At 54.1% G+C, this 244,536-nt stretch overlaps 12 protein-coding genes and 1 non-coding gene across 27 annotated transcripts in view; 6 read left to right on the forward strand and 7 right to left on the reverse strand.

Annotated features, from left to right (window-relative positions):
• LOC144251595 (voltage-dependent P/Q-type calcium channel subunit alpha-1A-like) overlaps window positions 1-1,632 on the forward strand; it is a 102,928-nt gene extending 101,296 nt beyond the window's left edge. Inside the window, exons 44-45 of the mRNA XM_077794427.1 lie at window positions 44-294; window positions 913-1,632. Of these exons, the coding sequence (XP_077650553.1) occupies window positions 44-294; window positions 913-1,632 (971 nt within the window). The remainder of the gene's footprint in view (window positions 1-43; window positions 295-912) is intronic.
• Window positions 1,633-30,336: 28,704 nt separating this feature from the next.
• Window positions 30,337-32,902, reverse strand: LOC144251597 (immediate early response gene 2 protein-like). Its single transcript, XM_077794435.1, has one exon. The coding sequence runs from the start codon at window positions 31,490-31,492 to the stop codon at window positions 30,821-30,823; it is 672 nt and encodes a 223-aa protein (XP_077650561.1). The 5' UTR covers window positions 31,493-32,902; the 3' UTR covers window positions 30,337-30,820.
• A 1,389-nt stretch (window positions 32,903-34,291) lies between these two features.
• Window positions 34,292-39,845, forward strand: LOC113190440 (syntaxin-10). Of its 2 annotated transcripts, none has more exons than XM_026399707.2 (8): window positions 34,292-34,495; window positions 34,723-34,892; window positions 35,057-35,151; window positions 35,229-35,291; window positions 37,123-37,233; window positions 37,320-37,426; window positions 37,510-37,604; window positions 39,206-39,845. In XM_026399707.2, exons 1-8 carry the CDS (start codon window positions 34,356-34,358, stop codon window positions 39,352-39,354), a joined length of 930 nt encoding a protein of 309 aa, XP_026255492.2. In that variant the 5' UTR covers window positions 34,292-34,355; the 3' UTR covers window positions 39,355-39,845. The 2 variants fall into 2 exon arrangements, with proteins under 2 accessions (XP_026255492.2, XP_026255493.2); XM_026399708.2 differs by lacking the exon at window positions 39,206-39,845 and adding an exon at window positions 37,701-38,055 and having other exon boundaries at window positions 34,297-34,495.
• Window positions 39,846-39,930: 85 nt separating this feature from the next.
• On the reverse strand, window positions 39,931-59,019 carry LOC113190398 (nucleus accumbens-associated protein 1). The gene is made up of 6 exons (XM_026399644.2): window positions 58,920-59,019; window positions 44,710-45,609; window positions 44,452-44,625; window positions 43,404-43,509; window positions 43,207-43,304; window positions 39,931-42,736 (listed from the first exon to the last, which is right to left on the reverse strand). Exons 2-6 carry the CDS (start codon window positions 45,599-45,601, stop codon window positions 42,477-42,479), a joined length of 1,530 nt encoding a protein of 509 aa, XP_026255429.1. The 5' UTR covers window positions 45,602-45,609; window positions 58,920-59,019; the 3' UTR covers window positions 39,931-42,476.
• A 1,272-nt stretch (window positions 59,020-60,291) lies between these two features.
• On the forward strand, window positions 60,292-67,657 carry LOC113190483 (tRNA (guanine(26)-N(2))-dimethyltransferase). 5 transcript variants are annotated; one of them, XM_026399800.2, is made up of 17 exons: window positions 60,292-60,375; window positions 60,590-60,874; window positions 61,545-61,600; window positions 61,824-61,966; window positions 62,121-62,308; window positions 63,499-63,614; window positions 63,693-63,805; window positions 64,734-64,882; window positions 65,037-65,123; window positions 65,200-65,269; window positions 65,356-65,490; window positions 65,593-65,678; window positions 65,822-65,930; window positions 66,023-66,099; window positions 66,882-67,001; window positions 67,088-67,214; window positions 67,334-67,657. In XM_026399800.2, exons 2-17 carry the CDS (start codon window positions 60,615-60,617, stop codon window positions 67,481-67,483), a joined length of 1,986 nt encoding a protein of 661 aa, XP_026255585.2. In that variant the 5' UTR covers window positions 60,292-60,375; window positions 60,590-60,614; the 3' UTR covers window positions 67,484-67,657. The 5 variants fall into 5 exon arrangements, with proteins under 5 accessions (XP_026255585.2, XP_026255588.2, XP_026255586.1 ...); XM_026399801.2 differs by having other exon boundaries at window positions 60,293-60,375; window positions 60,671-60,874; XM_026399804.2 differs by lacking the exon at window positions 60,292-60,375 and having other exon boundaries at window positions 60,653-60,874.
• A 1,227-nt stretch (window positions 67,658-68,884) lies between these two features.
• LOC113190452 (LYL1 basic helix-loop-helix family member) lies at window positions 68,885-74,487 on the forward strand. Its single transcript, XM_026399736.2, has 4 exons — window positions 68,885-69,448; window positions 70,527-70,881; window positions 70,974-71,065; window positions 71,906-74,487. Exons 2-4 carry the CDS (start codon window positions 70,550-70,552, stop codon window positions 72,319-72,321), a joined length of 840 nt encoding a protein of 279 aa, XP_026255521.2. The 5' UTR covers window positions 68,885-69,448; window positions 70,527-70,549; the 3' UTR covers window positions 72,322-74,487.
• Window positions 74,488-76,805: 2,318 nt separating this feature from the next.
• On the reverse strand, window positions 76,806-171,630 carry LOC144251598 (nuclear factor 1 X-type). 5 transcript variants are annotated; one of them, XM_077794436.1, is made up of 11 exons: window positions 171,529-171,630; window positions 142,628-143,159; window positions 96,683-96,745; window positions 96,313-96,387; window positions 95,767-95,887; window positions 94,013-94,149; window positions 91,108-91,230; window positions 88,515-88,690; window positions 83,430-83,577; window positions 81,228-81,319; window positions 76,806-76,918 (listed from the first exon to the last, which is right to left on the reverse strand). In XM_077794436.1, the coding sequence occupies exons 1-11, from the start codon at window positions 171,553-171,555 to the stop codon at window positions 76,904-76,906; spliced, it is 1,509 nt and encodes a 502-aa protein (XP_077650562.1). In that variant the 5' UTR covers window positions 171,556-171,630; the 3' UTR covers window positions 76,806-76,903. The 5 variants fall into 5 exon arrangements, with proteins under 5 accessions (XP_077650562.1, XP_077650563.1, XP_077650564.1 ...); XM_077794437.1 differs by lacking the exon at window positions 171,529-171,630 and adding an exon at window positions 144,140-144,238; XM_077794438.1 differs by lacking the exon at window positions 91,108-91,230.
• A 12,801-nt stretch (window positions 171,631-184,431) lies between these two features.
• LOC113190372 (DAN domain family member 5) lies at window positions 184,432-187,152 on the reverse strand. Its single transcript, XM_026399589.2, has 2 exons — window positions 186,889-187,152; window positions 184,432-184,680 (listed from the first exon to the last, which is right to left on the reverse strand). Exons 1-2 carry the CDS (start codon window positions 187,150-187,152, stop codon window positions 184,432-184,434), a joined length of 513 nt encoding a protein of 170 aa, XP_026255374.2.
• An 8,369-nt stretch (window positions 187,153-195,521) lies between these two features.
• Window positions 195,522-207,956, reverse strand: LOC113190400 (RAD23 nucleotide excision repair protein A). 6 transcript variants are annotated; one of them, XM_026399646.2, is made up of 9 exons: window positions 207,774-207,956; window positions 206,479-206,640; window positions 206,158-206,339; window positions 205,965-206,020; window positions 205,714-205,841; window positions 205,381-205,459; window positions 205,153-205,286; window positions 202,617-202,781; window positions 195,522-195,788 (listed from the first exon to the last, which is right to left on the reverse strand). In XM_026399646.2, the coding sequence occupies exons 1-9, from the start codon at window positions 207,843-207,845 to the stop codon at window positions 195,630-195,632; spliced, it is 1,137 nt and encodes a 378-aa protein (XP_026255431.2). In that variant the 5' UTR covers window positions 207,846-207,956; the 3' UTR covers window positions 195,522-195,629. The 6 variants fall into 6 exon arrangements, with proteins under 6 accessions (XP_026255431.2, XP_026255433.2, XP_077650556.1 ...); XM_026399648.2 differs by having other exon boundaries at window positions 205,153-205,283; window positions 207,774-207,955; XM_077794430.1 differs by lacking the exon at window positions 195,522-195,788 and adding an exon at window positions 201,796-202,169 and having other exon boundaries at window positions 205,153-205,283; window positions 207,774-207,954.
• LOC113190401 (large ribosomal subunit protein mL64) lies at window positions 199,299-201,287 on the forward strand. The gene is made up of 2 exons (XM_026399652.2): window positions 199,299-199,688; window positions 200,932-201,287. The coding sequence occupies exons 1-2, from the start codon at window positions 199,339-199,341 to the stop codon at window positions 201,251-201,253; spliced, it is 672 nt and encodes a 223-aa protein (XP_026255437.1). The 5' UTR covers window positions 199,299-199,338; the 3' UTR covers window positions 201,254-201,287.
• Window positions 207,957-208,810: 854 nt separating the features above from the next.
• Window positions 208,811-208,883, reverse strand: Trnav-cac (transfer RNA valine (anticodon CAC)). Its single transcript has one exon. It is a non-coding gene; the product is annotated as a tRNA-Val (tRNA).
• A 1,355-nt stretch (window positions 208,884-210,238) lies between these two features.
• LOC113190396 (calreticulin) lies at window positions 210,239-214,778 on the reverse strand. The gene is made up of 9 exons (XM_026399643.2): window positions 214,609-214,778; window positions 214,152-214,253; window positions 213,750-213,953; window positions 213,003-213,097; window positions 212,692-212,901; window positions 212,490-212,603; window positions 212,163-212,306; window positions 211,095-211,187; window positions 210,239-211,005 (listed from the first exon to the last, which is right to left on the reverse strand). Exons 1-9 carry the CDS (start codon window positions 214,697-214,699, stop codon window positions 210,802-210,804), a joined length of 1,257 nt encoding a protein of 418 aa, XP_026255428.1. The 5' UTR covers window positions 214,700-214,778; the 3' UTR covers window positions 210,239-210,801.
• A 5,247-nt stretch (window positions 214,779-220,025) lies between these two features.
• LOC113190390 (phenylalanine--tRNA ligase alpha subunit) lies at window positions 220,026-227,993 on the forward strand. Its single transcript, XM_026399627.2, has 13 exons — window positions 220,026-220,219; window positions 222,181-222,318; window positions 222,404-222,502; window positions 222,576-222,694; window positions 224,140-224,232; window positions 224,324-224,452; window positions 224,524-224,639; window positions 226,113-226,197; window positions 226,277-226,376; window positions 226,471-226,639; window positions 226,719-226,796; window positions 226,913-227,027; window positions 227,585-227,993. The coding sequence occupies exons 1-13, from the start codon at window positions 220,073-220,075 to the stop codon at window positions 227,718-227,720; spliced, it is 1,524 nt and encodes a 507-aa protein (XP_026255412.2). The 5' UTR covers window positions 220,026-220,072; the 3' UTR covers window positions 227,721-227,993.
• The last annotated feature ends 16,543 nt before the right edge of the window (window positions 227,994-244,536 follow it).

Below are 244,536 nucleotides of genomic sequence, written 5' to 3' on the forward strand. Positions count from 1 at the left end.
CCCAAGGCTACCTGGGGTCTGTCCTTCTGTGTTCCCGGCCCAGGCTTGGGAACCGACCTGAGCATGACCACCCAATCCGGGGACCTGCCTTCCAAAGAGCGGGACCAGGAACGGGGCCGACCCAAGGACCGGAAGCATCGGCAACACCACCACCACCACCACCACCACCACCCCCCGCCCCCCGACAAGGAGCGCTACGCCCAGGAGCGGCCGGACCACGGTCGGGCCAGGGCGCGGGACCAGCGCTGGTCCCGCTCTCCCAGCGAGGGCCGAGAGCACATGGCGCACCGGCAGGTGGGTGTGGCACGCGGCAACCGCAGGCGGGGACCGGCCCCCCAGCCACGGCCACCCGGGCAGGTCCCGACCGGCACACGCTGCCTCCTGGAGCCCAGGGCCCCGGGCGGGGGTGGCCCTGCGCCCTGACCCGGCTCCCTCGCCCGCCCCGCCGCAGCCCCGCCGCCGCCGCTCCCTCCTTGGTTGCGGGCGCGTAGGCGCCCAGGACCCGCGCGGTCGGTCCCCGCGTCCCGCCCGCGCTGCCCCGCCTCCCGCTTTCCTTTAACCCGGCTTCCCTTTTTGTTTCGATTATGATTTCTGTCCTATGGACGCCTGTGAGTAATTTTTGAAACTTCTGCTGTTTTAACCCCGAAACTTACAAAACTCCATCTCTCATTTCTCTTCTCACTTTGTTGTGTTGGTTTTGACCCCCTCCTGTCTCCCCCTCCCTGTGGCTGTGGCTTTTCTCCTTTTTTTCCATTCGGATGTCCTGTGTCCCCTCCTCCTCCCGGACCCTCTCCTGTCCCGTTCGGTTTCCGTTGCCCTCCCCTCCCCCCCTCCTGTGTCTCCTCCCGTCTCCTCCTGGTTGATTTTGTTGTATCTTTTGTTTTGATTTCCTTTGTTTCAATTTTCGTGTAGGGCAGTAGTTCGGTCAGTGGAAGCCCAGCCCCCTCAACATCTGGTACCAGCACTCCACGGCGGGGACGCCGCCAGCTCCCCCAGACCCCCTCCACTCCCCGGCCACACGTGTCCTATTCCCCCGTGATCCGTAAGGCCGGCGCCCCGGGCCCCCCGCAGCAGCAGCAGCAGCAGGCGGTGGCCAGGCCCGGCCGGGCGGCCACCAGCGGCCCTCGGAGGTACCCGGGCCCCGCCGCCGAGCCGCTGGCCGGGGAGCGGCCGGCCACTGGGGGCCACGGCAGCAGCCGCTCGCCCGGGATGGAGCGGCGAGCTCCGGGCCCTGCCAGGAGCGAGTCCCCCAGGGCCTGTCGCCACGGAGGGTCCCGGTGGCCGACGTCGGGTCCGCACATGTCCGAGGGACCCCCGGGTCCCCGGCACCACGGCTACTACCGGGGCTCTGACTACGACGAGGCCGATGGCCCGGGCGGCGGCGGCATCGGCGAGGAGGCCATGGCCGGGCCCTACGACGCGCCACCCCTCCCACGACACACGTCCTCGGGCGCCGCCGGGCGATCGCCCAGGACTCCCCGGGCCCACGGCCCCGCCTGCGCCTCGCCTTCCCGCCACCGGAGACTCCCCAACGGCTACTACCCGGTCCACGGGGTGGCCAGGCCCCGAGGGCCGGGCTCCCGGAAAGGCCTGCACGAGCCCTACAGCGAGAGCGACGACGATTGGTGCTAAGTCCGGGCGAGGTGGCCCCTCACCCGCCCGGCGCCCCCACGCACCCCACGCACACACCCCGCCGGGAGGAGCCGCCGGCCCGGGCCGCCTCGCGCCAGCTGCCCAGAGGACCCGCCCGATGGAAGACCCCAGCCTCGGGGCCAGGGCTGGGCCGCGAGGGGGTCCCACAAACCCCTCGGCCAGAAAAGACCCTCCCGGGCATCGACGGCCCCCCAGCCCTGACCTCCCCCGGCCAGGGGCTCTGGGCCGGCCGAAGACAGACCAACCACAGCCAAGGGGTTCCAAACACTCAGCCCTTTTTGGAGAACTTTGGGGAAAACGGGAAAAAAACAAAAAAAAAATAATAATAACAACAACAACAACATTTTTAAAAGAAAAACGGGGAGAAAACAAATCGCTTCTATTGATGAGTTTTATCATCTCAATTGAATCCTTTCCCTGGTGACTGAATGCTGGTGGCTGCTGTGGCGAGGACACAAGGAAGATGGACCCCAGAGCCCCACGCAGACGGGACACATCACACTCCCTCAGCCACACACAGGAGTGCTTGCTGGTGAAACCAAACCCTCCTATTACTGCCTGCAGAAGTCAATCTAAAGAAAAATAATAACAATAAACAATTTTAAAAAGGACAAAAAAAATTAATGATTGAGAAAAAGAAGCATTTTTTTCTGACATTTGGTCCTGCTTGAAATAACAAAAGAGAAAAAAACAAAACGGAAAAAAAAAAAACCCACCACCACCATTCCCTGGCTTCTTGTTTCCTTCTTTCCTACCTTGTTTGAGAACCGTGGGCTTGGGACTGTGAATTATTGCATGACATTAAAAAGAAAAAAATAATAAAAAAAGTTGAATTCAAGGGCTTTCGGATTCGTGTGGTCTTTGTCCTTTGCCAAGTGCTGCCCAGGTCTCTTTGGGGGGATGTGGTCGTCTGGAACAAGGGGTGCTTACCCAGAATGCACCAGGCCCTTGCCCTGGGGGTGGGGTCACAGCTCGGGTCACCCTGAGGACCCACCCCTGGCCTGCACAAGCCTCTGGCACCTCCCAACACCCCAGCAGTTGTCTCCGCAGGGCTCTGCCCCAGACTGTGGCTGAGGGCGTGGATTTTCCTGAGAACCCTACATGATGGGCGGCCAGTGAGGACTTCAGAGGTCAATGTTGGCAGCAGCCCAGGGAGGGCAGGGCTGGGCCTGGCCAGCTCCAGGCAGACACATGAGTGAGAGCCAGGCGTGCTGGCACACAGCTGTGGTCCCTGTTCCTCCGGAGGTTCAGGGCCAGCTTAGGCAACTGAACCCTAACCCTAACCCTAACTCCAGCTCAGCACCCCTGGGTTCCATCCCTAGTACTGGGACAGATAGGAAAGTCATCCAGTCTCCCTGCCCCAGGCACCGGACCAGGGATGGAACCCAGGGGTGCCCTACTCCTGAGCTACATCCCCAGCCCTTTTTATTTTTTATTTTGAAACAAACTCTTTGGGCTGAGGTGGTGGCTCAGTGGCAGAGCACTTGCCTAGCATGTGTGAGGCACTGGGTTCGATCCTCAGCACCACATGTAAATAAATGAATAAAATAAAGGTCCATATATATATATATATAATATTTTTTAAAAAAGAAAGAAACAAACTCTTGCTAATTTTCCCAAGCTGGCCTCAGACTTGAGACCCTCCTGCCTCAGCCTCCTGAGTCCCTGGGACTACAGGCTGCACCACCATAGTGGGCCATCATGTGGCCTTACGGACACCCCTGGAAGGGTTGCAATGGCCCTCAGGACAGTGGGCCCCTTTGAGAACCGCTGTCCCCAGTAGTAGTGGCCCATGGTGACACATTCTTAACTACCACCATCATTATCAAGCACGACAGCAAGTGTCTCCCCCAGATCCTGCTCCACCCCATACCTGGGGGGCAGGAGGCTGCGGGCTCCAGTGGGGGCAGGCAGAGGGCTAAGGCACAGCCCGGGGAGAACCAGGGGGTTTTAACCTCCTCACGGAGCCGCCTGGCCAGTCCCCACCCCACGGGTTTCTGAGCCAGCAGCCTGGGCCTGGCAGCCTCTGACCAGGGCTCACCTTCCACGGTGCTGGGGCTGCTTGTGCTCAGGGGCCGACATGGTGAGCAAGGGCCGGTGGATGTCCCTCCGCAGCGAGGACAGTCATCTGTCCTCCAAGGAATGGAGCCCAGGAGGAGCCTCCAAGACTCCCGAACCTGAAGGCCAAGTCTTCAGTTTAGTCCCCGGAAGCTGGACCCAGGTCTCCACAGCCCTCTCCCATCCCCCCAGTCCCTACCTTGAGGTGCATCACCTGGAAGATGAGGGGCAAAGGAAACGGGGGCACAGAAACCCAAGGCCCCGTTTCAGACATGTCCTCGGTCCCTGTTTGCTAACTCTGCCAGCCTCGATGTCCCCTCTATGAAACGGAGACCCACCCTGTGTCCAGGAGAAAAAAACTCAGTCTACCCTTTTAGGTGCAGGAGTGAAGGGCTGTGAATTAAACTAACCAAAAAAGGGATGGACAGAAGAGCAGACACAGTCTTCATGAACACTTACACAGAAAAACAAAGCTCCAAGTGGGAGACACAGCGGCTTACACTCCACCTTAACAAAGGAAGGTGGGCTCGGGCTTTGAGGGAGGGAGGTCGTGGGGAAGTAACTAGTAAACACATGAGGAGGGCGGCATGATGGCACGCACCCGCAAACCCAGCCACTGGGGAGGCTGAGGCAGGAGGGTAGCGAGTTTGAGGCCAGCCTGTCACCAAATAAAATTTAAAAAATAGAAAATAGAAAAGGCTGGGGATGTGGCTCAGTGGTAAAGCACCCCTGGGTCCCATCCCCAGATCCAAAAATATGTATATGATAAAGTGGGGAAATCTAATGGGGAGCTGCGGGTTTCTGAGACGGTGCGGGCTCACCCCTGGGCCGGCTCTCCGTCGCCAACACCGGGCCACTCTTTCTGGCAAGGAGACAGGGGATACCTCCACGAAGGGAAAGCTGTCACCTCCTTGCTTCTTTTTATTTTATGTATTTATGTATTTATTTTTGTGTTGCTGGGGATTGAACCCAGGGCCTTGTGCCTGCGAGGCGAGCGCTCCACCAACTGAGCTACATCTCCAGCCCCTCAGTGCTTCTTTAAAAAAGAAAAAAAAATTATCATTTTCTTTTTTATGTCTTCTTCTTTTTGGTACCAGGGATTGAACTCTGAGGCACTCGACCACGGAGCCACATCCCAGCCCTACTGTCTATTTTACTTAGAGACAGGGTCTCACTGAGTTGCTTAGTGCCTCGGCGGTGCTGAGGCTGGCTTTGAACTCACGATCCTCCTGCCTCAGCCTCCGGAGCCAGTCACAGTGGTGCATGCCTGTCGTTCCGCTGAGGCAGGAGGACCACTTGAGCCCAGGAGTTCCAGAGCAGCCCAGGTAACATACCAAGACCTCATCTCCAGGGGGAAAAAGAAAGAAAGAGAGAGAGAGAGAGAGAGAGAGAGAGAGAGAGAGAGAGAGAGAGAGAGAGAAAGAAAGAAAGAAAGAAAGAAAGAAAGAAAGAAAGAAAGAAAGAAAGAAAGAAAGAAAGAAAGAAAGAAAGAAAGAAAGAAAGACTATATCAGTCAGTCCTCACTGGGGAGCCGGGCCCGGGGGTGCCCCCCTGTCATCCCAGCAGCTCGGGAGGCTGAGGCAGGAGGATCGCAGGTTCAAAGCAGCCTCAACAAAATCAAGCTAAGCAACTCAGTGAGGCCCTGTCTCTAAGTAAAACACACAGTAGGGCTGGGATGGGGCTCCGTGGGCGAGGGCCCGAGTTCCATCCCTGGCACCAAAACAACAACAACAAAACCAGCCCGAGCAAGGCACAGAGAAAAGCTTATTTAGCTCCTGACTCTGGAAGTCCCAGTCCAAGGACGCTGTCATGTGGGGCCGCGGTGAGGGTGGCCCATCACAGTAGCAGGTTGGGGGACAGTCCAGTCACACCATGAGGCGGGATGCAAAATGAGGAGGAGAGAAGCATCACAATCTCCTCTTGGACACTCCCACCAAGCCCCCTTCCAGAGGCCCGGCACCTACCAGCAGGGGAACCCGGACGGAGCCTTTAACTCAGGGACCTTTGGAGACACTCATTCCAATCTCAGCAAATGGCGGAGTGTGGCTCAGTGACCTGGCACAGGGCCTGGGTTCCATCCCCAAAGAACAACATGAATAATTAAAGAAGCCGAGTCCCTCGCAGGGCCTCGCAGGGTGGCGTATTGACCCGCCACGGGCCATCGGCTGGGCATGGCAGAGCGCCCTCCCGCCTGCCCGAGGCCAGAGTCTGAAGGGGGGGGCTGGCGCCCCCGGAGCCCCCAGGGACCCTCTATCCCGGGGCTGTCCTCCAGTTTCTGGAAGCTGCTGGCGATCCTCGGGGCTCCCTGGGGAGGAGCTGCGACAGGTGCCCCCAGGCAGCGGCAAGGGACCTGCGGACTGGGGCTGCGGAGCCTGGCCCTGGACGTCCAGCTGCAGGGCCGACAGGGCCTGGGGTCCCCACTGCAGCCAGGGGACTAGGCAGACCCCACCTGCCACCCAGTCACATCAGCTGCCAAGCACTCGGAAAAGCTGAGAGGGACATGGCTCCCAGGCAGCCAGGTGTGACCCTGGCTCCGTCCCCTGCAGGAGCTGGCTTCACGCTGAGCATGCGCCCTGTGTGCCCAGTGACCCTGTGAGGAGTCACCCATTCACCCCCGAAGTGGCCCAGCACGTGCTGAAGGTCAGGTGGGGACATGCCGATGAGGAGTGTCCTCGGAGGGGACAGACACAGAAACTGCTGTCCGCCCGCCCACACCTTGAATCTGCGATGACAGTGCCATCTGTTCGACTCGACGCCCACACCCCATCTGGCCTTCTGTCCCTGCCACTCTGTCCTGCTGGGAACGGCGTCCCGTGCTCCTCCTTTGTCTCCTGGTCACACCAGGCCACCGCTCACCCCAGGAGCTGGCCAGGGCTCCAGGCCCCTCCCGGGGCTCTCACCACCTTGGTTGGCTCACGTCTGTCCACAAGGCCCTGCCAAGGGCCACCTGCCCCGGACCCACCCTTCTCCAGCTCTGAAGCATGTGAAGGACGTCCCCGTGCCCGGCCACCCCATACGTCCTCCACAAGTCCCTCCAGCTTGCTTGCTGCGGCTGTGCTCACCCCCGGGGGCCAGGCAGGGCCAGCCCAGGGCCCCACAGAGTGTGAAAGAATTCAGTATGGCACCGAACGCAGCTACACCAATGTGAGATGGCTTTTGTTAACCGGGGGAAAGTCTGAGGTTTGTTTGTTTGTTTGTTTGTTTTAAGAGAGAGTGAGAGAGGAGAGAGAGAGAGAGAATTTTTAATATTTATTTTTTAGTTTTCGGCGGACACAACATCTTTGTTGGTATGTGGTGCTAAGGATCGAACCCGGGCCGCACGCATGCCAGGCGAGCGCGCTACCGCTTGAGCCACATCCCCAGCCCCAAGTCTGAGGTTTTTATTTTGCTTTAGATTTTTTGCAGCGCTGGGGAAACGGATCATGGCCAGAAACGGGGGGTTTATTGTCTGTTTTTGAAGGGCATCCGGGCACCTTCTTTTCCAAAAGCTGCTTCTAAGTTCCAGAAACACCCTGGCCTATGAGAGATGGCTTCATAAAACCAATCAGGGCTGGGGCTGGGGCTCAGTGGCGGAGGGCCCCTGGGTTCAATCCCTGGCACCAAACAATGAACAATCAATTGAGAGAGCTGGTCCCAGAAGCAGACACCAGTGATCTCAGCAACTCGGGAAGCTGAGGCAGAAGAGCGCAAATTTGAGAACAGCCGGGCAATTTCATGAGATCTTAAAATTTAAAAATAATAGAAGTTTTAAGGGCTGGGGCTGGGGCTCAGCGGTAGAGGTTTGCCTGGCAGGGCGCCTTGCCCAGAAAGCCCTGGATTCCATACTCATACCAGCAGCAGCAACAACAAAATCAACCAACTGGACAATTAAATTAGACTCCAACCCCAAACTAAGACCCCAGCTTGGTTCAGGAGCTATCCTGAGCTCCTGCTCCCAGGAGGGCCCCACCAGGCCCCAGGAGGACAGGCAAGGCGCAGGCAGGCCGACAGTGCCACCTAGAGGCAGGACGGCGAACAGCCAAGGGCGAGTCGGCTCTGCAACCACCTAGCACCAGCAGGCACCCTAAGGTCATCTCAGTTCTCAGCTCCAAGGACAGCAATGTGACCAGTGGGGACATCATGGACATAGATTCCTGGCCTCGCACATGTGAGGCACTGGGTTCCATCCTCAGCACCACATAAAAATAAAATAAAGATATTGTGTCCACCTACAACAAAAAAATATTAAAAAATAAAAGAAGAAGACGAAGTAGTAGTAGTAGTAGTATAAGCAGCAGCAGCAGCAGCAGCAGTAGTAGTAGTAGTAGTAGTAGTTTGGGCCTGGGTGTCGTTCAGTGGTAGCATCTGTCTAATGAGTGGGAGACCGTGGGTTCAGTACCCAGTGGGTGGGGCGCTTTCTAATGATGGGATCTACTCAGAAGAAAGCAGATGGCTGAAGAGACCCAAACCTCCAGGAGCTGGAAGAAGTTGGGAGTGGAGGACGCTGTGGGCCTCTGATTTCTATCTCTATTTTTTCTCAGGAAGAGGCCAATGCAGGTAGGAGACCAGAAGAGAAGGTGGAGAGGGACCCAGGGAGCGGAGGATGGGGGTAGCAGAGGCAGAGGAATGGGGGGGCACCATCAGATCAGAAAACTAGGAGTCAGACACAGTTCGTTATTTGTACAAGGTCACACAGGGTCAAAAAAAAAGTGGATCTTGACTCCCCCCTAGGTCCTGTCACTCCAATCAACCTTGCTGCTCCCCGGAGGTGAGGACATGCCCAGCTGGCTGAGACTTAGTTACCTCCAGTCCCATCTGTCCCCACCTTCACATCAGACACCCACTTCTGGTTCTCAGGTCCCTTTACCCTAAACCTGCCCCCAGGTACCATTTTCCTGCCAACCGGGACCCCTGGGATTGCGGGGGCCACCGAATCACGATGCATTGAATATAACAGTCTCCGGGTCCTTGAGCTCCAGTGGTCAAAGGCTCAACGTGGCTCAGGGGTGGAGCACTTGTCTAGCATGTGCAAGCCCCGGGTTCAATACCCTGCGTGGGGTTGGGGGAGGTTCAAGGTCCTTTAAGGTATTACAACTCCGCTCCTCCCCCACTCCCAGCTGGCCAAGAAGAGCAAGTTCCATGGCCTCCCCAACTGAGCCACAAATCCAAAGTCTAAGCCTGGACACGTGGCACATGCTGGCAAGCCGGATTCCGGAGTCTGAGGAAGGAAGATCTGAGTCTGAGGCCAGCCCAGGTAACCGGGAGACCCTGTCTCACAAAGTAAAGGGGCCCAGGGTACAGTGCTTGCTTAGCATGCCTGAGGCCTTGGGTTCAATCTCTGGTACAATAAGCATAAATATATAAATGAATTTTCAAAAATAAATACGAGGGCTGGGGCTGGGGCTCAGTGGTAGAGCACTTGCCTCGCATGTGTGAGGCACTGGGTTCGATCCCCAGCACCCCATTAAGTAAACAAAATAAAGGTATTGTGTCCATCTACAACAACAATAAAAACAACAATAAAAAAGAAGACTTAAAAGAAGTAAGAGTCATCCATCATTTTGCTTTTCTTTCTTTCTTTTTTTTAATTTCAGTGCTGGAGATAGAATTCAGGGCTTTGTACATGAGAGGTGTTCTACCTGGGCCACACTCATAGCCCTCCATCAGGAAATTCTGAGGAGACGTTTGTATGCCTGGGTGCCACCCATCACTGAATGTGAACACAGTGCCACCCAACAAAGCACATGACAATGATGTAAAATCAGGACATAACTGTATACCCAATACTGAAGCGCACGACAGCGATGTGAAAATCGGGAAGGAGGAGGAGGGTGCCTCAGAATCCCAAAGAAGTTACCAGGCTACAGAGACCTCTGCATGTACCAGTTGGCTCTGTAACATACCTGAGAATAGGTCAGATGTAAAGAAAAGAGATTTATGGAATTCACAGTTGTAAGGGCTGGAAGTCCAAGACAGTACAACCCACCAAGCTGATCCCTGGCGCGGGCCCTCCTGACTATAGCATCACAACAGAGGGAGGACTGGGGTGGATTACACTTAAAATCTAATTTCAAGACAGGAAGCCAGAGATGGGGAGGAACAAGCTTGGCCCCTGGGCTTACGTAGCGCTGTGTTTTAGGTAGGTCTGTAGGTCCCCCAGTGGAACTATAAGAGGCAGAAACCAGGGGGGTGCGGTGGCACACCCCTCTAACCCCAGTGACTCAGGAGGCTGAGACAGAAGGATCGCAAGTTCAAAGCCAGCCTCAGCAACTTCACAAGGCCCTAAGCAGCTCAGCAAAATAAAACAAAAAGGACTGGGGATGTGGCTCAGTGGTTAAGCCTGGGTTCAATCCCCAGTACCAATAGAAAACAAAAGGCCGACCCAGGGGGAGGTCCTTATGTCAACTCCCCCCTTTTTTAAATCCTTTTTGTGGTACCCTAGAGTGAACCCAGGGAAACTCGACCACTGAGCGACAACCCCAGCGCTTATAAACTTTTATTTTAAGACAGGTCTTGATATATTGTCCAGGATGGCCTCAAACTTGAGATCATCCTGCCTCAGCCTCCCAAGCCACTGGGATTGGAGTAGTTTGCCACCACGCCCAGCTAGGAAACCCTCTTTCATAACAAACCTTTCTCAGAACTAACAGGACCCAGCAGAATCTCCTAACCCTGGGGGACACCCTCCAACCATATCCACCTCTTAGGACCTAAGGACCGCCCACCGACTGCCTCTTAGGACCTAAGGACCGCCCACCGACTCCACCTCTTAGGACCTAGGGACCGCCCACGCACTCCACCTCTTAGGACCTAAGGACTGCCCACTGACAACCTCTTAGGACCTAAGGACCGCCCACCGACTATACCTCTTAGGACCTAAGGACCTCCCACTGACAACCTCTTAGGACCTAAGGACCGCCCACCGACTCCACCTCTTAGGCCCTAAGGACCGCCCACTGACAACCTCTTAGGACCTAAGGACCGCCCACCGACTCCACCTCTTAGGACCTAAGGACCGCCCACCGACTCCACCTCTTAGGACCTAAGGACCGCCCACCGACTCCACCTCTTAGGACCTAGGGACCGCCCACCGACTCCACCTCTTAGGACCTAAGGACTGCCCACTGACAACCTCTTAGGACCTAAGGACCGCCCACTGACTACCTCTGAGGACCTAAAGACCTCCCACCAACTCCACCTCTTAGGACCTAAGGACCACCCACCGACTCCACCTCTTAGGACCTAAGGACCGCCCACCGACTCCACCTCTTAGGACCTAGGGACCGCCCACCGACTATACCTCTTAGGACCTAAGGACCGCCCACCGACTCCACCTCTTAGGACCTAGGGACCGCCCACCGACTCCACCTCTTAGGACCTAAGGACCGCCCACCGACTCCACCTCTTAGGACCTAAGGACCGCCCACCGACTCCACCTCTTAGGACCTAGGGACCGCCCACCGACTCCACCTCTTAGGACCTAAGGACCGCCCACTGACTCCACCTCTTAGGACCTAAGGACCGCCCACCGACTCCACCTCTTAGGACCTAAGGACCGCCCACTGACTCCACCTCTTAGGACCTAAGGACCGCCCACTGACAACCTCTTAGGACCTAAGGACCGCCCACTGACAACCTCTTAGGACCTAAGGACCGCCCACCGACTATACCTCTTAGGCTCTAAGGACCACCCACTTACTACCTCTAGGACCTAGGGACCGCCCAAGGACACTACCTCAGAGGACATAAGGACCGCCCACCAACTACCTCTTAGGACCTAAGGACCGCCCACGACTCTACCCCTTTAAGGCCCCACCTCTCCTCTTTGAAAGCCTGGTCCCTGGTCACAGCAGGGACCAGGCTTTCAAAGCAGGCAGCCCTGGGGGACACCCTCCAACCATATCCAAAGCTCAGCACAGCAGAAATTCAGGGAGCCCTCTCTGTCTTGCCTTCCCACCAGTACCCTTGAGTAGAGAGGGTCCCCTTTGGGGCTTCTCCTCCTCCCTGGCTCAGGAATGGAGGAAGCACCCTGGAAGGAGACCCCAGCCTCTCTCTCTGGGAGGACACTGCCACACCTTGCTTTGACTATGTCATCGTGATGAAGGACCAAAGTGGAGGCGAGAAAGTAACCTTTAAATATGGCCCAGCGGCCAAGCATGGTGACCTGCACCTGTAGTCCCGGGGACTCAGGAGGCTGCGGCCAGAGGATGGCTTGAGCCCAGGAGTTCAAGGCCAGCCTAGGGAACATAGTACATCTCATCTCAAGAAAATAGTGCGCGTGCATGCCTGTACACGTGTGCGTGCGGCGTGTGTGACAATGTATGTTATTTATCTCAGCACCTCATGCGCATGCATTTGGAGCCAATGGAAGCCTGCGGGTGCCCTTGACCCCCCCCCCCCAGCCTCTACCCGCAGCCTCCTCTTTGCTGTCTTTGCGCTTTCCTGTAGGCCTCGGACAGCACAGAGACCTAGGCTTTTTGTAAATATGAAATATAAAAAGAACGGTGGGGTGGGGTGGCGCCGGCTGGTTGGGAGATGCCACCCCCATGATGCCCGCAGCGCAGCGAACACCCCCTTCACATGTCCGCCTGTGCGCAGGCGCGCGGAGAGCCACATTTAGCATCTGGGCTAAGGAGGCCGGCCAGCTGGGGGCCCGCCAAGCATGATGTGGGCACAAGGCTTCCCTCCCTGGACAGAGTTGGCCCCGGAAGTGACACACGCGGGTCACGCCTGCCCAGGAGTGTGGTGTCTTGGTGGTGACATGACTGTCTGCACATGGGGCTCTGGATGCTGGCCCCTCCAAGGGCTGCAGGCCACTTGCCCTCCCTGATCCTGCAGACACGGGCTGTGGATGTAGCCATGGGTCATCTGAGCCTCCAGTCCCTGTTTCAGCCCTGTCTCCAGCTGGCCAGGTGGCCATACTTCTGCCCAAGGAACCCACCTCTCCATGGCCATTTCTCTGCTTCCTAAGACCCTTCCTCCCCCATCGGGTGTCCAGCCAACCCACAGGCTCCCTGCTGATGCACCCAGCCAAGCTGCAGCCCTTTAAGAGTCCCCCAGCACCCCCAGAGCCACCAGAGGCATCCACCGCCTGCCTCCCAGGTGACCACACTCTCTCTGTTCCCCCACCTGCCACCTCCTGCTGTTCTTTTAACTTTATCCTGGGGGCAGTGGGGAGCCACGGAAGGCTCAAGAGAGCTGGTATGCCCAGACTTCATTGTAAAAGCTCACTGGCTTAGAGTCAGAAAGAAGAAAGGGGTTACTGGGGGCAGTGAGTTGATGTTTAATCGCGCAGCGTTTTTCCGTCTGGGTGATGAAGGTGTTTGGAGATGGGTGGTGGCCACCTTAGCACAACAATTGAAATGTTCTTAATGCCGCGGAACCGGGCACCTAAAAACAGCTGAAATGGTGAGTTTTCTGTGGTGTGTGTTTCAACACACACACACACAACACACTAAAAGGCTCATTGGCTAAGGTGGAAGCAACCCAAATGTCCATCAACTGATGAATGGATAAACAAACTCTGGTCTGCCCGCACAATGGGGTATTATTCAGCCTTAAAAGGAATGAGGCACTGATCCATGCCACGGCGGGACGAACCTCAAAAGCATTATTCGGAGTGAAAGAAGCCAGACATGAAAGACCACATAATGGATGATTCCATTGATATGAAGCGTCCAAAATAGGTAGATGCTTAGAGACGGAGGGGTGGGGATGAATGGGGGTTGCCAGGGGCGGGGGAGGGGCAGTGCCGAGTCCCTGGCTACTGGGGACAGAGCTGCAGTTTTGCAAGATGCAAGGAGTTCTGGAGATGGGTGGTGGTGATGGTTAATGCAGCAAAGGGGATGCAGGAATTGTTCATTTTAAAATTGTTGATTTTGGAGGGCAAAGGTCGAAGTTCTGCAGCACAGCACTTGCCTAAGGTGGGAAGCCCTGGGTTCAATTGTCAGCAAGGCAAAAAAAAAAAGAGAGAGAGAGAGAGAGAGAGAGAGAGAGAGAGAGAGAGAGAGAGAGAGAGAGTCTCAGAAATCCTGGGATCAAGGGTCAAGGGATGCATCCTACTGTGTCAGCCTCCAGATTATGGGCATGTGGCACCACACCCAGCAAAAAGCCTCTGGATAGATTTAGCAAGTCCTGTGTCAGATGGTTTCGACACCACTCTGGCCAACATCTGCCTCTTCTAATGTTGTATCAAGGTCAAGGAATCTGGGAGGATTTTCTCATTTCTCCCAACCACAATGGAGGCTGAGGCAGGAGGATTGCAAGTTTGAGGCCAGCCTCAGCAACTTAGTGAGACCCTGCCTCAACATAAAAAGAGCTGAGGATGTGACAGTGGTTAAGTGCCCCTGGGTTCAATCCCCTGTACCAATTTTTAAAAATTAGTGTGAGATGCTGGGGCCTCACCTGTGCTGGGCAGGTGCTCTACACTGAGCCACACCTCCAGCCTCTGTGTCTAAATTATGAACTAAATTTTACCATAGGTATGTAAATATGGGCAAAATGCATGCGGTGTATTGGGGGCTTGGTCCCATCCACAGTCCACGCATCCCCTGGGGGCCGTGGGACATATTCTATGGATAAGGGGGACCACTGCCTAGGACGGGACGGAGCGTCCTGCTCTGCTCTCTCCCAGCCTGCCCACAGTCAGTTAAGGTGACCCACGGTCCTGCATGGGGAGCTGGGCGCAATGGCGCATGCCTCTCGTCCCAGCCACTTGGGAGGCTGGATGGTCACCTGAACTCAGGTGGGTCCTGGCAGGCTTGTGAGTCTCAAAAAAGAGAGAGAGAACAAGGGCGCTCGGCAGGCAGCAGGAGTGAAGCCGGCCCACAGTCAGCCCCTCTCTGGAGCATCCTGAGGGACAGCGGGCTGGGCAGGGGACCACGGTCTTGTGTGTGCTGAGCACAGGCTGCGTGCCGGCACCTCGAGCCAGTTGTCCATTTTGCTTGGAGGAAGAAATGGCCAGAAGTCTTCTCCCTCCTGGCCGGATAACCCGGGACTCAGAAGAAGCATGCCTGGGGCATTGGTGATGAGGAGCCCGCCATATTGTATGTGGATAGATCTCCAAACGGTGTGGGGGGAGATGATATTTGGGTCCCAGGAAAATCATGGCTCACCAATGGGTGACATATCAGAGGAGGGTTTTATTTTTATTTTGTTATTTGTGGGGGGGGGACGGGACATTGAACCCAGGGGTGCTCAACTGCGGAGCAGCCCCAGCCCTTTTGATTTTTCACTTTGAGATAGGGACTCCCCAGGTTGCACAGGCTGGCCTTGAACTTGCAATCCTCCTGCCCCAGCCTCCAGCTCACTAGGATTACAGATGAGCACCATCGTGCCTGCAGAGGTGGATTTCAATCAAGTGGACAGGATGATCTGGTTTGGACAGACAACTCAGCCTCTCTCCCCAGCCGCCCTCCTGCTGCCCACAAGGGTGGTCGCCATTAGCCATTGGGCCTGTGTTCTCACTCTGGTCTGACCACCATCCAGACAGCTCAGGATTTCTGAGTGGTTCCAGTGCGCACACAGGGCACGGGCTCCTCCCCATATCCCAGAGGCCCCTGGAGCGGCTGTGTCTCAGGTAGGAAGCTCTGAGCCCTGCTGGAGGCCAGGAAAGACCTGGCAGCCTCTTCCCACGGAGCATCCTTAAGCTTCTGACCGCCTGGAACAAAGCTTGGGAACTTGCTTTAAAAAAAGAAAATGAGGTAAAATTCACATGTATAAATATCCACATAGCATATGATTTGCATAACATTTGCATAACAATACCATATGATCTCACTTACATATGGAATCTAAAAAAGTCAAATTCATAGAAATAGTATCTGAAGCTGGGGGTGGAGGGAATGGGGACATGTTGGCCAAAGGACCCAGAATTTTCAGGCAGGAGGAATAAGTTCAAGAACTCTACTGCACATCAGGGTGACAACAGTTAACAACAGTGTATTGTAGGTGGCCACACCTGTCATCCCAGCAACTCAGGAGGCTGAGGCAGGAGGATCAAAAGTTTGAAGTTAAGTCTCAGCAATTTAGGGAGACCAGGTCTCAAAATCAAAAAGGCTTAGGTGTAGCTCAGTGTGTGTGCCGGGGAGGAACCGATGGACACCACTGAGTCCCAGCCCCTCTGATATTTTATTTAAAGATAGGGTCTTGCTGAATAGCTGAGGAGCTGCTCAATTGCTGAGGCTGGCTTTGAACTCGCGATCCTCCTGCCTCAGCCTCCAGAGCTGCTGGGATGACAGGCTAGGGACCCCGGGCCCACAGGCTGGGCGAGTGCTCTCCCCTGAGCTCCAGCCCCAGCCTCCTCGGGTGTGTCTTGCGCGGGGGACTTCTGCGCCACCGCACACCTGGACGGTAGCAGGCGCACCGGCTCAGGATCCAGCCTCCCTCCGGGAGCGCGGCCGCAGCCTCCGGCCTAAAGATGACGGCTCTCGGCGGCCTCCCCGCTGGCTCGAGCCCGGAGAGAGCCTCCCCCGGGGAGCGCGGGCAGGGGAAGGGGAAGGGGTCTGAGTCGTGGCTTCCAGGGCCGCGGCCGCTGGGGACGGCGGAAAGGCGGAGGCTGGGAGGGTCCCGCACCCCACCCCGCTCCCCACTCCCGCCGGCAGCCGGGTGAGTCACGCTTCCTCGCCCACTCGGCCTCCGGGGCTCCTCCGCCCACGGCCCCGGCTCACGCCCTGGCGCCGCCCAGTAAGCCCCAGGCGGGGCCGCGGCTGCCCACGCCCTCCTGCTTCTGGGCCACCGCCGCCGCCTCCCACCCTGGGAACCAGGGAGGAGGGAGAAGACCAGCTGACTCCACCCGCCGGAGGCTGCCGGGCACCCCTCTCCCCGGGCACCAGGGCTGTGCCTGGCCTTGCTGACCACTCCCCAGGTGCCTGAACCTGCCAGTCACCTCCGCCACCGACACCGGAGCCCTGCCCAGGCTCCGAAAGCCCAGGGAAAGCCGGCTTGCCTGTGATCCCAGAGCCCCGGAGGCTGAGACCGGAGGATTGCAAGTTCTAGGTCAACCTTGGAATTTCGGAAGCCTAAGCAACCTGGCGAGACCCCGTCTCAAAGTAAATAAATAAAAAGGGCTGGGGATGCGGGTCATTGGATCTACCCCGGGTTCAATCCGTGAGAGAGGGAGTCAGGGAGTGGGGGGCAAAGAAAGACAGGCAGGGTTACCTCTGAGTTGGCACAAGTGTGGTGAAGCAGGACACCCACCTCAGCTTCCAGCAACATCGGGAGACACCTTTGGTTGTCACAGTGGTGGCTAAAGTTGGACTTGCAGTTTGAGGCCAGGAAAACTGCCCCCCCACACACACACTGGGGATGGAATCCAGACTTGGCACTCCCCTGGGCCCGCACTCTACCCCTGAGCTGCAACCCAGCCCTCTTTTTTTCTTCTTTTTTTTTTTTTTTCTGGGTACCAGGGGTTGAAATCACGGGCACTCAACCACTGAGCCCCATCCCCAGCCCTCTTTTGTAGTTTATTTACAGACAGAGTCCCACTGAGTTGCTTAGCAGCCTCACAGTTGCTGAGGCTGGCTTTGGACTCAATCCTCCTGCCTCAGCCTCCTGAGCCACTGGGATTACAACTTGTGCCACCATGCCTGGGTCCCCAGCCCTTTTTAATTTCTCTTTTGAGACAAGGTCAGAGTTCTCCAGGTTGGCCTCAAACTTGCGATTCTCCTGCCTCAGCCTCCAGAGTCACTGGGATTACAAGTGTGCACCACCACGGGCCCGCTATTACTGTCATTCATAATCCCTCAGGCAAGGGCTGGGGGACTGAGTGGTACAGCATGTGTTGGGCCCTGGGTTCCATCCCCAGCAGCACCACCAACTCTCTCTCTCTCTCTCTCTCTCACACACACACACACACACACACACTCGTTAAATAATCAAATCTCAGGTCCCAGACCCATGGATCCAAGTTCAAATCTGGCTCTTATCAGCTGAACTTGGACCAGGGTCGCAGCACCCTTCAACTCGGGCTTCTCAGTGGCTCAACTGCTTGTCTGGGCTGGGGAGGAAGTGAGCTTCTGAGCTCACAGTGGTGACACACGCCAGGGACACAGGCCCCAGGAAATGCTGAGCGACCACAAACTGAGCAGAAAAATCCCAGTGACTGAACTTGGAAGTGGCCCAGCCTGGAAGGGGCAGTAAGCAGCTACATCATCCCCTTCTGGGTGCCAGTGATGTCACCGTACCACGGCAGGGTGCACTAGGGTCAATAGGAGTTGGAGGGGTGATGGGAGGAAGTGGCATTGACATCGGCAGGAGGGAGAGTGGCCTCCATTAGGCCCACATGGGTTGGCCTGGCCACCAGAGGTCTGGGGCAGTGGTTGGCAGAAGGGACATCAGGAGCACCCACTCTAGCTGAGGCTCTGTCCCCAGTTTTCCCCAGAATTTACTGCCAGCTGCAGAAGGGCAGCCACGGGAAGCAGGGGGTCAGGGCCAGGGTTATCCCAGGCCTCACCACCTGCAGCCACCTGAGTGGGGGGTGGAGCTTCCCAGGAGCCCCCTGTGGTGTGTGAGTGGCCTGGGGACACACTGGGCTAGATGCAGTGGCTTAGATGTGGGGGAGGCCAAGCCTGCTCACCCAGTCTGACCGGAAACACAAGCTCAAATTTGTGACACCAGGCCAGGGGGGTGGAGAGTCACAGTGGAACTGCTGAGGGGCAGGGCTATGTGTGCCCCCTCGTCCCCAGGGAGGGCTGGAGGTTCATGAGAAGAAGGGACAAGTCCAAGAAGGGAAGGGACCAGGGCGGGGGCCTCAAGCAGTGACACTTTTTCTCACAAGGTTCACCTGGAGCCAGGTGCAGAGGTGCAGCCTGTCATCCCAGTGACCCAGGAGGCTGAGGCAGGAGGACCACCAGTCGGAGGCCAGCCTGGGAAACGTAGTGAGACCCGGTCTCAAAATCAAAAGGGCCGGTGGTGTGGCTCAGTGGTTCAGCATCCCTTGGTTCGGTCCCCAGGACCAAATACACAGAAAAACTTTCACGTGACACAGGAATCTTCAGAATGACGAGTGAAGACCCAGGAAAGTGGTTTATTCGCAGGCCTTGGGCTGGGGAAGAAAGAAGAGTGGTGCACACCTACAATTCAAGCCGCTCAGGAGGCCGAGGATCGGCCAGGCTCAGCAATTTGCCAAGGCCCTAAGCAACTTCGGGAGACCCTGTCTCTAAGTAAAATATTTTAAAAAGGGCTGGGGGTGTAGCTGGGTGGTTAAGACCCCCTGGCTTCAACCCCTGGTACCCCCCCCCAAAAAAAAAGAAAGTAGGAGGCAGCATAGCAGCGTGCCCACGCCACTAGACAAAACGAGGACAGACAGGGGTGCGGACATCTCTGTGCAGCTCTCTTCCTCCGGGACCTGGGGCAGGACCCTCTGCCATGGGGGTCTCCGAGGGAGAATGGGTTGAGTTTGTCTCTTGAGTAGCTGCGGACGGAGCGCAGGGCCCCAGGGTCGCTGGACAGCCCCGCCGCGGCGCTCACCCCAGCCCGGGAGAAGGAAGGGCGCTGTTCCAGGTTCCGGGTTCCAGGTTCCGGGTTCCAGGTTCCGTTCCGTGGCTGGCGTTAGGGGAGAGGAGTTCTGGTTCCTGGGACCCGCTGGGGCTGAGGAATTCTGAGTCCTGTGACTTACTCGGGTGAAGGGCTAGAGAGAGGCTGGGTGTGGTGGCTCATGCCTGCAATTCCAGTCTGGGGCTGGGGACGGGGACCGCAGGGCAGGAGCAAGACAGGCCTGGCTTCCGAGCCCTCCCAGGGGCCCCCAGTCCCAGGAGCTCAGAGTGCCAAGGAGTGCCGTATTTGGGGGGTCAGTTCTGAGTCCCAACAGAGGAGGGAAACAGAATGTGAGGGTGTTGGCAAATGCGGAAGTGCCCGGGACAGTGCCCAGGACCGCCCCCCTCCCCCACCAGCAGAGCCCAGCACAGCCCCGAGGTGAAGGCTGCGGGCCAGGGTGGGGCTGGGCCAGGGTGGGGCTCAGCGAGGAGGGGCCCTGGGTTCCCTCCCCCACACACCCAGAGAAGAAACGAAAAAAGAATTCAGAGCTGAAAGAAAGCTGCGCTGTGCCCTTCTGAACTGGCTTCAGGGCCACCACCCTCCCAGGGGACTTCCTCCTCCCCACCAGGACAGCACTGTTGACAATTCCAGTAGCTGTTTACAAGGCAGCGTCTGCAGGGATTCGGGGGCACCTGGGGGACGCCAGGGATGTTGGCTGCTCCTCCCCACCATGCCCCAAGGGGGGACGGGCCCCAGGAGCTCCCTGTCCACCCCAGGAGCTCCCTGTCCACCCAGGCTAACCGCAGTCTGAGAGCTGCCGCCGGCAGGGACCTGGCGGGGAGGAATGGCAGGGTCACTTCAGCCTTTCTGGAAGAGCAGGACAGAGACAGGGCCAGGAGAGAAGAGCAAGGCTGTGGGCAGGGTGGCAGCCGGGGCTCCGAGGCTGGACGCAGCCCCAGCCCCGTCCTGGGGTCCTCCAGACAGGCCCTCCCTCCCTCAGGTCTAAAGGGCGCAGCGATGAGCCTTCTCCTTTCCTGTGCGCTCGGCCGGCTGGCCTGGCCCCAGACACCAGCCAGGAGGGGGTGGGGCAGGGGCAGCGCCGTTCAGTTTTCTCTTTCTTTTCTTTCTTACTTTGCAGCCTGGGGATGGAGCTGGGGCCTCACACCAGCGAGGCCGCACCCCCAGCAAGGGCAGCTTGGTTTTTCTCTGTAAATAATGAGCATCTCAACAAACAAACAATTTTATCTTCATCAAGCCCCAGGGCTGAGCACGCACAAATTGGCCCCTGGGGAAGTTTTCACCCTGTGGAAGGGAAGGAAAAAATGCACAGCCACCCAGCAAGGAACCTGAGGAACCCCGTGAGTGGAAGGAAGAAAAGGTGGAGAAGGGCCCTGGTGGAAGCAAGCAGCCCCCCCCCTGCTTTCCTTATCTGAGGATCAGAGACTGGGCTGGAGCTAAAGTCCACTGGCCACTTTATTGCCCCAACTCCACCTGCACTCCCCGGGAACTCTCCCAGCCATCAACCCGGCTCTGTGAGAACTCAACCGGAACTCCAAAAGAACTCAAAAAAAAAAAAAAAGAGAACTCAAAAGCCCAAAAGTAGTGGGCGACCAATGCAGCAGGAGCCGCTCTATTGCGGGACAGCAGGGGTCTATATACAACTGAATACACAGCCCCTTTCAATCCAGCATCATCCAGTCACAGCAATTATACACAGCTTAACTTAATTATCATCATCTTCATGGCTCACTGGGGTCACCTCTAAACCACTCCTTTTGGCAAAATGCCAGGCTGACTGGCTGTGGCTCTCAACAACTGATGGGCGCGGTGGTGCATGCCTGTAATCCCAGGAGCTCAGGAGGCTGAGGCAGGAGGATCAGGAGTTCAAAGCCAGCCTCTGCAATTTAGTGAGGCCCTGTCTCTAAATAAAAAAGGTGTAGAGCTCAGTGGTAAAGCACCCCTGGGTTCAATTTGCAGTAACAACAAAAGTCTTCGGGTATAAGATTTGTCTGGTCTGTCAGTCACTAATCAGAAGCCCCCAAGGGAGAGGTTGAGATATTAGGGCCCTCCTGAGGACCCAGAACTCTTCTGAGAGCACTTCTCAGGCTGGCTTTGTAAACAGAGGGGACAAAGCAGCCAATTCCCCTGCATGGCTCCCCAGTGCTCCAAGGACCGCAAACTATTGCTAAGGTTCCTGGTCTACTCTGGTCCCTGAGGGAGGTCCTGGACTCCGTGGACTTTTTTGATTTTCCCCCAGGACTGAGGATGGAACCCAGGAGTGCCTGACCCCTGAGATACATCCCCAGCCCTTTTTTTCTTCTGAGACAGGGTCTCACTCAATTGGTCCAGCTGGCCTGGCACTTGCGATCCTCCGGCCTCATCCTGCTGAGTCGCTGGGGTTGCAGGTGTGCGCCACCCCACACCTGGCTCATTTTTGGAGACAAGGTCTCTGGGCTTCCTGTCCTTCTGTTTCATTCTCCCAGGTAGACGGGATCCCTGGCGTGAGCCTCTGTGCCCAGCCCCTTGCACTCCTGCCAAGCCCTGGGGAGAACTCCCCCAGCCAGGGGAAACTGAGGCGGAAGGCAGCCCGGGGAACTGGCACGGGGCCGGGGAGCCCTGAGGAGAACCTTGGCAAGTTTTCTACAGCAAAGGTGGATTCCACCTGGAGCTGGTGGCCCGCCTGCCCCAGGGCAGTCCTTCTGCCCTCCCATCTGGGCTGCACAGCCTCCAGCCATACAGGGACAGGAGCCAGCCCCTGGAGGGAGGGTGCTGGTGTGGTGGCACTGTCTGTACCCACGGCTCCAAGGCCGAGGTAGGGAGATTGCCAGGTGGAAGCCAGCCTGGCAAGACCCTCCAGTCTCAAAATACGAGGGGAGGGCCGCTCGGTGGGGCGCTGGCCGGGCCTGGGCTCAGTGGGGGTGGGGGCTGCCCCTACCTCACAGCTAATCGCTTTCACAAACTGGACGGGAGCCCCGGAAGGAGAGAGCCTGTGGGCTTCGGTCACTCCCCGGTGCCCCCTCCCCAACATGGCTGGGCCACCGAGATGCTCCCCGCGGGGCACCTCGGGGAAAGGGTTAACAGGAAGCGCCTGGCGTCCTGCAGCCACAGAAGCTCCATTGTTCTCCGGCCGGTCCCTTCCCCCTCATCCAGGAAGACCCTCCGGGGAGCCCCTTCAAAGGGGCCAAGCACCGTCTCTAGGCTGCAGCCCAGCGGGCCCGGGGCAGAGACAGGAAAAGGAAACCGGCCGGTGCGGGCGGGCCGGTGGGGGTGGGGCGCAGCTGTCACCGCGGGGTCTCGGGGGATTTCCGAGGAAGGGGTGTTCCGCCTGGCACACCCCGGGGGCGGGGCAGGCCTCCCTGCAGTCCCCATCTGGAAGCCAGAAGGCTTTGATCTCGGCTTTTAGGTACCGGCCGAGCTCCCGCCTCTCCGCTCCCCTCCTGCAAACGTCTCTGGGTCAGAAAGTTTCACGCTCGCACGCCCCTCCGCCTGATTTCGGCTCTCCCCGCCGCCCCGGTCAGCTGGTTCCGATTAGCCGACTCGGGTGGGGTGGGCTGGATCTGGGGGTGGGCTCAGCGAGGAGAACTGTTAGCAATTCCCTGGGCGGCTCCAGGGGCAAACAGGGCGAGGGTGAGCAGCTGGCGACCAGATGTGGATGGACAGGCAGAGGAGGAAATTAATTGGTGCCAGTCGGCTGGCGGGCGGGCTGGGCAGGCAGGACCCCTGGGGACAGGCCAGCCGCCGGGGTGGAGGAGGGGGGGATGGGTGGGGGATCGTCCCCGAGAGTCAACCACACGCTGGGGGACGGGGCTGGCCCGGAGGCTGGGGAAATAAAAAGGGCGGGGAGGGCCGTGGGCCTGGACCCTGGAGGACTTCCGCGGAGAGGAACCCCTCTCTGGACCTGGGGGACCTCAGCTCCCCTCAACAGAGGTGGGTGGCGTCACCCCCTGGGCGGGGCCTCAGGAAACAGACGGACGGTCCCGGGAAGGGCGCCCCTGGGAACCGGCGAGGTCGGGCCCCCTACCCAGGTCGGGGCTCCGGCGGCTGCAGGCTGAAGTAGGTAGCGAGAGGCTCCAACTCCCGCGAGCCCCATTCCCACCAGGCCATCTGCGTGACCGAGCAGAGCCCGCTCCCGGCCCCCGAAGTCCCGGTCCCCCGGCTCCGCGGCGCCCGCAAGCTCCGCCCTCGTATTCGTGGGGCGCGCGGAGGGAGGGGGACACAGGCTGCTGAGGGACCGAGCCGAGCCCGGAGGGTCTGGGCAGAATCCGGAAGGGACCGGTTTGCGGCGGGGAGGCGGGGCCCAGGCCACCGCCCACGCTGAGAGTTCCTGGAAGTCGCCGGTGGCCGCGCGCAGGGGCGGGGCGCCGAGGAGAGCGCGAGACCCGGCGAGGGCACGCCCCGCCCCTGGCGTGAGGGTCACGGTCGCCCCGCCCCGCACGCCGGCCACTCACCCACCCCCGCGTCCCGTCGCCGCTCAGCTGTCCACGCCGAGATCAAGTTCCCACCCGGTCCTGCTCTGCTAGCCACCCGGCCGAGGCCCGCTTTGTCCCCGCGCGGGGAGGTGGAACAGGGTCCTGGAACTCGGTAAACCGGTCTGGGTACTTCTGTGCTGGTCCCGACCTGCAGCCCGGCCCTTTCCCAGTCCCCAAAAGACTGGCTCATGCTTTTTTAAAATGATTCTTCTTTCAGTGCCGTGGGTGGACACCGAACCCCGGGCCAGCTCGCTCCGGCCACTCAGGACTTTGGTTTCCCCATCTATATATTTATATTTTAAAATTGCACATTAGAAAGGTTGCAAATGTATCATTCATTCACAAGGTCACTTAAGCACCTGCTAGACTCAATCCCTGCCATCCTGGAGACCTCAGGCTAGGAAACAAGCCGAGAAACCATCACACACACACACACACACACACACACACACACACACACGGCCACGTGGAGCCATGGCGCCATGCCTGTAATCCCAGCTGTTCAGGAGTCTGGAACATAAATTCGAGGCCAGCCTGGGTAATTCAGAGAGACTATGTCTCAAAGTTTTAAAAGGGCTGGGGATGTACTCGGTGGTGGAGCACTTGTCTAGCATGTGAGGAGGCCCTGGGTTCAATCCTCAGTGCAGGGGTGGGGGGATTTCTTTCTTTGTGTGTGTGTGTCTCGGGGTGCTGCTGGGGATTGAACCCATGGCCTTGTGCCTGTGAGGCAAGCACTCTACCAACTGAACTATATCTCTAGACCCCAAATTTCTCAATTTGAGTGTCAATAAATACAGAGATCATGGACCAAGATGGCAGGGGTTGCCGCAGTCTGGCTGGGCACAGAATTACGAGCCACCACACACCTTGTAGATTCAAACAGCAATTCTTTTTTTTTTTTTTTTTTTAAAGAGAGAGTGAGAGAGGAGAGAGAGGGAGAGAGAGAGAATTTTTAAATATTTATTTATTTATTTTTTTAAGTTCTCGGCGGACACAACATCTTTGTTGGTATGTGGTGCTGAGGATCGAACCTGGGCCGCACGCATGCCAGGCGAGCGCGCTACCGCTTGAGCCACATCCCCAGCCCCTCAAACAGCAATTCTTTATTCCCGAACTCACACCGGCCCTCTACAAACACGTTCTGGGAAAATTCAGGTTCTGCCCGCAAAATTCACGTACTCCCCCAGGCTTTTAATCCCAAATACTTTCTGAATTCCATGAGAACTCAAGGGGAACTCAAGCAGCAGGTTGCGCCCTATTCCCAGCAGGAATAACCTTAAACCTGGAACCGCCCTAAACCCAGATTGTCCTAAACGGGAACGCCCTAAACCCAAGGAGCGGGATACTTCCTAAAACCTGCAGAATACACCCTAAACCTGGATCTGCCCTAATCCAGTAGGATCCTCCCTAAACCCGGATCCACCCTGGTCCTTGAGCAGGGTCACCTTTCTCAAACATACATGCAATGTCACTTCAAATGTCCATTTCCAGGAGTCCTTCCTCTAAGCAACATGGGGTACGCTGGCAAGGAAATTTCGATGCGTCATTCCTACTTGGCAATGGCCCTCAGCAAGGGGTGGGGGTGCAGACAAACCCCAAGGTTTTTGCCCTTTGAGCTGAACTGATTTAACATGGTGCACAGGGCTGGGGATGTGGCTCAAGCGGTAGCATGCTGAGAGCCATTACCAAGTAGGTATGACGCATCGTAATCCTTGCCAGTGGACCCCATGTTAAATGGACTTGCCTTGGAAATTTGCTGCGACCTTGCTTGTGTGTTTGAGAAAGGTGACCCTGCTCAATCACCAGGGTGGATCCAGGATTAGGGTGTATCCTGCAGGAAGTATCTCCGTCCTTGGGTTTAGGGCGTGACAATAGGAGTTTTAGGGAAGTTAGAGGTTGAAGATTATGGCTGCTGGGAGTAGGGCGTGCCTGCTGCCTGAGTTCCCGCTGAGTCCTCGTGGAGAAAAAGTATTTGAGGACATGTAATGAGAATTTCCCCTGAACGTGTGTGGAGGCTGGTGTGAGATCCGGAATAAAGAATTGCTGTTTGAACCTACAAAGCTGTGTGGTGGCTCGTGATTCTGTGCCAAGCCAAGACATTGGCATTTGGCAGTAGCACACTCACCTGGTATGCGTGCGGCCCAGGTTCAATCCTCAGCACCACATGCAAACAAAGATGTTGTGTCCACCGAAAACTAAAAAATAAATAAATATTTAAAAAGTTCTCTCTCTCTCTCTCTCTCTCTAAAAAAAAAAAAGATATATTTAACAAGGTGCACAGAGGTGGAAAAGAGACTGAGGAGGTCACAGCACATGCAAAGCTCTTGTGGCTGGAATGATTGAGGAAGTATTGGAACATAACACAGGACAGTGTTAGAAGGAGGTGATTTCAGATTATTGCAGAAGTAAGCTGGTCTAGATCAGGCTGGCTCTTACCTATAACGACCAAGGGTTTTTACTTGGTACCAGGATTGATCCCCGGGGCACTTAACCTTTGAGGCAGGGTCTTGCAAAGTTGCCTATGGCCCCGCTAAATTGCTCAGGGCCTTGCTCAATTGTTGAGGCTGGCTTTGAACTTGTGCTACTTCTGCCTCAGCCTCCCAAGTCACTGAGAATACAAGCATGTGCCACTTTGCCTGACACAATTATATAGTGTCTGTGTGTGTGTGTTGGGGATAGAACCTAGGGCTTCTGTGTGTGCTTTACCAACATAGCTATACCTCCCAGCCCCAGATTTCAATGCTTTTTAAATGACTGGGAATGAATCCCTCAGTCTCTTCCTGTTTCAGTATGCTGTCCATATCCTTGGCAATAATGTGTCTTTATCACTTGCTAATCTCTAACAAAAAAAGCTACCTGGAACTTCAGACTGGCTACTGTATCTGCAGGATTTTACAACAGTTTGTTTACATTGTAACTTAAAAAAATGTTACAATCTGAGCATGGAGTGTGATTAAAAATTAAATCAGAGATAAATGTTAAGTAAATAATAGTAGAGCTGTAAAGCAGATGAGAAAGATCCAGACCCTCAATCCCCGGAAGTTTGGGACTTTTTTTTTTTTTTTTTTTTGTACTGGGGGATTGAAACCAGGGGCACGGAATCACTGAACTTCATGCCCATATTTTTTATTTTTTATTATGAGACAAAAGTCTAAGTTGTCAAGGCTGGCCTTGAATTTGCAGTCCTCCTGCTTTGGCCTCACATGTGTGCCTGACTGGGAGATTGGGAGCCACAGGGAAGCCACAGGTTGAGTAAATCAAGTACTTAGTGGGTGGGACATGGGGCTGGACATTGGTGGGACTGGCTGAGTGGGGGTATAGAACATATATGTGACGTGTATAGCATTTCAGAAGGCAAGCAGTGTTCTCAGGAGGGCTGAAGTGGGGTAAGTGAGCACAGCAGCAGAGTGTGTGTGTGTGTGTGGGGGGGATAGGTTAAAGAAAGCCTTCCCAAGGAGGCGACATTTCAATAGAAACTTGAAGAAAGTGAGAATAGGCTGGGCACAGTGGCATACACCTATAAACCCAGCTACCCTTACTCTATTCAGGAGGCTGAGGCAGGAGGAGAGCAAGTTCAAGGCCAGCCTGGGCAATTTAGCAAGACCCTGTCTCAAAGAAGGAGAAGAGAAAGAGTGAGGGTGCCCATGTGGGTGTCTGGGAGAAGAGCACTGCAAGCAGACAGGGACAGCAAGTGCAAAGTCCCTGGGGCTGGAACATACTTGGCCTATTCTCCAAGCAGAGAGAAAGCCCGTATGGATGGGACAAGAGGGAACAAGAGTGGAACTAGACATTTGTCTCTTATACAGTGATGAGTGATGAACAGATTGGTGAAGAGGCAGGATGGAGGCCACCACCACCCTCTAGCAGGCAAAGGCAGCTCACACAAATGGACCATAAAGGTGGGGAAAGGCTTGGAGTCTGGTGAGAGGTCAAGTTGACAGCATCTTCTGCTGGATGAGGAATGAGGGAAGAAAACAGTGAAAGAAGCTCTCAGGCAGTGGGTGTTACCATTCAAGGTGAGAGGCTGGAAGGGACAGCAGGAGTCCATCTTGGGCACTTATTGCTACAACTACTACTGCTACCGTGGTGCTGGGGGTTGAATCCAGGGCCTCTGCACAGCATGCAGCTGCAACCTTGGTGCTCACTTAAATTCTTTCAATAAAATTAAGAGAAAGGAATCATTATTTTCCCCCTTTTAGAGCCAGGGAAACTGAGGCCCAGAAAAGTGAAGTGATTGGCTCAGGGCTGCACAGCAGGCTGGGGAGTGTGTTCCTTAGACCACGCCTTCCGCAGCGGCCTTTGTTACTGGGCTCAGGGTTCCTGGGCTGCCATCAGCCGGCCTCTCCTGCAGGCCTTTGGCCCTCTGGGGAGGGATTATGAAGCAGTCGCCGAGGCCTGGACCCGTCCTGTGGGATGGGCCCCATGGGATGGGCGTGGGGGCTGCTTCCCATTTGGTGGATTTCAGACACCAGGGGACCGCCTTTGGGGAGGAGCCTGCTGGTCACAGTCTGGCAGTTTTATTTTTCGAAACTCTTGCCCTATCTTTCCCTCTTGGTAGCCCGCCCAGGTAATGGTGTGGAAACTCCAGACCTCGCTGAAATTGCTTATGGTGACACTTTCCCCCCCTGGTTCTGGGGTTGGAACCCGGGTTCTCCCACAAACTAGGCAAAGGCTCTGTCACTCAGCTGCGGCGCCCCCCCCCCCGTTTTTAATTTAGCCAGGTGTGGGGGGTCAGGGGGTCTAGACAAGGGTTAAGTCCTAGGGGGACATGTGTGGAGGTGGCTTCTTCCGGCCCTGTCGTCTGCCCCAACATCTCTAGTCCCAACCTCCAGCGGCCAGGCACCGGAAACCCCCAGCGGGCCCCGCGGGGGCCGGGGTCGGCCGAGCAGCTTCCCGCGGAAGGAAGGGCCCGGCGGTTCCTGCGACAGGATGCGAGGCCAGGTCCCTTCCCCGGCGGCCAGGGGACTTCCCGGGCCGGCCAGGCTCTCGGGAATGTGGGGCTTGGGTTCCCCCACCCTTGGGGAGTTGTGGGTTGGCCCTCGGAGTTGGTGGTGCTGAGTCCCCCCACGTTTTCCCGTAAGAAATCAGGAGGCCCCGGAGGGGGCGAGCTGGCTCGGTGGCCCTGGGTGCCCTCGCCTCCAGGGGGAGGGGGAGGGGAGGGGGCCGGAGGGAAGCGCGGGCCTGGAGGACCGCGGCCAGGTTCCGGAGCCGGCCCACCCCAGCACCTACCCTCCGGCCTCGGGTCCGGTCCCTTGGGATCACGGGAGACCCGCCGTGGCAGAGCCAGCCATCCGGAGGCGGGGCCGGCGCTGTGGTGGCGCCTCCCGCCACCCGCTCCCCGCACCTGCGACTCTTTTGTCCTCTGAACAGCATCCCCCGCCCCGCCCCTTGCCCCTGGCGGAGCAGGGCTTACCGCCTCCCAGCTGACCAACGTGGGTGAGAGGCTGTCTCCACCCAGGGTGGCTGACCCGGAGCTGAGGCAGGACAAAGGCAGGTGGGTAGGGTTTGCGGGACCTTTCTAAATCTTAGGACGTGGAGAGGCAGCCGTCGGGGGCCCGTTTCACAGATGAGGAAAGTGAGCCTGGGAACTCACCTCCTGATCCCAGCAACGCTCCGCGCCTCCGGAAAGATCGGGATCCCCACGCAGAGGCGCAGGCCTGCCATCCCAGCCATTCGGGAGGCCGAGGCAGGAGGAGTTCCAGGCCAGCCTCAGCAACTTAAGGAGACCTCAAAATGTCTACAGAGGCCCTGGGTTCAGTCCTCAGTACCCCTAAAGATGAATGAATCAAGGTGTCTGCAGCTGCAACTAAAATGTATACCTTAGAAAGGGCTGGGGTGGCGCCCGGTGGTAATGTGCCTCTGGGCCCAGTCCTCAGCACTCCCCTTTTGGAGGGGGACCCTCTAAAGCTCCTGCGCAACTCCACCCCCCGCGGTGGGGACCCCACCGGAGCTGGCTTCATTAATTAGTCTTTCCTGGCTCAAGGAGCTATGGGTTCCCCCAATTCAGCGTTTGGGGCACAGGACCTGGAAATCACACCCCCCCATGTTTGAACTCGGTAAAACTTTCCCCGCCCCCGAATTTCGAAGTAAACCCCAAACCTGGGGGAGTCGCAGTGGAGCGCCCACAGCACCGAAGTTCTGCGGAGAGAAGGGGCCCAGCCTCGTCCCGCCCACGTGGTAACTGGTCGGACGGGTTCCCAGGGGCCGGCTCCTGACCCTTTGACCCCGCCCCTCCCCCGCCCGGGAAGAACAGCCGACAGGCAGCGCTTTACTCAAATCGTCTTTATTCCCTGACATTTCCAACAAAACGCCAGGTGGATGGGGAATTCAGAATTGGTCACGGGAAGGTAAACACCCTACAAAAGCCCTGGAGGGTTCCCGCCCTCCCCGGCGGGCCCAGTCCGGCCTGCGGCGGCTCCCGGCTCAGCGGGAGCGCACTTGGGACGCCGCCTCCCCCACTCCGCTCCCGCGGTTCAGACCCGGCATTCGCTCTGGGGGGATGGTGTCCGTGTCCGAGGGTCACGTTTGGGACTGGGAACACACTCGCCACCTCCTAACGCACCATAAGAGAAAAATTTTCAACCCGAAGAGTTCGGCTGCGAGGCGCGGGGCGCTCGGCGGCAGCAGCAGCACGCGGGGGCGAGTGACTCAGGCCGCGCTCCTCCCGCGCCCCAGGGCGGACCCCCAGCCCACCCTCCTCCCAGGCCCACGCCCACGCAGCAGCAGGAAGCTCCCCACGCCTGCCCCGTGACGCCACGATGACCGCTTGCTCAAGTATGTCGTGGAGGGGGACAGGGAGTGCCGGGGTCCTCTGCGCTGGGCGGCGCGCCCACCGGCTGCTGGAAACCCGGAGGGCAGCGCGGCCGCGTGAGAAGTGAAGTCCGACCTGAGGAGGCTCCCTGCTCCAGCCGCGGGGCAGGTCCGCGTCTCAGTCCAGAGAAAGCACCTGTGGGCGCCGCAGCTCGCGGCAGAAGGCGCCCGCGCCGCCAGCTCCTTGGAGCCGCCGCTGCTCACGCGGGCGACGGCTCCCCCGGGGCAGAGTCCCTTCCGAGCCTCTCAGCAGCCCGGGCGGCGGCTCTTCTCCACGGTTCCCGCCGGCGATCCCCAGGGGGACGTCGCCAAGGGTCTGCGCACTCGAGCCGACGGTTCGGCGCGCGCTCTGGGCTCCGGTAGCGCCGCTGGGGTCCTCAGAAGGCCACCACGGCCCGCACGAGCACGTTCAGCATGCTGTCCGCGGGGCGGCAGGCCGGCGGGGCCTCGCACGCTGGGGGCGCCGTCGGGGGCGCGGCGGGGCTGCAGTTCAGCAGGCCGGAGAAGCGCCTCTGTAGCACGCGGGCCAGGTTGGGGAAGGCGCCCTCGGCTTGTGCGGGAGCGGGTAGGAGGCGGGCAGGAACCTCCGACGACGCGCCCTCCTCCTCCTCCTCTTCCAGACGGGCTTTCTTACTCGGGACCAAACCGGCGTCTCCGCCGTCGCTTAGGCTGCTGCTCCGCCGCTTGCGGCTTACTTTGGCGAGAGGCCGGGCACCGCGGGCAGAGGTCTCCTGGGCTCCCGATGCCTCCTCCTGCGTGTCCATGGGCTCCGGGGAAGGCTGTTCTCCGTCGGGGGGCGCTACTTCGGCAGGGGTTTCCGCTTCCCGCGGCGGGTGCAGGCGGGGGTCCGGGGACTTGGCCGGAAGCGAGGACACCTCGGGCTCCTGGGCTTCCACCTTGGCTGAGAGGTAGAGCTCCCGGGCGCTGCGCATGACCAGCGACAGCTGCAGACTCCGATGAAGGCGCAGGCCACCACGCTGCATGCGCGAATGGTACATCTTCCACACCGACAGGGTCATGATGCGTTGAGCCTCCTTCTGCACCTCCATGGCAGCTCGACGGTGAGGGCAGCAGGTACTCCTGGGACGGACAGGACTGGCAGCAGGTGTACTCTGAACAACACGCCAACCCACACAGTGACACTGCTAGAACGCTCTGCCCGGGCTCCGGCCACCTGGGCCCTTTTATCCTTAGAGTGACGTCATGAAGAGGCCCCGCCCAATCAGAGGGCCGCATCCGGGCTTTCCACCACAAGGTGGCCACTCCTTAAAGCGACAGGGTGAAGTTTAACCAGCCGGGAAGAGGGTCGGAAATCCCGGCGAGAGGGACGGTCTCCTCCTGCACACTGAGCTCTTGGGTGGTCTCCTTTCGTAGAACCCCGTGCGCAGGACCCGGGGAGAGGAATCGCGGGTGTGGCTCAAAGCCCACCTATGTGCTCGCGTCCGGCGACGCCAGCGGGTCGTAGGCGGCAAGTTTCCCTTTTCACTGGGGAAAACCCGCGTTGGAACCCGAACATCCCCCGTGGGCACCGTTCCTGGCATCAAGGAGCCGTCTAATTAATGTTTTCTGAATCAGTAACAATGCTGCCACTTACTAAGCGCCTACTACACGCCGGGCTCTGCTAAGGATTTTCCTTTCATTAACATCTGATCCCTCATCTTCACAGAACAGACAAGATGCGTGCTTTCTTAGGAAAAACGAGGTAGTCACTCGCCCAGCATTTGCTAAACGAATGAACGGGCTGCTGCGATGAAAGGGGGCCACTGGGGCCTGCAGCTCTAAATTATCTAGCGAATACCGGCCCTCCTCATTTTCCTGGAATCTAGGTGGTAAAGAGCGGATGGCGTTGGCTGGTTCCAGGGGGAGTCACCCGGCGGGCAGCGGATATCCGCGGACCCCAGAGCACAGCCCAGATTGCCGTCCCCCACCCAGTACCAAGCATTCCCATTTCCTGAGGCTCGACCTCCACGGATAGGCTTGGCCCTCGCGAGGCAGTGGACCCAGTGGCAGGACTGTCCCAGCGAACACGTGGCTGCTGACCCCCCCCCAACCACCACCACCACCACCGACAATTGAGCCGTGCTCCGCCTTTCCTCTCGGGGAGGCGGGATAGGGGTGGGAGCTGAAAACTGAACAACTCAAAAAACAGAAAAATCACCATCGGGCCCTCCCTCCGCCACGCGATATTGCTCCAAGAAAATTTAATTCCAGTTGAGAGGGGAAGAGACACACTGTTCCGATGGTTCCATTGATTCACGGTGTGGGCCCTTTAAGGAGTGCCCCCAGACGCACAACTGGCGAGCAGAGGCTTCCCGCCACTGGAGCCCGCTGACTTCCACAGCTAAATTTGGAAGGAGTGACGTCCGGCGGGCGCCAGAGCTGCTTCCGGCTGCCCATATAAGGGCAGGGGCCGGGATCGCCGGAGCCGCCGGCAGCCGCGGGCTTCCGGGCGGCGGGGGCGGGGCCTCGGCCGCGGGGAGCGCAGAGGGGGAGGTCTCGCCTCTTTCCCTCGGGGGGCCGGGGAGGCGGTTCGCCCGCTGCTGGCGGCGACCTCAGGGTTACCGCCGCGTCTCCCGGCGACCCCGACAGCACGCGGGGCGGCCGGCTGATCACCCTTCCCTCCGGGGAGGCCCCAGTTGTCCCCCACAAGGTCACCTGGTTATTCCGTCCCCCCCCCCCCCGCGGTCCCCCTGGCCTTAAGGCACCCTCAGGACGTCCCGCCTCTCGTCTCACGTGGGAATCCAATCACTCCCCCTCAAAAGGCCCCTCCCCATTCTGCCATCCTGCCACTCTCGGCGGTGACCTGCCGGGGACGCCTCCCTCCCGGTCCCGCTAGCCACCACGCAGATTCCATACTGACACCCCCAGCCCAGGCGCCATCCGTGGGACCCCACGTGGGGGCGACCCTTCCCCTCGGACACCCCGCCCCGATCCTCGAGGGGGGGGGAGCCCTCCGTTCAGGCGATGGCTTCCTTCCACTCTCCCCAAAAAAGTGCTTTCCCGGGAGCCCCACCGAGGCGGCTCTGTCGCACAGGAGGTGACCCAGTAAGTCCCTCTCTAGACGGAGACGCCACGCGCACGGAGGTCCCCCGGAGTCCAGAGCCTGCGCAGCACCCCGCTCCCCGGCTCACAGACCTGGCGCTCACGCAGAGACGGGCGTGGGAACCCACCTGCACACACGCTCTGGAAGGTGACCCTTCCGGACGTCTCCGGGGTCCCCGCTCACTACCACCCCGCCCCCAGGCGACCTCAAGGCGACCCCTGCTCTCTCCTCCCTCCCACAGGCCTTTTGTAGGGAAGAAGAGTGGAGAGTCCAGCGGAAGTCCCCGCAGAATTCCCACTCCTCACTTCGCCCCCGCGGGGAGGAAGGGCACCGGCTCTCCCCGCACCGTTCCATAACCAGCCACCCGGACCCGGGCTGGGACGATCTCCTGGGACGGCCCCGGGTGCCGACACTGGAGTCTGTTAAAAGGTTCAAAGCGAGGCTGGGGCTGGGGCTCAGTGACAGCGCTGGCTCAGCACGTGTGAGGCACAGGGTTCGATCCTCAGCACCACATAAAAATAAACAAAGACACGCTGTCCACCTACCAAAAAAAGGGGGGGTTCAAGACCTAACCTTGTCTGACTAAACGGAGGCTATTATTATTTTTCATTGCCCAGAAGGGACACTGAGGTTATGGAGTAACGGCCCGAGGACTTGGGTCTCGAACCCAGGCTGGGATCTCGGACCCAAACCCCTCCCGACATAACTAGGACACCACCCCTCACCCGGGAGAAGACGATGATGATGGGGTGGAGCCTGCGAACAGGAAGCCGTCTTTGCCCACAACCAAGATGACTGCGAGGAGGACGGAAGTTGTCGTACTTCGGGCTTCCAAGGACTCTCTTTCTCTTCTGGAGGGCCCGCTCTCTATGGTAGCGCGTCGAGGGCTGGGTTGGCGGCGCATTCTCCTGGCTAGGAGGGAACCAGCTATCAGTCACAAGGAGGGGGTTCGACTGGGAGGGAGGGGGACTGACATGTCTCTCGAAGACCCTTTTTTTGTAGTCCGAGGGTGAGTGATAGTGCTGGGGGAGGGCGGAAGGTCATCAGTCCCTTGCCAGCCAGTGCATGGTCAGACGTTCTGGGCACGGCTGCACCATCGGGGTGCACGGGTCGCCCCGTGGCCGAGTGGGAGGATTCGCAATGAGATATGGAGGTCTCTTGAACCCCCCATTTCGTTTGGGGGCGAGCGAGAGGGCCGTCTGCCCACAGCCACTCCCACTGTGCCCCTGCCCGCAGCGAGGTGCAGAAGGCGGTGAACACCGCCCGCGGGCTGCACCAGCGCTGGTGTGAGCTCCTGCAGGATGGCGCTGCGGTGGGACGCGAGGAGTTGGACTGGACCACCAATGAACTGCGGAATGGCCTGCGCAGCATTGAGTGGGACCTCGAGGACCTGGAAGAGACCATCGATATCCTGGGGTTTTGGAGGGGTGGCATGGGAGAGTCCATTGCTGTAGCATGTGCTCAGGGAGCCCACCTTCCGGGAGACTGGACACCGGGAAAGTATTGGAGGCTGAAAAGTGAAGGCCCAGGGGTGTATCTAGCTCTGGCCTTGACCCTTGACTCAGCCCACGCATAGTGGAAGCCAACCCAGGCAAGTTCAAGCTCCCAGCAGGGGACTTGCAGGAGAGAAAGGTGTTCGTGGAGCGCATGAGGGAAGCTGTTCAGGTGAGGAGAGGTCCTGATGGGGTGAGTTTGGGGAGGTTAGGAATGTCTATACTAGCTAATGCTGCCCTCACTCCCAGGAAATGAAGGACCACATGGTCAGCCCAGCAGCCATAGCCTTCATGGAGAGGAATAACAGAGAGGTAATGCATCCAGACCCAGCACACACCTCTAAGTCTGTCTCGGGGACCCGTTGCTTTGAGTGCCAGCCCGATCTGTGTTTGCCTGCCTTCTCTGTGTTTCCATACCAGTCTCTTCTGCATTAATATCCATCCTCTGTGCTGTTCTCCAGCCGCCTACCTGCATGCTCTTTCTGGGTGTGTACACCTAAGCACTCCTTATCTGCAGGTTCCACATCCTCAGACTCAAGCAATCAAAAACATTTGGAAGAAAAAAAAAGTGTCTATACTGAATATGTGCCTGCTTTTTTCTTGCATTTCCTAAACAATACAGTAAAACAAATACATATTATTTGCGTTGTATTAGGTATAAGCTCGGAATGATCTGATGTCTACGCAAAGATATGTAGTGATTCTATATGAATGTTATGACATTTTACATAATGGGCTTAAACATCCTCAGATTTTTGTATCTATGGAGGTCCTGGAACCCAAATCCTGAAAATATCAAGGAACAATCATAATTTCAGTGTGTAGTTCTCTAAGTATACTGGCTTTTTTTTTTTTTTTTTTTGCAGGAGAGGGCCTGTATACACTTGTCCTTTGTGCTGACCTGCCATTTGCTTGGTGTGCGGCTGTTTCCAGGATATATGCCTATGTGTTTTTCTCTTTGCATGCACCTGCCCACTGGGGTGTGTGCACTTGACCTCTGAGTACATCTCTATCTCACCTCCATGCATGCACTACTGCCCTCTGTGTCTGTGTTCTCATTCTCACTGCCACTTGTCTACCTTTTTTCTTTTTCCACACCAGGGACTGAACCCTGGGTGCTTAGCCACTGAGCCATATCCCCAGCCCTTTTTCATATTTTATTTAGAGAGAGTCTCACTGAATCGCCTAGGGCCTCAGCAAGTTGCTGAAGCTGGCTTTGAACTTTCAATCCTCCTGTCTACCTTTTCCCTGTGTGTTACCTGTCCATTCTCTGCATTGGAACACACCAGTCCTTCTCCATCCCCTCACAGACCCACACGATCAGGAAGTGTGTGGGTCTGAGGCCCACGTCAGTTTGCCATCCTGAAGCAGTGCCCACATGCCCTTCCAGATGTGCCACCTTGGAGATTAAATCCAAACTCTGAAATACATCTATTGATAAAATAATAACAAGTGTTCTGTCGAGTAAACACTCAGTGGCCAGGGGAAGTAGCTCAATGGTAGTGTGCTTGCCTAGCATGCACAAGTCCCTGGGTCCAATCCCCAAGACCTCAAATAAATAAAATAAACACAGGCCAGGCTGTACCTTGTGCTAAATGCATTGCAATTTAAAAAGGGAAAAAAGAGGGGCTGAGCGTGTAGCTAAGGGTTAGAACTTACACTTAGCATGTGTGAGGCCCTGGGTTCAATTCCAGGCACAGAAAAAAAAAAAAAAAAAAAAAGCAACAAAATAAAATAAGTGCATTGATTGTATTTGTCTGCACCCAATCCTGCGAAACTGGGAAGCAGGGACTGAGGAACAGGGAGGAAGAGCCACTTGGCTGTTGACTGTCTCTTCCCAGCATTATGAAATAATTAAAAAATAACAAGAGACAAATTTATTAATAGTGTATAGGGCACTGTTCTAGGTGTTACTAATTAATGAGATTCTCATTCCAACCCCAGAAAACAAGAATTACAGATCTCATTTTATCAGGAGAAAACAGGCACAGGGAGATCAATGTCATGGCCTTGGGGCTATTTTGCTAGGAAGTGGCAGGTCTGAGGAAGCAGTCCCACCTGAGACTGCTTCCTGATTAACTATGGATGTCCCACAAACATGCACCTGGCCCACTCCGCATGGGTGTCCCTCCCTGTATTCCAGGAGGTGCTGATGGCCAAGCCAGATGCTCAGAAGTCACACAGTGACCTGCTGGATGCCAGTGTGGTCTCAGCCACCTCACGCTACATTGAGGAGCAGCAAGCCACCCAGCAGGTTTGTTGTGGGTGGCAGAACGCCCTGGGATCCTCTGGACCTCTCAGGGGTCCCTGCTCACCGCAGCTACCCCCTCTACCCTGCAGTTGATCATGGAGCAACAGGACCAACAGCTGGAAATGGTGTCTGGGAGCATCCGGGTTCTGAAACACATGTCAGGCCGTGTTGGGGAGGAGCTGGATGAACAGGGCGTGTAAGGCCAGGACCCAGGGGGTGGGCTGGGTGTTCTAGTGTGCATGGGCCCTTTTGAGTCTGATGCCATCTTGGTCTTGGCAGCATGCTGGATGCCTTTGCTCATGAGATGGACCTCACCCAGTCCCAGATGGACAGGGTTCTCAGGAAGATGGCCAAAGTGTCCCACATGACCAGTGGTAAGTGCCCTTTGAAGGGGGTGGATCTTGGACTGGGGAAGGTGATGGGTGGTTCCACTTACCTTAACCTGTGACCTCTGACCCTTCTGTCCCCAGACCGCAGACAGTGGTGTGCCATTGTGGTGTTGCTGGGAGTGGTACTCCTGGTTCTTATTCTACTCTTCTCTCTCTGACCTGGGCTTTTCCTGGGGCACTGGCCCCTGGTGCCCTCAGAACCTCCAAGCCCTTTTGAGCTGACCCTGCCCCCTGGGAGGAGGGTGTGGAGCCTGGGGAGCTCTCATCTAAAGCCAGTGGGACTGTCAGGGCCACAGGGGGGCACCTTGCCACTGGTCCTGTCTCGAGTGCGCTCAGGGAGTAGTGGAGGCAGGGATCCCTGACACACTCCACCCCACTTCTAGTGCCCAAAGCCATCCGCCCTGTGCCTTCTACATGTGCCAACTTGGAAATAAAACCCTAGCTTTTCATAAGTGTGGATCATTCAGCGTGTTGACTATGATTGAGACTGACCCCTGATGGGACTCTTTCTTTTTTTCCATTTTATTTGCACTTATTTTATGCTGAATCGATTCTTGTGCAATAAGTTTTTGTTTTTTCTGGGATATCTTTTTCTTCTGTGAAACCTCCTCTTCTGGTTTAGGAATTATCTGTTCCTTTTCAGTGATGCTCACTGCCATGTGGCAGGGGAGGTCACAGGGGTTAATCTACCAAGAGCACTTTAAGTGCAGCAGTGCATCTTGGGTACCCCATTCACCTGTGTGTTCAATGATCAGAGAATCTACCTCTGAACCCTTCAGTTCAGCATTATTTTACATTTCAAAGCAGATGCAGCAAAATATCAGTACTCTTTTTGGGTCACCAACCCTGTATCTAGCCCCATGGTTTGGCCTAGGCTCACTTCCCAATTCTACCAGAATGGCACACATTGTTTCTTTAAAAAGACGTAAAGCAGGCACTTGGTGACTTTTCAGATATGCACATCCTTGGTGGCCTGGACAATTTCACAGGTGTTCTTAAAGTGAACAATATGATTTGAACCTTTTTTCTTTTTGGACTGGGGATTTGGCCCAGGGGCACTTAACCACTGAGCCACAACCCAGTCCTTTTTAGACACAAGGAGAGTCACGGAGTTGCTTAGGGCCTCGCCTTTGCTGAGGCTGCCTTTGAACTTGCCATCCTGTGTCAGCCTCCAGAGCTGCTGGGATTATAGGTGTGGGCCACCATGCCTGGCTCAATCTTATAGGTGTCCTATATAGAGGATGATGGGACAAAATGGGTTAATAATGGAAAATTTGAAAATTTCTGCCCAGCATGGTGGCACACACCTGGAAGACCACACAAGAGAAAATATTTTGGTTCCAGATGTGGTGGTGCATGCCTGTAGTACCAGCTATTTGAAAGGCTGAGGCAGAAGGATCACAAGTTCAAGGCCAGGCTGGGTAATTTTTATTGAGACTGTCTCAAAAAGGGACTGAGTTAGGCTGAGGCTGTGGTTGAGTGGTAGAGCGCTTGCCTAGCATGTGTTCGGTCCTCAGCATCACATAAAAATAAAGGTCAAAGAAAAGGGGGACTGAGATGGAAGTCCCTTCTCTATCATCTTACAGGATCTCGGTTGCTGAGCCTCTCCCATGGAAAATGTCTTCTCTGGTGCTGCAAATCAAACACAGGAGCTTTCGCGTGCAAAACGTGCACTCTACCAGTTTCACCCCAGCGTGGTTTCCACTATTTTTCCTTTTTGGGCACTGAGAACTGAACTCAGGGGTGCTTTACCACTGAGCTGCATCCCTAGCAAACCTCCCCCTTTTGTTTATGAATTTGAGATGGCCTTGCTAAGTGATCCAGGCTGGCCTTGAACTCACCTTCCTGGCTTATCCACCCAAATTCCTGGGGTTGCATTAGTGTGTTTCCACAAACATTTTCTCTTTTCTTCCAATCATGGGAGTGCTGGCTGTGAACAGGGTGAAGGGGCAAGTGTGTACAGGACTTCCTGGGTTCTGGAGGACTTAACTGCAGGGGCAGTAAGCCAGCATCACAGTAAATTCTAGATAGTTGTAGCTTTAAAAAAAAAAAAAAAAATCAGGAACTGAACCAGGGCTGCTAAACCACTGAGCCACATCCCCAGCCCTTGATGTATTTTTATTTAGAGATAAGGCCTCACCAAGTTGCTGAGGCTGACTTACTCATGATCCTCCTGCCTCAGCCTCCCAAACCAGAGATTACAGGTATGTGCCACAGTGCCTGGCTGCCCCTCTAGCTTCTGAGGGGCTGTCTAGGAACCCACAGGGCTAGCCCAGGCGCACCCCCTGGAGTGAGCAGCATGCTGCAGGACTGTTACAAAGGCGTTCAGTTTATTCTCCTCATCAGCATCACTGATATTTTCATGGTTCACATTTCCCAACGCCACTCCTCTCCTTACAGTAGTTAATGTGCAATCTCAGGGGCGGGGGCTAGGCCCAGGGCAGGGAGGGCGTTGGCACTTCACGCAGGACAGGGCGGGCAGACCCGTGGTCTGTCCCCTGTGAAAGAGGCGTGGGTGGGTAGACGGCCAGTGGAGTTGGGGGAGGGCCCTAAATTTTTTTTCTATCTGGTAGGTGGATGATTCTCCACTTGTATTTCTTCCTGGCTGCCCAGGGTTGGGGGACCATGCAGCTCAGGGCAGGGGAGGAGAGGAGAGGGGAGGAGAGGGGAGGGGAAAGCAGCTGGCCGCCAGGGCAGGGAGATGCAGGGGTGGCTCCTGGGGTAAGGCACAACCCTGTCTTTGGCTCTCCTAGTGAGGAGTTTCCTCCCCTGCACCCCCTGCCCAGACCCCTCTTCCCACCCCTAACCCCTAGACACCCTCACAGTCCCGGGAGCCAGGAGCACCTCCTGGGGTCCCTGAAACAAGTAGGCCCTGCCACCCAACCCAGTGCTGCGGGGCTCAGAGAAGGAGTGGGTTGGGAGAAGACCCTAGTCCCAGAGAGCTGCCCCCTCACTAAGGCCTGGAAGGAGGGGAGCTGACTGGAGTCCCCACCTGCCCCTCACCTTGGCTGGGCCCAGCTACTTGCCAAGTGACCAGGATATTGTGCTTTGGGATCAACGCTGGGGTGGGGCGTCAGGCCAGGGGAGGGTGGGGGGAGTGGGGGTGCGACTAAGGTGCTTGTGCTTTAGCTGGGGGTGTCGACTCCCCCCACACACTTGGGCCACCAGAGGCTAAGGTGCTGGGGACAGGCCAGGAAAGCAGAGTGTCGGGACCCCAGCCAGACCTGACACATCTGACAACCCCCTCCCTGCAACAAGCAGATATCTGGAGGGACCCCCTACAGGCTAGGGGGGGGTGCTGCTGGGCTGGGGGTGAAGGTCTCCAAATCAGATTCCAAGGGTCCAACCCTGGCTGGCCCCCACCCGACCTCCTGCAATCCCCTGCCTGCGGGAGAGAAGTGGCTGGGAGCTAGGGGCAGGCAGGAGTTTGGGAGGAGGAGGAGAGGAGGACAGGGCAAAGAAAGCAAGCCGAGATGGCGAAATGATGATGTGTCTGGGTTGGGGACCCCGGGTTCACAAGTAAAACTCAAGAAAACCAAACACTACCTCTAGGCGAAGTAAAAAGAGGAATGGTGAGAAAATTTCACAAATGATTGCTCACAATGAATGTGGGCCCTGCCCTGCCTGCCCTGCCTGCCTGGCCACCCAGCCAAGGCCCGGGACATCCTTTAGCTGTCGTCTGGGTGGGGAGTGAGGGGGAAGCTGGTTGGACCCACAGGAGCCCAGGTGATGGCTGAGACTAGGGACCCACCGTGGAACCACACCCACACTCCATGCACCCACACATTCAGCCTGACCCAGCACCCCCAACCTGCCTTCCACAGCCCCCCGGGGAATGAGGGGGACCTCAGACACAGTCCCGTTGGTTTGAAAAATAAAAGGAAATCTTATACTTCAATATTTCATTCGCTAAAAAAATGTTTTAAAAAGTATGTACAGGAGGTGGGGCTGGGAGCCCTGCTGTGGGGCGGGGTGGGGGGGGGTGGGGGAGTGGGCAGTAGCCCCCCCAGCCTGCTCCCCTGGGTTGGAACCCTGGTCTTACCGCCTCTCATGTTTTCACTAGTTTTTGAAAGCAAACCTACACACACGCACACATGCACACCCACACGCTCTGCGAGCCCCGGAGAGCTATCCTGTCCTCTGAGACCCTCCCTCTGCCCCCAAGAACTCCCTCACTTAGGACCAGCCTCTCTCAGGCCCAGGGGACTGGCAGGGGCAACAGAGACTGAGCGCAGGGTGGTGGGAGGGAGGGGCACTGGGCCACCACTGGCCCCTGCCCTTAGTTCAGACTTGGGATTTCTGAGCCTTCTCTGGGCCCCATTTCCTCAGCTGTAAAGTGGACAGTCCCTCTAAGCCTCGCCTATCCTAGCCCCCAGGTACAGGGACAGACGAGGGAGACAGGAAGGCGCTTTTGGAGACTTGGAAGCACTGGGAGGTGGTAGGAGGGGTCCTGAGAGCCCCCAGGGCCCCCTGAGTCCCAAGGGGCTGCAGTGAGGGGACAAAGTGGCCCAGAGCCTGGGAAAGGGACCTTTCACAGGTCTCCCAGGCTGGCCCCTTCCCTGTGCCAGGCCTGGTGAGCAGGGAATGACTACTAAGGGTTAGGAAGGGGAGCAAGGTGCTCCCCACTGCATGAGTGTGTTAAAGAAGGCAACAGGCCCTGGCACCACCTGCCCCATCCTCCCCAGCCTGGCTCGCATTGGGGGAAGGGGATGGGACAGGGAGGCAGAGGGGCTGGGAGCATGCAGCACCCCCCAAGGGTCCTGGGGAGGGACAGACAGTAGCTCGTGACCAAGATGGTGGGCGGGTGTGTGACGGGAAGGGGGAGTGTGACAGCCCCTTGGGGAGGGTCCTGTGGGGTTACTGGAGGACCTCAGCCGAGGGGCCGGCCTCGCCGTCGTGGCTGGCTGTCTCAAAGCCGTGTTCCATGCTCATCATGTCCGGCTCCATCTTGCCTGTGTCACTGATGAAGGTGGTGTAGGCATCGCCCTCTGCCAGCATCGGCTTGGCCTTGGGCATCCAGCTCTTGCGCACCACGCGGCGGGCGTTGGTGCACATGTCAGCGGCAATGGCGTTCATCTCACTCTCCTTGAAGTTGGGGGCAAAGTTCTGGCAGTAGTCTGTGCAGGCAGAGCAGGTGGCTCAGGCCCATGAGGCCTGCCCTCCCGCTGCACGACTTTCCCAAATCCCCACAGGGAGACCACTGACCGCTCCCAGTGGTGGCTGACTGAGCTCCTAACAACTGGCAGCACTGTCTGGTGGCCACCTCTTTGGGGGATTTGCCTGGCTGTTTAAACCTTTCTGTGCCTGCCCAGGGTTTGAGACCCTCCTGCCACAGACCCCCTGGCCTCCCTTTAGCACTACCCAACTGTGGAGAAACCGCTGTAGTTACAGCCCTCTTCCCAACAAGCAGGGGAGATTGAGCCTCAAAATTCTAATTTTTGTTGTTTTGCTGGGATTGCAAGCATGTGCCACCACACCCAGCTCGGAATTCTTAACACAAAACTGCACCCATCCATTAGGGCCCGCACTGGATAAAAATACAGCTGCCTCAGACCCCAACCTGCACTCCAGAAGGCTGGATACTCACACTTGACGGCGTGGAGAACACGACTGTCCAGTGGTTTGCGTCTGGGATCATTGGTGGAGGAACGGATGCCGGTACCACAGCTGTTGGCCAGAGTGTTCCTGGGAATGCAGGGGGTAGGGTGAAAGGAGTCAGGGCTCCTGGTGGTGATGGGGTAGAGGACACCCACCTCCACCCTAGGGCTCTGGCAAGGGTCTCACCGGTCAAAGAAGGAGGCCAGGAGCCGTCGCAGCAGGACCTTGTGCCGAGTGCCTGCGCTGACGTGGCAGTTCATGAGCTGTGCCCTTGTGATGTACACATTGGTACCTGGTAAGGGAAGCAGAGGTTGACTGAGGGTGCTCCAAACTGCCAACCCCCATATGGCCTGAGCCCGAGCCCTTCTCAAGCACCGCTCCTTACAGGCCCTTCTGTGTTGGGCTTTGGAGCCCACCCACTGGCCCCGGAGGCCCAGAGCAGTCAGGTGGGGTTCCTCAGACCTCTTCTGCCATGTCAGTGCTCAGGAAAGGACAGAAAGAGTACAGGCACCACCCATGGGGACCTGCCACCTGCCAGGCCCTGCAGCAAGTCTGGCTTGACACTTGTGTGTGGCAGGGGTTCTGACCATCCCCAGACAAGGAGGCAAAGACTCATCAAGGTCAGCTGGGAGCAGAGAGAAGCCCCAGGTCACTGTGGCAGTTTGCCCCGAAGGCAGCTAACCTACCCCATGTGTGCACCAGCTCCCAGAGCCAGAAACCTCGGAATCCACCCGAGGTGCCTCAGTTCATATGTCACCTTCATTTTCTATGAGTGGTACTAGACACCGAACCAGGGTGCTTTATCACCGAGCTACATCCAGACCCACTGCCCACTCTAGCTTTTTACAACTGGAGACAGGTTTTTGCTAAATTGCCTAGGCTAGCCTTGAACTTGGGATCCTCCTGCCTCAGCCTCCTGAGTAATTGGTTACAAGCTGGGCCACCATCAGCCTAGCTAACTCACCTGATCTTTTTTTTTCCATACTGGGGATTGAACACAAGGCCTTGCACGTACCAGAAGAGCACGCCAATGAACCACAGCTCAGCTCTCAGCTCATCTAACTGCACCCCTGGTCTTGCCAGGATGGGCCGCTACCAACATCAAAGTCCAGATGGGGAAACTGAAGGGCCGAGGGCTTCAGCTGCCCCAGGATAGTAGCTTCTAACCAACACAGGACACGAGGCCTGAGGACACAGAGCGGGGGGATCTAGGGAGACAGTGGGGCCAGCACACCTGTTACCAGCTCCAGCTTCTCTGAGGGGTCACCCTCATCGTAGAGCTTGGGGTGGCAACGGTTGCCTATCTGGTTGATGAGCTCAGCTGGGAGAGATGCCAGGTCTTGCCGTACCCGAATACGACTTCGGGACTCTGGGGCCACCTGTTCCGGGAGGGCCTCCACCTTCTCGGCTGTGGGGAGAAAGCAGAGTGTACATGTGAATGTGTGCACCTGAGGGCGCAGGGCAGGCGTCCAGGCAGGGAGCAGGGCCTCACCCGTCTGGCCGACATTCATCATGCTGTACATGGTGTACATGTTGCAGATCTGCCGGTACTGCTCGTCGGCGCCCTCCTCGCCCGCGTCCTCCTCCTCGTCCTCCTCGTTGTGGTAGGAGCCAGGGCTGTCACTGGTGTAGGCGCTCGAGGTGCCGGGGCTTGTCCGCTCTGATGTACTGGGCCCGCTCATCACACCCCCCGCTGCCACTGCTGCTGCCACCACCGGGGCCGGCTGGGGCGTCCGGTTTGTGGCCAGGTCCGGCGTGGAGAACTTGGCCATCTTGCGACTGCCGTTGCCACTGCTGCTGCCCCCAGCCTCCTTCTGGCTGCTGTCCCACAGCCTCTTTGCCACAGGTGTGCACTGCACAGAGTCCGACTCTTGCTGCTCTGTTTTGACCCGAGACACGAGGGGCAGTGGTGTGCTGCAGGCTGGCCAGCCTGATGTTTGTGCCACAGGGCTCTGGGGCTCAGATGATGGGGCCTCTTCGGCGTGCAGGCCCTGGGAGTCGCAGCTCGGGGAGCTCACCTTGAGGAAGAACTCGGTGCCCTTCTCCATGATTTCCTGGATCTGCAGGAAGCCGGCTGTGTATATGAGCAGGAACTGGTCACCCATGTTCATGCTCAGCCGACCCGTGTAGCAGAACGTGAGGATCTGCTGGAAGGACTGGGGCTGCACGGCTGCCGGCAGCTCCACCACGGCGCTCCGGCTGCTGTTGAACAGGTCCCGGAAGTAGGAGCTGCTGGCAGCCAACACAGCCCGGTGGGCCTTGAAGGCGTGGCCCTTGACCACCACAGACACGTCACAGTACAGGCCTTGCAGCCGCTGTTCGTTGAGGCACTCGAGGATACTGTTGCCAAAGTTTGGGATCTCCATCTGCAGGGTCTGGGCCATGGCGGCAGCTGCAGACAGGGAGACAGGGGGCAAGGTGAGCAGCAAAATCCAGTGCTGGCTGAACCCTGCTTCATAGACCCCGACTGCTGCAGGAAGCCTCGCAAAAGCCCAGACACCCTTGCGGCAGAATCAAGCAGAATCCTTCTACACCAGCAGACTTGCCTTTATGATACTCAGCTGTCCCTTGGTGGGGGACTAGTTCCAGGAACCCCAGTAGATACCAAAATCGAATTCCCAAGTCCTTCAAATGGCACAGTATTTGTACAGAACCTTTGCAATCGTCCTGTGGACTTTACTCACTTTCTTGCCAGGGGCCTTATGGGTTTAACCCAGGATTTGCACGTGCTGGGCAGGTACAAGGCTGGGTCTTGCTAAATTTTATCCAGGCTGATGTCAAACTTGCCATCTTCCTGCCTCAGTGTCCAGAGTAGCTGGGATTAGAAGCGGGTGCTACTGCAACTGGCTTACTTTAACATTTTTGTGGCGCAGGTGATTGAACCCAGGATCTCAGGCAGGCAAAGTGGACATTCTACCACTTATCTATACCCCGGCCACTCACATGCTTTAAATAATCTCTAGATGGCTTACAATACCTGATACAATGTATATAAATATATTAATTAGGTAATAATGACAAGGAAAAGTCGCACATGTTTAATGAGATGCACTACACACACACACACACATTTATTTAGCTGTAGTTTCATTTTACGTCTTGCTGAGGATTGAACCCAGGGCCTTGTGCACATGAGGCAAGCACTCTACCAACTGAGCTATATCCGCAGCCCCTTCTGAATATTTTTGATCCTTAAAATACTTTTTAAAAAATCTTTTCAATCTATAGTTGATTGAATCCATGATGCCAAGCTCACAAATATTGAGAGCCAGTCAACTGTACTGTCAAATCGGCAAAGCCCTGCTGTGATCACAATGGCTATATTCTGTCCCCTGCAGATAGAAGACCCCTGGCACACTTATCCACATGTACTTGAACATTCAACAGGTCTACCTAAGTGCCTGGAAGGGAGACAGCCGAGATGCAGAAGTGCACCATGTATGACATCTCTGGACACTGATAGGTAAATACCAGGAGCCAAAGTCACAAGTGTCAGCTTTGCCAAGCACAGGACTCGAAAGCACTCTGAACAATCAGACATGAGATTACATATAAGCCCGAGCTCCCCTCCAGCAGCACAAGGATGGACAGCAAGTGCTGGTAAGGATGAGAAATCGGAACCCCCAGACACAGCAGGCGGGAAGATGAAAGGGGGGAAAGTCATTCCTTGTTGTTAAAGTCCTTCTGGGTTCAATCCTCTGTTCAAAACAGAACAACACACCCAACAGCCAACAGGTGAAAACAGAAACGTCTATTAACTAATGAATGGATTAAAAAATTTTAAAATGTGGTACAGGGCTTGGCGGTAGCCTAGGCTACACGCTCACCCAGCATGCACAGGACCCCGGGGTGCACCCCCAGCACGTAAAACAAACCAGGTTATACCCACAATGAATGATTTAGCCATAAAAGGGAAAAAATTTTGACACATGCCACAACATGGAAAACCCCAGAAAACACTGTGAAGAAGCCAAAGGACCACATATTGTATGATTCCACTTACATAAAATATCCAGAATAGGCAAATCCATTTAGACAGAAAGCAGATTAGTGGCTTCGGTTTTTAGGGAGTGGAAAGCAAAGGGACGTAGGGTTTATTCTTTACATACTGAAAGTTGTCAGATGGGCATGGTGGTGCCCGCCTGAACTCCCAGGACGAGACAGGGAAATCACGAGTTTGAGGCCAGCCTCAGCATCTTAGCAAGGCCCTAAGCTACTTAGTGAGACTGTGTCTCAAAATAAAAACAGCCAAGGACATAGCTCAGTGGAGCAGTATCCTGAATTCAATCCCAGTACTGGGAGGTGGGGGTGGGGGAGTCTAAGTTAACTATGGCGATAGTTGCAAAGCTTTATATACTGAAAACTACTGACTTAGTGAGACCCTCAGCAATTAGGAAGACCCTGCTTCAAAACAACAAAACAAAACAAAAAAGTAAAAAGGGCTGGGGATGTAGCTCAGTGATAAAGCACCCCTGGGTGCATCATCAGTACTAAAACCAAAACCAAAATAAAACAAGACTCTGTACACTTTAAATGGATGTACTATATGGCATATCTCAATAAAGCTATTAAAAAAGAAAAAAAAAAGGCAGCCATGTAGCTCAGTAGTAGAGAACTTCCTAGCATGTATGTAGCCCTGGGTTCCATCTCCAGCAATGCAAAGGAAAAAAGAAACTGCAGCTGATACCCTCTGGGCAAAATTAAGGAATGAGATCTGCAAAGTAGACTTTTTGGATTTTGCATTTTGAACCTGCTCATTTGAGCAAGCAAAAAAAAAAAAAAAAAGAAAAAAAAGAAAAAGATAAGTACTATGTTTTTAAAAAGAAATGGGAATTGATGCTGCTCAGGGAACTCACTCCCCTATTCTGGGCATCTCTCAATATGTGAACTTCTGTATAAGATCCTGTACTACCTCTTCCAGGGAAAATAAGTGAAAAGGTAGAAAGGCCATGTTCCTTACTTGGGGATGATCTTCTTTGAAGGAAGACAAGTGTGGGTTGATAACGTGACCCCACCAGTAGAAGGGAGTCATTTGCAATTCTGTAGTCTATAGAGGGAGGTGGTCCTAAACGGACAGGATGCAGGTAAGAAGGCTTCTGCTGGTGAGAGAAGCCTGAGCTGAGTCTGGGAAAAAAAGGAGAAAGGCAGAGAGGGTATGTGCAAAGTCCCTGAGGCAGGAATGGAATCCCAGCTGTTCTTTCCTTACTCTGAGTTAGCTTTCATATATATCTGGTTGATTCTGAAAGGGCTGCGATGAGGAACAGAAGCAGCTTGTGGCCAAGGCTCAGAGGTGCATGCCGTAGCCAGGTGCACCAGAGTGGACCTGCTCCTGGGACCAGGGGCTCCAAATCCCTGCCTTCTGTCTGAAAACTGAGGTCCATAAAGCCAGCCCAGTTCTGCAAACTCAACCTGAACTGAGATGCTATTAGGTGCTAGCTGCTCTGGTAGAGTAGGAGGGAGACCCAGGCCCTGCCCCTCCCTGGCCTGCATGACTTATACATCGTTGATAACTTATATAATACAAAGTAAACACTGTATACATAGTTGCTACAAATAGGGACAAGAAAAAAGTACTCTACCACTCCAGTATTTTTTGTGGGGGGAAGTACTGGGGATGGAACTCAGGGGTACTTGACCACTGAGCCACATCCCCAGCCCTATTTTGTATCTTATTTAGAGACAGGGTCTCACTGAGTTGTTTAGCGCCTCGCTTTTGCTGAGGCTGGCTTTGAACTTGCGATCCTCCTGCCTCGGCCTCCTGAGCCACTGGGATTACAGGTGGGTACCACCATGTCCAGCTTGGTGGCGCATACCTGATTCAGTATTTTTTGAGGTTCAGTGCATCTGAGGATGCAGAAACCGCAGATACAGGAGGGCCAACTGAACTTAAAGGAGGACGTCCTTTAACTTGCTTAAAGGAGGACGTCAGCTTCCTAAGGGCAGGTGTCCTGGCTGGTTCTGTTCAAGATTAAAACAGAGCTAGATGCTCAACAAATATTTGTAAATGTTAAGAGAACACTGTAGAGACGCCAGGCCTGTGGTGCACACCAGGAGCCCCAGCTGTTTGGAAAGTTGAGAACGGAGGATCACAAATCCCAAGTCGGCCTGGCAACGCAGCAAGACCCTGGCACAGAAATTAAAGAAAAAAGAAAAATAGGAGGTGGTAGAGTGCTTGCCTCCGTGCACAAGGCCACAGATTTCATGCCCAGCACCAGCAAAATTTAAAAAATAAAAATGAAAGCAGCAGCTGATAGAAAGCACCAAGATAGGAATAAATGACTGGAGTTCGGGACGCTGCAAGTGGCAGAGAGGCCCAGCAGGGCCCCACCAGCTCCACCCAGTGCCCAGTGGCGCTGCAGACCTCTCCATTCACTCAATGGCTCACAGCAGCGAGGCTTTAGAGGTGGGGTACAGCCCAACTCCTCCCCAGGAACAGGCACAGGAAAAGCTGCACGTGAACCTTACCGAGTGCCCAGTACGGCCTGGTGCACAGGGATCATTGACAATGTGGACTTTGGGGCTGAGGGAATCCGGAACCCCTAAGAGAAAGGCCACCTCATGAGCCTAGCAGCCAGGACTCGGGAGCTCTGACAGTGATTCAGGGGTTGGTGGTGCAGGAGTAACTGGTTCACAGGCTCAGCTGATGGGTTCACAGGAACTCTCCCTGCTCCATGTGACTCGCGAGTAGGGCAGTGGGTCTGGGAGCTGCAGACATCTGAATGTGGCCTTGCCCCAGCACCAAGTGAAGAAGGTCACTGTCAACAGGGAAGATGGGGGTGGAGGGAGACTGCAGAGTGCACTGGGCCCCGAGCGTTCGCTCACACTGGGTCCGCAGGAGAAACAGGTCCTCAGCAGCTGGCACCTGGCCATATCGCTTGCTGGGTGGAGCAGTGGTGGCATAGTGAGGGAACAAGGCCTCTAAACCTGCCAGTGATCTGTCCCAGAGCTGAGCCCACAGAGCAGCCAGCAGTGTAGGATGACTCTGCTCTCGCCGCCTCACAGGGAGGACGTGCACTTCCCAACATCTCCAGCCCAGGCCCCAGCACATCTCCCAACTGGACCCAAGGGCAGTCTCCATGACCTCCAGACAGTCACTTAACAAATATTTGCCAAGTCCCTGCTGGGGCATGAAGTACTTGGGAGCCCCGGTCCCTGCTTCTGGAGCTCATAGCCCAGCTGATGTGCCCACTCACGCAGGGTCAGGAACAGGACAGAGGCTCTGACTTTGCCCACAAGAGGCGACACCAAGATCTGGAGGGACAGGGGTGGGCTGGGAGCGCTGGTTCTTCTAGGAAATGTTGCTGCTTCTGGAGGATCAGCTCAGTTTCAGGGCTTTGTTACGGACTGAACTGTGTCGAAAGACAAATTCACGTGGTAAAGTTCTGACCCTCAGTTGCCCATCTTTGGAGGAGGGATTCTTTTATTTTGTGGGGGTGGACACTGGGGATTGGCCCCAGGGACACACTGCCACTCATCTACTTCCCCAGTCCTTTTTATTTTGAGACAGGGTCTTGCTGAGGCTGCCTCCAACCTGAGATTCTCTGATCCTCCGCCTCTGTCTCACCAGTCAGAGATCACAAGCAGGCTGGACAAGTGCTCTGCCAGTGAGCTACATCCCGCCCAGAGGCAGGGGCTTTAGAGGGTAAGTAAACTTTGATAGAAGCAAAGGCTGCTGCTATACGCAAACCAGGAGAACCTTTGCCAGCACCCGGCCATGCTGGCAGCCTGACCCCTCACAGCACCCAGAACTGTAAGGAAATGCCTTTGCCCAACCCAGGCTCAAAACACTAGGTATTCATTTCTATTCAAAAGGAGCCTCTGGGCCACACCTCCCATGGGGCCAGACTCACAGCCCCACCGTGCTACAGCTAAGGGCCTTCAACGTCTGGCCCTGCCTGCTCTTGGCCCTCCTTGAATGCTGTCTCCAAGATGGCCAGCGCTCTTGGTACCTCCCACTAAGCCCTTCCCAATACCAGCCCGGTAGGCTGCTCCCCACCTGAGCCTCCCTCACTAGTGCTCTTCCCATGACCTGGCAAACGAGGGTTTTTATTGCTGTGCCAGCTCTGCAGGGTTAGGGAGTCGCCTGTGTGGTTCACCTCTGTGCCCCCTGCCCCCAGGACACACAGTGAGTGCTTAATAGTCATCTGTGGAATGAATAATTATGTCCATTACTTCCAATCCAACTCCCGTTTTTGTTCCACATCAGCGAATCTGTAACAAGAGTAGGGCGCGCAGGCATTACCTCAGCCAAGCACATGCCTCTTCTGATGGCTGCTACAGTGGGGTGGCCTACAGTCAGTGTCCCACTTGGGGCCAATGTCACTGAATTTCATATTGCTGACCACCACTCACACCAATCACACTGTGGGAAAGAGGCTGAAGGAGAATTCTGGAAATAGAAACTGCTAGCTCTTTGCAAAGAGCTCCAGAACCCCCCAGCCAGCAAGGGCATAGACTTGAGCCTCCTGAGGACTGTCAAATGCCCGGACAGATGTTTCCAGGTGATTTTCAAAGAAAGTTGTTGAGATACTACTGGCATGTATTACGGTTTGAATGTTTATGTCCCTCCAAAATTGCCTGGGCTGGGTGTGGCTCAGTGGGAGAGCACTTGCTAGCACGTATGTGCAAGGGTTTGGGATCCATCCCTAGCACCACAAAAAATAAAAACAAATTCTTATGTTTAGGGCTGGGGATGTGGCTCAAGCGGTAGCGTGCTCGCCTGGCATGCGTGCGGCCCGGGTTCGATCCTCAGCACCACATACCAACAAAGATGTTGTGTCCGCCGAGAACTAAAAAATAAATAGTAAAAAATTAAAAAAAAAAAATTCTTATGTTTAAACCTATCTCCAATGCAGTAGTTTAATGCAGGAGTGTCAAGAGGTGGGCCTCTGAGAAGGAAGTAATTTATAAGGGCTCTACCTTCATAAGAGGTTGATGCCTTTACAACAGAGGCCAGGCGCTTGCTCACCGCCCCCCCCCACACACACACTATGTCAGGACACGTGGAAATCTGTGAGGAACGGGTTCCTTCACCAGACAGCTAACTCTCTGGTGCCTTGGTCTTGGACTTTCCAGCCTCCAGAACTCAGCAATACATTTCTGTTGGGGCTAAAGTGTAGATCAGTGGCAGAGCACTTGCCTAACTTCTTAGACCGCAAGAAAAGTAAAAAACAAAACAAAAATCCCCCACAAACTTTCTGTTGTTTATAAATTACCCAGTGCAAGACATTTTATTATATAGCAGCCTAAATAGACTAAGGCAACATGTAAAACAGCTAAGGGAAAACATCAACTCCATGTTTAACGAGGAGGAAAGGCCCTGGAAAGTACCATAATTCTTTATCCAGCTCAGCAGGAGGTAGCTGGATCCTGGCCCAGAGCCACTCAGACCCTTGGTCAGGGCCAAACACGAAGCTGGCCTCCGCTAACATACTGCTAGAGAAGGACTATTCAAATCCTACTGTTGGCATCTGCATATTAAATGCATGCACATTTCATTTTTTTTTTTTTTTTTTTGGTACCGGGAATTGAATCCAGGGGTGATTAACCACTGAGCCACATCTTATTTAGAGACAGGGTCTCACTGAGTTGCTTAGTGCCTCACTTTTGCTGAGGCTGGCTTTGAACTCAGGATCCTCCTGTCTCAGCCACCTGAGCTGTGCATGCGTGATGGCGCCAGCATTTTCTTTATCCCAGATAGGCCAACGTTAAATCATCCTTGGTGGGAATGCGATTAGTGACTAGTTCAGCTCAGGTTTTGCTGGGCCTGTTGGGCTCCAGTACCCAGCAAAGGCTCAGGCAAGGTTCATTCACTCCTCCTGACAGTTCCTGAGGAGGCCACGAGCTCTCCCATCATCTTAAGGATGAGAACAGAGGCCTACATCACATAGCTCTTAAAGGACAGACCTAGATGTGGACCCTGACTTTTTTGAGAATCAGGCAATGCTGTGAGGCAACAGGGTGAGGCCATTTCATAGATGGAATCACTGCTGGGGTCCTCACCTCAGGGTCTCAGATGCCTTGCAAAGGTCAGACTGGCATGGTGCTGCTTCTGCTCCCTAGGAAGGCCTTCTTCCCTTCCCTAGCTGTTCTTCAATACTTCCCCGACCCCCAGCCCACCCCCAGCCAGTCTCCAGGAAAGAGCAGTCTCCACCTGCTGTCTCTCCCTCCCACTTCTCCTCACAGCCCTCTGCAATCTGAATGGACTCGGTGCAGTAACTCCAGCTCCTTAGAGGACCTGGCAGCAGCCCCATGCCATGCACTGCCCCCAACTCTGACCATAAGCCATTCCCAGAGTGCACTTAGACCCAAAAGACAGTATGGCAGGAACAAACAGTAAGGGCAAATGTCCTGAGGGCCTTGGCAAGGAGGAATTGAAACTGTGTGTGTGTGTGTGTGTGTGTGTGTGTGTGTGTGTGTGTGTGGGGATCAAACCTAGGGTAGGAGGCAAGCACTCTTCCACTGAGCCACAACCCTGGCCTTTTTCTTTTGCAGGCTGGGGACTGAACCCAGGAACACCCTACTGCTAAGCTACATCTCCAGCCTTTTCTTAAAATTTTGCATCAGGGCCTTGCTAAATTGCTCAGGCTAGCTTTGAACTTGTGATTCTCCTACTCAGTCTCCCAAACTGCTGGGATTATAGGCATACACCACCACACCCAGCAAAAGAATTTAAATCTTGCTATGCCTATCTATAGACTCAGGAGGCTGAGACAGGAGTACCACAAATTGGAGGCCGGCCTCAGCAACTGAAATTTAGCAAGATCCTGTCTCAAAAAAAAAAAAAAAAAAGGGGGGGGGGCTGGGGATGTAGTTCAGTGTCCAAGTGCCCTTGGTATCTGTTCAGGATTGGTTCTAGGACCCCTAAAGATTGCAAAATCATGTTTAAATCCATAATATAAGATGGCATATATTGTATAGTCTACATTTGTCCTACACTCATCTAAATTAAATCATCTCTAGATAAAGTTACAATAACTAATACAAGTAAATGCTGTGTAGAGTTGTTAAACTGTATTTTGAATGATGACAACAAAAGTCTGCACATGCTCAGTACAGATGCAATTTTTTTCACATATATTTTTGTTCTGCTGTTGGTTGAGACTGCAAATGAGAGCCCACTGCATTTTACTCACCTTGAATCCTTTACAAAGCTTCTCACTCAATAATGATGCTTCGAGACAACATTTATCTATAATATTGTTGGCCTCCTGACATCAGTCTCCCTGACTATAAAATGGGCTAACAGCAGCAGCCAACCATGAGACTATTTCAAGGATTAAACAACTGAAGAACATGGGCAGACTGGTGCCCAGCTCACAGTCAGTGCCCAGTAATGCCAGCTGTAATTAGTCATGTCCTCTCAGTCCATCCCTTTAGGCCCTTCCCAGACTGTAAATTCCCTGAGAGTAGGAGACATCTTTTGCCTCTTACTATCTCCCAGAACCTGGTGCTATTTCATGGGATTACCAAGAAGTAGCCCCCGAGGGTCTGCCAATGCATCCTCAGCATCAACCAACCACACTGCTTACCTACCCCTGGCTTAATCCCCCAATAAGCAGAAAACAGGCGATCCTGACCACTCCACTACTGCCCCTTGCACTGGATCATTCTTTGTGGTGGAGCTGGCCCTACATGTTGTCCCAGGCCTCTAGGCCAGTAGCATCCCCTCCCATGACAACCAAAAATGTCTCCAGACATTTCCTAAGTGTCACTGGACAGGGCAGGATTGCTCCTGAAGAATCACCATGGGACAGACATGACTGCTTGTGCCCATTTGTTGGATGAAGAAACTGAGACTCAGAAATTAATTCCTCTGTCCAGGGTCTTGTGGACAGGAAAGGTGGTACAAGTCATCAATTTTGACTCTCAAATACACATTTCCCTCACCCCTACCTCCTGTTGGCTCCATTAAGAAAACACTACTGACACACGTCATCACAGAAAACCCGCAGGTCTCTAAGGACTCTCGGACCTTTGCTGAGGCAGCAGCATGGGACAGATGGAGAGTGGACAGGTGATGGCAACCATGCACTGAGCGTAACCTCTGACACATCCTCTCTGCAGACTCACCCAGTCCTCAGCCAACCCGACACTTGGGTCCAGTTCAACCTCATGGCCTCTGCAGCTCACGAGCTTCTCCAGCAAAGACATGCTTGGCCAGAGAGACAGAGGACCACTCCCACAGGCTTCAGAAAGAGGGGAATCGGATGACTGGCAGGGGCATCCGTTTGAAGAAAGAACCAGAGTGCCTCAGTTTCCTTGTATGTCAACTGGTGATGACAACACACAGGTCCCACACTGGTCATGGGCTTGTGTGAGTTCAAACGTGGGAAAAGTGCTCTCTGAAAAACGGGAGGGGAGGGTGACAAGGGGCAGGGAGGGTCCAAAAGAGGGAACAGAGAGACATGAATACCACCTGTTTTTGAGTCATCACCTCCAGCACAGCTCAGGTATCCTGGCAGGCTCCCATTGTCCATCAAAGGCTCTGGCGATGATGAACTCCCGGGTCAGACCTTGCCAAGCCAATTCCCAAACTCTGACCCTCTGTCTAACCAGATCCCCTGGAGCCTAACCTGAGAACATGCTGGGGCTCCCCCCTGCCCAACCAAGGAGCCAGATTAAAAACAAAACAAAACCCTGAAGGCAGGCCAAAAGGTGTGAACTTTCAACTGGGGGTGATGGGGAGACTCTGAGACCAGGCTTTTCTTTCCTTTGGGTGGCACTAGGGTTCTTTATCGCCACAGTAGGGTCATCCTCACTCCCTTCCCTCATGAAGACAAAATGTTTCAAGCACTTAGCAGGAGGCCTGGCACATACTCAATAAAAGCTTTGAATGTGCTGTCCTCTTGGCCTAGAACACCCCCACCCTCGCCTCAGCTAATTTCTTATTACTCAGATCACAGCCCTCCCGGAAGCCTTCCCTGACCACCCAGCTGAAATCTCCCTGCTGCTCAAGGCCTACCACTCCTTCACCTTGTTATACCATCTTCATAAATACAGCAATCTGGAATTCCCTTTGCCACCTCTTGTCTGAGGTCAGTCACTTCCGCCAGAAGTTGCCAGAGAGCTGAACTGCTTCCTTGGCCTCAGCAGACACCCAGTGTATGGCAGTGACGTCACATTCCTCTTGAGCCGCCTGCCTGCTGCCCTCATCCCCACTGTTTGTGCACCCCAAGTTCTCACTGAAAAGCCAGTGCCTTCTTCTCTCGCTGTGGACAAGGCCCCTGCCTCTTCCATCTTCCACATCTGGGCCAGCTCCCACCAGTCTCCGCCCGTTTCAGCAGTAACTAGATGGTACCCCCCCACCCCTGTCCTCAGTACATAGCCCAAGCGAACCCCAGGAGGATCCAGTCTGTGCCACAGCAACTCCAGCAGCCAACCCAGACCCATCCAAGCAGGAAAGAAGGTCTCTTTGTATATCTATCCCAAGAGACATGGCGGCAGCAGCACAGGGTAGAAGTAACAAATGAAAAGTGCAAAGGTCCCAGGCAACAGTGATGCCAACTAACACAAAAGAGTCCTGCAGGGACAGAGGAAGGGCGGTCCTTCTGGAGATGGGCTCGTTGAGATGTGTGCTCAGACTCAAAGGAAAGGTCATGGCAGAAAAAGGTGAAGGGAACAAAGAACAAGTGCAAAGTTCTCTCCGTGGGGCAGCTGAGGCCAGTCAGAGAGGGGAGACGGGCAGGGCCTGGGTTGCTACTGGTGGGTATTCTGAGAACTGCAGGGAGACTGAGGTGTGGATTAGGGAGACAAGCCATCATTAAACCCAGGAGAACTGGATGATACCACTTGACCCAGCAGTTTGTGGCTCTTGCCTCAGGTGCTGTGGATCCCAAATCAAAGTCCCCAGGACACCCTGGTAACAGCCTTGCAATTAGTCGAAAAGAAAGAAGAGCTGGGCAATCTGATGAGGAACCAGAGTAGGGGAGAAAACAGCCTAGACAAGCCAAGTCACATCCAGCTCCAGAGCCAGTGGCATTCCATCTCACAACCCCTTCCCCCACAGGCCCACAGCTCCGTGACCCTTGACCTCTTGGCTCTCAGACCAGGAATGGGGAGAAGATGTGACCAGGTCTCTGAGAAAGAAGCTTCCACTGTTTTCCTTTTGGATACCAGGGAATATCAGTCTGTCTGCAAGGGAACTGAGCAGTCCTGGAGATGGGAAGCAGGTAAGTTTGGGACCAGGAACTCGGAAAGAATAGGGAGTTACTCCACTCATTTCCCTGGAAGGATGACCCAACGGCCCAAGGGATTGGACTGAGGGGCAGTCAATCCCAGATGGGCCTGTCCAGTCATGTGACCCTGGAGGAACCACACCCCCCAGCTTCCTCCTCTGGACCACAGAAAATGCCTAAGAGAAGCCTGTGGTGGTGAGCAATCCATGAGCTCATCCCACCAGCAAGCTCAGCACAGGGCCTGTCCAGCACGGCGCGGGGAGGTAGAGACCTGGGGCCTGCAGTCCAAAGCCTGGGCCACGGTGCAGGTGCCTTACTCCACCCCTTAGCCTCCCCCAATAACCCGCCTTTACCCCAGCAAGAACCTCCAAGACACAGTCAACAAACACGCTGTACACAGTCCCCTCCTAACTCTTCACCTCCAGGAGGGGCACACGGAATTCGGGCGTGGGAACTAGCACTTAAGACAACTATGGCCTGTGACTGTCAGGTCCTGGTCCACAGGCTCCAGTTCCAACAAGCGGAGGACGAATCTAGGAGCAGGAGGCTGCCTCCCGTCTGGTGCATGGGGTGGGGGCAGGCGAGGGCCACCCGAGTGGTAAACAAGATGCCTGAGCTAGGTGTTCCAGACCATGTCCGGAGCTGCCCACACCAACACCCACCCGCCGGCCCGCTCCTGGAACAGTTGGCGGAGGCTCCGGAGATGGGTGTGGGAAGAGGAAAGCCCTGGGTCTGACCCTGCGTGAACACTTGGGGTGTGGGGACCCATCTCGGCTCGCCCCTGCTGGTCACACTAGTTTTTCCCGACCGGCCCCCACATCCCCACCGGCCCAACTCAAGCTTCAGCCTCCCGCAGCTCCCCAAGCTGCTGCCGCGGTCCCTTAACTTACCCGGCGGACCCTCGGGTCCGGACTCCCCCCCAGCCCCCGAGCCCTGACCTCGGGTGACCCGCGGCCCGCATCCCCGGGCGCCTCCTCTCCGCCCCCACCCACCGTGCCCCACTTCCTGGGCTCCTCCGCGGCCGGCCCGGCCTGTAACCCGACCCGCCACCTCGGCCGGCGCCCGGGCAGTACCTGCGGCGGCCCCTCCCCGCCGCTCCGGGCCGTTTCTCCCCGCCGCCGCGCCGCTCTCCCCTCCTCCCGCAGCGGCCGGCCCGAGCCCGGCTCCTCCCCTCCCCCCGGCCTCCCCGGGCGCCTCCTCACTGCTCCCCCTCGAGCCCTCCAACTTCCCGGGACCCCCCGCCCTGGCCGGCCCGGCCCCCGCCGCGCCGGGAGCAGGGCGCCTGGGCCCAATCCCGCCGCCCCAAGCCCCGAGGCCCGGCCCGGAGCCGGACGCTGTAGGCCGCCCGCGGTGGCCGCGTCTCCGCGCAGTCGCCGGTCCGGGTACAGGGTGGGCTGCAGGCCCGGCTCCCCGCCAGTCCCAGAGAAGCCCTCGGCCTCCCGTCTCAGCCCTAGCCGGCCCTCGGCCGCCCTCGGCCGCCCTGGCTGGAGGAGGCCAGAACCGGGCCTGGGGCAGACCACCTCACCTGCGCCGTGGCCGCGCTCCGGGGGCTCCCGGCGGGCTCCGCAGCGGCAGCTGGGGCCGGGCCTGGGCCCGGGGCGCGCCCCCCTGCGCCGGGGCCTCGGCCTCCGCCTCCGCGGCCTCCGCGGCCTCCGCCTCAGCAGCAGCGGTAGCCGCGGCGGCCATTCATTGTGGGCCAGGCCGCCCCAGCCGAGCGCCGAGCGAGCGCAAGCAGCGCCGCCGCCGCAGCCGGGCCGGTGAAACGGCCTCGGCCCCGCCTGTGCACCTCCCCCAGGCCCCGCCTCCTAGGCCAGGCCAGCCGAGCTCCGAGCCCCCCCCCCACGCCCTCCCGCTCCTACCGGCTTCTCCGTCTGTCCCCTCTGGATCCTCGCTAGTACCTCGGTTCTGCAGAGTAACTAATTCGAATTCCGATCCCACCATCTTCTAGTCCCAAGACCTTGGGACACGTCACCGCCTTTCCGAACTTTAGCCTCCTGTAAAATGAAAATAATGACTGCTATTTATTGTGCCAGGCACTGTTTTAGGCTCTCTCTCTCTCTCTCTCTTTCTTTCTTTTTTTTGGAATTAGCTAGTTGCAGAGATACGAGGAAACATGCTCAAGATCACACAGCAAGGAAGTGATTCCGTGTGCCAACATTTAAATCTTATTGTCGAATAAAAACTAAAAGAATTAAAAACTTTTTAAGATGCTTAAGTGATGTCAGCCTCCGTTAGCATTTTGCCTGTACTAACTCATTTAATTTCCACCACAGTCCATAACGAAAACTGAAACGTTCTGCCCGTTTTACGAATAGGGAAACTTAAAAGCAGAGTTAAGAATTACCAACACGGTGAAGTAAGACTGGGACCCAGGTAGCCGGGTCCGCTACTCTCAATTTTTGGGACCCGTTAGAACCTACAGAGGGCTTATTATGTGTGAGCGGCTGCTTTGCACACTTTCCAGGAATTCTGTCGTTTTACTTTGCTCTTACTTGGAAGCCAAGATTCTGCTTTAACATGTAAGGAAAGTGAGGACCCGAGAGTTTAATTAACCTACTCAGAGTATGTGAGGGGGCTGGAATTCAAACTCAGTAAATCCGATCCCAGAGCCTGAATTATTCCTTCAAGATGCTCTGAAATAATTTGTATACTGCACCCAGCACACAGGACGCGATCAGTAGGTGTGGAGTTTCTGTTTACTTCTCCCTTTCCGAACCACAATATCTTCAGTTTGACTAAAGAGATGTGATGCGTTTCCTTCCCGGGGAGCTTTTGTGCTTTAAGACTACCTGCGCAGCACATTCAGCGCACTTTCTTGCCGCGATAAATTTTGATCCTATTCGCCCACCGTGAGTGTTGTCACTGACTGGTTAGCCCTGGTCATGTGACCAGCCCCTCCCACACTGTGCCAATATGGCGGCTCCCAGATCCTAATTCGGGAAACGTGCATCCAGACTGTTCAGCTCTCTATGCCTGAAGAAGTGAGAAGAACTTAGATGATGCCGGGAGCGATCTAGACTTGGGGCGGGTTCACCTGAGAGCTTTAAGCTCTGCAGGGGCTAATGTCTCTGGAAACGGAGGGTGTCAGTTTACTGAAGCCACTGGGTTTACTTAGTCCCTACTGTGTAGGCCACTCCTGGCCCCGGATGCAGCTCTCTGATCCTCCCTCTATGTCTTCCCCGGTCCCCGAACTAGGTTTGGTGGGCAGAAGCGACCGTGGATGACCCATGCGAGAATTGTTCTGTGGCTGAGCCTCACTTTCCGCTCCACCCGCAGCCTTTGTAGAGCTCATTTTGTGGAGTGGCAGCCCCCAAAGCCCCCGAATCCTGTAGCAATGGAGAACGGTACTGGGCCCTGCAGAGAAGAGCGCCCACCCACGGCCCAGGAGACTACAGTCACCGAGGGGGCCGCCAAGATCGTTTTCCCCAGCTCCAACGAGGTCTTCTACAACCCGGTGCAGGAGTTCAACCGCGACCTGACGTGAGCAAGGGTCAGGGGTCAGCCTAGGAGAGGGAAATAGGTCAGTGAGGCTGAGGGTGTTACCGGAATAAGTTGGCTGCCAGCTGCTCGAAGACCAATCAATAGGAGAGAAGAGTTAGTAGGAAGGTTTCGGGTTTATTCGAGGGTTGGCATCTCAGAAGATGGATGAGCTCAACCTCAAAGCTCCATCTTGAGGGGCTCAGGGTAATAGAGGACTTTTACAAGGAAGGGAAGGAGGAGCAAAGCCGGAAAGCTACTTGCTGAGTAGGGTCTTTGTCATCCTGAGCATGTGTCTCCTTTTTTTCTAATCTGGAACACTGCATTTGACCTTAATCTCCTGGGGCTAGTTCCTGTAGATCTTAGACATTTTCTGCAAGTTAAACCTCACAGTAATTTACGTGTTTTGTGTTAGTTGAAATAAAGGTGTTGTGAAGGTCTTGAGATGTCCTGGGTTCTGTAAATCTAAAGAAAGATTTAACAATTAACATCTTAACTATTTAGGTGGGGCTTCTCTTTAGAATTTAAAATGCTGGACAAATGGGAGGTGACCTAAAAGGATTAGGGTGGTACTACATTCTTGCTGAAGGGCAGAGGGAATGACACTACCAAGGACCACTCCAAAGGAGTGGCCCTGTCAAGAGGTACCAGTTGACCTTCCATCTCCCACCAGGTGTGCTGTGATCACAGAGTTTGCTCGAATTCAGCTTGGGACCAAAGGAATCCAGAGTGAGTGGAGGTCCAGGCTCCCAGTGGGCCAGGCAATCACACAGAGCTCTCTCCCTGTATCATCCCATTCTCCCCCAAGACTCCAGAAAGGCCCTCTGCTCTGTCAGCCTTTCCCCTGGGGTTTTCAGAAAGATTTTCATCTGTGAATCTAAAGTATTTTGAAGTTTATGGGGTCTCAGAGGGTCATTGATATCCTCTGATTTGTGTCTTTGGGTGACTGTAGTCAAGGTGCCAGGTGAGAAGGACCTGCAAAAGGTGGTTGTGGACTTGTCCGAGCAAGAGGAGGAAAAGGTTGACTCGAAAGATGGTGAAAACCTGGCCCCAGGAGATCAACCTCAAATAGCTGTCGTCGGGGAGATCTGTGAGGTAAGACCTAAGCAGAGGAGGTGCAGGCTTGGAATCTAGTGGGTAGTAGGGGAAGGAGAGCTCTTGGAAGGGGAAGGGCTGGGGTGGTGGGGAATCTCGGGCCCAGAAGAGGAAGGAGATATAGATGGAACAGGGTCCTTGCTTCCTCCAACAGGAAGGCCTGCGTGTCCTGGAGGGCCTGGCAGCTTCAGGCCTGCGTTCCATTCGATTCGCCCTGGAGGTGCCTGGGCTCCGATCTGTGGTTGCCAATGATGCCTCCGCCCGGGCTGTGGACCTCATGCGCCATAATGTGCAGCTCAATGGTGTGGCCCATCTGGTACAACCCAACCAGGCAGATGCCCGGTAGGTTCTGGGTGACTCTGCCCTATGACTGTAAGGTACACTGTAGAGAGAGACTGTCTGGGGCCAAATCCTGGCCCTGTCACAGTCTTGACACATGACCTTGGGAGATTGACTGAGTCTATTTGAACCCTACTTTTCTTGTGTGCCAGAGAACAGTCGTTTTACACAGATTGTGGTAATGTTCAAGTAATAGAGAAGAATGTTTGGAGGGCTGGGGCTGGGGCTCAAGTGGTAGAACTAGAACAAATCCTAGTTCATGTGAAGCCCTGGGTTTGAGCCTCAGCACCACAGAAAGATAAATAAATAAAGGTACTGTGTCCATCTAGAACTAAAACATTAAAAAATAAAATAAAGATATTGTGTCCACCTAAAACTAAAAAATAAATATTAAAAAAAAAAATAAAGAATGTTTGGTCCAAACTCTGCCAAAAGTAAGTGTAGTCATATGTTGCTTCACATTGGGTACATGTTCTAGGAAATGTGTCAGTAATCAATTTTTGTTGTGGGAACACGAGGGTGTACTTACACAGACTAAGACAGCTATAATGTCAGTAGGTAATACGCAGTGTCATTGGCTGAAATCTCTATGTGGCATGTGGCTATGCTGTGTGGTCTCCATTTTAGACTCCTTGTCCCCCCTTTTTATGTGTGTGTGTGTGTGTGTGTGTGTTTAGCTGTTGGTGGACCTTTATTTATTTGTATGTGGTGCTGAGAATCGAACCCAGTGCCTCGCACATGCTAGGCAGGCATTCTTCCACTGAGCTACAGCCCCAGCCCTTGTGCTCCTTTTATTTGTTAAAATGAACCGTGGCATATCCAGTGTCTGCTGTGTGCCAGGCGCTGCTCTGGTGCCAGCAGTGGGTTAGTAAACACAGTAGAACTTGTGACCTCTGCACTAGCTGCCTCACTGCCGCCTGGGGGCTTCTAGCCTGGTTTCTCATGGATTCAGGGGGCCAGCTCTAAGTCACGTCTTGGTATTGGCTGTCACCAAGATTTTAGACAGCTCAGCTGGGGCCTGTCTAAGGGGGAAAACCATGCTGTTAACAAATGCCCAAGATAGGACCTGCACCTGGGGAGCTGGCCCCTGAGTTCAAGGCCAGAACCACTACCCTGCAGGAGTTCATGCTTGTAAGGGACAGAGCTGGGGTACCTGCTGGGGGAGGCTGAGGACCTGGACCTTTTTTGCCTAGGATGCTGATGTACCAGCACCAGAAGGTATCAGAGCGGTTCGATGTCATTGACCTGGACCCCTATGGCAGCCCCGCCCCCTTCCTGGACGCAGCTGTGCAGGCTGTGAGTGAAGGAGGTGAGGCTGGGCTGATGTGGGGGTTGGAGCAGGGCTGGGGGGGTCCAGAGGGCCTCACTACCCAGTTCTTCCCCAAAGGGTTGCTGTGTGTCACCTGCACGGACATGGCAGTGCTGGCCGGGAACAGCGGGGAGACATGCTACAGCAAGTACGGGGCTATGGCCCTCAAGAGCCGGGCCTGCCATGAGATGGTGAGGGGTGCTCCCAGCCCTCCAGGGAGGGGAGGCACCAGGCTTGGAGAAACTGCCCCTACCCAGCACACCTTCCTACACCTAAGACCTGCTCTGCTTCCTCCAGGCAGCCAGGGCTAGATTAATCCAGGGAGTGACCACAAACAGGTCTTTAAGGGGCCGGGTAGCAGTAGGTGGTTGCATACTTGTTCCTCTTTTTTTTTTTTTTAAAGATGGAATCTTGCTATGTTGGCCTCCAACTTGTGATCCTCCTACTTGAGCCTCAAGTAGCTGAGATTGCAGGGGCCTGCCACTGCGCTCAGCGTAAGGAAAAAAAAGAGTTGTTTTTCCAGGTTTGGTTCAGATGTTTGCTGGGCAATTGACAGCACCTTTCTGGGCCTTGGTTTTGCATCTATTACACGAGCATGACGATGGTACCGACCCTAGAGGGTTGCTGTGGGGAGTTGAGGCAGGGGCTCCTTGTTCCTCGAGGCCCATTTCCCAGGTCAGTCTGGGAAATGCCCACCCACCTCCTTTCCCATGTTGGAGTCTCATGGCAGCCTCTGGCAAGGAGAAGGCTGGGCAGTTCTGCATCACATAGTGTCCCCACTTCCTACACAGAGCCCTTGGGGCTAGAACTTAGGTCCTCAGCCCACAGTCCACAGTGAAGGAGGCACACTGACAAGGTCAACAGAAGGATGACCATTCCTCATTCATTAGTTCCAGCAAGGCCACAAAGACACAGGGACGGTTGTGATTTTGCGGATGAGGAAACGGAGCCCAGGGGTGCTGCTGGCTAGCCCCCGGGGTCACACAGCCAGGACACTTGGGACTGGGTTTGGAACCTAGGGAACCAGCCTGGAACGGGTGCTTTGAGCACTGTGTGTGTGCGGCCCCTTGCAGCAGAGGGGACCTTGGAGGGAGGGCTGACCCCATCCTCCGCCCCCAGGCCCTGAGGATCGTCCTGCACAGCCTGGACCTCCGCGCCAACTGCTACCAGCGCTTTGTGGTGCCGCTGCTCAGCATCAGCGCAGACTTCTACGTGCGTGTGTTTGTGCGCGTCTTCACAGGCCAGGCCAAGGTCAAGGCCTCAGCCAGGTCAGCGGAGGGCAGGGGAGGCATGGAGGATTGAGGGGGAGATCAGGCCTCGTCCTGGGGACTTGGGGGTCCTAAAAGGGATGGAGCCAGTCTGAAGGAGGAGTTGGCGTGGCGACCACACTGGGAGCTCATGGCCATGCCCTGGACCCCACAGCAAGCAGGCGCTGGTCTTCCAGTGCGTGGGCTGTGGAGCCTTGCACCTTCAGCGCCTCGGCAAAGCAGCAGAAGCCTCTGGTGGCCGGTGAGCAGGGGTCCTTGGGCAGGAGGGTGAAGGTGTCCCAGGGTCACCACCTGCCTAACTGCCTTGCCCCTTGCAGGGTCAAGTTCTCTGCAGCCTGTGGTCCCCCCGTGAGCCCCGAGTGTGAGCACTGTGGGCAGCGACACCAGGTAGGACTGAGCCAGCGGAGGGAGGGGGTGCAGCAATCCCAGCGGCCACTTGCCGCCCCTGCTCACTGCTCCCTGTGTGTCCGCAGCTTGGTGGTCCCCTGTGGGCAGAGCCCATCCACAACCTGGATTTTGTGGGCCGTGTCCTGGAGGCTGTGAGCACCAACCCTGGGCGCTTCCACACCTCAGAGCGGATTCGGGGAGTCCTGAGTGTCATCACTGAGGTAGGGGTGGGCCGTGCCTGGTGGAGGGGCCCCCACCTGTGCCCATGTCCTCTTGAGCCTGTCCTGTCCACCAGCTGCACAGCCCCTCCTGTGCCCCCTCAGGAGCTCCCGGATGTGCCCCTGTACTACACGCTGGACCAGCTGAGCAGCACCATCCACTGCAACACGCCCAGCCTCCTCCAGCTGCGGTGAGGGTGGGGTGGGGGTGGCCAGGGTTCTCCAGCACACTGGCCCGCCAGGCCGCCCATGCGTGGCCTTACTGCTGTGGTCGCTGGTGTGCCACTCCTGTGCGAGGAGTCCAGTCTCCCATCACAGTCCCTGCTGTCCCCAGGTCGGCCCTCCTCCATGCTGGCTTCCGGGTCTCACTCTCCCACGCCTGTAAGAGTGCCGTGAAGACGGACGCCCCCTCCACGGCTCTCTGGGACATAATGCGCTGCTGGGTGGGTGAGGGCAGGCTGACCACGCGGGGATGGGCGGGTGCCGGTCCCCTGAAGGCCCCTTGGGCCCAACATCCCCTGACCTCCTCTCTCAGGAGAAAACGTGTCCTGTGAAACGGGAGCGGCTGTCTGAGACCAGCCCAGCATTCCGCATCCTCAGTGTGGAGCCCAGGTACAGATGGGAACTGCGGGAGGGAACAGGGCGGCCCACGTATGGTATGGGGACCCCTGTATGCAGAGGCCAGATCCTCCCTGCACGGACTTTTTCAAGGAAATCCAAAGCCTGGCCGCTCCTCCCTCAGCTTCTGCCCTCCAGACCCACCCGCATCCTGGCTATCGCCATCTGCTGGGGGGGCGGGGGCTGTGCATGTCTGAAGCAGCAGAGCACCCTTCCTCTGCCCAGAGCCCTCCATGGCTCCCACTTCACTCGAGAGAAACCAAAGTCCTATCTGTGGCCCCCCAGACCTTGAAGAGCCCCCCACCATCATCTTCTCTGTGCTCTCTGCTCCTTGTTGACTCCTAGTCTCGCTGGGCGGTCACCTCCAGCTTCTGCCTGTGCTCGCTCTCCGCATGGCTTGCCTCTCACCTCCTGCCTCCCCAGGGAAGCCTGCCTTGACCCCACCACCTGGGCTGGCATCGCACCCCTCCTGGCTCCCTGTGCCTTTTACCAGAACGCTCACCACATGTCCTGATGCAACCTCGTTTACCTATTTCTGATCTGACCCGTTGCTTGCTCATCTGTCCCCTGCGCTAGACAGTCAGCCCTGCCTCACGCAGGCCTATTCCCAGCAGAGAGAACCATGCAGACTTGATAGTAAAAGCAAAATGTTTATTAAATGAATGACAAACCCGGGCAGGGGCAGCCACGGCAAGCTGCACCAAGCTGGACAGGCTCCACAGTGGTCCCTGGACACCCATGCGGTGGCTGCCCCAGTCCTTATCCCCATTGCCCAGGCTGCAGGCCAACTTCACCATTCGGGAGGATGCTAATCCCAGCTCGCGCCAGCGGGGACTCAAGCGCTTTCAGGCCAACCCGGAGGCCAACTGGGGTCCCCGGCCCCGAGCTCGGCCAGGGTGAGTGGGGTTGTGGCTCTGCCAGGGCCAGGCGGAGGCAGCCACCAGCTGGGGTCCCAGCACTCTTGTCTCTTGTCTACCTGCAGGGCCAAGGCAGCCAGCGAAGTGTTGGAGAGATGCAAGCTCCTCCAGAATAAGCGGAAGGACCCCCCTGAGGATCGGGCCCAGCGCGCTGCTCGCCTAAAGACGTTTCCTTGCAAAAGGTTCAAGGAGGTGAGGTACCTCCTGTCTCCCCAAAACCTCTGGGCATGTGGATACCCCTCTTGGCCTGAAACAACTGGGGCCAGCCACATGCTTGCAGAGGGGGCTTCACGTCGCCCTCTTCCCACCAGGGCACCTGTCAACGAGGAGACCAGTGCTGCTACTCACACAGTCCTCTGCCCGGAGCCTCAGCTGATGCCACCTCCACAGACTGCCCAGAGACCCCCCCAACCAGAACCCCCCTAGACCCGGGGCCCGCTGCTGGGCCAGGTGTAGACTGAGCCAATAAAGACATGTCATTTTCTGCTGATTGTCATTCTGAGTGGGGAGGCTGGCTGTGGGCTGTGAGGGCCTCCTTCCCATCCATCCAGCAGTGTGACTGGGTCCTAGTCCTCTGTCTCCTTTTTCCTTACCTGAGGTGGCTGTGCATCTGCCTGACTGGGGGATGTCTGTCCCTGCCTGACTGGGAATACGAGCTGACCATGTGTGGTATGTCCCTCTGCGGAAAGGGTTGCTTAGACACCCCCCAGAGCTGCCATTTGCGATTCCCAAGGTGACCACAGGGCGGCAGCCTTGCGCTCGCACCCGTGGGACTTCTCCTCCCCCCTCCCTTGGAGCCCTCCAGGGCCCAGTGCAACCAGTGTGTCCTCCCATTGCCACCGCCTCCCCGCTGCCTGGTTTCTTTTGGCCCAGCTCTCCCGGGGCTGTGGCGGCGGAAGCTGGACCGGAACCAGGCACTCTGTACATCCGCTCCAGACCAGGTGCTTCCTGCCCTGTGGCCCAAGTGGGGGTGCTTGAAGAGAGGGGCCAAGCAGGCTGCTGCCCAGACACCCAATGAAGGGAAGCTGCATCCCCCTCCCCCGAGGGCAGCGGCTCAGTAACCTTAGGGGGAATCCTGGGGCAAAATTCCTGTCCACCACGTGCACCCTTCATCCCCAGCTGAAAAGGAAGACCAATTCTAGAACTTCCTTGCAGGGGCATCAATTAATTCAAGGGCTTAAAACTTGAGTTTCCCCTAGGTGGGGTGGGGGACAGGAGGGCGGTTGGTTCTGGACTCCAGGGAGAATGGTAGCTGTGGTGGTAGGTGGCAGTGGAGGGCCTGCCTGGGGAACCCCTGCCGTTAACCAGATACAGGGCGAAGGAGAACAGATCCTTATGCAGGATAGGGGATAAGAGAGGCCTGTGCTGCTACTTAGCTGTGACCAGAGCCCCTCCCTTTGTGAGCTTTCAGCCCGGTCCTGAACAGAACCATCATTCCAGGATGCTGCCAGCCAGGAGGTGGCTCCACCCTTCGGGGTGACTAAGTAGTCCAGACATCCAGGTTGTGGGGACTGATTGGAGCAGCCACTGAAGTCCTCTCCAGTCCCATCACCTAAGAACTGGACCTGGAAATGGGTGGAGTGTGCCCCAGAGCCCAGAACACTGCTCAGCCCAGCCGCTCAAAGCCAGGCCACCAGAACTGTATATCCTGGGGTGCCCCACCCCGTCATGGGGGTGGAGAAGTTGGGAGGGGATCTGTTAAAAAAAAAAAAAAAAGAGGAACCAACCAGGCGGGTTAGGAGGGGAGAAGGGGGCCCGGGTCACGAGGCCCCAGTGGGCCGGAAAGGGCCCCCCTCCACCCTATCAGCAGAGACACTCCATTAGGGCAGGGGGTGTTCAAAGCCAAAGGACAGATCCAGACAACACCAAAGGCTGAAGTTTCCATGCCTCGGTTTCCCCTCGGTATGCATCCGGGCCCTTCCCCCAGGCTGTACGCTGGGGCCGGGGTACTCCGGTGCCTGGGGAAGCGGAAAGCCGGCCGGTGAGGGGTGACCGCCGAGTGCTGCCCGCGCCGGCCGGGGGCGGGGCCGGGAGGCGCGCGCTCGGAGATCCCCGCCCGCCGGTTTCCTCCGGGGTCAGCCCGGCTCCTTATCAGGCGCGGCCAGGCGGCCTGGCCCTTATCTGAGCTGGCCCAGCATCCTCTGGCCGCTGCGCCGGGGGTGAGAGGGAGGAAACCCGGCCGCCGGGGGCGGGGAGAGGGCGGGCCGGGCCGGGAGCCGTTCACTTTCCCTCGGGGAACCCACGCCGCCACCGGCCGCCGCGGCCTTCGGGAGCCCGGTAGGAGGCGCGGCCCAACTCCTGGGCCGACGGGGCGCCCTGGAGGGCATTGGCTGAACCCCGACAGCGGAAACCGCATCCTGGCCTGGACTGCCAGTCCTGCGGAGACAGAGCCCAGGCACTCACCAGGCTGCTGGAACAGCGCCGGGGTAAGAAGGGAGCCGGCTTGAAGGTGGAGGGTCTCTGCCTGGGACCCCACCAGCATTCCTTTTTCGTTCATTCATTCATTCATCAGCCAGGATTCCCTAAGCTTGGGGCCAGACCAGCTCCCCCAGCTGGAGAAGTCAGGGCAGAGGGGCAAGGAGTACCACACCTTGCTGGGACACCCCAGACCCTGGGGTCCCACAGACAGGAATGTTTGAAGGGTGCAGGGCTGGGAGTGCAGCTCACTGGCCTTAGCATGGGCAACGTCCTGGGTTAATTCCTAGCATTGCAAAAAAGAAAAATAAAAAAAAAAAGCAGGGTGCAAAAGTATAGATGCTGGTGGGGGTGGGTGTCTAAGCCAGAGGGAGGGTGTGAGCTAGACTGAGCTGGAGTGGGCACTGGAAACAGTGTTGTCGGTCCCAGGGTCAGCATCAGGCACCATCATCACCCTATGATAGTGGGATTACAGGATTAGTAAGGGGAACATTTTCAGCAGGAGCAAGAGTTCCAGAGCAATTATGGAGGGCTTCCAGGGTCAAATGTGGAGGCAGGGTGAAGAACCTCAGGGCCATACCTGAAGTCCATGGGGCCAGCCTTGGGGTGTGTGGGGGGGAAGGGGTGGCTAGAGAAAGAGAGTGGATCTTGGAGGGACTCCAAGGTCACATGGCACCAATGAGTCAGTGAAGGATCTCAGAATCAGATCTTCAGATCTGAGGGTCACAGTTTCAATCTTGGAGTTTCAGGAGATCCCAGGGTCAGTGGGGGGCTTCTGCTTTGTCTCAGCTCTAGGCTGTAGGTGAGAGGGAATTCTGGGAGAAATTGGAGGCACATCCCCTCACAACACAGCCCAGAGAAGGCATTGCCAGGCTCCATGCTGCCTACCACCTGGTAGACAACCCCTCTCTTGTAGAGAAGGCCCTCCGATGTCCTGGTAGTTTCTGGAATCACTCACTTGTCTTTCCCACTGAACTTCCACCCTCCTTCCTCCCCGCTTTACTTTCCATTTGAAGGTTCTGTTAGCCTAAGCAGGTGAGGGGAGGTCACACCTGTTCCTCCTCCCACTGGCTCCCCTCCCTCCCACAGGTGAGCACCCCTCCTCGGGGTCCATGTGCCCACCCCAGGCCCTGGCAGAGGTGGGCCCCACCATGACTGAGAAGGCCGAGATGGTCTGTGCTTCCAGCCCAGCCCCTGTCCCACCCACTAAGCCTGCCTCACCTGGGCCTCTACCCTCAGATGAGGTGGGCCACAGAGGTGGCTCCCCATCCAGGTTGCCCCCTGGTGTACCAGTGATCAGCTTGGGTCATACCAGGCCCCCAGGGGCAGCCATGCCCACCACAGAGCTGAGTGCCCTCCGGCCCCCCTTGCTGCACCTCTCCACTCTGGGAACTACCCCGCCCACCCTGGCTCTGCATTACCACCCTCACCCCTTCCTCAACAGGTCAGTGGGGAGCTGGGGCTTGGGGGTGGTGTTGGATATTGGGGGCCAGGGTCCTTGCCCACAAGGCATTTGTGACCCACAAACCCTTACAGCGTCTACATTGGGCCAGCAGGACCTTTTAGCATCTTCCCTAGCAGTCGGCTGAAGCGGAGACCAAGCCACTGTGAGCTGGACCTGGCTGAGGGTGAGTGTGTGTGTGTGTGTGTGTGTGTGTGTACTTGTGAGTGGCTCTCTCTGCCTGGGCCCAGGTCTGTACCACACTCTTCCACAGGAAGATGTGTTTCCAATGCACACACATACGTGCACGTGCACACACAGGTCGTACCCAAGTACAAGACTACAGTTCCATAGGTAACCCCACTCGAGCACTGTCACTGAGCAGCCACGCCTCACAGCTGCACAGTCACAGCAAAACAAAGTTGGCCACAGTGGGGCATAGGAGCCACAAAATGACAGCTCCACTGGGACATACAGCCATGAAAGAGCCACAGGACCAAAGATACACAGGAGACATCCACACAACCACAACCACACAAGAGTCAGCCACAGAACCACAGTTATGCATGAAACATCCACCATCACATGATAGCGTCACACATGAGCACAGCCATCAGGAATCACCTGGCCACATGAGACCCCAACAGGACCACCGTCACCAACAATGTGAGCACTTCTCAGAACGATAGGCAGATAGGCACACCCAGCTGCACACTGAGAATGCGGGCCGCAGGGGGAGTTTCTCAGAGTGACAGCTCCAAGGAAACGTTTCCTTGGGGACTCTCAGCCATGGGTATGAAGGTGCAGAGAAGTGCCCTGGTGTCTACAGTCTGGACTTAGGATCCTTCTCTGTGGGGCCCGTGGGCAGAGGGGAAGCTACACGTGGACCCCACACATGGATCCCTTGTGTGGTGGTGCCACAATCCACCACCTGGGCGTAAATCCCATGAAGGTGCTGTGCCTGAAGTGAGGCTGGGAGGGGGTGCCCTCTGGGCCTGGAGGGTAGCCCCGCCCGTCCTATCTGCAGGGCACCAGCCCCAGAAGGTAGCACGGCGCGTGTTCACCAACAGCCGCGAGCGCTGGCGGCAGCAGAACGTTAACGGCGCCTTCGCAGAGCTCAGGAAACTGCTGCCGACTCACCCGCCCGACCGGAAGCTGAGCAAGAACGAGGTGCTCCGCCTGGCCATGAAGTACATCGGCTTCCTGGTGCGGCTGCTGCGCGACCAGGCAGCCGCGCTGGCTGCAGGCCCCGCCCAACCCGGGCCCCGTAAACGGCCTGCTCGCCGGAGCCCAGACGATGGCGCCCTCCGGGGGTCCGGGCGCAAGGCCGAGGTGGCGGTGCGCTCGCAGCCCGCGCCCCTGGCAGACTCCGACATCAACCCCAATGGGGCAGTACGGCCCATCAAAATGGAGCAAGCGGCTGTGAGTCCCGAGGTGCGGTGACCCCCATACAGCGGCGCCTCTGAGCCGTGGGTGCCACCGAAGACTCAGACCGGGACAGTGGAGGAAAGGTCTCGCTTCGCCGGCTCCCGAGCGAACTGTCAAAGAGGGACTTAGACACGACGTCCCCGATAGGGGAGTGATCCTGGGGGTCTGGAAGGGTGACCATCATCCCAAGGGGCCCCGCAGACTTTTTTCCGCCCTGTAGATTACCCAGGAAGCGCGGTCGTCGGACCCAAGTGGTGCTCCACCTCTGCACTTGTGGGGGTACTGGGGTCGCTGTGGGGGAGGGAGGAGTCTTCCCCTTCTCACGGCGCCCCCTTCTGGAGACTCAAGAACTGACTCTCGGATGGCGTGTGCGGCACACCTGGCGCCCGAAGAGCCAGGCAGCATAGACACCCGGCACCTAGCCCACAGACTCGACCCGGTCCCGCACGATCGCATTAGCGAAGGCTCTGGAGCTCTTGCTTTTGTTTTTCTTTATTTCTTTATTTCACATACACATTAGCCATTCAATGGAGAAGCCGGAGAGAGTCAGGCAAAGATGGTATAACAGAAGCGCAGTGACGGGGGCGGGGCGGGGCGGGGCGGAGAGGGAACAGACGGGCTGGCTGCCTACTTGCATTCCGCTAGGACACTGAAAACCCAGAAAACAAAACAGACAGTAAACTACCCTTGTTTCTTATGTATCTCAGTGCAGAGACGGGGGGCGGGTGGAGGGCAGAGAGGGGGAGACCAGGCTGAAGGAGGAGCAGAGGGAGGGGGACGCTAAGGGGGAAGCACACCAAATCCATTAGTACTATATATAGAGATACTCGTATATACTGCGTTTCTTAGCCTAAGAAGAAACTTGTTTGACGGGACGGGCGGCCTTTGCGGTCCGCGATGCTGGTGCTGGTCGGGCGCACGGATCTCCCGGGAGGGGCTGAAGCGGGGCTGGCCCAGGCTGGCTTGCGGGGTGAAGGGGGCGCCCCAAGGGTGGGTGGGATGGGGGCAGCAGAGGTGGGGCTGGGGTGCCCCTCGGGCTCTCGATTGGGGGACAAAAGTTCTCGTGACTTTATTGCTCCTTATTTTCTCTCGTGTGTGTGTGTGGGGGGGTCCGTTCAGCACGGTCGGGGTGGGGAAGTGGTGGGTCGTCTGAGCCACCCGGCCCCTCTGGGACCCAGAGCGCGGCGTCCGCTCCGCCAGCACGGGGGTGAGAACAAGGCACTAGGTCGGCCGGCCAGCGCGGGGGCGGGTGTGTAAGGCAGTCGACAGGGCTGGTTGCGGGATGGGGCGGGGCTATGTGCGGGGCCGTGTGCGTGCGTGCGTGCGAGCGCGGGTCTGGGCAAATCAACATGTCAGCGTGGCTGGTCCTGTCCTGGAGCATCGAGCCTTCCGGGTGCTCCCCGGAGCGGGCCGGGGAAGGAGGAGTGATGTTGAGTAGTGGTGGTGGTGATGGTGGGGGTCACCGGGGAAGAGGTTCGGGGAGGAAACTACCAACTTGCTGAGCGCGCTCCTGATAATGCTGGTGAGGGTCAAGTTGGCGTCTGGCTCGAAGAAGGGCGCTCGGGGCGGAGAGGGAGGGAGGGAAGGAACATTTGTTCGTTGGCATTGACCTCTGCAGGGGAGGGGCTTGGGACCCCCTGCGCGCCCCTGTGCCCAGACGGCGATGGTGCGAGGAGGGGGCGCAGTGCCCAGGGAGGGGACGCCCGGGGAGATCCGCGGCAAGAGCAGCCCAGCCGCCGGGCGCACGCCGCTGTCCCGTTCCGTTAAACTCAACAAAGAAGGGATATGCGTGTTCCTAACAAGTGCAGGATATTTAATTGATTCATAAACTTATGTATAATAGTTTGTGGGTTTTTAAACGTACTTTATAATGTAAGAAGCACCAGGGTTTTTATGTTTAATTATCTTAAAATAATTTCTCTCGTCCTTTTTTCCTTTTTGATATTGTGTTTTGTTTTGATTTTTCATGTCGAGGTGTTTTTTTTTTTAACTTCAAAATGTGTACGTTTCCTTCAGCCCTCCCACCGAAACCGAGAACGAACGACAAAACAAATAAAAACCCCAGATCATCCTCGTCAACGCAGGAAAATGACTTAAAAAAAAAAAAAAGAAAGAAAAAGAAAAAAAAGGAAAGGAAAAAACACTCAGCTTTCGTCATCCCCGCGCAGGGCGGGGCAGGCCTAGTTCTTTTAGCGTCCCCAGAGCCGCGAGGACATTACAACAAAAATAGAATTTTTTTTTCTTAACAATCTCTTAACATACAAAGATAGGAAAACTCTCTGATGCATTGCACTTGGTTCAATGAAAAAAAAAAGTTCATTTCCCCCATATATATATTTTTGTGGGTTTTTTTCCCTCTCCTGACACGTCCCCACATCTGTCGCCCTCATTGCCCTTCGCCTGCCCCTCACACCACTACTTGGGAAAGGAGCGCACCTTGCCCGCCCAAACGACCCCGCCGGGCCCAGCTGGCCTGCAGCTTTCGACCTCGCCCGGGCGGGTGCCCCGCAGACCCCGGCTCCCACAGTGTCACAGCACACTGCGGCCCGATTGTCTTCGACGGAAAGGGCGCACGCGGCCGGGCAGGGACCACCCTCCTTCCGCTCCTCTTAGCTCTGACCCTGTTTAGCCAACCGAACTGAAAAATCATTGCACTTTGACCGCGCGTCACGCCCGGCCCGCCCGGCCCCCCACCCCGGGGCCTTGCTCCTCACGCCCCGGGAGTCTCCCACGGGATCTCCTGCCCCTCAGCCCTGGGGTCCTCTCAGCGTGGAACGCCGAGGAGAGCGGGGGAGGGCTTCGCTCAGTTTCCAACAGAAGCCGCCCCTGGGGCCAGCCACCTAGCGGCTTCGCCCTGGGGAGCAGGCACCACCTGCCAGCCGCGCAACCCCAGGTAATGGCCCTCCTTCCTCCCCGGACGGCTCCTTCCCTCCTTCCGCCAGCTCAGGGCTACAGCCTCACAAACTAGATTCTCAATAAATAAAGCCCATAACCCACCCCTACTGGTGCAATGTTGGATTGATTGACTTTCAGAGGATCCTGACCTGTGCTTTGTGTTTTCATACCGTTAAGAAAGAGAGAAAGAGAGGCACAAGGACTTGAAAAGGGGGTCAGGGAGAGGAGACGCAGGAAGGAGGGAGTAAGGCACAGAAAGACAAGCCAGAGGGGCCAAGTCACACCCTGGAGGGGGCTGGGCGTGCTCATGCTCCCCTCCCTCCCAGGGGGACTTCTAAAGAACCTCTGGACAGGCCCCCACCATCCTTTGGGGAAGGAGGGGACTTGGGGGGAGCTACTTCCTGTGGTGTGTTACCAAATTGTTCCCAAGTTGCTCAAATAGAGGAGGAGTTCCCAATTGCAACAGCAAAGACCCAAACAATGACTGCCCCACCCCTAAATAAAGAGTAAAGACATTACAGCTAAAATCCAGAGAGAAGTGGCCATGGGGGGGTGGGTGTGGTGGGAAAGGTGGGGGACAGAAAGCTCCAAAACACTTTTGTAAAGGACAACACCCAACACCCTCCAAAGGAACTGAAAGTCGGTGAGCAGGACGCCTACCTAAGCGCAGGTGGCAGCTTAACCGGCGCAGCAGAAGCTGCTTCATCCTCCTCGATTGGCTCCAGGGGTCCCCTTTCTGCTCCATCTCGGGCTGGCCCCAGTAGTGCTGTAAGCATGAGGGGCAGGGGCAGGGACCAGTGGGGCGGAGCGAGGGCACCTGCATGCAGGGCTGGGGCGCAGGGGCGACCTGGAGCCCGACTCCCTCCCTTCACTCCTGGCGGGAATAGGGGACAGCCCTCCTGGTCTTCAGAGAGAGGGAATAGGAGGCCTGTCCCAAGCTGGGGCGGGATCAGTTAGAGCATTCCATCTTTTTCCTGTGGACTGTACAAAGGGGTTTGGGGCCTCAGGAACTGCCCCTACAGCTCAGGGTGGAATGGCAGAACACCTTCCATTCTGGGCTGATGCAGCAGGTAGCTCCAGGGGGTACCCCCTGTCCACCCGAGGGCCTCTCTCACCTGGTCTGGAGCAGCTAGGAGTAGAAGCCAGAACCCAGGCAAGAAGGGAGAGAAGGAGGGGGCCAAGTATAGAAGGGAGAGCTCGCCAACCTACACCCCATTATCTTCACAAGCTGGTCCTCCAGGCTCCCCAGGAAAGCTCAGGCTGGAGTGGAGAGTGGGGTTCCCTAGAAAGGGCAAGGGTGGGGGCCAGGCCCCTTCAGAACTGTGCTGGTTGCTCTGTTTGGGAATTTTGCTCCTTCCCCAGAAGGCCGGGCTGGGGTGGGGAGAAGGCAGTCCTGCCGCATCCTTTCTTTCTGTCTGTCCTCTGCCTGGCAGAGTCCGTTTTGCATGTTTCTTTCTGCTTGGCTGCTGGTGCACAGCTCCGTTGAGACCCCTTCCAAGGGCTCTCTGAGAACTGGGCTGCTTCGGGGGCCTGCAGGGGTCCCCGGGCTGGAGGAGAGAAGGGCTGAGTGGCTGACGACATCTAATTTTTGCTTTTCGGTGGGGCTGGGCTGGGCTGGGGGATTTTTCCATGTCTCAAAATTTCTTCTCCCCCCTTTTGAGGAACCTCTTCTTTTCATTTTGTTGTTTCTTTGCCGATCTTATCAGAGGAACCAGGACTGAAAGGAAGCCGGAAAAAAAAAAAAAGGCAATATTGAGAACAGTTGGGGCAGGGTCCCTGGCACTGTGACTGCTGATTCCTTGAGGATCCAGCTCAAAGTCCAGCTCATAAAGAGCCAGGGTGCTGGGCAATCGACCCACCACTGGGGAGGAAGTGCAGCTCCCCTTCATGGGAATCCCCCAGACCCTGCACCCCAGTGCTAGAGTCCAGCTGGCCTTCCCGTGGGCACAGTGCCCAGCGGGTGGGACCCCCGTGGCTGGCGCTGGCACAAACCTGGGATCTGGCCATGTTTGCAATTGTTTAGGTTTTTGTGTGGGTCCTGGAGGGTGGGGAGGATGCCAGGCTTGAGCTTTTGTGCCCAGAGGGGTTTGAGGAGTGGGGTGGGGGTGGCCCAGCTTCTTGCTGAGTTTTCTTTCTGTCTCTTTGGATTAAAAGCAGAAATTCCCGTCTGAACATCCCAGCCAAAGTCCCACAGGCTGAAAGGCTGGGGGCGGGGGAACCACATGGCTTCAGTCCCCAGCAGTGCCAGACCTGGGGGAGGGGCCATAGCCCACCCTGCAGATCCTTTACCCTTAGGGCACTAGAGTCTGGGGAAGGACCCCAGGCTCCCTGGGGTGGGCGTCCTTCCTTCATGAAGCCAGCAGGGGGCACCGCCTTCCCACATACAGGGCGTTGTCTAGCAGCTCTGCACCCAGCACACCCTGGGTAGACCCCAGAGGCAGGGCAGCTTGCAATTTGCTCTCCATCAAAGGCTCCAGTCCAGACCCAAGGCCAAGGGTTGGGTCAGGAGGCTGGGTACACCTGACTGTATCTACAAAATGGGGGTCTCCAAGACTGGGTCACAGTTGCTGGTCTGTGGGGATCAGACAGAGCTAACTACCAGAACACATGCCAGATGTGTTCATCCTATCCTTACCCAGCCCCTCACAGAAGCCAGACATAGAAAGGGTAGGTGCCCTGCCTGAGGCCACACAGCCTTAGGGTGACACAGCTAGGACTGAAATGCAGGGGGCAGTGAAGAATTCATGCTCCTAACTGCTACCAGTGTGGTGATCATGAGGAGGCAGGGTCTGTGGTGGCCAGAATGCCTGCACCCTGTCTAGAGCCTGGCCTTCCACACTGGAGTAAGAGCCCTGGTGACTGGAGCCACCAACTTTTCAAAAGAAGCTAGAAGTGCAACAGAATTTCATGTGAAATTTTCCAATATTTACTTTATTATTCCAATATTGGTTAGCTTATGGTCTACAGGCCAGATCCACGACTCAAGTTCTGGTTGGGACCACATGATGTTATTCACTGTGAGATGGGACACTGAGTGTGAGAATTAGAAAGGGATTCAGAGAAGCCAGGTGCACTGGCACATGCCTGTAGTCCAATACTCAGGAGGCTGAGGCAGAGGATCACTTTAGTCCAGGAGTTGGAGACCAACCGGGGCAACATAGTAAGATCCCTCTTAAGAAAAACAAAAGCCGTGGGGGATAGGGTTCAGAGATTCTCTGGAAGTTTTTGTGACAACAGAAATTCTATCTGTGCTGTCCAATGCAGTAGCACAAATGGTTTCTCAGCACATGCAATATGGATTCTGTGACTATATATTCTTTAGTTAATTCATTTAAATGTTCACAGCCACAAGTGGCCAGTGGCCACCACAGTGGATGGGTATCTGTGGTATCTATAAATGTGGGATCTGGGATCACCACAGTGACCAGGCACTGCTGGCTGGCAGAGGTGAACCGCCTGCCACATACAGGAAGATATGCACATAGGAGACCTGTCCTCTTTCTGTGCATTCCCCGAGCACCTGCCCCAAGTCTGACCTGTCAAATGAGTAAAAACCAAGCAGAGGCTCAGGGGGTCTGATGAAGATGAGGCAGAAACCCAGGTCTGAAGCACCCCAGAGTGAGCAGAAGACAGCCAGGGCAGCAGCTAGCTCCTGGGCTTCCCATCCCGCGCCCTTCGCCCTGGCAGTCTATGGGACCCCTCTTCATAAGGAATGATATGCAGGACTCTTGTACCCAAGTTGGGGGCAGCCAGCTCCAGAGCCATCTCTCCTTCAACATGGACAGGGAGGGCTCTAGCTGCCCTGTCTGTTAGCAGATCATTCCAAGGCCCCAAGCTGGCCCCTTTGGGGTTTCATGAGCTTCACAGCAGGGGGCTCAACAACCAAATCTCAGGTTGGGGGCCCTCCTCAGAAGAGGAAGACTCGGATTCCAGTCCTGGAGCTGGGGACAAAGGCAGTTCCAAGGGAGCTCCCTGGCACCTCCCCACAGGTCCCGAGAACAGAAGATCTGCTGCCAAGCACGGAGTGGCTTTTCTGCTCACCCTCCCTGCTTCCTGAGCCAAGTCCAAAACTGATTAAAACTAAGTAAAAAGCGCTGCCCAGGGAATGACAAAATTGCTAAAATTCTCTTTTCTTCCCTCATTCTATTGTTCTCTCTCCATCTGGTGCTCCAGGGATCAGCAAAAGTCACTCGTTACTGTGGAAACCACTTCTGACTGTACCCCCTGTGCCCACTGCAGCCGCCCGCCTGCCCCAGGCCCCGGGGACTCCTGCTCAGCAGCATGTCCTGCTCTGGCTTCCCCACTGCCCCCTCGACACACCTGCCTGCTCAGGCGCCCTAGACCCCGGCAGAGAATTCCTTCCCCGAATGCCCAGAGCCCAAGATGGGAACATGGGAGAAGAGAAGTTATTTACCAGACTTGCCTCAAACTCTGCCTTGGCCCCAAAACGTCCAAGCAAAGACAGCAGAGAAAGTGAAGAAGGAGGCGAGAGGGGTTGACTGAACAGGGAGGGCTCTGGCAGTGGTCAAGCACGAGCACTGCAGAGCTGCAGGCGGCCAGGGGTACGGCAAGAGGGAGGGAGTAAGTGAGCCCTGCCCTTGGTGCCAGCCCAGAGCCCAGAGGGGAGGCCCGCCTGCTGTCCCTTCCTCTGGCACCCCCTCCCGCCCTCTGCCAGCAGGGCTTTCTCGGCCTCCCTGGCACAGAGCAGAGGGGGCTGGCTCCAGCCCCTGCTCGGAGCCATTGTTTTTCTTCTCAACACCCCCAAGTTCAAGTTCATCTGGGTGTTACATCATGTCTGGTTGCTCCTGGAAACCAGACGGGTCAGACGTGACTCTGGGGAAAGGGGGTGGGAAGCTGGAGGGGGTTGAAGTTCCCTTCCCCTCCCCTCCTTGCCACTAGAGAGCTCTGAAGTTTGAAGTTTGACAAAGTTTTTTGGCTTTTTTTTTTTTTTTTTGGAAGGAAAGGAAAAGAAAGAAAGAAAGAAAGCCCTCAAGCCACACACACAAAACTTCCATCCACTAACTTTCTCTGGATGGGGGCCTCAGAGCAGAGGCGGAAAAGGAACCAACAGAGGTAGCTCTGGGGCTCTGGGCAAAAGTGGGTTTCCCAGGGCCAAGAAAGTCCACAAGGAGATGTTCTTGTAAAATGTGCAAAAAGAAGACTTTACACACTCTTTTCTGAAACCCTGCCCTGTGAAAGCCATGGGCCCTCAACAGCTGGTGTGCCCTGCTCCTGAGGTGGGTCCTTCCTAGCTCCCAGGGCCCTGGGTTCTGCTGACTATTCTCAACCTCTTTGGGGACAGGTACACAGGGGACACCCACATGTATGTGCAAGGCCAAGTCCAGGGGCTTCCAGCTAGAGGGGCTGAGGATGGGCTTATCCCTTTAAGAGAAGTAGGGATGGTGTCAGCAGAAGAGGGGAGTGGGGACTGGGGGCTCCCGCAGTCTGGCTACCCCTAACAGGACCCATTGGGACTTGGGGGAGGGGCTTCCAGGGCAGCAGCCAGTCCTGCCCTGCCCTTGGTGCCAGAGTCTCTGGGCACTCAGCCCACCAGGCCCACTCTGTCCCTCCTCCACCATTGCCCAGCCCACCCAAAGCCAGGGAAAAGGGGAGGGCGGGGTGGAGGGTGCTTGGGGCAGGACTTCCAGCCAGTGTTGGGAGGGAGGGGCAGTGGGAGGGCAGTGGGAGGGCAGTGAAGCAGACGCCTTCGCCTTCCCCGTTCCTGACAGGGTGCCTCGGGCTTCCATCTTTGCTTCCACCAGGCCTGGCCCAAAGCGCCTGGAGCCTTGGGTCCTTGGCCGCCTTCCCCAGGGCCAGGGCTGTCAGAGCTAATTATCCAATTAGCTGATTAGCCAGGGAGCCTGGGGGCTGCCTGGGGAGGCAGGCTCAGCTGGGCATGCAAAAGTCTGGGTCCTGAAGCTCCGCCTGCTCCCTGATTAGCTGTAAAGACCCCAGCCTCTTCCCTCACATCAAGGTGTCCCCAACCTTGTCTGTCCATCTGCGCCTGCTTACAGGTGGTCTCCTACCTGAGACTGCTGTGGGATGTTCAGAAAGTTGCCGTCCCGGGGTCCGATGCTGACAAACCGGTTGGCAGAGGAGGCGCCTGTCGCTGCGAATGCTGTGGGAGCAGGGAGAGAGGGAGAGACCCCGTCAGGCCTTGGGCCACCTGGGTACTGCCCTTCGGGACTGCTGAGAGGGAGAGACTGGGTTAGACTGTGCTGTGCTGCCAAATTCAGGCTGGGCCAAGGGCTCCTGTGCTAAAGACCAGGCTCCAAGCCTGCCCCTCCTCCACACGAGGGGCCCCTCGTCCTCTCCCCGACCAGAAGCACACACCCCACCCTCCCCCAGCCCTGGCAGCCTCAATCAGGCAGCCTCTTTCAGGGCCCAGGGGAAGGAAGGAGCCCTGGAGGCTGTAGCTGAGGTCTCTTGGACCCAGTTCTGTCCCCTACTGAGATACTGGACAGGGTTGGGGACAACCTGGTCCTTAATGTGCCCTCAGTGGGTATCCTGGCTTTCCTACTTGAAGAGAGGGTCCAAAGAAGGGTGGCAGCTTTGGTGGCCTGCCTTCACCCTGCGTGGGGAAAGTGTTCTCAGGCCACCTTTCAGGCCATGTCAAGTGCACCCTGGGCAGTCCTAAGGAGTGGGTAGGTGATGTGGGGAACTCCAAGGGGACCCAACAAAGGACTGAGCCAGGAAGGATGGGGTCAGAGAAGGACGTAGGAGCTGACCTCTCAGCTTCGGCCTGGGGCCGCAAAGCCTATGCCTTTCTTCTCTGATCAATGCACCTGGCCCAAAGGGTTCACGGTCCCAAAGCCTGAAATGGGCCAAGGCTACAGAGGAAGAGGAGGCCAGAGTGCCTGGCAGAGCCCCAAAGCTCAGTCACCTAGGGACAGCTGTCCTGCAGCCCAAGGTGGCAAATGAACGGAACACCCCTGAGTTCTTCTTGGGTTATCTGGCTAGAGCCCGACAGGAGGGAACAGGCCTTGCACTCCCAGGAGGGAAGATGTCCCCAGAGGGGAAAAAGAGTGTCACCGGTTGCCCATCCCCTGCCCTACACCAGTTATACTCAGGGACCCCATGCTCACCAGGTTCTGTCCACCTCTCTTCAGAAGTGCCCCCCAACCTGCGGCCTGAACTCCCTTCTCCAACCCTGCCCACTTCAGATGGCCATGGTCATGACTTCGTGTCTTATGGTAGATGCAGATGAGAAGATGGCATGAGAAGGATGGGGGGAAGAACTCAAACCGAGAGAAAGGAGGAGAAACAGGGCCAACAGACAGCAGTGAGATGGGCCACCTGGCCACCACTGCAGCACCCTGGCCTATGGCCTGCGAGCCACAGGGCCCTGCCCACCCTCGGCCACCCTGCCCACAGACAGCGCACAGCCCACCCTCCATCTTTCCTGTCCTTCACGTCGGGTCTACCTGGGGCCTCTTGACTCAGATTTTTTCTTTTCTTCCTTTTGATAAAATTTGTCACCAGTTTTAAAGAAAAGAGAAAAAAAGGGGGGGGGGGAAGAAAGAGAGAGAGATGAAGTAGCAGAGGCCCAGAGCCCTCCCTTGTCCTTGGAACATCAACCTAGGAAAGGAATTAAGGGATTGAGGGGAAGGAAGGGGAAAGGATGGGAGGAGGAGGAAAAAAAAAAGAGGAACAACGAGAAACCAAATGTGAGACTGAGGGTGGGGGTCAGGGGCTGGCCTCCTGCATCTTTAGAGGCCCAAGAGCCAGGAAGGGAGGTAAGGGAGGTAAGGCAAAAAGGGGATGGTGGTGGCGTCGCCTTGTGGTCACATTTAATTTTCTTGGTGTGTGTGTAGGAACAACGAAACAACAAAAAATTAAAAAACAAAAACAAAAAAACAAAAAACAAAAAAACAGCAATCAGGCATGAAGATGGCATGGCTGTGCCTCCCCGCCCCCTCCCACCCGCGCCAGCACCCCTGGCCTGGCACCCCACTGTGCTGTCCCTCCCGCCCCCCCAGGGGGGCCTGGGCCAGGGGCCCCAGCTGGGAGCAGCAGGCAGGGGGCTCATGGGGTGCTGGCTGGCGCAGCAGAGGCCCAGGAGGCTGTGGATGGGGGCTTGGCTCTGCTCTTGTCCGGGCAGGTGGCTCCGTGGCGCTCTGGGCTGGGGGCTTTGGCATGGGTGTGGGGCTGTTCTCTTTTGCAGTGCAGACTGTTTGGATGGGCTGGGGACGCTGGGCGTTGTGGTTTCAGTTTCATCGTCCACTTACAAGGTGATGGAGGAGTCAAGGCGGCGCCGTCTGGGGCAGTGCTGGTGGATTTGGAATCAGGCATAGGAAGGGGCACAGGTCTGGCCACTGGAGGCGGCGGCGGTAGCAAAAATGACCCCGGGACTTTGCCCTGGCCGCTACCGTTGGGCTGCGAACAACATAAATAGAGTGACGCATGAAGGCACATCACACACAGACACACGCTCCCCTGCGCGGCCGCACCAGCTCGCTCCGGAGAGCCGGCGCTCCCGGTGGAAGATGCAGGATTGGGAAGGTCCTCTCATCCGGGGCACAGGATGGGTAAGGGTGTAAGGCCTCTATTTGGTCTCTCGGGTGTTTCTCTCTCTCTCTCTTTTTTTTTTCAGTCCTCTTTTGAAGTTGTGGGAGAAAGGAAGGGGGTCGTCCGACAGGTGATTTGTTATTTCTTAAGGAAAATGTTTTAGGTACAAAAAAAAAGTGCCACCTAGCAATGCGTGCAACTGTACTCAGCGTTCTCACACTCCTGAAGACCTTCTCCCACGGCAGGAAAGACGAGCCAGCTCACCCCCACCATCCCCCAAAGGCACATGCGGGCCTCCCTCCAGGGCCCGGCCGGGCGGGCTGACCAGCCAAGGACTGCAGGCCCGTCCAGCATCCATTCTTGGCACAGCCTCAGGAGGACGCCGGCAGGGAGGAGCTCACTCTGGGCCCCGGCAGCCAGTGTCCTCAGCGCCTGTGGACAGTGGGGTGCTGGCCTTTTCTCTAAAGAACAGCCAGGGAGGAAAACGCGCTGCTGCCAGCTCCAGTTTCCGTGAGGTTCTTCAAGAGTGCTTCCCTGGACGACGCCCTCAGGAGCCAGGGAGGTCAGGCCACCAGGTTCCACTCCTTGTCCTTTATGCCCTCTTTGGCCTCAAACTTGAGTTTCCTCCTCCAGGCCCTGTGCCTGGCCTTTCGTGGGTCAGCCTTCTGGCTTCAGAGAAGGGAGTTGCCAAAGGCTCCCTTGCCTCTTTCCTGGAGCCTCCTGCTACTCTGGGCAGCACCCTCAGTGCCCACCTACAGCCCAGACATGGGGAGGCCCAGCCCCAGCTCTTTGTCCTACCCTATGGGGCAAAGCTCTGCCCTTCTGACCACCCAGCTATGAGACCCATGGGGGGTCCCTGTGCTCCTCCTCCTATCAGTGGACAAACTCTGTGAAGTCCACCCACCCAGTGCTTGCAGTCAGCCCGTCATTCTGTCCTCATTCATTTCACCAAGACAGTGATAGTGACACTCCAGGGGTGCCCCTCTGCCACAGTGTGTCCGTCAGCTCTGTGCCTCTGGTGCTCAGGCCTAGACCAGGCACTTTACTTCAAGTCCTGCTCAGAGAACACTTCCTCTCGGCGGGACCAGCTAGATTTCTGAATCACATTCCTTGCTCTCTGTCCTGTTCTTCCAGGACACCCTGGACCTCCGAGTGGTGCCTGGAGATGGCAGAAATGGGCAATACTGAGTCCCACTGAACAAGAGAGGTTGCCTGCTGTCCTGCTGCAGTTTAAAATCACAGAACTCACAGCTGACCTGTGCAGGCCTCACTCCGCTCAACTTTAGCTTTTAGCCCTTTGTCCTCTATCCCTAATGACCAGCACTTAAGTCTGACATATTATTCCTCTAAATTGTTCCCTCAACTATTCTTGCTTCTCTGAGGGTGACAATTCTCAGAGGCCTTGGACAAAGCATGCAGTGGCTTCTGGTCCCTATCTGTGTCAGGCTGGAGACCCTTTGTGCTAGGTGTCTTTTTGGAAAGGGCAGGGATTTCCAGTTCTGCAGGGGTGACACCCAGATCCAAATAGTACTGCCTCTCCTCATTTCCATGGCCAACCTGGTTCCTATCTCATTCTTCCATCAAGACAAAAAATAGAATAGTCCTGAATCCTCCTCACTCCTTCTCTCTGGGCATCCTGAACTCATGCTCCCAGGAGCTGAGACACAAGCTTTCCAGGCAGCACTTGTTGCCCTAGGGTGGCCTCTGCCTCCTTCCTGCCTTCAGAGCCTGTCTCCCCTAGGAGTATCTAAGCTGCTAATCTCACTGGCTACAGTGGAGCATGCCTGTGATCCCAGAGACTCTGGAGGCTGAGGCAGGAGGACCATAAATTCAAGGGAAGTCTCAGCAAATCAGAGAGGCCCTAAACAACTTAGCGAGATGCTGTCTCAAAATAAAAAAATAAAAAGGCTGGGGATGTAGCTCAGTGGTGAAGCATCTGGGTTCAATCCCCAGTACCAAAAAATAAAAAAGTAAATTAAACCACTAATTCTATCCGATAGGGCTAGTCCTGGCTCAGTCTGATAAGGCATTACAGTTTGTGATGTACAACATTCTGTTTCTAGAAGTAACTTTCAACCAGGCTGGGAGGTTAGCTGCGGCTGGAGTGTAAATCAAGGTTTTATATATCTCAAGTTCCTGTGACTCTGCGGTACCTCACAGAGTCACAACCTCACCTGAGAGCTGGTATGGCTCCTCACTTTGGTCTTACAGTTAAAGATGCGGGCCTGGCCATCCCAACGTGGGCAAACAAGGCTGAGCCACAGCCAGTCTTCCTGCCTCTCAGAATTATGCCTTCCCAGTGGGTCTATGACTTTCCCATTCACTTGACCACCTCTTCTCCCTCCCCAAAACACAACTCCTCAAGCATCTTCTTTCTGTCCTTCTCCTAGTGGTGTCTCCACTTGCCCTTGCCTACTATTGATTTGGTTCTTTGAAACCAGTGTGTGGCCAAGGTGTGGTACCACATGCCTGTGATTCTAGCTACTTGGAAGCCGGGGGCAGGAGGATTGCAAGTTTGAGGCCAGGCTGGGCAACTTAGCAAGAACCTGTCTCAAAAAAATAAATAAAAAAGGCTGCAGATATAGCTCAGTAATAGAACATCCTTGGGTTCAGTCCTCAGTCCCCTCAAAAAAAATTTTTTTTTAATGAAATCAGTGCATGCCTTACCCTGGGGTCCAAGGACAAGCTATCAGGGTGCCTGGGAACCCTCCTGCAATTGTTTATAAAATTTTTCCATGTATTTTCTGCAAAGTTGGTCAATAACTTCAGATTCTTGAGGAGGTTAGAAAGTTTCTTCTCTAGGCTCTAGATCACTGATTTCAAAGTGGATCTCCTGGCCAGCAACACCAGCATTACCTGGGAACTTGGGGGAAAATGCAGCTTCGTAGGCCCTCCCCCAACCCCACTGAAACAGAAGCTCTGGGGCTGAGGGCCTGTGAACTCCTCTTGTGCACACTAAGTCTGAGAACTACAGCAAGTTCAGCTGGCCTTTGGCTCTCTGCAGCTACATCAGACTCTTCCATAGCATGCTGGCGACTCTTGGCTCTCATCTCCTCTCTGAACCTGGGAATGGCCCTCTGGAGCAGGCTCCCCGCAGATCCCCCTCCTCTCTCTTCAGATGACAGACTACAAGAGGAAACCCAGAGAGGCTGCTCCCCAGCCTGGCTATACTCTGCTTCATCAGGGTGCCTGTTCACAAACCTGCCTGCAGGTTTTCTCTGAAGCAAAAGAAGAAAACCTTCTTAAGCAAAGTGAGATCTCAATCTTGAAAAGTCAAGTGAGAAGTTCAAGACCCAGCGCTCAGTCTCTAGGTCCACTCCATTTTTACTCCAAGCCCTGGCTGCCTAGGTGAAAAGGCAAGCAAGGCAGCATTCCTGGCCTCTCAGTTCTGCGTTCCTGACATCAGGCCTTTTGGGAATCAGGGCACAGGCTAGTGGCTCCCTGTCAACACTGCCACATCTCTGAAGGAAGTACAGCAGTTGCCAAAGGTCAGGTCTATTCTTCTACGCCCCTGAAAGCAGAACAACGCTTGTCCCGAGAGGAGGGCAAGGCTACCAGTGTCCTGAGGAGCTGTAGTCAGCCAGGGAAGCCCTCACAGGGCAAAGGGGGAAAGGAGATAAGGAGGAAAGAGAAAGGAAAGCAAGAGGGAGGGAAGAGATGGACGGAGAGCCCGGAGGCCGCGGCTCCAGGAGGCCCATCTCTAATCACATACCAGCGCACAGCAAATGCCCACTCTACGCAGAGTGCACCAAGACAGCACCAGCCGAATGGAGGACGCTGGCCACTCTCGCTGGGCTGCCTCTGGCCATAGCCCTGGAGCTTCCCCGACACCAATGTGACACACACCTCTCACAGCAGGAATCCAGGCTGCCACAGCCAGCTGAGAGGGCTGGGGCTGTTCACAGCACAGCCTGCTGCCTGAGCTACAGAACCTTCCCAGAGGTCTAGAGACAATGTGTCCCAACCCAGAGTGACCCCCAAGGAACTGAGCGTCCCACCTGGGGTCATCTCTGGCCCACCACCTAGGATAATCCCTTTGCTGAGCTGTCCCCTTTTTTCTGCTCCTGCATAATCGGGCCCTGAGGCTCTTGGGGATCTCCTCTGTCCCCAGGGCTGAGAAGAGCTTCACCATAAAACCAGAATGGTCCTGGGAACCCCTTAAGAGTCCTGCTGACAGGAGAATCCATAGCAGCTCCATGGACTGGGGCCTCCCTTCACACAGAGGTGCTCATCTGGGCACGGCCTTGCTGCCCACACAGCTCACTGAAATCTGGAGACATTTTGGATTGACACAATTGGGGAGCAGAAAGGAACTCCTGGCATCTGGCAGGTAGAGGCAAGGGATGCTACTCAGTATCCTACAATGCCCAGGGCAGCCTCACACCACAGATAACAAACAGCGGCAAATGTCAACAGCCATGCCAAACTCTTGCCTGGAACCTTGTCAAATCTTTGCGTCTCTGAGGTGTAAGAGGGGCCCTGGGAGGTGGGGGGCTCAAGCCCTGGATGGAGAGATCACAGGTTCACCTCTGCTGAGGAAATAAGGCCCACAGGGAGGGCGAGGAGCCCAGGCAGGATGGGCCCAGATGTTGATGCCCTCCACCTTTCCAGACCTTGATGGATAGGCCCTGACATAACGCTTGGACACTCAACCCCAGACCCAGAAAAATCAAGGTGTGTGTAAGACTGCCTCCCTGTTGCTCCAGCCCCAAGTGGGCCCTCTCCTTGTAAGCCCTGAGACAGACAGACAGACAGAGGTGCAGAGATGAGGCTGCCGCAGGGCTCCTGGGGCCCTCTGGACTCACCTGTCCTGTGGCCTGGCCTGAACCATCCGAGCACACAAACTGCACAAACTCCTTCAGCGAGTCCTGCCCATGGTGGTGGTGGTAGCGGATGGTCGGGTGTGTGAAGTATGGGCTCGACTGCTGGATGATGGACGTGGAGGGGAAGTGCAGGGCTGACGCTGTGGCCCGGGGGCTCCCTGCGTACACATGGGCAAGGAGAAGGAAAAGGCATCAGGGCTGAGGAGGCAGCATTGGGGGCATGGCAGAGGGGAGCTGGTGATCCCAGGGCTGAGGAGGTTAAGGAAGAGGGAGAATGGGGAGGGAGGAGGGCGAGGCAGGACAGCTACTTGACAGGCACCAAAAGAGCTGTCATCCAGGTCAGTGAAATTTAATGTGTCCTAAAACTAAAGATAAGCATGTGTGAGGCCCTGGATTTGATCCCCAGCACCACAAAATAAAACCAGAAAACCCCCCCAAATACCCAGATAATAATCAAATTAGTAGGCTCGGGCCTGAGGGCCAGCCACTTGTTTTTATAGGCAAAAGGTAGGCTGGGGTCTTGGCTCAGTACACTTCAAACCCCGGGTTCAATTTCCAGTACTGAAGAAAAAAAGAAAAAAAAAGAAATTAAAACTTTTAAAAAATTAGAAATGTGATTGGAACTAGGCTGGGTATTACAACGAGGAGACAGGTGAAGTAGGGTCCTGCTCAGACAGAGATCCTGTCTCTGTATAAAATTGTTTAGCTTGTTATTTGCTTATCGTATGCTTTTTTTTTTTTTTTCTTTTTCCCTTCAGTGCTGAGGATTGAACCCAGGGCTTCACACATGCTAGGCAAGCACTCTAACACTGAGCTACAACCCCAGCCCTTTTTATTTTAGTTTGAGACAGGATTACACTAAATTGCTGAGGCTGGCCTCAAATTTGCAATCCTCCCATCTCCACCCACCATGTAGCTGGGATTACAGGTTAAGTGCCACCCTAGCCAGTTTATCATATGTCTTCTTGTAATAGTTTTTTTTTTTTTTTAAATGCATTAAAATATTACCTATCTTGATGACTGTGTTTTTGGCACCCTCTGACATTCTATGCTGAAGCTAAACAACTGGCTTTCCTGGGGTACAGGCCCTGTGGGAAGCCTGGGTGAGGGACTATGTGGGCAGATAGCTACCAGGCTCTAGATAAAGACCTGCCCCATGCTGGTGCCGGAAAGGCACTGGACATACACACTCACACCTCCTGAGTGCAACGTGGGATGCTCCCACCCCCAGCACAGGCTGCCTTCACGTGCTCAGCCCCATGGCCCTTGCACGTGTGCCCTTGCACACACAGTCCCCCCGGCACAGGCCTCCTCTCCTGACGGGCCCTCCCTCTCCGGTCTGTTTCCAATCAGCTGCTCTAGCTGGTTTCATTAGGAGGCTAAGGAAACTTGGCTTCTCTCTGGAGTTCATAAAAACTGACTCAGAGCAGAGTGGGGCCTGATGCCCTCCTGCTGCCTGGGATCCCTGCCCCCACCTTGCGGCCACCACACCCTGCCCCAGCACCCGCTGCCTCTGGGCTCCCAGCCAGGAGGCCCTGAGGAGGAAGCCAAAAGGTAAACCTCCCTGTTCTGTGTCCTGCAGCAAAGAAGCCTGCTAGAGAGGCAGTGGACAGATGTAGGCCTGTGCCCAGGCCACATGCTACCAGGTGGGTACCAGGCAGGGACGAAAAAAGCAAGGAAGTGAAGGGGCTCCCCAAGTGACACCCCCCAACCTCCTGCCTGCTCCCACTCCTCACACTAGAGACACTGAAGGGAGAGATGCACCTTCAAGGCAGCAGGTTGAACCCTTTCCCAGGGGCCACCTGTCCCCCAGGCCCAGGCCTTCACATCTGGAAAAGGGCAGAGAAAACCAGAGAAGGCAGCTGCTTGCCCCAGGATACAAGGCAGGAGACGGGGGCTCTAAACAGTGTTGTTTTTTCCCAGTCCTGGTGATGGAACCCAGGGCCTCACACAGTCTAGGCAAGTGCTCTGCCGCTGAGCTCCACCCCCAGACCTTTTTGTTTTGTTTTGAGACAGGCTCTTGCTAAGTTGCCCAGGCTACCCTCAAAATCGTGATCCTCCTGCCTCAGCCTCCTGCATCACTATACCAGGCAGAGTGTCTTTTCAATCTATGCCACCCTGGGTTCATGTTGGGAGACCAGACCCTGGGCTCAGCTAGGGGTTGGTAGAGAAGAGCCAAAGGCAGGCAGGGTGGGAGGGTGCTTTCCCACTATGGCTGACGGGATGGAGGTAAACTGGGCCCGAGGCCTCTCTGGCTGGAGAGCAGGTTGGAGGAGACTCAGGAGGTTCCTAGTGAACATGCAGTACACACATGCACCCACACACTCTTGCACATGGGAGTCAGAAGCAAGTGGGAGGGTACTTGGGAACCAGGTGAGCAGACTCAGGGCCAGGCCTGGTGGTGGGTGGTGCTGCAAGAGGGCCCCCCGTCCCACTTATCCTTGCTGCCACTTTATCACCCACACAGGGAGCCTTGGGCTGTCATCCAGTCAGTCTTGGCCCCTGCACCTGGTCAGCTTCCCCTTGGCACTTGGCCACCTCCCATACTGCCCGCTCCGGGTCCCCCATTTCTCACCTGGTCTGACTCCAGCAAGCACAGGCAGCGGGTGGTGGGTGAAAGCCATGCGTGGGGAGCTGCCCTGAGAGGAGAGGGCACTGCAGAAGTCCAGCTTTCCTGACTTCTTTAGAGAAGCCGGGCCTGGGGGGAGGAAGCAGCAACACAGGCAGGTTTAGCCAGGCCGGGGTGGGAGCAGGAAAGGTGGGAAGCCAGCAGCTCGCTCCCTCTATCCTCAGGGTGCCCCTGCCAGCCCTTCTTCCACCATGAGGCCTCCTGCCCACGATGCCTTATCTGGGCTCCTCCATGCCCCATGTGCAGATTGGCCGTGGGTGCTTCTGGCAAGAGAGGAAAATAAAGCCCCTGCATGACATGGGCTGCATGTGCTGGGCTGGGCTGAGCAAGGGGAGCCCATCCTGCCCACTAACAAACACATAAGGGAATAAAAAGGGCGACCACAGGGCCAGCATCAGAAATGGGGTGCAGGAGGAACCTAGGGAGCCAGTTTGAGAGCCTGGGTGATGGCTGTGATGAAGGGGGCCAAAGGCCAAGCCCAGGAGGTACTCTGGGCCCTGGGCCGCTCTGGTGGGAAGAAACCAGTGCTCCCTTTTGGGAAGGGAAAGCACAGTCAGGGGCCCTGGGAGGGACACACATCCAACAGAGCAGCAGGGAGTGGGGCCAGAGGGCCTGGGTAGGTCCTAGGGGCAGAGCCAGAGGGAAAGGATGCCCCTTTTCAGGGGATTTGGAGCTGGGGATGGGCTCTGCTCCTGGTGCCAGAGTGGTATTCTGCAGGAGACAGGCACAGAGAAGACACCCTATTTGAGCTTCTTCAAAGAGCCAGAAACTACCAGCCAAGGGCATCTCTGCCCAATAGGTGTGACATCCCAAAGACACCAGGGCAAAGAGGGCTCCCAGTGGGTGAGGTCTCTGGGGGAGTTCATCTGGACTGAACCTTGTCCTGGCTGAACTTCTCTTCCTGGGAGAGGTGAGGTGGAGGGGAGGCAGATCTGTAGAGCTGCCATCTTTGAGGGACAAATTGCGTCAGTTGAGGGGGGGCTGTAGAACAGAGAAAGAAGAGCCACAACGGCATTGGAAAGAGGCGGGGGAAGGGCGAGCTCCCAGCCGCCAGCAGAGGTGTTATCTGGCGGCAGCTGTGTGCCACCTGATAGCTGGCATGGTGGGGGGAGGGAGCCCCCCACCAGCTGTGCACAGCTGTCCCTGCTGCCGCACAGCGCCTCCCCAGCTGTTCCCCATCCTGCAGCTGGGCTGCTTAATTGGCGATTTGTCGCAGCCCAGGGAAACACGACAAGGAGGGGAGGGAGCTGGAGGTGCTGCAGGAGAATGTTGGGGGTGCCGTGCATGGCAGGACTGCAGGAAGAAGCAGAAATGGCAGGCGCGAGAGCAGAGAGCTAAGAAGGAAAAAGCAGGGGCCAGGAAGAAAAGGGCTCCTTGGATACTAGGTCTGTGAGGAGGGTTCTGGAAGCCCTCCTCCCAGGAGCAAGTGGCAGCAGATGGGGCCTCAAGGCATACCAGTGGCAGTCTTGCAGGAGGGATCACCTGACTGAGGTCCTGGCAGGGGCCTGGGATGCAGCCCAAGTCTCCTGGGTCCTCTCAATTCCCCCTCTCTCTGCCACCAGAGGCTCCCCCAAGGAGCGTATGGGCCATGCTAGCCCAGGACTTGTCACAAGAAAACACAGAAGGGCCACCAAAGTCACGCTCATGCTGGGGCTTCTTCCTGCAGAGTCCAGTCTCCACTAGAGGTCTAGAGGGTCTTGAGACCACTCCCTCAGTCAAGGCTTGGAGGCTTTGCTTCCTCCCAGGAGCTAAGAGCAGAAGCCAGAGCCTGCATCTGTAGCCCTTCCACTGGCCACCCCTATCCCTGACCCCAATCTGTAGCAGACAAGGTGCCATTAGGTCAGACCCTGAATGAATAAAGCCCAGTCCTCCGTCTCCAGCCCTGTCCAGAGCAAATATGCCCTGTGTACACCCCACATGAGCAGATATGCACTCCCAGGCCCCAAGACCTTCATCCCTTAAGGACCTACATAGGCCATAGGTCCGACATGTCAGGCAGGATCCCCTACAGTGAGCCTCCTCTCTCTCACCCTTTCCCCCACCCCACACACACACACACACACACACACACACACACACACACACACACGAACACGCACGAGCATGGGCACACACACTCCCTCCTGAGCTCTCTAGTCTGTCCACACCCTCAGCCAACACTGGAGGTGAAGGTGGGTGGGCTCCACATGTGTAGGCCACTCAGAGGGAAGCAAAGGTCTGAGCTGCTTCTTACAGGCTTCTCAGAAGTTCACCTTTCACTAGAGCTTCCCCGCCTGGTCTAAAAACAGCTCTGCCTGCTCTTCACTGGGCTCTGAATCTCCCTGTAAGTTTGCCTCCTTGAGGCCAGGAAGAGTCTGTCCCCTAGCAGGTATTCAGCGATGTCTGAAGACATTTTTGTTCCTCAAAACAGGGAGTGAGTGTTTACTACTGGCATCTGGCAGGTGGAGGCCAAAGATGCCACCCAGCGCTACAATGCACTGGGCTGTCCCCACTGCAGAGTGACCAGGTCTCAAATGCCACTGGGGCCCTGGTTGAGAAAATGGCTTTAAACTCTGGGGACCACCAGGCTGGGCAATCTCTGCAGAAATATCAAGAGGAGGAGGCTGTGAAGCAGAGGCCATAGCCCCCCACCACAGGGCACCTGAGGCTTGCAGACTTTTCCCCACCATGCCCATAGGTTCTGCTGCCCACTCAGGGGTGGCCCAGCTCCTTGCCTCCACTCCCCTCCTTCAGTTGGTGTGCCCACTTCAGAAATCTAGGAGGGAGACTGGCAGGGCCACCTGACAATGGGGGAGTCAGTGGAGCTCTGGCTGCTCTGGGGCTGAGTGAGATGGAACTGCCATGCCCATACCTGCATCCACATCGTTGGGCCACCCACTGGACTGGCTGCTGCCAGCTGCTGGGGAGCGGCCTGTCCCGGGATAGAACACGTCGTCGACAGGGCTCTCCATCTCACTGTCATCAATGGACTTGGGGCGCTTGGTGGTGCTGGAGAAGGAAGAGAGGGTCAGATGGGCCAAGGCTCCAAGGAGTCACTGGGTGCCCCGGCTGGAGAACTGTATATTGACAGCTCCCTGTGCGAGGAGCAGGTGCCAGCCAGTAGCACTGCTTCTGGACGCTCCCCTGGAATCCCAACCTGAGACCAGCCCACTTGCTCCCTGGAGCAAGGCAGCTCCAAAATCTGCTCCCTCACGAGCCCTTCATGGTCCATCCAGGGCCCATCCTAGAAGGGAGCACCTGCTTCCTCTGCCCCACCCACCATTTCCTGTCAGTCCCCAAGGGCCGGTGAGGTACTCTCAGAGACAAAAAGGTCAGAGGTGCTACAAAACTCAGTCATCAAGGTAAAGAATATTTTAATGAAAGATTTTAAAAACTCAAAATGAATGCATAACCAGGCATGGTGGCACATGCCTGTAATCCCAGCAACTCTGGCGGGTTGAGGCAGGAGGATCACAAGTTCAAGACCAGTCCAGGCAACTTAGCGAGACCCTGTCTCAAAATAAAAATTAAAAGGGTTGGGATGTAGCTCAGGTGTAGAGTACCCCTGGGTTCAATCGCTAGTCACATACACACACACACACACACACACACACACACACAGCCTAAAACCTCACAGTGAACAAAAAAATCCTAGTTTTAAAAGAGGACAGAACCGGGCTGGGGATATGGCTCAAGCAGTAGCGCGCTCGCCTGGCATGCATGCGGCCCGGGTTCGATCCTCCAGCACCACATACAAACAAAGATGTTGTGTCTGCCAATAACTAATAAATAAATAATAATAAAAAAAAAAAGAGGACAGAACCATGGGGGTGGGGTTATGGCTCAGTGGTAGAGCACTTGCCTAGCACGTGCGAAGCCCTGGGTTCAAGTCTCAGCACCACATAAAGATAAATAGATAAATAAAGGTATTGTGTCCGACTACAACTAAAAAGTAAATCTTTAAAAGAAAATAAAAAATAAAAATGAATAAAAGAAGACGGAACCTGACTCTTCCCTGCAAGATGTGCCTGATGAGGCCAACTGAGTACCGGCTAGCACCTCTCAACTCTTCCCCTTCTCTCTAGCGTAATCCACCTACTCAGACCCTTCCCCACCCCAGCCTGGAGGCTCGGCCTCCCCACTCTGTCAGCCCTGCCCACACATTGCTGGAGGAGCTGCTGGAACACACAACCCCAGCATGCCCCGCTCAAAACTCTTCAGTGTCTCTGCCGCTCTAGATGAAGTCCACATGCCTTCCTCAGGTCTCCAAAGTCCTCTTGGGGTGGCCCTGCCAACCTCTCCAGCTTTGACTGGAGGGAGGCTGCCTGGAGCATCCATCCCACGTTCCCCAACCACCACCTCTGCCATGTGTCTCGGATCAAGTGCCACCTCTCCAAGAGGAGACCTTGCCAGACTCTACTTCTAGCCATGACTTGTGCAGGTTTGGTCCCCAGGGGCAAGTGCTGTGTGACAGGAAGCTCAGTGGGGTAGCTGAGTACAGTGGGTCCAGGCCACTGCGAGCTAGTGCCTCCAACAAGGGGTAACATCCTGAAGCATCCAGGCCCAGGCACTTTGAATAACGGGGGGTCATCTGGGGCAGACCGAAGGCTGCAGTGCTAGGCTTACCTGGTGGAAGGTGGGGAGGTGATGGACCGCCGCCCCAGGGTCACCTGGTTTATGTTGTAGTAGCTGGGACTCTCCAAGTCGGCCAGCGAGAAGTTGGGCCCTGACGCTGTTGCCACAGGAGCTGGGAAGAGTAAGAGGCTGGTGAGGTTTAGAAGGTACCAGAGGCCCCACAGGGCCCGTAAACTGCCGTGAGCAGCTCCCAGAAGCCCCGGGGGGGGGGGGGTTGCTGCAGGAACACAGGATAGGAAGGTGGGCCACCTGTGCTGCTGAGAAAACCTCCCCCCAACCCCTACTGGGGGTCCTCAGGGAAGAGCCTTTGGTTGTGACTTTTTTTTCCCTAAAGCAGCAGAGATTAGAGCTGGCTGGGGCTCTCTGGACAACTCTGCTCCACCCAGCCTACGGCCAAAGAGACAGAGGAAGTCCCTTCTCTGTTTCGCTTGATCTAAGACCCCATCAGAACGGGGGCCCTGTGAGGTCCAAGTCCCCACACCTCAGCCCAACCTCAGCCCAATTCTGGTCCCTAGCATGAAGGAAGGACTCACTTACTCTGTGATACTCTCACCAGCTCCGTCACATTCCAGACCCCGGAAGTCACAAAACAGTCCTGGAAACTTAAGTGCCCTAAGATGGAAAAGGGCTAGTGAGTCAGGCCAGGTTGGGAGGGGGCTGTCCGATTGTTTCCCCAACGCTCCTTCCCATTTTTCTGACTCCCTCCCTCCCAGCCCTGTGTGGGCTCCAGGCTAGCTCCCAGGTCTTCCCTGAAGAGGACATTTGCCCCAGGTGAGTCCCTCTCCTTGGGAGGGCAACCCAAGTTCAGTCAAAGGATGGTTGAGGGAAGGAGAATCCCAGTCGGCCAGGCCAGAGGGTGGGGCAGCAATGAGCAGGGGGCGGGGAGTGGTGGGCAGGGAACACTGACCGTTGGGCAGTGGTTTGATGTCCGCATCTCCTTGCTGGTTTGAACTATCTGATTGTCCGGATTCTGCAGGAGACACAAAGGGGAGCATGGGTCAGGGGCAAAGCTTTGCATCAACTGCAGTTCAGCAGCTGCCCTCAAGCTCTACGGGGAGGGTGGCCCACCCTGGCCAGCAGACAACTTCACCCAGTGCCCTCTCCCCAGCCAGCCCAGGGAGACCAGCAGAGGGAAAGACAAATAGCTCTAGCCCAGTGCAGGTTTCTCTGCCTATTGACAACCTACTGATATTTGGGCTGGATCATTCTCCATGGGGTGGGTGGGGTGGAGGGGGGCATCTTGTACATTACAGGGTATTTAGCAGCACCCTTGGCCTCCATGCTAGATGCCAGTAGCCCCCAACAGTAACAACCCAAACTGTCTCTAGATACTACCCAATGTCCCCTGAGGAACAAAGTCACCCATGGGTGAATGGCACTAGCTAAGAGTTAGAAGCAAGGAGGTGCCCAGGAGAGAAGCCAGCAAGCAGGGCCATCTGTGGCTGTGGCGGACCCAAGGGTCCCGAGGAGTATGCTCACCCCTAACCTCATCAGTTGAAGCCAGTCCTGTGGGCCTGCACCTCCCCCACCTCACCTTTGTGCTTGCAAGCAGAGCCTGGCAACCCTGAGCGGGAGGTCTGCCCTGCCACCACCCGCTCTGTGCCAGCCTGTCTAGGCTGTCTCATGCCCCAGTGCCACAGCTGCTCAGAGGGAGCCCCAAGACAAGGGCTCATTGTGCAGTGGAGCTCACAGAGGGCTGGGGGCAGGGTGGAGTGTGTGTGTGTGTGTGTGTGTGTGTGTGTGTGTGTGTGTGTATGTGAATATTTTGCTGAGCTTGGGAAAGCCCCCCCATCCCCGCCCCAGGTCCTCAAGGCTTTGTGTGCCAGGGACACAACGGGGACCTCCAGAATGCCTGCCTGGACACGACAGCTGGCAAGAGGGTGCCAGGGTGGTGGGGCAGGTTGTGGGGCAGGAAGAAGGCAGGCGCTTGGTAAAGCATCGGCCGCTTGCAAGGCTGGTGGTGTGGTGGCATCTGAACGGGCTGTGGTGCTGGCCAGGGCTCTGTTCAACTCTTCAGAGTGACCCTACCCCCTGGGCCTCCCCACAACCTGCACTCAGTCTGCTGTCCCCAGAGGCACAGGGAGAGAGCTGGGCGCTGGGCTGGCATGCACAACAGCAGCCTGCTGCTGCGGCCCTGCTCTCAGAGTGAAGGCCCTGCCACGTCTGGAGCTGGGAGTTCTGGCCACGCTCCTGGCTCCCTGCCTTGAGGTGATGTGTGTGGAAAAGGGTGACTGTTTGGGGCCCCATTCTCCCCATCCTTTACCTTATTCCATTTTTTTTTAAATTTCAAAAATAATAAGAAACTTTGTTCTAACAAATCAAGGAAACATTGTAAGGAAAGTGCCTGACTCTGGCTTAACACCTCCCTTTTTGCCTGCAGATAAAGACAGTGGATCCTGGCTGGGGCCATATCTTGGCTGGTGGCACTCTCCACTGTGGAGGGAGCCACAAGACCTCCCTGGCAGGGCGACCTCTCTGTGCCCTAGTGTCACAAGGGGTGAACTTTCTCATCTTGGCCCATCCCCGGATCCCTGGCCTGTCCAGGAGGGAGCTGAGGGACCTAGGTGGCAGGTGGCCCACGCCAGGGCCTCCCGGCTGTAAGACTCCCTCACTGCGGGCCTCAGGAAAGGGCACATGCCTCAGAACTGGCATGCAGAGTCCAGCAGGGAGCATGTGGCCCTGACCCTGCTGCCCGACCCAGCCATGAGCCATGAGCCCTGGGGCCAGCTCCATCCCACCAAGGCCTCTGGGCCCAGTCAGTGGGGTAGGCGGCCTCAGAGTCCACCCATGGGAGCACCGCTGGCCCACTGCAAAGGTGAGGAAGGGAGGCTGCGCACACGCTGCCCGAGGCGGTGTGCACAGGCCCAGCCAGGGACAGAGAGCGCCTGACAAAGGGGTGGAGGTGCGCCAGCCCCAGGCAGAGAGCGTGACAGGCAGGAGGGACCCCTGCAGCACAGGACACTGCCCCAAGGGCACTCCGGTCGTCACCATTAGCCACTGTTAAGCAGCAAGTGGAGGGAAGGCGAGGCCGACCGGCCACGCCACGCGCCTCCAGGCGCTGCTCCGGGCGCTGCTGGCAGCCATCTTAGGCTTTGGCAGCCATCTTACAGCCGGCGGCCCAGCCGGCGGCCTCGCCAGCGTCCCCACAATGCCGCCCCCGCCAGGCCCGACATGCTCAGCTCGGTGTCAGGACAAAAGGCAAAGGCACTAGAAAGCTGGACCCGCGATCTGAGGTGGAGGAGCCAGCCCTGCAGCCGGGGCAGCTATGGCCAGGACCCCGCTGGTCCGCTCCAGCCGCAGCCCTCACCCTCCTGGCACAGACAGTGGAAGAGGCAGGGAGGGAGGACAGGGTCCTGGGGACACCACTGCTCTGCTCAAGGGCTGATGAAGCCCAAGTGGGCCACATCCAAGCCCAAGGACTCTACTGGTTGATCAAATGTGGACCACTGCCCGACAGAGTCATGGCCACACTGGGACAGGAAGGGATGTGAACCTCAGCTCAGGGACGTGCCTCGGACAGACAGGGCAGGGAGTTCACAGGGACCCAGTCGGTGGCTGCAGGGCCCAGGCAATCACTGGGCCCATGGCGGTCTGGCTCCGAGGAAGACGAAGGGACATTCTGCCCCTCGAGACGAGGGAGCCAGCGGGCCGGCATCTCCTAGGGTGGGCTCTCTGGGAGCCCTGACCAAAGGGCTGCCTGCTCTGGACAGACCCCAGGTACCAGGAGCTGTGCCCAGGGAGGCACACTGCGCAGCAGCCTGCACCTTGACCCCTTTTTGTTTGGGCTCCCTGGGGGAGGGGATGACCCGGGGATTCCGGACACAGAGGAGGAGGCCCCTTTGTGACGCCCCTCCCCAGGCCCCCCTCATGGCTGCTTGGCTTTTATCTGGCAGAATAGGGCTTATCAGAGCCACCAGCTGAACAAACACACAAATCCACGGTTAGTGAGAAAAAACACTCTGCCTGAACTCTTTATCTCTTGTTCACAGGCCCCGCACACTGCCCACTGCCAACACACAGGAGGGGACCTGATGGAGCACAGCGGGGCTCCGTTCTCCACTCTGGAGGTGGAGGGCTGCCTCCCTGACTCTGGTTGTGCCTCCAGGATCCGATCCTCCGATCCGTGTCCCTGCCACCCCCCTTCCTCCTTCCTTGCCCCCAGCCCAGGGTGGCTCTTCCCTGACAGTCCCTGCCAGGCACACGTGCATGAGTGAGTCCCTGCCCACACAGAGCCCCCCTCCCAGGGTCTGCTTTCTCACCGGGGACAATGGGCCAGCTGGTGGCCTGTGGGCCAGTGGAGAAGCAGGGATGGTATTGGCTGGCACAGGGCAGGCAGGTGCTGGCTCCCTCTCTTATCCTCTCCCAAACAGCTCATACCCAGAGGCTCTCTCCGGGTCCCCAGGCTTCTGGGGCCACATTCCTGGCACCTTTTCCACCTGGACCTTCTCTCTGGCCTGGCTGCCAGAGGAGAGGAGAGGGGTCCCCAACTGCACACCCCCAGTTCAAGGCCACTCTGATTAAGGAGGGGAAGAAACCCCAACCCCCGCCCTGTACCCACCCTCTTCAAAGGCCAGAGCTCCCACCACTTCCTGTAGAGGGAGGAGATGGGATAGAGGATCCCCCTACCACCCTGGACCCAAGACAATCCAATGGCCCCGGGGTCCTAGTGCTGAGGAGCGCAGGTCTCCTCCCAGCTCTACGCTGCCTCCCACTCCACCCATCAAGTGCAGCTGCCACTGTGTCTGACAGATGCCTGGATAAGCAGGCATCTGGGTCCCTACCTTAGGCCAGCTTTTGGGAGGGAGAGAATCTCATTTTCAGTGTTGTTAGGTGGGGGGTGTTCAGGCTGGTTTGTGTCACATAGTGCACAGCTCTGCTGAAGGTCCCTCTCTGGGGACCTGGGCTGCTCAGGCAATTCACGCCTCTAAGGCACAGGCACCCCTGCCAGGGGTTGTGGCTACCCCGAAGGCTGATAGAAAGGAGGGATCTGAAGGGGCAGATGATAAATCTGGACTCTGGGCAGGGCCCAAGTGGACTCTGCAGAATAAGCCTCTGACACGGGATTTGGCTCTGGGCTCCCCATCCACCAGCACCATGGGTCACTCCACTACATCAATGGCTGGTGGACTGGAGGTGTCAGGCAGTGCCCAGAGCACTGCCAAGCCCTGCTGACAGTAGCCAGCATGGGCCCCTCCCTCCCTCGGGTCCCTCGGTATCCCCAGACAATTACAAAGCCCCCCAGTGCTGCCCTTGACCCCATGCAGACTCTGGCTTCTCACCCCCTGAACCTCTACCCGCCAGGGACTTCCTTTATGGTTCTGGGCTCCTGCTTCTGGGCTCCCCTCAAGGTGCCTCCCTCCAGTCCCGCTCCTCTTCTGCTGCTGTCTGCACAGTGTGTGTTTGGAGAGGATGCTGCCTCTTCAGCAGTGTTCAGGAGGGGAGGCTCCCACAGCCAGGAGGAACCTAGCATTGCCCGCAAACCTTGACCGATAGCGTGTTTATATACATATATATATATATATATATATTTTTTTTTTTTTTTTTCAGCCACAGACGGGGATATATTTATGGCGCCCACTAGGTGAGGGAGGAATTCCTGCTCACTGCAGCCAACACTCTCCTCAGCTCCCACACAGAACAAATGTGCTCTATGAAAGGGTTGCGTGTAATTTGCCGGCCAGCTGCCCCTGTGGACTTCACCCAGCTAATTCTTTGGGGGCCGAGAGGGGTGCCCAGATCTGCTTAGCTGCACCCACAAATGTGTGCCCAGGCATGTGTGTAGACTCCGGAGAGCACACTTGTCATCAGAAGCACATGCACACTTGGAGATGTCACAAGCCCTGACTGTCAAGAAAGGGTAGAATAAGATGGCACAGCCAAAGCTGCCTGAAAAGAATCCCCTTTGACCCAGGGGACTGCTGGCCTCCAAGGGTGGGGAACGCAGCCCTTGGGGGATGCCTGCCCTCCCCCTGGCCCTCCCCAGACCCGAAATTCCAGAAGCAGGCAGGGTGCCTCCAGGCAGCCACAACACCCGCCCTCCCCCAGCTGCACCTCCTCTGCCTGCCTCCCCCTCCTCTGAGAATCAGAAGCGTTCAGGGCACGGGAAACCCAATCTTGAGGGGAGCCAGAGGCCCAGCCTGCAGCAATCAGAGCTGGAGAATGTGACTATTGTGCCTCCTGAAACCCAAGTCCAAGAATCTGAGACACCCCGAGGAGGGGGACACGGATGGATAGGGGCTAGGGGGTGGGTCACAGAGGGGGTTCTCCCTGTTTCAGCAAGCAGGACACTTGGGGGACTGAGGAAGTCCTTGAGAATACAGGGCAGCCAGAGGGCGGAGGGCGGAGGGGCTGGGCTGAACCCAGGGGGCTTCCAGGACCTTCTCCCTCCCCTGCCTTCCCCACTGCCCCCATGGGCCAGCACACTTGCACACACACATGGCCGTCCTGAGACAGTGGCTTTCCCCTCCACTGCCATCCCCAGACTCCATTTGGAAGCAGGAGCCTGGCCAGGAAGCACAGCTCTGAAGCCTGGTGGGAGCCAGGTGGCACAGGAGGACAGGACACCCTTCCTTCACCCCTCTCTCTCTTCCCTCATTCTACCTCTGCTCGTGGATTCAAGGGGAGGCCTTGAGTCAGCTGCTTGGTGAGGGTGGGGGGAGAATGTGGCAGAGGGGATGGGTGCCAGGACGGGGAAGACACCCATGGATACAGTGTTCTACTCCTCTCTGGCTGCTCCTGAGGCGGAGGCTCAAGGAAAGCCATGGAGTGACGGGTTGACGGGTGACGGGTTAGGCCACAGGCAGCAGGCAGACCAGGGTGGACATTCCACCCCCACAGCCGACCCTGGAATAACCACCTTCCACCCTGACCCAGCCCTGCCTCCAGAGCTGCTGGGGCAAGGGCCAGGCCTGGCTGCTGCAGGCCTCACAGTGTGACAGTGAGGCTGCAGGAAGGGAAGAGGATGGCCAGGAGGCCAGAGGGGCATGCTCAGGCTCCACCTGAAAGCCCAGGGCCCAGGCAGCAACAAGGTGGAGGAGGCCCACTCCTCCAGCCCTTGGTCACCACTCGCTGCTCACAGAACAGCAATGGAACCCTAGCTCAAAGCCCTCCAGACACAAAGCCCACCTCCACCCCCCTCAATTACTGAGAAAGGACTTCCTAAACTCATGGTTTTCCTCCAAGATAATAAAAGTCAGAACTTGCACCTGCCCTTCATCCCTAACAAGCAGCCTTCCAGGGACCTCTCTTGGGTGAGCATCTCAGGGTTGTCCGCCAGGCACCTGCCACCTGCCAGAAGGCCCAGGGAGAACTGGAGCTGAAGTCCTGGGCTCTCAGGAGTGGGAGGAGCCATGAGGGGACCTGGGTGCTCCGTTGCTCCTCTCTGAAGGATGACAGGCAATGAACAAGAGAGGAGAGAGAAGGGATGTGCCCCTGCTGCAGAACACCTGGCAGGGAGGACAGGGAAAGAGCCCAGGTCACCTGCCTGTCAGAAGCCACTCCAAGCTCTGCTCAGTAGCTAATACATGAGACTTTTGGCCACTGCAGAACTGGGAGGTGGGAATGTGCCTGCAGGTGGACACAGCGCGGACCTTCAGTACCTCAGACAGGGCTCCACAACCATCTGCAGAGTGAATGAGCAGAGCTGGGGCTTGCTCGACAGCAGCTGGGTATTTCAGAGGTGCCCAGGAGCAAGGAATGCCCATCAGAGCAGAATTTGCAGACACTACCGAAAGAACACAGAGAAGAACCCCACAGAGACAGAGAGAGGCAGAGCTGTGGGGCCCATGCCTGCTTCTGCCTCCCCATTGAGCCTGTCCTTGCCTACCCAGGGAGGTGCCCTTGGTCTGGACCCTGTGTCTGCTGAAGTGGGCACAATGCAGTGCTCTACCACTTCAGAGACCCCAGCCTGGGTGGGGACCCTTGCCCCAGCAAAGAGGGGTGGAAGAGGGACTCTTAGGCAGAGGGAAGTAGAGGAAGAAGGTGGGCAGACAGCAATGGCATTCCAGTTCTCTCTGGTCCTGTCTGAGCTCCAGTACCTCCCAGCCAGCAGCCTTGACCAAGTGAGCACTGTGCCCTCTTTTGTAAGGTGGGGAGCACACTTACCCTGCATGGTTGCTGGGCAGGGAGCGAGTGAGAAAACGTGAGTAGGGTGCTAGCTCAGGGCCCAGCTTAGGGCAGGGGCTCCGTAAAGTGAGCTGTCTTTCCACCTCATTACCATTTCCATCTCCATTTAATGACACCCTTGACCCTCCAGGCTCTGCTCAGACACTATCTCAGTGGGGAAGCTGAGGCTGGCCCTCAGCTCCTGGCCGCACAGGAGCTCTTGCTCTATGACATGGTAAACATGTCTGAGATTGTAGTCTTGGCCCAGAGACCATGGCTGGCCAGCAGAGGAGCTCCCTTAGGGCCTGGCCCACCATCTACAAAGAACAGCATAGAGGTTTCTAGGCAAACAGAAGGCAGAGCCAGGATGGACACTTTGTACAGATGTCTCTCCCCACATCAGTGTGCAGTAGCCATCAGTGAATGGTGTCAGGCTGGTCACCGTGCCGGAAGAGGAGAGGCAGGGAAAGAGAAGGCCAGGAGATGGGCCAGCCCAACAGGAAGGGGGAAGACAGAGCTTGTGCCCCTGTATTCTGAGGGTGCTGTCCCCAAGGGCCCAACCTGGGGATACAGAGAGCTAAGGGTACCAGGAGTACAGGTGCTGACCCTTGGGTGGCAGGGCATGCCATATCTCCTGGCAGAGCCAGCTGGTGCCACAACTTGGCCATTAGCTGGAGCCAGCATTTCCAAGACAGCCTGAGGCCAGAAATCATGTGATAGTGGGGTCCAGGAAAGTGGCCCCAGCCCTTGAAACCTGTGTTCCCTCCCCAACCTATGGATAGAGACTGATGGTGGAGAATGCTCTCCATGCCTCACACCCCAGGAAAATCCAGGGGCCCAGTAGAAGGGGCACCCGTTCCCAGCAGAGTCTGCAGATCTGCTCCCCATCCCCACCTTCTCTATTTCCAGCACTGCCCTTTCTGGCCCTTTGAGTTGCCCAGGCCAGGCTGGCCAGACGTCCACCCCCACCCCCAGCTGCTCTTTGGGCTATTAATAGTGTCCCCATCTTCCCAGGGTAGGGCACCAGAGTCCTCCCCCAGCCCCCAAATACATTTGCCCTTGGCCTAATTATTCATAAAGGGGCACAGTCCTCCTGGCCCTCATGCCAACCTGGGAAGAGAATGGGGCAGCAGAGGCTCTGGAGGCCACATGGGGTACTGCCAGGCACAAGCAGGAATTGGGGGAAAGAAGGGAAGGAAGCAGTAACCCCAGAGCACTACAGTGACAAAAAGACAAAAGTACAACCAAGAGATGGAGGGGACAGAGAGAGGCAGAAGCTGAGGAAGACAGCAAGGGCCAAAGAAAAACACATAAGGAAAGAAGGCGGGACAGAAAGCATCAGAGCAGGCCAAGGCTCCAAGGAGGCAGGTAAAGGGGACCCGCAGAGAGGAGGAGGCAGAGGAACACACAGAAAGGGAGGGGCGAACCTGACGAGAGAGACTCAAGAGCTGCTTCCTGGCTACAACTGACTGCCAACATCTGCCTGGTGGGGACTCAGCAAGGAGAGGGGATGGGGAGGCCTCAGGACAAGGACCCCCGCCCCCAACACACAGGCAGCTTCTCAGGAAGGGAGGGGAGGAAAAGGGAAAAGAGGCTGGAAGAAGGAACACCTGATGGATAGGAAGTGGAAAGTGAGTCCACACAGCAGGAGCCGCCCTCAGCCCTGGGGAGAAGGCCCTGCGCCCTGCACCTGCTCATCAAGACAGTGGAGCTCGCAGGACGGGGGCTGCAGGGAAGGAGCACCAATGTCCCCTTCAATCTGAACCTACCCCCCTCTTTTTGGCCTTGATCAGGGTCCTGGTCCCTCCTACATCCTACTGCCCCGCTTCCTTGAGAGAATTCATCCAGGAAATCCAGGGGTCTGGAGAGGAGAGCCCACCAGAACCCACTACCTCGATTCACCCTTTGGGGAAGCAGCAATCAGGCTGAAGGTACCTGTCTCCATCCTTAGGTGCTCTACCTTTTATAACCTCTATGGGGCAGTATCCAGTACCAGGTGAGAGAGCCCAAGTCCTCTACCTGGGAACTTGCCCTGGTTGCAGGGAGACTGACTCTGGCTCATTGAAGAGCAACAAACACAAATGCACCCCATAATCGGATGGTCTGGCAAGGCCCTGCTCCTGCCTGCAGGCTGAGCAGTCCTTCCTTCGAACACCATCCAAGCCAAAGCCTCTGGCTGGGCTGGGCAAATGGGAGACTCTGGCTCTGGACTGCATGAAAGCCCATGGACCTGGACATCAGATCACCCTGGTCAGGAGCTTTCAATCTTCAGCCCCTCAAGGATAAAGCCTCTGTCTGTTCCTCCAACTCAAGGATTGAACCCAAGCATGCTCTACTGAGCCACAACCCTATCCCTTTATTTTTAGGTCTTGCTAAGTTACTCAGGCTTGCGATCCTCTTGCCTTAGCTCCCTAGTAGCTGGGACTGTAGGTGTACACCACTGTGCCTAGCTCCTGTTTTGTTTACTGCAATATCCCCTGGCCCTAAACCCACAGCTGGAGTGAATAAGACTCTAAAGAGACCTTTCTAGACTCATCTTGCTACTGTAGCCACACTGGCCACCCAGGGGACAGAAGTACCAGCTATCTGGCACTTTCTGCCCCTGAAAAGAGAACATCTCCTGCAGGCCAAATGACCTCATGCCCAACAAACTGGTGCGGAAATCCTGGTAACACTAACCCTCCTGCAAAGTCCAGCTAGGCCTGGGTACAGGACTGGCCACACTGGGGTTGGGCTGACCAGAGGAAGGAACTTGAGGCTCCCTGTGAATGGCAGGGCAAGCCAGTGGAGCCTCTCTCCCAGGCCCGCTCCTCTCCTCACCTGGGTGGCCCCATAGCTGCCACAGTCCTGAGATGCCCAGATAGGCAGAAAGGGTTTGGAAGTTGGCTCCAACTTGGAGCCCTGAGAGCCTTAGCAGGGCTAAGCCCAAAAGAAGGCCTCCTAAGGGCTGAGGTAGCCCTAGGTGCTGTGGGGCCCCTGCTCTGCAACTGGAAGCCTCGGGTCCAAAGATAGACCTGCTGTTGGACCCCCAGTGTGTCTGTCTGGCCTCCTTGTGCAAAACAACCAATACCTGTTCAAACAGTACCACGGGACTTTCACAGAGACTCCCTGAGAATGAGCTGAGATGAGATGGTGCACTGTAAAGTAACAAGCAGATATAAGGGCAGTTCAAGCTTCTGAAGGGACAAAATGACAATGACCCTTCAGACTGGCAGACACAAAATTCTCCCATTCATAATTCTCCAAAGGATCAAGGGTGGCCCTGATGCGGGGCTTAGGGAGGGCCACTCTGCGCTCCCAGACACCATAGCTAGGTGGCGCAGCAAGTTAACACTAGCTGGCCTCTGTGGATTGCAGCAGGGTAAACCTGTGGACAGCCGGCCCAGAGCTCCAGGGGACCCAGCAGGTTCCTTCTGCACACCCACGAGGCCCCAGCAGGAAGGAGAAAACCTATCCAGGCCCAGGCCACTCACACCCCAGGTTGTGCATCAGGGAAGGAGCTGCTTGAGGCACTGGCTCCTGCTGTTGCCACTGCCAAGCACATCCCGTGATGTGATGTGAGGGCCGAGCTTCCCGTCTGCATTGATTAGGAACAGCTTGCAGTGCGGGGGCCGGATGAAAGGGGGCCCTGGAATGGGTGGGTGAGGAGAAGTGGGGGGCCTGCCAGGTGCATGGCTGGGAGGGATGTAATCCTGAGGGCCCAGTCCCACCCTGCAGGCCCAGCAGCTCGGGTCCTGCCTGCCTCTCTCAGAGAGGGGGATTCTCGATTAGGGGGATTCTGTGGCCATGTGACCCCAGGAATGCTTCTAACACACCAGGATGCCCTTACCTTTTAACAGTGCAGACTTGTCTTTGCACTTGATAAACTTGGGAAAAGGAAGATCCCCCACCCCCAGCTACTGCAGAAAAAAAAAGGGTAAAAGAAATGAAGACTGAAAATCAGAGATCAGGAACCAGAGACAGGCAGAGAAATGGAGAAAAGTCAGGAAGGGGGGAGCACTAGCACTCTGCAGTGGTGGCAGCAGCCGGGCAGGCACACCCTCCCGGTGGCGGTGGCGGGGTGGTGTGGAGAAAGGCCCCTTTGTTCCACTGGGAGGTTAGCCGAGGTGAGTCCCGCCCCCCCAACCCCCCTGACCCTGGGCGGTGCAAATCATTTCACTGGGCCTGGGGCTGGCCTAGCTGTTTCCCTGGCCTCCCAATCCTCCACCCCAGAGCAGAGCCATGGAGTTTGGCTGTGAGAGGACTGCTTCCTACCCCTGCCTTGCCCAAACACTAAGGGTCACACTTGTGGGGCTGGGCTAAGCTCCTCCAATGAGTCTCTGGAAGCTTGCTCTGCCCGTCTTGACTGCAGCTTGTCCAGGCTTCTCCTAAGCTGTGGGCTTTGGGGTAGATTCAACATACAGCAGCACAGTGCAAGAGTGAAGCACGTGCTATGCTGGGAAATGGAGCCCAAGAGGCCGGCTGGCTGGCCACGCCCCTCCAAATCCAGGCCTTTTCCAGTGACTTCCCAGGACTTCCTCAGAGTGGGGTCTGGGCTCTGCGCTAGTGTTGCCCTCAGTGGTCATCTGTCTCCAGTAAAGGGGGCTGAGGTCCTGTACCCCCAGAGCCAGCCAAAGCAGAGGGTGAACTGGGGGTGGGTAGGGATAGGAAGTGAGAGATTTCTGAAAGTACCCCTCTGCTCTGCAACACATCCCTTCCCCATTCCCACTCCCAGCTCAAGTGGGGTGCAGTACACACACACACACACACACACACACACACACACACACAGAAGCACTAGCACTCCCCTGCCATCCATTAGAGCTCCTGGCTACTCCTATGGGGTTTTCCACAGTCCTAGGAGCAAACTCCTCACACTTCCCAGAGCTTGGTGGTTTACACTTGACTAAGAAGTGTGTCCCCTTTCCAAACAGTGGTACCCTCCAGCTCCCACCCCAGGAATGTGCAGCAGAAAACCTGAAGAGGGGATTGGCCAGGATCCTTCTGTCCCTGACAGTCCCCTGGCCTCAGGATGGTAGGGGGAATATCTTCTCTTCAGGACACCCCAGTCTCCCTTTATAGCAGCTAGAAGCTGAAAGTAGTGACAAAGGGAGGAGGAGGTGGTGTCCCTAACCTCCCAGGTCTTGTTGGGCCTCTGGCCTGGGAAGTGGGGCAAAAGAGAAGGGAAGGGCAGAGGGGCGAAGACAGGGAAGGGCAGAGGGGCGAAGACAGGGAAGGGCAGAGGGGCGAAGACAGGGAAGGGCAGAGGGGCGAAGACAGGGAACAGGGCAGTGGCAGCAGCAGCTGGAAGTACAGGGAACCTGAACAGGGCTGTTGAAATCAGCTTCAAGAAGCTGCAGCTCAGATACACAATGTCCTGCCAAACCCCCTCCTTTAATTAAATTAAGAACGGGACAGACTTCCCAGATTTTTCTGTGTGAGTGCATGTGAAAATCCTGATGTGCATGAATCCGGAGATCTGTCAGCATGTGCGTGTGTGCACATGTGGATGTGTGAACCCTGATGGTAGAGGAAGAAGAGTGAGGCATCAGGAATGGGGAGGGGAGAGGTGGGACAGAGAAGCTCTCCCTGGAGGGAGACTCCAGACAGGGCTCTCAACCCCTACACCCTGAACTGTGGTCAGCTCATGGTCTGTGGTGGGTCCTGGGGCTGTCTTCACTGTAGGATATTGTGTGGCATTTCTGGCCTCCACCCACTCAGTGCCAGCAGCCTCATTGCCAAAGTCCCTTGGGGGCAAATCCAGTCCTGGTGAGATCCACTGCTCTTGGGCATCAGATGAAAACCAGCTCAAGCCCTTACTATGGAGATGCGTCCCATCTCCCGTTCCCCCTGTAGCACGCATGCTTCCAAAGTATTCTTGGGCCTTGCCACCTGGTCCCAGAAGAATCAGTGATAGTTCTACAAAGGGCAAGGTGCCCCTGACTTCTCCCAATGGGCATGGCTACACAGAGTCAGCTGAAGTCGGGATCTGAGGTATGCACTCCTGAGGCCCAGACTAAAGCTGGTATTCTGCATCACTGAGGGAAGGGTCACAGAAGTGAGGGCTTACTTGCCTGGAGACAGATCTTGCAAAGACATCCTGCCTGGAGACAGATCTTGCAAAGACATCCTGCGTAGCCCCAGGCCAGCAGAAGTCTACCTACCCCACCCCCAATCCTCTTGCACTATCCAACCATCCCTCACACTGGGAGGCTCCAAAGAAGCAGGAGCTGGGGGGGGTTTCCAGTTCAGCCCCAACTTAATCCAGTCCCCTCCCAGAGGTCACCTGTAGCAGTCTTGTTCTGAGGGTAGGGTCAGTTCCAACAGCCCTTCTCCCCTAGGCCCAGAGGAAGCTCGCCTCTCTCCCCAACCCTCTAGGAGCCCTGAACAGTTCCCTTCTGGGAGCAGAGCCAAAAAGATGGGAGAAGGATGTTTATAAGCTGCTAAAAGGGAAAAGTGGGAGGAGGGGCTGAGAGGCCCAGGCCTCCAGGTAGTTCAGACTGGGGCCCTGCGGGGAGGGAGGAGGAAGGTGGCCTTCTCTGGGGAGCTCAGTATCTGGCAGACTGGAGGAGGAAGCAGCCTCTACCCACCCGCCACCACCACCCTAACTGTGCCACCAATGGGCTTCTAGTCCTCCACAGTAGCCTGCCAAATGACAGCTTCTTGACACTGGTTCCTGATCCACAGGACTCTGAGACATTACTGGGGTTTTTTGTTTTGTTTTTTGGCTTGTTCCCCTCTCCTCAGCCTGAGGAGAACAGGACCAACGAAGGACGTAGGGCCCTGGGAAACCCGGGAAACCGAGGCCAGGAGTGTGGCTTCAGGAGCTGCCTGGTGGGAGCGAAAGCCAGTCTCCAGCTCCTAGGGCTCTGCACACAGCTAATGGGAGGCTGGCAGCGGCAAATTGTTGTTTACTTTTAATTAAGTAAACAATGTCGGCTTCCGCCTCCTCCCCTGCCATCCCAGCCAGTAATTTGGGGGATGACAATGGGGCTGCTTCCTTCCTCCTGCCTTCTTCCCTCCCTGCAGGCGCTCAGGCTCCCTCTGGCTCTGCGCAGTCACTGGAACTCACCGCTGGTGGAGAAGGCTGGGGGGGGGGGGGGACGACAGGAAGGCCCCAGTCAACCTGCTACCTGCTGAGTCCAGCAGGCTTCAGGCGCGCCCTCCGGAGGGTTGGCTTCACTGCCATCTCACTCAGGGGCCTCGAGGGCAGCCTGGCCTCACACTTAGGACACGGTCCATTCTCTCCGCTCCCCTCCACGCTGCAGCTCTCCTAACCACTGTCCTTCAAAGACCAAAAACAGGGTGACCAGGAGTCCCTGAGGGATGAGGCGGTAGAGATCAAAGCACAAGTTGGGAAGATATTCACCAAATTAGACAAGTCTTGCACAGGTATCCAGCAAGTGGAACCTCTGGTCCCCTGGGGCAGAGCCTAACACCCACCCCCGCCCAACACCCACCCCTGCTGCAGGCCACTAGGTGGTACCAGATTTCCTCGGATGAGGAGTTGGCTTTATGGCCCTAGTTTCTGCTGTTGCTGTCTTGAAATTCTTAACTTGCGAACAAGGGGCCCTGCATTTTCATTTTGAACTGGGTTCCACAAACCCTGCGGCTGGTTCTGCTGGGTCCTGCCTGGGGGTGTGAGCCCTGGACTCCCCCAGTGGAGAGACAGGCAACAGAGCCCTGAGCCCTGGGAAGGCTGAATTTCAAACGAAGTATCCTGAAGATGGGGCTCCAGACAGATACACCTCTCCAAGCCCTCTGCACAGCGGGTGCACAGCGGGTGCACACACTGCAGAACTGAGTGGAAGGAAAGGGAATCCCTCTAGTTCCTCTCCCGCGTCTCCCTCTCAAGGATGAGCAGATGGGTCCAGAGTCAAGCCCAGCCTCCCTCCAGCTCACTCACACCCCCTCCTCCCAAGATTTTCCAAGGTGTGTGTATGGGGAGGGGTGCTGAGTTGTGTGCAATCCCCACTCCTCCCCCTGCCCCGGCTGCTTCCCCACCTCCTTCAGAAGGGCGGAGTCTGTGGCTGCAAAGTTGGCTGGGGCTGGATGCAATTTCAGCCGCAGAGCAGGGCTCCCTGGCTGGAAGCAATTTTCTCATTAAGACCCCAGGCCTGCTTGCCCGTTGGTTCTCAGCCCTCACTCCCCTCCTGCGAAACCGCACCCCACAGGCCTCCCGACAGACCACTCACACGCACAGGGAACCGCACATGTACTGAGTCAAAGGGGCGATTGTGGGGTCAGTCCAGTGAGGTTGGGTGCAAGGAGAGTTGCTGGCGCAAAGCCCTGGCCAGGATGCTGAGGCACCTTCAGGACTCCTCATCCAGCAGCCTACTTCAGGCAAAGAGTGAATCCCAGTCCCCAGGACAGAGAGCAGAGCCTAGGGGATCTGGAACCTGGCCCACCCTGAGGGCTGACCTCACATGACACTCCAGAGAGACCCTCCAGTGCTCAGGTCTGGCACCAGTGGATCCCCTCCTTGCTCAGCTGGGCCTGGGGCGAGCAGATGGGCTCTCAGGAGGCAGCCCCCCTCCCCCAGCCCTGAGGCTGCTCTAAGTGGAGGGTGGTCTTGGCCAAGGGAGGGGGGGAGCCGAGGCCCCGGGAGGGGTGGCTCCGCTCCGCAGACACATGTGGTTGGACTTAAAAAGCTATTAGGGAGTGAGGCGCTGGCGGGAGTGCGGCCGGCCCTCGCACCAGAGGCGGGCGGTGGGGGGGGTAGATGCCGAGGCGGTGAGCTCAGCACCTCCTGCTCCCTCTCCAGCAGGGCCTGGAGAACTCAGAGGACCCTCACCCAGCAGGAGAGTGGGGCAGGCCCACAGGGAAGGAGAGGCAGGCTGCTAGCCCTTGGTCCAGGACAGATTCTGGAAAGCTCAGCAGTATGAGAACTCTAGAATCTATGATGGAGCTAACTTCTGGGGGAGGGGCGGGAAAGTTGTGCCCAGGGTTGGATGGGACCCAGAAGGGCACAGACAGGTCCTTAGCTTCCCTTCAGCCTTCTTGGGGTGACAGCTGGCTGGGGGTCTGGAATGTGTGTGGGTTCTGCAGGGCTGGAAAGGGGGATTATTAGGACACCAGAAGAGAGCAAGGGAAGGGAAAAGTGGGCCCCACCCATCACGAGGCCAAAAAGAACCGACGGAAAGTTCCCTAGAGCCGCCAGCTTGTAAAAAGTTCCTTTACTTTCCAAATTATGAGCATTTTTTAACAAGGGGGGGGGCAGAGCCATGATCTAGGACTTCATAGGACTGTGTGTGTGTGTGTGTGTGTGTGTGTGTGTGCGCACGCGCATGCACACCCGTCTGTGACCATGTGCAGTCATGACTGAAGGGTGTGCAACTTGCATCTCAAACTGCTCTACTCCCAAAGTCAGGTCACTGTCCTGTCCGAGGGGTTCCCACCCACCACCCTCTTCAGGTAACCACCATCCTGTTATGCCTAACCCCAGGGGGCACCCCACTGTTGTTACAAAGTGAGGTGTTGCTAGGGGGTCAGGCACAAGGAGCAGGACCAGACCTGGGTCTGGCAAGCCACTTGCTAAGCTCATCCCCATCCTGCAGGCCTCAGCATCCTCAGGAGTAGGCTTTAGGATGGAATGGAAGGATTGCGTGGAAACATCCTGCCCAAGGCTCTGGAGACCTTTCTGAGCTCCTCAGACATCCACTGAGATCACCCCCAGCTCCGCAGGATTCCAGGGCACAGTCAGAAGTGAAGAGTTGGTCGCTCTTCTGCTGTGTGGGGGCAGGAACTAAGTGTTTGGGAGACATTTAATCTTCCTAACTGCCCCATGGGGTGATAGTTATTTTCCCCATTTTTGTAGATCAGAACTGAGATGGTGAGCAGATGGTGAGACTCGGGGGAGTCCAGTGCTCACACCCCCAGGCAGGACCCAGCAGAACCCATCTGGTCAACCAAGACCAGCCAGGGCCTGAAGGAGTGGAACCTCCACTTGCCTGCCTCCCAGGGCTCCCTCCACAGGCCAGGGGCTCAGCTCTACCTAGGGGTCTTCTTTCTCAGCCTGGATCCAGATCCACCCACAGGAGAGATGGGGAACTGTGGGATGACCCTGGGCAGGGCAGGGCAGGAGAGAGGGGACTGCTCTGAGCCACCAGGAGTGGGGCCAGGCAGGCTGAGTGGGGGAGGAGTTGACCACGGAGAGCCGGGATCCTCGCTCAGGAAACTCGAAAAGAATGCGGTTGGCAGCAGGCCAGTGGGCCAGGACCACAAAGAGGCCTTTGTTTTAGGAGGTGTCCAGGGAGTGGATGGACAGAACAGTAGAGGTGGGGGCAGCACCCCTTGGGGTGGGACTGGGGAGAGCACACACTGCCCCCTCCTGTCTGCCTCCCCATGCCTCAGCCCAGCAACAGCAGGTTCCCGCTCAGGGTCCCGACTCCAGGGAAGACCCCTGGGCCCAGGTTGTCCCACTTCTCAGCTCCCCGCCTCCCTCAGCTGGTAGGAGGGGATCTGCCCTAAATCTACCCTTCTGAACCCCAGAATATCCTAGGAACCCTGGGGGGAATCAGGGATAGGGGTGGTAGAGGGGCTCTCTGACCTCCAGGACGGATTTTCAGAAGATGGCAGAGTCGTCCCCTCCCCAGTTGTCCCTGCTTTCCTCTGGGGAAGGAAAGGAGAGGTTGAAACAGTCCCTCCCCCTCCCTGCTCTGCATTTGCAGAGTTTCTCTGGCCTCTTCTTGGCATCTGGAAAAGTTTGGGAAACTCAAAAATTTTTTTTCTTTTTTTTTTTTTGGAGAGTTTTTCTATTGCTCCCTAGACCTGCCAAGAGGAAGAAGGAAGAGGGGGGCGGTCTGGGGAGTGGGGGACAGAGTAGAGTCAGAAGAGGAAAAGAGCACTTGGGGAAGGAGTGGAGGAGCACTCAGCGTGCCCCATAGCCCACTGAGCTCCATCCAGGTTTTCTGGAATTAACAGAAAGACCCCCCCAAAAAATGCCCTCAGGCCCACCCAGCACACCAGATTCACCTGGGTCCTACCCTGCACCATGCTCAGGACCTTCCCTGGCCACCCCTACCAGACACAAGTGTGCTGCCACCAGGGAACACCTGGGCTGTGGGGCCCCGTGGAAGAAAAAGACAGGACATCTTAAGGATGAGTGGCACCAAGGACATGCCATATACAACTCAAAATTCATCCCAAATCAGAGCTCGTGCCTGACACAGGACTGTTTCTCTGAGAGGATCAAGACTGTCTTGGTTAAGTGAGGTGACCCTTTGCTCTGATGGCCCCAGTAGTCAGGTTGAGGGCAAGATGCCGCCTTGAATGACCCCCATGAGTCATGGTGGCACTGCCCAGCAGCCCCAGTGTGATCACCAGGCCATCCCAGGTGGTCCACCTGTGTTTCTGGCCCTTGTGTTCCCTAGGACAGCTCCCATCTAATCTGTGCCCTGGTCCAGGTAGCCAGCAGTGTGCCTTGGTCTCCCAAGGATGGCCCCACTCCTGGGGACAGAGTGTACACGTGGAGTAAGGGACAGCTGAGGCTGGGGGACAATCTGGAGGATTAGTAGCACTGGGTACTAGTTGGAAGAGCAGAATCACAGGTCCTACTTATGGGGCAGTCCCAGGGATCCCTCAAGGGACTCTGGTGAGAGGCTCCTGACTGGGATTGCAAGAGGAAGGAGAGAGATGGGAAAGATGGAGTGCTGGAGAGAGACACAAGGGCAGCCAGCTTCTCTGCTCACTGTTAACCTGGGCACCACCTGGATGCCAGTGGACATTTGGTCTCCAATCCTACAGGCAGAGCAGAGAGCAAAGGAAAGACATAAAGGAAGTAGTGGCACAGGATGGGCAGCTGGTGGGAGGGAGGTCTGCCGAGGAAGAGGAAAACCCCGCCAGCACAGAACGGGGAGCCCAGAGGGCAGGCACAGTGGGAGGGGGCACTGCAGAAGCTCCTTTGCCTTCCAGCCGCCGCTGGCTGCTCCCAGGAGCCACCCCGCCCCCTCCAGGCACCTGCTAAGGCGGCAGTGGCGGGTTGTGTTTCTTTAACCCCTGGGGCCTGTTGACACAGATTAGTATCGCTGGTCAGGGGTCAATAGGGAAGGCTCTTGAGGTCGAGACCTGAACAACTGGAGTTGTAATGAGCCACGTGGGGAAGAGGCCCAGGGAGAGGAGAGGGCTGAGGAGGGAGGAGGAGGCTGGGCTGCTCTGAGGAAGGGCCTCTCCAGCACTTGCCTGGGCAGTTCTTGCCTCCCTGAACCTGCTGTGCTTGGGGCTTAGGAAAAATTGGACTCACTGGCCACTGCTGTGGAGATGCAGATGCGTCCCTGAGTGGCTGGAGCTGGCACCCCAGGGAAGAATCTGGTAGAAAGAAAAGACATGAACAATGGCCAGGGGCTCTGACCTGTGTCCACCCTCTGGGGCCAGGCAGCCCTTCCTCTCCCTTCACCCCTATTTCCCTGAGAGGGCACTGGTGGGCCTCAAGACACCCCTGCTCCTCCCTGGGTCTACAGTGGGGTGGCATGGCACCCACCTGTGGCACGTGTCCACCTGGCTACCTGGCAGAGCCTGAGCTGAGTGACTCACTTGAGTCATCTGGACCTTAAGAGGGGCTGGTGCAGGGCCTAGACAGTGCCCCAAGCTCCTGGTGGAACAATCTCGATTGAAGTCTTTGCCTTCGTCAACAATGGGATCCCCAGCACAGCACCTAGGTGGTGAGGCAGCTGCTCCCGTGCCTCCTAGAGGCATGCAGGGTGCTTCAGCAACACATACCCTCCCAGTGATCCGCCAACACCATCAGTGCCACCACACTCCTCCCAAGAGCCCTGGAGGCTACTCAGGGGGCTGGCTCCAGGCCTAAGGCCACCTCCAGGGGGCTGGTCTTGATAGGAGGAGAGGATTGCCCCTCTGGCCGCTGCAGCTGCTTAGCCACTCCCACAGAGGAGTAAGTGGGGGAGAGAGGAAAGCCAGGCCGCATGTCCCTTGGGACTAAAGCCTCCCCACTGTCTGGAACAGCAAGGCATCTGTTGTAAAGAGGACTGAGCTCCCTCAGAGTCACTGGCGCTCCCCAAGTCCTGTCCTATTTACCTCCTTTAATTGCTCCATGTGGCTGGGCACCATGGCCCATGCTTGCAATCCCAGTGATCTGGGAGGCTGAGACAGGAGGATCACAAGTCCAAGGCCAGCAGGTGTAGTATGCTGGAAGTCTGTGAATGCTGAAATACATGGCCTCAGCAGGGACCCAACCATGAGTGACCTGGTGCCTGCCTAAAAAGACAGTGCCTCTTGGCAGAGAAGAGGATGGAGAACAGCTGCCTCTTTGCAGGCAGTTACAAATCCCCAGAAGATAGCAATTCCCCTCCCAGATGCATACCTCGAGAGAAGAAGAATACATGTCTACTTAGATACTTGTACACAAATGTTCACAACTGCCAAAAAGTTGTGACCATCCCAAATGTCCATCAATGAATGAACAGATCATCAAAATGTGGCATATCCCACACAATGGAATATTATTCAGCCTTTAAAAAGAACGAAGCAGGCTGGGCATGGTGGTGCACACCTGTAATCCCAGTGGCTCAGAGGCTGAGGCAGGAAGACTGCAAGTCCAAAACCAGCCTCAGTAAAAGCAAAGTGCTAAGCAACTCAGTGAGACCCTGTCTCTAAATAAAATTCAAAATAGGGCTGGGGATGTGGCTCAGTGGTCAAGTGCCCTGAGTTCACTCCCTAGAACCCCCCCCCCCCCAAAAAAAATAGAAGCATTGATACCAACTACAAGATGGATAAACCTTGAAAATGTTATGCTCCATGAAAGAAACTACTCACAAAGACCATATATTATATGATCCTGTTTATGACACAGAAAGCAGATTAGTGGTTACTAGGAGCTGGGAGAAATGGGCCTAACAACTAGTAGGTATGGGATTTCTTTCTGGAGTGATGAAAGTGTTCTGGAATTAGTGGTGATGGTTGCACAACACTGTGAATGTACTAAATGCTGCTGAATTGTACACTTTAAAGTATAGATGTCAGCTGGGTGCAGTGGTGGATGCCCGTATTCCTAGAGTCTCTGAAGGCTAAGGTTAGGAGCACTGCAAGTTCAAGACAAGCCTGGGCAACTTAGCAAGACCCTGTCTCAAGGTAAAATATAAAGCCAGGAATGGTGGCACATATTGTAATCCCAGCGCCTCGAAAGGCTGAGGCAAGAAGATTACAAGTTCAAAGCTAGCCTCAGTAACTTAGTGAGACCCAGTATCAAAATTAAAAAGGATTGGGGATGTGTTTCAGTGGTTAAGTGCCCCTGGGTCCAATCCCTGGTACCTAAATAAATAATTTGAAGAAATAAAAAGGTGTAGTTATGTAGCTCCTACAGAGCGGCCCTGGGTTCAATCTCGAATATTAGAGAAAAAAAATACAAATGTGCTTCAACTCACAATGGATTTATCTGCTGATAAACCCACTTTAAATTGAAAATATTATTAAGCTGAAGACATGTTTAATACACCTAATCCATTGAACACTGGAGCTCAGCCTCGCTTACCTTAAATGTTCTCAGAATACTTCCATTAGCCTATGGTTGGGCAAAATCATCTAACATCAAGCTTATTTCATAGCAGTATCCTATAATTCACTGGATTCTGAAAGTGAGAAACAACGGCTGAATGGGTGTATTTTCCCACTATCATAAGGTCAAAAAATCCTAAATCAAACCATTCTAAGTCTGGGCCCATTGGTAGTGAGTTTTATTATGTGAATTATAGCTCAATAAAATACAAATCTGGAAGAGAGTAGAAGCTGAATTCAGAAAATGACAGTGGGGGGGTGAAGAATTGGGAGGCCTGGGGCTGCCATAGGGCCTGTGCTCAGCTGGCTGCGAGGCTCTGGATGAGGTGGTGATGTTCCCAAGAAGGCCTGGAGCAAAGACAAGAGGGAGCAAGGGGCTTGGGAGGTCCCTCGTGAGGGCAGAGCACCAGTATGAGGGTGGGGCTGGAAAGAAGAGTCCGGGGCCCACGGGAGATCCAAATCTGAGATGAGCTGGGATGCCCAGTGGAGAGGGGCAAAGGTGCACAGTGGGCCAGGCACTGCTGCTGCTGGCAGGTGGCCTTGAGCAAGATGCTCCACCTGCCCAGCTGCATGTGTGGCACTGTGTTTCCACAGCCCCTAGCTCACCACCATCCTGGGCTTCACAAAGCTGGGGTTCAGAGGTGCTGACAAACAGTGTTACCCAAGGCAGGGAGAGCACTGGCTGTGTGGGGTGTGGGGAGCAGCAGAGTGTGGCCAAGCCCAGGGAAACCAGCCCTTCACAGCACAGAGAAAACAAGAGAACCAGGAAAGGGGCATAGGAAGAAAGATGCAGGGATGAGGGACGGCACAGCCACTGTGGGGCAGAGAGGGCCCCAGGCCCTGGACCAGCCCACGCCATGGGCAATGCAGACAGAAGGCCAGGTAGGAGGGGGCAGGCTCCAGACCCAAGGCTCACAGGGCTGCCTGGGAAGCCGCGCATTCTCTCACCACGGCCTCTGTACCAGGCTTCCACCCTCCTTGTCCTCAGCAATAACCCTGCCCACGGCTCTGGGCCCTGGAGCTCAACACATGGCACCACTCAATGGTTTCTGGCACCAGAGAGGAATTTATTTCCTGGATAAAGCAGCCAAAATCGTTCTGCACCTTTGTTCCGCGAGCACGGTGCAGTCAGAGCCGACATTTTCTAATGGGGCCAGAGAAGAGAAACTCAAAATGGATTCAGGGAGGGTGAGGCTGAGGAGCAGTTCAAAGGCAGAGCACTCTGTGGTCTCAAAAGCTAATGGCGGGAAAACGGATGTGGCTGGGCTTATAAAATCAAATAGCCCAGGGTTTCTAGTGAGTGAGCTGTAAATCAAGCCCAGGACAGGTAAACCACCTGAAGCTTAAAAAGGGGACCCCCATCTAAGGCAATACGTTCTACTCTGTGGGGAGGGGGTACTGGGGAATGAACCCAGTGGTGCTCTACCACTGGGCTACATCCCCAGCCCTTTTTAACTTTGAGATACAGTCTCACTAGGTTGCTAAGGCTGGCCTCAAACTTATGATCCTCCTGACTTGGCCTCCCAAATGCTGGAATTACAGGTGTGCGCCACCACGCCCAGCAGTAAGTCCTTTTTAAGCAAGGAGTCACCTTGCGGAGTAGGCTGACTCCAAGGAGAAACTTGCTCCCAATTCATGGTGGAAGACTGACGTCTATCCCAAGGATCTAAGTGCTGACAGTCAGTCAGGGCTAGGCAGGAGAAACAGCCTCCTTCAAACTAAACCTCAAGGCCTTGAGAGTCCTGGATGGCTGGATTTCAAGGCATTCTGGGGGGGGGCAGCCCCACTGCTCCATTCCAGCACTCACGAACAGCCTGCCCAGAGCTACCTAGGAGGGCAGTAGCTGCCCTTCTGATGTTCTTCATGGCCCTTGACGGGTCCAGGCCTTGGGCCCTTTCCTGATCAGGGTCTGTGATTTAGACCAAAACAATGTCCCAGGAAGGAAGCGAGCTGCCCCAGTGCCCCCAGAAACCATCTCTCTGCTCTCTTCACCCTCCCTTCCCCTTCTCTCAGCTCCTTACATTCACATGCATGGAGACGTGCACAGACACAAAAAGACGCTCACGTGCACCGGGATCCGTGTAGAATCACCGCCTTGCAGCCTATTTACAGACATTTTACCAAACAAAACATCAACTCCCAATGTTTGACAGGAAGCCCCTCCTCTCTTGTCAGACACGATCCCTCCTAAAGGGGGTCCCCAGCGAAGAGCAGCAAAAGCCCCAGGAAGGGGAAAAGGAAGAAAAGGAGTGCGTGTGAGGCAAGAGAAGGTAAAATTATAAGGTTGGAGCTGTCAAGGCAAAAAAGGGGGGAAAACGCAAAGCGACTCCACTATTAGGGACTCGGTGTGAAATGCAGCATTCACAACAGCTGAAAATCTCAGCGCTTTGTCTGCAGGAAACATGAGACATAGTGGCCCAAAGGCTGGGAGGGCAGCAGAAGCCCCCACATGTGGCAAGCAAGCAGTGATACACCCCAAAATAGAGGGCAATGTGCCCACACCCCTCTCACCCAGCTCACAGGCTACTCCTCACTGTGCCCTCCTGTCCCCCAACCCTGTCCTCTCCCCCAGGCACTGTGGAGGGGGGGTCAAAGAAATGTAGGAAGAGGACAGTCGGGCCTATGGGGTGCTCTTTTGGTCAATGGGACTGGATGTTGGGCAATGTCTATCCATTAATCAGCACCCCAACTCTTGCCTACCAGGGTTCAGGGACCACCTGCCCAGCTCTGTTCCTCAGAGTAGAAGCCGGGCCAGATGTGTGTCGGGGACGCTGGGGCATGGCCAGTGTCCTTGCAAGACAGGAGCTGGAGGGTGCCAGCCCTTCCCATCCCTGCACACCCTCCTTCCAGAGGAGGCTCAAGCTGATGGAGGAGGTCCAGCCCCTACCTCCAGATGCTTCTGGGGGCCATAAGGAGATCCTGGGGAGGGAAAGGGCAAACTCCTCGATTTTGGGTCCAGCTCTTACCACTGGAGGAGAAAGGAGCCTGTCAGGAAAAGGAAGGGGAAGGTACAGAAGTGACAAAGGGCTGTGATCCTCAAATGCCTGCCACTAGGTCAACACTGTGGGGTTGTCAATCTGGGGTGGCTGCCAGTCTTCTCTTCTACTTCCTGGCCACAGACTGCCAAGTGCCCTGGGCCTGGGTCTGCAGGCACAGCACCAGGAAGGCCTCAGGACGCTGACCTGATTCCTCCTGGCCACCATTTCCTCTGCACAGCAAGGGTTTCCACACCTTCAGAGCCCCGACACTGGGGCTTGGTGTTCGGTGTTCTCTGCTTTGGGGGGCCATCTGTGGGGGCAGGCCATCAGCAACATTCCTGGTCTTTCCTGCTAGATGCCAGTAGCTTACTCACCCCCAGTAGTGACAACCAAGTTTCCAGACATGGCCAGACATCCCTGGGGGAAAAAATGGCCATCACTGAGGACCCCTGTGCTACAGGACAGCCTCACATTCTCCTCAGGGGCCCAGCCTAGGCACACATTAGGTACTTCTGTTTGTCCATACAAATCAATGGCAGTGATGGCTAAGCAGACCCCTCAAAAGAAAGCTACTGACCCCCCCTAATAAACACCACCTCAGAGTGGAATGCCAGGTGTCCTCCACTCCATGCCTATGAAGGTCACCCAGAGATGGAGGCAGCCTTCAGCATGGGGTGGGGGAGGTCAGGATGCCAGGCCCTGTGTGGCTCAGAGGTCCCAGGCTTCCTAGAGGCTGGCCCTATTCACTGCCCTTGGTCCTACAGTCTCCCAGATCTCCCCAGCCAGACCAGCCCCTCGCCTCAGGTCCCCTGCTGTCCCTGTGCCATATCCAACCAAACATGGGGCTTTTAATAGCAGCTTCCTATGGGGCTAACTCCCCCCACCCCTTGCCTCTCACTCAGTCCTGTTCCTGACGGTGGAGACACAGCGCCCTGTAATTACAGCAATTGTAATCTCTTTTACTAACAGGTAGATTAATAGCAAGGCAGGTTCACAAAGAGCCCCAGAAAGAAACTGCTCAGCTGCTGAGCGGGCGGGAAGGGCCTGACACTTCTCGGTAAGCACACCCACCTGCTGATGCGGAAGCTGGAGCCATGGGGGCGCCAGGTAGGGAGTTGAGCACAGGAGGGACACATCAGCGGTGACCCTACTCAATAGGTGATGGAGGCAAGTCACTACACCCTCCCTGGGTTTCCAAGTTCTCACGAGGACAACAAGATTTGAGCCTCAAGACCTGAGACACTTCGTCTTACATCCTCGGGCGTAATGCATGCTGACATTTACACACAGCCCCAACCCACCCTGTATACAGACCCCCAGCTCCTGACACCAGGCACGGCACCAGGAAGGCCTCAGGACACACATGCAGACACCCACAGGCTATCGTGTGCTGAATGCCCACAGAGGAGAGGACAGACCAAGCTCCATAAGCACAGAGTCTGCCTACCACGGCCTGGCCAGAGGTCCTCAAGGCTGGATGTCCTGGCTTGGCCACGCTGCAGAGGAAGGGCAAGCTGGGAAGAGGGGACTCTGCTGCTATTCCCTGTCCTCCACAAGCTGCACCTCACGGCCTCCTGCCAGGCCTCAGGGATCTTGGGACAGTTCTCACCACGGGAGCCTGAGGACAGCCAAGTTGTGGGCAAGATGGAACACTACATGGAAAGGGTGGGGAGAGGGTTGGGCTACAGCTTGGGGGCAGAGCTCTTACCTAGCATGAGTGAGGCCCTGGGTTTCATCCCCAGCACTGCAAAAACAACAGAATACCAGGATTCAGAGAAAAAGAGTGCCAGAAGCAATAGATACTTCAACTTCCTTGAGCCAAACAGGATGTAGAAAGTGACTGAGGCCTAGTTTAGAAGTGAAGGAATACGTGTCTGTGCACAAAGATGGGAGTGCTGTGGCAGTAGGACCTGAGCCCAATAGGAGCATGCTCACTCACACTGAGGGACCCAGGCCAGGACACGAGGTGGTCGTTTCCTGCATGCTGGGATGGAATTAGAGGTGTCTGTGAGTGAAAACAAAGTCCACAGCCCCGAGGCAGGGCTCCTTCCTGAGCCTCCCCTCCAGTCCTGGAGGACACAGGCTGCAGCAGGCAGGCTGGGGTCCTGGTGCAGACTGCGGGTTGGCATCAGGGCTCAGGGATCGGCAGCAGCTGCTTCTGTAGGAGTTCTAGGGGCACATGCTGGTAGCCACTGTGAGCTTGTACCTCAGCAGTGGCACTGGAAGTCTGCTGCCATTAAGATGCCATGGCCAACACCTGCTCATTGCCTGGCAGCATCAAGAGCCGCTCCTGCAGGCCCTGGGCTAGATGCTGGCATGGAATTGCCATGCCAGGGACCTCAAGGGGCCATCTCCTTTAGGCACTGTCAAAAAGGAGCGGCTTCAGAGTCCCGGGAGGGAGCACCTCAGACTTACATAAAAACATGGCTGGAAGGTGTGAGAGTGTGGGCTGATGTCCAGGGTTAGCTCTCTCAGTGGGCGACAGCACGCGTCCACCAGGGCATGTGTGAGTCGATGCAAAGAATGAACGTGGAAATGTGACGTTCACCTAGAGAAGCGTAGGAGGACTGACTCAGGAACATGCATCCTAAGGCGACATGCACGCAGAGGTATGGGTGATGGCGTCTGCCTGGGGTTCTGAGTAACGTGGACAGGGTGCAGCCTGGATATAATGAGATGGGCCCTCAAGTACTATCTGCAGGCATCAAATTTCCAGATATCAATGCACAACATATATTAGGAGCCTTCAAAAGAGTCCACGCCTTCTGCCTACTAATTCATCTGCTAGGAAGCCCCCTCTAAAGTTAATAATGAAGAGTTACAAAGCAAGGTCTACCAGGACATCCACCTGAGCAGAATTTATAACAGGGATAAAGCTGACCCAGCTCACAGCCCTTGATAGGGCTGGGGGCTGTGGTGCACCTCTGTAATCCCAGCAACCGACCTGGAGGCTGAGGTAAAGGATTGCAAATTCAAAGCCAGCCTCAGCAACCAGCAAGAGCCTGTCTCAAAATAAAAATCAAAAAGGGCTGGGGATGTGGCTCAGTAATTAAGCACCCCTGAGTTCAATCCCTGGTACCCCCCCAAAAAAATAAAATAAAGAAGCCTTGATGGAGGCGGGGGTACATCAACTCTAGCAAAATGAAATCTCATGCTGCCATTGTAAAAGCACTATTTTAAAATCTGTTATTATCTATTTGCTATACCAGGGATTGAACCCAGGGATGTCTACCACTGAGCTACCTCCCAGCACTCCCCACTCTTTTTGAGACAGGGTCTCCCCAAGTTGCCCAAGCTGGTCTAGAATTTTTAATCCTTCTGCCTCAGCCTCTAGAATCACTGGGATTATAGGTGATGCCACCAAGCCCAGCAAGCACATTTGAGCACCTATTACATTTGTACTAAAAGGAAATTTCTCATTCCCAAAATAAAAAAAGGATGGAAATCTCTTTTTTTTAAAGAGAGAGAGAGAGAGAGAATTTTAATATTTATTTTTAGTTTTCAGTGGACACAACATCTTTATTTGTATGTGGTGCTGAGGATCGAACCCAGAGCCGCGCGCATGCCAGGCAAGCACGCTACCACTTGAGCCACATCCCAAGCCCAGAAGTCTCTTTTTATTATTAGTGGCATTGCTTCTGCTTCTCAACGTTTTAAAAATGTTGAGAAGCAGAAGCAATGCCACTAATAAAAAAGATACTAAGCCATTAAAAATTAATTTTCTGAAAAATACTGACATGGTAGAATACACATTGTGTTAAAAATTTTAAAGCAGGATCCAAAGTCTATACCATGAACACCAATAAAAAATAAAATATGGTGGGGCTGGGGCTGTGGCTCAGCGGTAGAGCGCTCACCTAGCATGTGTGAGCCACTGAGTTCAATCCTCAGCACCACATAAAAATAAATAAAATAAAGGTGATTGTGTCCAACTACAACTAAAAAAAAATTAAAATAAATAAATAAATAAAATATGGGCTGAGGCTATGGCTCAGTGGCAGGAGCCCTTGCCTAGCATGTGTGAGGCATTCACTGGGTGGTTCCATCCCTAGCACCACATTAAAAAAAAAAAAAAAAAAAGGCATTCTGTTCATTCTGTCCATCTACAACTACAAAAAAAAAAAAATACATGTAATGGGTATAAAAAAATGCAAAAAGGCTAATAGTAGGCTACTGAAATGGTAAAATTTTGATAATTTTTATTTTCCTCTCTACACTATTGTTTTTTGTTTGTTTAGCACTGGGGATTGAACCTGGGGTACTCAACCACTAAGCCACATCCCCAGCTCTTTTTATTTATTTTGAGGCAGGGTCTTGCTAAGTTACTTACGGCCTTGCCAAGTTACTGAGATTGGTTTTGAACTTGCGATCCTTCTGCCTCAGCCTTCCAAGCTGCTGGGATTACAGGTGTGTGCCACTGAGCCCGGGCCTAAATTTGTTTTTGTTTGTTTGCTTGCTTGCTTTTTTTGGTACTAAGGGCTGAACCCAGGGGTACTCTACCACTGAGCTACTTCCTCAGCCTTTTAATTTTCTTTTAATTTGAGGTACGGTTGCCCAGCTGGCCTGGAACTTGACACCCTCCTGCCTCCACTTTCCAAACTGCTGGGATTACAGGAGTGTTGTTACCACACCTGAGCACTTATTTTGTATTTTTATGATCCTCAGCCCTTTTATTTATTTATTTACTTAATGTTGAGGTGTTTTTTAAAAATCTTTATTATATTTATTTATTTATGTTTTTCATGTGGTACTGAGAATCGAACCTAGTACCTCACACATGCTAGGCACATGAGCCACAACCCTCGACCCCTTTTTATTTTTTGAAACAGGTCTCACTAAGTTGCTTTAGTGTCTTGCTAAATTGCTAAAGCTGGCCTCAAATTTGCAATCCTCCTGCCTCAGCCTCTTGAGTCACTGGGATTATAAGTATGTGCCACCATGCCCCAGCCCCCTGCACTTTTTAAAACAGTGGATAGACTGAGAGGTATGAATGTGGTGCTCTACAAATCAGAACACAGTGAGACAAATACAAAACCTTGGCGAGTTTGAGTTCTCTAAGCCTCCTGTCCTTTTTTTCATGCTAAAATGGACTCCAGCTCAAAGGACAAGAAGCAGCATGGAGGGAGACATTCTCAAATTACTGTTACACTCTGTGCACCTGCCACACAACCAAGATTGGGTGCCCAAGGCTCCCTGATGCTCCTCTGCTGAATGGTGGGTACTTCGCAGGAGAAGGCAGGCTTCTGAACGGGCCGGAGGAAAGAGACTTAAGACCAGGTGCAAGGGGAGGAAGCTGGCAAGCTGGCTGGAGTCTAAGACAGACACACAAGAGCTGGGAATTCATTCGAAAACTACTGGAAATGGCTCTGGAGTCTGAACAAGTATAGGGGCAACACCAGCAGCAGAACTGACTTTGGGGTCAGCTTAGAGAATTGACTGTGCATGTGCTAGCGTATGAAGAAAAAATCCCCCTTCCACAGGAAGAGGCAAGAAGAGTGACCACAAGCCCATCTGCAGGAGGGACCTGGAGACTAGGGCTTCTTTGGAGAGGGAAGCGAGGCAGAAGGAGCCCCAGAACAAAAGGTGAGTGATCTCCATGAGCTCAGGGTCACTCCTTGCTAAACTGCGCTGCACGGCATCCGCCAGGCTAGTATGCAGGGGCATCTGGCCTGGAAGAGAACTTACCCATCATCAGTAAGAGAACTTACCATCACCCCTTGGACTTAATCTAGAGAGGATGTGGCCTTTGGAGGCCATTTGATGTGTGGCCAGAAGTGGGGACACCCCTCAAAGAGGACTACATAGCAGGTACAGCCAAGGAGACAGAAGGCAGGCCTGGGTGTGGGTAGAACGAGCTGAGCTGGGGCTTACTTGCCCACTGAGTGGGCAAGTAACAGGGCTACCCTCTGCAACAGGGTGCTAGGGGTGGAGGAAAGGCCAAGAAGAGGACTACTCTTCCCCCACTTTCCTGATACCTCATTGAAAGGGAAAAATACATATTTTTTGAGAAACCAAGTCCCTTTCAACCAATAAACCCATAGCATTCACTTGTATGCTGTGCTTCTTCTAGTGTTCCAGAAGCTTCTGTCACTCAGCTGTCAGGACTCCCCTTTGGTGATATCTGCTCACAGAGTACACCTGCTGCTTCCCATAGCCGACCCTTGCTCCATCAGCCCCTTTCTGGTTTTTACACCACTGCAGGCCTTTGCTCCAAATCTCAAGGACAAACCATCAGTTGCTCTCCAGCTGAAGGTTAATTCAATACTCAGAATGGGTTTATGGATCCGTATAAAACTATATGTGGGCAAGAGACAGGTGTAAAAACAGATAAAACACAATCCCCACTCCAAAATTCCAGCCTAGCAAGAGAATCCTACACAATTATGTGCAAAGTGACACAGGGGAGAAAAGTAACCCAGCCTGCAGCTACAGAGAACTGGGGCCCGCCCAGCAGGCTGCTCAAGCCTGTGGCCGACTCTCCAGAGGTGCCTGTCTTGTGACAAGACACAAAAAGGCAGGACCTGCCACAGTGGGAGGGTGTGTGGGAGAGTGCCTCTGCCCACTGCCCACAGACAAGGAGGCTCACCAGGGCATCCCTGTAGCCAGAATGCTTTGTCAGAGAGGAACACAATTCAAGAGGCCTTGCCAAGCCAGGCTGGCATCTGAGTAATTATATTAATGAATCTCTGAGTTACAAAATCTAATATTAGATGGTGGCTTTGGTACCATCATCCTCAGTTACCGTCCCACGTGGCCAGGAACACTCCTGGGCAGCAGCATGGCTTGAACAGATCGTGTGCGCACGCACAGCAAATGTGTGTGTGGTGTTTAATTTAAAAGAAATGCATGTATTTGAAACTGTGCCCAGAGATCTGTGTGCTGGGCCCACTTTATAAACCATGATACCATAAATAAGTGAGAGAAATCTGGCCCGTCCTCAGGGCAGGGGCCTCTCCCTTGGCCCTCTCTCTCGGGCTGGCAATATCCTGAGGATTGTTGTTCTGTGGAGCTACGGCTTTTGTGCTAGAAGCAAGCACCGCTCCCCAGTTTCCTTTGCCCAGCAGGCAGGGCCCTGCATGCAGACCCTTTTGCCCTGTCTCCCCATCCCTGCCTCAGCTGTCTCCAGCCCAGAGCCAAGCTCAAAAGGCAGGCTTGACACACACAAAGAGTAGGTAGCCTGGGGTCTAGCTGGTCCCCACCTCTGGCCAGACCGCTGTACCACCATCATCCTGGCCATTATCTGTGGGCCCCAAGTGAGGCCAGCAAAAACGATGACCCAGTTGGCCACATTTGCATGAGGTCAGGGACAGAGGGTGCCAAGTCAACTGTAGCTAGGTAGGAAACTAAACTGACACTACACACAGGTGAAGGAGAAAGTGCTGTGGCTTGTGATGAGACTTCACATATGCCAGGCAAACGGACTCTTCTATTTGATTGATATCACATAGCTTAGAGCCCAAATTCCTGTAAACCCCACTTGCCAGGAGAGGCTTTTGCTCCCCTATGTTGCCAACTTGTCTATTTCATTTAAGAAGTCTTTTGGAGAACTCTTGTCAAGCCCTGGTTGCTGGGGTTAGGAAACAGGCCTTTATGGATACAAGTGCTCACCCTGGGGCTGGTGCAGTCGGGGGAACTTGTGAGCCCAGAGGCTGTCGCAGCCTGTTTGGGTCTTTGTAGGAAGAGATGACCTGGAAGGCAGGGAAAGCAGTAGCTTTTGCATTTTGAAAGCTCTCTGGCAGGCAGTAAGAGATAGCTATTGGGTAATTTCCTCTTTTTTTTTTTTTTTTTTTTTTTGTCATACTGGGAATCAAACCCACGGCCTAACTCATTGTAGGGAAGCCCTGTACCATTGGGCTACACTCACAGACCTTTATATTTCTTATTTTGAGGCAGGGTCTTGCCAAATTGCTGAGATTGGCCTTGAACTCGTGGTCTTCCTGCCTCAGCTTCATGAGTCGCAGGGATTACAGGCGTGCACTAAAGCCCCCAGTATTTTTTAGACAACAGGCACAAGGTCTAGAGCAGTGGTTTCTTGCAGTGGTTTCATGCTCAGAAGTCTCACCTGCAAAAAGCTTCTGAGCTTTGTGAGGGGTGAGACTCTGCAGAAGCTTCAGATTTCCTAGTGCGGTCTCCCAACCCCAGACCCCTACACAACCAATCAAAGAATAGAAAACAAGGCTGTAAGAAGTTCACAGAGGCAGCTGGGCAGCCCACTTGGCCAGCAGTGGCAAGGAACATCCTAAGGAACACACACAACAAGGTCTGCCAACCCTCCCCCCAAGGCAGGGTTTCTAGGCCTCCACGCTAGATGATTCTTTGTTCCTGGGGTATTGTCAGTGCACTGGACTCTTCCCCCTGGTAACAAATACTGTCAAATGTTTCCTGAAGGGCAAAATCACCCTGGTTGATTCAAGGATAACCAATCATCCTGGTTTTCTGGGACTTAGGAGTTTCCTGGGACAGCACAAGGGACTTGGTACTAAAACTGAAAACCTCTTGATAAAACTGGGTCTAGATGGTCATCCATATTTACTCCAAATTAACTTCAATACCCTACCTGCCAACAAAGAGACTCTCCTCCCTATGCTCAGGAATATGAGAACCAGGCTCTTCACCACCCATAGGAAACTCTCTCTCATACACCTAAAATACTGTGGCCCACCTCACACTGTCCTGTCTCCTCTTCCTTCCCAGGCGCCAACTCCCTCCGCCATTATTGCCACGAGGCTCCCTGAGACCTTTGCCAAATTGCTTGCATATTTCTTCTGTTACTAAGGCTGAAACTGGCCTAAAACCTCTGGTTGGAGAAACAGCCACACCCTGAGGAGGACATGACCAGGGCATAGAGCTTGGGTCTGTCCACATTCAACTTCTCTTCGATGAGTAACCCCAGAACTATGGAGAGGCCACCTGGGACAGAGAAAGACAGGGGAGACCATTTAGCTCTCCTCTTCTCCCTGACGCAAGGTCAAGGCTGGCATGACCTGCTACACACAGGGAAGGGGACTCTAGATCCTCTAGAGGTTCAGGAGAGGAAATGGAGTCCACTGCCTTGTCACTGTGTGGCCTGTCTCACTGCCCCCAGGACTCCACCCCAGCCTGGTCAGCCCTCGGCTCAGCACCACCCCCTACCCAAGTATTCCACCCATTTATCTCCTCCCTCTAAAGGCCTCTCTTCACTTGATCCCCTGGGGAGCGTTCCTGTTACTAAGGAAACAATGATGTCATGTGGCCGGGTGGGGCTGCAGGTTCCTCCTACCACCCCCTAACTAGGTACCATGCCCACTGACGTCACTGCTTAGAAATTTATAGCCCAGCAAGGGTATTTATAAGGTGGCTCTGGTGTGACCACATATTCAGTGTGGGGCTGGTGGTTATTTATAGCCAGAGGATATACACTTATTACACCCCCTGTCTGTATTCTGGGCCACCTGTTATATAACTGCCATTATGCAATAACGCCCATTATATAATAATTATGCGCTAATGGGGATATAATCTGCAGGCATAATAAGGACACACTCCCTAAGGGCTGCACTGGCCAGCCTCCTGCAAACCGCCTCAGGGATCTCCTGATCTCTTCACCCTGCTCCGCCCAGCCCAGGAGGGTCACCAGGTGTCACCCTACTCCAGGATCTCTCTCTAGCCAGCAGCCTTCCCTAGACCAGCAGACCCAGTGGCAAAGCCCTCTCTGGACTCATTCTCCAGGTCTTGTCTGGCTTCTCATCTCCCCAACCCCACGCCTGTCTGGAGAGGATGCTTTCTCAGGCTGAGCTGGTATGCACGCTCCCTCATAAGCTCAAGCTCCCCCCACAGCTCCCCCCCCCCGCCATGTCTTTAATATTGTAACAAAGATACGATGGATATGATGGAATAAATTCTGGAAGTGACTGATGTTTTACGCGGCCCCCACCATCCTAGGACAGGAAGCCTGCCAGACGCCAGGACAGCTGGAGGAGGGTCTGCCCCACACACGGATGTACTCTAACCCTACAGGAAGGACTTGGGAAGCTGACCCCAGAGGCAAGGCGCAGAGACCAAGTCAGGTAGCCAAATGGACCTCTTCTCAGCAACCTTCCCACTGGCCTCAGACCCCTAGCAGGCACTGAGGTGCCCAGAAGAATGAGGCTGCAGCCCTGATTTCTATGGTGGTCAGGCTACACTGCCCCAAGGATCCCCAGGGCAGGATCCTGGCCACTTGGACACCAACACACACTCTGCTATTCCCCCTTCTTCCAGGAAGGACAACCTGAAGCTGTCACCTCAGGGGAAAAGAAGATAGGGACAATGGCTCTGTACCTAGGATGACAGGAACCAAGTATAAAGGCAGGGGGCGGGAAAAATTAAGACCACCAAGGCGTTCTACAGAGCCAACTCAATTAACCCAAACATACTGTCTGCTCCTAAAATAGATCTCTATATTTAAAAGTTACTTGATATATGAATTGATGAAAAAATTAGAAAAGCCTACATGAATCTGTAAAGTGAGGTCCTCAAAAGCATGGGGCCGTGATCTGGGGAGGAGGTCTTGCCTCTTAAACTTCCCAACTGTTTAAAGTTTCACAGTGTGTTTTACTACTGTAATTTTAAAAACTCAAATACATTGTTTAAAAAGGATACTGCTGAGAGGGTGCCATAATTCCAGTGACTTGGGAGGCTGAGGCAGGAGGATCACAAGTTTGAGGCCAACATGGGCAACTTAGTGAGACCCTGTCTCAAAATAAAAAATAGTAACAATTTTAAAAGGGCTGGGCTGTAACTTGGTGGTAGAGTGCCCCTGGGTTCAATCCCCAGTACTGCAAATACATAAATTAAAAAAGAATTAAAGAATTAAAAAGAAAGACTGCATGGGGCTGGGGTTGTAGCTCAATAATAGAGTGCTCACCTAGCACGAGGGGGCCCTGGGTTCGATCCTCAGCACCACATAAAGATAAATAAATAAAATAAGGGTGTTGTGTCCAACTACAACTATAGAATGGATACTTGGGAAAAAGAAAAAAAGAAGACTGCTGGGCTGGGTTGAGGCTCAGTGCAGAGCACTTGCCTAGCATGTGTGAGGCACGGGGTTCAATCCTCAGCACCACGTAAAAATTAATAAAATAAACATCCATCAACAAGTGAAAAAAAGAAGAAGAAGAAGACTGCTAAGACCCTGCTACAACCTTTCTGGTCTCTGCATCCCATGCTAAAGGAAAAATTTCTACTGTTCTTTGGCGTCTGGGATGGGCTCATCACAGGGGCCTGGTCAGCCCAGAAGCAGACCGCCTGTTCCAGGCCCCATAACAGCAGCACATAGAGACCAGAGTGCAAGAGCAGTGTTCAGCAGGGGCATAGGAAGGAGGTAGACTCATTACCCCACGGGGGAAACGGAACACAGGCTGCATCCTGAGCCCCCAGACTACTTCAGCCCAGGGACCTACTGTTCAGATGGGGAGAAATGGCAAAGGACACACAGGGGAACCGCCAGGCTCAGAGGTTTCGTCGCCATGCAAAACAAAAAGGTATATGAAGCCCTAAAATGGAAGAAAGGCAAGGAGTAATAAATACAACAAGCAGTCTGTCTGGATCCCCGTTTCTTTCAGGCCAGAGGTCATGAGCCAGGAATGATTCTGTCCCCAGGGGACACTAGGAAATGGGTGGGGCTATTTTGGATCATTAAACCTTGGGAAGGGAGGTAAACTTGGGATCTAGTGGGTCAGGGCCAGAGATCCTGCTAAGCCACCTGCGATGCTCAGGAGGATTCTTCAGGACAAAGGAGTCCAGTCCAGGCATTCACAGTGTCATGGTCGGAACCATGGATGTCCACATTCATTTTTATGTCAAACTGTAATTCCAAACAGACTCCCAGGAAAAAGATGTGACAGAGCAAGGATCAGGGTCTCCAAATCCCACAGAGTCGCCTGGGCTAGGCCTGCATTTCCTATACAGTCCACCTGCACTGCGGCCTCTCCCAGAGCCCCAGGGAGGGATGATAAGAAGCTGAGCTAAGAAAAAACAAATAAATAAAAACTAAAAGAAGCTGAGCTGGCCACAGCAGGGTGGCAGCATCCAGACCTTGTCTAGTTAGTGCGTCACCTCTCCAGGGCAGAGTAGGGAGCTGGGGCAGCTATCGGGAGGCAGAAAGGCCAATGCTCAGGACAAGGCCAGGTGCCTGCTCTCTCTCTCTACCCCCACGTGCTCACAGGCTGGGGGAGTCCTCGAGTGGAGCCCCAAGCTGGGCTCTAGCCCCTCCTCTAGAGAGTGATGGAGACCACAGGGATAGAACTCGCCACCACCGGGATCCATAAGACTTTCTTCTCTGAGATTCTGCCAAGGCCAGTAATCTCAGAGAAGTTCAAGGAGCTGTGAGGCCCTCAGGCCAAGTGTTAACTGACCTGAAACCTGGGGTCTGAGCCATTCTACGAGAAACTCATTGGGTGACGGAAGTCCCTTGACATCTCCGTACTTTGGTTCCCTCCTCTGTATGGTGGATAAAATAATACCTGCCCTGCCTACATCACTCAACCACTGTGAGGAGGAAATTGGCTCCCAGCAGGCTGAAAAGGCTCAGTCAGCTGACAAAAACAAGCTAATTCTTTGCTGTCTTGCAAGTATCTGTACACTCTACCTGCACAGGTCAAGGTTCAAGGCAGAAAGGCCATCTTCCAGGAAGCCTCACCGGTCTCTGAGTCTGGTGTGCTGGTTTTTCCCTATGTACAGAGACCTCTACGTGTGTCATCTGAGTGCACACACACTCAGCCAGGAGTACAAGTATAAAACTAGAATATGCCCAAAATTGGGAGAAATAATACATGGCTAAGGCCATACTGGGTCTTCAATGGAAAAATGGAATTCAAGCAAGGAACAGTCACCTTCCTCTGTCAACAAGATACAAAAAGTTCTTGGGAACCTGGACAGACAGACCACCCTTAAGTGATTGGGTGACCCCCAATAATAGCAATGGAGGCCCTGACCCTAGGGTAGCAGTGGTGCACCATGTCAAAACTGAGACATCAAAAATGTGGTGAAAACCCAGAATACCTGCTACTAATAGGCCATGGCAGCTCTTGAGGGGACAGAGAAACTGGTCACAAAGGTCACCGCCAAAATAATTTTTTAATCCCCAAAGGACCAGAAAATCAGGTATAAGTATCTATAGAGACAAAGTAAAGAACGCAGGCACCCAGGGGTGTGAAACTCAGGCCTTCCAACCCCCCCACCCCAGCCCCTCTGCCTTCTGGGACCCTGTTCTAACGCCAACAACCCTTCGGCTCAAACACGCTTAAAATGGCGACGGCGGCCTGCAGGGCCGGGCGTTTGTCATGCTGTTTTCCATGGTGCCCTTAGTGCCAAAAAAAACCTATCATCAGAAATGCCATCAGCTATATTTATCTATCTCTCAGCCCCCCAGCCTCCTCTTCCCGTCTGCCAACCAGGCCCTGCGGAGCCCCCCCTCACCCAGTGGGCACACGTCCCTGTTGCTGATGCCCGTGACCACCTGCCCAAGCCTCTGTCTCCGCCACTCTCTTCCTGAGCCCCAAGTATCAGGCCTCAGTGTATGTGAGCCAGCCAGCAACACCCTGGTGTGCCACTGGTGTGTCAGAGACACCCAAGTGTGCTCCAGGTATACATTCTATAGGTACTGGTCGGGTGACTTTGGTCTCAAACCTTGGGCAAAGGTGGCCTTCCATCTCCTCTCAGCCTGGACTCCCTGCACGCTGGGGCCGTGGCAATGCTGCTCTGCCTGAGTCCTACATGCGTGGGGGCCCTGGGCCTTTGGGCACCATTCCTGGGAAGATACCTGGCCACCAGGTAGACCTCTCATCCCCTCCTCTTTACTCCCTGACGCAGAGCAAGAAGCCCCAGCCTATATTCTGAGGCACCTAAAATATTTAAAAACTGTGTAGGCTAGAAGGAAACCCCTGCCCCTCCAACCAAGAGGGCAGGGGTGGAGTTGGGAATGAAAAACAGAAAACGGCAGTCAAGACTCACGACCCACAGCGGTGACGGTGATGAGTCTTACGCAGATACCAGGGACAGTCAGGGAGAGCTGTGTGGTGTCGGCACTTCAGACCCTTTCCACCCAGCAGCAGGCTCCAACCAAGCCTTCCCACCCTCGGGCCCAGCTTGGAAGAATTGCCAGATCCCTGTCTATAGGGAGAATCAACAACTATATCCTAAACCCTACCCCTCCTGCTGTGCTGTGGAGGCACCCCTGCTGCCCAGACCCCACCCAGCCCTGCTCCCCAGAAGGCCATCGCTGCCTCGAGCCCCCAACTCAGAAAGGAGTTCCAGGGAGCCAACTCCTCTGAGAATGAAGCAACCCAAATAAAAATCTTAAAACCCAGAAGCTCTTTCTCTCCTGCCCCCCTCCCCCTCCACTGGCAAATGAAAACAAACAAGAAATCAAAGAGGCCTTTTGTGTGAGCACCGGGCTGACACGGCTGGGGCCTTTGAAAGACTTGTGAATCGGACACTGAAGGATGAAATAACTGAAGCGTGGCAGCTCCTGAGACGGGGGCTGGACAGGGCAAAGAGAAGGGGTGGGGAGGCAGCCACCTTCTCTGGGCAAAGGGGGACACTGCCACTCCCTCTCTGCCCAGCTGCCGCAGGACATCAGAACAGGGAGAGAATGTGGTTCTGGCCTTGCTGTCCCTTCTTGATCTGCTCTGGACCTGGACCCTGGGTCTCTGCAGCACTGGAGAGTGGGCACGGAGGGCCCTGCCTCCTGTTTCACAACCAGTGAAGGCTGAACTGTTCCCAAGGAACCCTAGCGGCCTTGCCTCCCCTCCAGCATGGGTGGCTGCAGGCTCAGGCCAACATGGTGGAGCTCTCGAGAGGTCATCAGCAGGCCTTCATCCAGAGGCTGACGGACACAGGAAGGATTTTCTCATTCTTAGAGATCTCAGAGCCCCTAGGTAACACCTTGCTCACAGTACGCTAAGTGTGCATTTCATGGATAAAGGAAATTCTTCCCTCCTTTAGCAGTGCCTCGGGAAGTTCTTCTGCACGTCTGGACCCCAGCCCTCCTGCTGTAGAGTGGCCTGTTTCCTCTGGGCTGGGATGGAACACAGCTGGTCACCATGCCTGTAATTATGGGCTTGGCCATCCAGCCTACTCTGGCTTGTTCACAGTCCACACTCTGTGGCTCAAGCTCAGAAAAGGATGATTGATTCTTTTTTTTTTTTTTTTTTTTTTTTGGTACTGGGGATTGAACCCAGCAGGGCTTTACCACTGAACTACATCCCCAGCCCTTTTCATCTTTTTTATTTTGAGACAAGGTCTAAGTAGCTTAAGACCTTGCTAAGTGCTGAGGTTGGCCTCCAACTTCTGATCCCCCTGCCTCAGCCTCCCGAGTCGCTGGAATGACAGTGTGAGCGCTCAGGTAGGGCGATTCTTTTTTTCCCCTTGTGCTATTGCCTCCAAAACAGCCAGCAGATCAAGCTCTCTACCCATGTGCTTAGGCGGCTCAGGCACTGACTGGTTGGGAGGACCTCACTATGAACAAAGGGGACAAGGGCAGGTGGTCAAAGGAGTCTGAAAAATAAGCTCAGACCCAAGGACAGGGAGCAGGCAGTTCTGCTCTCCTCTCTGGGGTCATGGCTGGCTGACCCCAAGAGAGGCTGGTCTGAGCCTTGTCATCCTTCCACACCGTCCGGAGCCAGGCATTCTAAGTCTCATTAATAGACAGAGGGTCCACAGCACAGGCGGCCTTGGCTGGCTTTGTGGGCAGGCAACCTCCGTGATCGGAGACCCTGCACTTGGCTGGATGCTCTGTCTGCTGTGAAGATGCCATTCCAAACAGTTTTGAAAAAGGAGCACTGTGTTTTCATATTACTCTGGGCCTGGCCTATTACGTAGCTGGAAGGCCCTAAAAATGGAGCTACCATGTTTAGCTGAGATCTGATCATGTTTGGAGTTTCTGAGTTCAATTTGACCACTCCAGTTTAAGGAGACAAACCAGGGCCTTCAGGGGATGGTGACCAAACATGGCATGGGCAGTGGGAACTATATCCAACACAGGAGGCAGGGGGGCCAGGGACATTGGCCTGGAGAGAAGACAGTTTCCTAGGGGAAGGCGTGGAAGGGAGATGTGAGAGCTACCTTCAGTCAAAAAACTGGTGTTACAGTAAAATTGGCTTACACCTGGGGTGTTCCCTAAGACACAAACAAGATCAACAAGTGAAGGTGACAGGGAAGGACCCTGAACTCAAAGCAGCTGCTATTCCTGCTTGCCTGCTAGGTGCCAGGATCTGTATCTATGGCTGGTTTAATCCTGGAGCCATTCTTTGAACTAGATGAACAAGAGAATTTTACAACCACCAAAGCTAACAAAGACAGACTCTGCTTACAGGATGTTCTAAGGGGGACCCTACATGGGGTTAAAGGATGATCCACATATTTTGCTAATTTCACTGATCCGAGTTCCTAGGCCCTGCGGTCTTTGCCAACCCTGGCACCAGATGGCGCTGCCTCAAAGAGAGACCAGCAGACTTTGGGGCCTTGAAAAAGGAGGTGATGGATATGGGTGGACCCTGAGAATGCACCTGCACTCCTGCGGCCCCTCCTGCACACTCACACCAGGGCTGCCAGAGAGGCTGAGAGTCCACCAAAGGCTTGTGGGGCATCCTGGTACTGTCTTAGCAGGGTGGACACTGCCAAACAATATCCTCTACCACTAGGGAAGGACGTAGATGAGAAGCCCCCCACTGGACCTGAAAACTAGTGCTCACTACTAATCCCCAAGCCCTAGAGCAGAGAGCTAACACCAAGAGAGTGAACCCACACTTGAAAAAGGTCACTTAGCAAATCCACAGATGCTAACCCATTTCCCGTGACAGGTAAGGCCAAGCCCAGTGGTCCCAGGACCTGGAAGCCCAGATGAAGGCAGAATTTCCTTTCAGAGCCACACGCTGAACCACCCAGGGCAGCACAGCCTGCAGAGACCAGACAGGGAAACTCTACAGGACAAATGACGTAGTCCCTTCAACTACAAAACTGCCAGAAAAGAAAACAAGACCAAGGAGGATCACGACCACAAGGACAATGACAATGACAACTGCCACCATCACCACGGCAGATGGACTAACTGTCACAATTCAATCTATATCCTAATTCAGACAAACTATAAACAAAAACTAGAAGATAAGTAGGGGAATGGGAACATTAACCAAGTATCTGATGAGATGAAGGAAATTTGATTTTTTACAGGTGTGATAGTGGCATTTAGTTCCGTTTTTCCAAAGCCCTTATCTTTAGATATGTGCACAGAAATGTTTGTGGATGGAAAGACTAGGATGCTGGACTCTCTTCTAGATGGCCCAGTGCTGGCAGGCAGTGGGGGTTGGAGGAGTTGAGACTGGCCCTGACTTGGTGACTGTTGGCACTGGTGATGAGTGTCAGGGGGGTTCCCTCAAAGTGTGAAAGCCTCCATCACGAAGGAGCTTGGATAAAGAAAAAAGCCACCACCAGAATACCTGGATTTTATGGGCTTCCCCTATGGGCCCACTGGAGGGAGCTGACCGGAGTAGGTGGACAGTTCCATTTGGTCAAGCATTTTACTGGATTTTTGTTTGTTTCCTAGGACTGAGCCAAAGAAGCTCTGGAGGTAGTCTAGCTTCGCTTCCGGGTCCGCCTGGCCGTCCTTCCTCACACAAGGTCTCCACTGCCTGCTTTCCTTGCTGGGCCTCCTGCTCTGGAACACCTCTTCTGGATGGAAGGACATCATCAGGAAATAGACATCCTCCTACCATGGCGATGCTCTCTGATCCTACCCTGCCTCAACAGATTTTGCTAATTTCACTGATCGAGTTCCTAGACCCTGCGGTTTTTGTCAACCCCTCATAAAATACAGAGACACAAGTCAACTCCTCTCTCCATCAGGAAGGCTGGCTTACGGAGCCTTCAGATGCTGTGTTCTGGGAGTGGGGCTCTCCATGCCACACACACACACATACTTTACTCTCTCCCAACCCACCACCTCTTCATATATATAATGTTGTAGATGGACACAATATCTTTATTTTATTTATTTTTATGTGGTGCTGAGGATTGAACCCAGTGCCTCACACTTGCTAGGCAAGTGCTCTACCACTGAGCCACAACCCCAGCCCCCCAACCTATCACCTCTTGAAGCTTCTTCCAGGGCATAACAAGGGCCCATGAGGGCTATGGGTGATGATGGCACCTGAGAGCAATGCCACATCCCGACACTTAACGCCAGGTCAAGTTGACAGTCATCAACCTGACACCACTAGCTCAGCCCAGATTCGGCTCCCAGATCCAGTTTTTTTTTTGTTTTGTTTTGTTTGTGTGTGTGTGTGGTGCTGGGAATTGAACCCAGAGCCTTGTGCATGTGAGGCAAGCATTCTACCAACTGAGCTATATCCCCAGTCCCCAGATCCAGTTTTTTTTTTTTTTTAATATTTATTTTTTAGTTCTCGGCGGACACAACATCTTTGTTGGTATGTGGTGCTGAGGATCGAACCCGGGCCGCACGCATGCCAGGCGAGCGCGCTACCGCTTGAGCCACATCCCCAGCCCCAACCCAGATCCAGTTTTAAGGGAAGAAAAAAACCCTTATTTCACAGTCCAAAGCAACTCTTATCTGGAAGCAAGTCTCATCTGCACCTCAGTTGCTCCAGACCTTGACCTCAGTCTATAATACTAGGAAGAAGAAAGAAGGGGACAGCTGTACGAGTGTATCTGGTGGGCATGGGCTTAGAGAAGGTGGTACCAGGGAATCAACACTGTCAGGTGGCTCAGCCAGGGAGAAGACATTTTCTAGCAAGCCCAGGTAGCTCAGGGAGGAAGCCTACCTGCTCCGTGCCATCTCAAGACTACCAACTGGACTCCAAGGGGGAGTGAGCAATGAGGCTCACTGATAGCCCCAGCAGTAGCAACTCAAACTTTCTTCACAAAGGTATACTCAATTCCAGCAATTCCTCCAAGAAAAACCCTATTCACCAAGATTCTCTGAAGTCTGTGGACTGAATTAGAGAAAGTAAATCCTTAGTTCTCTATTTGGCATTTGCTGAGGAGACTCAGCCTCAGCCCAGACATAGGTGGCCTTGGCTACACTCAACGGAATAGGAATTCACTCATATTCCTGGACAAATGATCTCACTGGCGGGGGTGGGGGTTACTTCCCCTGACACCTGCCTGGTCAGTCCAGAGCCAGGAGGCTGGCCAGGAAATGGTCTCCTTCATACACACACTTCATCCTACCTCAGCCCCATGCTGGTAGTAGTCAAGATCTGGGCCTACAATGAAAGAGGTCAGGGAAACAACTCTGCTACAAGGGTCCAGACATAGGGGAGAGGAGAAGAAATGGAGTGTTGATTTTCCTTGCAGATACGCCTGGGATCCAAGTTCTAAAACTGGAAGGTGTAGAGTCCTCTTGAGGAAGAGCTATCTGATGGACACACTAGCAAGCTCCAGGTTCTAAGCAGCCGCTGCTGGCCGCCCCTCATCTCCTCTAACATCACCAGGCACACACCCTCCCAACTGTGGCTTGCTATGCTGACAGAGAATGAGAGACACCCTCCCCATTTAGTCTCTTTTCCAAAAAGAAAAAAGATGAAAGAAAAAAAAAATCCAAGCTGGAGAGGGGAAAGAACTGGCAATTGGCCCTTCAGTATAAGGGGTCCTAATGGTCACACAGTGCCAGGTACAGGCCCAGAAAGATCCACAGAAGCAGGCAGGGTTCAGGGTGGCATCCACAGCCTCCAGCCAGCCTACCAAAGCCACCTCTCAGAACAAGAGAGAATGAGTAAGAAGAGAGACCTCAAATGCCATCTTTTCCTACCCAGAGTTCTCCAACACACTCTCAGCGCTCATTCTCGGCAGGAGAGATTATGTTCCAAAAGCAACCCCCCTCCCAATTTATTTCTGGATCCAGTCATATCAATCCTCCCAACTTCCCAAAGAGGCAAGGGGGTGACCACAGCAGTTGTGAGTGGCTTTTTCTTTTTTGTGAATGAACAGGAAGGAAAACACTGAGACGCATACTCACAGGAAAGAACATTTTGGAGAGTTGAAGTGAAGTCACATTCTCACACTCACATAAAGAGAGGAAAAAGGGAAATGAGAGGGAAAGAACACTGGAATGGTGGCGAGGAAAGAAACACACACATACAGAGAGAGAGGCTCGGTAGCCCTCTCATTACAAGTTGGTTGGGCATAATGTAAACACACTTCTGCCTTGCTTAATCACAGAGTGCCGCCCGTTTAGGTTTCAAAGGCGGCAGTAAATTGGGCGTAGCTGAGTGGAGGCTAAAAATTAACCAGCCATCTCTGTTTCAATTTGTAAGAAAACAAAAGCGGAAAGAAATTATAAAAAGGGAAAGGGTAAGGGGGAAAAAATGAAAAGGATCAGAAGAGGAGAACTAAACCAGCTCAACCCAAAATGCAGAGTGAGACTGGAAAAGCCAAGAGAAGTGGAACTACTTGGAACACAAAAAGAAAGGAAATTTTACAGGTTTTGTTTGTTTGTTTGTTTAAGACCTTTTCCACAGCAACGAAGCTCCCTGCCAGGCCTGCTCCTCAGGAAAGCCTCTCCACCCCCAGCACAGGAGCCTGGGCCGGCTGGGCAGCACACACACCCAGGGGCCTTCCCATTTCTGCAGAGAGACCAGGTGAGGGACAGAGCTCAAGGAATCTCCCGCTTGTTTTCACTCTCTCTATAAAATCAAATTACTCTCATGCTCTTTGATAGCCAAATCCCAGCCAAAACAGCTCTCGCCTGGGCATCTGGGCCCCAGAATCTGCCCGCTGCTGCCTTCTCTCCTGTTCTCTATTTGTTCAGTCTCATGTGCGGGGATTTCACATGCTCCTCTCTCCACCGAACTGCTGCCCACCCCGCTTGTGCCAAATCTAGCTTTTCCTGGAACTTGACATAAAGCCACAGGAAAGCCAGCACCTAACCCCCTAATATTTCTTCTGATTCAATTTAAATAAGAGTAAACACTGGTTGTTGGTGATGCTGCTGTTGTCTCAAACTCGCCATCACGGATAATTCTGGGGCAGCCTGACCCGTCCTAAGACACAGAGTATCCTTCTGATTAGATGAGTCCTCCAGAGATGGAAATGCACACAGTGGGTATAAAGGCAAGGGAGCAGAGGAAGAGGACAGAGAGGGAGACAGGAGAAGGAGAGGCAGAAAGGCACATCAGACAAAACACAGGCCCCCCAGGACAGGTGTGCAGTTAGGCCCATGGCCTGGTACGGGTTAGAAATAAGAGGAACAATAAACAGAATAAATGCTAGCAAATAAAACAGGGGTAGAAAGGTTAAGAGCCACCTACCCGGAGTGTGGACAAAGTAAGCCAGATAAAGATCCAGTTCTTTGATTGTGACGCCAATATGATGTGGCTGGACGCACAGGCCGGGGTTCGAGCACTGGGGCGACTTGTAGAGCCGCTCCCCATCAGTACTTTCCAGGGGGATCCCCTTAAACAAAATCACCATGACCAGGTCCAGCCGCCACACCTTGTCGGCCTGGCGCAGGCAGTCAATCCGCCGGATCTTGCCCTTCTGGTCGGGGTTGGAGAGCACGCAGCAGGGGGGCTTCTTGCCGGTGATGGTCAGCACAAAGTCCTCACGGAACTCAGGCCGGATGTCTTTGCGCAGCTTGGCCAGCAGCCGGGATGCCCACTTCTGCTTGATCTCGGGCTTCTCGCCCAGCAGCTCGTCCTTCACCGCCCGCTCCTCGTCCTTCGACATCCGCTTCTCGTGCTTCTTGAAGTACTTGCGCTTCCGAGCCTGCAGGTTGAACCAGGTGTAGGAGAAGGCTCGGACGTGAGGCAGCAGCGCCTCGATGAACGGGTGGAACTCATCCTGCAGGCGGCAAGCCGGGAGCATGCGGGGCGCGGGAGGACGGGAGGAGGGGAAGACGGGATGAGGGGAAAGAGAAGGAGAAAAGCGGCGTTAGAAGGGGGGTACGAGGAAAGCCTCTTTCTCCTCCTCCTCCTCCTCCCTCCCCCCCCAACAATTTTCTCTTGCGATTGTTCTACAAAAGTGTGGTTTGAAGCCACCACCAGCTTCGCCAGCCACTTGCTCCCATCTCAGCCTCAGCAGCCAGACAGAGCCACCGGGAGCCTGTCCACACACCTATTCTCTCTCTCTCTCCCTCTCGCTCTCCCTCTCTCTCTCTCTCTCTCTCCCTCACACGCGCACAGACAACATTGCCGTCCACACACACACGCTGTTGGTATCCCCGCCAAGCTCTGTCGCGCCCATGACATTCCATGTTCTATCGCAGCTCGCCCCAGCGCCGTGTCCGTCTGCACAGATGACCGTGGATGCACGCGGGGCACACGGGACCACCGCCTGTCCCAACACTGGCTGATTTTTGGCTGCCCCCAAGAAGACAGAAAATGACATCCACTAGCGATCGAGGAAACGGCTCTGGATTCCCTCTCCTCAGGCTGTTTTCATTTTCTTTTCTCCTGATCCAGTTGGAACATCCACCCCAGCATTTTTAAAATCAGACCTAAATCCTAAATATGTGATTTCAGCTTTGTTATCGACATCAATACTAATGTTAATCACAGTCATAATGCACAAAAACACTTCTTGTTAACACAAATAAGGTGGTTGTCTCAGCCACATTAGGGTTAAAAGCTGCATGGGTCGTCTTGCGGCCCCTTCCCCAGCCTCCCACGACCCCTTCACCCTCTTTCCACTCAGTCAGTCAGGTGACAGAAGGCCGGGCTCTCAGCTTTTGCTTTTTTTTTTTTTTTTTTTGCTTGTTTGAAGTTTAAATAATAACTGATTTCTGCTTACAAAAATAAAACTGGAGAAAATTAAATAATTACCATTGATCTGAAGCACCCGGCAAAGCCCAACGCCCGATTCTGAGATTCTGGACTCAACAGAGTTGTGAGTTGGGGGCGGGTGGGGGGAGGGGGGAGGGGGAGGAGCAGGGGAGGAAGGTAAATGTTTTAAAGGGGGTTATTATTGGTGTTCTGGGGAATAGGGGCCGGGCTTGGGTGGATTCTCAAACCCTTCCCCCTCTGCCCCCCCACACTCCATTGCACAGAAGGGGGAAATTAATATTTTTTTTGAAAAGGAGCAAAAAGAAAGAAAGGTCAGGGATAGCAAGCAGAGAGAGGGAGCGAGCTGGTTGCCACACACGCCAGGTAAACAAAAGCCAACAAAAAATTTGTTTTTCAATTTCTCCCCCTGTGCATACTCTTTCAGTTAAAAAAAAAGAAAACAAAAATATGCAAAATTTAAAAATCAAAACCAACCTCCATCTCCCCCCACCCACACACAACAACGCACCCTACCCACCCCCGTGCAAAACAAAAACAAAAACAAAAACCAGGAGGGAAGAAAAAGCGGCAGCTGAAGAAAAAGGCTTTCGGCTTTGGCAGCAGCACAGGGGTGTAAACTTCGAGCTGCCTCCCTCCACCCGATCGCAGGAGAAGGGGGAGCTCGCAGATTCCCGGGAAAGAGGACGAGTTCTGACCGGCTGCAGACTGTGGCTGGCAGACGCGTGCAAAAGAGAGAGAGGGAATGAGGGGGAGGGAGGGGGAGAGACCGAGGATCCAGGGAAGACGCTGATGGGATGGGGGTGTGAGTGTGCGTGTGTGAGTGTGCATGTGTATGTGTGTATGTGTGTGTGTGTGTGTGTGTGTGTGTGTGTGTGTACACGAGCGCTGGCTGGGTTTGGGGGGTTTTGTTGCTCCTTTTCTCTCTCAAACTCCCTCTCTCTCTCCCCTTTCATGCTCAATCCCCATCCATTTGCTCGTGCCAAGCCAGGAAAGGGGGGGGGGGAGAAGAGAGGGAGAGGGAGAGAACGAGAGGGAGAGAGGGAGAGGAAGAGAGAGAGGGAGAGGGAGAGGGAGAGAGGGAGAGAGAGAGGGAGGGAGAGAGGAGAGAGAGAAGAGAGAGAGAGAGAGAGAGAGAGAGAGAGAGAGAGAGAGAAGGATCCACCTATTTGGCAAAGAGACCTCCGAGCGCAGCCAATGGCTGCGTCCAAGGGGAGGAGGGAGCTGGGCGAGCCGGGAGGGTGGGGAGAGCCCCCGGCAGTTGGAGACCAAAAACAATTTGCCCAATCGACAAGTTCACGTCTAATGAACAAGCAAAGTCCAGCAGTTATGAATTTTTCATTCCAGGCTCCCACTCGGGTCCATTTGGCAGTAGCCATCCAGCAAATTTGGGGGTGGTGGGGTGGGAGGAATGGGATTGAAGAAGACACAGAATTTTTTTTAAGCCAGAAAAATAAATAAATAAAGGCCTGATTCCGGGCGGGCTGGCGGGCGGGAGCCCCAGAAGGCCTTGGGGAAGCAGCTGCGCCTTCTCTCTGTTTTGGTTTCAGTCTTTCTCTCAGGCCCGCACACTCTTTTTCTGGTTCTAGTTCTGTTCTTTTTCTTTCTTTCTTTCTTTCTTTTTTTAATTTATGGCGCACACAGAGGCGACTGGAAGTTTCTCTCCCTGGACACACACACACACACACACACACACACAACACACACACACATGAGCCACGAGCCGGCAGTGCTATGAACAGAAAAGAAACAGCTCAGAAAGTGTCCCTGCCAGAGGCACCTCTGGGGCAGGACCCTATATGCCCAGGCACAGCCACCCCTTGGCCCCCGGGTCTGACTGCTCCCGAGGCAGGAGCACTCCCAGACAAGGGGCCAGCACCCTGCGCCTCCCCCCTTCCCCAGCCCACACCCAGCCACGCACGCTCCATTAGTGGTGACGAGGGATGCCAACGCAGTGCAGCTCGGCTCGCGGAACTGCAACAGTTTATTAAAATAGCCTCCTGTCACAGCACTCCGCTGACAAGCACCACACGCAGCCACAAACACAACAGCCAGCCCCAGAGAGAAGCGACAAAGGAAGATGGACGGTCGGTACCTCTGAACAGAGGCATCTTACAGATGCCCACCCCCCACAAATGTTGAATTCTTTGCTTTCTCCAAATTTACCCTCTCTACTTAGTGGAAGGTTAGTTTTCTTAGCTGTCCCCATATCAATTCAGATGAAAGGACCCAAAATAAAGTATAAGATGCAAAAGCGTAAAATGGGAAACCCGAATGAAAGGGAGGGAGCTAAGAGAGGACACGGTGAGATGGAAGCACAGGGTGCCATCAGGGAACTCGGACACCTGGGGAAACCAATCGCAGAGAAGAGACCCACCAGACAGGCCCCTGCTCCTGGTCCCCAACTCCAGGCCTTCCCCCATCAGGCCAGGAGGGTGAGAAGTGGTGGGAGGTGGAGCCCCCCTCCTTGGGGGATCTCTCCAGTGAGGGCTACGGGGCAGCCATGCCTTAGGCCTTAGAAACACAGTAAGAAGGAGACTGTTATGAAGGAAGGGAAAGCAGATGAGAAGGGCGTCCACGCAGACAGGGAGTGATCTGACCTGCTCAGCTCCAGCCACCCCTACAGCTTCCCTCTCCCCAAGCTCAACCCTCAGCTGGCAAAGGAAAAAAGGTCACTGCTCACTCGTGCCCCTTTCTTCCCGATCTGAAACCCTGCACTCAGTGGCCTTTATGTTCATCAGAAAGGTTCCCGGAAGAGCACCTGAGGTGTTCCAGAACAAAACATCCAGCACGGGGCTGGCACTGAAGCCTGATAATGGGAGAGGTGCCACCCGGCACCTGGGACCCCTCATCCTAAATGGCAGACTCAAGTGAAGTGAGCTCACAACTGACCCCAAGATAAACAGAGGTAACAGTGCAAGAGGCAGGTGCCCTCAGGAACAGGCCGCTTAGGGTGTTGTTCAATAATTCATGTCCTGTTAATAACCAGCTTTGGTCCAACCAGCCAAGCACATTAGCTCAGCAACATAAGGTAGGGAACCCTGCCCCTGCCACTCCACCTTGAGAAAGCAATTTTACTCTCAAAAGTCAAGATGAAGCCATAAAAACTGTAAGTGAGTTTGTATTTGGCACAGGGGGTGTTTTCTGGTATTCTGATTATGCTAAATATCAGACATTGAACAGAAAATGGCCAGCATGAGTCTCCTGGTGAATCCTGGCATGTTCCTTTCCACAGACCACGGTGCTAGGTAAAAGAGATGTGCTTCACATGGGTTGAATCAGAATCTGGAGGTACAGCTGGATCAGGTTGGGCGAGGGAAGGGGGAGAACACATTCCCACAGCTGGGAGATGCCCATGGAAGGATCTGTGGAAATCTGCGAAACAGGATGGGGTGCAGGATTCACTCCATGGGAAGGAGGCAGAAAGGGAGGGATCAAAGGTTGGTGAACTGACAAAGAGATCTGACAGAGCAGTGGCTGAGGAGGGGCATCTCCAAGGATCCTCAGGGCCCATTTGTAGAGCCCTGCACAGGAGTAACAGGCCCCCTCCCTGTTTTGCGGGGGGGGGGGGCTGGGGCTGAGGACAATTGTCAACCGTCCCTCTGTAGCTAGTGGCCATAACCTTGAAGGGGTAGGCAGAGGATCCTTAGGCAACATTCTCTCTGATCCTACTCCCCGCAGGGCGGCCGTTCTGAAAGAACCGCGGGTATTCAGAAGGCCTGGGAAGGGGAGAAGATCAGTCTCCCCTTAGAGTTGCTCAGGTTCCATTAGAAACACTTCAAGCACAGCCCCCGACAACTCCTCCTGCTACTCCAAGGCCACTAGGGGTGGCCGCCAGCCCAGACACGCCCCTCAAGAGCCCCAGACAAAAGGGGACTGTCCCCCTTTTGTTAGGAGAGAGTCGTGGCTCCTGTTGGAAGATTACCTGTCCCCATCCCAGCCTCCTTCCTTTCTCCCCTCCACCCCCCTTCAGATCAGACCGCTCTGCACCCAGCACACAGGACCAGAGCCAAGACCCAAGAACCCTCAGATGAATCAGGGCTTCTCCAGGTCTGAGTCACCGCAAGAGTAGGGACTTGGGAGACAGAGGAAGTGAGGGGACTGGCAGGCCCCTGAAGGAAAGGAGGGAGGAAGAAGGGAAAGGGAAAGAGGGATAAACAACCAACGGGAAAGGAAGCCAGTGATGCTAAGAGTGAGCAAAAAGGGAAACCCAAGACAACAGGGGAAAGAAAGAAAAGGAAGATTCTGGGGAAAAGGTACTTTCCCTATTTAAAAGAAAAATCCAGAAGCCAGAAATATGACTTTTTGAAATTCACATGGGCTTTTCATTCTCCAAAAGGAATTTTTCTGCATTTGTGAAATAAAGGCCTCCCTCTTTTATTGTTGATAATATAGAATTTGGCCATAAACATCAACAGTTTTCACGAAACAAGTCTCAAATACCCCTGCTGGCTTCAGCCATCATTAGGGGAAATGTGCCCCCCCCCCAAAAAAAAAGACTAGAGGAGCCACAGAGGTACAGAAAGAGAGGCAAAGGGCAAACCTGGAGAGAGAGGGAGCTTGAGCACGCGCACCAAGCAGGGCCCAGAGCTACAAACAGAAAGGACAAGATGGAAGGGAAAGAGACAGCAGAGAAGGAAAAACAAGCAGAGAGACAGAACAGGGTGCTGGGACGGGGCAAGGAAAGAAGACTAGCAAGGAAAACACTGATTCCAGAGGTGAAAAGGAAAAATATGAGGCTTTCAAAAATACCACAAAATACAGTCCTACCGACTGAGGCCTGGTGGGTTATTTGAGGGAAAATAGGAAGACATGTACAGCATCTCACTCACATGTGTTAAAAATTCTTCAAGACAACAAAATAATTTTCTCAGCCTGAGACAGGTTCTACAACTGGTCTGTACCGGTACCTGCCAACAGCAAAACATTTAAAAGCACAAGAAGCTGTATTTCTAAAGACCAGGCCACCGGTAGGAGGGAGATACACATTTTTAAAACCCCATTTGTCCACAACATGCTGGTTTGGGGGCCCAGATTTATTCTTTCAGATCCTGGACACACAGGCCCAACTGATTTGGATAACTATACAGTTAGCACAAATATCTGACAAACTTACATAAAAAAATAACCAGATATTCCAGTATCTATTTTACTATGGCATTGTCTGCAGACTCGGTGAGAAAAGATGAAGAAAAAATTTAAAGACCACAAATAGGGATCCAATAGTTTGCCCAGTTTCTGGCATTTTACAATCTAGCCTTGGTAAGAACCAAAAGAGGCCAGCCAACTTCATATCCCTGAAATCCCCCTCTTGTCCCATGATCGCTGCTTCATGGAAGGTCACAAGAAGGCAGTGGCCAGACTCATGGACACAGAAGGGAGGGGACTGTAGACAGGACTGGGCAGCTCAGCTCAGGATAGCAAAGGGAAGGGACCCAGCTGCTTATTCTAGAGGTGGGTGGGGCCTCCCCTCTGGGGCTCTTTCTAGGATAATGCATGGGAAGGGGCTCTGCAGCCACAGCAAAACCACCCAAGAGTCTAGAAACACCAGTAATGGAAACCGGAAAAGGCACTTTTTGAGGAGACTCAGATAATTTGGACAAAGCGGGTTTTTGGCTGACTTGGGCCTGTTTTCCTCCACTCAGGAAAAGCGGCCACACAGTTCCTTGGAGAGCATCCTCAGGCTGGCTGAACGGATCTGCTCCACACCCCTATGCTGGGTCTAGCACTAGTTCCAGGCCTGTCTCAGAACCAGGCTGCACACTTCTCTCCTATATACTGTCCCCCTTTCCCCTGCCTTTCTCCTCCTGACTACACACCCGAGCGGTGGCCTGGGACTGGGCCAACAGGCAATCTCATTCTGGCTCCAAACGGCTCCCCTGCTCCGGGCACATCTCCCCTCACCCTCTTGGCACAGAACAGGCTAGGGTGAGAATGGGGGTGCTGGGGGAGACAATCTATTCTCTCCAGTAGGACTGGAAATTGTTTACTTTCATCTGGTTCCCTACGGGCAATGGGAAACAAAAACCCTAGTCTTTAATTCATTATTTAGCTTGTAACTTCCTTGTGTCACCAAATACAAGAAAAAGCCAGGAAGGCCAGGCCCTCTCCTCTAGCTGATGGGCTCTGTGGGGAGGAACCCTCTGCAGACCCTGTAGGACAGATGACAGCCAAGGGTTTCAAGGGGCAAGGGTGCCGTTGAGCCTCACCAACTTAGTTGGCCTGGAAAGTGTTGTTCCACAGTGGCTCCGGGCCTGGGAAGAGGGAGGCACCCCACCGGCCAGCTTCACAACTCTCTCTAAAGAAGAACTGAAAAACCGACAAAAGGCGAGGGAAGGAAAGACCGGCACATGACAATGAGGTCTGTGCCCGGTGCACTGTGAAAATATCTCGGGGGTAAGAAAGGAGGCCAGGGCAAACGGCAAGGTGTTGAAACCACTGCGCCAGGCCCAGCAGCAAACCCTCTTATTCAGGAGGCTCGGGAGATCACAACTGTGACAAAATTTGAAGGGCAGGAGCCTTCCCAGCCCCTCTGCAGGAGGTCAGGGTCCATCCCCACACTGCCCGATTTTGCCTGTCACGTTTTCCCTGGCACAGGAGCAAGAGGCCAGAAGAGAGGAAGGGTTTCTCTGAGCCCCCTATGCGGAGCCCACTCTGATCTGCCAGCACCCTCAGCCCTGAGGGAGCCTCTTTCTTGCAGTTACTGCAGCAACAGGCAGAACCCAGCTCTGGGATTTTCAATGCTCAAGGGTTCTGAGGAAGGTGGGTCACCCTGTCTGGGCAAGCAGCTTCCCCAAAATGTACAATTTGAGGAGTCAAAAGGATATTTTTCAATCCCTCAAAATGTACTGCTCCCCCAATTATTTTATTATCAGGATCAGAGCCAAGGAAATTCGAGAATCCTCATTTCGCTGGTGTCTGGCCCCTGCGGAGGCTGGCACCAGGCGCCTGGAGGAGCTGGATGGACGCGCCCACCCCTCAGACGCTCTCCGTCCCCTCCCGGCTCCCTTTCTTTCTCACCCTCTCTCCCCCTCTGCGTCCTCCAGCTCCAACACAAACTGTTTGCACGGGAAGTCTCCCTCTATGACCCGATTCAGCACACACAAGAGAAAACTGTGGGCGACAGACCCAACGTCCTAACGAACTTGAGTTAATTAATGCTGAGGAAGAAAAGCAGCGCCCTCGCTCTGTTGAATCACGGTTCACTAGCCCTTTCAGTGTGCTGTGGGTGGAGGAAAAAAAAAAGAGGCTTTTTGGTTCAAATATTTTTGGGGGGCGAAGAGAAAACAAAAACACCACAGAAGGGCCGTGGAGGGCGATGCTGTCAGTACCTGCCCGAGGAACAGAGGCAAAGAGAGGGAGCTGGGCGAGGGCAGCCGCCCGTCTTCTCTGGGCACTTTTGGCCTGAGCAGTTCTGGGAATACGGAGGAGCGAAGGGAAAGGGAGGGGATTACCGATGGCTCAGGCCTGTTCAAATAAACCGCTCCAAAAATCATGCTGTCAGACTATAAGATACATACTTTCTAAAAAAAAAAAAAAGTCTAAACCCAACAACTCAATTTGAATAGAGCCGTGAAAATGTTTTAACAGTGCAGAAAACTGAAGTATGGATGGCAAGCATACAAAAAATTAAAGTGTGCAGAAAAAAAGAAGAGGTGGCAATCAGCAGGGCAGGAAGACAGCTGCAATTTTGCTTTCCAGATGTTGACAGCAAAATGTAATTGGCAAGTAAGTTTCCCCTTACCACTTCTTATCCTTCAGTCCTGAGATTTTAAAATCCTACATTTACACCTACGTCTACAAGTGGTTTCTAGGCATTCCACACATGTGGACAGGTCAGGAAGCCTCAGCACCACACGCCTGCCGAGCTTTTTTATCAGACCACTAATTTTTACAAGCCCTCCCACTATTCGGAGCAGGGAGGATTTAGGGAAACAGGCTGGAGGACATTTTAATTTTATTTTTTATTATTATTTTGTAATGCAAGGCCTTTTCTTTACCTTTGAGGCCAGGGCTTCTGCTTTTTAAAATAAACTTTCTAACATAAGTGTGGAGTATATAAAAAGAAGAGTGCACCCATTGTAAGTGTGCCTCTTGATACATTTCCACAAAGAGAACACACCCATGCAACTCCACCCAGATTAAGAAATAAACATTTTCAGCACCGTTGAACAGGCCTTAAAATTTTAAGCTATAGAGTTCCCCTAATTTATATGCTTTAGAAATAGCTCTGCTAAATACAAGTAGCATCAACTGTGAACACCTATGTGCACAGCCGTGTTATAGAGCAGCATGTGCCACTCATGTGAACCACAGATATGTGTGGGGGAAAGAAGGCCCGATAACCCTCCCTACTTCAGAAGGGTTCCCTGTCTCTTTCTCAGTGCCTGCCCAACTCTGATCCCATCAACAGGGCAACCAGCTGTACAGCGGGTTTAGCAGACTAGCAGGGCATGTGTGGGGGACAATCAGGACCCATGGAGCTGAAAGCCAAACTGCCTAGTGACTGAGGGGATCAAGGCCCCCTTCTCACCCTGCCTGCAAGCAGGAACTGAGGTGGGGGTCTCAGTATGTAGGTCAGGAGGGAAAGTGACTGCAGAGCCAGGGGTTCTGGAGGCCAGAGTGAGAACCAACAGAGCTGGCTGCCCTGGTCCAGGTCCACAAGACCCCTACAAGATGATGAAGGGGAGTGGGGTGCTTAGAAAGAAGGGGATAGAGGAAGAAGTGGGCAGCAGCAGGCTAGGCCCCATGGTCCTGGGCCGAGCGGCTTCTCAGAAGGGAGCTGAACCCTGGTCCGCCTACCCTTTCCCTGGCTCAAGCCCCAGCTGGCTCCCCCCTCACTTTCACTAGCACTAAATTTACTTTATAATTTTAAAATTAAATTTTAAAAAAAGCAGGAAAGAGAAAGCACTAAAGGCAAAATACCTCCCACAATATCTCTCCAAGGAAGGGGAAAAAAGTTTCTGCTTATGTAAAACGACAAATGCAAGGGATCGCTGAAAAGTCTAAGCACCAAATAACAAGGAAAATACGAGAGAAACACATTTAATTAAAAACACCTGAAGCAAATAAATAAATAACTCCCTCTGCAACTTGCAGGCACTGCACAGCCACTGGCGCCTGTGGGCAGGAGCCCCTGCCCCCACTTCTTGCCTACTTTCCCCTTTCCTTTCTCACAGGGAGCCTCCTCTTTCCCAGGCTCTTTGGAGGCCCCCTTTTCCTTCCAAGTGATGTACCCCACACCTGGAGGAAGACCCAAGACATTCATCCATCTCACCCACCAGGAGCAGCTCTCTGCAGCCCTGTTAGAAAGCCCCTTCCCCAATTCCCACATCTCTCCAAGCAGCACCCCTGGACCCTGCTCTTCCTCTCAGATCTGGGCCTTGTGGACACTGTGGGAGAGGTGATGCCAGGCCCAGCCCAGCGGTCAGCTCTGTCCCCTACCAAGCACACAGGGCTGCCAAGGCAGGCTCTCCAGGACCACATCTTCTTTTCCTAATACATATGGAGACTAGGAAAAAAGAACTACTGGCTTAATTTAAAATATGACAAGGGGCTGGGCACAGTGATGCATGCCTATAATCCCAGCAACCAGGGAGGCTGAGGCAGAAGGATAGAGTGTTTGAGGCCATCGTGGACAACTTAGTGGAGGGGGGATCCTGACTCAAAATAAAATAGACTGGGGATATAGCTCTGTGGTAAAGCACCCCTGAGTTCAATCTCCAGGATCAAAATATAGAATAAAATAAGACAAGGGATCTAAGCCCTCAGAGTGGTTGATCTTTAGAAATACTTGATCCCCTTTTCTTTTTTTTCTTTTTTTTTTTTTTGGGGGGGGATGGGGATGTGGGTGAGCTTGAAGCGGCTTCCCCACACTCTGGGTTTGACTCTCCCACCAGCCGGCCGCCTGGGAAACGCGCCCTCGGCTGGCATCGAGGTACCAGAGCCCGGCTCCTTTCTTCCTTTCTTTCTTTTTTAAACCGCTCTAGTAGAAGCCAGGCAGTGGGTCAGGGCCCAGAAGCGGGGGAGGGTTGGAGGGTTGTCTCCAACTCGGGGAGAAGAACAACCGGCCGCAAGTTTCCCGGCTTGTGCCAGTTTGGGGATTTGCGAATCAGACCGGAGCGAAGGGAAAGGCGGGTGAGGGAAAAAGCCGGCATTAAAACTAACCAGCTCCCGGGAGAAGCGCTCTTTCCGCTTTTAAATAAGACAATGCCGGATGGAAAGGAGAGAGGAGAGACGAGTTATTTCTCACTCTTTAATTATTCCAACGCTTAGCATTATTTAAAAAAAAAAAAACCACACACATTAGCCAATGATATATTCTAACCCTCAACAAAGCTGGTATTTTTCTCTGATTACAGACCTTGCAGTGGCAAACCCGGGCTCCGACGATAGAGGCAGCGCAGAAGCGCGCTCCTAAATGAGACACAATTTTATTAAAATCATAATAATTCTTTGCATTTCTATAGCGCCTTTTCAGCCTCAGAGATCCCGAGTGCCTGACGCCCGGTTCTACCCGGGAATCAGCCACAGCAGTCTTGGTCCGGGCAGGCGAGGATGGCCATCTCCCGAGTGCCACCCGAACGTACATTACGCCCCCCTTTTGAAACAGCCTGTTTCTATCAGTCAGCCTCTGTCTCGCATGCTTTTTTTTTTAAAGTAATAAAAACTCCTTTAAATTAAAAAAATGTTTTTAGAGAAAAGGGAAGAAAGGCTCGAAATATAAGCGGGGGAAGAGGGAAGGAGCTAAGTGTGGTCTGGGAGCTGGGAGTGGAGCGGAGGAGTCTGCAACCTGGATGGGTCGCTCTGGGTCCAGGGTGCAGGGCCCCCTTCACCTCCCCGGGTGCAGCTGGGGCCGGCTGAGTCACGTGCACGTGGAAAAAGCCAATGGACCTACCACCACCAAAGCGCACTGAAGTAATTCGGGTTTTGAGAAGATGGTTACAACCGACTTCCGAAGGGACCGGAGGCCCCAGGGCACTTTCTCTGAATGCCCCGGGGCGGCTCCGGGCCTTCGGGCCTTCGGGACACCCGCTTCCTCCTCCAACAGGTTAAGTCGGGTCCGCTGGACGCACAGGTTTTCTGGCCGCCGCACCCCCGCCCATTTTTCCTCCTCTCCCTCTGGCCTGCCCCGGGAGTCCCACCGCAGCGCTGCTGGCCCTGGGTAGGGCGGCCTCGGCGCCCCAAATTCAATTAGCTACCTCCGAAAGGCAAGGCAGTGTTGGTCCGAGGGGATTTAGGGGAAATTTTTTTAAAAAAATGTTCTTTTAGGCTTCGCATCTCCGGCGTCCTGAAGGCAGGACGAGGGAAGCGCATTTTCTGCCACTTAGTCACATTTCTTCCCGGTTCTCGCTGGACGCCAAACGCCCCCAAACTCAGCCAACCCTGCAAACCAACAATACTCTCCCCTAGCAAATTTCCCCGCCATGACTCCCTAAAAAGAGGCGGCTTAGGGATGGCTGGGAAGGCTGGGAGCAGGCCCGGGTCCGCGAGCGCACAGGACGCGGCGCGGTCGAGGGCAGACGGTCTGAGCCCACTGCGCCGCCCGCTGCCGTCGGACTCTGGACGGCGGAGGCCAGACACTTGGAGGGAATCGCAGCAGGAATCGCCGCCACCACGTCCGATCCCAAACCTCCACGGGGTGTCAGGACGGCCGCAGGAGGGAGAGTGCGCTGGGCCGCCCTGGACCCCACCTCGTGCGCCCACATCCGAGTCCCTTCCAGCCGCGGCCTTCGGAGTTGGAAACCGCAGGCGCCCCAGAGCCCAAACCAGGCCAGCCCTCCACGCTGCGGGCGCAGGTGTCTTCTAGGGGGAGTCACTTGGGGGGGACTGCTGAGAGGGATTCAGCCGTCCCCCAGGCAGTAGGGAGCCGCCCCGCGCGCGAGAGGCCTGGAGGACAAAAATGGAACCCCCAAAGGCCTATGGCAGCCGGAGGGCTCATTCTGGGGCCTCTGAGGAGGACAAACGGTTGAAGGCCTCGCTTATTACCGCTACCCCTTCGCACTCTTCGTTCTCTTTCCCCTCACCTGCCCGAGAGGTCTACGGTCCGGCACTGCCCACTCAACTCTCGGTGAGACTCGGCCTGAGCGCCCTGGGGTGCGCCACAGGCGCTTCCCACATCCGGGGCCTCGAAGCACTGCTTCCCGCCTTTTTGCTGCCGCGCACGCGCACCATCCGCTCGTAGCCAGGAGGTTCCCTAGTGCCCCAGGCTCCAGGACACCATCTACACCATCGAGGGTTGTGTTGTTCCCTCCATCCCGCGGTGCGCCGTGCGCGGTGCAAGTGACAGCCGCAGTGTGCGACCACGTTCTGTGGAGTGGAAAGCTGAAGGCCTTCTTCCGGCCTGGGCCCAAGCGAGGCATCCCCACCACCCCCAGCTCCGCGTGCACTCCCCAGTCTTGAGCCAGTTGTAGCAATGGGTCCAGGAAATGCCACGCGCTAAGAGAACACCCGGGAGGCTATAATGAAAGAAGCCTGTGGGCGGCGGGCACCTGTCAAGGGGCACAAGCTGGGGCTAGCACACTTCCCCGGAGGCATGTCTTTGCCCGGGTATGCACAGGCACGTGGAGTAGTGCCCTTCCGGAGTGGGGTGGGGGCTTCAGGTCTACGTACAGAGCAGACCCTCTCCTCCCCTCGAGGCACTCAGACACAGAAGACCATCTGACTTTCTTCAGCAGGGTTAGGACATTGGAGCTCTATGGTTGGGCATTGGGGCACTCTGGGAAGTCCTGGGACACCCTTCCCCACCTTCGCTCGCCAAGCGCTTCTATTTTAAGACGTCTCCCACCCCTCCAAAACCCACCCACACTCACTCCCGAAGTCCATGGCGCACGCTCAAGGAACCCGCCTCCACGCCTGCGGCGCACCTTAGGGGAAGGCCAGGAGCGCTACGAAGCAAATTCCCGAGCGGCCAAGCTGGACCCAGGGGGGCAAGTGGAAATTTCGCCCGGGGTTGTGTGGGGGGGGGGCGTTAAATGGCCTCTTTGTGGAGAACTGCGAGCTGTCACTCAGGATTAATTTAAGCAGCAACAGCAAACACACCAAAAAGCAACGTCTCGCCGCCAGCACCCACCCCCGCGATTGTGTTTCGGGAAGGGCTGCGGGATTTGGCGGTGCAGTCCCGCCCTTCAGGAGAAGGGGTCTCGGTCTTTACAAACGTGGGGCGTCCGCGGTAGGGGGGGGAACTCCTCCTGCCTCGCCCCACCTCCCTGCCTAGCAAAATGGGTTTTGAAGGTTTGGTACGAAACCTACTGGGGGTGTTAAAATCCAAGTATAAAAAGTGGAGCGGGAAGGACGAGGGGAGCAGTGTATGTGTGTATATGTGTGTGTGTGTGTGTGTGTGTGTGTGTGTGTGTGTCATATTTTATATATATATATATATATATATATATATATATATATATATATATATGGAGGTACAAATTTCAAATATAAATATAGTGCATGCAGGGGTGTTGTTGTGCGGAATCAGTTCTGGGGTGTCTCACCTGTGCCCCCAGGGACATTTGGGGAGATGAGAGTTCACAGAGAAAAGGACAAGGTGGGAATTAATCCCCCCAACTCCCTTGCCCAACAACCTGAATGCGGCTTTGGAGCCAGGTGCCCTGGGCGGCCTGACAGGGCAGGTGTATGGTTTGTGAAATACACGCTTGTGCAGGCCAGGGAGGTGTGTGCTCTCGTGGGCCTGGAACCATATGTGTGGGCACTAGCGGCTCTTGCAGGCTCACCGACCCACCCGAGCCAGGAACACACCCCTCACCTCACCCTCTTGAAGGCGCAGGGCATTATTTCGGCTCGCAAAGCCCATCCCAGCTCCAGCAGGGGAGTGAAGATGGATTGTGTTCCCGACCCCATTAGGTACCAGGCTCGGCGTGTTTATGGGCATGTGTGCGCCCGGAAGCCTCGTTGGAGTGTCAGGCCTGCGTGTGCAGATAAGCCTGGGATCCGGATGGGATCCCAAGGCGTGCTCCAGACACGGGTTGGAGTGAAGTGCGGGAGAGTTCTTACGTGCGTCTGCGACCCCCAAATATCCTGTTGGGGTTTCGGAAAGGGGTCTGCATGCGCCCGGGTCCCTCTTCTGGACCGCGGCGCAGAACTGTGAGCGGGTGCTTCCAAGCGCCCTAGACGAGTGGCCACGTGCGCGGCGGCCGCCCGTCGGGCCTCCGCGGAGCCGGGATCTGGCCCCCCAGCAGGCCAAGGGGCAGGGCCGGCAGCCCGGCGGGCCTCGGCGGGATGTCGTTGGAACCGTGTTGGTTTTGGCTGAGGCAACTCAAATGGGGGAAGCCCCGGGGAGCAGGCGGGGTGGAACAAAGAAGGCAAAAGCTAGGGAAGGCGAGCTGCAGAGGAGGTGGTAGAGGAGGAAGCGCCCTGGAACGCGGATGAGTGGGGGCGGGGTGGATAGGGTGCAGATGCCCTGGGCTCGGGAGCTTGGGAGGCCCAGGCGCCCACGAACCCCACTCCACCCGTGTGGACGGGGACTGGCTTGAAGTCCAGAGACTGGTGCTTTTTAGGACTCCCGCCCCAGCCTACCCAGGAATCTCCACAGAACCGCAGGCTGACATCACTTCGGGCCACGTGGGTGCTTCTCCAAGGGCAACCACACATCAGACCTCAAACTGGTGCCCACAGCACATGTAGGAACCCCCTCTCACAGCCCCACACTGCCCATCAGTGCCCCATTTGGAACCAAGTAGCATGTGAGGTGGAGGACAGCTCAATTTTCCCGAGCCTAGGACAATTTAAGCACGCTTAGGCAGGGGACTCCTAAGCCCCTTCCCATTTTTTGACCTGGGCTACTTACAACTTCAGTTTTCCCCGCTGGGGGGAAGGCAAGGGAGGAGAGCAGAGAAGAGCCAGGAGGTGGAGCCTGTGGTGGACAAGAGGAGGTGGAAAGGTGGAGTGACCTGTTTTAGTCCTGCATGCCCCTGGGGACATGGCTAATTCCTGTCACCCCACTTCTAGCCTCATGACCTTGGTACTTGACCTTGTGGCCTCTGTTTCCTCGTCTGTAAAACAGGTTCCTCACAGACGCCTCGTGTTGGGAGGTCAGGTCACAGGAGGTCATGGATTCCTGCCTGCCTGCCCACCAACCGCCTGCCCAGCGCAATTGCTCTGGAGATGGTAGCTGTTATTTTTATTGTGAGGAATCTATGGCTGTGACAAGCTGTGACGCTTGGTGTGATCGCGTGAGGCTGGCTGTGTGTGCGACTGTGCCGCTGTGTGTGTGTGTGTGTGCGTGCGTGTGTGTGACAGGTTGTGTGTGAGACTGTGCGTGGACGACAGATTGTGCCGGTGTGCGGCGGTGCCTGTGACAGGCTGTCACCGCGCGACAGACTGCGGGTGGCGGGGTGTTGCGGGCGTTGACTGTGAGTGGAGATGAGGCAGTGTGTGGGGCTGGGACTGGGGGACCCCATAAACCTACCTCAGTGAGGATTAGGGTGACAGGGAGGGTGGGGAGGCTCTTGGGGACTGAGAGAGAGTGGCAGCCCTGTGTCCCCTCTGGGCCTTCGCTTTTCCATTGCATTCCATGGGGGCCACCTGTTTGCAAACCTCAGAGATGAGAGATGGAAGGGCACTGTGACAGAGGCCCTCCTGACCCACTGTGTGAGCTCAAGTGCCCAGCCCTCAGCTTCTTGCTGAGGCTTGGAGTACCCACAGGAGGGTGGTCAAGGACACGAAGGACCCTAGGCCTGGCTGGCTTCGATGAAGGACACACACTTTGTGCCTATTTCCCACACTTTCCCTGAGCTCCAGGCCAGTGCAGACCTAGAGAAGGAAGAAGGGGGATTTGGAGAAAGATGGGAAAGGCTGGAACAGAAAGGGAGAAAGAAACCAGAGAGAAGGGCCTGCGGAGGGAAGAGAGGGAGCGAGCACGGTTGCCATGGGCTATTCCCCAGCACCTTGAGAGCCCTGAGCTGGTGGGGTGCCCTGCAGGGATGGGGGACACACACCAGGCTCGGGCCATCAGGATGGGCAGGAGCATCAGTGAATACCATGCTCCAAGCCCACCTTTAGGGACTCAGCCAGCCAGAGGGATGAGAAGACCCCAGGCACAGCCGAAAAGCAGCCAGACCAAGATCCCAGCCCAGGTGCTCTCCTGCTCAGCTGGGATTTGCCTCCTGTGCCGTTCCTACCCACAATTTCCCCTTATGGTTGGGGAAACTGAGGCTAGGAGGCACCTGTCCACCTATTCCTTGGGCCCCCGAGTCATGAAAATACCAGTCCAAGTGTCAGAGCCACGCTTTCCTCAATGTGGCAAAACTTCACCAGCTGGGAGAATCCAGGGACCTGGGCTGGGGGCACACCTGAGACACACACACACGCCCCAGGCCTCCTTGGTGTGGCAGTGTGGGTATGTTGTGTGCACACGATGAGTGCTGTGTTCCACAGCCATTCCCCTGCCGTCTCTGAGGCACAGGCCCGAGGGTGATGTGAAGGTCCCTCTGTTGGCACTGGCCTGTGTGTGTCGGCTCCATGTGTCTGAGTGTCCATTCAGGGCCAGCCCTTGCCATGGAGGGGGAAGAGGCATGGAAGCAAACCCCCCCCCCCCACCGAAAGTGTGTCTTTGATACTTGCAGCCTCGGCAGCGAAAAACAAGTTTCCACAGGGCCGCCTTGGGTTGAGGCCAGGCCGTCCTCAAATAACATTTGAAGTTACTTAGCAAACTTTGTTTAGTGCCGAGAGAGGCGCGGGCAGCGGGCTTGGGGGGGGCCAGTAAACCGGTTTCTCTGAAGTCCCTTGCCCCTCTGGGGGCACAAGGGCCCAATGTAGGGCTTGGTTTCCCCCCACTCCCTAGCTCTGGAGAAGGGGAGCAAGAATCTCGGGGATCTGAGGGGATCTTGGGAGAGGAACACAGGGACACTCCATGCATGAAACTTGTCTTTTGCTAATCCAGGCCCTGGGCTTGAGTGAAGATGCCCACATTGGTCTCCTGGCAGCCCAGAGAGCAACATGGGGCCCCGGGGGGCTGTGAGACACAGAAGGATCCCCATTTTTCATCGCATCTGGCTCTGCCAACCTTGAGGCTAAAAGAAGACATGGGTGGAGCCAGCTGGCTGAGGGCACATGCCCTCCAGACACATGCACAGCATCCAGAAGGCCCCAATGCCCTCACGCCTGGTCCCCCCAAACCCTCATCTCCAGGTCCCAGCCCTTAGCAGCAAAGAAGGCCCGAGAGCCAGCAATGGCGGGTTTGGAAGTGAGGTTGGCGCCTATGGGAGGGGGAAGGGGAAGAGATGCCAAAAATGGTGAGCCATTACAGGAGAGGGAGAGAGGGAGGGAAGGAGCGGGAAGATGGAAGCCAGGCGGGCATCCTCCCGAGCTCCGGGCTGGGCTGCAAAGGGGCAGCAAGCGGGCGAGGCAGCCAGGGGCCCTCCCAGGGAGGATGAGCCCTAGGTGGCACAGGACAGGCAGGGGGCCCACAGGCGCACAGCACTCCCCCACCCCCACCCCAAGCTTCGAAATGGAGACTGGCAGCGGCAGCCGCTCATCTCTGCCCAGGCACAGGGTGGGGGTGGCGGACAGGCAGGGGGCCAAACCAAATGCCACCAGGCTGGGCACGGTGGTTGTCAGCCTGCAGCATGGACCCCATCAGCGCCCAGTTCAGGGCCCTCAACCCAGAGCTCTGAGGGGAGATGGAGCCCAGTGAGAGTTGGGGGCCCAGCAGGCAAAGCCAGGTGTGCCCCCAAACTATGGGCAAGTACCCAAGACCCTGCAAAGATGGCGCAGCCTGGTACTGCCAGGGTGACAGGCTCGGGTAAAAATAAACTGGGCCCGCCCTGGGGGAGCTAAATCAAGGGACCCAGGTGGAAGTGCCACTCTGGGCCACCAGCTGCCCCTGCTCCACCCCCTGGCTCAGAGTGGCAGGGTTGAGAATACCCAGTGCCCATCGAGGCCTGGATTCTGTACAGGAGAGATCCCAGCCATCTTGTCCCCAGGTCCTGGGTGGGCAGCATAGGGTGTACCCACAAGGATATCCATCCTTGATATCATGAAGCCACAACAGGCCCTACATTCTGGGCAGCTGGAGACAACCATGCCCAACCACACACCCTGACCTCCAGACTGCCTGTCTGAGATGGAAAGGGGCCTGCAGGCCACACTTGACAGGCAGGACAGTGCTGATCCTTGACCCCCTCTGCTAAACTCATCCTCCCTCGGGCCTGTCCTGAGCGCTTTCCCCCCTGCACCTAGCACCGTCTCAAGGACAGGGCACTCCCTTGTTTATCAGATTCTCTGTCTGCCCTCCCACCAAGGCTGACACCTTTGCCAGGTTTGCTCCCTGCCGAGCCCCTAGGGCCTAGAACAGGGCCTGGCACCCAGGATGTGCTTGGTAAATATTTGTCAAAGGAATGCACAGGCCCCCGGCTGCACCCCCAGCATGCGGGCTCCGGCTGGGTGCCCAGCAAGGTGTGGGAGAGGTTGTCCAGTCCTGTTGGGGTGAGGGCAAGACTGGCCAGTGTAGGTTCAGAGTGGGTGAGACCATCATACACCCTTTCTCTGAGCCCTAGTTGGAAGAAGATCTGAAGGTCAGAGTAGTAAGGAGAGGATGAGGACTGACAGCTGCGGCATGCTCCAAATGGCGGTACGAGAGTGTGCAGGTAAAGGCCAGAGAACCTGCTGCAATTCTCTTCCATCGGCAAGACTTCGGATAGTGGTAAAGGACTGACGAAGGCCCCACAACATCCCACCTTGACTGTAACAGTGGACTTCCCTTCTCTGATTCTTGGCTTGTCATCTATCAAATAAAGCATTTGCTTCCCATCAAGCACAGTTTTGAAGCATTTTCTGCAAACCAGCTCCTCAGATCCTTACTACAAGCCCTGTTTTCTAAACGACAAAATGAGGCCCAGAGAGGTTGAGTGATTTGCCCAACGTCACGCAGCTAGAGAGAGGCAGAGCCAGGATCCAAACCCAAGAAGCTGAATCTGAAGCTCCACTCTCCTAATCAACAGTACCTGCCTTGCCCAGGATTCCAGGAGGTAAGCTAAGAAGCACTTAGCATGGTGAGCGATGGTACATGCTAGCTATCGCTGTGATTTGGGGGACAACCGTTCATTTTGCTATGATCCTACAAAAGGCTTTCTCCCACTACTATTCTGCCACCCATCTTTCTTCCCTCTCTCCCCAGGGTCATAAATGGGGAAATCAAAGGCCAAAGGATTGGGCTAGGGGTGTGGCTTGGTGGTAGAGTGCTTGCCTAACACACACAAAGTCCTGAGTTCCATCCTCACCACCACAAAAATAAATACATAAAAAGTCAAAGGTTTGGAGAGACAGCCCCGTGGCAGACAAGCCTGAGAACGCAGCTTTGTCCCCCTTCCTTCTCTCTATGGCCGAAGGGCAGTGAGGTGGGGCCCTCGGCTGCTGGGTCCAGAAAGCCAGTGATATCCTGGGCAGGGGTGGGCATATGGAGTCCCAGGCTTGCCCCCATGCCAGGCTTTTACAAACCAGGGCAGAGATTCAGGGCTCCAAATTCTACACTGAGAGGCCAGGTTCATGGATGCTTCTTAAAATCAGTCAGAAAGGCTGGCGGGGCGAGGGGCAGGAGGCAGGTCTCATCTTCCAACCAGGGCCAGTTGTGACCAGGCTCAAACTCATGTGGGGGTGTGAGTCCTGCCGCTGCGTGCTGGGGTGACGTGGCACCGTGCACACGCCGCACAGTCTGTGCCCCGGTTTGTGTGCGGATAGCTGCATATAAGACAATACCTGCGTCTGGGAGGGTGAGCAGCACCGCGTGACGCCACATCAGCCAGCCTCGCATTTGAGTGTGGCACGTGTGTGTGCACGCCACGAGTGTTGAGGGCCAGCCATAGCCACATCACCCTGTGTGTGTTCGGGGCAGGCTTTCCAACCTTGGCACTACTGACTCTTGAGCTGGATCATCCGTTGCCTTGGGGCGTCCTGTGCACTGTGGGGTGCTGAGCAGCACTCCCGGCCTCCATTACCCCCAGATGCCAACGGCAGTCCTCTCTCCAAGTGTGACAACCAAAAATCTCTCCAGACATTTCCCAGTGGACAAATCACCCTGGGTGGGTCTGGGAGGTGTGTGTGTCCACGTGCCCCAAATGCTGCACGGTCCGTGGTGCCGTGTGTGTTCCTGTGTGCTTGGTGCTGGCTGGATTTTTCTGGAGTCTGATGTGCCACTGGGCACGGGTGCCGTGTTCCTCACGGTCTTGGTGTGTGCTCCTGGGTGACCGAAGGTGGTAGTCTGTGTCTATACTGTGCTGTATAACCTGTGGCCATGTCACTGGGTGTCCCATGCATCTGCACCCCTGAGGGGAACCCCTGGGCGTGCCATGCTGTGTCAGTGTTTGGTGTGGCTAGGTGTCTGCAGGTGTCTGCGTCCAGGGCAGCCTCTGTGTGTGAACGCCTATGTCTCTGTGTGCCTAGGGGAGGGAGGCACAGAATGCCAGTGTATGGCAGCAGGATTCTTTGTGCCCACATGTGCCAGTGAGGATGTGTGACTTTGTGTGAAATGGACTCAGAATAACCCCCAACACACCAGACGATCCGACTAACGAAGCCCATATTTGCTCGGAACCACCTGGATGATTTGGCCCCCAATCCCAATCCCTAAGGCCTGGCTGTGGGGGGCGGGGGGCACCGGTGCACCTATGAGCAGTCCCTTCCTCCAGCTTAGCTCACACAAATTCAGGTGGGGACGGACAGACCCCTGGTCTTGCCTGCTCTGTGCCTGGAAGGCTGGCACTGAGTTTTAGCAGTGGGGGCAGGGTCCTCGATGGTGGTGGTAGGTGCTGCCCCTTGCCTGCTGCTGGCCACCACCCCCAGCTCCCCTCAGGGTGGGGCCCAGTAGGGGGAGAGCTCCCCAGTGCAACCCCGGCTTCTGATTGGCTGCGGAGCGCCGCAGTGCCCGCGACTCGCCTCCCCTCGCTGGCTGGCGCAGCCACATTGGTAGTGGTGGCAAATGCAACTCGGAGTTCTGGGCACAGCTGCGCCTCACAGAGGCCTGCCAGCCCCACCAGAAGCCAGACACCCCAGCTCCATGCCCCGACCCCTCCCCGCCTGCCCGCCCAGCCGGGCAGCACAGTTACCCTGCCCACTGCCCGCCTGGGGCTGCCAGGCCCAATCTACCCTGCCCCTCCCCCACCAGGCCTGTGCCCCCCCTGGCCAAGCCCACTTGGGGGGCTCAGGCCACTATATGAGGCCACTCCCGCCCTCAGAGGGGCTCCTTGGGAAGGGGGAGGCGGTGAGGAAGGGTGGGGGCGGGGAGCTAGCCCTTCTTCCTTTAGTGAGCGCGCCCAGAGCTGGAGCCAAAAATCGAGGAGGAGAGATATTCAGACAGAGCCAAGACGCGTTTGGCAGGAGGAGAGAGAGGGAGAGAGGGAGCCGGAGGGGGAGGGAGGAGAGAGGGAGGAGAGGGAGAGGAAGGGGGAAGGAAGGGGGGCCTCAGTTTCCAAATCCGCGCCCTCGGAGCCTCAGAGGGCCTGCGAGTGGCTCCCGGGCAGGGACCTGGGGCAGGCCTGGCTGTGGGGGTGGCGGGAACGGCAGGGACAGCGGGCTCAGGCCCTCAGAGACAGCCGGACACCCAGCTGGCCAGGCCAGGGCGGCCACAGGCAGAAGCCAAGATCAATGTGCACTGGGCAGACAGAGGGAGGCCTGTGGGCGGCCCAAACACACACCCGCACCTCGCCGCACAACAGGCTTCTGTCCACGCCGGGCCAGGGCTGCGGGCGGGGCCCACAGCAGGCCACCACCGCGTGCAGCCTCATGGGAAGGGACCAAGCGGCCAGCTTGCTGGCAGCCACTCACCCAGCCGCCATAGTGGGCATCGTGCACCATGTCGAGAGGACAGGAATGCCAGGGCGAAGGGACCATGTGGCCAGGAACACAATGAGAGTCACAGGGACAAGCCCATGATGCACAACAACACAGCCGGGGTGACACCCGGAGACCGCATGGGCATGTATGTGGATTTGGGTTGACGGGTACAGGCTGGCACACACGTGGAGGCGTAAGCTCTGGTCCGCCAGGGTAACACACTCGGTCTCACTGCTGCACATAGGACACACTGTGCGGTGACATGGTCATTTCCATGGGAAGCAGATAATCAAAGATGGAGACGGTGACAGCTACACCAATACCAATCCCCATGGACTGCCCAGGCAGCACCATGACACAAAGACCATGTCAAGCACAAGGACATGCCTGATATCACGCCCCACCCCCGACCACTGCAATGTCACCAAATACACAAGAGAGGGAAAGTGTGATGGTCCTCGGAGTCACGTGCAGATAGCACCCAGGGACAGATACTCAGATATGTGAAAAGGACCCCACAGACGCTTGGCCATACAGACATCCACAGGAAAATGGTGGCCCTGAGGGGGCATTGATCAATTCCCACCGACCTAGAAGAACCCCAGCACCTCTGAGAGCCACTCTCACCTCCCAGGTCCCCACATCCAGGGCTCCGGGGAGACAGGAGCCCTGTCCGCAGCATCATGTCAGAGAAAATGACAGGTATCAGCCTCCCCTGCCTCCCTTGGTCCAGCTAGAGGATGAAAGCTACAAGACCCCAAATTCCCACTTTGAGATCTGGGGACAAGACCCAAGCAGACCGCAAGGCCAGGTTCCCAGCGGGTTCCATGCATAGGCCAGCAGTCAGACAGTGACCACAGGGAGATTGTGCCAGCAGCTATGGCGTCAGCTTGCCACCCACTTGCAATGCCCACCTGATCTAGCCAAATCCTGCCCCACAGTTGGGTCCAAGTGACAACACCCAAGCGCAGATGTAGAAACAGCTCTGGAGCTGTGGGGACATCCCTGAGGTTGCTATCGAGATGCACCAAGTCTCTGAGCTCTTTGTCTCACTCCCTCTGGGACGTGCATTTGTACACATTTCTCTTTACTGGTGCTCAGAGCCTACGAAGGAGGGTGTCAGGTCCCCATAAGACAGTGCAGGCTGCCCCCCCTCCTCACCCTCGTCATCATCCCTTCCTACCTTGAAGCCCTGCCTCCTTGTGCTTGGCCTATAGGACTCCATGCAAGAGGAAAGAGCTGGACCAAGAGCTAGCCCCCCAAATTCTTTGCTTGCTCCTTCCTCCAGGAAGTCCACTAGATTTCCATGGTGGGGAGGCGCCTGACCCTGTCGTCCACCGCTCAGAAGCATCCTTCTTTCAGATAGATGGGTCCAGGAGGATGACCACCCAATCGAGAACAGGTGCATTTCTGGAACATCTGCTACATGCAAGTATCATGCTGAGCCTCCTCACAGCCCAAGAGAGAGAGATACACACTGTCATGCCCATTTTATAGACCGGAAAAACCCTGCACTTCGAATCACAGGATTAAGAGATGCAGAGCCAAAGCTGAAACTGGGTGCTGAACTATGGCAAAGCCTAGCCCTTGACCCCTCTTCCCACAGCCTCTGTCTGGAAGCTCTTGGGCTTACACAAGACTCTCATGGCTGGGCAGGACCCCTGGCTCCAGTTCCCAGAGCACCGTATTCCCCCTGCCGCATTGACCCAGCAGAGTCTCGGCTCTGAACTTGGCCTGGCCCCGCACTAGAACATCTCATACAGCCCCTGTCCAGCGCCAGCAGTGACCTTCCCCAGGCCTCCTGTATGTCCACTGCTGGGGTGGGACGTGTGTGCCGGGCTAGAGCCAAAGAGAGAATATGCTATGAAAAGCAAGTCCCAGAGCCAGGTAGGATAGCACCCGTCTGTATTCCCCAACTCCGTAGGCTGGGGCAGGAGGAGCACAAGCTCAAGGCCAGCCTGGGCAACAAAAAAAGTGAAAAGGGTTGGGGAGGAAGGTCAGTGGTAGACTGCCCCTGGTGCAATCCCCAGGACCTAGTAGGGGTGGGGGGAAAAAAGCACCAGGTTAGTACAGGGACAGAGAGCCAACGCTTCGCAAAGACAGAGACATGGCCATAGTGACCCAGAGGATCAGAGCAAGGGGGCCAGGGGGCATGCCCCCCCCCATAGGAGTGTGTGAGATACTGCGCAGAAACAAAGGTGCAGGGACATTCTGCGGCTCTGGAGGCAGGGACTATCGGCGTAGGTGTGTGTCTGAGGGTGAGTATATCTGCGCACGCCCATGGATGTCTTTGTGTTCGCAAGTGTCTGCATGTTGTATGTGCAACCCCGTGGCCAGGAGGGGGGCGCACGCATCAGTATGTATCTCTGTGTTTGAGAAGGTATGTGTGCGCACACCCGTGTGAACCAACAGCCTCTTCTCTCCGTGTAAAAGCTGTACACCCGGCATCACTCCAACCTGGGATCTGTGAGTGTGTAGGGTGAACACACTCCACCGAGTGTGTACTGAGGGCTCCACTGGTCTGAGAGGTATCACTGTCTCCGTGAAATGATGCCCAAGTTCATGTCCCGCCTTGAGGGGTGTGTGTGTGTGTGTGTGTACGCACAAGCACGGGCACATTATGAGTGTGTTGAGGGTGCTTGTGAGCACAGGTCTACAGTTTTCTGAATCCATATGCGTCTCCATGGCCATGGGTCTGGGAGGTATTCCACATCTCTGAGCCGACATGGATACATGGGTCCCATCTTGAGGGGTTCACATGTGTTTCCGCGTACATGCTGAACACACGTCCACATTTTCCTGATCTGTATCTGTATTTTCCTGATCAATGGTCATGCGTCTGCATGCCAGTGTGACCAAAATGCTTATATCCCCACCTTGGTGGTAGAGTAGCATGTGTGTGTCCACATCTCAGCGCATGTCTCTCTGTTTGTTGTGGGGTCCCCTGTGTCTACCTCCACCCCCTGTCTCTGCCTGGGACTTGGGCCTGTGTCTGAAGTGGGCTTCAGCATCTCCAGCAACTGCCCTGCCTGGCCGCCCTGGATTTTGATGCTTTTTCTAGAAGGAGATTTCCGCCCCCCACCCCCGCCGCCCTTCCCCCTCACCCACAGTGCCTTTCCCCGCCAGGGCCCCGCTGCTCCAAGCTCGTTCCTGCTCAATCATTTATTGACTTTAAAATCGAAGCCAATTCTGGTTTGAAAAAAAGGAAAGGGGGAGAGAGAGAGGCCAGAGAGAGGCTGGGGAGAGACAGAAGAGTCCGAGACTCAGGGGGCGGCGGGGGAGGCAGAGATGGGTCCAGACCAGAGACAAGGACAGTCAAATTCAGGAGGACAGAGATGGAGAAAGAGAGACAGAAAAGGAGCAGAGACAGGGAAAAAGACAGCCAACGACAGAGACCGTCAGGAAAGCAGAGACCAGCAGGGCAAACTATGGAAGCAGAAAGATTTGTAAAAACAGAGTTGTGGCTGCCGGGGAGGGGCAGCCAGACCCTGCTGACCAGCGGACAGCCTGCCCAGAGCCGAGGGGTTTCCCTGCCCACCACGCAGGGCTGGCAGCCTGGTGATACCATGCCCACTCCCCTCCCAGCCAGCCTGGCACACTCGGGCTGCAGCTCACACAGAACTAAGCCCATATTCCCTTCTGGAGTATCACAGAGCCAAGCGCGGCCATCACCCTGAGTCTGGGGCCACCCAGTCCCTTCCTAGTCTTGTCACCAGTGAATCAGCTGGCATTTTCTCTCCTGAGGTTCTGTGAAATCCGAAGGGTGGGTGTCTCAGCCAGGCCATGGGGTGGGGGTGGGGAGCAGGCCCAGATGTCGGGCATGCTTGGATTGGGAGCAGGGCTGGCAGCCTGGTGGACAAGGGGCTGCTTGAGCCTGGGGTCTTGGTCCCACCAGGCCTCAAACTCCAGTCACACAGGCCAGCGAAGTGTCAACCGAAAAGCAGCCACAGCGCAGACCCAGTTGGCTAGGCAAAGGCCTCATGTGGGTGATCCAACATACAACGGCCAGCGGGAGAGTTGGAGGCACAGATGTAGGGGTCTCCCACATGACCAAGGTAGTCAGAGTGCCTGCTCACACCTGCACACACACAGTGAGACATAAGCACACATGTGCACCCCTGCCCACACTCACTTAGACTCAGACCCGCCTTGTATAGGAAAACCCGCTGTCTGGGTCATACATGTCTATGCCACGCAGGCCTGATCTCAGCCAGCCCACAGGGCCGCACGCAGGCTCTAGATTAACTCTCTCTCACACACACACACAAACTTGCACCTGTGCATACAAGAGCACTAGCAGGCCTCGATTCACACCCACCTGAATGTGCCCTCCTGCCCCTTCAAAACCTCCTGGCACACCCCAGGCACAGTCACTGGCCACATCCATCTGGACATCCACTATAAACTGTGGGCACGCTGGCAGGGCTCAAGCTGGACAGAGGGGACAATTGGAGCCCCAGGCCTAGAGAATTGCCACAGACAGGCCTGGCCAGTAAGCAGGTCTAGGCAACCCCAGGTGTCCCCTTTGGCGAATCTGTGTTACCTGCCAGTGGCCTGGCCCTGCAGGCAGTGCTGTTGGGGCCACTATAGTATTTTGTGCCTGCTCAGAGCCTTATGCTACGGCCCAGGGAGAGTGGGACAGCAGGATAAGCATGATTCGGGCCTCTGTCTCTGCCTCAGCCGCGCAGAGAACTTCGCTGGAGGCGGGACTCGCTCTCCCAGCGCGCCAAGGTCGGCGCTGTTGTACCCGAGGCTGACCCGACGGTGTGGTCGCAACACAGCGGTCTGTGTCCACCGCTGCCTCCCGCCCCTCCTGCCTCCGAGTGGCGGGACGGGATTCCCAGGGTGCCGCCAGGTCCACTCCGCAGCAGCCCAGGTCGCTGATACCGAAAAGTTTGCACCAAGGAAAGTTTTTTTTTTTTTTTTGGGGGGGGGGCGCGGCTGCGACGTCCAGGGTCGGTGGAGAGGCGCGGCCCCAGCTGGCAGTACGCCCGTTCTTCCCTCCCCTCCTCTGCCCCTCCGAAATTTGGGAGCCCCGCCATTTTCTTAGCCCCGCTCCCATGTGAGGCCTGAACAAAGACTTTGGGGAGACGCCCGGGCAGTTCGGCCCGCCCGGGGCACCCCAGCGGCACGCAGAGGCAGCCGCCAAACACCCCAGACACTGCCACTGTTGGGAACCGCTGCGCCCGCCCCAGGGAGATCGGCAGACCCAAGGTCCTCTCTGTGTCCTCGAGACCACCCTCCGGCCACTCTGTCACCCTTGCAAACACTGCCAACGGCCACGCTGCCCCGGTGCGCGCCACAGTCACCCCACAGGTCGACTGGAGTCCCGCTGCCCACCGCACCCCAGTAGAACGCGCGCGCACACTCTCACGCACTCCCGCCCTGTGCCCCAGGGACAGCGCCACGCACGCAGCGGGTCACCAACGAAGTCCCCAACAGGAGTCCTCCGGGTGGCCAGGGTCGCACGCGCGCGGTGACTCCCACACGCGTGCCCGGACTCCCGGCGGCACGACTTGCACCCCTCAGCGCCCGCGGGCTCACTCCCGCTGGCCGCCGCGCGCCCCCTCCGCCCGCCCGCCCGCCCGCGCCGCCCGCCGGCCTCCCGCGCCCGCTCCCTCCCCCGGTCGCGCGGGGGCGGAGGCCGGTACCTGGGTGAGGCAGTACGGGGAGTACATAGCTGGGCGCCCGGGCGGGAGCGCGGCGGCCGGCCGCGGCGAGGGGAGGCCCGGCAGGCGGCGGTCGCGCTCGGGCTCCGGCTCCGGCTCGGCTGCTCCGGCCTCCGCCGCGCTGCGCCCGCCCGGCCCTCGGCCCCGCGCTCGGCCGGCGCCGCTCCGCGCTCGCCGCTTGCAGGCTCGGCCCCGCGGGCTCCGGGGCCGCCGCCGCCGCCGCCGCCGCGCTCGCCGCTGCCTCTCGCGTCCGCCGCCGCCGCAGCCGCTGCCGCTGCTGTCGCCGCGCGTCTACTCCATGCCGCCGCCGCTCGGCCGGTCACCCTCGCCCGCCGCCGCCGCCGCCGCCGCCGCCGCCACCGCCGCGCTGTGAAAGTGAAAGTTTAGACAAAGTTTGGAAGCGGCGCACTCCGGGGAGAGGGAGCGGGCGGGCGGCGCGGGCGGGAGGAGGGGCGCGGGGAGGGGCGGGCGGGGCGGGGGAGCGGCGGGCGGCCGGCGCGCACACACGCACACACGCACACATGCACACATGCACACACACGCACGCACACACACGCGGGGGCGCACACCGACGCGGCCACCTCGACACGTGCTGGCCAGCGTTCCAGCGCAGACACACGCTGACACGTAGCGGGGCTCGGACCCGGACACACATGTCACGTACAGAACGCATGGCCACCCTTTCCTCATGCAGCAACAAAGCACAGACACCAACGCACACCCGGCATAGACACATACCCCTGCCCGCACGCCGTGATACCCACACCCAGACCCACACGCTGACACACAGGCCGATCACATGATGGTACCCACACAGGCATTCCGAAGAGGAAGCACCCGCAGAGACACAGACTCACCGATGCACCTCCGTGGGCCTCACAGATACACACTGGCACACACTAAGCACACCGGTGCACGTTGACACCAAGTACATACCAGCACATGTACACATCCTGAAAAATGTTCCTGCAGAGCACTGACACATGTATGATCCCACAACCACACCCTGTCCCAAAACTTCTGCACACCAAGCTAAAATACAATGGCAGTTGTGGCAATACACCCCAACACAGAATGACACTGAGAAAAGGATGAACACATTGTCACACCAACACACACCATTTGCTACCTGGAGGTACAAGCCAAACAACGCAGAGAGATACAAAGTGTCACTGATACAATGTAACACAACACAGGGACATACACATCACACACAGTGTTGCCCAAATGTACCTCTAGGCCTCCGCACCGGGTCCAACAGTTTCTGATACCCACTCAGCCGGCAGACCCCTAAGAGGATCACCCAGCCATACACACAGGTGTCATACACAAACCTCAGACCCTCCACATGCCCCCACCACTTGCATGTAGCCCTGATCAAGGTCATACACAGACACAGCAGGAGAGGGCTGGGGTGCGGCTCAGTGGTAGAGAGCAAGGCACAGGCCCTGGGCTCCATCCCCAACTCTGCACATCCAGCAAGAGACACACAGCCCAACCCTCAGGGGCAAATATGGGCATCGGGCCTCAGGTACATGGACACACACACACACACACACACACACACACAATGCTGAGGCCCCAGCCCCTCTGGCAGGCCCCTGACTCTTCATTTCCAGAGCAGAAAGAAATAATGCAAGAGGTTGGTGCTGAGGACCCGGAGTACCCCCCAGGGTGGGTAGGGAGGTGCCTGCAGCCCCCAGGCAGTTCCTGTCGAGACAGAACCCTTCTGCCACCAGGTGCAGCCGGCGCCATCTCACCCTCCTAGGCCAAGAAGCTGTGGCAATGCTCAGCTGTGCATTGTCTTTCAGAGGCCATGGGTGCCTGGTGTGTGTGTGTGTATATGCGTACACATATGTTCAGGCAGGGCTGGCTGTTGGAGGGCCCTGTGCTGTGCCCACTGAGCCCCTGTGAGCGGGCACAGTGCGTGTGTGTCTACGTGAGAATGTTCCTGAGGGGGAATGTTTCTGGTTCCAGTGCCTCACTAGGATGGGGGGGGGCGGGGGGGGCAGGCAGCATGTCTGGGAGTGTCTGGAGGGGGTCTGGGAGTCCTCTGGGGACTCCTAAGAAGTTCAGGTCAGGTTACGCTCAAGAGTTTTTGTATGTGGATCAGCACATTGTGAGTGGTGACATGGGTCTGGCTGTATACGTGGGGGTGTCAGTGAGTCAGAGAAGGTGTCTGTCAGGCCCTATGCCAAGCACTAGGGACACAGTAGGGAACAAGACAAATGTCCCTGCCCTTGGGGGCTAGCATTCCTGTGGATGTCAAGTGCAGAAGACATTGATGGGTATCCAAGTGTGACGGCAAGTGCTAGCCGGGGCTGCATCACGAGTGTCTTTCTGGAAAGTGTCATGGCGAGCTGGGGGGGGTGAGTTGGGGTGAGTCAGGGTGAGTGTGGCAGGGCTTTCTGGCGGGATCAGGGTCTCTATGTGATCAGGGATCAGTGCTCTGCCCATGACCAGGAATTTTGTGCAGAAAGTGTCCCTGCGGGTCCTGTGCTTGGGTGAGTCGTTCCCTCTGTGTGGTGGTCTGTGCAGTGGGTCTGGAACAGTGATGAGGATGTGTACCAGAGTGGCCAGATGCAGGTTCCTGGGTGTGTCAGGGAGGGTTTTGTGACTGTATCAGGGACATCAGGCCACGTCAGTGTGTGTGTGTGTGACCCCGTCAGTGTGTGCCCGTGTGTGTGTGTGTGTCAGGTCATGTTAATGAGTGTGACTAGGTGTGTGAGTGTGTGAGTACACCATGTGTCTTCGTTGGACATCTATTTCTGTGTCAGCCCATGTGACTGGGGTGTGTGGGGTGGGTGTGCACACTCCAGGAAAGGAGCATCTGTGGGTGTGTCTAGTGCCTGCGTTTGTGTGATGCGTGTGCATGTGCAAGGGAGGGGTCTCTGTGTCTGTATTGGGTATGTGTGTCTGTGTGTGTCAGCCCATGTCAGTCTGTGCTTGGAACTCGGTGTGTGTGTGTGTGTGTGTGTGCGCGTGCACGTGTGTGTGCGTGCACGCGGCAGGGAGGGGGACTCAGTGTACTGGAGGTTATGTCTTGGGGGGGGAGCGTGTGTCTGCCACTGGGTGCTTGGGGACCTCCATATCTGGGACCCTGCCGCTGGTTGCCACCGCCTGGCCTGCCCCTACGCCCGCAGCCGCCGCTGGAGAGAGGATGCAAGGGAATCGATATGTCCTTAAAAATTCAAGGGCTTCTCGTAAACAGAAACTTTTAACACCGTTTACAGTTTCAGGGCTGCTGAGGGGAGGGGGAGGGGCTCCAAGGGGAGGACGGAAGGGCCTGGAGGCTTGGGGGTGCCAAGGGAAGGGGCAAGGTTGTGGGGGGTCCTGGGGGAGGGGAGGAGGAGGCGCTGCTGGAAGGGGCAGGAATGGGATTTGGGCGTTGAGAGGGCTGGGGACCTGGACGGTTCCAGAAAGAGGTGAGGGATAGGCTGTGGGGTGGAGAACTAGGAGAGGCAGGGGGTGGGAAGAAAGGGTCTGGGTCCTTTGAGGGGACCCAAGAAAGGCTATGAGCTGGGGGGGGATCAGGAGACAGATGGCCCAGAGGAGCTTGGGGGACAATGGAGCGGGGTCCCTTGGATGACTGTGGGAAGGAGCAGATGTTTTAGGGGTTCATGGGCCTGGTGAAGGGACACTTGAGTGGGGGTCTGCCAGGGGGGCTGGGAGGGGGAAGCAATGATGGGGAGGTTTGGGGGCATCTTCATCCCTTCATGGATCCAGGGGCTTTCAAGGTCTTGAGAACCAAGGGACGCTCCCTCTGCAAATGGCTATGGGGGCACATCTCCCAGAAGCCCCAACTCTGTCCTCCCCCACCCCCCATGCCCCAGTGGAGCCCAGCCCATGACCCTCCCGGGCCTCCACTGTGTGCCAAGCAGGCCACCTCACACGAAGCGCCACGCCTCACCCCAGCACGAGCGCGCCCATCCTACACACACACACACACACACACACACACACAACACATCTTTTGCACACATCCCCCAACCTCCCTTCACACTCACACACCACACGCACCACAGAACTCTCCCGCCACTCCTTTGCACACGCAGCCCACCCTCAGGCCCCACCATAGCACCAGACCTGCAGGCACAGCCACATCTGTCTGCACACACCACACTATCACCCTTCCACATGCACACCCCGCCCCCCCACGTCCACGGCCCTCATGCCCCTCCTCTGCTCTCACAGCCTCCCTGCCTCCACCCGTCACGGGGCACACATGCTCACACCCCTCGCTGCTCCTTGGTGTTCTGGCGCACACTCACCACCTGTGCCCCCCCACAAGGCCACTTTTACACATGCACCTGCAACTCAGAGCTCTTGACACCTCCAAGACCCCCTACTCAATGCCCACCACCCCCGTGTGCACACACACACCGCGCATGCTTTGCTGCCCCCTTCATAGATGCCAGCTGGGTGGCTGCTCTGGAGGCTGCCCCAGCTCCTCCCTGACCCCCCCTCAGAGACAAAATTGTAGGGCACACCTGGCCTTCAAGACGTTGAGGGGGAGGAGGGTGCTGCCAGGGGCTGGCACAGCTGGAACGCCACAGCTGGAATCCCCCACATTCCTCCTGCCGGGGCTGCCCACCTGGCTGCAGCTGGCAGCAGGTGTGTTCTTACCATGCAGGTGTGAGGGGAGGGGGAGGGGGAGGGGGAGGGAGGAACGGGAAACAGGCCCATGGCTCTACCTGGCCAGGATGCCAGGGGCAAAGGGGAGGAGGAGGGCGGAAACATCTGGGCTCTGGCAGCCACATCCCGGGCTGTGGAACATGGGGATGGGCAATGCTGGGCTCCAGGGCTGCTTGGCGGCAGGGCAGGCCTCCTGGGGGAGATGGGCAAACACCTAGCACATGGGATAAGCAGGGGTTCAGGTATGGGTGCCACCTGCTGGGCAAAGGGGCACTCTGGGTCTTCCTGGCAGGACTGGGATTGCCCACTAGGACAGCCTGGTGCCCCACCCCTATCAACAGTCTGCAGCTGCCTGGGTCTGTGCACCCTCTGCCCTCCTCCCCGGGCTGGGAGCCCAAGGTGGGACTGAGTGTGGGGAGTCTGGGTTCCTGCTGATGAGGCACGCCCACGGCCCAGGGCACACAGGTGGGTACAGGCACAGGGGTCCCACTGTGACACTCACACAGAGTCAGGAAAACACACACAGGCACAAACACACAAAGGTACACACCCTTCTCCTTCCCTCTCTCCCAGTCCTCCTCTGCTCCCTCCTCCAGCCCCTCCTCCTCCTCTTCCTTCTGTTTCTCCTCTCCCTTTGTAGGGTCACATAAAATCCAGAATCACACTCAGACACAGGATCACCTAGACAACATTGCACATCCTTCCAGAATAGCACACAGACAGGCACACAGCCTCAGAGAAGCTCAGACAGACTCCCTGCAGCCACCCATAGAGAGACGCCAGTACGGCCAGGTCACACACGAAGAAGACCTTTATCACCATGAAGATGCCCACATAGTCTCCAGAACACCAAGTCACGCCGGCATGGCGGCACACACCTATAACCCAGCTCCTCAGGGGCTGAGGCAGGAGGAGCAAGGGTTCGTGGCCAGCCCAGGGAACTTAGAAGACCCTGTCTCAAAATAAAAACTAACCAGGGCTGGGGATGTGGCTCGGTGGTAGAGCATCCCTGGGTTCCATCCTCAGTAACACACACACACACACTATACCAAGTCACAAAACACACACAGTTACACAGATGTGCAGAATCATAGGCTGAGCCCTGTTACACATAAGGTCACACAAAGTCCACAAGAACACAAAAGCCCACAGAAATCTACGTGGACCCACTGAGTCACACAGAGTTCTCAAAGTCTTCCCCAGTGCAGCACCCAGAAACCCCCACAGAGATCTCTACATCACTGGGCTGGGGTCGCCGCTCCATGAGGGACACTTGTCTGGCATTTGCAAGACTCTGGGTTCCATCCCCAGCACCTGGGGGTGGGGGGGCGCGGAGATCTAGATCACACCGTATACAAGGTCACTCATGGTCCCATGCACAAATAATTGACCACACCAACACCCAGAAATGCACGCAAACATCCCCAAATCACAAACAGGCCAGGCAGTCCCACTAGCAGCTGCACACGAGGTCACACACACACACTCCTTGCCCAGGAGGCTCAGCCTGGCCAGGGCCTCCTGTGGCTGCTGCTCATCTGGGTTTGGGGAAACATTTCATTTGCAGCCGGCTGAGACCTACCCGTCCTGGAAACCTGGCCCTGACTCCTGAATGGGGCCTCTGTATGCCGCCAGCAGCGCTCAGCCGTCCCAGGGTGTGGGTGTCAGGGGGGTGAGGCAGGCACACCGAATCCCTTGCCGAGCCACGTATGCTGGAGCCTAGGACCTCGGGGGCCACCTAGCTACAAGCCAGGTCCCCCAACCTCACCCCCCACAGCTTTCCCTATTGCTTCTAGAAGCTACTCTCCAAACCCAGCCTGTGGCAGGGAAGACAGAGGGGTGAGGATCTGTCTGGGCCGGTATTAGCTCCCCTGGTATCCCTCTCTCGGATGATGCCAACTTGCCATTCCCCACACCAGGAGTCCCCTTGCTCCGGCTCTAGGCTCCCTGTGCAGCCTGGGGTGAGGGCCCAGGCAGTCACAGCTCATTGGCTTATATCATCAAACACAGCGCTGGTGGGACAAACCTGTCATCCTGGCAACTCAGGAAGCTGAAGCAGGAGGATTACAAGTTCAAGGCCAGCCTCAGCAATTTAGCAAGACCCTGTCTGCCTCACCCTCTCTGAAACCCACGGCCCAGGGTGGCTGAGCACTGCTGGTAGGCCCCCAAATAATTTTTTTTCAAAAGGCCTGAGGATGTGGCCCAGCGGTAGAGCACTTGCTCAGCACGTGCAAGGCCCTGGGTTCCATCCCCAATACGACTCCCCACCAAAAACACAACCACTGTCACGTCTTTAACTCCATACACAGCCACCCAGTCCTACCATAGTGTCACCTGCACATCTGCACTGTGTCACACCCTCAGTCACCACACTGTCACATAGAAATAGCCTCACACCCTCAACAGTGCTGGCTGCCTTCAGGCCCACTGTGGGCATCCTCCAGTCACCCCAACACTCTGGCCTCCACGTTACATCAACGTTGTCGCACTGGCCAGCAGAGGCATGCTGACATACTCCATCTGCATGCCCCTGCAGCTGAGCTAGCCACATGGCCACGCGGACTTGCTGCCCCACACCATCACAAGGCAGGGGAGCAGCCTAATCACTGTGTCCCCAGGGTGTGGCACACTGTTGTCCCCCGACCAAGGTTTCAACCAACCCAGTCACTCCAACAACACAGCACTGTCACAGAGTAGGCAGCCACATACACACTGCTGCTCAAAGTCACTCTGATAGCACACGCTCAGTCTCTATTGCTGGTGATAGCCACCCATCTTGCTCACACTGCCACACAACAACCATAGTCCCCGGACAGAGCTACCATGTACAGTGGGTTGCAGAAGTGCCACAGTTGTGGGGACATCCTGTCACACCACAGTCACACTCCCCAGTGCCTGTCACAACATTGAGACAGCCCCTTAGCCATCCCAATAAGCAGTCATGCATGCTAACACGGCCCCCAAGATTGTCCCTAGGACACCCCCTGGTCCCCGAGTCTTGAAGATAGGAACAGACGTACTGGCAACCCCCTCTCCCCTCTACAGTTGGTGCAAGCAGAGCAGGGAGGGGGCTAATGGAAGCGCAGCTGTTGGCAGTGGGTGCCAGCCCCCCCACCTCATGAATATTCATCAGCTGGGGCTCTCCCGAACCTGCAGGGAGTCGGAGGTCCCCGGCAGCTGGGCACCCCCTTCTGTGCCAGGAGGCCCTCAGGTGAGGGGGGGCTCAGCCAGGCCCCACAGTCCTTGGAACCCACACACATAAGCACACATGTTTGTGAACACCTACCCCCAGACACACAAACAACATTCACACAAACTCACAATCACATCATCGATACATAGCCATTTAGCATACACACCAAGCATGCAAACACAGGCATGCACACAATCATGTGAACTCACAACCACACCCAAACCACACACCCACACTCACACACACACCAGATATGCAGACATGGGGGTATGCAAACACTCTGTCACAAGACCACAGACCCCAAAATACACACCATTGCACCCAGATTATACAGACACACGTCATCATACATAGGCACACAAGCATACACACACACACACACACACACATACACACAATCCCAGACACACGGGCACGGTCACTCCCAAGCTACAACCAACTCCTCAACTGCTTCTCATACAACGCCCACAAGCTTGTAATCGTGGACGCACAAATTTGCACCAATACACAATTCCAATACACAGCTGCCCTCAGAGTGTGAGTACCTCTCCCCCCACTGTCTCCTCTCTCTCTCACACACACACACACACGCATACACACTGCTTTCACTCTGCCCACCCCTGAGGTTTTACAGCTGGGGAAACTGAGGCAGGAGCCTTTGCCGGCTTCGTGAAGGCTCCCTCCTGACACTGGGCAGAAGCTGCGGTCGGGCGCCCCCTGCTGGCCCGGCCCCTGCAAGGGCATGTGGGGCGGCGGCGGGCACGCGCCTGACGTAACCATGGCATCCTCTTGGCACGCGCGGCCCGCGCGCGGGGAGGGCGGGGCGGGCGCGTTGCCATGGCGCCGGCAGGCCGCGTGAATGGGGCATTGTTCACCGCGGCGCCCGGGCCGGGCTGTCCCGGACCCACCCGGACCCACCCGGGGCCGGCAGAGGCAGGGGGACATCAGAGGTGAGAGAGACATGGAGAGACAGAGGTAAACGACGAGATGAGGTGGAGAGAGAGGAAAGGTGGGAGAAATGGAAACCCAAGGAACTGTTAGGGTTGGGACCGCGAGGACCATCGGGGATGGAGAGGGACAAGCAGGACTTGGGAGGGGAAAGAGAAGAGGGACAGAGGTGGCAGACCAGGAAGAAGCAGAGATGGGAGGGGAGAGGAGGAGAGCCCCAGCCAGACAGAAGAGTGGGGCTGGGAAACCATGGGGACAAGACCCTTCTCCAAGACCCCTGAGCCCACTGTGCCCAGTGCTGAGCAAGGCAGAGGACGGGACCCCAGACAAGGACTGTCACAGGCACTGAGAGGCGGAGAGGTGGAGGGCTCCGGTCCCATCCATCCAGTCCTCTCTGCGGGCTCTGGGTCAACCCTCTCAGAACACACACCTGTGTCCCACTACCCAGGCATCATCCACAGTGACACAGCTACCGGGGACACTGCTCCTGACACTCCAGGGCGCCTTCACCCAGGGACTCACAGCCTCACGGGAAACACAGTGGTGCTTCATACGTGTGGTCACAGTCACAATATGGATCCATTCAGATGACGCATAACACAGTCAAGGACACAGACACATTCATATGACAAAGACTAGGCTCCCCACACCAGAGTGACACCTCACTGTGGCTCTGTCACATGAGGACTTTGTCACACATGTGGTCTCTGTCAGACTTAGCCATACACCATTACACAGGCTCTCTACCCTGGACCATTGGGCACCCAGACATACACTCCACCCTCACCTTAACCTGGACACTCACTGACACACTCATGCATGCACCTTCCACTGCATACCAGACCCACTACTTGGGTGGGTGACCTATCCTGGGGACAATTTGGGGGAACTTTGGAAATGCTGAGTTCAGTTCTCCACATTTGACCCAGGCAAAGCTGACAGAGGCCAGTCCCCAGTGGAGACTAGGAAGGCTGAAGCACAACCCAGTCTCAAAGGAATGGGTCAAGCCAGGCCAGGGAAGTTCCCTAACTCGGCTGGGGCTAGGGCTGCCAGTCACAAATCTGGACCAAGGGCGACCCCTGGTGGCTACATGTAGTCTCTGCACTCATCCTTAGGGAGATGATGGGCTGCCCAGTTGCACAGTCCTGGGGGAAGACAGGCCTAGGCTGGAAGGCCAGAGTCCAACAGTGAGAACCCAGACTCGGAATTCAGAAACCGTATCCAGACCTCAGAATGCAGAATAAACATCTAGATTCTGGGCTTGGGGGTGTAGGTCAGTGGTACTGTTTGCCTAGCATGTACCAACTCCTGGGTTCTGTCCCCAGCACCAAGGAGGGTAGAGAGAGACAGACAGACAAACAGAGGAAAGAAAGATCTAGATTCCAACAATACCAAGATAAAAAATCAAGATACAAGAACGCAGCTGCTCATGGTCACTGAGGGAGGCTGAGGCAGGAGGATCACGAGTTGAAAGCCAGCCTCAGCAACAGTGAGGCTCTAAGCAACTCAGTGAGACCCTGTCTCTAAATAAAAGACATAAAAGGGCTGGGATGTGGCCCTGTCAGTGTCGAGGGCCCCTGAGTTCAATCCCTGGTACTTTCCCCCACCCCCCAAAAAAATCTAAGAATGGAGAACCCAGAATCTAAAATCCAGATCCATAATCCAAATCAAGAATCCATCCTCTAGAACCAGAATCCAGAAATGCACATTATAATACTCAGAATTAGAATCCAGCTCCAAGAACCAAGAACCTAGAATCCAAAGACCAGGCTACAAAATTCAGAGCCCTGAGCCCTCTTCTGAATCCTCTGGCTTAGAGCCAGGCGCAGGGACTGGTGACGGTGGGAACAGGCTGGAGGGCAGGAGAGGAACCCAGCAGTGAGCTCATGCCCCTGCTGCCCCACGGCCCGCCCAGCCTCCCCCCTGTGTGTTCTCTCTCACACACAAAGACGAACACACCACTAGAAAGGCTCCTGCACACACAGCCACACCCTCAGATGCCTAGCTCGTGACAGGCAGATGCACCACACACACACATACACACCCTGACACAAACGTCACCCGAGACCGAGAACCGCACATCAGCTGCTCTCCCAGCACTGAGACGTGCTCACCTGCACACCCACGCGCTGTCAGGGCTGCGCCCCAGCCGTCCCACCAAACTCCAAGACACAGCCACCACCACCCAGAGACACAGAACCCCACGACTCTCAGCCCTGCACCCAGACACATTGGAAGAATAGTGGAGGAGGCTGGGATGGGTGTGTGGCATATACACATGTGCACGCTCACACACACTCCTTCGAGCAGAGAAGCCCGTGCCTTGGCAGCCACGCAGCCCCTGGGAATGGGACCCCAGGGATGAGGCTCACCATGTACCCCCACACCCACCCCAGCCCTCCCCTGCCTGGCCGGCTGGCGGGCTTTAATACAGATGCCAAACTCATAATTGTAACTGAGGGTGACAGGGTCACCTTGAGCCCCAGATGCTCGCGCGGTGACAGATGGCGTTGGCAAACCTGATTAGCGGCCCCTGTGCCAGCGCCTGTGGCACCTGCATCCCCACCCCTCCCCCGCTCCCCTAGCACTCATTACCCACCCATTACTGGGCCTGGGGGGCGGGGTGGGGGCTGGCTGGCACTGCCCGGGAGGGGACAGGGACTCTGGGGGCCCCCTGGCACCAAGGTCCCCAGCTGGCTCTCCTGGCTGGCAGGGGGTGGGCACAGCTGAGGGGGTGAAGCCTCTTGCCCGCCAGCAAGGGGGAGCTAGGACTGAGCTGCCCACTTGGACAGGCCCAGGGGTTGGCACCAATCTCTAGAGGGAGGGGGAGGGGCACTCCCGCCCCAGGGCCCAGTGAGGCTCCCTGCTGGCCTGCCCACTGGCCTCTTGAGAGCCGCCTGCCTGGCCCTTTCCCACCCCCTGGTGCAGGCCTGGGGGTCAGAGGTCGCAGGCTCCCACGCCCGCGGGCCCATCTGTTTCCTCGCCGCCTGCTCCCTCACCTGGGGCCTTCCTTCCTGAGGCAGGAAGAGGGCTGAGGGGGACCCGGCGGCTCCCCCGCCTGCGCTCCGGGGGGCATTTGGAGGCAACACTGACAGTGCCACATGTCCCTGCCTCTCTGCCAGACAGGCCCATCTGCCAGGGCCCTGGTTCCAGCCGCCCAAAGCCAGGCTGCCCTCACCCGCAGTAGACCCCGGGCCCCAGCTGGAGAGGGAGCACCCCGATACCCGCACCCTGTCCCGGGAGCCCCAGGTGGAGAAACAAGCACACGCAGCTGGACCTGGCCGACCTTTATGGCCCCGCGCAGCGCCCCGCTGGCCGTGGCTGTGTGGGTGGGCCTCGGGTGGGCGTCACAAGGGAGCCAAGGCCACGGTCAAGGTGAGAGGCAGCTGGGAGTGGGGCCTGCCCCTGGCCCGGGACCCAGGTTCCCCGCAGCTGCCTGCCTGCCTGCTGGGCGTTGGCGTCCCCAGGCCAGGATCATAGCTGTGTCTCCTGGTGGGGTGGGGCCGCCTGTCCTCCCGCAGCGCGGGTGCTGGGCTCCTTCCCTGAGAGGCAGCTGAGCCCAGTGGTTAAGATCAGATTCGTGCTGGACGCCGTGGGGCCTGGAATCCCGGCGACTGAGGCCTGAGGATTGCACGTTCAAGGCCAGCCTCAGCAACTTGGTGAGACCCTGTCTCAACAACCTGGTTTCAATCCCCAGGACCACAAAAGACAAAAAAAAATATGTGAATGCGGGCTTGGCCACTGACTGCACGGTGACGCTGGGTGCGTGCCTTGCAAAGTCAGGGCCTCAGTTTCCTAATCTGTAAAATGGCATGAAGTTGACCCTGCCTCCGTAGGCCTCTGAGGATCACCTCCTGAGGAGGACATGAGTGAGCACTTGTCAAAGAGCCCAGCAAACAGTGGGCAGTCAGTAAGTGCGTGCTGTGGCTAGGAGTGGTCCAGCCCCGTGAGTGGGGCTGTGCCTAGTGTCCTCGGGAGCAGGGTGACTTTGGAGAGCCGTCTGTGGCCCTGACTCCCTGGTCTCATGACCCAGAATCCATCATCTAGGTCCGTGTCGTCGTCCCATCTCTCCGAGATTCGTGTCTCTGTGCGTCTGTCGCAGTGCTGCGTCATAGCTTTGGTCCACACCGACAGCCCTCCACCAGCCTGGTGGACACCTTCAGCCGCCGAGGGGAGGAGGCTGGGCTGCCCGGCCGACACCACAGGACCACGGGTGTCCAGCGCTGGCGAGTGGGCTCGCAGCTGTTGCAGAGGACAAGCGGGGTGGGGTCTGAGCCCGGGATGTAGAGGGAGGAGCAGCGGCCGAAGCAGAGGTGATTTCGGACACGGACAGCAGTGCAGCCAGGCCGGGAGAGCACCTGAGACCAGAGGCAGGGTGACAGGTTAGGGCAGCAGCGGGTGAGGCTCATCCACTTCCACCCACCCTCAGAGGTATGGGTGATGCAGCAAAGCTGCCTGGGTTCCAGTCCTGGCTCTGCCATCTCCTGGCTGTTTGGCCTAGGGCAACTTACTCAACCTCTCTGGGCCTCTGTTTCCTCAACTGTAAAATCAGTGGAGTTCAACTAGGAAAAGAAGAAACCACTCTAGGTCTTTCAACAGAGAGGATTCATTCAGGGAATAGAGCAGCTTAACCAATCAGGAGACAATGACAAGAACAACTGGAGACAGTCACCAGCAGGGCTGCTACCACCCCAAGGATGAGGGACAGTGGGAGGAGGTAGTAATAAAAGAGGCCAACTAGGCATGGAGGTGCACGCCTGTGATCCCAGCAGCTCGGAGGCTGAGGCAGGAGGATGGCAAGTTTGAGGTCAGCCTCAGCAACTCAGTAAGACCCTGCCTCAAAATATAAAACAAAAAGGGCGGGGGGTGCAGCTCAGTGATAAATTGCCCTGGGTTAAATTTCCAGTAGCCCCCACCCCCCCAAAAAAAATAAAAGGAGGCCAGGAGGATTAAACAGAAAAAAATTAGTGTGTTTCCTGACACACAGTTGGTGCTCAATAAACGTTAGTTCCTCCTATGACCCCCTATCATCTCACCACTAAATCCTGGCCATCTTCTGCTTCAACCCTGCACCCCTCCCCCAGCACAAGAGGCTTCTCATCTTCCTTAGAATGAAATGCAAAGTCCTCCCCAAGGCCCAACAGTCCCTGCACACTCTGCCCTGTCCCCTCCCTGCCCTCTGCCCTCTGGCCTCTGCCTAGATCACCCTTCCGTCCACCCTTCCCCAGCTGACTCCAACTCCTCCTCCCTCCAATGCACCCCACAGGGAACTTCCCTCCCCTTGTGACAGTGCTGTCCTGCATGCCCTCAAGTGACTGGTAGATGTGCATCTTGGGATGCTGTTCTGTTTGTCACCCTCCTCCCAGAGGTTAAGCCACCTGAAGACAGGAACCTCGTGTTGCCCTGGCTGTGGCCCCAGTAGGTAGATGCCCAACTCCTCCCCGCGTGTCCAGAGGAGGACACCCAGGCTCCAAGCCCAAGGTCCTGCAGTGCCCAGAAGGCGCAAGCCCGCAGGGCCCCTCTGTGTCCCTCTGGGGCAGCCAGATTCCAAGCCAGAGTCTCTTCTGCTCCGTGAAGCTTGCACCACTGGACAGGGTGGCCTTGAGGCTGGGGTGCCACGGAGGCAGGACTGGGCATAAGGCAGGTGGCTCCAGGGCCAAGCAACTCCTGCCACCTGGATTCAGGGTTTTCTGGGCAAATGACAAGCCAAGGAGTCTGGGATATTGACGGCTGGGCATGGATTTGAGCACTTGGCATCCTTCACTATGCCCGACTCCCTTCTGTAAAGGTTCAGAGAAGGCAAGCTACTTACCCTGAATCACACAGAAATCATTGATTTTACCAACCCTAATCCTTGGGTTGGTAGCAGTAGGATTTGAACTCAGCACACTGTATGTATTCCCAAGGCCCTTATGGAGCACCAGCTGGATACGGCCATGAGATTGCTCCCCACGCCCACTCATTCAAGCTGCCTGATAGCCCCTAGGAGGCAGATAATTCTAGGACTCATTCATTCACTCGAGAAACACTGAGTGTGCTTGGCTCTGCTTGTTCTGAGTGAGGTGGGAGCCCTGGGGCCTCTGAGGGGAGGAGGAACATGATCTGACTCAGGGTCCATGGGCACCTCGGCTACTAAATGGAAAAACAGACTCAGGAGGAGGAGTGGCCCAAAGACAGGAGATCAGGTGAAGGCACCCTCCCTCCCACATGAGAGGCCAGTACCCCATTTGGGGGTTGAGCCCAGGGGTGCTTAACCACTGAGCCACATTCCCAGTCCTCTTTAACTTTTATTTTGGGACAAGATCTCACTAAGTTGCTTAGGGCTTTGCTAAATTGCTGAGGCTGGCCTTGAACTTGTGATCCTCCTGCCTCAGCCTCCCCAGTTACCAGGATCACAGGGGTGTGCCACTGTGCCCAGCAATCCTGTACCCAATGGACACGGGAGAACACTGAGACTCAGAGCCATGTAGGTGGATGATGTGGGTCATGAACTCAGATCTGCCTTGAGCCACAGCCTGGGCTTCCTGCAGGCGCTGAGACCGGCCCACCCCCGCCCCTACACTCACCTGAATGAAGGACACAGCCTTACACATTTCCTGGGTCACTTCTTTAGGGTCCAATGGCAAAGACACGGAGGTGGTCACCTCCTGCCCATCCTGCAGCCCATCTGTCCCCAGCCTCCTGGGTTTCTGCAGGCCCAGGAAGGCCTTCCAGCTGCCAAGGGCAAGGGCCGGCCCCCGGGGGGCTGGGGGTCCAGGCCTCCCTGAGCCTGCAGGCAGCCAGGCCGCACTCAGCAGCCCCAGGAGAGTGGTCAGCCATGCTCGGGACATCTGCTCAGCTGTCCGTCTGTCAGTCCAGGGTGGGGCTCAGGGTCCTGGGCAGTTGACCCTGCTGTCTAGTGAGTGGAGTCTGGACCCTCAGACCTGCTTTTAATCACTTGTCCCCACCTGGGCAGCCTGGGAAGCGCCTCTGTAAACTCACAGCAGGGAGGAAAGTAAACCAGACCGCGGGGTTCCTCGCAGCCTGCGGGCTGAGGGCTGGGCCTGCGGGTGTGTGGGCTGTGGGATCAAAAGAGGCAAGTCGAGGGGGTCGAGGTGCAAGTCTAGGGACAGGAGCTGAGGGACACCATGCCTGATAGCCTGCAGGGATACTTTTCTTTGCAACCAGGCTTCTTGGGTTTCCACCCAGTATGCCAACTTCCTGGCTGTGCAACCACAGGCAAGTCCCCGAACCACTCTGGGCCTCAACTTTCCTCTTTTGTACTATGGTGTTGATAACAGGCCCTGCCTTGTTCTAAGGACTCAAGGAGACAATTTAGATAAGGAGCTTAAAACGGAGGTCAGTTTGCAGTAGCATCATGAGCCAGGGTGCTGCAATCCCAGGACCTGTGCTACTAACCAGACCCGTGACACCTGAGCTGCAGCCCCAGTCCCAGTCGGCGACAATTAACATGATTGGGGCTACTGTTTTCCCTTTAGTACCTGTTGGAAGCCAGGCATAATTCTTTCCCATGAAGATTCGCAGAGACTAAACAGAAACTGGGTCCCTCCTGCCTCACATTTTACATCAGAGAGTCTCAAACAGACAATAAAGGACAAATGAGTTCAGCTTCAGGATAAAGACATTAAAACAAAATGTGCTTTAGAGGGTTCAAGGCGGGGGCGTCTGTCCCAGGGTGGTCAGGGAAGTCCTCCCCAAAGAGGTGACACTTTTGCAAAGGCCCGAGATGCCGCCAGAGGCTTGGGAACAGCTCGGTAGGGGGTGGAGGTTGACCTGCTGGAAACACAGAACGGGAGGGGAGCCACGTCCCGGGCTTTGGGCATCCCGAGGCGCCTGCAGGTCCCGGCCGGGTCTTAGCACCTGGGCGGCGCGCATCTTGCACCAAGGTGCGGAGCTCCAGGCGTCCGGGCCGTGGGAAGCCGCGGGGCTGGCGGTTCCCGAGTCCCCACCCCGGGAGCTGCGACCGCGATGGGGCGCGCTCGCCCTCTGGCGGCGGTTTACGGGACTGCGCAGCTGCTGCGCGGAGGACACCTGCCTCCCGGGTGAACCACCTGCAGGAGGGCGGGCGGCCCCCACTCAGCCCGGCTGGATCCAACCTCCCTCCTCTCCCCGAATCCGTCCTTCCATGTCCTGTAGATCCAGTCAGCTGCAGGTCGGTCCTGGCAGAGGCTGATTTCACATTTGGGACTCCCTGTGCCACCCCAACCCAGGCTGACACCACAGCACGACGGTCCGTATCAGAAACCAGCCAGCATCCTCCCGCTTCTCACTCCTACCTCGGCCCCTCACCTGGATGCGGCTCCCATCACCTCCCACCTGGATGGGCACATTCACCACCTGTGTCCCAGTTCCCGCCATCACCCCTCCCAGTCTATTCCCCTCACAACGGAAAGAGGGCGCCAGTGAGCACCTGAGTGGGGTCTCCACCTCCCTGGGTTCAGAACCTCCCATGGCTCCCATCTCCCTCCTGACTCAAGTCAAAGTCCTCCCCCAGGCCCATCAGGCCCTGTATAATGTGCGCTTGTCTTTCCACCATCGACTTCCCACACCCCCCCTTCTCACCCCCTCAGCCACCCCAGCTCGTGCCTGCTTTCCCAATTCCTCAGGTATGATCCCACGATACTATGCAGCTAGAGACACCAACTTCCACGGCGACAGGTTCTGCATCCAAGGATTCAGCCAACCCCGGAGGGTGCACTCTACTAGATATGTCTGGATTTCATTTCTTGTCATTATCCCCTAAACAAGCTGGGACAACTATTGGCATAGCACATACATGGCATTAAGCACCATAAGTCACCTAGAGATGACAGAAGCCTCTGCGAGGGTGTGCATCGGTTCTGTACATTTTATACACAAGACTTGAGTGTCCCCAGGTTTTTGTACCCACAGGAGTCCTGGAACCAAGTCCCCACAGGTACCAAAGAATGACTGCAGAAAACTGAAGAAGCTCTAAGTTTCCGCATGGAAGTACACCCACCAAAATTAAGTAAAACTAAGTTCCTAGCAGGGTGTCCATTATGCTGACATTTTAGAGGAGAAAAAAAGGGAATTAAAGTGTGTGGCTACTGTTTACTTAGATTGCTTACTGCAAAGAATAGCAGGGTCTTCCTGCTGAGGAGGGACATGGGACGAGGAAGGTTCACTTTAGACTCTGAAACTTATTTTAGGGGCTGAGGGTGTAGCTCAGCAGTAGAGGACTGCACACGTGAGGCCCTGGGTTCGATTCCCAGAACTGCCTGATCTGTCAGCAAGGTTCCCCAGGACCTTCCCTTTCCCCACCTTCTTTACTCCCTGATGACAGACATTAATTTTCTCTCCATTCTGGAGGCTGGAGTCTAAGATCTAGTGTTGGCAGGGTTGGTTTCTTCTCAGGACTTCTTTTCTTAGCTAGTAGATGGCCACCTTCTCCCTGTGTGTCTATGTCCAAATTCCCTCTTCCTAGGTGGACACCAGCTATGTTGGATTCTGGTCCACTTCCATGATTTCATTCTAATTTAAGTACATCTTTAAAGGCCCTATTTCTGAGATCCGGAGGCTTAGTGCTGTAACATGTCAATGGGAGCACAATCCAACCTCAAATCCACAAGTACTGGTTCACATCACAACACGGGGTGAGGCTGGACCACATGCCACATGAAAGGATGTGAAATGCTAGGTCACATAGTAGATGGTTCCGTTTATACAAATGTCCAGAGAGGGCAAATGGAAAGGAAATGTGTTTTCCAGGATTAGGGGGGAGAATGACTGTTTCAGGGGTGATGAGTTTCCTTTGGGGTGATGAAAAAGTGTTGGAAGTTGTAGCCCTGGTGGCTGTGTGACACTGTGAATGTATTAGAAAGCTGTGGTCGATTTGTGTGTGTGGTGTTGGGGATCAAACCTGCTGCCTCTCACACACTAGGCAAGTGCTCTACCACTGAATGACATCACCAGCCCTTTCCTTCTGTGTTCTGCCCACAATGACCAGAGCCTGTTTGGAGCAGGGGTGCTGCTCTACTTCATTTCCTATATCTTCAAAGGTCAAAGGAGGAGAAGTGACTTTGAGTCAAATGTGAATAATGAGAAAGAGCCCACCACTGGGCACGGTGGTGCCTGTCATCCCAGCAGCTTGGGAGGCTGTGGCAGGAGGATCTCGAGTTCAAAGCCAGCCTCAGCTAAAGTGAGATGCTAAGCAACTCAGTGAGACCCTGTCCCTAAATAAAATAAAAAATAGGGCTGGGATGTGGCTCAGTGGTCGAATGCCCCTGAGTTCAATCCCTAGTACCCACCTCAAAAAAAAAAAAAAAGAAGAAGAAGAAGAAGCCCTCCATGTCTACACCTTGGGGAGAAATGTTCTAGGCAGGGTCATAGTAAAGGTAAGGAGTGCAAAGGCCCTGAGGCAGGGCTGGTCAGAGGCCATGTGCTCCTCTACCTCCTAATAAGTCTTCCTGCTTTTACATGTTAACTCAATGTCTTTTCTGCTCAGCAACCAGAGGAGAATCAGAAATCAGACCCGTCATTCCTCAGCTCCAAGACCTTCCAGGGCTCCCTGTTGTCCTTTGAATAAAACCCAAGGCCTGCTGGTCATGGTGGCACACATCTGTAATCCCAGCAACTGGGGAGGCTAAGACAGGAGGATCTCAAGTTCAAAACCTGCCTCAGCAAAGGTGAAGTGCTAAGCAACTCAGACCTGTCTTTAAATAAAACACAAAAAAAGGGCTGAGATGTGGCTCATTGGTGAGTTCCTCTGACTTCAATCCCCAGTACTGACCTCCACATACAAAAAAAAAATCCAAGGCCCTTACTATGACCCCCGAGGCCTGCGTGGCTGCCCCTGCCCATCACTCACTGCTGCGTCTCCTCCCTCACTCCCTTCCTTCACTGGCCCTTAGACACACTGGCCATCTGTCCCCCCTAGCAAACCCAGGGGAAATACTTGGCTGTTTTGAACATGCACCTCAGGGAAACTTCCCCCTGGGGACACAGGACACAGGAAGGGACACAGGAAGGCCCTGTGTAGCACTGCTCCTGCAATCAGGAAAAATTAAAAACAGCCAATGGAATAACTGTAGTTTATTTGTGCCATGAACAATACAAAGCAGAGCTTTTTACAAAGTATCTCCACAGGAGGATCTTGGGGGAGAAAACGAATCCCACCCGAGGACCAGGCAAGGACGGTGTTTCCCAAACAGGCCTCAACAATGTGTCCGGCCACGACAGGTCTCTGTGGCCTGCCCTTGCATCTGGATGTGTGTCAGCCTCCGTTAGTAATTAATAAAGACCTGAGGTGCTCGCTTTATGAAAGGGAAGGTCTATTTTGGTGACGGGGCGCCAGTCCCTGTCAGTTGGCCTCCCGCGGTGGGAGCAGGCGGGCAGCCAGGCTGCTCTCCTGGGGGCTACTAAGAAGTGGAGACAGGAAGAGACCAGGCTCCCACGTCCCTGAGGGCACCGCACAGCGACCCAAGGCCACCCCTCTTAAAGGGTGTACCTCTCCTCCCCAGTCGTGCCCTGGGCTGGGGACCAAGCTGTCAATAAATGCGCCTTTGAGGGAAATTCCAGATGTAAACAACAGCACTGGGCGACCCTGAGCTCAAGTCTGTGCTGTTCTTGTGTTTGTGAGGTCCTGGGGGTTAACCCAGAGCCACTCTACCACCGGAGCTACATCCTCAGTCTTTTCAAATTCTATTTTGAGGCAGGGTCTCCTTAAGATGCCCAGCCTGGTCTCAAACTTGCAATCCTCCTGCCTCAGCCTCCTGAGTTGCCTGGATTCCAGGTGAGTGCCATTGCGCCCAGCTTAGGCAACCTTTGTGACTGGTTTGACCCACAGACTGCGACGGAAGGGATTCTGTGTGATTTCCGACACTCAGTCATAAAAACGCCATGCACTTCAGTCTGATTTGCTTGAGACTCAGCCTCCAAGCAGCGAGGAAGTCCCAGCTGGCCCATTCAGAGAGACTACTGTGCAGATGTGCCAGCCAATAGCCCAGCTGAGGCCTCAGCCAGCATCAGCCTTGAGACATAAATGAATGAAGATGACTCCTGATATTCTGGCCACCAGGTGTCAAATTGCTATTCTTCCATCCCAGGCCTGTAATCTCAGCCACTTGGGAGGTGGAGGCAGGAGGATCACAAGTTTGAGGCCAGCCTGGGCAATTCAGCAAGACCCTGTCTCAAAATAAAAAAAATTAAGCCCAGGTGCAGTAGTGCACACCTGGAATCCCAGCAGCTGAGAGGCTGAGACAGGAGGATTTCAAGTTGAAAGCCAGCCTCAGCAATGGCGAGGCACTAAGCGACCCAGTAAGACCCTGTTTCTAAATAAAATACAAAATAGGGCTGGGGATGTGGCTCAGTCATTAAGTGCCCCTGAGTTCAATCTTTGGTGCCCCTCCCCCCCCCAAAAAAAAAAGAAAAGAAAGAAAGAAATTAAAAGGACTGGGGACGTAGCTCAGTAGTACAATGCCCTGGCTTCAATCCCCAGCATGGGGTGTGTGTGTGTAAAACAGTTAAATTTATGTGTATTTTCCCACAAATTTTTTTAAAAAGACACAACTTTTGGGCTGGGGCTGTAGCTCAGTGGCAGAGCGTTTGACGAGCATGTGTGAGGCATTGGGTTTGAGCCTCAGCACCACATAAAATAAATAATTAAATAAAGTCATGCTGTCCATCTACAACTACAAAAAAAAATTTTAAATACAGAACTTTTTTATTTTTAAATATATTTTTTAGTTGTTGATGACCTTTATTTTATTTGCTTATTTATATGTGGTGCTGGGGATTGAACCCAGTGCCTCATCCGTATGAATCAAGCGCTCTAGCGCTGAATTACAACTCCAGCCCAATAACACACCTTTTAAATTAAAAAAGTTTTCCACACCGGGCACGGTGGCACATGTCTGTAATCCTAGCAGCTCAGGAGGCTGAGGCAGGAGGATTTCGAGTTCAAAGCCAGCCTCAGCAACTTAGCGAGGCACTAAGCAACTCAGTGAGGCACTAAGCAACTCAGTGAGGCCCTGTCTCTAATAAAATATTTTTTAAAAGGCTGGGGATGTGGCTTGATGGTTAAGAACCCCTGGGTTCAATCGCTGGTACAAAAAAATTTTTTTTTCTACGAATCATTCTTTCTATAGTTGTAAATCTAGAACTAGATAAAGAGATAAAACTCACGTGGTTGAAGACCATCATCTCATTGATTTCCTGAATCAGTAAGGTGTTCAGTGACCCTCAAAGTGGGTACCTTGGAGATATGGGGATCTCCATGGACACATGAAAAGCAGGAAGTTAAGTAAGAAAGATAAGTTGCAAACCAGACACACTGGATACCCTTTATGTAAATTGTTAAAAATAAATATACATTGTATACTATTACCAAAGAGCTACATCTAGAGCAGGCAAGGCTGGTCTTGGAAGAATAAACTAATTTCAAAGAAACTTACTGTTGCCAAGAGCAAGGAGGGAAAGAGGTGGCATTGAAGGAGGCTTTAATAGTATCAGTCAAGTTTCATTCAAAAGAATTTCCTTTTTTAAAAATATATATGCAAGGGGCTGGGGATGTGGCTCAAGTGGTAGCGCGCTTGCCTGGCATGCGTGCGGCCCGGGTTCGATCCTCAGCACCACATACCAACAAAGATGTTGTGTCTGCCGAGAACTAAAAAAACTAAAAAATAAATATTAAAAAAAAATTAAAAAAAAAAAAATATATATATATATGCAAGCCTGGGGGTGTAGCCCAGTGGCAAAGCATTTGCCTAATATGTGTGAGGCACTGGGTTCAATTCTCAGCACCACATATAAATAACTAAAATAAAGGTCCATTGACAGCTTAGAAAAAAAAAATACATATACAGCCGGGCACCTATGGAGCAGGCCTGAAATCCCAGTGGCTCAGGAGGCTGAGGCAGGAGGATCACAAGTTCAAGGCCACCCTCATCAACTTAGCTAGGCTCTAAGCAACTTAGCAAGACCCTGTCTCAAAATAAAAAGTAAAAAGGGCTGGGGATGTGGCTCCGTGGTTAAGCACCCCTGGGTTCAATCCCTGGCACCAAAAGATAGATTCCTGCATACTGAGGGGAGAGTGGCAGATAGCTCAGTGGTAGCCACTTGCCTAGCTGCAGAGGCCCTGGGTTCCACCCCCAGCAGTGCAAAAGGGAGGAAAAAAAGAACCAAGTGTTACTCTGTTAAATCTGGGCAATGATATATTTTATTTTTGTTTTGTTTTTTTAGTATTTTCATGTGGTGCTGGGGATCGAACCCAGTGCCTTATGCATGCTAGGCAAGTGTTCTACCACTGAGCCACAACCCCAGCCTGGGCAATGATATAAATGGCTACTCTCCTGTCCTTGTCAAGTGATTCCTTAACACCATCAATTAGGACGTTACGAAGCCACTCTCCAGGACACCCTTAGAGCTGCACTGTGCAATTAGGTGACCGTGGAGAGTACACTTTGGTTTTTCTTTTTCCTTCTGCAGTGCTGGGGATGGAGCCCAGGGCATCACTAATATTAGGTGAGGGCCCAACCAATGAACTGCATCCCCAGCCCTTGTTCTTGTTTTGTTTGGAATTATGGCAAAAAACAGGCATTTACCATTTTAGTCCGTTTTCCATGTGCAGCTTCGGAGGCCGGGAGCATGCTGTTGGGCAGCTGTCACCACCTCCATCTTGCTAAACGAACCTCTCCTTGTTAGACACTGACTTCTCTTTCCTTCTCCTATTTTATTTATTTATTTTTATTTAGCTCAGTGGCTGGGCAAGGGCTCTACCACCCAGCAACATCCATCCAAGCCCCCCTCCCCCACTTTTTGTTGTTGTTGTTGTTGTTATTTTGAGATAAGATCTTGGTATGTTTTTCCAGGCTGGCCTTGAAGTTGAGATCCTCCCACCTCAGCCTTCGTGGTCTCTGGGATTACAAGCATGTGCCACCATTCCTTCTATTTTAAATAAACATTTACGTATTTAAATTGGAGTCAAGGGGTTCCGGGAATTAGGGGATGGGAGACAGTGGGACTGACACTTATTGTCATTTTAATTTTATCTATCTTAATTTTATCAATCTTAATTTTATCTATCTATCTATTTATTTATTTTGTTTTGAAACAAGGTCTCACTGAGTTGTCCAGACTGGCCATAAGGATGTGCCCCTCACTGAGCTACACCCAGCAGCTGTGTTTTTATTTTTTAAATTGTGAGATATGAGTCTACAGAAAAGTGTACAACACACGTATATCAAGTGATGGACAACTTAATGATTATTATTCAGGAATCACTATAACCCAAGTCAGGAAATAACGGTGAATGTCGCCCAGATACAGAAAAGCAAACAGACTGGAATGATCAGCTAAGAGACATGTTACCAAACAAACCCGTTGTCATAGATGTCTCTCGTCCTGCCAGAGGTGGCTCCCACCCTGAAGTCAGAACAACTGCTGCCTTGCTTTTCTTCACTGGTGACTCCTGAAGGTGTGCACACCCATAAACACCAGGATTTTTCAACTGTAAATGAAAATTGGGACCATTTATATGATTTTACAAAATGGAAAAAAAAATTTGAAAACCTGTGTCTAGATAAAAATTTAAAATATAAAAAAAAAAAAAAAGGGCTGGGACTGGGCTCAGTGGTTAAGCACCCCTGAGTTCAATCCCTAGCACCAAAAAAAAAAAAAAAAAAAAGACACTGTGGTGTTGAACTATGACACAAGAAAAGAACACTGACTCCAATTTTAGATCAAATTAAAGCTAGCTTGTATTGTGTACATAAAAGCTGGCCAGCGACTGTCTCACCTGAAACTTGGGCCAGAGAACAGCCTCCAGCTCTCCAGAAAAAAAGGTTTTATAGCACAAAAAGTTGCAAAGGGGGGCGTCTTGAGAACTTACAGCTAACAAGATTTTGACAAGCATAATACAAAGGCAGGCAGCAGGTAAATGATCTACATGGCATGCTATTTCAAGGTATGGAGTAAATTCAGATCCCAACATCAGAATTTATGAGGCGCTGCTGAGGTTTCAGAGAGGGTTGTTATCTGGACAGGGGAGTGAGAATTTATGAGGAGCCACTAAGAGTTAGAGAGAGTTGTTATCTGGTCAAGGAGACCCGGACATGGGTGAATTCAAGGCACAGGCAGGAATTTCAAACAAGTTTAGAAATCTCCGTAATTACAGTAAAATAGAAATTAACTTTTCATAACTTTGTCACGACGAGATGGCTCCCAATCTTAAAATGGAATTAGGCTGGGTTCCTCAGGGGATGGAGCCCCTGATCTTGCACAAGGTAGGCAAGCACTCTATCACTGAGCTACAATCCCAGACCTTCTCATTTTCAGAGAGGGTCTTGCTAGGTTGCCCAGGCTAGTCTTGAACTTTTGATCCTTTGAGTGTATGTATGTGTGCCACTTCACCCGGCTCTTGAGTACAATTTGGTGGCATTACATACATTCAATTGGTGTGCAATCATCATCTTTATCAATTTACAGAACTTTTTCATCACACCAAACAAAAATTCTGCACTCATTAAGCAATAATTTCCCCAGCCACCTGCTCAGGTCCTGAGGACCTCGATCTACCTTCTGTCCCCATGAACTCAGCTACTCTAGTAACCTCAGAGGGGTGGAATCACACAATGTTTATCCTTTTGTGACTAGCCTGTTTCATTAGCATAATGTTCATCCATGGAACTTGAACATGCTAGACAAGTGCTGTACTGCTAGGCCACACCCTTAGCCCCCCCCCCTTTTTTTTAAAATTTGAGACAGGGTCTCACTAAGTTGTCCAGACTGGCCTTGAACTTGTGATCCTCCAGCCTCAGCTTTGGGAGTAGCTGGGGTTTTAAAGGAGTGCCACTGCACCTGACTTCATTCCTTTTTAATGCTGAAAAAAAAAATATTTTTAAAGATAGTATTTGCTTTCGACATCTTAATCAATCATTTTAAACACTTTTCACCATAAAACATTGGATTACACTGGGGATGTAGCTCAGTGGTATAGTACGTGCTTAGCACATATGAGGACCTGGGTTCAATTTCCAGCATCAGAAAACAAAAAATAAACAATTAAATAATTCTAATAAAATAAAAAATAAATCAGGCATGGTGACCTGTCTATAATAGCCCCAGTTACAGGAAATGCCAAGGTAGGGAGAATGCATTGAGTTCAAGAGTTTCAAACCATCCTAAACAACACAATGAGATTCCTTTGCAAACAAAAATATATTTGCACATGCTAGGTGCCGGAATGCACGCCTGTAATACCAGCAGTTTGGGAAGCTGAGGAAGGAGGATCATGAGTTCACAGCCAGCCTCAGTAATGGTAAGGCACTAAGCAACTCATTGAGACCCTGTTTCTAATTAAAATACAAAAAAGGGCTGGGGATGTGGCTCAGTGGTTAAGTGCCCTTGGTTTCAATCCCTGGTATCAAAAAAAAAAAAAATCAAAAAAAATTTTTTTAAGAGAGAGAGAGAGAGAGAGAATTTTTAATATTTATTTTTTAGTTCTCCGCGGACACAACATCTTTGTTGGTATGTGGTGCTGAGGATCGAACCCGGGCCGCACACACTCCAGGCGAGCGAGGTACCAGTTGAGCCACATCCCCAGCCCCCCCCCAAAAATCAAATTTTAAAAAGTAAAATGGAGCAGGAATAAATACTTAATGCCATCAACAGCATTTAAGGAAGTGTTCAACATTTAAATGTTCTACTCTAACATAAAATAGAATCTAAATATTCAATTTAAAGTATAAAGCAGGGCTGGGGATGTGGCTCAAGCGTAGCGCGCTGGCCTGGCATGCGTGCAGTCCCGGTTCCATCCTCAGCACCACATACCAACAAAGATGTTGTGTCCGCCGAGAACTAAAAAATAAGTATTAAAATTCTCTCTCTCTCTCTCTAAAAAAGTAAATAAATAAATAAAGTATAAGGCAAAATGTAGTTAGGTCCTTGAATTTTTTAAATTTATTTTTATTTTTTGTAGGGGGACTGGGGATTGAACTCAGGGACACTCAACGCCAGTCCTATTTTGTATTTTATTGAGAGACAGGGTCTTGCTAAGTGCCTCACCCTTGCTGAGGCTGGCTTTGATCCTCCTGTCTCAAGCCTCCGGAGCCCCTGGGATTACAGGCATGCATTATCATGCCCAGATTTAATATTGAAATATTCATGTTTCAAGTAAGTATATATATGATTGTGGGATTTTTTTTTAAATACACTTTTTAGTGTAGTTGGACACAATACCTTTATTTTACTTATTTATTTTTATGTGGTGCTGAGGATCGAACCCAGGGCCTCGCCCATGCTAGGGGAGCCACAACCCCAGCCCATAAATGATTGTTTAAAATAAAAATTAGAAAAAAAAATAAAATAAAATAAAAATTAGGGGCTGGGGTTGTAGCTCAGTGGTAAAGCGCTTGCCTTGCGTGTGTGAGGCACTGGGTTTGATCCTCAGCACCACATAAAAATAAATAAAGATACTATGTGTTCATCTACAACTAAATAAATATTTAAAAAAATTAAAAATAAAATAAAAATTAGGTATTGTGCGCAAGTGAGAATACGTAACAATGAATGTTATGTACAACTGTATGTACAACTGTAATGTACCGATTTTTTAAAATACTGGTAAAATATAAGTAAAAATTAGGGCTGGAGGGTGTAGCTCGGTGATAAGAGCGCTTGCCTAGATTGTACAAGATCCTGCATACCTTCCCAGAAAAAAAAAATTGAAAATAGATTTTAAAATAAAAAATTAAATGCTATTTTAAATACGTAAGACCAAAGTGTCACTTTAATAAATATCTGTTTAAATAAAGCTTAAAGCTATACTTGGAGACGTATAAAACGTACACACACACACACACACACACACACACAAAGCTTAAAGCTATACTTGGAGACGTATAAAACGTACACACACACACACACACACACACACACACACACACACACACACACACACACAAGGGTCGCCCTCTGGCCCTGCCGGGGCTCCAAAACACCTCGCGCTCAGGCAGTGCCGTGGTCAGCCCGGCTGTTCGCGAGGACCCCACACAAGCAAGATGGCGGCGCCCTGGCGGCAGACGCGCACCCTATTTGGGTTGTCGGTGACCCTGGGCCCGGGCTCCCGTAGCTACCGGGCGCCGCCACCCCCACGCCGCTCTTCGGGTCCCTGGTGGCCAGACCCAGAGCACCCGCTGACCCCGCGCTGGCAGCTGGGGCCGCGCTACGCAGCCAAACAATTCGCACGACACGGCGCTGCCTCTGGAGTAGCCCCCGGTTCACTGTGGCCGTCTCCAGAACAGCTGCGCGAGCTGGAGGCCGAGGAGCAAGAATGGTACCCAAGCCTGGCAACCATGCAGGAGTCGCTGCGGGTGAAGCAATTGGCTGAGGAGCAGAAGCGTCAGGCCAGGTGCGTGTGTGCAGGAAGGCTCGGGGCTGCCCTCAGTGGCCCGCCGTTCGTGGGTAAACTGGGCACGCTCGGTAGGGGGCGAGGACTTAAGCGCATGCTCACGTAACTGCAAAACTCATCTGCAGATGTTTACTGAGCCTTACTATGTCAATGACCTGTCCTAGGCGCTAAGGACATAGCAGGGAACAAAACAGACAAGATAGTTTTAGATGGCAACAAAAGACCGTTAGGAAGATAAACAGGGTGGGTTGCATTCTGGAGGACGACTTCGGTTTTGGAAACCTGGGGTGCATCTGAGAAGGTGATGTTTAAGCAGGGCCCTGGGTGATCAGGCAGTATGGAGCGATTTCAGGTAGAGAAGCAACTGGTGCAAAGGTCCTGAGATGGAATCGTGTTTTAAGGAATAGCCAGGAGCCCACTGTGGCTAGGAAAGAATGGGAAGTGAGGTTGTGACCTCAACTCCGGACCTGGAACCCAGAAGTCGGATTTGGAAGCCGATCTGAAGGATTAGATTTTAGGGAAGAATGGAAGTGCGATTGGGTGCATCTGGTTGTTGCTACTTCCTGGGGGAGGGGCCTGGTCAAGTGTGTTCCTAGTGTTTAATCTTCTTGTCCTTCCAACAGCCTTAGAGGAGAACATCACTCATTTTAGAGACAGGCTTGGGAAAGTTAGATGTCCAATCACATTGGCAGTCAATGGTGCAGCTAGGTCTCCAGTATCTCTGCCCCTCCCCCTAGATAACCCAGGCTCCGGAGTTAATTCTTCAGTTTCACTTTTCTAATTCTTGAAATGGGGCTATCATGGGTATCTACAAATTCACAGGACTGGATGGAAACGTCCAATGTTTCTTGCCTACACTCCTGTGCCTAGAATTGGACCTGGCATACAGTAGGTACTCCATGAAGTCTGGAATGGAGGAGTGAAGTTATCTACGGGAATGGCACTTGGATGGCTCAGTAGACAGCTCAATGAAATGTTGGGCTGACTTGGCATCAACCCCTGGGGATTTTTGGAGCTTGGCCCACCCTTGTGCTCAAGTTCACACACAAGTTACACAGACCTTCATGTCTGTTTCTTCACTTGTCAAGTACTTTTCCCGACAGTTAATGGCAACGAATAGTCTTCTCATGTTTTTCACCACAGTGGAGTTGGGAGAGGCAGGTGGTGGGCAGAGGCCTGGTGTGTGTGGAGGTCTGCTCTGGCAGTGTCCCTGCCCTCATTGCCCTCCCTCCTTCCCCTGCAGGGAGCAGCACATTGCAGAATGCATGGCCAAGATGCCACAGATGATTGAGAACTGGCGACAGCAGCAGCGGGAACGCTGGGAGAAGGTGCAGGCAGACAAGGAGAGGAGGGCCCGACTGCAGGCTGAGGCCCAAGAGCGCCTGGGCTACCACGTGGACCCAAGAAGCACCCGCTTCCAGGAGCTGCTACAGGACCTAGAGAAGCAGCAGCGAAAGCGCCTCAAGGAAGAAAAACAAAGACAGAAGAAGGAGGCGAGAGCTGCTGCATTGGCTTCTGCTGCAGCAGCACAGGACACAGTAGCCGCTGGGGCCCCCAGCTCCTGAGCTGTCTTCCCAATAAAGCCTGCTGCCTGACAGATCCACCTCAAAAGGCTGTGACTCACTCAAATTGCCTCCCAGGGTCCCCTGGTTTCTTCCCTGAAACCTGGGACTAGGGATTCCCACAACTGGCTCTGTTCATACTGGGATGATAGACCACTAACGGGGGGCTTCAGAGGAAAAGAAAGGGAGATGTGATGGGCAAATAATGGAGGAGCAGATGGCAGCAGAGAAGAAGGCTTCTGTTTACCAACATTAATCTCCAGTAATTAGCCAATTACCAGGGGGGAAGTGCAGCCAAAACAGAGTGCCATGATGATGGTGGGGGGCAGGGAGAAGCAGCCCTTCCAAGGCTGAGCTGGGGCCAGGGCCCAAGGCCTGGGAATGAGACAGCTTCAAGGGGGAGGAGACACTGGGGCCCCATCTGCAGGAGCTCACAGGCCCCTCTCCCCCTTGTTGGCATTTCTGCATCTCCTGTGCCCAGCTAGCTCCCAGACCCAGGCAAGCTGGCCTGGGAGGCCCCAGCAGGCAAGGACCATTGTTAGGGCTGGTTTTTAAAACTTTATTCACTTCAAAACCTTTATCAGAGACACGGTTCTGTTCTGAGGTGGGGGTGGCCTTGGCCTCCAGGGCTGTTAGCTCTTCTGCAGGCTGGAGGCCAAGGCCAGACTGGGAAGGGGGCCTCGGGCCTCTCGGGGCTCACCCCAGATGGAAAGATTTAGGCCACTCCAATAGAGGATCAAAGTTTGGGGCTCCAGCTTCCCCTCATCCTGGAAGAGGGAGGGGTGGGAGGGTCCTCAGGGGCGCTTCGGGGGATGGGGAAGCAAGCAGCCGCCTCTCCATCTGGCTGCAGGGAGCTGGGACAGAGGCCAAGAGGGGCCCATCTGTCGCCTCCTGGTCCTGCCAGCAACTTTTGAGCAGGCTGGGCAGAAAAGGAGGATGGGGACAGCTGTCTGGCCTGGGTCTTCTTAGACCAAGATGGGAATGAGGGCCACTTTAGGAGGGTGGGAAGCTAGGCTTTGTTTTTTGTTTTTTTTGGTTTTTTTTGCAAGGTTTTTGATTTTTTTCCACTTCTTAAATAAACATGAATATATATATATACTTTTTTCTTTTATAAAACTTTTGTGGAGGTGGGGTGGGGTGGGGACGGTGGGCGGCCTGGCCTCCCAGCATCACTCGTCATCAAAGTTCTGACTCAGGAGAAAGTTGGCAGCCAAGTTCTCGTTTTTTTCACATGCGAAGTAGGCCTGGATCACCAGACTCTCTGGGAAGCCCAGGGCCTTCAACTGTGGGAAGATGGGCAGGGGTGAGCAGGTATATGTGTGGGGGCTGCCCACCAGTGAGGTCACCCCCCAGCCAGGCCTCTTACCCTCTCTATAGCTTCCTTCTCCTGCGGCGTCACCTGGATATAGTTCATCTGTGGGGCCTCCTCGCCTATGGCACCCACCTCCCCCTCCACGTCTGAGATGTCTGCCAGCTCACCAGGGGGTTCATTCAACATCTGGATGAACTGCTCCTGGTGTCTGCTGATTTGCTGTAGAAGAGGGCGGAGGAGAGATGGTGATCCATGTCTCTTGTCCCTTCTCCCCAGGTCCCCAACACAGTTTTTGCTTTTCCACTCATTCAACAAACACTCAGAGGTTGTCTATTTCTTCTAAACACAACATAATGGAAAGAAGCCCTCTCTGTCCTGGTGGGATGTAGTCAGGAGAATTAAATGCAAGCAAATAAAAGACCAGACAACTGCAGACATGGGGCTAATTGAGGGAGCCAGGCAGGGTGGTACAAGCCCTTAATCCCAGCCTCTTGGGAGACTAGGACAGGAGGACTAAAGTATAAGGCCAGTGCCAGGTGCAGTGGCACATACCTATAATCCCAGGAGGCTGAGGTAGGAGGATCACAAGTTCAAAGCCAGCCTTAGCAATTTAGCCAGGCCTAACCAACTTAGCGAGACCCTGTCTCTAATAAATAAAAATACAAAAAGGGCTGGGGATGTGGCTCAGTGGTTGAGTATTCCCTGGGTTCATTCCTCAGTACCAAAAATAAATAAATATTAAATAAAGTACAAGGCCAGTCTTGGCAACTTAGACCCTGTCTCAAAATAAAAAGGGCTGGGGATGTAGCTCAGTGGTTTAAAAAAAAAAAGCCACTGAGGGCCAGGTGGAAGGGGCTTGTGGTTTGTGGCATGGGAATAAGAGTCCCTCTAGATAAAAGAAGCAACAAGTACAAAAATCCTGAGGTATGAAAATTGGGCATGTCTCAGAAACATAATACCCACATGGCAAGAACAAGCAGACAAGAAAGGGAAGGGGGAAGAAGAAAAGGAAGGATGAAGAAGCAAGACATGAGATCAGAGGAAGGCTGGGGCCAGGCACTTTATTTCAGTGCAATGGGAAGTCGTAGTGGTAACAGTTAAACAGGAAAAATGTGATCTGGGTAACTTTTTTTTTTGCAGTGCTGAGAATCCAACCCAAGACCTAAAACATGCTAGGCAAGCGCTCTACCATTAAGCTACAGCTCAGCCCCTATGTACATTTTAAATTTATCTCATCTGAGTATTAAGAATCTAGAGATTCTGATGCATCTCTACATTTGTATATATCTAACAATTTCCGCATTTAGGAAAAAAGTGCTTTTTCAGGAATAGGGCTTTTAGTGAACAATGGATCAGAAGGACTATGTGGAAGTAAAAGGCCTTAAAGCTGGGAGTGGTGATCCTGATTCCCAGTGAATCAGGAGGCTGAGGCAGGAGGATCCCAAGCTTGAAGTCAGCCTCTGCAACTTAATAGCAAAACCGTATCTTAAAATGAAAAAATAAAAGGTGATGGGAATATAGCTTAGTGGTAGAGTACCTCTGATTCAATCTCCAGTACCTTAAAAAGAAAAGAAAAAGAAAAAGAAACAAAGGCCTCAGAGGAGGCTGTCAAGGTGTCAGGTGGGCCAGACATGGTGGCACACGCCTGTAATCCCAGCGGCTCAGGAGGCTGAGGCAGGAGCATCACGAGTCAAAGCCAGCCTCAGCAATGGCAAGGTCCTAAGCAACTCAGTGAGACCCTGTCTCTAAATAAAATACAAAATAGGGCTAGGGAGGTGGCTCAGTGGTGGAGTGCAAGTTCAATCCCCAGTACACACATACACACATACATATACATACACATACACACACACACACACACACACAAAAAGGGTTTCAGGGAAGAGATGAGGAAATGAGGCAGCCATAGTGGCAGGGGCTGGGCTAGATGGAGGAGTAGGGCTCATCCCCAGCAAATTCACAGAGCTAGGGACTTGGGCAACCCAAGCACAGACAAGAAAGTCTGTTCTTGAATATCTGAAGTCTACAAAGTACTTTCATTGAGATGTGAAGTCAGTAATGGATGAAAGTAGTATTCAGGGAGATCTGGGTTTGTTATGTAGGCTGAAGGGTCACCACACAGTAAGACCCTAGGATGGTAACAGGAGGACTGAGCACAGATTAAGAACACAGGGGAGAGGAAGAACCAGCACAAAGGACTAAGTAGTAGGGGGAGGAGCAATAGACTGTGTCCTGGGTCAGGAGAGGTAGATACTTCCTCAAGGACCCAAAAGAACTTGCTACATTCCTCCAGGCCAGAGACTGGGCCCAGGACCTGGACAAGCATCCTCCAGCTGCATGACCCCAAGCACACAAGCTGCTCTACGCTTCTTCTGTCCTCTTTAGTAGGGTGCGGGGTGATGTGGATGCACCCATACCTCAAAGAGTAGTCAGGAGAATTAAATGCAACTAGGTACCTCAACAGATCCCAGGGTAGGGGGTGGGGCCTATGCTTAGCTCTCTGCTTTCTCCTTCAAAAGATGGGTTGTGGGACCCCCAGGAAAGGGGAAATGGTACCTGCTATGGCTCCCTCTGCCCCCGGGGGCCACACCTGCAAAAGTTGAGGGTTCTCCTGGCCCAGCTGCTGGAGCAGGGCGGGCAGCAATGCTGGGTTCTGCTGAATCACCTGCCGCATGTTCTGAAACTGGGGCTGGTCCCGCAGGAACTCCAGAGGGTTCTCTCCTGCTGACAGCAGAAAAGGGTGTAGTGAGATACCCATTCAGGGCTGGAAATGTGTGGATAGCTCACACCCCACATGCATACTTCCCAGTTCACTCACCTGCTTCTGTGGTTGGCTGCTCAGACACCTGGCTCTCCTGGACAGAACCATGTTCTGGCTCAGGGCTCCCCGGAATTCCCTGTCAGGGATCCAGTTTAGTTCTCATGCACAGAACACCCGTTGCTTCCCTCCTGCATGCCCAGCCTAGCACCAAACAGGTGAGGCCTCAGCCCTGCCCTCCAGCAGCCCACCCACCACTCATGTCCAGCCTCCTGGGGGAAGTCTTCTGTGGTACAATCATACCCAGAGGGGGCAGGATTGGGTTCCCCGACTACTGATAAAGGCAATGAGGCCTGTAGCCTCCCTTGAAGTGGGGAAGGGGGAGCACCTCACCGTGAGCAGATACTCCACAGCTCGGTGGGGGTTGTTGTAGCTGGCTCTCAAGGCAGCCACGACCCGTTCCCGCTCATAGCCCATGGACATGATCTCTGTCAACATCGTCTCATATTCAGAGCCGGTTACTGTGGAAGGAGCAGCAGGACCTGGGTCACCAAGGACAGGGAAAAGCATCTCCCAGGCCCTCCCAAGGCCCAGCGGATGGCTGGGGCACCCAGTTGCCTCTGCCCTGGGGACCACCCACCCACCTAGCGTGGACGCCGCGTCTTCCTCTCGCCCGCTGCTACCTGAAGAGGGAACAGAGCTGCAAATTCAAGAGAGAGAAATCGGACCCTGTCTTCTGGTGGCTCCCCCTCCCCCCAGGGGCACGGGATTCCGTGTGTGGTGCTGAAAAGTGCCTGGAGAACAGGGCCCAAGGCGGGGCTGTTGCCCCTGTCTTACCCTGACACAGATTCTGGGGACGTCATGGGGGCTGACTCCTCCGATGGGCTCTTGTCCTCTCTGGTGGTAGGTGGGGGATGGGACATGCCTGAGGCAGGCGCTGGTGGGAAGGGTATGGAGGACTCTGGGACAGCAGTGGGTGAGACCTCTGGGGGTGCTGAGGTACCCTGACCAGCTTTGGCCTGCAGTAGCAAGAAAAGAAAAGGTGTCAGCAGCTGTATAAAGCCTTAACATCCCAGCCCATCTTTGCCCCACCCTGTTCATGGCTAATCTCTCCTGGGCACACAGGCTCTTCACCAGCTCCCCAGCTAATCTACCCACCTTGGTCACCATGACAACCACAAAGTTCTTCTCATCAATGCGGTAGTCCCTGATGGGGACATCATCACTCAGGATTTTGCCGGCATAGATGAGTTTCTGTCCAGCCACTGGGAAAGCATCACGGCCCTTCTCAGCTTCTATTTTCTCCTTCAGCACCTTCACCTGCAAGGGAGAGGGGAACAGTCATTGCAAACCCTGAGATTCTCTCTTCCCTCTGGCTGAGGGAGAAGACGTAAGCCCTAACAGCAGAGAGGTTTCATATCCAAACATGCTAAGATTTGAATTCACTCAATCATCCATTTAACAGCACTTACTGAATACCTATTATGTGCTAGGTAGTATTTTAGACACTGAGGCTGTTTCAAACAAAACTCAACAGAAGTTCCTGCTTTCCCAGTGAGGACATTAATGTAAGCAAAACATATTTCAGGTGACATAAAATATTCCACACTTCAAACATTCCGCAGTAACAGTGATCAATACTCACTAAGGGGATTTTAAATTGTTAGAACTATTTGTAAATGTACATGTATTGTACTTTTTAAGCCTCAAAAAGAATGTATGAAGTGAAAACCATGGGTCTCTTTACATTTGAGGAAACTGAGGCACAGAGAAACTAAGTAACTTTCCAAAAGTCAATATACTTGAGCTGATTAGGAAAAAAAAAAAAAAGTTTCTTTTAATACGAAAAATGGACAAGTGTTGAGGGTGTAGCAAAGCCTGGGTTCCATCCCAGCACCACCAAGAACAACTTCAATGTCTCTCTCTCACGTGGTAATGGTGCAAAACAGTGCCAAATACAGTCAGACACTCGTTTTTGAACAGAGTAAACGGCCAACAAACACGGACCACCGAAACTGTTAAGAGACCATTTATTGTCATTATCATCAGTCGGCATCTTTTAGTCATTATTGGCAGATCCTCTCGTCGATGACCCAAGGAGACACCTGCAAAGCTGGCAGCGCGGGGCGCCGGTCCCGGACAGCGCAGCGGGGCTGGGAACCCGAGCTCCTAGTTCCCGCCCCCCGCGAGGGCGCTGACACCGGAGCCAGGGCCTGGCAGGCACCGGGGGGGTGGGGCCTAGCCCCAGACTGGCTCAGGGGCAGGGTCCGAGCCGCCGAGTGCCGGGCCGAGGCCCAGCTGGGGATCCGGGAAGTCCGACAGGCAGGGGCGGGGGTGGGCAAGGACGGCCGGTGCCGTCCTCTCCGCCCCTCCCGTTGGATCCCGGCCTCCCCGCCCCCACCCTATCCCCGGCACCCGTCGCTCCCGCCCCTGGGCTCCGGCCCGGCCCGCACCGTCTCGTCAGGCTCCATGCGGATCTTGAAGGTCTGCTGCTGCAGCGTTTTAAGAGTGATGGTGACGGCCATGGCGGGGCCTGAGAGACGCCGCGGCCCCGGAATCCTCACACAACATGCAACTCACGCCGCCGCCATCTTACTGCCCAGCCGCGCCAAGCGCCAAGCGCTTCCGGGGCAGGCGGTGCGCGCGCTGACCACCACTGCACGTGACCTGCGCGCGCCCCTCAGCCCTCTAGAGCATGCGCATCCGTTCTCATTTAGGCCAGGCATGCGCAGATTAAACTCTACCTTAAGGGAGGAAGGTTTTTTTGCTCAGTGCTCTCACTGGTCAAATGACTTTCTGAATGACGCCATGCCCGTTAACGGTGACGTCATGTGGCTGCAAAATGGCTCTCGTGCCCCCAATTTCACCCCAAATGTTTGTTGATATTTAACTGTTTTAATGTACTTGTTATAACATTTTTTTTTCGGTTTTTTGGGGTACTAGGGAATTCAACTCAGGGGTGATTTACCACGGAGCTGCATCTGCAGCCTTTTTAAAAATTTTTGAGACAGGGTCTTAAGTTGCTTAGGGCCTCACTAAGTTGCTGAGCCTGGCCTTGAACCTGTGATCCTCCTGCCTCAGTTGAAATATTTGTATTTCTTCCCTAAAAATCTTTGTTCACGCTGTCCCCGACGAGTGAGTTTTATTCTCGCCTACCCACCATAGCAGGAAGCTTCTAAAGCTCTAAAAATGAGGTACTCGATGTTGTAAGGTTCTTATAATCGCCAATAAAAAAAAAAATTATTTGTAAAGAGCAGCGTCAGACATTTTTGTGCCCCAATTCACTAATTCTTCGAGGGATATCAGATTTTTTTTTAAATTCAGAGTGAGAATTTTTTAATATTTATTTTTCAGATTTCGGGGGACACAACATCTTTGTTGGTATGTGGTGCTGAGGATCGAACCCGGGCCGCACGCATGCCAGGCGAGCGCACTACCGCTTGAGCCACATCCCCAGCCCCAAACATCAATCTTTTTTTTTTTTTTTTTTTGGTGGTACTGGGGATTGAACCCAGGGCCTTGTGCATGTGAGGCAAGCACTCTACCAACTGAGCTATATCCCCAGCCCAGATATCAGATTTTTTGAATGACCCAGAGTCACAGTCTCTCCCACTCCTCCTCTGCCTACTACATTCATCCACCATCCTGTGACAGTGCTAAGTACTTGATGAAGGTGTCAACTTTCAAGGCCTCCTCATTGAAAACAGAATGCTTCCCCCTTCATAAACTTTCCCTGGATACACCAATGCCGAGGATTCCCAAGAGGTTCTAGGAGGGACCAAAGGACCCCAAAGGGAATGGAAGCATGAGAGGCCAGTCCAAGGGCATGAAAAATGGCTGAGTCTTTAAGTGGTGGCTCACACCTGTAATCCCAGCAGCTTGGGAAGTTGAAGTAGGAGGATTGAGAATTAAAGCCAGCTTCCTCAATTTAACAATACCCTCTCTAATAAAATATCAAAAGGGGCTGGAGAAGTGGCTCTATTATTAAGTACCTCTGGGGTTCAATTGCCAGTACCCCCCCCCAAAAAAAGGCTGGGTTACTATTAGAGAATTAGGTGGAGGTGAGACTGGGGCTTGACCTCCCGTTTAGTAGGTGGAGTATTGAGGGGTGGAGTTCAGCTGGAGACAGGGAGGCCAGAGGCTGTGGCAACATCCCAGTGTCATAACTGTTCCCTATTTCTGCCAGACCAAATATTCACCCAAGCAAAGCACCAGGCAGCCACTACCTGGCACCTCACCCAAGTCTAACTCCTGCCACTTCCACTGGATTCTAAGCCTAGACTCCTCAACCAGTTGGTCAAGCTCAGATAAGGGCCAAGGAGACAACTACTTATGTACCATTCCTTCAACAAGGAACCGATTCCTCCACCCACTGGAGTTGAAGCTATGGCCTCATGGGTCCCAACAGAGGGTGGTGCAGACCCTCCTGTTATCTCTTTATCAACTCAATCTTGCTCCCTCCCATGGGGACATTCTTTCAGATCCCAACTTGGCCCTTAAGACTATGGGTCCTAGGGCAAGTTACATACCATGTCTGAACTAGTATGTAAATATGTTCAAAATTGTTCCATCACTCATATTGATGAGCAACAAATACATATAGCTCTGAAAATGTACCATTTACAACATGGGGTCACATCCCTGCTGTACCTGACTGACTTCTTGTCAACCCAACACTAGAACCAACACTCACCGATTTGGTGCAGGGTTAATGTGCAGTTTGAATAGTGGCAGTCTTCCTCCCATTGGTTTGGGAGATATAGAGTACATGAGTCCTGACATCTTGTGGAACACTCAGTTCTTTGCAGCTGAAAAATGAGTCTTGTTCAGAAGTTGCTCCCCCCTCCCTTGAAAAAAAAGGCCAACCTAGGTTTCCTGAGTCCATCTCCATCCTCCCCCACAAGGAAAACACAGGGGGGAGACACAAAACTTAATTTAATAGAAATTTTGTTTGTAGTTCTTACATTCTCAGTGTGAGCCGAGCTGGAACCCACTGCCCCACCCAGAAGTGGCCCAGTCCTGGAGGCAGGGGAGAAAAAGGGGGGGGGGGGCAGGAAGAGCCCCAGTCTTCCTCAGTGCTGGGGAGCTGAAGATGCCACCCCTTTCTCCTGCCCCCCTCTGGTCTCCAGGAAGGAGAGCAGATGGAATCTCAAGCCTAGGGCTTCTCCACACCCTCACCCCCAGGGTTGGAGAGTAGTAGCTAAGGGACCAGGAACAAAGGGGACAGAAAAAGGGAAAGATGTTGATTGAGAAAATGAGAGGGGTGGTGAGGACTGAAGGAGAATTGAAGACAAAAACACCAGTAAAAAAAAAAAAAAAAAAAAAAGGGCGGGGGAAATAACCAAAATCCACCCCAAATCTGAACCCGCCTGGAAAAAAATGAAAGTTCTTGAGTCTCATAGAGACATTATTTGGCGTGGCCAGCTCTGCAGTGGGAGCATCCAGGCCTCAGTCCAGCCCTGGAGGTGGCCGGTGTGGCCTCTACAGCTCATCCTTGGCCTGGCCAGTGGCATCTTCCTCCTCATCTTCCTCTTTATCCTCCTCATCCTCCTCATCCTCCTCTTTGTCCTCCTCGTCCTCCTTGTCTTCTCCATCCTCCTCTTCCTCCTTACGCTTCTTTTCCTCCTCTTCCTCTTGAAGCCTCTGCTCTTCATCCTGTTTGTCTTTCATCTGTTTTTCTGCATCCTGCATGGACAGATCATACCCTTCAGCACCTGATCCCTTGCCTGCTAGCCCTGCCTGCCCCCCAAATCAGAACAAGGACCCAGGCCCACCTTTGTGACACCCCATGTCTCATTGCCAAACTGTTCTGCATAGTCCTCATCATTGGTGATGAGGAAGTTATCAAAGATGGTCCCAGACTTGACCTGGAGAATGAATAGAAGAAGAGAGTCAGAATTGACACCCACAGTGTTCCACCTGTGTTCCTATAACCACCATTGTTACAATCAATACATTTATTGAAAAGGACTTGAAAGTTGTTAATGTAGGAACACAAATTCAAAGCCAACCTCAGCAAAAGTGAGGCACTAAACAATTCAGTGAGACCCTGTTTCTAGATAAAATACAAAATAAGGCTGGAATCAGTGGTCAAATACTCTGATTTCATTCCCTGGTACCCAGAAAAATTTTTTAAATTTTGAAAAGACTGTGGGGGCCCACTGCCTGGATTCAAATCCCCATTCTGACATTTTATGCCATGTGACCTCAGGCTGCTGAATTCACTTTTCTGCACCTCACTTTCTTCACTGGTTGAACTGGGGACTCACTCCCTTGTTCAGGAATTTTTTAGTGATCTTGTATGCCAGGAATTGTTCCAAGTAACTTTTTGTCAACTATTTTTTTCTTTTTGGTAGTGTTAGGGATGGAACCCATGGCTTCATGCATGCTTGGCAACTGCTCTACCACTGAGCTGTGCCCACCTCCCGGACCTCAGTGTTTTTTCTTTGCACTTCTGGGGAATCAAACTCAAGGTCTAGCATGTCTTGCCCATGCTAGGCAAGCACTCTAACCACTCCAGCCCCTCCATTTTCCTCTCTGCAGTGCTACGAGGGAACCCAAGGCCCTGTGCACACTAGACAAGTACTCTACCATCTGGCTACTCCTGCAGCTCTCCCAGCTAATTTTGTGTTGTCTATATTTTATAAATTAATTTACATTAGTACTTGATTAAATACTTGGTACATAATAAGTAGACCCTTATTGATGTTGTGAGGACTCCCTCAAGTCAGATCAGGAAATACTTCAGAAAATGTACCATTTCTAGGTCAGATTTGCCTGGCACTGAATCCTGTGCCTGTCCGTTTCCTTTAGGTCTCCATCTGAGGTCCTTTGTGTCTTACCTGCCAGAGATCTAGGCCCAGCACAGCAAAGTTATCATAAGCATAGATATTGGCATCAGGGGAGTATTCAGGGTTGTCGATTTCTGGGTGGATCCATATGCCCTTGTAATCTGGGTTGTCAATCTGGCGTGGCTTCCACTCACCCTGAAACAGAAGGGAATCAAAGTGAGCAGAGGTGGGTGCATGACCCACTGTGACCTGTAGCTCTGTTCAGAGTCAGGTTGACCTTGCTTTTGTGTTTCTGTGGCACAGGGGATAGAACCCTGGCCTTGTACATGCTAGGCAAGAACTCTACCACTAAACTGTACCCCCAATCACCAAACTCACCTTGTACTCAGGGTTCTGAATCACTGGGGGTTCCCACTCTCCATCCATTTCTTCATCCCAGTCCTCGGGCTTCTTAGCATCAGGGTCAGGGATGTGCTCAGGTTTGTCCCAGTCCTGGATGTACACAAGGAAGTCAGAGTGGACCCAAGTGTCCCCTACATGCTATGCAGTGGTGGTGGAAAGACCCTGCCGAAGCACCAACCTCAGGTTTGGAGTCTGTGGGGTCATCAATCTTGGCACGCTCATCCCAGTCTTCTGGCTTGGAAGCATCAGGATCCTTTATCTTCTTGGGAGGCAAGAAGTCCCAATCATCCTCCAAGGAGCCTGATTCCACGGGGCTGTTGTCAATCTTCACCTCGTAGGTGTTGTCAGGCCGTACGATCAGTGTATAGAGGTGTGTGAATTCATCATCCTGAAGAGGATAGATGCTGAGTGGCCCCACCTACCAGGCTGGCCTCCAGCTTCCCAGACAGTCACTTAGCACCACCCCCAGGGACACACCCCCAGGCACACCTTGCACCGGATGTCCTTGTTGATCAGCATGTTCTTGCCCTTGTAATTGAAAATGACATGAACCTTCTTCGTGCCTGGGCCACAAATGTCTGGGCCTAGATGGGATTGAGTGAAAGTCACAGGCTGCCCTTGCTGGGCACACAAAAACAATTCTTAAACTCAAGACAAAAGATGTCAATGTTAAGAGGCTGAAAAAATGAGGTTCAAATCCTGATTCTGCCATTAAGGGGCTATGGCAAGAGTCTTAAGTAAAACAAAAACAGAAAAGCAAAACTTAGGGGCTGGGGATGTGGCTCAATCGGTAGCGCGCTCGCCTGGCATGCGTGCGGCCCGGGTTCGATCCTCAGCACCACATACAAACAAAGATGTTGTGTCCGCCGAGAACTAAAAAATAAATATTAAAAATTCTCTAAAAAAAAAAAAAAAAAAGAAAAGCAAAACTTAAAATTCATTATCCTCATTTGTGAAATCAGGACATTCCTAGGTATGATCATACAAATTTGTCTAGATCTGCAATCATAACACAGGAAGACACTACCTGTCACCTACCCCTTTAGCTATCCCAGGCTCTCCCCACCCTGACCTCTAGCTACCCCTCCAAAGAAAAAAAAAAAAAACTCCTGATTACTTAAGTGCTTTCTATGGTCTTATGAATTCTTCTGGGTTAGGAGGAATCCAAGGAGTTTCATTCATTCTCCACCTTCCAACTGAGAGGACAGTGATCAGCACCGGGGTGGGGCCCCTCACCGAACATGATGTTGTATTCTGAATCTCCATGCATGTCTGTCTGGTCCAAATTATCAGGAAACAGCTTCACGTAGCCACCCCCACAATCAATGTTCTGCTCATGCTTCACAGTGAACTGCACCACCAGCGTCTGGCCCTTGTTGCTGAAAGGTTCGAATCTGGCCGACAGGGCATAAAAGCGGGCATCCTGGCTGGTCTGCAGCCCTGATATGGGATGGGAGTGTAATTACTGTTGAGCTCCAACCCGGGGAAACTAGACCTCCCATGACACAGACGACTCTCCCCAACCTTCCTTCCTCCACCTGCCCAACTCCTGGGGGATGCCCGGGTTGGGTGCATACTGACTACAGCTTCCGCCAAAAAAGTCCTCCTGGATCCCAGCACCCACTCCCTGGCTCTTACCTTTATCCTTCTCCTGGTCACCGTAGAACTTGCCGGAACTAAGGACGAATTTGCCAAAATCTGACTTGTGTTTGGATTCGATCCAGCGGTAGGTCCACTCGTCTAGGGGGTCAGAGGAGTAGATCAGTGCGGTAGTGCTGACCACCCCCACCAACACCTGCCTGAAGCCAAAAGCAGTTGGGGGGCAGGAAAGGAGATTCCTGCCTCTTCCCACCCCAACCTCCAGTTTGACAACTCTGAAGACCCAGAGATCCTGGGACGAACCCTAACTCCCACCGCGGGAGGCCGCTGCATCTTCCACGTTCCCCAGGGACGCAGAAGAGGAATCGCCCACGGCTATAGTCTCCAGGGACCTCTATGTTGGCCCTCTGAGCGGTAATTAAAGGCGACAAGGCAGATCTGGGCTGGGGGACAGGCCGCATCGTCGAGGCGGCCTCGAGGACGGACCAGGCGTTACCTCCGTCCAGAAACTGCTCCTTGAAGTACACGGAGGGCGCGGCGGCGACCAGGCCGAGGAAGCCGAGCAGTATCGGCACAGGTAGCAGCATGGCGGGCCGAGGGGGCGGCGGCGCGCGGGCCCTTTAAAACGATCCTCCAGCAGCGGCTCTGCAGTACGGACAGACGCCGTCGCCGGCTGCGCGATTATATATCCGCCCGCCTCTCAAGTCAACCTGACTCTGACTTTGGGCCCGCCCCCACACCTTGTCATTGGTCTACAACCACAACCGTCCCTTTTCATTTGACCCTTGTCGGGTCAGCATGTTAGGCTGTGCCTCAGAACGCAGGGATCCCAGATGGCCGATTTCTATTGGTTGCACTACCGGCCAATGAGGGTTGACCACGCGTTGTGGGGGACGCCCACCGACGGGGTGGGGGCCGCTAGCCCCTCGAGCCGGGTCATGTGACCAGGTCTCAGCCCAAACCCGCCCTCTCCCGCGCGCGTCGCTCGCATCTGGGCGTTTAAAGAACCCGCGCGAGCGTTGTTGCCGGGCGGAGTGGGGATCCTGTCCCAGCTTCCTCCGTTCCCTCTCCTCTGCGTGGAAGGGTGGAAAGTGATTTCCTAGCCACTTTCTGTCCTGTATTTGGGGAACCCCCCGCCCGGACGCGATCTTTCAGCCCAGGTTGGTGCACGGGGCACCATAGTTCAAGGATTGGGGCTTCATTATATCCCGGTGTTACAGCCATGCGAGTAGCTAGGGAAGGTGCCAACTGTCTCCTACCCACTAGTGCTCTGGCAATCTGTCACACTGCTGCTGTGTGCCCTAGGGCAAGTTACTTAGCCTTTCTGAAATCACCAAAGCTCCTCAGAGACCAGGAGGGGCGACTCAGTTGCTATCCCGCAGAAAAGCTTTCCGTGGTGTCCAGGGACAGAAAAGAGGAACCACAGAAGACTCAAATAAGTGACTCTGCAAACTGTGACTCCTGAGTTGGAGATAGGACTATTTCTCTAGTTGCTGGCTGTTTTACTTTCCTCTCAGTGGGTAAATGAAGGGGGTCTCTGTCTTGTGGTCTCCCACAAACGGCCAGGATTTTGCAATTAAACGGCTATGGGCAGAGACAGGGGGTTCCGTTTAGGAAGAAGAAGGAAAGACACAGATGGTTATGGAGATAGAGCCCTAAGGAGATAAGCAGAACCCTTGGATCTAGAGTCTTCTTCTGAAGACGTGACTGACACTAGTTCCTTCCTCCCCCACACACACTATGAAGAGGAAGGAGAGCTAGGGGTTTTCCAAACGTTGAACAAATTAGTTCTGGACCTGGGTACGCTGGAGTGGACTGGGGGAAGGATGACTCCTGGCAAAGGGTGGAGAGGGGTTGCTTCCTCACTAGTGCTGGGAAATCAGAAGGGGAGGACCTGTGTGCAGGTCCACACAGGCATGGCCACTATTTAGAATTTTCCAACCTAGTCCCACGCAGGATGATGCCCAAGCCCACACTGACTGACCTTTTCACTTTCCCTCCTGTCCTGTGTCATGGATACATGAGCTTGGTGCTTTCTCCCTGAGCCCCCCACCTGCAGCACCTGCAAAGCACACTTAAAAACTACTTGGTGTGGGGCTGGGGAAGTGGCTCAAGTGGTAGCGCGCTCGCCTGGGATGCATGCGGCCCGGGTTCGATCCTCAGCACCACATACCAACAAAGATGTTGTGTCCGCCGAGAACTAAAAAAAATAAATAAATATTAAAAATTCTCTCTTTAAAAAAAAAAACAAAAAAACTACTTGGTGTGTGATGGAAGAAAGGAAGGATTCTTGTAGAAATAAATAAACCAAACCTGGGAAAGTGCTTTGAAGCTGAGAAGAGAACTTTGAGGAAAGTGACCTGAATAAAGGAGCTCATCATAGGATCAGAATTGGGAAGTATTAGTAATCACACATGATAGGTTCGACTAATTGTGATGTGAAATGAGTAAATGTGTTCTGTTTATAACAGTGCCTCAAAGGCCATGGTATTAGCTCAGTGGTGGAGTGCTTACCTAGCACATGTGTGAGGCCCTGGATTCAATCCCCAGCACTGCCAAAAGAGAGGAAGGAGTTCTCAAGGCTGGAGATGTGTCTCAGTGGTACAGTGTCAGCTTAGCAAATGAGAGGCCCTGGGTTTGATTCCCAGCAGTGTCAATAAATAAATAACATAAAAGGTGCGTGGTCTATACTCAATTTAGTATTAGCAAATATTATGTACGTATGTGCATGATATATCATTTCTTATAGTAACCTGGGCTCACCAAGCATGGTGGCAGATACCTGCAATTACAGTGGCTCAGGAGACTGAGGCAGGAGGATCATGAGTTCAAAGCGAGGTGCTAAGCAACTCAGTGAGACCCTGTCTGTAAATAAAATATAAAATAAGGCTGGGGTTATGGCTCAGTGGTCAAGTGCCCCTGAGTTCACTCCCCAGTACAAAAAAAAAATAATAACAATAATTAAAAAATAAGGGCTGGGGTTGTGGCTTAGTGGTAGAGCACTTGCCTAGCACGCCTGAGACACTGGGTTCGATCCTCAGCACCACATAGAAATAAAGATATTGTGTCCACCAATATCAAAAAAATAAAATATTTTTAAAAATAATAATCTGGGCTCATAGAATCTCCATCAAGAAAGAAAACGTTGAAGCTCAGAAAAATTAAACATGGGGGATGAGGTGAACCCAGGGGTACTTTACCACTGAGCTACACTCCCAGCTCTTTTAATTATTATTTAATTAAATTAATTGGTTAATTTGGCACTAAAGATTGAACCCAGGGGGTGCTTTACCACTAAACTACATCCCCAGTCCATTCTGTTTTTCATTTTGAGACAGGGTCTGGCTAATTGTCCAAACTGGCCTCAAACTTGCAATCCTCCTGCCTCAGCTTCTGGGGTAGCTGGGATTATAGGCGTGCATCACCATGCCTGGTTAAGATTAAGCATTTTGGGGGCTGGGGATGTGGCTCAAGCGGTAGCGCACTCGCCTGGCATGCGTGCGGCCTGGGTTCGATCCTCAGCACCACATACAAAGAAAGACGTTGTGTCTGCTGAAAACTAAAAAATGAATATTAAAAAAAAAAAAAAGAGGGGCTGGGGATGTGGCTCAAGTGGTAGTGCACTCGCCTGGCATGCTGCGGCCCGAGTTCGATCCTTAGCACCACATACAAACAAAGATGTTGTGCCCGCCAAAAACTAAAAACAAATAAATGTTAAAAATTAAAAAAAAAAAAAAAGATTAAGCATTTTGGTGATTAACTTAAGCGGCAGATGTTAGATTAGAAAATAACAGTGTTCCAGGGCTAGGAATGTAGCTCAGTGGTAAAACATGCACTTAGGATATGCTTGCACCACAATAAAACAAAACTCCCCTCAAAAGTATTTCTTTTTCTTTATTCCTCTCTTTCTCCAACTTTTTTTAGATACGGGTCTTGCTATGTTGCCCAGGCTAGCTTCAGATTCATGAACTCAAGCAAGCCTCCTGCCTGAGCCTCCTGATTGCTGGGATCACAGGCTTGTGCTATCCCTGAGCTACCTGTATTTATGACATAGTTGTCACTGGTCACATGTGACTATTGGTCATTTGAAATGTGGCTGATCCCAAATGAGATGTGCTGCATAAAATACACATCAGAGTTTGAAAAAAATATGAAAAAAATTGTGCAAAATATTTCATTAGTAATCTGTATTGTAAGGGTTAAAAAAATAACCTGGACATAACAGGTCATGTAAATTCTCAAAGGGAATTCCACCAGTTTATTTCTTTCTAATATTTTCTTAGTTATCAACAGAACTTTATTTAATATATATGGTGCTGAGAATCAAACCCAGTGCCTTGCACATGCTAGGCAAGCACTCTACCACTGAGCTACAACCCCAGATGCCACTAGTTTCTTTTTTGAGGTTCCTACTAGAAAATTTTAAATTACATGTCTATTATTATTACTATTACTATTATTATTTTGCAGCACTAGTGATTGAGTCCAGGGCTTTGCACATGTTAAGCAAGCACCTTGCTACTAAGCTACATTACCAGCTCTTTTAAAAGTTTTTCTAACAGGTGTGGTGAGTGAACACCTCTAATTCAAGCAGCTTAGGAGACTGAGACAGGAGGATTGCAAGTTCAAAGCCAGCCTCAGCAATTTAATGAGGCCCTGAGCAATTTAGGCAAATCCCTGTCTCAAAATATAAATAAATAAATAAATAAATAAATAAATAAATAAATAAAGGGCTGAGGATGTGGCTCAATGCTTAAGCACCCCTGGGTGCAATCCCATTTTTTTTTTTCACTGCCAGGAATGGAACCCAAAGCCTCATGCACACTACATTAGCTCTCTACCTCTAAGCTACCCCTCACCCCCAGCTCCTAAATTTCTTTTGAGACAAGGTAGCCCAGGCTATGATAGAATTTGTGATTCTCTTGCTTTGGCCTCCACAGTAGCTGAAATTAGGACTATGCCACCACATCCAGCCACCATATTTTATTTCCATAGGAAGAAACTGATGTAGACGATGCTTCTTCTTTTTCTGCCTCTTCCTTTTTCCTTTTTTTCCTCCCCTGGTACTGGGGATTGAACCCAGGGACACTCTGTCCCTGAGATACACCCCCAGCCTTTAAGTTTTTATTTTGAAACAGGGTCTTGCTAATTTGTCAAGGCTGATCTTGAACTTGCAATCCTTCTGCTTCAGCCTTCTGAGTACTAGGGTTAACAAGGTGTGCCACCATGCCCAGCGTAAAACCATGCGTTATTGCCCTGACGTTGATCTCCTGAGATCTGGAGGGTTCATTTCAGACCTCATTTCTAGCCAATCCCTATAGAAGCTTGGGCAAGTCATATCAGCCTCTGAGTCTCTGTATTCTCATCTGTGAAATGGAGAGATTATGTGGATATCTGCATCACAAAGTTTTTTTTGGAAGAAACGAAATAATACACCTGAAACACTCCTTATAGTTTAGCCTGCACCTTTATTGTCACTAAGTGGGTTCCTCTCCTCTCTACAAATAAGGATGGGCCACACCTCCCTTTCAGAGGTTCAAAAGTAGCTGATACAAGCAATTTGACCATGTTGGGAGCCTGCTACCTTCTGCCCTCTGTAAGAGCAAGAGAGAATCCTAGAAGGGTAGAGGGTTTATGAGCCCATAGAGGGTGAAAAAAGCTCAAGGTCATAGCCTACTGGTGGTGTGGTTGCATGAAATTCAAAACAAAACTGTTTCTAACCTTGAGGTCATCAGGTGCAGCTCACTGCTCGACCAATAGTCACTGGTCGAGCCACTATGGAGGTAGGAACCTAGTTCTTTCCACGCTTTGAGGCTCAGTTGCCACACTTTAAGATGGCGACATCCAGAGTCTGTAATCTGGTTTTCCACACTCAAGATGGCGACGCACGCTCGGGGCGCCGGTTCCGGTTCCGGTTCCCCAGGCCGGGCCTGAACACGCTGAGCGCTCTGGGAGCAGCCATGGCGGATGGTCCTGTGGCGGAGCTGCTGTTGCAGCGGCTGGAGGCGGCAGATGGCGGCCTGGACAGCGCGGAGGTCGCGACCCAGCTGGGCGTGGAGCACCAGGCGGTGGTGGGCGCGGTGAAGAGCCTGCAGGCTCTAGGCGAGGTGATTCAGTCCTGCGATGCGGGGCCTCCTTGCTTCTGCCCCTGTAGCCCCCTTGCCTGCAGAGTTCTTCTTCCAGGCCAGACTCCCTCAGCCTGGTTAGGAGTAATTAAAATGGGCCCATCCGGGTGTGCGCTGACCGGGAGTGTGGAACGAGTGAGCCTCGGGCACTGGTGAATGTGCCTCAAGCGATAAACGTCCTGGGGGAGGATCAGCACGCAGTCGGAGGTGGGGGCGTTGTACTACAGTGGACTAGGAAGACGAGGCAGCAGCGTTACAGTCTACTAAGGAGGCCAAGTGACCGGAGTGATTGGGGAGGCACAGGGAACCCAGCGGTGAGGTCTTAGGAGAGCGGCCCGCCTGGTGGGTCTGTCACCGTGAATGAAAGCCGTGGCGTATAAGGGATCCACTCTAGGGTATTGAGGAGGGCGTCGGGAGGCCGAGGCAGGTGTCAGAGGAGAACAGCATGGCCAGAATTGCAACTCTTTACCTCACAGGGGTACTGGGGAGCCACAGAAATAGTAGCTAGTCAGATGTGGTGACGTCTACATTATCTTTGGGAAGGACTGACAGGGCAGGGCTAGAGGCGAAGGCAGAGGCTGGCATGAAGTCTGCTGTGGGGAGGCAGCTGGAAAGGGAAGATTCAGGCCAAAGAAGGGGGAGCATGGGCAAATCCCATCTTGGGCAAATGGAGGGCCCTGGAATCATGGGATGAGGATGCCAGGAGGCTCAGTGAGCCACCGAGGAGGCTGGATTCATTAGGCCAGGATCTAATGAATTTTATTTGTCAAAGCAGTTTTGTGCCCATCCTACTCTCAGCTTTACTTGTCTGATCCTTTCCGTAAACCGAGGATTATTTTCATTTTGCAGATAGGACAACTCATGCTCAGCATAGATAAGTAACTTGATGAGTGTCACTAGAAGGGTCTGGTGAACCTGGATTTGAAATGTAAGTGCTCAGACTGCAAAGCCAGAGGGCCTCAGTGCAGAGAAGAGTTCAAAGTCACAATGTGTGGGTGACAGTGCTTTGATCCATGTGAAATTGACAGTTTTGTAGGTTAAAGAGAGTTAAGTAATGACAGTTTAATGGGAACCAGATGACAGTAATGACAATAATAATAATAATAAGTTAACCTAACATGTTAACCACCGGATATTCTTTCTGTGTACCAATTCACTTACTCCTCAAGACTCATCAAGGTCCCTTAAGGATGAGAAAAGTCACTCAGGGCTGCAGGTGTAGCTCAGTGGTAGAGTACTTGTCTAGCAAGCACTGAAGATGTGAGTTCCATTCCCTAGCACTGGGGAAAAAAAAATTAGGGAGGTTAAGCAACTTGCCCAAGGTCACACAGCCACTGAAGAGCAGAACTGGGATTAAAAGAAAGGCAAACTAGAGCCTGTAGACCCTGTCCACTTGACCTTGTCTGTGTCTTTGTGACCTTGGACCTTTCCTCATCTTGGAGCCTCTGGTTTCTATTTGTAATGTGGACCTCCATTGCCCTTCTTTGGTACTCTAGGCACTGAAATACAAACACATAAATTAGAGTCAAATCTATTTACCTATGACCTTGAAGTATGTCACAGCTTACAAAGTGATAGTAAACATATAGCCACACCCAGTGGTGTGTGCCTGTGGTCCCAGCTACTCAGGAGTTAAGGCTAGCATGGGGAGCCTAGTGACAATGTTCCTGTGAGGCATGTTGGGGGTACTGAGATGGAGCTGTCCAGCCCACACCCAGCCACGGGTGTGGCTCATGTAACACTGTCACTGTTACATGAGAGAAAAGGAGGCTGGGCAAAGGGAAATCCTCCCTGTGGGGTCTTTTGGCCAGAAAGTGGTACAGCTGGCGTGTCAAACAGCTTTAAAAGCTGTTCTTCAAATCTCAGGCCCAGTTCCTCTGTGAGGGCCACCTGGCTCTGAACCCATCCCTGCCTTCCTCTCTCCTGTCCCCATTCCTGTGCAGGTCATTGAGGCTGAGCTTCGCTCTACCAAGCACTGGGAGCTTACTGAAGAGGGTGAGGAAATTGCCCGGGAAGGCAGTCATGAGGCCCGGGTGTTTCACAGCATCCCCGCAGAGGGCCTGGCCCAGAGCGAGCTCATGGTAGGAGTCTGGGGAGCAGGACCTAGGGAGGTGAGGGGGTGACAGTTGCCTTTGTGCCGTACTTCCTGTAACCTAACTCCCTCAGCGCCTGCCCAGTGGCAAAGTGGGTTTCAGCAAGGCCATGTCCAACAAGTGGATCCGTGTGGACAAGAGTGCAGCGGACGGGCCCCGTGTGTTCCGAGTGGTGAGTTCCTGCAGATGGGTGGGCAGGTGGACAGACAGTGGGCCCCTGGCCTTCACACCCCTTGCTGTGGCAGGTGGACAAGGTGGAGGACGAAGTGCAGCGGCGACTCCAGTTGGTCCAGGGCGGGCAGGCTGAGGAGCTGGGTGAGAAGGAAAGGAGCGAGCTCAGGAAGAGGAAGCTGCTGAATGCAGTGTGAGTGGCGCCCCCCCCCAGGCCACGCCTCCACTTCCTGTGTGGCATGTTGGGGGTACTGAGGGAGCTGTCCAGCCCGCACCCAGCCACGGATGCTGCTGGGCTCATGCAACCCTCCGGCCAAGTGCTGTCTCCCACTGACCTTCCATGCAAGGTGTGCCACCACCTCCCTGCTTGTGTGTCATTAGCAATTGAACCCAGGGTGGTGTCCACCAGGCTACAGCCCCAGCTCTTTATTTTTTGAGATGGGGTTTCCCTAAATTGCCAGGCTGGCTTCACACTTGGAATCCTCCTGCTTCAGCCTCCTGAGTTGCTCGGATTACAAGCATGTGTCACACATTCAGCTGCGTGTGTCACCTTAAATAGGCAACCCTGACATCCTCCCTTCCCCACTGGAGTTTCACAAAAGCCCCTCACTGCTGGTATCCACGTCTCCTGCCCTGTCCCTCTCCTTCACAGTACTTAGCACTGCGTGAAGTCCAGAGGATGTGCCCCACAGCTCTGGGGGCCGGGCAGGCTGGGAGTTCTGCTCTCTGTGGCCTAGAGAGCACACAGGAGCTGGGCTGAAGTCCAGGCTCTGCCACTTACCAGTAGTGTGACTCAGTCAAGGCATCCAGCCCTTACCAGCCTCAGTTCCCTTCTCACAGGATTGTGGGGTGGCATTAGTGGAGCAGAGCCTGCATGGGGAATAAACTCTTCCTAGCTATATGCTTAGCACCTTGAGTTGACCCTGACACACATTTGGGTTTTTTTTTTTTTTTTGTATCAGGGATTGAACCTGAACGCTTTACCACTTAGCTGTATCCCCAGCCCTTTTTATTTATTTTGAGGCATGGTCTCACTAAGTTGCTTAGGGCCTTACTAAATTGCTGAGGCTGGCCTTGAATTTGCCATCCTCCTGTCTCAGTCTCCCAAATCACTGGGGTTCTAAGTGTGTACCACTGTGCCTGGTTCTTAATAAGTATTTGTTGAATGAATATGTGAACAAACACAGGGATAGGTAGTAGCCACGTAAGAGTATTTCAGGTGGAAATAAATATCAGGAAGAACATGAAGCAGTTGTCCAGGTGGTATGGCACATATCTGTAATTTTAGCTACTCGGGAGGCTGAGGTAGATCTTTTTTTGAGTCTAGGGGTTCCAAACCAGCCTGGGCAACATAACAAGACCCTGTGTCAACATAGGTGTGGTGGTGTACATCTATAATTCCAGCTACTCGGGAGGCTGAAGCAGGAAGATTGCAAGTTCAAGAATAGCCTAGGCAGATTAGTGAGACCCCATCTCAAAATAGAAAGGGCTGAGGGTGTAGCTCAGTGGTAGAGCCCCTTGTTCAAACACACACAAAACAAAGCCGAGTGACTTGGCAGTGGTTTTAGAACTGGCATCAGATGGAAGATCAAGGAGAACCTGTTGATGACAGTGGCCTCCCCTCCCCTTTGGCTGCAGGACCCTGAAGACTTACTGGGTGAGCAAGGGCAGTGCCTTCAGCACCAGAATCTCCAAGCAGGAGGCAGAGCTGAGCCCAGAGATGATCTCCAGGTAGCAGTGGCTCCAGGGCTGGGGGCAGGTGGAAGCCGGGGAGAGGGGCAGGCCTCCCTCACCGGGCCTGTGCCCTCCACATCCCCCACAGTGGTTCCTGGCGGGACCGGCCCTTCAAGTCCTACAACTTCGCTGCCCGTGGCGTGCTCCCTGACAGCGGTCACCTACACCCGCTGCTCAAGGTCCGCTCCCAGTTCCGACAGATCTTCCTGGAGATGGGGTGAGCACATGGCTGGGGGCCGGGGGCACAGCCATAGGGGCAGGCAGGGCAGTCACCGCATGTCCCCGCAGGTTCACCGAGATGCCGACTGACAACTTCATTGAGAGCTCCTTTTGGAACTTCGACGCTCTCTTCCAGCCCCAGCAGCATCCAGCACGTGATCAGCATGACACCTTCTTCCTACGAGGTGCGTCAGCCCTGGGTGCCTGGCTGAAAGGACAGAGGAGGAGCCTGGCCTAGTTGGGATTTTTAGCCTGTGGCCGTCCCATTTTATAAAATGAGATTTGCCCTCCATGTGGCCAACAAAGCCCCTGGGAGCCTGTTCATCAATCTTTTGTGATCTCCTTGTTCCACTGACCCTAGTCTCTGCTCTTCCCTGATAGTGCCAGGCTGTGCCCACCTCAGGGCCTTTGCTCATACTATAACATCCACTGAGATCTGTTTTGTCTGAGATTTTTAAGGCAACTTAAAAGGTTGTGAGTATGGCTCAGTGGTACAGCACTTGCCTAGCCTGTGTAAGGGCCTCAGTTCCATCCCCAGCACTGCAAAAAAGTCAATAAACAAGAACATCCTGATATATCCCCCTTCCCTGCTCCACCCTACAGCCCTGAGTTTGTGTGTGTGTTGCTGCGGGGAGAACCCAGGGCTTTGCACACGCTAGGCAAGTGCTGTAGTCCTGGGCCACATCCCCAGCCACAGCCCTAGTCTTCATTATAGTTTCCTTATTTCTTCTCTCCCCCTCCCTCCCTCCCTTTTATGCTGTCCTTGATGTCATCTAAAATTGAGTGACTTTCCACAATGGTGGATGTCTCCCCCACCAGATCAGACAAGGTCCTTGGGTACCCATTACCTGATCTGCAGCAGTGAAGTCACTGTCATCTTTGTTGTGGCACCCAAAACCTACTAAGCACTCATTATATATACCAGTCACTGTTCTGATCTTCCACCAGCTACAAAAAAGTAGTACTGTTAGCCCTCTTTTATAATTGAAACTGAGGCACAGAGAGGGACCATTCTTGTCCTGGTCCACACAGCTTTTAAGAGCTGAAGTCGGTATTCATTGGGTCTCAGTCTTTCCAGGAGCGAGCACCAAATTTGTGTCTCTGGAAGGGAATCTTAAGCATTTGCACAACTGGGGGCCAAGTTTTCAGTGGTAGAAAACTTGCTTAGCATGTGCAAGGCCCTGGGTTCCGTCTTTAGCTGTGTGGTGAGGCAGGCGGTAAATGCCACAAGGAGTCGTGTGTGTTTGTGAGTGTGCCTGTGAGTGTGCCTGGCTGAGGAGGAAGGGGTGGTTGCTGTCAGGTTCAAGTCTGTTTAGCAAAGACTGGTGAGGGAGGGGCTGTGTTGGGAGTGAAAGCTCCAGGGAGAGGGAATGGCCCGTGCAAGGCTGGACTGTGCCTGGTGTGCCCACTGGGACGCCTGTGACTGGTGTTGGTGATCAAGCAGGAGTGTGAGCAGACAGGGCAGGGAGGCACTGGACAGGGCTGTGGGAAGACTTTCTCCAAGTAAGCGCAGAGCCACTGAGGGTCCTGGAAGAGAACTGTGGCAGGTCGAGCATGCCAGGCACCCTCTGGCTGCTGCCACCACCACTGTGCAAACCTGAAGCAGTGGCTCTGTGAGAATGTTCATGGACCAACCAGATGGCACTCTGTCCTGCCAGATCCTGCCGAGGCCCTGCAGCTCCCAATGGACTACGTCCAGCGAGTCAAGCGGACCCACTCTCAGGGCGGCTATGGTTCACAGGGGTGAGGCAAGAGCAGGACCTCGGGGTTGCGGAGGGGAAGATGTCGGGGGCTTGACCACAGTGTGACTTTGCTCCTGAAGGTATAAGTACAACTGGAAGCTGGACGAGGCTCGGAAAAACCTGCTGCGCACACACACCACAGCGGCCAGTGCCCGGGCCCTGTACCGTCTCGCCCAGAAGGTGCGGCTCGGCAAGGGCTGGGGGCGGGTGGCTGGTGCCGCAGCTCTGTGGGCTCTGTGACCCCAGGCCCTGTGGGCCTGGCTGTTGCCCCCAGAAACCCTTCACGCCGGCCAAGTACTTCTCCATTGACCGCGTGTTTCGGAACGAGACCCTGGATGCCACGCACCTGGCCGAGTTCCACCAGATCGAGGGCGTCGTTGCTGACCACGGCCTCACCCTGGGACACCTCATGGGTGTCCTGCGGGAGTTCTTCTCCAAGTTGGGTGAGCAGGCGACTGGCCCCGTGGTGCTGAGGGCACTGGGAGGGTGCTGGGGTCACCAGCCTGACTCCCACCCCCACAGGTCTCACCCAGCTGCGCTTTAAGCCCGCCTACAACCCTTACACTGAGCCCAGCATGGAGGTGTTCAGCTATCACCAAGGTACCCCTGGCTGAGCCAGGTCCCCCACACTGCCGAGCCCCCAGCCCACTTGCCCAACTCACTGCCAGGCCCAGCCCGCCACACGCTGCCCTGTCTTCTGTATCCCACACCCACAGGCCTGAAGAAGTGGGTGGAAGTGGGGAACTCTGGGATCTTCCGCCCTGAGATGCTGCTGCCCATGGGGCTCCCTGAGAATGTGTCGGTCATTGCCTGGGGCCTCTCCCTGGAGCGGTGAGTACTGTTTGGCTGCCTCAGGCAACTTCATGTGTCCTTTCCTGGGCAACCTTGCGTGCCTGGCCCTGGGCTGTGAACCGAGAGCTCACAGCCCTGCCTCCTCTGAACAGGGGAGCAAGGATGACTAGCAAGATAAATAAGTAAACTTAGTAAATGAGATCCATGAAACCAGAGTGTCCAAGGACAGCAAGTATTGGCAAGGACAAAGCGGAAGGGCTAAGGAGACTGCTGGGGACGGCTTTGTGGAGCACTTGGCCTGAGCAGGTTGGAGATAGAAGGGGTGAGCCAGGGGGATCTCTGGGAAGGTGTTCCACACAGCAGGTGGAGCCAGTGCAAAGGCCCTGAAGCTGGACTGGTGTCTTTGGAGAACCTCAGGGAGGAAGGGGTGGCTGGAGAGAGGGGGAAGAGATGAGGGAGAGGAGGCAATGTGCAGGACCTTGTGGGCCACAGAGAAGATGTTGGCTTTTACTTTGAAGAAGCTGAGAACCTTCAGAAAAATTCTGAGCAGGGAGCATGACCTGACCTGTTTTAAACTGTGACCCTTCCTCCCCAAGCCCGACGATGATCAAGTACGGCATCAACAATATCCGCGAGCTGGTGGGCCACAAGGTGAACCTGCAGATGGTATATGACAGTCCCCTGTGCCGCCTGGACACGGAGCCAAAGACCCCACAGACACAGGCCGCATGACACAGGCTGCCCCAGGATCGCCCATCCTCCCTGGGTCCCTGCCGCTCAGCCTTTTTACATTCTTCATCAGTGACCCCCTTGTATTTATGAGGCCTCCGTGAGGCCAGTCCCCCTCCCGCCTCTGCACCCATCCCAGAAGCAGGCCCCAAGGGGTGGGTGGCAGCTTCCTTCTGTTGGCCTTCTGTGGTCTGCTGATCTTATGAGGTGGGCCAGGGGAGCCCTGGAGCCCAGCTGTGTTAATAAAGTGGGCACTTGCCCTCATCTGGTGCCTTTCTTCAGGGGCCCCATGTGTCGCTCCATGGGGAGGACATGGGATAATGGGTCCCTGGATGTGGGTGGTGGAGGTGAGTAGAGTAGAGGGACCTGGGAGGCCCTGCCGGCTCCACCAAGCCCTCCTCTAGGTGAACGGAACAGAAACTCCCTGTGCCGGGGACGCCACTGGAGGTCCAGAGGCCAGACTCCCTGCCAGGCAAGGAGGCTGGTTCTGTGTGTGTGGTACAGGGGACTGAGCCCAGGGCCCACTACATGCTAGGAAGCGCTCTACTGAGCTACAACCCAGCCTTTTTTAAAAAATTGAAATGGGGTCTTGCCGAGTTGCCCAGGCTGGACTCAAACTTGTAATTCTCCTGTCTCAGGTTTTCAAGTAGCTGGGGTTACAGTATATGCCATGGCACTTGGCTGGAATTTTTTTTTTTTTTTTTAAGGAAATAAAGTAGTTTTATGTTGAGCCAAATATGAATGACCATGGCCTTTCTGGAAACGTGGATTAAAGTTACCCTGAAAGGCATGTTACTGCAGCAGAGGTTACAGCAGGCAGCTTTAATATTCACAGAACAAAAGAAAGTCATAAATTAACACATTTACCAAATACACAGGTAGGAGCGTCAGGAACTGGGCTACTGCAAGGGGGAAGTCTCTTCGGGTTTGAGGTGGGATCTAATAGCATCGGAGCTTTGGGATTGGTGGAGGCTGGAGGTCTGCTCAACTCAGGGTGCTTTCCAAGAGATTTACCTAATAGGACTACGTTGGGTCAATGGCTACTAAAGGGATTAAGATGTGGACCCGCAAGTCCGTCTGTCCAGTCAGCAGGGCCAGTGTGAAGCAGCTTCTCCACAGAACTTAGGTTCACAAAGAGGGGATTTCTTTGGCTTCTTTTACTTCATTTGCAAAATGAAGAGCACTGAATAAAATATTTGTGGTGGGATTTTAAGCTCTAAAGATCTTGAGTTAATCAGTGGAGAGGTGGTAAGAGCACAGTGGCCAAAATCAGACGGATAAAACAGCTCAACACCAGCACCACCAATTACATTTTCCAACACCCAAATCAAACCCACGATTCTCTGTAAACCAACTGGTTGTTAAAGTATTCAACTCAGTTCTGAAACTAACTACCCATAATTAGCACAGGCCCCACAGGCCAAGGGTTCAATTGGTAGGTCTGTCCCATCAGAGACCAGTCTCAAGCCTGGGGCTACTTGTACTTCTGACCTCGGGTTCCATGAACCTCCTCAGGTTCAATAGTTCGATAGGATGCTCAGAGAATTCAGCATGCTTAGCTTACATTAACGACTCAGAGACAGACAAATGGAAGAGATGCATAGGGCAAGATGGGGCTGGGGGTGATGACATGTAGCTTCCAAGTCTTCTCATGTACTCTTTGGAACCGTCCAGGTACCAAACTGGAAGTTCTCTGAACATGACTGTTCAGGAGTTTTGTTTGTTTTCAATACTGGGGACTAAATCCAGGCCCCATAATACTAGGCAACCACTCTCACTAAGCTACCCCTCAGCTCTTTTTATTTCAAGACAGGGTCTTGCTAAATTGTGGAGGCTGGCCTTGAACTTGTGATCATCCTGTCTCAGCCTCTCAAGAGAAGATGGTTTTCAAGAGTTTTTATAGAGCTTAATCTCCAGTCCTCTCTCATTCTGCCCCTTCAAGGAGATCAGTGGATGGGGCTGAAAGTTCCAGTCCTGGTTCACTAGGTCTTTCTGCCAACCAGCACAATCTAGACACCCCACCCTCTGTCACCTTATTAGCATAACAGAATTTTTTTAGGCAGGGAATGGGGAGATGCTAGGGATCAAACCCAGGGCTTTGCACATGCTCAACAGTAAGCCTTTGAGATTTTTCTGTGTCATCCTCAAATCTTCAAACCCCAGGCTGCAGGAAGTGCATTTTGTTCAACTTGTGGCTATTTGCCGAATCTTTATTTTTTATCAGATGTTTTTCCCTGGAGCTTTTAAACAGCCTCATTTTTGCTTTTTTCACCCTGGTAATAGAATGAGGATAGATTCTGAGATTGAGTGGTACTTTTGTGATCACACTGCTGGTAAGAGTCCAGATTCAAACTCACCTTCAGAGTGTGGGCATCAAGATGTGTCCTAGTCAGGGTATGGCTAGGGTCAGATGCTGAGGCAAAACAGGTAAGCAATGTCATCAGATTCATGCTACATCCTCCCTGACATGGACATTGCAATATATCACTGGTGAGAGGCTCCATTTCTTTTATTTTTATTTTGAGACAAGAATAAATTTCTGAGGCTGGCCTCAAACTTTCAATCCTTCTGCCTCAGCCTCCTGAGTAATTAGGATAATAAGTATGTACCACCTTGCTGGGCTCCTCAAACTCTATCCAACAAAACCTCCCACAGATCTCTGCTTTCCTGCTGGAAGACCTCATGGCTGTTCCTTTACATTGACTGCTTTCATCTCACAACCTTTGCATACACCTGTTGGAACCTTTTGCTCATTTGTGTGTGTGCATGGGTGTGGTGCTGGGGACGAGTCCAGGGCTGTGCACATGTGAGGCAAGTGCTCTACCATTCAGCTACATCGCAACATATACCACCCCTTTTCTTGAGATGGGTTTTGCTATGTTGTCCCACAGGCCCTCGATTTCTTAGCCTTAGCTTCCCCCAGTAGCTGGGACACAGGCATGTACCACCAAGCCCATTCCCGTTTTTATAACCATCTTACTGGGTTGCAAAAGTTCTTTGTAAATGCAGTATACAAGTTCTTTCATAAACAAATATATTTGCAAATATTTTCTCCCCATCAGGCTCTCTGTACTAATTGTTGATTACTGCTGTTTCTGCTGTTATTAATAAGCGGCGCCACACTGTGGAGGCAAACCCCACATTGCTTTCAAGGAGCTTCTAGTTGAACTAATTTACAGTTGTAAATGGACAACTCAGTACTGGGATCTAAACCCAGGGGCGCTCTACTGCTGAGCTGCATCCCCATCCCTTTTTGAGACAGGGTCTCGTAAAGTTGCCCAAGCTGGCCTCGAACTTACCATCCTCCTGCCTGAGCCTCCGAGTAGCTGAGGTTACAAGTGTGCGCCACCAAACCTGGCTGCATAAACTTTCACACCGAGGATAATATTGGAAAGGTTTCTCCACGTAGAATGGACGAAATGAGCCGTACAGAATGAACACCACGCACACGGTTCCCCACAACCCGGGCTGCACGAGGCGCCCTGGAGTTTCCCGCATGCGCAGACCTAGGTGCTAAAAACAATCTTGCCCCCCCCAGCGGCTCCAGCTGCGTGCGCAACTCCTGGACAGCTCAACCGCCATTTAACGGCCAGTCACACGGGCTGCGTGCGCAGGTTCTCGGTGGGGGCGGGGCCTGGAGGGTGAGCTTCAGCACGTGCGCTGGGGCGGGCCGGGGGCGGGGCCGGCGCGTGCGCAGAGAGCGGGAGCCTAAAGGCGGGAAAAGGATGGAGCGACCAGGAGTAGGCAGAACTGTTTTCCTTCTCGCGGGCGGAGGGCTGACGGGCAAGGAACGGCGGCGATCCCGGGCTTCCCCAGCAGAACTGATCCCGGCCACTCCTTTCCTACCATCGGGGTCGCCTCTCGCCCGGCCCGGCGTCTATTCCCCACTGACCGGCCAGGCCCTGACTGACTGACGAAGGGACGGTGACTGACGTGCAGACAGCCTTGGCCAGGACAGACTTAGGCGCATGGCGCGCGGCAGCAAGCATGGTAGAAAGAGGCCCAGACACCCGTGCTCTGCCCCTGTTTCTTTTCTTCTCCTTTTCCTACCTCTTCTCCTTCCTGGAAGGACTGGAGCCGACACACGAGCCATTGGGCAGCCCAGGCCCCACGGCGCCCCTCCCAGAGCCTGTGCCCTCACCCCGGCCCCTCCAGGTCTCCCCGCCGGGTCCCCGACCCCCCACGGCCCCCACCCCGCTGCTCCGTCCCCGCGGCACCCACCCCGCTCTGCCCGTCTCTTCCGCGGGTCCCCACCTCGCACACACGGAGGTGCCCAGGGTCGAGGCGGGGGACACGACGCCCGACGCCCAGACGCCCGCGGCCTCTCAGGCGCCGGCTGTGCCCGCAGGTGGACATGCCCCACGTAGAGTTCAAGGACCAGGAGCCGCAGGCGATGGGGGAGCACCAGCAAGGCCAGGAGCACGGCGAAGAGGAAGCTGGTGGAGGGTCAGCTAGGTGAGGAGACCCGCCCAGCGGTCCTTCGGGTCACCCGTTCCTTCCACAGGGTCCCTCCGGTGTTTGTCCTGGTGCTCTTGTTCCACGGGTGGAGGGGACATCCTCCATGTGCCAGGCACAGTTCTGGGAGCTGGGGACGCAGAATGAGCTGACCCCCTAGAGGAGGAGACAGAAAGTCCCCACTATGCATCCCTCTCCTGGGCATCCTCGGGTTTGTTCAGGATGCCCCCTCAGGTACCTGCAGGTGCCCAAGTCCTTCGTGGAACGGTATGTTTGAGTAGAACCTACTCACACCTCCCTTGACTTTAGGTCATCTCTAGGGACTTATAATACCTAACGCAGGGACCCCCTGGAGATAGTGAAGGTTTTGGTTCTAGACCACTGCAGTAACATGAATATTGCAATAGTCACACTAATTTTTTTTATTTACAGTGCATATCAGTTAGATTTGTATGACACTGTAGCCTAAAAAGTGTGCAATGACATCGTGGCAGAAAAAGATAACTTGCATACTTTAATTAAAAATACTTGGGGCTATAGCTCAGTGGTAGAGCCCTTGTTTCACTGTGAAGCACTGGATTCGATCCTCAGCACCACTTAAAAAAATAAATAGATATGGGCTGGGGATATAGCTCAGGTGGTAGAGTGCTTGACTCGCATGCAAACGGTTCAATCCTCAGCACCACACACACACCCAAAAAAAAAGAAAAACAACCTTAATCGTGCAAGGCGCTGTGGCTCATGCCTGTAATCCCAGCGGCTTGAGAGGCTGAGGCAGGAGGATCACAAGTTAAAAGCCAGCCTAAGCAACTCATTGAAACCCTGTCTCTAAATAAAATTTGTTTATAAAAATGGGCTGGGGATGTGGCTCAGTGGTTGAGTGTCCCTGAGTTCAATCCCAGTACCTAAAAAAAAAAAAAACCAAAAAACATAGACACACAATTTCTTTGAGGCCCAATAAAGGGAAGTCCAATGAAATGAGATTTGCCTATTGAATTTAAATGCTATGTAAATAGTTGTCATAGTGTATTGTATTGTTTAGGTAATAATAGCAAGGGAAAAGATCTACATATTCATCAGAGATGAATTTTTTTTTTTAAATATTTTCATCATTTAATCAGTCTGCATTTGTTTTTTTTTTTTTAAAGAGAGAGTGAGAGAGGAGAGAGAGAGAGAGAGAGAATTTTTAATATTTATTTTTTAGTTCTCCGCGGACACAACATCTTTGTTGGTATGTGGTGCTGAGGATCGAACCCGGGCCGCACGCATGCCAGGCGAGCGCGCTACCGCTTGAGCCACATCTCCAGCCCAGAGATGAATTTTAAATATTTTTAGTTTTTTAAAAATGTTTTTAAAGGGAGAGAGAGAGATTTTTTTTTTTTTAAAGAGAGAGTGAGAGAGGAGAGAGAGAGAGAGAGAGAGAGAATTTTTAATATTTATTTTTTAGTTCTCGGCGGACACAACATCTTTGTTGGTATGTGGTGCTGAGGATCGAACCCGGGCCGCACGCATGCCAGGCGAGCACGCTACCGCTTGAGCCACATCCCCAGCCCAAGAGAGAGAGAGATTTTTAATATTCATTTTTCAGTCTTTCGGCGGACACATCATCTTTGTTTGTATGTGGTGTTGAGGATCGAACCCGGGCCACAAGCATGCCAGGCGAGCTCGCTACCGCTTGAGCCACATCCCCAGCCCTTTACTTTTTTTGATATTCAAAATATGTATAAAAATTTTTTGCGGTGCTGGGGATCAAACCCAGGGCTTTGTGCATGAGGCAAACACTCTACCAACTGAGCTTATTCCTGGCCCTCTTGTGCTATTTTGAATTTATTTCCTTTTTTGCCTGGTTTCTGTTCTTGTGACTAAAAGGCTCAGAGGTCACTCCAGTAAAACTGGGCTGACTGGGGCTGCACAAAATAACCACAAAAGAGACATAAATATCTTTTTGTTTGGGGTCGCTGTGACAGCTCCTCTGATCTTAAGGGTCCGCAGGAAGAGAGAGAGCAAGAACAAGCGCTGACCCCTTTTATTGAGGAGAAATTATTTAAATGAGGCAAGGGGTCAGGTTTCAGGGGGCTGAGTCAATCTTCATGATGTCCACTGTCAGCAGGTTGACAGACACCTGGGTAGGCCACACCCAAGGGCATAGTAAGAGAAGGGGACACACACAAGGGGACTTCCATGGAAGATTCTATCCTAAACAGGGCAAGGGGTTATATTACAAAGGAACAGGTAAGCATAGCTTCATCCATGGGGCAAGACATACCTATGCGCGAGACACGGACCCTCAGACTCAAGAAGGGTAGGGAAAGCTCTGCCACATTCTGTGACTGAGCGCCTCAGCACCCAGCCAGGGAGTGTGACTCAGTCATGTGTAAGGTTGGTCTCCCTCACTTTTTCTTTTTGTGGTACTAGGTATCAAAGCCAGGGCATTGTCACATATGCTAGGCAAGTGCTACATCCCCAGTCCCCATTCTGAATATTTTAAATCTGTGATTGTTTGAATCCATGGATGCAAACCTGTGGATATAGGAGGGCTTACTCTATCGCAGTCAGAGTATGAGGGGTAAATGGGGAGCCAGTGATTGTGGCCAGTGTAGATCAGATGGTCAAGAAAGTTTTCATGGAGGAGGAGACAAGTGAACTTATGGGTAGGGAAGAAAGTGCTCCAGGCAGAGAACAGTCACTGGAAAGGCACAGAAGGAGAACTGTGCTGGAATAGCATGAATCAAGAGGGAGGTGGTCATATGCAGACTTTGGATGTTAACTGCCTATGTGATGGTTTAGAGTAGAGGAATGACACCCTGTGACTACAGCAGGAGTCAGTAGACTATTGATAATAAAGTTTTTAAAAAAATATTTATTGTTTATTTTTTTGTGGTGCTAAGGATCCAACCCAGTGCCTCACACATGCTAGGCAAGTGCTCTGTCACTGAGCCCCAGCCCCAGCTTGATAGTAGAGTTATACTGAAATATAACCATGCTTGTTCCTTTACTTGTTGTCTGTGGCTGCTTCCTGCAGAGTTGACTTTTCCAACAGAGACAGCATAGGCTATAAAGTTGAAAAGATTTACTGTGTAGGACAGAGGACAAACTGCTAAAAAGGCTCCCTCTGGCTGCTGTGTAGAGAATAGATTGTGGAGGCAGGGGAACCCATGAGGAAGCAATTGGAATGATCTAGGCATAAGATGACTATGACTTGGCCCTGAGTAGATCTATGGCGGTAGTAACTGATCAGATTCTGGATATATTTATAAGAAATCAGAACTGACAGAAATTGCTAATAGATGAGATGCGGGGTGAGAGAAAGAGAGATGTCAGTGATGGCTAAAAAATGTTTTTTTCCTGCACTTTTATTAATTCATCACATATTTATTGAGGGCTGGATTGTAGCTTAGTGGTACAGCACTTGCCTAGCATGTGTGAGGCACTGGGTTCGATTCTCAGCACCACAAATAAATAAATAAATAATAAAGGTCCATTGAGAAGTAACATTTTTTTAAAAAAGTATTTATTGAAATACAATTTATCTGGCTTGGACAGACAGATACATTTCTGTATGCTTGGAATATAATAGTGAAAAAAATCAGAATTCCTACTTTCTTAGAAATTAGTTTCTTTCTCTTAGTAGTATGCATTTTTTTTTTTTGTGGCTTGATAACTTATTTCTTTATAGTTCTGAATAATATTCTCTTTCATGGATGTACCCTGGTTTGTCAATTCACCTATTGAAGGACAACTTGATTGCTTCCATATTTTAGCAATCATAAATAAAGCTTCCAAAAAAGAACTCAACACTACCAGCTCAGCCCAGATTCGGCTCCCAGGTCTTTTTTTTTTTTTTTTTTTTGTGTGTGTGTGTGTGTGTGTGTGTGTGTGTGGTGCTGGGGATTGAACCCAGGGCCCCTGTGCATGTGAGGCAAGTACTCTACCAACTGAGCTATATCCCCAGTCCCTAATTTTTTTTATTTTTATTTATTTAATTTTTAGTTGTAGATAGACACAATACCTTTATTTATCTATTTTTTTGTGGTATTGAGGATTGAACCCAGCGCCTCACCTGTGCTAGGCAAGCGCTCTACCACTGAGGTACAACACCAGCCCCTGAAGTTTTCAATTTTAATGAAATACAATTTATCAGCTTTTTCTTTCATGGATTATGCTTTTGATGTTTTAGCTAAGAAGTCAACTTCAAACCCAAGGTCATCTAATCTGGAAATCCAAAACAGTCCAAATTCTGGAAAAAAAATAATAAATTTTTATTTATTTATTTTGCAGTGTTAGGAATGAAATTCAGGGCCTTGTATAGCCCTACTTGAAACTTTTTGAGTGTTATGTAGGCATTCCCAAAATTTTAGATTTTAGAGCATATGAAATTGGATTTTTAGATTAGGGATGCTCAACCTATAACAGCACTATTGAGATATAAGTCACATGCCATACAATTTACCTACTTGAAGTATACAACTTAATTGTTTTTAGTATATTCATAGAGCTATACAACCATAAGTTACCTTTAAAACATTTTTATTGTTCCAAAAAAATAAATCTCATATTCCTTAGCTTTAACCCTTAATCCCTGTACCTACCCCAGCCTGTAACTACTCATCTGCTTTCTGTGTCTGTAGAGTTGCCTGTTCTGGACATTTCATATAAACGGAATCATATACTTGTGGTCCTTTGTGACTGCCTTTTGGGGGCAGTGGTACTGGACATTGAATCCAGGACCTCAGTCATGTTAAGCAAGTGCTCTGCCACTCAGCTACATCTCCCAGCCCTGTGTCTGTCTTGACTTAGCACACACCTGTAATCCCAGTAGCTTGGAAGGCTGAGACAGGAGGATTGAGAGTACAAAGCCAGCCTCAGCAACGGTGAGGCACTAAGCAACTCAGTGAGACCCTGTCTCTAAATAAAATACAAAATAGTGCTGGGGATGTGGATCAGTGGTTGGGTGCCCCCGAGATAAATCCTGGTACCAAAAAAGAACCCAAAACTAAAGGACTTCATTTATCCCCCCCCCAAAGTATGAGGAATTGAACTCAGGGGTTTCTACCACTGAGTACATCCCCAGTCCTTATTTTTATTTTATTTTAAAACAAAATATTTGGGGGGATGGATGTTTTAATTTCTTTTGAGTACACATATACAGCTGGCCTTCTGTATCCTCAAGTTCCATATTGGCAGTTCTGTGTCTTCAAATTCAATCACCAAGAATGGAGACTATTAGGGGAATAAATTTCATCTGTACTGAACAGGTGCAGACATTTTTTCCTTATCATTTTTCTCTAAACAATACATCATAACAATTTTTTTAAAGAATTTTTAATATTTATTTTTTAGTTCTCGGCGGACACAACATCTTTGTTGGTATGTGGTGCTGAGGATCGAACCCGGGCCGCACGCATGCCAGGCGAGCGCGCTACCGCTTGAGCCACATCCCCAGCCCACATCATAACAAGTATTTGCATTAGGTATTTCAGGTATTCTAGAGATTATTTCAAGCCTACTGGAGGATTTTGTAGGTTTTGTGCAAATACTATGCCATTTATAGAAAGGACTTGAGTGTTCCCAGATTTGGTATCTGAGGGGTGTAAAACTAAGATACCGGATACCAAGGGATGAGGAGACCTGCTGGGTCAAAGAAGAGACATACTCAGGTTCCTGGTGTAAAAAAGCTGCTTTGTGGAGAGCTGGGAGCCGGTGTAAGTGGATGTGAGGAGATCAGGTTGGAGGCTCTGGCAGGGGTAGCATCTAACTGGGCAGAGGATAAGGCAAGAGGAAAGGGTTGAGTGAGGATGCCTCCGGCCACATTGTGCTGCCACCAGCTCCAGCTGTCTTCCCAAGTTAGCATGTAGTGACTTCATGTTGGGAGCTTGAAATTGGCTGTGGTGGCTGACAAACACTACAAATAAGATGGGCATGGTGGTACACACCTGTAATCCCAGCAACTCAGGAGGCTGAGGCAGGAGGATGACAATTTTAAGGCCAGGCTGGGCAATCTAGTGAGACCCTGTCTCAAAAAATAAAAAGGGCTGGGGATGTGGCTCAATGATAGAGTGGTAGCTGAGTCCAATCCTCAGTACCAGAAAAGACAACAACAACAAAACTACAAATCAGGGTTCCCCTCCACCCACCCCCACAGCCAGTCGCTCAGTGCATTACTTCTGCCTGCTTTCTGGCTTGTCATGGTTTCCCCGCAGGTACTGGCTTCTCTGAGGAGGCAAGAACAGAGTTCTGTGTTTCCCTTTGTTCATTGTTTGTTTTTGAGGTGTTTGAGGTGGCCAAGAACATCCACGTGAATGTATCCAGCCCAGGTAAGAAATGACGGTTGGATTATCTGACCCAGAACTCAGGGTGGGGCAGGGGCTGGATGTGACGCTGTGGGAGTCATTGTTGCAGTGGCAGCTGTGGAATGAATGAGCTCACAGGAACAGGGGAGAAGAGGCTCAGAACAGGACCTGGAAGACTCCAAACAAAGCCAGCTTCCCCCATTCCTTGGTTGGAAAGCAGACCACATGGTGGAATGCTTTCTAGGTGTGTGCTGTCAGAGACCAGAGAAAGGAAAGAAATGGTTGAAGTCATCTGTTTGTTAATCTTACCACAAATATGCATGTTAAGACCAAAATCTGTGTGGTGAAGAGATGCAGACAATTGCAAATCATTTAGAGACCTCAAGGAGCACACAAGAGCTTTGGGCCAGAAACCAGATGGATTAAAATCAATGCAGAGGCCAGTTAATAGATCCAGCAGCAGATACTCAGCAACATGATTAAAATGTTAACACATTTTGGGAGAGAAAAGAAGAGGGTGAGGAACTGGCTCATCAGCTTCGATTCAAACCTTCCCCCTTCCTGGCAAGTACCTCAGCAAAACATCGCTTTGCCCAAGCGCCAGAGATTCTGTTGTGTTCCTCCTTGAATGTTTGATTAGCTTGCCTCTCCTCCTGGGACTGCCGCCTGCGGTGGTCATAAGTGGCTGGCGGATTGTTTACTTGTATATCTGTTAGAGGCCACGGAGGGAGGGCCCCACCAGCGGGCGGCTCTGGCTCACACGCCTGCCAATCACAGCTTTACCTGGAGCGAACAGATGGTCTCTTCACTTAGACCCATTTCCTGGGCCCCCTGCCAGCCTGGGCCCTGCCTGGGAACTATGTCCTAATCCTCGAAGCCGAATTAGGGACTCCTTAGAAGGACAGACATAATAGATGAGCACAGCGATGTGTTTACAGCCCCTACCCCACCACCGACCCCTGAGCAGACCATACACACCAGGCGTGCTGTGTTGGGCTCACTTCCATTCCCTGGCCTCTGTCCAGGGTTGGGCAGCAGAAGCAGGCCCAGGAACTGGGGAAGCCAGTGGAGAGGACACCGTGCATTTTGTTTATTAAAGCTAATTGGTGAATGCAGGCCCAGGGAAGCCTATGATTCATTAGCATCCTGATTAATATGCAGCTGCTGAGTATTAAGAAAAATGAAATAGAAAGGACTAAATCCCCAAAGGAGAGGTTGGAAAAATAAAGAAGCTCTCGGCAGACATCTGATGCAGGCCTTTGTCCCACACAAAATTTGAATTAGTTGAATTCAAGTGATTTTTCACCATTTGCAGAGCTGCCATGAAAACCAGTTCCAGTTTCATCCCTTGAGCCTTAGAAAGGAGCATCTCGAAACTGTTAGCAGCTCAGGCAGGCTGTGAACAATTACAGAAAAGGAAACACCTGGCGGTATCATTAATTTTAACCTGAGGTCCTTAAACTCTTGAGCAATCCAGGAGAGATTGAGACAAGGCAAACTAGGGGTACAAGGAGGCCTGCAAACAGGAATATCAGAACCACCTCTGTCAGTGGCTCATTCACTTAGGTATCCAGCAGACATTAGGAAGGCTTTGGGGGAGTGGAAAGCAGAAACGAGCAGGATGAAGGCTGTGCCCTCCAGCTGGTATGTGCTCTAAGGGGGACCAATGTACCTAAGCTATGATAGCGTTGTGACCAAGAGCAGTGGAGTGCAGGAAGGGAAGTTCCAAATGTCACTTCTGTGTGAAGGAAGCAGAAAGGGAAAGTCATCCAGGAAAAGGGTGATGGATTTGGCGAAATTGTGGAAGGTTCCAGATTGCCAGAGATGTAGTGGGCAGCAGAAAACTGTAAGGCTGGAATGAGGGTGCAGGCCCAGATGCTGGAAAGCCTCATCTGCTGTGTGAAGGAATTTAGACTTGACCTATGGCTGCTAGGAGACCACCTTAGGCTATCAGGTAGGATTAGGAGATGGAATTGCAGTTGTGAAGGTCACTGGGGCTCAGATGAGAAATGATATGCAAAGGGTGATAATTGTGGGGAGATTCAGGTGGTGGAAATGAGAGCGCTTCAAGGATGTGGAGGAAGAGAGAAGCCAGACTCCAGGCAAAGTTGGGAGTCTGAGATGCCTGGGGACAGCCTTGTGGAGAAGAAGCCTGTGGCAAGGTGAACATGTACATCATCAGGAGCTCAGGAGAGAGGCATCAGAAGGGGATGGTAAACTGGGTGGGTCACCAAAGTGTGGCTGGTATTGAAAGCCATTCATTTATTCAACCCATGAGATCCTGAGATTTATTATTCCTCCCATGAGATCCTGAAGACCTGAATGAGACATGGCCCAGCCCTCCAGGAGTCCAGCAGAGGCTGAGTGACACTATAGGCACTATGCACTTAAGTCAAGCCCAGGAGAACTTTATAGAGGAGCAAGTCTTTGGTGGGAAAAGGGACTGCCCAGGCACACCAGGCTACAAGCCTACCTTTGGAGAATGACAGGCTGTTCACTGTGGAGGGGCGAGTTGGAGATGAGCTGGACAGGCTACAGGGAGGAGCCATGCAGGCCTCATTACCCAGCAAGGGTTGGAACGAGGGTGTTCAAGAGGGCATGAAGGGAAGAGAGCAGAGGCCCAGGCAGGATCTGTTTCCACACAATGGGAATAGTAGGGAAATATTTCAGCTGCTGCCAAGAGGTTCAGGGTGTTGCCCAGGAAAGCAGCAGTACTGGAGGTCACTGGGAAGCCCAAGACCAGGTTCTCTCAAGTCCTCTGCTCCATTTTCATCCTGCAAAGCATGGCCATTATTTATTTATTTGGTACTGAGAATTGAACCCAGGGGCACTTAACCACTGAGGTACATCCCCAACCCTTTTTTGTATTTTATTTTTAGATAAATAATACAGGAGCTCACTGAGTCGCTTAGGGCCTCACTAAGTTGCTGAGGCTGGCTTTGAACTCATGATCCTCCTATCTTACCCTCCCAAGCCACTTGGATTACAGGTGTGTTCCACTGCCTGCCAGCTGTTCTCTTAAAAGCCGTCCACTCTAATCTCCACATGAATCCAGATAACACAACATCAAAATGTTGAAATGCCGTTCCTGGCTCTGAATGAGTCTCTTTTGCTTACCCCTGGGAAAGAAAAGTAACTGGGCTCTAAGGTCAGGAACTCCTCAGTAAATTTTTGTCCCACTCCAAAATGTCTTTAAAAAAGGCACAGAAAGCACTGCTTTACTGTGTGTTTTTCTATAGCCAACTTTGCTATAGACTCTTGTCTTATTGGAAGCACTTTCCTAGCTTGGTGAATTCATTGGCAATTTTGTCTTGCCTTGAAGGAGGATGAGCTTGCGTTGCGTGAAGCCAGGGGAGGGAGAAATGGGGAGGGCCGGCTCCTTCATTCCTGCCAACAGACAGTAGAGCACTGGGTGCTGGAAGCATGGATGGAAATGGCACAGTCCTCTGGGATTTACAGGCATGAGGAGTGACAAATAGAAGCAGTAATATAGATTTGCAGGGGGTTATGGATTTTTCTTTTTTCTTTTCTTTCTTTTTTTTTTTTTTTTTTACTGGAGACTGAACCCAGGGGTACTTGACCAATGAGCTACATCCCCAGCCCTATTTATTTATTTATTTATTGGGGATTAAACCCAGAGGTGCTTTAATTTGTTTATTTTAAGTCAGGATCTCACTAAGTTGCTTAGGGCCTAATTTGCTGAGGCTGGCATCAAATTTGTAATCCTCCTGCCTCAGCCTTCCAAGCTACATGCGCTACCACATGTAGCACATAGACAACTTTTAAGCAGGTCAAACATTGGGAGTCTAGGTAGGTCTCAGAGGTCAAGTCAGGGAGCAAGTGTAAAGAAAAAGAGGCAAGAAACAATCTGGCAAGGGACACATGAGGACAAAGTCACAGCCAAAGCCTGGGTCTGGGATTTGCATGCAAATAACCACCCAGGCTCTGGATCATCAAGGGTCCACAGTGTTGTATTCTGAGCTAAAATGTGGAATTTAGGCAGGCAGGAGACTGAAAACCAAGAAAAAGTTTATGGAGAAAGCATCCAAAAATGAAGATGTATTTTCCTAAGTGCAGATACTCTTCTATTTACAATGGGGTTATGTTGTAATAAGCCCATTGTAAATTGAAAATATTGTCAGTCCAAGGCCCTGGGTTCGATCCTCAGTACCACATTACAAAAAAAAAAAAGTAAATAAAATAGAGCATTGAACCCAACTACACCTAAAAAATAATATATTTTTTAAAAAAGCATTGAGGGGGGGCTGGGGTTGTGGCTCATGGTAGAGCGCTCATCTAGCACGGCTGAGGCACTGGGTTGGATCCTCAGCACCACATAAAAATAAAGTAAAGGTTACTGTATCCACCTACAACTAAAAAATATATTTTTTAAAATGCATTGAGGGCTAGAGGTAGAGCTAGAGTTAATATTAGAGAGGCCCTGGGTTCCATCCCCAGCACCAAAAAAAAAAAAGGGAAAGGAAAGGAAAAGAAGGAAATGCACAGAGTACACCTAACCTGTGGAACATCCTAGCTTGGCAACATAGCGCATGTAGAGTACTGGTTGTTTCCCCTCGTGTTCTCTGCTGTCCTTGGCTGTCTTGGCTGTAAGGTAACAATCATGAGTGGACCAACCCCAGAGTGGTGGTGAGGATGCAGAAAGACAAGGCATGTGGCTTAGTGTGGCGCCTGGCAGGTGGGAAGTGCTTAAGCTAAGGGCCTGGGATGTAGCTCAGTAGTAAAGCAGTCCTGGGGTTCAATCCCCAGTACCAAAAAAATAATAAGAAATTTGTACATACACATTTTGTGTGTGTGTGTGGCTCTGGGAATGGACTCCAGTGTCTCCCATCTGCTAGACAAGTGCTCTACCACTCAGCCACACCCCACCATAAATATAACTTCTATTTTTTTTTTTTTTTTTTTTTTTTTTACAAACCCTTGTGTCGAGGGCTAAATATAACTTCTGTGTGTTGTGTGATACTGGAGATTGAACTCAGGAACATTCTACCACCTAACTATATCCCCAGCCCTTTCATTTATTTTATTTTGATTCAGGATCTCAATAAATTGCTGAAACAGGCCTCAAACTTGTAATCCTCCTGCCTTGGACTTCTAAGCAGCTGGGATTACAGATATGCACCACAATGCCCAGACCTGCTACCAGGGATTGAATTCAGAGGTGCTTAACCACTGAATCATATCCCTAGCCCTTCTTATTTTTTTATTTTGAGTCAGGGTCTAGCGCCACTAGGTGTGCACCACCAGGCCTGGCTTAATTATAACTATTCTTGGTGGGGGGAGTTCTGGGGTTTGAACTCAGGGGCACTTGACCACAGAATCACATCCCCAGCTCTAATTTGGGTTTTATTTAGAGACAAGGTCTCACTGAGTTGCTTAGCACCTCCCTTTTGCTGAGGCTGGCTTTGAACTTGAGATCCTCCTGCCTCAGCCTCCTGAGCTTCTGGGATCACAGGCATGCATCACCTGCCCAGCTTAAAATGAAATTTTTAAAAAAGGGGCTGAGGACACAGCCAGTGATAGAACACTAGCTCTGCTTTCAATCTACACAGAACTGGGGGGCGGGGCAGTTGGTGTAATAAAACAACAGCAACAGATACTATCTTAGAACCTTGGACATACTTAGTTTACACCTCTGGGTCTGTTTTCTTAATTATTAAATGGGATGCCAACTCCATTCTTCAGGGCATGAATGAAATAACTTAGGGAAATTGCCAGGAATGCCTTACAGGGTCAACCACCTTAGGACTTTTCCCACTGTAGAGCTCATTCAGATAAGTCTGTCTTTTATCCCTCCGGTTCTGAGGCTTCATGCATGCTAAGCTCACACTGTACCACTGAGCTACATCCCCAGACCAGATCAACCACTCTTAGGAGAGAGTCTGGGTCTGATCTCAGTTTCCTGCACTACATGAAGTCAGGTTTCTGGCCCTTGTGTGTCTCCACCTCCAGTGCCAACCGCCAGCTGCCCGCGCTGGAAGGGAAGCCAGTACCCTACTTCTCCTCTCTGGAGTCAAGCATTGATATCCTGAAGAAAAGAGCCCAGGAACTGATCG

The sequence above is a fragment of the Urocitellus parryii genome, unplaced genomic scaffold (genome assembly GCF_045843805.1).
Source record: "Urocitellus parryii isolate mUroPar1 unplaced genomic scaffold, mUroPar1.hap1 Scaffold_118, whole genome shotgun sequence".
NCBI lineage: Eukaryota > Metazoa > Chordata > Mammalia > Rodentia > Sciuridae > Urocitellus > Urocitellus parryii.

Coding starts and splice junctions, on each gene's coding strand:
- LOC144251597 (XM_077794435.1), bottom strand. CDS start 31,492: ATGGAGGTGCAGAAGGAGGCTCAACGCATCATGACCCTGTCGGTGTGG.
- LOC113190440 (XM_026399707.2), top strand. CDS start 34,356: ATGGTAGCGCGTCGAGGGCTGGGTTGGCGGCGCATTCTCCTGGCTAGG. Junction 34,893..35,056: donor GGACCTGGAAGAGACCATCG/ATATCCTGGGGT, acceptor GACTCAGCCCAC/GCATAGTGGAAGCCAACCCA. Junction 37,605..39,205: donor AGTGTCCCACATGACCAGTG/GTAAGTGCCCTT, acceptor ATCATCTTACAG/GATCTCGGTTGCTGAGCCTC.
- LOC113190398 (XM_026399644.2), bottom strand. CDS start 45,601: ATGGCCCAGACCCTGCAGATGGAGATCCCAAACTTTGGCAACAGTATC. Junction 44,626..44,709: donor GATGAATGTCGGCCAGACGG/GTGAGGCCCTGC, acceptor TTCTCCCCACAG/CCGAGAAGGTGGAGGCCCTC. Junction 43,510..44,451: donor GAAGCTGGAGCTGGTAACAG/GTGTGCTGGCCC, acceptor TTCCCTTACCAG/GTACCAATGTGTACATCACA.
- LOC113190483 (XM_026399800.2), top strand. CDS start 60,615: ATGACCCATGCGAGAATTGTTCTGTGGCTGAGCCTCACTTTCCGCTCC. Junction 63,615..63,692: donor GCAGGCTGTGAGTGAAGGAG/GTGAGGCTGGGC, acceptor TCTTCCCCAAAG/GGTTGCTGTGTGTCACCTGC. Junction 65,124..65,199: donor GCAGAAGCCTCTGGTGGCCG/GTGAGCAGGGGT, acceptor TGCCCCTTGCAG/GGTCAAGTTCTCTGCAGCCT.
- LOC113190452 (XM_026399736.2), top strand. CDS start 70,550: ATGTGCCCACCCCAGGCCCTGGCAGAGGTGGGCCCCACCATGACTGAG. Junction 70,882..70,973: donor CCTCACCCCTTCCTCAACAG/GTCAGTGGGGAG, acceptor AAACCCTTACAG/CGTCTACATTGGGCCAGCAG. Junction 71,066..71,905: donor TGAGCTGGACCTGGCTGAGG/GTGAGTGTGTGT, acceptor TCCTATCTGCAG/GGCACCAGCCCCAGAAGGTA.
- LOC144251598 (XM_077794436.1), bottom strand. CDS start 171,555: ATGTACTCCCCGTACTGCCTCACCCAG. Junction 96,388..96,682: donor CATCAAACCACTGCCCAACG/GTCAGTGTTCCC, acceptor TTTCCATCTTAG/GGCACTTAAGTTTCCAGGAC. Junction 95,888..96,312: donor GCTGGTGAGAGTATCACAGA/GTAAGTGAGTCC, acceptor TACTCTTCCCAG/CTCCTGTGGCAACAGCGTCA.
- LOC113190372 (XM_026399589.2), bottom strand. CDS start 187,152: ATGTCCCGAGCATGGCTGACCACTCTCCTGGGGCTGCTGAGTGCGGCC. Junction 184,681..186,888: donor AGGCTGTGTCCTTCATTCAG/GTGAGTGTAGGG, acceptor CTCTGGTCTCAG/GTGCTCTCCCGGCCTGGCTG.
- LOC113190401 (XM_026399652.2), top strand. CDS start 199,339: ATGGCGGCGCCCTGGCGGCAGACGCGCACCCTATTTGGGTTGTCGGTG. Junction 199,689..200,931: donor GAGCAGAAGCGTCAGGCCAG/GTGCGTGTGTGC, acceptor CTTCCCCTGCAG/GGAGCAGCACATTGCAGAAT.
- LOC113190400 (XM_077794430.1), bottom strand. CDS start 207,845: ATGGCCGTCACCATCACTCTTAAAACGCTGCAGCAGCAGACCTTCAAG. Junction 205,842..205,964: donor AGACGCGGCGTCCACGCTAG/GTGGGTGGGTGG, acceptor CTCCTTCCACAG/TAACCGGCTCTGAATATGAG. Junction 202,170..202,616: donor AGAAGGAAGCTATAGAGAGG/GTAAGAGGCCTG, acceptor TTTTCTGCCCAG/CCTGCTCAAAAGTTGCTGGC.
- LOC113190396 (XM_026399643.2), bottom strand. CDS start 214,699: ATGCTGCTACCTGTGCCGATACTGCTCGGCTTCCTCGGCCTGGTCGCC. Junction 212,902..213,002: donor ACAAGGACATCCGGTGCAAG/GTGTGCCTGGGG, acceptor TATCCTCTTCAG/GATGATGAATTCACACACCT. Junction 211,188..212,162: donor TGGGCCTAGATCTCTGGCAG/GTAAGACACAAA, acceptor TTCATTCTCCAG/GTCAAGTCTGGGACCATCTT.
- LOC113190390 (XM_026399627.2), top strand. CDS start 220,073: ATGGCGGATGGTCCTGTGGCGGAGCTGCTGTTGCAGCGGCTGGAGGCG. Junction 224,233..224,323: donor AGCCCAGAGATGATCTCCAG/GTAGCAGTGGCT, acceptor CATCCCCCACAG/TGGTTCCTGGCGGGACCGGC. Junction 226,797..226,912: donor GGTGTTCAGCTATCACCAAG/GTACCCCTGGCT, acceptor CCACACCCACAG/GCCTGAAGAAGTGGGTGGAA.